The following is a 243,793-nucleotide window of genomic DNA, read 5'->3' as shown; positions in this document are numbered from 1 at the left end:
TTGGGTTGGGAACCAGAGGGTCGCAGGTTCAAGTCCCCGTATGGACCGAAGTACGGAGTGTGAATTGGTAGCTGGAGAGATGTCGAGGAGTCGCAGTATAGCATGTCAAAAAAGTCATAGTATACTATGTTGAAAAAAAGTGATAAATAATAACAGTATAGTATGTTGAAAAGTCATAGTATAGGAAGTTGAAATAGGTGATAAAAATTCATATTATAGCTTGTCAAAAAAAAAGTCATAGCATGTTGAAAAAAGCCATTAAAAAGTAAAAGTATGGTATGTTGAACATAGACATAGTATAGTATGTCAAAAAAATCATAGTATATTTTGTCGAAAAAAGTCATAGTACAGTAGGGTTGTACGATTCAGAAAATGTCAAAAAAACGATTCTCGATTCAAAAAACGATTCACAGTATGTAAATGTAGTTACTTTTCCCATGTGATTGCAGTAGACATACAATTTAAAAGAAATAGATATTACTTTATATATTATTATTATATATATATATAGATATTATTACTTTATATGTCTTCATACAAAATAAAAACTTTTGCAACTAAAAACTGCAAAAGTGCCAGCTTTCAAATACATTTAATTCAAGTATAAAACTGTTAAATAAGAAGAGCTTTTGCATTTAGCTTTACAGTGCTGTAGATCAAACAACAAATACTGCTAAATGTGGTTTAAGGAGTACTTCAGCTACTAGGTTGACTGTTGAAATGTGAACTCAACTGGGCACATTGAACTTCTTTTAGGTGTATATGTGTGTGTAACCAGTTCATAGTCCACCACTGGCTGGAATCTGTACATTATTTTGCAGAAACAGAAGCTGGTCTACGTGTTTTGGAGTGAGCATGCTCCGCTGTGCAGTTACGATGTCTCCGGCAGTTGAGAACACTCTCTGTCTGTAGGAGTGCTGGGAGGTTAGAGCATTGAAAGAGTGCGTTGGTTGACTGGCACGTTAAGGAGGTACTTTAGGTTGTTGTTGGTCCACGTCTTTAATGTTAATCTCTGGGTGATGCCGTACCATGTGAGTTCTCAAGTTTGTGGTGTTTCCAAAATACCTAACTTTCGCTTTGCAAAGCCTGCATATAGCATGATTCCTATCAAGTTCCGTCTTCCCCTCGAGGTTATAAAAGCCGAAATGTGTCCAAACTCTCGCCTTCAATGAGGATGGTTCGTTGTCTTAATACATGATGGGATGGAGCAGGTTGAATAATTCTTTCTGTGAGGTTTGCGCCGACTAAAGTACTTCTGCTGCACTCGTTCTTCTTCTGATTATGACAAGAGTGCCCAGGCGTCAGTGTGAATTTGATGCAGTGCCATCTATGGGAATGGCGAGGTAATGTCATTTCAGGACAATAGTGTCAAACCGAAAAAAGAAAAAAAAAATGAATCGATTTTGGGAATTCTGTGAATCGATTTTGAATCGGTAGAGCTTGAATCTTGATTCAAATTAAAAAAATGTTTGCACACCCCTATAGTATAGTATGTCGAAAAAAAGTGATTAAAAAGTCATAGTATAGTATGTCAAAAAAAAGTCATAGTATTGCATGTTGAAAAAAGGGGATAAAGAAGTCATAGTATAGCATGTCTAAAAAGTCATAGTATAGTATGTCAAAAAAAGTGATAAAAAGTCCTAGTATAGTATGTCAAAAAAGTGATAAAAAGTCCTAGTATAGTATTTTGAAAAGTCAGTGTAGTGTGGAGAGGTGTCGAGCAGTCGCAGCTTCCTCGCTCTGACATCTGTCATAAGTCATAGTATAGTATGTCAAAAAATGTTTTATAGTATGTCGAAAAAAGTAATAAAAAGTCATAGTATAGCATGTCAAAAAAAGTCATAGTATAGTGAGAAAAAAACCATAGTAGAGTATGTGGAAACAAGTGATGAAAAAGTCATCAAATAAACTCGTCGTATTTTGTACACAGTATTTTTCCGATTTTGTTGCTGTGTAGATAGTCGTATGCCTCTGTGCTCTTATAATTTCTTAGTGTCTCACCATCAACACCCTCACTAAGGACGAAATAGTTAATGATATCCACAATTTCATATCGTCTACCCATCCCGTTAAGGTAGACGGATGGGGCACTTTAACCAGTACTTGTAAGATAGTCAGATCCATGCGACCATATCTGAGATGTGATCATTTTGTCAGAGGCGTTGTCGCACTCCTGAGTCCTGATAATCCAACCAAGCTTTTAGCTGATAGCAGTAGCTACAGGCTAACCGTAATCGGAAGTTCGTTACCGGTTTGTTCTGCGTTGCCGTGGCGACGTGGGAAAGGTCAAAGTTCGGGAAAGTTGTGGATAGTATGTTAAATAAAGTCTGGAAGAACATGTAAACTCCACACAAACATGCTCAGCCCAGACTGGGTATTGAACCAGGAGTCAGAGCAGTGTCCACTTGTAAGAACTAATGGTATATGTACTAAACACACAGCCACCAGGCCACCAAACAAATTCTCTATCAAAAAAGTATAGTATAGTATGTCAAAAAAAGTAATAAAAAAGTCATAGTATAGTCAGAAAAAAGCCATAGTATAGTATGTGGAAACAAGTGATCAGAGCAGTGTCCACTTGTAAGAACTAATGGGAAAAAAGTCATAGTATAGTAACCACACAGCCACCGTGAACAAAAACAGTGTTATTTAAATATACTGCTGGTGTAGATACAAACTTTCTTATGCCTCGTTTTATAAGTACAGAAACTATTTGTACTACTGTAGAAGTTTGGTATCATTCCGTGCATTATTAGTGGGGTAATTTACTAGATACAAACGTGGAGCCATTAGCGCCTGCGCTAAGCTATCCAGCTGATAATGCTAACTCGACCAACGTTATAACAAAGGCAAAAAAGCTTATGGGGGGTTGTTTGGCTCGAGGTCAAGGTGCAAAGCAGCCTAGGGTGAAATTACTCCGAACCATCACTTTAACATTCTTGAAAGCAGAATGAGTGACAGACTTATAGTGTTGAACTTATAAAAAATAGCCCACACTTATCCTTTCAGAATGTTGACAAATTACCAAAGGTACACATATAGTTTGAACTTTTTTATTCATCTTTTTTTTTTTTTTTAGTTCTTTTACTTTTTTGCTTTACGAAACAAATGTTTGCAGATGTCCTATGAATAAACAACAGCGCCCTTCCTCCTTAAAAAAAAAACAGGGATCCGTCACCCCTGCCTTATCAAGAAAAGAGACTCTTCTTGTCCAATTCCAACCTCTCCAGATTCCCAAAGTGACTCTTATTTCCTGTATTTGACATTCGTTTAAGTGCATTAGTAGACAACATAACCATTTCAATTAATGTGCAATAGCTGAGTTTATGGTCAATGCGAAAAGATATATACATTGCAGCTATGACTCACATTAACTAACTGTCTTTTATATCACTTGAGCTAGCGTTAGAACTGGAGAGGGAGACAATCAACGCAAGGAGTCTCCTTTCAAGCACAGCCTTCGTAAACAGCAACCTTTACCTACATCATCATCAGGATTAACTAGACTCTTTTGTCTTACCTGTTTCCTCCAGTAAGACAAAAAGGTTAATAGATAGAATGGTTTAAAATAAAGTTTAGTGATTGTGCTTTTAAAACCAAAGTAAAACAATTAACAAACATTGACGACAACACGAAACATAACAGTGCATTACAAGAAAAGAAAAAAAAATCCCAAAGTGGCACGTTCTTGGGGCAGCTAAATAATATAGCAATTTACAACATGGATGGAAATGATAAAATATATTTACTGGCATAATAAAATTAGAATTCGCAAAATAAAACAAGGAAGACAAATTTGAGGTACCACAGTGGGTAAAACAAGAGGACATCATGTATACACGTATATTTACAGACAGTCCACCCCCCTCTGCTTGCAGCTATTTTATTACAGTAACATCTGACTGTATGGGCTCAAAGTTTTTGTCGAGGCAAGCAGAGTCATGTCAATGTCTGGAGTAGGATTTCACTCCATATTGCATTGGAATTAAACATAAATATACTACTGCGTATTTTGTTTTGAATGCACCATTCTCTTAACTTCAGACACCCTTTCCTTTTTTTTTTTTTTAAATGGACATAGAAAATGATAAGTAAAAAAAAAAAACATTGGTCTGTTTTCCAGATATAAAGAAACACTACTGATGTACAGTATAATGGCAGCCAACATGATGGTGAAATACTGAGATATTTAAAAGTGTAAGAGAAACAATGATGCTCCACTCAAAATCAGGGCAGTTCCTCATTTTCCTCTTCTGTTCTTCAGCTTTCTACCATCTGAGTAAAAAAAAAAAAAAAAAACATTTTGGTTAACATGCATCTTTCATGAGCATCTGTGTATATGTCAGCCAGAAATGCCAAACTAGGTTTGAGGTCATTTAGAATCAATTACATTACACAGTTTGTCAACCAGAAAACCCTATTTTTACTATGTAAAATATGCTTAGTACTCAGGGCTCCAGACTGTGACCGTTTTTTGAGACAGTGCGAGTAATTTTTTAAACTAATCGGAAATTTGATGACAGTTTACATTTTTTTATTTCATGTTGAAAAGGAAAAGAGAGTGAGTCTGCCAGAGTTGGCCAATGTGTGTGAGAGGGAAAGGGTCCGTGAGTAGTTACTGCGTGGGTAGGTAGCGTCACACTCATCATCTGCACAGCGCAGTTGTTACCATGTTTCCGTGAAAATCATGATGTTGCAGTCCATAATACATTACAAGTGCTGATCTGCAGCCGGAGATCATCATACATTGGCGAGGGAAATGCTGCGTAGTTGTTTATGGTCTTAACCCTGTTTGCCTGCACTGTGTTGATTGACCTCAGCAGTGCTGTAGTATTCCGTCTCGTCACAAAATCAACGGGATTTAACACCAAAACTGTTTAAGAAAACCTTGCAAATAAATAATGCGTTTGTGTCTCCCTCATTATTCAATATTTCCCACACTGGATGTTAAATAGTTAGACACCCGCCCCCCACCCCCCCTTACTATGGAAGTCTCATCACCTAGATATGATTGCCATTTCAGTGTAAACAAGGAGTGAGAAAGATGGGGCTGAGGCAATAAATGTTATAATTGACAATAAGTCTGGAGCCCTGGTACTGTATGTCTTACTCGGTCACAATTATTTAAAAAACAAATCTAAGGGATCCAACATTGTTTGTGTTTTAAAAATTGCTATTCTGATTGAATTTTTAAACTCCTTGGTGGAACTATATTCAGAACTGTTGAGGGACAGCGTCTGTACCTCTAGCTCTTCATCTCCTGGTTGGAAGGCCCCCGTGGTGTTGAGGCCCATGTCTGCATGGTTCCTGCGGCCTCCATCTCCTCTCCGCCGGCCCCCTGAGCCCCTGGAAGACATGGAGCTGGAGGAGCTTAGGTCCCGGGGGCTGTTGACTGTGGGGAACTGTGGTCGGCTGTAGGGCAGAATGTCCTCTGAACCTGGGGACAAAGAACAATTGTAGAAGGAATTGAGACTTGCATAATTAAAAAACGGCATATGTCATTGAGGGATTCCCTCACTTTGTATTCATTGTTGTACCTGCGTGTTGGCGTGCTTTGTTGGCGGTGCTACCCTCATGTTTATTCGCTTTCCCCCCATGGGCAGTCTTTTGTCTTTCCTGAGCGTCTTTGCGTTCAGTTGAGCTGGTTCTGGGGTCCGAGCCTTCTCTGGGCCGATAGCCCCCCGTTCCTCCTCTCTTGTCTCGACCCTCGCTTGCTTTGGGGGAAATCACTCCCCGGCCCTCCAGGACCGCCTTGGAGGGGTGTGTAGGCGACTTAAGCACAGCTGGAGGTGGGATGGGAGGAGGTGGGAGATCTGAAGGATAAACACAGGAAGTAAGAACCCATTAATCAGAGACATCAAAAACTAAGACAATCTGTGTACTCTTGAAGCTATAGTGTGTATCATCTGTCACTCTGTTGTCTCACACCTGCAAGGTGATACACAAACACAGCTGCAGTGTGTACATAAACCAAGAGCTGTACAAATAGCCATGCTGAATGGAAACTCCTCCGTACAGACAGTAAACAGAACAGATGACATTAGAGAGTTATGAGATTTGAGCAAGAGGCAAGAGAGAAGGAAGAGGGGAGCATGACGGTCAGCAGCTGGCTCTCTGACCTGCTCGACTTCCCCTGTCGATGAATCAATGCTGCTTGTCCTTGAGCCATTGGGCCAGCCTGGCCTCTCACACATCACACAGCCATCTAAACAAAACACTGAGAGAAAAGCCTTGCCTGCCTGCAATCGATGGCTTTTCATCTTCTAATCAGCTTCCGACCTGAAGGATGGTTTTGTCAGCAGCCAGACCCATAATCCACATAGGATTAGAAAGTTAATAAACGTAGCAAGTGCCAATGCTCACACCTGGCTTGCATCCCGAAGGCTACCTTACACGCTTTTAAGATTGTGGAACACTGGACTTTGTGGAGAATCAAAGCTTTTATTTCCATTTTTTACATAGGAAAGGCTAATGGGGCAGGTGATGTCTTTGCTGCGTCTTTTTGGCGGAATCAGGCAGCTTCAATACACTCTTCTGATTATCCTTCACCTCCATCCACTCCTCCTGAATACAAAAGGGGGGCAGTCAATATCATACAGCAGAGAGGCGTCTGCAGTTTTTTAATATCTCTCTTGCCTCCTGAGTCCTGCCTCAGTCTGAGTCCGATCAATGCCACAGTCTGTGAGTTATGGCTCACTACAAGGGAGGAGCAGAGCGCTTGTTAGATTTATGAGGAAAAATCTGTGCGAGCAGAGCTCAGGTCTGAAAAGTGTCTCTGGGCTTGCCAAGAGGGGTGTATTGGAGGGCCTAGTGGTTAATTAGGCAGACAAGGCTGAGACAGATCAAAAGAGTCAGGAACGGGTTAAGTTCAGAGAGGTGGTAGACAAAGGCATTAGAGTCAAACGCAGTATGAATCATGGCGGGAATATAACTCGGGTGTTTCCACATCCACTCTGCAAACGGGAGTGAAATGAGTAGACCAGAGAGAGGTAAGTGGTGGGGAAGGGAGGCTGCTTTCTTTACTGTCCTCCTTTAAATTTCATTAAATCACTTTCCTTCACCGAACACCTCAGCACCAGTCTTCCAGACCACAGACAAGGAATGTATGTGGCTGGGGGTTGAAGGGGTGGGGGGGAGAAACAATCCATTCAGATCAAATGCAATCAGCAGGAGGACTGATGGACAGACAGAGCTGCAGAGCTGTCAGTCCGCCCCCTCGCTGCTCAAACAAAGACGGAGGAGAGAGTGGAGAGGGATGGAGAGATCACTCCAAAGGGAGGGGCAGCGGATGGGGAAGAAGCCAGGATATAAGCATGATGGCAGCAGGCGGAGGTTCGGCGGGGGGGGTTGGATTTTCTGCAGTGATATAGCTGGTCTGGCTCCCAGTGAACTGGATATTAAATCTCCCTGTCAAGTGCTTCCAACACTCAAGGACACCTGACACTAGCAGGAGAGCCAGCTCTGGGACAGCACATACTGTACACAGCAAAGGTAGTGTGTGCACACACTCTTCAACAGACACATATAAAAATCTTTCCAAAAGATCAAAGTAGAGCGGAATGAAAGCAGCCAGAAAAAGTGGCTTTTCACTGGTAGGCTGTATCTTGTAAAGAATGATGCTGTAAAAAGTGAATTGTTCTTTTACTTAACAAGTTTAAAGCTTTTCCTCCTGTGTACAGATGGTCTGGTATTTAGCCCCTGTTTGGTTTATGTTCGGCTCCTGCCTAGTGAAAGGTGGCACTTCAGTATGAGCCACGGCACCTGGATCAATTTCATTAGTGGCTAGAGTGGAGAGACATCCCAGTGTCAGCATAGCCAAGCTGGGCAGCGCTCCCCTGAGACAACCCCCCTCCCCTCCTCCCCACCATGGCCCTGGCCTCCAGCCCACCACTCGCCCAATCTGCTCAGCACCGTCACAGATTAGGACTGATGCCATGTCTGCATGTGCATAAACACAAGGAGAAGAGGATTAAAACTCTGGCTCATGGCACACCCACACTCATTTACCGACACTACATCACAGTAAACTGCACTTTACCCTTCCATATCTGTGGAGGGAATTAAGGCAGAGTCACTGATACAAACTGGTCATATGTGAGATACAGCTAAACTGCTACTCCTGCTACATGTCTGTCTCTCTATCAGTGATGTAATTTTTGAACTTACCAGACTGTTGTAGCTGTTCTATTATTGACCTTTAACCACTTAGTCATTATATTCACATTATTAATAATTATTTATCTAAAATCTCATTGTGAAAATATTTTGTTAAAGCACTAATTGTCAACCCTACAATATTGAGATCTAGGTATTTGGTCAATAATATTGTGATATCAGATTTTCTCGATATTGTACAGTGAGGAGAACAAGTATTTGATACACTGCCGATTTTGCAGGTTTTCCTACTTAGAAAGCATGTAGAGGTCTGTCATTTTTATCACAGGTACACTTCAACTGTGAGAGACAGAATCTAAAACACAAATCCAGAAAATTACATTGTATGATTTTTAAATAATTTATTTGCATTTTATTGCATGACATAAGTATTTGATCACCTACCAACCAGTAAGAATTCTGGCTCTCACAGACCTGTTAGTTTTTCTTTAAGAAGCTCTCCTGTTCTCCACTCATTACCTGTATTAACTGCACCTGTTTGAACTTGTTAACTGTATAAAAGACACCTGTCCACACACTCAATCAAACAGACTCCAACCTCTCCACAATTGCCAAGACCAGAGAGCTGTGTAAGGACATCAGGGATAAAATTGTAGACCTGCACAATGCTGGGATGGGCTACAGGACAATAAGCAAGCAGCTTGGTGAGAAGGCAACAACTGTTGGCGCAATTATTAGAAAATGGAAGAAGTTGACGTTGAAGATGACGGTCAATCTCCCTCGGTCTGGGTCCCCCTGCTCAAGCCAGCGCATGTCCAGGCCCGTCTGAAGTTTGCCAATGACCATCTGGATGATCCAGAGGAGGAATGGGAGAAGGTCATGTGGTCTGTTATAGACAAAAATAGAGCCTTTTGGTCTAAACTCCACTCGCCGTGTTTGGAGGAAGAAGAAGGATGAGTCCAACCCCAAGAACACCATCCCAACCGTGAAGCATGGAGGTGGAAACATCATTCTTTGGGGATGCTTTTCTACAAAGGGGACAGGACGACTGCACCGTATTGAGGGGAGGATGGATGGGGCCATGTATTGCGAGATCTTGGCCAACAACCTCCTTCCCTCAGTAAGAGCATTGAAGATGGGTCGTGGCTGGGTCTTCCAGCATGACAACGACCCGAAACACACAGCCAGGGCAACTAAGGAGTGGCTCTGTAAGAAGCATCTTAAGGTCCTGGAGTGGCCTAGCCAATAGACAATCTTTGGAGGGAGTTGAAAGTCCGTATTGCCCAGCGACAGCCCCGAAACCTGAAGGATCTGGAGAAGGTCTGTATGGAGGAGTGGGCCAAAATCCCTGCTGCAGTGTGTGCAAACCTGGTCAAGAACTACAGGAAACATATGATCTCTGTAATTGCAAACAAAGGTTTCTGTACCAAATATGAAGTTCTGCTTTTCTGATATATCAAATACTTATGTCATGCAATAAAATGCAAATGAATTACTTAAAAATCATACAATGTGATTTTCTGGATTTATGTTTTAGATTCCGTCACTCACAGTTGAAGAGTACCTATGATACAAATTACAGAGCTCTACATGCTTTGTAAGTGGGAAAACCTGCAAAATCGGCAGTGTATCAAATACTTGTTCTCCCCACTGTACCTTTATATACCTAATACCAATTTAGATTTTCTAAAAATTGGAAGATTTGTTCTTTGCAATATTCCAGACCTATATTACAGGCTGCAACATAAATTGAGATTATTTTCTATGAATTACACTCCAGGCCTAAAATGGAGGTTTACATAGTATTAAACAAGATAGGTTTGTAGCAACAATTTAGATAACTTAATATTAACGATTGGATAGGAATCTATAAGACGCAAAATGCAGTACATATCCAGCTTTCATTATTTTTAAAGGATTTCTTTTCATTTTGAAAAATTTTAATTATTGCATTTTTGTAATATATAATAAAATAACTGCAATTTTATTCATGTGTACCTTCATTATAGGCTTCACGTCGCTGGTTCCCTGGGTGACCTGCGGGATGCTGTTTCTGTTTCTTGGGAGGCCTCCTATGTACAGCTGCCATACTCATGTTACTGTCTGTAGACACCGGGCTGCCAGGACGGTGTCCTGACGGGTTTATTTGGTATTTTCGTGCTGAGAAAAGAAACAGAGAAACAGTTTGCTTTACCATTCCTCAAATGTTTTGCAGTTCCATTTCTTGTGGATGTGGGCAACCATATGAAACCTACCAGAAGCTCCTCCCACTTCGTGGCCCAGTGTGTTGGGATATTTGGCCACCCTCAGGCCTGAGTACTCTGCGGCTGCGGCAACCGCTTGAGCAAAGTCAGCATCAGTGAAGAAGGATCCATCTGATGAGCTGACGGCACTGGACCTCCCTGAAGAGACATTATCCTCTTCAGAAGCCGAGCCCCATCCGTTGATCATGGAGCCGGTAACCGAGCTCTCCAGGTCGCCCATGCTGGATGCAGGCGTCTGTTCAAGCCCTCGTAGCAGCAACCTTCGTGGATGCATCTGGGGATGGTGGGGGTGTGTGTGGGGGTGGGTGTGGTGGTAGTGCATCTTGGCCACCTCTGCATCTGTGTCGTCACCCTCCTCCTCTTCCTCCAATATATCCTCTTCCTCCTCCTCCTCCATACCATCAGTGTCCAAGGCCAATGGGCTGGTGATGTACCCATATGTGTGTGAAGGAGAGAGGGGCCTTGGAGGGGGTGGGGGGCTCACAGCGTGGCGCCTGCAAGATGTGAGAAACGCACAGTTTCAGAAACCCATCATATTTTGGATAAATCATGTATAAAGAGTAAAATACACAAGGCAATTATCATTAGGGGTGGGAACCACCAGAGGCCTCATGATAAGATATCATCACGATACTTATGTCACGATACGATATTATGATTTTTAGACACAATTTCTTACCTTTTTCGACATTCAAATTATGTCCCCAAATCTCTAAAAAGATACATTTCGCTGTTTGTTCATCTCACTTCAATTTTATTGCTGCAAAACGGGATTGTCAAGCAGACAAACTGACATCGGTGTATCGGTGCAGTATTACTACAGAAAATATCGCGATATTATGCTGTATCGATTTTTACCCCACCTCTAATTATCATGGGACCATACTGCTGATCCTGCATCAAATCATATGTACTTTACATTAATGCTGATGATTTTCTGAAGTACACATAAGCACATTAAAACATTTGAGAGTTTATGGCAATGTTGTCCAGAAATCAGACCAAGAAAATAAGCAATAAGAAAACAAATGCCAACAATGATGTGAATTTGATAGTTTCTTATTTTAAAATGGCTTCTGTTGGGCAGTTTAATCCTAAATGTTTGATGTTTTCATATCTTGGTGCACTAACAACAGGGAGTTCCTGTTCACAGCTGGATTCCCACACAATCATTTGGGAAAAATAATTTTCTTTAGACTGATATATTACTTATTTCAAACAACTTTTAAATCACTGCAAGATGATTGTTATGCTGTACTGAAATGAGCTGTAACAAACGGCTCCCTTGAAGCTAAGAAATGTTTAAAAAATGCTTTTGGTCAACAGTGCTGTCCAGTATAGGATTCGGAGGTAATGTTCTAAAACATCAAAAACAGTAGTGAATTTGAAAGTGAAGACTTTGAAAGAGATTGTGCTTCTCTATGAGGCTTTAAAGAATACATATATTTCCTGAACATCTTCACACAGGCTGACCACTCTTCCTTTGTACCTGCGTTCATGGCTGTCAGGTGCATCCTGGAGCATCGGCTGCATCTCCTCCTGGGGTGAGGGGGTGAGGGTGGCTGTGGACTGGTGACTGTAAGATACAGCTGCAGGGGAAGAGGCTGCCCCTCGGATGGGGGGAGTGGGCCCCCTCTCCATCTCCTCTTCCTCCTCCAGCTCATCAGGCTGCAGGTACATGTGAGAGGGGGGCATGGGGCACTGCATGTCTGGTTCACAGCTGCCAACAGAGAGAAACGAGCCTTGTTACTGTCATATCACTCACAAAAAAAGAGAATGTTTTTATATACCGAAGCCAGGAAAACAAACTAAATATTTATGGCACCCTTCTATCAAGGAGTGACATGAGCCTAGCACTAATAGATAGAAAACCCTTGGGGCAAATGCTTGCAATGATGGCGAGAAACAGGAGAAAAGGCAAGAAGAATGAACTAGAATATAAATACAGTGTGTGCATGCATGTCAGATTATCTGTCTTTATGTCTGTGCAGACATGTCCCACCTTTCTTCCAATGATAGAGAGTACTCCTCTGTGCTCCGACTTGGGGGTGGGTTTGCAGGGGGAGGGGGCAGAAGGTCAGCCCAATTCATTGTGCTCTGTTTGGGTAGTTTGGGGGTGCGCACTCCCTTCTTCTGACCCTGACTCCCTGCTCAAAAATGAAGAAAAAAAAAGCACTCTGTCAGATCCAAGACACTTACAGACACGCATACTTATATTCGCGCCGTCTCTAAAAAAAAACAACACATCAGTTATTAATAAAATTGCAAGGTAATGAGTAAGGAATTGACAGCAGATAACATGCATTAACAAGACTGGCTAACAAAGAAAAGATAATGTTACACGCGAGAGTGCAAAGGCTAGTGCAACACTCCACTTTTATGCAAGTGTGAACACATACCTCTCAGCTATGAAATTATGGGAAATACTATAAAACAGTCATTTCTCCACAGCGGTATTAGCAAGTAACAAGAGGAAAGGGAGGAAGAAAACGGCAGAAAAGGGTCTAATTAATACCAAACTATTAGAATTGTGAACCAATGAGCTGTGAGGTGCGGCGAGCACCAAAGGCTTCTCCTTAATGGCTTGAACTTCAAACGCAATATCAGAATGGATACATGGCATTAAGGTGGCAGTGTTGCATGCCGTCTGCAATGTGTTATCATTTGTCCTTGTCCACAGACAGACATTGAAGCCCTGATGAAATTAGGCTGCTCCATACAGGAATTAAAGTAAAGCCAATTAACGGAAGCAATGCAAACTAAGCAAGGACAAACAGTGAAATGAAATAGAAAGCATGAAAACAAAACAAAAAAACTGAATTAATAAAAAGAAAGAGGTCCTTTTATCGAATTTGCTTTAAAATATCTTGGATGACATTGCACCCACAAAGAAAATGCCTGGCACGGTGCTCATGCCTTTGTTTGGAGGCATTGTTGTCAGTTTCCTATCTTCGTTTTGCCACTTTCTGAAAGCATCTCCCTTTTAATTTCTCTTCAAGATAGGCTGACATGGAAATTAATCAAATTACCATTTTAAAGCACGCATTATTAGCATCTCAAAGTGATTTATTGCTTTTGAGGAATACTGGGATTTTAAATGGAGCTGGGGGGGTGATTATATGTTTCACAATAACCCTAAACTGGGAAGATTTGGCAGTTAAATTAAAAAGAGCAAAATATAAAACTCTGAACAAACTTTAAGAGAGAGAAAGAGTCTTGATTTTATAACCTCGGACTGCCATTCCTGAAACTTGTTTTGTTTTTTCCTTTATGGCCCAACCCTCTTACCGGAGGTACTGCTGCTGCCTCGGTCGGAGCTGTTGTAGGAGCCTCCAGTGTGGCTGTCATGGGTCTGGTTGTAGGGGATGGTGGCTGGCATAGGGCTGTCACCTCCTCTGTAGCGGTCTAATGGTGGGGAGAATGTAATGTATGGTTAGTGCGGCCTCAGGCAGACATTTTGATTTCAGAAACTTTCAAGCAAAGCATCCACTTTGCAATGGACAAGGAAATGAAGGACAGTATTTTATAAGTAGTACAAAACCACTTCACAATGGAAATGTGAAATGATGTATACCATGAAATGACATTACACTGAGCACAGTGTACAGTGTTACACACGACAAGAGGCATGCAGTTCATGCTTTAGCATTTTTTATCTGAGTATGTGAACACATGCAACATCTGCACAACAAACTCTAAACTATCACACCAGATGTGGTTCTCTTGTGCAGGTACAATAAGGTGATGATAGCTCCGTTCAAAGCGGTTAAAGATCCAAGAGTTATCTTTTGTCTTTCCTTTAGAAATCTGACACCAAAGATAAACCCTCACACCTGCCTTCATCATAAAAAAGACAACCCAGATACCGTACAATGACAGCAATTCAGGCCTGGCCCACATTTAACGGCAGAGGTTGTACATGATTGCATGGAAGGTGATTCGGGGTTACACGAATGCCATACAGACGGGCAGAAAGAAAAAATGATGACGGTTATGTTGACTGAAAAGGAGCGAGACAGAACCCAGGAAAATATGAGCATGAAACTCTTCTACAGGCTTCCACAGTGAGGCTGAAAGAGCCAGGAGAAGAGAGAACAGAGGGGGAAGATCATGGCTCTAGATGACCTCGATAACCATGGTTGCTGAGTATTCCACACACTCACCCTTGTTCAGCTTGTTTTGCTCCATGATGTTGTACTGCAGCTGGGAGCCCATCTCCTGTTTCTGTTGCTGGACTGAGGAGGGCTTCCAGCAGTGTTTTTCATTCATCTCCCCTCCGCCCAGGAGTCCTCCTCCACTCCCTCTGGTTCCTCTGTCAGAGTTAACGTTGTTGCCCATGATGGAGGACTGGATGAGCTGGGTGGTGGCGTACGGTGTCGGCTGGCCCCCTGGACCCACAAAGCGGCCATCTTTCAAGTTTGGGCTGTTGAAGGTCTTCATCTCATTGATCTTGTTGGACAAGTCTACATCTCCGTAGACCCCTGACTCTGGCACCATGAGGTTGGTCTGCTTGTTTTCCATCTGGTTGTTATAATTGGCGATGCAGTCGGCTGGAGAACATGAGGAGGGTATTTAGTCAATCTTGTCTACTGCTGATCAGCTTAGGAGCAGTATGCCACTTTGGTAAAAGTGTTGAAACAACAGGGCATCATCTGATCTACTGCAGAACTCAAAGCATTTATTTGAGTTAAGCCAAAGACATCTACATAACAATTTCAAGCTTTTGAAAGATCAATGTGCCCACCAGAGGGACATTTCTATTTCTGTTTAAAGTCTCAGTTTTGTTTGCCAAATGATGATCTACTTAAGGTGAGTGACACAGGTGGTATTACACCTTTCTCGCTCAGCCTCCTCTCAGTCTCATCCATGACTCAATGTGGGTGTCATCTCTGTTCTTTTCCATCTGATGGTGGGAGCATCGTTGCTCATTGAAAGGGACTGAAAGACATGTCTGTATCAAAGACCTGGAATGAGGCGTGCAGTAAAAGCACAGCTCCACTGACAGATCCAATTTTCACTGGCTCATAAAATATTCAAATCCTCCAGCAGATCTGAGAGCCAGCCTTGTGGTAAATACCAAGGACGGCCATAGGTGCACGCTGCTCGTGCCTACATTTCTGCAGCACGGAACAGCTCGAGACTTCAAAGGTTGATGTGTGAAGGAGCCCCTATGGCTGAGATAAAGGGACATTAACTCCTATTTCTTTGCTCTGTCACCTAGTCAGTGATCCTCTTAATGTTCACAGAGTTTAGGTTTGGCACACACACAAAGCATGCGTCTGGCAAGCTCCTTAGTGTCATACAATGGGGTGTCATGCGAAGAGTGAGGGCTGCCTTTAGCCTGTTATTCCCTGTTAAACATCTCACACCATGTTTAGGTAGAGTTGAACATTTCAACCTCAGACGGGTGATTAGCACAAAGAAAAGACTGAACTTGATCGACTATAAAGTCCAAAAAATGAATTATTAATCCCCATTGGAAAAAAAGTTTGAAGTAAGGAGAAACTATTGCATGGCTTGATGGATATTAGGCCAAACAGCTGGATAGGAATTATGGGCTACCCTTGAAGGCACAGTCCCAAAGTGCATAATTTAGAATATAAAGCATTTAATTACACTCCAAGTTTCCAAAGGATAGGGTTGGTTAAGACTTGGATCACAGCTAAAAATGAATAACCAAGCTGACACTTTGGCTGCAAGTTTGACCCTGTTCCAGGTCACTGTGTTGTGTGTGTGTGTGTGTGTGTGTGTGTGTGTGTGTGTGTGTATGTGTGTGTGCGTGCGTGCGTGCATAATGTATATTGTATAGTAGTAGTGTATAATATTTTGAGGCCTAATTTGCTCCCTTGTGTTGACAACTGTGCTAGTGCTGAATAAACTAAAAGGCCACCTGGTGGTGTTCCATAAGTCTCTTTCCCTTTTTCCTCTCCACCTACCCTACTTACTTTATCTCATTCTTGTCTTTACCTTCGCTCACACATTTCAGTGTATGTTTTAGCATATACTTATTCGTCATCACTCCCCCTTTCCATCTGGTATTCCAGGTGCACCTTTCTCCCTCTATCATTCTCTCCTCATCTGCTTCTGGCCAGCGTCTGCAGTCCAGCCTTGACCTCTTCGCCCGCTGTACATTTCTTAAATAACTGAGCACTTAGGGGAAATTACATTACCGGCTATAACAACAGTATGGAAATCAGCAGAGCAATTCGATTAGCAACAGAGTAGAGCCATAAGCCCCTCTCAGTGTGCTCCTTTTATTTCCTGCCTAAAACAGCTCTACTTTAACCTCAGATAAATCAAACACACAAGCACACTGCCTCTCCTAATCCTAATATTTCTTCAGGTTTTTCTTGTGGAGACCTACAGAAAGGAGAGATACACAGAACACCTCTCCAGGGAGCTAACCCAGATATCAGATTTTACTTCCTTTTGCACTGCAGAATCCCCCAGCGCCTACATTTCTTATCTCTACAGTTATTTTGTCAAGGACTGCATCATTGCGTTTGAGGTGAGTGTTTATTTTGGTTGTTGCCTACGTACGAAACTGTCGGCACTACATACCTGGGCGGCTGTATGTTGCCAAGTTGCTGTCGCTGTTGCCATTGCCTGCAGTGCAGCAGTTGATGCTGCAGTCATTGTGGTTGGCGCAGGAGTTTGGCCATGTGTCTGCCAGCCAGGGCTGAGTGGCAGATTCCCCGATGTTTAACAAACCAGGCCTGTAGAAAAAAAGAAAAAAAGAGGGACCAAATGGTTTACAATAATAAGAGACCACAATGGCATTTATGTGAATGAACTGAAACACCCACAGTAACATAATATTTGAAAGAGAAGATTATGCAGTTTATTTATTCAGCAGCTGAGAATAGGAAAAATCCAGCTTTAGTACTTTTTGCCTTTTGGCCACATACACACACACACACACACACACACACACACACACACACACACGCGCTCAGGGAGCACATTATAAAAAAAAGCCCAGCTAAATAGATTGTGTGTGCTTGACTTGCCCACAGTCGATGACACTTTCCCTGAGCCCTGGTGAGCATTAGCGGACCGCCTGAATTAGACAGCCAGATCAAATTCACTCCACAAATGCTCCCTGAGTATATTCCATAGTGTCATCCAAGATCTTTATCATTTACATTTTTGTTTTTTTTTGCTGTACAGGAGGAAACAAGTGAAACTCAAGCACCAGAAGAGAAACCCATGTGGACCAGTCCTCAATTGGCCATCCATCTCTATTGTTTCCATGTTTTTCTCCTATTACTTTGCCTTTAATCCCACTGCACTACAAGATCATTTTTTCAACTGGATCCTACTGTACAACCTGACCTCAGACCAAAAACTAAGTGTTAAAAGAGCTAAGAATAAATTACCTATTGCTCATGCAATGAATCAATCTAGCAAGCAAAGAGAATGCAGGCTACTCTACCAGGGCCATTTACTGTTTCAGTATTCAAATCTCCACAGTGTGACTCTGTGTGAATACCCCAACACTGAATTAGCATTAAATTACGTTTCCTCATTCCCTCTCAAATTACTCATTTCTTGGATTCATTTTGGGTAATGAATACATTTGTCTTGTACAGCCAAATACAATCTCACAATAGCTCCTCAATCACCCCGGCAGTTGTATGTTGATATTGAATGGCCATTGTCTTTGTGCAGAGCCAACACAGCCATGCTGCATATGGGATAATATAATGAATATGGATTTACTGCTGATGGCTCCAAGCTAACTATTCATTCACACATGAACAACACACAAATGTACACTTACAGTCGGTACTCTCACTAAAGAGAGGGAAACAAATGAATAGACATTTTTCCTCTTTTTTTGTCTGCATACTCAATTTTCCCTATTTACCAGCTGTATGAAAACATGCAAAATGCCATAAAGTTGATATCCAAATGAGTGGTAGCATGTTGGATTTTGCCAAGCATTATTTTGTATATTCTCACTGTTTGTGCACAATGCACCATTCCACAACATTAAGAGGTGTGCTGTTACTGCAATGTGTGTGCATGTATCTCCACAAATGTTTTAGGGTGATGCTATGGCACAGCCTTGTGGTTGGATGTGGCTCTTCAACATATAGGATGAGGATGGGCTCCTGGCAGACTACATGGGGCTTTGTTCCACTTATCATAAAATACTTAATGCACATCCTTACCCTTCCTTGGCTCTCTGCTGCTCAAAAAAGTCACAGCACTCCCCCTAGTGTTTGTTGAAAAAAAGTACACTTGCCCAACCCTACCTTCATCTGTTCAGGAGGTTCTACTGTATTTGTTATTAAACTCTAGTCATCATTCAGTTTCCCAAAATGTGTTTAATATTTGATATATTATCGTAGACACTCTTTCTAAAAAACAATAAATAAACTCTTACCTTCCAGCGCTGCTTACACCTTCTCCTCCTCTCTGATATGCCACTGAAAAGAGAGAAAATAATGAGTTTCCAACATGCTTCCACCACTGTTACTACTGTCATTCTCTTTGCTATTGTCATACAAGGTCAAATTATTAACTTGATTTTGAATTGTCAGTTTTGTGAGTGATGATTGGAATGCTACTTTTTACAAGTGTGTGTTACTGTATCAGTTCAAGTGAGCATGTAAATGAATGTGTGTAGCATCATTCTGTCTCTCACTCACACACACACACACACACACACACACACACACACACACACACACACACACACACACACACAGCAACAACAGGAGCAGGAGGATATGTAAGAGGCTTATGAAGAACAGAGCTCTTCGGTTGTCTGGTTTGGTGTGTTTGAAGCTCTGTGCACTGAAAGTTGGACTCTTTCAAGGAGCTCTAAGCTGCCGGTGTGTGAAGGAGAGATAAACTTCCAACTTTAATTACAATCTCTTCCCTGAGAGGAGAGGAGGTGGAAGAGGGGTAGGTCGGGCCTTAGCTGTGTTGATTCCCTGTCTCTTTTTGAAAACAGGACATGTGGTTTGGCCTTCACATGCAGCCAGAGGAGCCCTTAGATTAGCTCTCTCTCATGCAAACCAAAGCATCACAATCTAATTCTAGATTCAAATCAGCATAGATCACTGTAATGTCCTGGTTTTATACTGGATACCAGGGCAGAAATGTTTGTCTTCAAGAGACCTTAAGGACAGAAACCTAACCACACAAGCAAGGACTGTTTTTCACCTGAAAGATTTTCCCGCAGATTACAGTATGAAACAAGCTTGCAACTGCTAAATAACTCCATGATTGCAAGCAACTCAAGGGTGTGTCCCATCTGAGGTTCCCCACAGCTACTTGATCAAGTTGCCACTAGTTTTAAACAAACATTCGGTGGAACATTAATTTCATGATAGATCGTTAAACTGTGCCAATGTTTGACTAATTTTATTGGAGTGTGCCTCGCAGACTTTTCAACTGTTTGGCTCTCATCTAGTAAGTGGAGTAATAAAGGCTGTTGCTCATTTAGTGAATGAATAAAAACAGGCATCACTCTCTGTATATAATGTAAAAACAAAAGTGCTTACCTGTTGGTGTGAAAGTAAAAGATGGCACTGTTGGGAAAGAAGAAAAGGACCGAAATTATTGAAATATTGTACTTCAGCACAGTCTGGAATTAGTTCATGGGACACAATTTATAGACTTCACCCCCCCAACCCCCCATTTGTTTCTGTTAAAAGCACACAAATCCACAGAAAGTATTTTAGCCTGTATTCACACGCTACTTCCTGGGCCCTAGTCTTTGATCCCTGCAGACATCCATGCACCCCAACTGGGGGAAAGTGAGTGTTGAGTCAGCTGCTGGTTCAAATGCTGGCTCAGACTGTCAGAGGCCTGCTGGGCAGGGGTCAAACACTGGGGAGATATCTGTTGCTATCTCTAACACACATCATCACCCATACAGCTCAATTACTCACACTTTGGCATGGAAGGGGCCCTTTTAACAAACATTAACGTATTGTGGGCAGATTTAAGCTAGGTTTAAATCTGTGTTCCGGGCGCGAGGTGCACGCGCCATTAAATTACATCACCACGGCTGTCGTTTCCAGCACGAAGGCTCCGCAAGCTGTTGCGACGCGTGGTTGTGCACCTCTGAATTTTGGTAACTACGCGCCCACTGTGCGCGCTGCGCTTTCAATTCAACACAGTCGGCTGGGAAGAGCAGGGTCGTCTGTACAAACATCTGTATGATTCTTCAGGTACAGACCACAGGGAGTCAAACAGCCTTAAATATGTGGTCAGAGAGAGACACCACACTGGGAGAAGAAGAAACATTTTGCTGGAGAGTGTGGTTAAACATGAGAGATGGTTTTGTCAAAGCTAAAAAAACGGCTTCATGAAAAGAGGCAGACAGTAGTTTAGATTTAGAGAAAAACAACAGGTTACGTTAATGATTAGAAGAGATACATGTAATGTTTCGCGGCACGTCAGTGTTTACCATGGATGTGTTTCCTACTGTTGCCAGGCAGCCTGCTCTCCTTTACTTCCGCTCTCTTCTTCTCTACTACTTCTTGCTTATTTACAGATTATTTTGTCTGTACGCCCTCTGGTGTTTCGGAGAATACTACAACAAACAATGCATTGAGCATAAATGTCTCTGTGCATGCTCGTAGCGCTCACCATCTACGTAGGCCCTCGCATGGTGTTGTGCTTGAGTATACCCGACACTTTAGATTCAGTAATGAATGGAGTTGTCTTTGGGTATCTTCTTCAACATATACTTTGTTGTTGGCCTCTTTGAAGAAGTGAATAATGCTACAGTATGCATTGCAGTTGACGCAACAATGCACCATGCTGGCAGTCATGCAGTGCACTGCCAAAAAATATGTGCATTATAGAAATGTTGCTGTCTGAACTTCAACCTACAGTATGAGACATCTGAGAAGAAAGACACTGCTGTTGTCACATTTTCATTTTCTCAAACAACATTCATACAGTACCTGTCCCAACAAATGTCCTTTAAATGCCACAATCATCCTATCATGTTTGAATCTCTCCTCTTGAAACAGGGCTTAAGATACGAGCAGCTGGATGGCTTTTATCTGTTTGATGAATGCCTTTGAAGAGGGGGCAGACTAGCACTTGGTAGGCAAAACAGTCTAGTGAGAAATGCAAACATGATTGAAATACATAAATCGGGTTCTATTCTGTCACAAGAATGTCACAAATGTTCAATCCTGGGCTAGATGAAGCTGGAACTGAGCTATGACTCTCTTGCGTAATACTTTGGTTGCTGTAATCTCAGGCTTTTTTTTTTTTAGTTGATTTGTTTGGATAATTTCAGTTTTTTTAATTTAAGATTCTTTTGGAGCATTTCTGCAATATCAATATAATTTGTATTACACAATGTCACCACATGAGCACCATAAGGTTTGCATGACTGCATTCATTGGCAGGGGACCTAAGAAAAAAAGCTATTTGACATTGTTTATGTAATCTATTAGAGACAACACTAGCATACACTGTAGCACATACATGCACAAGTCCCAATTCAGCCTATTTCACCCTGAGTGCAGATTGTTGCTTCATGTGGTTGCAATTATACTCTTTTGAAAACATTCTTAGAAACCAGTTCCAACAAAGACTGTGGCCTCTTGTGGTCTGGGTGCACGAGGAGAAGCAGAAGAAGGGGGGCATGTCTGCCTACTGTGCCCTTAAAGAGCTTTGTGAGTTGATGAGAGTAAACAACAACATATAGAACAGAAAGTCAGAGGGTAACCTCAGCCTACACACACACACTTCTCTGCCGCCTGGCCACAGATCATTATTGCACTCATGAAGTCTTTAAAGTTACTCTTCTGTATCAACGTATTCACTCTGAGTAACCTCTGTTTGTGACTTCCTTTGGCTAAAAGAATAATAGTTTTGTGTATGAGGCTATTTGCTTGGATGAAGAAATTTCAGACTGAACACCATTTCTTCGTCCAACAACATACAGACTTAAATGCAATCAAATAGAGATATCATTTGAAATGTCATATTGGTCTTTGAGAAGATGTTCAAAATCCTATACACCATAATGGGAAAGGCAACAGTCTGAACATTATCGGCCACACAGGTATGTGTATAAGCTGTGAAAGACCACAGAGCTTAAGGAAACGCTTAGGCAAGGTGTCTCTCACTTTCACATGACTCACAACTCCTGCTATTAGCACGGCTGCAGTGGATTCAGAACACGGATAGCCTGTGTTTTTCTGTATGACAGCCAGATAAGCAACAGCTCAGTAAGTCTATTGTCTGTGTGTGTGTCAAGGTTGAAGGCTGGATCTCCTCTAACCCTCGCAGTCACTAGTAAACCTGAGCCCAGGAGTGGGGATGGCGTAGGTAGCACTCACAGGCAGCAGCTGCACAGCCCAAGGCCACACATTAAGCATGACCACACATAAATGGAGAGTCAGAAAGAAAGGCTAATAGATCTCTTCATACGCTAACTAATGTGAGCAGAGGTTGGGCATGCCATGAGCCCTGTCACTGTGACTCAAGTCAGGTAGAAACTGCTGTGGCTACTCTAAGAGGGGTTAAAAATGCAGCCCAAACACACATAGGTGGGGATTCATAGAGTTTTCCAAACATACGGTAAGTAGACACTATTAACAGAGTTGCTGCTCAGTGCTCAACTCCTCCTAATCTAAAGGCCTCTCTCTAAAAAGGACATCAAGACTACTATTAGCAGGTGAAAATGTCAGCATGTCCTTGATAAAGAGATACTATGGTAAGACATTCTCTCTTTCCCAGCACAGTCAGAAAGGAGTTGCTAAAAGGGGAGTTGTCGGAACTCAAAATATACTTTACTCACACACCCTTGCAGAATCAGCGTGACAGAAATGTTACAGAAATAAAAGACGTAATGATGCAGCACTCTCAGCATCACATCTTAAAGTAGTAGCCTACTGGAGAGTACTTTCAGTTAGACTTCACCTAGAGCACTATACAAATTCCGGGTGTGACAGGCAGGATGGGAGGTACTGGTTGGCAGCATTCGGGATAAAGAAAATGGAAGTTTGAAACGGAAATGAAAACACTAAGAAATATTGCATTGCATTTTCTTACCAACATTTGTAAGTGAGAAAACCTCTAACTTCAAACCAGCACTGCAAATTAGGCATTCAAGTGGATATTCCTGGTAGTGTTAAATAGGGCTGCAACTAACGATTATTTTCATTGTTGATTATTTTCTCGATTAATCGATTAGTTAGTCTATAAGATGACATCCTCACGTCTTGTTTTGTCCACAACTCAAAGATGTTCAGTTTACTGTCACAGAGAGAAGAGACTACAAACTTCTCTTTATTACATTCCTTTATGAAACACTTAAAATGTATTTTTGATTTTGTATGTCCACATTTGTGAATGTCCTTTGTTTGTGGTTTTTATATAAGCCGTTACAGGTTTCTACCACACACTCACATGTATTTTTGTATTTCTTCAATGTAATTTGTATTTTATGTTATGTGAAACAAATAAACTAAACTAAATATTATATTCACATTTAAGGAGATAGAATCAGAAAATCTGTCCCCCCCCTTCCCTATAAAAAATAACTCAAATCGATTATCAAAACAGTTGCCGATTAATTTAACAGTTAATAACTAATCCATTAATTGATGAATCTCTGCAGCTCTAGTGTTACATGTTTGCTGTTGCACTCATGTACTGACCCTTGCGTATGCCTGCGTAGCTGCTGGAGAGGCCATTCCTCTTCTTTCGGTGTCGGTACAGCCAGATGCTGAAGACCATGAGGATGATCCAGCACGCAGCTCCTATGCCTGCTATAAAGGCCGGCTGCTTGACCACATCGGAGATCTGTTGGGACAGGGGGTTCTCCTGGATCTCGTCCCCTGTCATTCGCCCAGACGCATCTGAGGAGGGGGAATGGAGGAAAGATTGGAGGAAATGTGAGAGCAGGATTAGAAAGAATAAAAAAAAAGGTCGGAAATTGGGAAAGAAATGTTTAAAACTCAAACCAAGTGGAAAAGCCTGAAATATGGAAAATGTATTTTAAATAAATGGAGACAGTACATAAACATGAACATTCTTCTTCCTGATGCAAACAAAGATTCTTCCTCTCAGCAGGTGTGTGCACTATGAGGCTACATTGTGGAAATGGAGTTGGTTCTCTCTATTTTTCAAAAGGCTTTCATCGCAAATCCCAGTCAACAATGGCAGGTGAGCAGACGAAAGCAGCCACACAAGCCCAATGGAGCCGGGTAGGAAAGCACAGAAAGGCTTCCTTTACACCGAGCAATGGTGGTTTCATAATTATATAAATAAATCCAATGAGATCATCGTCAAATGCAGACACCACAGTAATTAGCAAAATCAGGTGCATCTGTGAAAAGATGAGGTGTGAATGCCTTGAAGCCGTTTCTACTGTGAAGTGCACTGGAAAGGCACCGTCTGCACGGCTGCTCACAACAACCTGCTCCCGGTCTGTTTTTCTCATCTGTCTATTCTCTCTGTGCTTTTCCCTCATGCGTGATACATGAAAGACTTCTCCAGGCTGCCCCAACCCCCGCCATTCTGAAATTTCTTTATGTTCGTGTTACTTTGTCTTCATCTCTTTTGCTCAAGTCTTTCATGTTGCAGCCACTCTACTCGACCAACTCTCTAAGCCAGAGGCAAAAACACTTCCCCGATGAAACCAGCTCCCTGCCTTAACCCCTCCGTATCCCTCTCTCTCAGTCACTTGGTCCGTGTCTCTTCTCACTTCTCTGTCTCCTCAATTTGTGGCTCTGTCTGGCAGAGTGAACCGAGCATGCCAATGTGACTAAGCAGCCCACAAGGGACTGTCCAGGTATCTAGGCTGGGATAACGCATAAAAGCTCAGAGTGTGACAAATGCATTTGGGTGAAGCGCTGGTCCCAGAGGCACATTGTTCCACTCCAGTGTTGGAACATGACAACAATCACCACAGGAACTCTTAAAGGGAGAGAAATTATATCAGCCACAGCCGATGCTTCTTCATGCCCATCCCAGCCCACTCAATCACAAATTTAAAACCAGATGGAGTTTTCTCTCGCTGTCTCTCTGTCTCTCTCTCTGCCTCATCCTGCTATTCATGTATTTTCCATCCTTCTCCTGAGTGGGCCAGCTCAGAGCTTTGGGGGAATAAAAAATGACAAAACATCTCAAAATATCTGTTCGTCTAGACTAAAAGGACAAAAAACAAGAAATAAATTATAACTAGCCCCATTGCAGTCTGCGCTGTGTTTCTTAACATTAATAACATGTCATGCCTGAGCTCAGAGTGCAGGATTCATTATTGCCTTTTTGTTTGAAGCCAAGCAGAGGCAGAAAAACATTGCATCCCTGACTGGAGAGCAGAGCAGGGTGGGGCAGCCAGCTCAACAGCTGCCACGCAAGAATTGAATGTGCCGGCGTTGATCACACTGCCAGCTACTGTAGCTAAAAGCCATTGCAGTGCTGAAAAACTGTGAAAATGATTTGTCATTCAAACTCAGCATACTCTTCAGTGGCAAGTTTGATGATGTTTGTCTAACAGTAATCACTTCAATTACAGTTTGTAAGCATTGCTGTTGATGAAGAAAGGAAAAACAGGCAAAGGCTTGAACATGTCCGTTACTGCAAAGAAAGGAATTGCATAATTGTCTGTTTACTTGGCAGAAAGTCGTATTACTGAAAAGCTCTTGATTTGAAATGACTGGATTAATGCCACAACTATTTGTCAGATGACTGAGTTTCATTCTTTTTGAAAGGATAGCCAGAGGACAAACACATTGAAACACAGCAAATGTATCCACTGGAGGAAAAACAAAATAATGATATAACCTCCTGTGAGAGAGAACTTAAAGGTTGTTTCTACCCACCCAGCTGGAAGAAGGTGATATCGCTCTTGACCCCGGGACCCGCCCCGGTGCTGGCTGCTACCTCCACACTGTAGCGGATCCCTGGGGCCAGACTGGGAATCAGCACGGATAAGGTTGAGCCGTCAACTGTACGGTTGATGTGGTACCTGCTCTCATTCCCCAAGCACCAAATCTGCCATAACAGAGACAAAGAGAAAGTGGAGATTGAGGCAATGTTATGAGGGTTTCGTGACAACATTCAGTTTGGAAGCTGCCACCAACCTGTGTCCTTATAATTGGTTAGTGCTGCTACATTTCAGCGCACCGCACGGATTGTGTTACATCTCTGAAGCAGGAAAACATTTTACGAAATGGCTTGATGTTTTACAGGCTGTGCTCAACACAGGGCCAGTATTAGCTGAGGTAGCCATAACACGTCTCAGTGTAGCCATGGAAAACAAATGGGGATCAGTAATCACCCCCATAACCCAATTTCAGCAGAAGCTAAGTGCTGTCACTCCCAGGAACGAGAGCGGACTCAAACCAGGGCCACAAAGAGAAGTATACATTCCCCTCAGCATGAGGCCTGGAGACCCCCACATCCTGAACCCCTGACATTCTGCTTTCTTTACCCCCCCCACACACACACACACACACCACCACCACCACCTCCCACCAGTTAACCAGGTTAACATACACCCTTGCTAGGGTATACTATGTAGGCTGTACTACACGTGTGCATGTGCGTGTGTTTGAACTACAAAGCCCTGACATTTTCTGTGTATCTTTAAAATTGTGCTGAGTGGAAGAGCCGCTAGGGACCGGGCTCGGTAATGAGCAGGGAACGGTCTCGAGCTGGACTTAAAAACCATGAAATTACTCTAAAGACTATCACCAGAAAACCTTTACCTGGAAAATTAACAGTGGCTTAACTTTTTCACTGCTCTGCCTCATCTCCCCCTCCACCACTAACCTATATTCCCTGTGATGCAAAAAAGGTTTTCCAATTAAAATACAGGACTTCCACGGCATAAGCTATGAGTGGACAGCTATGTGCAAAGTGAGGTCATCACAAAAAGGAGCATACAATATCAAGTAAGGAAGAGGAAAAGGATTTACATGTTCCAAAATTCATAGCAGACCAAAAAAATTAATAGAGGTCTGTCTCTTCATTGTTATGTCCTTGGTCATTACTACAGCTTGCTGTCCTCCTCTTTAATACCTACACCGTTATCTACCTTTACATGGATGTCTCTACTAAATCTTTTAATGCCTGCAGTATAGTTACTTTTTATGTAGTCTGTAGAATACTTCTAATTATTATTAGTAACAGTACAAATAAATAGTTAAAATACACTATTTGTATGGTAAATGTCATGGAAGGCTAAAGATTTGATCTCCACTAAACACACAATGATATGTAATCACCAGTTAAGGCCTCACTACTATTAGAGGAAAAAATAAACCTATCAATAATTTAGGGCTGCAACTAACGATTATTGTCATTGTCGATTAATCTGTTAATTATTATTTCCATTACTTGATTAGTTGTTTGGTCTACAAAATGTCAGCAAATGGTGAAACATTTCGATTTGTGTTTCCCAAAGATGACGTCCTTAAATATATGTTTTGTCCACAACTCAAAGAAATAAAGAAGAACATTTAAAAAGCTGGAATCAGAGATATTTTCTTTAAAATTACTCAAAACTGATTAATCAATTATCAGTTAGCAATTCATTTAATAGTTGGCAACTCTATCTTTTAATCTCTGCAGCTTAATCACTACCATTCACCTTTGGAACGCCACAAGATGTATGAGCCCACCATCTCCACCAGATGGGTCTGTTTCACAACAGTTTCCACCAGCTTCTCTGCTTCAGATTCCTTTCCTCTCTCTTCTCGGTCATCACACAGAGCACCGAGGAGTATACAAAGGTGTGCCTCGACCAGGAATTCATTACCTTTCCATGTCTGTGCATTGTCTCTTTCTCTGTTATCTGCGCTGTCTGGATTCCTGTTTGTGTCTCCTTTGTGTTTCTCTACAATACGAGTCCCACTTGCTCAGACCTGAGGTAGCTGCTGGCTGTTTGGTTTTTTTTGTTACCTTGTACTCCTGGACCACCCCATTCTGCTCCTCTTCTGGAGGGGGTTGCCAGGAGACCATGATGGCGGTCCCATTGTCCCCGCTCTCCGCCACTGTAACCTCACGAGGAGGGGCACTGGGAGCTGAGGGGGGTAGACAAAAGATTAGAAAAACACACCTTCATACATGAGACTTGAGAGATTTTTTTCCTAACTGCATGCAGTCTCTCCCTGTCTCCCCTCAACCCAGTTAGCTGTCAGAATCTCTGCGCGAGACTGAAGCTGAGGTGAGAACAAAGCACTAATAATCAAAAAGACAATGCTTTTATTTGATGTTATTATATGAAGTGCTTTTGTGGGTAAACAAAAGCAAATACGTGTTTACTCAAAACCACAGAGGGAGTGGTGATAGCATATGTATGGTGGTGTGTGAACGCCAACCTGCGGTCCAACGGTAATTAAACTGAAATAATTATGAATGCAACATAAAAAGACGTAATCACAGTTTGACTGAGTGTTATAAAAAAAACAGGCATTTTTTTTACAAACATTATGTTTAGAGCTCCGAAAACAATTATCCAAAAAATTAGGAACAAAGCTGAAACCAGCAGAAAAAAGATCAAAACACTCCCACACATGCAACACACAGACACTTTCTAGTAAACACTCACATTTCTCTTAACTGTTCGCTACAGATTAGAATTTGCAGTTGGGTTTCAACCAAACCTCATGAGACTGCCACAACCACACCCTATGAGAAATTAGTATAACACTGGCACTGGAGTGTTGTATATGGGTTTCCATAGGGCCTTTTAAAGAGCTGAACATCCACCCTAGCATGCTTGAATACACCACATTTGATAATGCTGCCCTCACTGCCTGTTGTGAACAGCTGTTGTATGCTCTCACACATGCAAGCTGTGCATATAAAATTGTGTAAACATGAAAACATGCATGCACCCATGCAAGCACCACAGAAAACGCGCACACATTCACATCGCCCCCACCTTCCTCCAGCGTCTTGCCAATTTTGACATCACTGTCTGTTCCCTGGAATTCATTGAAGAAGGGGCGGACTTTGAATTCATATGTGACCCCCTTACGGAGCTGTGGCACAACAGCGCTGTCTTCCCCAGGGATGCGCACCTCGAACACAGCCCATTCGATCCTCTGCAGCCCCTCCGGTGAAGGCCTATACATCACCTTGTAGCCCTGGATGTACTGGGACTGCTGCTCCACCTTGTGAATGGCACGGCAACACGGAGACAAACGATGGTCAGCTTGACTTGATTAGACAGTTCACAGTGGAAAATGATACAGTAATCTAATAGATGGTAGCATTACTGGACAGCTCATGGATTTGTGCAACTGATACGCCAGGCGCTGGATGGAACGGGGTGCTAACTCATCACATCACCCCTCTGTTTATCCATCCACATCTACATCTCTCTTTTTGAATGTCTGTCTATGCGCCATTTGGAGCAGCAGCGATTTGTGCAAACCGCAGTATGAGGTCATTGGCCAGAGGTTCCTCTAAGTCTGGAGCTGGTTAAACAGGGCCCCGGCTCCCAGAACAGCCTGTCTCATCCTGTCCTGCTCTCCAGTGTACTGACTGGCTGCTGAAGTCAAGGAAGAGGGGGAAAGTGGATATTTATACAGAGTACCACAAGTTGAGAATGCAGAAAGTTTAACAGCATCTGATGTAGCTAAATAAAGCAAATAAATGTGATTGTAATTATTTTAATCTGGGAATAACTAAAGTTGCTTTGTGATCCAGCATGGTTGGGGAAAAGAATAACTGCTAACCTGAATTCTAATATCGCTACGACTCCCTGTGGAAGGCAAGCAGCACTGGCTTGTAAAGATTTTAGTGATTTCTTTACCCCCCGTAAAATATGCTGCCGGCTCAGGTGGTCTTCATTAGCCTGAAAACTGTGCAACCATTTACCACAACACAAAGGAAAATGTAAAACCAAGAAACTCCACATTGGGAATAGATTTTACTGCGCAAAACAAGGAAACCGTGGCGCTTAACTATACTGTCAGTCTCCCTCATGTCATGTGTTTTTTGGAACATTCCAAGGAGACAGGGTAAATGGGCAGTAATGTTTTAAATCAGTCTTGACATGTCAGTATCCTTTTTTATGTTTCCTCAGTCCCATTCATCACTCACTATGGCACTTCATAATACCTGGGAATGCTGGGGTGGCCTTATGTCAAAAGGCAAAACAGGGACTGTTCTTACCTTTCAGTGAGTCATGGCACAGACTAATATCTACTATGTAAGGTGGACAGTATAGCTATATTGTCTCATTATCTAAAGAAACATACATTAACCAGATCAATTGCAGATGGACATTAGTACTTCATATTTAGCTTGTACCAGCAAAGAAAAGCCACCATAAGCTCGTACTTCTACGTCTTCCTCTCCCACCTATCGGTTTTAACATCTGTAAGCCATTTCCACTTAAGAGCATGAGTTGGCTGCCTCTTCCTTCTCACTTGTATTATTTTAACAGCCGTCAAGTGTTTTCAATCTGAGAGGGCACAGGCTGGCACACCACACACTGCTTTACGGTGCGACAAGGCCTGCAGAAGGCTGGGCTCTGTACACTGCTTTTTGGGCAGTTGAGCAGTCCACTGTGGGCGAAACTGCAGATTTTTGGTCACTGGCCAGTCGACCACTTCAAGCTCATGCCAGATGGACACTAAGAACAAGCTGCTCTCTGCTGTGTCCTTCCTCTGTAGGGTGCGAGGACATTAGCGCATTCGCTCGGCTGAGTGGCCTGACAAATTGACCATGGGCATATCACTAAACTAACCTTGGAGCTTTGGTGACCAGCTATAGCAATGATCCATATGGCAATCTGTAGCTGGCTGCAGCTGGCTAAAGAAAAAGAAGTGACAATAGAGCATTCGTGGAGAGAATTATACTCACTGTCCACTGCACCCTGACAGAGGAGGAGGAGAGAATGGTGGGGTTGTGCAGGTGGATGACCACATCTCCCAACTCCCTTTGGATCTGACGATGGTCCACACCCTGACTGGTGGGAGGGATATCTGTATGCAAAAGCATTAACACATTAAAAACCAATCAACTTATCTAGAGCTGCAAAGATTAATTGATTAGTTGTCAACTGTTAAATTAATTGTCTATTGTCTAACTATTTTGATAATCAGTTTGAGTTCTTTTTTATGAAAAAAAAATTCTCAGATTCCAGCTTCTTAAATGCAATATTTTCTACTTTCTTCACTCCTCTGTCACAGCAAACTGAATATCGTTGAGTTGTGGACAAAACAAGACATTTAGGGACGTCATCTTGAGTGTTGGAAATCAGTGACCGACATTTTTCACCATTCTCTGACATTTTATAGACCAAAATACTAATCGATTAATCGAGGAAATAATCAACAGATTAATCAACAATGAAAATAATCGTTAGTTGAAGCCCAACTCTTGTCTTAAACCCAGAAAAACCATAACACTGCTGTACTGTATATCAAATTCATATTGGTAAGAAGGCAGTTCTCACCTTGTGTTTTCACAGCTTCAGTGATAGGACTGGGATCACTCAGCCCATAGGCATTAGCTGCCCGTACTAAGAAGAGGTAGACTGCACTGGGCTTTAAGCCCTTCAGAACAAATGACTCAGTTTTCACATGCTCTGCCAAGGTCTGCCAGCTGCTCCCTGATGCATGGCTGTGGACACACAACAGAACAAAATAACCTTTAAAAGATTGTATTAAGCCATGCAGTTATTTTGTTTATTGATCTTTACTGATTAGTCTTACCTGAAGGCCTCTATTATATAGGAAGTGGGTGTGGCTCCGGCATTAAGGTTAGGTCTCCAGGAAAGGGCGACAGAGGTGCGGGTAACGTCAGTGACCTCAGGTTTGGAAGGGGCACTGGGGATCAGGTTTGGGTCAGTAGGTCTGTTTGGCTGGACTGGGACTCCAAATTCTTAATGTAGAACAGACAGAAGGTAAGAAACAGAGAGAATGTAGTTTAATGCTATTTCCCAGTAAACAAAAGGCATGTAATATATCCAACCTTAAATATCACTCTTATTTGACTTGCTCTTTAATATCTAGAATATGATATGGCAGTCAATGGATTCAAATATTTAATTGGGATTAATCACATGATTGTCCATAGTTAACTTGCTTTTTTTTGTTTTAAATGTACTTTAAAAGGTTTTTTTTTTGTTTTTATCATCTTATCAACATGGGCGCAGACACATTTGCTTTATGCAACTGTTTACTATTATTGCAACAATCCAAAACAATGAACAATACTGTCTAGAATATTCTCCAGAGTAACCTCAATGCTCAAAAAATGCATAAAATGGCAAACTCAAGCCCATCAAGCCACAACATATATATTACTATGTAGTAATGTACATATTTACATTACTAGGTAATATAACCCAATGTAGTGAACTCCAAACTTAAAGCAACTCTAAAGAAATTTTCCCGCTTCGGTCCCGCTACAGGTTGGAAGTGGAATTGTCCATTACATTACATTGTCCAGTTCATTCGAACTACAGATCAGCTGTCACTACCCAATGTGAGTCGAGTGCAGATGTGAGTTGCGCAAGCGTCACTTTGCGACAGGTCTTGGAGCTTTGCAAAGGACGACTTGTAAAGGCTTATTTCAAGTTATACAGATATATAACGTTTGCCAGGTTATTCTTTGTGAGAAAACAACACTATGTTTGTTTGTGATCCTCGCTAGAGGCTAAGGTAGCCTACAAGAACCTGCTAACGAGAGACTTCGGTAATGTCAAGACAATAAAAATGGACCTACATAACGAAGTTGGTTTACTGCTGGCTACAAGTTAGCAATCAAACACAACAAAGGCTGTCACTTGAATGGCGTTTTGAACTAACGTTAGCAATCAAACCATCATAGATAGCTAAAACGTTTGCCGGATCCCTTGGCGTTATGCCGTAAACCGTTTAAATCTGAGCATGCGCAACGCACATCTGCACTCGACTCACATCGGGTAGTGCCACAGCTAGTGAACTTTTTTTTTTGCAGGATGGTAGGGGAAGAACCCGCCCTACTCTCCCTCTGAATGGCTAGTACTCGTTGCCTGCTCTGGTTGGGTTGGTTAGATTTAGGCAAGAGGCATGGACTGTATATAAGAATGGATCAACAGATCCCGTTGCTCTGGACGGAGACCAGTGAAGGATATTAGAAGCACTTTTCTGGTGAGCACTGAGCGTTACTTGGCAGCCTCCAACTGAGAGAGACGACGTAGATGTGACATGAGCAACCTGAAAATGCTAGTTAACATTAGTAATTAAACTTGCTTAAACAGCTAATGTAAGTCGAAACTGCCTGCGACCTTCTCCTGTACTATATGGTAACTCCTCTACTACGAGACAGTAAGTCCTGTGGTTATGACACAATAGTTAGCCTATTTTTACAAAAATGTCCGCTACGGAGCCATAACGTGAGCTACAAGGTAATGGAGCCTTTTATACATTGTCGTGTTTCTTTAGAAATAAACAACGGACAAATAGAGTCTTTAAACGCTTCAGATGTAAAGTTATTCGCTGTCAAAGTGACGTCAAAGTGAATGGCAGTCAATGGGATGCTAACGGGGGGTGAGTGCCTGTTAGCATCAAAATGGCGCCATAGGTGGTAAGCGTTGTGAGGAGAAGCTTACTCCCTTGGCAAGAGGAGGGTTAGGTTTAGGCAAGAGGAGTGGGAATGGTTATGGTTAGGGTAAGAATGTCAGGGCGAGCCAATCAGGGATGAGTCTTCCCCTACCATCCTGCAAGCCGGGAGTGCATGAGACGGGAGGTCTCCAGGCTGCAGTCATACCCGACTCACCCGTTTATATACTGTCTATGGACTCACCCGATCTGGCAAACTTGCATAATGTAATGAAATGGACAATTCTGCTTCCAACCTGTAGCGGGACCGACGCGGGAAAAGTTCTTTAGTGTTGCTTTAACTAAACATCCCATTTTTAAAGCAGCTCTCAACACAAAACAATAGACCTCGTGCATTAAAGCAACAGACACAGCTAACTGTAACGATGTAATGTAATAGCGTTTAACCTCACATGTGGGGAAAATAAGGCTCACAAAAACACCCCCTTCTACGAAGCGGGATCAAAACAGGGTGATAAGACACATTCAAAGAAACAATAACTAAAGTGTGAGAGAAACCGTGATGGCTCGGTGGAGGCTATGTGCGTCATGTCACATCAGTGGTCGGTGTGGTGTGCTGAATTTATGTGTCATGTCCAACTGTCTGGCTACTTGCAGAAAGTGCTCGGCGCACGCATTGACAAAATGCCTGTCCACTATTTAATCAACAGTCAAAACATGCGACCGAAGTTCCCACTGTGTGTCAAAATAATGTGCTGTGACCTCGAGGTAACTGTAATTAATATAATACTGAGAGAAATCTCCCGCGAGTGCAGTGCATGGATGTATCAAAGCCGGTCTACGGAAAGCCGTTCCACTCCCAATTCAGCCTCATTGTACCGAATTTGGTTGCAGTTCCACCAGAGTTCCACTGGGGGTGATCACGGTCCAGTGCTAAATGAATGGGAGTCTATGGAGCTAGACGGCTAAATTAGTCTCTTTCGCCTGATTGTCGTTGAGAAATCTCAGATTTGATTGTAGTTTTTGCAAGTTCAACATGGATTATAGGTCAAAAGTTGAATGAACGAGTACTTATGTCCTTTTGATTTCTTACAGGTTGAGTTGTTGTTTCCCATAACTCGCTAGCATTCTGCTAATGAATGCTGATTGGTCAGTGAAGGACTGATTACGATCGGAGATCCCGCTTGACGGCATCCAAAGTGGAACCAGAATGTCAGAGTGAATATTTCAGTGTGGTCTTTAAAACATTAGCAAACCTCTTTCTAGCACGTGTATTAACAGGGAGAGTCTAACCTGTCAGCTGTGTTGTATTAACAGGGAGAGCCTAACCTGTCAGCTGTGTTGTATTAACAGAGAGAGTCTAACCTGTCAGCTGTGTTGTATTAACAGGGAGAGCCTAACCTGTCAGCTGTGTTGTATTAACAGAGAGAGTCTAACCTGTCAGCTGTGTTGTATTAACAGAGAGAGTCTAACCTGTCAGCTGTGTTGTATTGACAGAGAGCCTAACCTGTCAGCTGTGTTGTATTTACAGGGAGAGTCTAACCTGTCAGCTGTGTTGTATTAACAGGGAGAGTCTAACCTGTCAGCTGTGTTGTATTAACAGGGAGAGCCTAACCTGTCAGCTGTGGTGTATTAACAGAGAGAGTCTAACCTGTCAGCTGTGGTGTATTAACAGAGAGAGTCTAACCTGTCAGCTGTGTTGTATTAACAGAGAGAGTCTAACCTGTCAGCTGTGTTGTATTAACAGAGAGAGTCTAACCTGTCAGCCGTGCTGTATTAACAGGGAGAGTCTAACCTGTCAGCTGTGTTGTATTAACAGAGAGAGTCTAACCTGTCAGCTGTGTTGTATTAACAGGGAAAGTCTAACCTGTCAGCTGTGTTGTATTAACAGAGAGAGTCTAACCTGTCAGCTGTGTTGTATTAACAGGGAGAGCCTAACCTGTCAGCTGTGTTGTATTAACAGGGAGAGTCTAACCTGTCAGCTGTGGTGTATTAACAGAGAGAGTCTAACCTGTCAGCCGTGTTGTATTAACAGAGAGAGTCTAACCTGTCAGCTGTGTTGTATTAACAGAGAGCCTAACCTGTCAGCTGTGTTGTATTAACAGAGAGAGTCTAACCTGTCAGCTGTGTTGTCGATGCCTCGAGAGAACAAAGGAAGCGACTTAGAGCTTGCAGTAAAGCAGTATCTCTAGCCGTATATGTGTATGACGTCATTGACATTTTAAAAGGCTTTTTAGAACAAAAAAGCCACTTTAAAAATAATCTAACACCCAGCAGTGTGTATTTTCTTAGCCTCCCCTTTCGAATGCAACATTTAAATTACTAGACAAAAAATTATATGCTGAGAAAAGTGGATGTTGAGGGGTATAGCTCCATAGTCCCATTCATTCTGCACTGGCCTGTGAGCGCCCCCTATATGGAACTCTGGTGTAACTGCAACCAGTTCAGAAGCCGGAAGTAACGAGAGAGTGGAACTTCTTCCCTTATTAGAAATTTTTTGGATGTATTAAGAGAACGCAGCGCTGTTGCATCGCTTCCTGAATGATTTCCCCAACTACGGATCGGGCCGAGGGACCAGATTTACAGAACGCGCATGCGTCAAATAATTGCGCTGAAAGGAATTTGCGTTAAGTCGTTATCATCGCGTTAATTTTGACAGCCCTAAACATTTGTATGTGTTAGAAAACTCCTACTGAATGACACTAAACCTCAGTATTGGATAAGTCTTACCGTGGACCTCTAAGTAGGCTTTCCAGGAGGCCTCTCCACTGGGTGTGGAGGCGATGCAGGTGTAGGTTCCAGTGTCACCAAGCTGGAGGAGAATAAAAGGGAATATTTGGTTAAATGGAAACTATTCAAATTTGTGCCACAGTTTCCTGAAATAGTAGTAGTCTCTTTCCCTCTTTCTGCCTCTTGCTATCTCGTCCCCACCATCACTGCTCTGCTTATTGACATTCTGCTGGAGTCTGTAGCAGGCAGCTGTCATTGCCTGATAATCTCAATACCACCTTTTCATTGCAGAAACTGGGGGAAAGCAGCTGGAAAGGCCAAGTGGCAGACCATTCCTAGTCAAATGGAAAAGATTTTCACAGGATCATAGACTAATTGGAGATCTTTTTCTCACTCTACCATCCCCCTGGGTACCAAACACGGAAGCGACTACTCTGTGTGCAACAGATGTGGTGAAAAGCTGTACTGAAGATATATGGTATATGGTATCTGTTGAGTTTTTGAGATGGCTAGCTGACAGGCTAATCAACAAAACATAACCCTGTTGGTAAAAGTATATAGTATATTTTCACTCTGTTGCATTTTTAAAATATGTCTACTATGTCAACTGCAGTCAAAGTCGTAGTAGGTAAGACAAAATCATTCTGTTGTAATGTGCTGGTGATGCATAGTACGCTAAGGGCGTGTACACAAAACAGAATGAGATAAATTGTTTAAATAACTGAGCGTGAACCTGTCGGGCCAATGACCCTCAAGGTGTATATTTTTTTGTCTGGCAGGTAAGAACATTTATTAACACTCAAAAACAATAACACTCACACGCCCACATTAGTAAAATAAATTACCTCACGCATCAAAAACATCTTCATTAAAATGTTGTCAGGGAGAAATGACAAATTTATTAATGTAAAGTGCCTGCGGAGGTTACTCGGCTACAGCAGGAGAGGGGTTCAGACGCAGCCTCTTCTGCCTGGCGGCCCAATCATACTGCAATCATGTCACCACAAGACATGCCAGCATTCATCAGAACACCGCAAACTGACATGAACTCTGAGCCTGTGACGCCTCCATCTGGAAGACACGTCAGCACCCCCTACTTGTCTCTCCCATAGAGTGCGTCCAGCATCACGCAGCTTGCCATCTGATCACACACACACACACACACACACACACACACACACACACACACACACACATACACATATGTGCTCATACACAAAATTACTTGCTTGCTGACTGACAGGAACTGCAGACTGTTCGACTTCACAGACTCCATTTCAAACCCACGACAACTGACTGACAGTCCACTGAGGGCTGGTTGCTGGCAGGGAACACATGCTTTATTTACCAACCAGCGGGGGTTAGCGCAGCACATTATGGACAACTTTGAAGTTTATATGAATTCGGATTAAGACATAAAAGGCAGCCTAATAAAAAATCTTGAATAAAAATACAATTATATTTCTATAGAAATAGAAATACAAGGTGAGTTTATACATACATAGTCAAATTACAAATGAACTCCAAATGCCACAGAACAGTCCTGGGTGCGGTGTACTTTGCTTGATGTTAAAAAGGGATCTAAGCATGTTTGTACATGTGAGCAGCAGGTGTCTTACCTTTGCATAGCGTATCTGCAACGCGCCCGTGTCCAGCTGTTTGACCCTGGAATCATGAGTGGACACCAAGACACCATCCTTCCTCCACAGGATGGTGGGGGTGGGGTTCCCTGTTGCCACACAGTTAAGGACCACTGTGCCGTCCACAGCTACTGACTGATTGGTTGGGCCCTGTCGAATAACTGGTGGAGGGCGGTCTGACACGACTGTGGAAGGAGAATGAGCAATTATGTGGAAAGGTGGAGGGAGAAAAACTGTGGCACAGGGACAGAAAGAACAGCAGATTCAGACAATTACATTCAGCTTGTGTGAGAAAACACACAAAAGGCAGAAGATCTGCCAAACAGCATGTAGCAATGTAAGCATGTGAAAACTGCAAAGGTAGTGGGAGAGGAATTACATCCAATTTTCAGAACTGGAAACAATTTTCTAATCATTCAGCAGCAGGAGTCGAACTTAGCCAAATAAAAGCAGTGTAATTAAAACAAAACAGCCTCAGATACTTCAGGCTTCTCGCTGCAGCTCTAACAGACGCTTGGCACTACCCATATCAATGCTAGCAGCCAACAATCCCTGGCCCATCCCCTAGCCATAAAACACAAAACAAGGGGAAAAATGCATAAAAACACATCTAGCCAGAACAGACAATGTTATCAGCATGAGGACGTTTAAACTCCTCCTCCCTGCCTCACAGCATGTGAACCCTGGGTGTTCAACCAGTACACACAAACAACAGAGACAGAGACAGAAAGCATGTATTTGACAGAAAGAAAAGGCAGTCATGTGCAGCGAAAAGAGGGGAAGAGGAGGCAAAGGGAGAAGAGATGTGGGGGAAACTTTAATTAGATGCACCCGATCATTTCTTCATTTTTATTTTATCTCTACTGCGTGCGATTCATCATGTTCCTGCTATAGGTTGTCTGCCTCCCTCTGATTATTATTATCATTTACATCACTATTGATGACCATTGCTGTCAGCCCCACTGATTTACTAGCAACTTACATTCAGTTAGGAGCAATCAAATTAATACCTAACACAGTGTAAAGGCAACACATAATGATGTACGTATGTGTGCAGAGATCCTCAGAACCATGCTGCGGTGTAATCTCTTGGCCGCTTTGTCTTTGCTTTTGTGCCGGGGATGGTGCAATTACTAAAACATTGTCAGCATGACCTGTAATTACCAGATCTGCCTGCGGAGAAGTGGTGGCCTCAGAGCGGCCTGCTCACTTTAATAACTGTTATTATTATCCAGAGAGCATGGCAGAATAAGAGAGAGAAGAGGACCATAACATTGTAGGCCCTGAAATGAAGAGGGACATTTGGTAAATGAAGGGATGGATCTAGGTGTGTCATTGACAAAATAATAGCTGCCCAGATCTCTGTGGGAATAATGGAAAAGAAGCCAAGGTTAGTCCACCAGGCTGACAGGGATTGGCTAGCAGAGTAATTAGAGGACCCAATCCAGACCTCACCACACAGCCAGAGTCTTCCAACAGTAGACAGCAGCAAGCCAGCCATGGAATACCGAAGGAGACATCAGCCAGTGTGAAGCCATCGAAGCCAGATACTGAGCCACGGTCTGGGTGTACAGGCACCAGAGAGTCTCTACCTCTGACTGGAACACACTGAACAGGCCAGACCGAACCTCACAAACCTCAATTCGGATATTAATATGCTCTATGGCACAACCACAGCTTTTCAGATGAACAGCATTATCTTCATGAGCCAAAGATGATCTGAAATACCAATATTTATCCACTCAAGTTTTCTCTCAGTGTTCCTCTAATTCCCTCTGAGACTTTGCTGTATGCAGAAACTGTGTTTAAAAGAAGCTTGCTTACCATCTGTTATCTCTAGCAGAGCCTTAGTGAGGACACTGCCAGCAGTGTTAATGGCCTGGCAGCTGTAGTATCCCATGTCTGAGCGTTCAGCATCAGTGATGGTCAGGTCCCCAGACTGAGATACAGAAAATCGGCTGGAGGGTTGAGGAGGTTGGTAGGAGAAGAGCAGGTTCTGTAGGGGATGAACACAGGTCACATACAGTCAGACTTTTATTAAAGGGGTGATTGAATGATTATACAGGGTATTTTACACTGTTCCTTAAGGTCTCCTAATGGGGTATGTAACATTGGTTGGGCTGAAAATTGCCCGAATTCTATTTTATTAGGCCCTTAACTACCCTGTGAATATGGCCCTATTTGGAACAAGAGCTTTTCTTCCAAATATGGTATGCTCATGAATATTTAGATGAGCTGTGCGCTGATTGGTTTGAGCGAACCCCATAGAAACACATTGGAGATGAGACAGCAGGTCTCATAGTTCAGACACTGCAAAGTTATACATTGTTTGTCGGGCTATTTCGTTATTAAATTCACTTCTGAGACTTTTTTAAGCGAGAAATCAATGATATAAAGCTCAAATATGGGCCGTTTTACGAAAATGTATGGCTAATTGCAAATTTGGTAAGACGTGTTGGACTTTAGCTAGGAGCTCCATACAGTCTGATGAGAAAGCGGCAACCTCCATACCCAGTGAAAGTCACCGTTTCCCTGGGTACTGGACTACTGGAATACTCGGGGAGCTGGCTGGCTGCCAGCTGCCGGCATAACTAGAGTAGCTATATTTACAGTTTGAATTTCGTCACGCCACTTAGATTAAGAGATTGCTGGAGTAACAAGCTCGCTGACTGCGCTCTCACTCACACACACCAGCCATTTAGCAGGAAGAGAGGAGCTGCAGGCCCTGGAGCTCTGTCAGTACACACAGTCGGACAAAATTTGCAATTAGCCATCAATTTTCGTAAAAACGGCCCATATTTGACCTCTACATAGTTGATTTCTCGCATAAAAAAGTCTCAGAAGTGAATTAAGTGGTAAAATAGCAGATGAACAATGTATACAATTTATGAGATCTGCGTGACCTATTCAGAAGACTACCTGATCTCAGGTCAGTGGTGAAGCCTATGTAAATGTTTGGGCGTGACAAAGATAGAGACTAGAGCCAAATGAGGAGGAGCTGCCGAGTTGACGTCAACTAGGCGGCTTGTTGAGATTCGCCCGTTTTCAGAGGCAGTTTCAAATTGTGAGATTTGCAGATGAAAGAGGTATCAATGGGATTTTGAGGTTCTATGTATGTCCTAGTTACCCACTAAACTCAGTCATTATTCAACTATGACAAGGTAAAATGGGTTTTGCATTCAATCACCCCTTTAATGGCTATTTATTTGCTAGTTAATTGGATAGGTTGAAGATTTCACTCCAAAATGGTATATGCATGCAAGCTATCAAGTGAACTATGCCTACAAAATAGTTCTTTCCAAAGCTTTGAATGAGTATGCTAGCATGGTCTCCAAACGGATAAAGAGTGTTTTGAAATGAAAACCTTTGTCATATTTTTTTTGTTTACCTGACTGCCTTCCCGCTGCCAGAAAATGGCTGGCTGTGGGTTTCCAGTGGCCTCGCACTGGAAGGTGACGGTTCTGCCAACCCCAACCACCTGGTTCCTCGGTCTAACCACAAATGCCGGGGGCACTGGAAGGACAGCCATGAGAAAGGTTAGCCATTGAATAGACAAACACACCGAAGTATATTATTATAGTTATTATGATGTTACAGTTACAAGTGGTCTGGGCTATTTGAATGAAATACAAAAGGCATTTGACTGCAGTTACTGTATGGTGCCTTAATTCAAATGTGTTCTTAAGAATTCAGGCTCTCTTTTTAAAACTGTGCACAGTGTGTGCACAGCAGATTAACCAGTACGCTGATCAAATAAAAAAAAAGGAGGCATATCATAGTTGAATAGAAATAATAATGAATAGAAATAACAATGGTTACTCCCATGCCCACCTCATTTGCATGGGCAAGGGCATGGACCGTTAAAATTTACATGGAAATGGGGAATACATTTGAGCCATCTGTCCATGCTGACACCCTCCAATAGCACAGGCCTCAACCAGGATGTGGTATCCATGCATCTTAATGACAAATTCCATTTCAGACTAAGTGTGTTGTCTTGGCCCAAGGTTATCCATGCTGCTCTGCGGTGACACTAGGCCTTGCTGGTCTATAGGCCATCTATGTGAGGACACACACCCTAAATCTAGAGGTCCTAGAATAGGTCATCTACTATTATAAATCAGCAAATATTTGAATTTGTTGTATACAGGGGCAGCGTATTAGATAAAGTAAGGCAATCTGGAAGCTGTCATTTGAAATACAGATGTAATGTGTCCATGAATAAGATGGGGTGTTTGGTAATGCATAAAACCAGGGAAATAATAGAATGAAATGATGCGGCTTTACCTCGGAGGCCCAAGCTGAGCATATTTTTACCCATTAATGTCCTTTTGTCACTGTTGCCCATGACAACAGAAACATGAGTGCTGATTGGAGGGTGGAGAAGTGATGGGAGGAGGATGGAGGGGGGTTGTGACAGCTTCCTGTCTCTGTCAGGCGGTGAATAGGTGACGGGTGACATTTCAACTTACCAGACATGACTAAAAAGGAAACAAAAACACAACAACAAAAAACCCAAAGATGAATACATAAATAATAAACAGCATGACATAAAGAGGAGAGATAAGAAAAATAACAATGCGATGTACATGGGAACAAATAGTCATGTTATCATTATGCTATGATTAAAAGACATATTTCACCCTTGACTCAAAGCACAGGGACCACATGATACACACAGCAAAGAATAATTACCATGGGTGATCAGGAATGCATTAAAAATGCATACACACACAAGAAAACATCAGATTCAACATTCCTTCGTAGTCTTGGGACATACTCAAGGACAGGAAAAATGCTGGATTAAGTACATTAACATGACCAAAAAACAGACAATATGAAACACATAAGACAGATGTTTTATGCTTAGGAAACCAAATGCTTTGTTTAATTTTTTCCTTTCTTTCCAGGTGTTGTGTGAAGGTGAATGTCCCTGTACCCTTAATGAGGTTTAGAGCACCCTGAGGAGCAGCTGGATCACAGTCCCTCAAATACAGCCTTGCAAATGTAGGCCTGGTTCATAAAACCACAAGGTGAATGTTAACTGTCACTCTTTGGCCATAAATCTCCCCCGGCCAATCACTCACCTTATCTAATCTGTCTGCTTCAACGGCTCCCACGGAAACATAAATGCTGTCGGTCAGAGTAATGACCAGCCCCTCCCTCTCCCCCCTGCTGGCCTTTAAAATGCAGATAAGACTAGCATCAAACGCTCCCAGAAGAAGACGCTCACCTCTATCCGTGTGCGAGAGGCTCTAGATGCACAAAACCATGAGAACCTACACACCCACAGATGCACAAACCCCCTACAACACCTACACACATGCATTCATGTGTGTCTAAGCCTTTAATTAGGTAACCCTACCTCTCCCATGCTGCTGTGATCACAGTTGTGGACCTAGAGGGAGAGGTGAGTCTTAAATTGGACCAGTCTACTTTGTTGTGGACTTTCCGCTAGCTCACAGCAAAGAAAGGAGTCTCTATCAAACAGCTGATCAGAGCGGCTGAGGGAAAACACACTGAGCATGGTGGCCTCCAGCCCAATAGGAGGCAGGCTGTACACCAAAGACCACAGCAGAGATATTAATGGGGATTTGAGCAGTACTGCTGTTCAGTAGGCCTGACATCAACACTAGTAGTAAGACTGCATGCGGAGGATTTAGCATGATTAATCGTATCTCCCATTGGGAGGTCTGTAGCATGCTTTAAATGCTCTGTCCTCGGAGATTTTGTATATCAACTAAAATGTGGTGCTCAAGTTTTATGACGTCTCGCAAGTAAGAACCAGTGTCAGTAATACACAATGAGCGCCTATTCAAGGGTTAAGATAAATCAAATGCAGAGATGATACAGAGATAGAACAATACAATGCATCCATTCTATATGTGGCACCCAACAGGGATTTGGTATTTATCATGGCTGTAACAGCACACAGTCGGCTGACAGAAAGGTTCCTCTCACTCGCTCTCTTTTGGCACCAGTTCCAAGTCTCCTTCCAGACCCTTTACATGGGTTATTAGCAACGCTGCTCTGGGGACTACCATTCCATTCAAGACCTTACTACACATAAATCACTGCTAATGGCAAACTTAACCAGCTGAGAAAAAAAATAACACGTTGATTTTTTGAATTCTGTCCAATGCAGTCTGAAACGTATTTACATTCCTATGGTGGAAGTCCACTGGAGAAGTTTAATTAACAAAATACTGCATACACATTATCTAACCACACCAGACCCAGATCAGAATGCCTTTGTCTGATTCTTAAATCTTTAAAAAAAAAAAAAAACATACTCTCACATGTACGCACACCCTAAGCAGCCTTGATAGCTGAACAGCCCATCTCACTGCTACACTCTCATGTGGCTTAGATTAATGATTTTACGATGAAACTATAAATACGCCTGGTGACTTGGCCAATTATGTGTTTCTTCCATCAATCAATGAAATATTTTACTTGACATATTTATTAGTCCAAAGGAGGTGTAGTAGACTGACAAACACGTGTCAAAGACAGTAATTCACCGATTAGGTTAGTAACGAGAGCAGAGCACATTGAAAGAAAAATAGCCCAGGGCACCACTTCCACAATGTCGACATTGTTCACTGACACTCTGACCATGGAAGGTGTGAAACTCCCCCTCTGTCCACACAGAGCTGGATTCTTCTCCTAAACTGTCCAGCTCCTTAAAGGGATTAGCTTTGAATATCTTCAAAATTGTGTGTCTTGTTATATTTTTTAATATCATTTTCACATACCATATTGTAAGGATAAACAAATTGCAAAATGACACTGCAGGGAATGACTTCTATATTTAACCTTCTTTTTTTTTCGGAAAGAAAATCAAATTTTAACTCAGTTGGTTTTATCGTCCATTAACACATCACAGCACAACACTTTACTTCAAAGAATATTTACATTAATTCCACTCTGGCCTTACATATCGGAAGATCCATTTTGTGGTGTATTTCTTTCTGCCAGTGGCTCCCTACCACAGAAATGATATTATTCAGCTGCGCAGTTATTCTTATGCAGTGGCTGAGCAATCTTGCCATACTTTGACTCTTGATGTACAAGCGACAGCATTGCCCACTAAACCCATAGACTAAAATCCTGCCCCCCACATTACTGTTGTCTTCACTGCGACAGCGACATCCTACTACCTATACATCGTTTCACTACTTTGGCCTGTTCAGTCCTACAATTACCCGGCCTTTCTTTCTTTTCCTGTCCCCGCATCTGTAATTAGAAGCATGTCATTTCCGGGCATGGGACTGTGGCCTGCTTGTCTTTAATTAGCAGGACTACTCAGTGCCCACAGCCTCCCTGGCCTCCTCATGTCCTGGGCTTGATGAAGCTCAGAGATCTGAAGAGTAGATAGAAATGGTTTCTAGGAACTTTGTAAGCTTAGAGGTTTAGGCATCAGTCCGATCTAACCATGGGAGTAGAACAAGGATTGCTATTATTCATGTTATGCCCTCACCTGATCTTTCACTCAAAGAAAGCATCAAAATGTGTCCCCTAATTGTATGACAGAGGTTCTTCATTGCTGAAGTGTAATTAATGAAAGTGCTTTACTTTGGTTTTATTCCTCTGTATCTCATAACATAAGGGGTTATATGTAAAAAGAGGGCTAGTGCCTCGCTTCTGCATGCAGGCAACAGGGAATTGGCCTGAGGTTAAGACATTTCATTTCCACTGAGGACAAGGTTTTAGCATTTCAAACACAATACTAAGTCAGGAGAACAGCTTATTGAACCGGTGCATCAATGCTGTTCCCTTTCATTAACTAAGCTTTCATCAGGGAGAGGAAAAGAGGGGAAAAAGGCAATAAGAGAAGTAGATATATTGATGGGTGTATTGGCAGGTCTGCCTAATCTTGCTCTTGAAACCAATCTAAAGAATGCGGTATGGTGGACAAACTCAAGAAATAATTGCAAAGGGTAGCCATGTGAAGATGAAGTATCTGTCTTTGCGGGTGGGGGTTGGCAGAGGAATAAAATCACCTTGTCTCTTTATATCTCTGCTGCGTTGACTGCTGGGACTGACATTAATATGACTGACCTCACCACAAAAACCTCTCTCCCCCTCTATCCTCTTCACCACAATCGGCCCCAGACCCAATTTCCAACCCGTTCTGCATCACTGGCGAGCCGCCACCAAGACCAACGTACTCACTGTCCTTCCATCCAATCCCCATCTCCCATGCACTAAGCCTCCTCCTCCTTCCCTCCCTTCTTCTCTCAGCCGATTCCCAACATTCCCATTAGCTTGGCGTTAAATGGCCCCTGTGTTCCTCTGACTCTCAGGAGGGTTTAGGGGTGATCCCAGCCCCCAGTTCCTCTAAACGGTTTCTTTCTGAATGTTCACACTCTGTGACCGGCTGCTTTATATTCCAACTGTGTTAATAAGACTTCCAATGGAGAGGGCCACAGGAGACGCACAGATATTCCATAGTTTCACAAATAGTACTGTATGTCTTAAAACATGAAGGAAGACAGGCCTCCGGAGAAATGCCACTTGTATAGGGCAAATGAAATTGATTGCTGTTGAGCTCCCATGTGCACAACTCTACAGCTGTTATGGATGTTTGCATTTCTTTTTATTAGAAATCAATCAGCTAATTGAGAGAGAATAGTTGAAAGTGATGACCGTGTGGTACTAAAGCTGTAGGCTATTATTGCAATGTGGTTGGGCTAAATTGCATTTGAATCAAGCTGCACAATGACCCCAAATGGAAATGAATTTAGAACAGGTGTCCAAGGGGCTGTAAATGAAATATCTGACCGACTGAACAGTGTGAAACTCTCGTAACTCTATTCCATCTTACCGTGGACGGTGAGCGTGGCCGATGCCTCCGCCTTGCCCACCATGTTCTCTACCACGCAGGTGTAGGAGCCTACATCAGCCGAGGTCAGACGACGGATCTTCAGGGTGTGGTCCTCACGAATCTCATATCTGGATTAAAACGGGTATCCATGTATCAAATGTTGTCATGAACACATACGCTTTATATCCACAGAGAATCAATGCAACATGTGTCAGCTGGCAACACATTAATGGACACAAAACAAAGAGAGGGAAAGGGTGCGGGAGAAAGGTATTGTGTGATGAAAGGGGACCAGTTGATGAATCATACCTTCCTTTGGGCAGGTCACCATCGTCTTTCCTCCAGCGCACGGTGGGAACTGGGTCGCCACGGGCCTCACACCTGAACTCTACACTTTGGTCCACTAACACCACTTGGCTGCCTGGGCGACGCACAAAGCTGGGACGCTCTGTACAGATGAAAACAGCACACACGTTTAAAGTCAGAGCACAGAACGATAGTACTGGAATAATGTTTCCATTAAGTGAAAGTCATTACATCTGTTGCTTTGATTCCCTCAATTAATCTTGGTTTTGTTCTTTATAGTGAGGCTTTAAATCTAAGTTTGAAATTAGATGGACAATTAAATAAAACCCAGTGGAAAAAGCCATTCAGAAGTTTAAGTTTTAGGTCCTGGAATGGAAATGATGAGACAATGTGAAATAATCTAATTTCGTTTTCAAACAGAGACACGAAATAACAAGGTAATTCATGGTTAACAAAAAAGGTTAAATAAGGCAAAAATACAGTCTAGACTATATGGACTAGACAGCGCACATAAGTCAAACTAAAGAAAAATTAAGGACAGGAAAAAGTTACTACTTTGAGGTACATGTATATGGTTTTAATTACACGTGACTAGACTAAATTCATTGAAGATAGGACTCTGAACAAGACCTGACACAGAAAGCCTAACCTCTTGTGTCATCTTGTTAACCCTCAAGTCCGGCTCTGACTCTCTCTGGTCATCAAATCAAACACTACAGGCTCACCACAGCACTTCCTATGTTTAGATTTTATATTCTCTAGATGTTTCCTGATGCTCCCTGAACACCTTCCATCAGACTTGGTCCCAAAAACTAGCCAGGGTGGTTTATGATTAACCAGAGTTTCTGGGTTACGGTACTCACTCATATGGACAAACACAAAAGCTAGGAGCTAGCTCGTTGTTGTTCCTTCTGACAGATTATAGGAGGCCACTGAGGAAAATGAGGTGGAGGAAGTAAAAAAGCTGGTGATAAAATATCAGGAGTCTGGACATGCTCTCTGCTTGGGACACCAGAGAGTATTGGGGTCAGAGGTCTCTCATGATGAAATAGGGTGCAGCTGCTGGTCACAGGGGAGAAGCTGCCTGGGCCAGGCTGGGATTCATAGTTAAGTGTGAGATTGGAGATCCTCTCACACTCTATCTGATAAAGGTCAGTGACACCATTTAGTTCCCTGGGAGATAGACAATCATAGCTTAACATCTGGATTCAGTTTCTCACTGCAGACAAACAGAAAATGTGTGTGTGTGTGTGTGTGTGTGTGTGTGTGTGTGTGTGTGTGTGTGTGTTTGAGGGTTGGATGTGCACGGGGAGTAAAGTAGACAACAGATTTAAATACTATAATAAAAATAAAAAGTTTTATTACCAAGCACTGTAAGTTCAGCTATTTCACTTTCACGTTCTCCGACCATGTTTGTGCCGACACACACATACTTCCCAGCATCGCTCTTCCGGGCATTTGTGATCATCAGCTTCCCCCCGCGTATCTGAGGGAATAGAAGAGGAGGTGAGAGGAAAAACAGCAATATTAGAGTCTGAAAGACACTTGGGGTCTGTGGCTGACACAGAGAAAACAGAAAACAGCATGGCTCAAAGATTACAAAACATTTCCTGATTGCATTAAAGAATGCCTGTGAGCACTTACTTACCCAAAGGCCATTACAACACAATAATGCAATGTACTCACAAACACATAATGGCTTGGTGCTAAAGAGCATTTTTTCTATTGGGGTTTCTGCTATGAGCTTACAGAGCCAGACACAAACTGGACTACTCTATCTCTAGGCTTGTTTTGCTGTTTCCTACTTAGCTTCCACTTGAAGTCTAAATCACTATCCGTCGGCCTGAACCTACTCAGGGTAAGCTGAGCCAAAGAACACTTTCCCAGTCCAACACAGCCACAGGTCCCCGAGGGAACACATGAGGCACTGCAGGACTGGGAGCACTTTTTCCAGTCGCCTCAAAGAGCTTCAGGACAGTTTTGTCTATTATTGTGGGGAATGTTTTAAAGAATAGGTTTCTTGGATTGCTTTCTCTGTGTGTGCATGCAAATACAAGTGAGAGCAAGTGAACATACATACAAGCACACATGAACAGCACACACACCCAGCAGTGAATGTGTGTTTGTCCAGGTGAATGTCATGTCTGTTATTTCCCAGGGCTTTGATTACAGGCCAGAGGAGATGCTTTGTTCTCAGGCAGTCAGAAAGACAGCCCCGGCCCCAGCACAGGCCCCTCAGCCCTTCTCTCAGCTCACAACCATGCCAGTCAGCACAGAGACAGACAATAGCATGGTGCACCAATGATCTCTTTGCCTTGATGGAGGCTTAAGGTTTTAAATGCACACATCAGCTTGCAAGACCAGGACCACCACCTGCAAGCATGTAATTGATAGCCTCATTAGAGTACCACTGACAGAGAGCTTGACACACAATATTGCAAATGCGTGACTGCCATGTTAAACTCAAGCCTGCCTACATGTGTGTTCACTTGCGAGCTATGATCCGTCTCAGTAAGTCTACGTCACTGTACTCTGTAGTCAAGTTTTCATCACTTGCACATGACGAACAAAAAAACGGTGTTTGTGGATTTTAGTTTTTATACTGTACAGTCATAATGATAAGTCTTATTCTTGAAGGACAACTTTGCAACTGCACACATTCTTTTGGTTCTGAGGGATTCCTCAGTCCTTTACCCCTGTTTAATATTCATGGTAAAGCAGGAGGGCAAAGGAACTTGAAGAGGCTGTGGAAGGCTGGCTTATTTAGGGCACCCCGTGGTGCTGGAGGAGTTTGAAGTATCATTATGTTACTGTTTGTTTGAGGAAAGGCTTACCAGTTAAAACACTGTGACACTCACAAAGGCCCGAGGTCAGGGCAGACCATAGAGCAGAGAAAGAGGGGGGTGTACTGTTGGGCCACAGGGCATTGACATGAGGATCCACTTAAGGCCCCATCCACTCTATCCATATTCGTACCTCTGTGTTTCTGTGGCAGTTTCCCATTCTCCACAGGCATATTTGGAGTGCCAGAGCAGCAGGGACTCTGAGAGCAAGTAAATGAATGCAGCAGTGGTGCTCTTTTTCTCTGCATGCATATCCTCTCCACACAACACAGTGATGCACACAGGCTGCTGAAAGCCCAAACAATCTGACCATTATCCCTGCGTTACAGGGCTACATGGCTCTATCCTGCTGCCTTTTGTCTCATGTCATTTGGCAATGCTGATAATGGGGGGGGGGGGGGGGGGGCCTCTATTCAGCATGCATTCTGTTGGTATTCACACAGCCGTTCATTTTCCAGGCTGATAATTAGCCACAACTATTGCACAAAAGGAGGAGGACAATGTGCTGCATTTGGGCCGTTTATGATGTAGCCAACAAACTCTTGCTCTCAGCAGACAATGGTCTAGTCTTAAATACTGGCATTTTTCCTGTTTCTGTTTATTTATCCTTTACTCATTGTTGGTGAAAGACCTGTTTGACAAAGTTGAGAAGAATGTGGCCAGCTGCTGCTGGTGGCACAGCAGCATTACAGGGTAATATCCCTACCTCACTCTTTATGGCTCAGTGGGAAACTTTTCACAACCGCCCCACATGAAGTCATTAATATATGCGAGACGGCACACAGCCTTTCATTGGTGTTTACACACACAGCTGACTAACATAGATAGAAAAACAGAAGGGTTGCGTCTGCTGTGTCTGCCTCTCTCTGAAGTTCGTTCCCTCTTTATGCTGCAGCCACCAAAGCCAAGCCGACCCATCCCAGTAAAGTGCAGTACAGAGAGAAAATGGTTTGGGACCTCCCTCTGATCACCAGTGATCACCAAGGCGACTGCACGTTCCAGCATGTTGCATGGTGGGAGGAATGAACTGAACCAAACACAACAATGCAGGCTGGATGAGGGGGGGCTTTGAAGAGCTCAGCTGTTCCAGCCTCTGCTCCCTTCTCTACAGTCCTATATTCGTATCAAATTAACAATACCATAAACAAACTATGGACATCGCCCCATGATTGTCATATTTCTAATACAACTTGATCTGTTAACATGGGTGTCCACAGGCGACCGTGCAGACTCCCATCTGTCACCACAGTTGATTACACATACTTAGATAGTCATACGTGATGTCTAGCGCTACTTTCAAAGTGGTCATTTGGGAACACTCATTCTGTGAGGTTTTGTGCTTGACAGGAAGTTTACAGTGAGCAATACCAGCTGGTCCACAGAGCTCTGATAAATCTACCAGACCCTGTTTTTAGTTCCACAGAAGGGCTAACACTGCTGCCGGCTACAAGGACACAACTCTGAGTCATTTAGCCTGTGTTACAGCAGCAGTGTTCACAACATTTACTCCAAAGAGTTAACCTACTCAGCACAAAATCACATATACAGGGGCTAGGATAGGTTATTGCAGAAATGATTTATAAATATAATTATGGGGCCATGTGCGCCTATGCGTAATACTGAGTAGAACCTGGGCTGCTTTGTCCTCAAAGTACCTCGCTCACTCTACAGTTAACTGCATTAGGTAGTTTGCCATTAGGTGATGAACAAAACTGAAAAGTCAATATTTTATTTCAAATAGATCAACATTAATTGTCTTGAATGTAAGTTTATGTTGCATTTTGCCTAAGATACCATCTATAGTGCACAACAGTGGGCACAAATAGGTAGTAAGGTGTGAATACAGTAAATACATAATAAATGCATGATCCAAATGTGTAGAAAACACAAAATAAACAGTAAATCCAAAGACCACAAGGCTACACATATGAAGCGTAGAGGTTTCGTGCTTATCAGTAACTGACTTGACTCAGGAACAGATATGATTTGATTCACTTTAAACTTGATTATGCGCTTGTTTCTTTCAATTATGGTGCTCAGCGGACAAACACGGACTCCAAATCTTCTGCCTGTGCAGCTTGGAAAATAACAGAGATGAAGAATACTCACACTGTTTATGAGTTAGAAATGCGATCAGGGCTCAATGCACGCAACCTCAACTGGCCCTCACTGAGCACAACAGTGTTCAGTCATGTGCAGTCCTCCATTTAAGGCAGACAACAACGATAAATCACTGTTTCAAGTGAGTGATGAAAATGTATTGAGCACTACTAGCCCAGGTTGGATTTCAGCACAAAGCTACAGGCATACTGAATGTAACATCTTTATTAGTACCATGTATTTATTATCTGGGGAAGAGCTGAATGTCCACGACTGTACTGTGAAGTTAGCTATCGTCAGCACTTGAAGGCCAAACTATTTGACTGCTCAACAACGGCAAAATGTCTAGCCAAAACCTTAAACACCCCCCCCCCAGTCAGATTGTGAAAATGGGATCCAGACCCACAGTTAACTACTTCCTCATTACTACCTGTGTTAGCTAAGTGCTGAGTCAGAGCCTTTACTATACTTCCTTAAAGCACACATCCAATCAGTATAATCAAACAAAACTAAAAAGTCTCTTCTTGCTCAAGGGAAACGACTATGGACACAAAGTTGTGTTTGGTTGAGACAGTTTGAGCTAGGATAATTCAAGACCTTTGGTAAGCAAGAATGAAGAACTGATTGATACTGCAGTGATGGCTGTGCCGTTGTTTTAATTAAAGCTAAATAATTGATGGTTTGGTTGTAAATCAAATGTAAAGAGTTGTTTGGATTCTGCAGGCGCTGCTGCTGCTGAGTACAACTTTCTCCTCTTTGATTCCGGTCAGCTCATTTCTCCCTCCTGATCTACGCTTCTCCGAGCTGATTTCATCAGCAGGCCATCCCGAATCAATGCACTGCTGCTGACTGAGGGAGCAAGACTGACTCTTTCTACCTCAGTCATTAAAGGTTGTAGCCACCGAAATGTGCTGCTTTGGGTTGGGTAATTGCTATATGGGAATAATGAGGCAAACAAATCAATCTTTCAACAAACACTGAAGTGGTGGTAATGACGTGACCTGCATCACTGGGTTGTTCTATCTCATACATTTAAACACATCATCCTTACACAAAAGCAGTCTTCAGGCATCAATAGATTAGCCTACGTGTCAGCAATAACAATGTTTAAGGTACTTAGAGTCTTACAGTGATTCTCTCATCTCGATCATCAATGTTTATTCCATCTTTTTTCCACGATATGGTGGGTTCAGGATGTCCGCGCGGAGGTTGACACTCCAGGACCGCCGGCTCTCCTGCTGCCACGATCACATCTGCAGGGTTTTGTCTGAAGTCATCACGTAGAACTGAGAGAAAACAGAAAGAAGAGGAAAATAAATAATTAACACAATGTCAATATATCCTGCGTTGGGGAAAACACAGCAAACTAAGCAGCTGGTTTAAAAAAGCATATCACGTTAAGCTGTTGCTACATTTATAAAGCCGAAGACAGCTAGTAAAACAGCAGCAGTTTTGAGACACATCATTAGTTCCGCAAAGATGACTAAATGTAAGACACACATTTACTGCACCATGAAACCAGCAACAATCCCACCAAATATATTCATATGATATAAAAATTATTAAATAAAAAAGGTATGTATAGTATAGGCTACTGTATGTACTAGGTGTATACAGTTGCTATTTGATATCCAGCTTTCTCCCATGATAACCTTACTGTCAATAAGCTTTACAGCAATAATGAATACATATTTGTGCCTATCAATATCTCTAAAAGCAATGACCTTCATATAATCACGCACGCACGCGTGCACACACACACACACACACACACACACACACACACACACACACAAACAGCAGTATACAATGATGATCACCTCTCAATCATCGCTTCTTCATCTCTCCCTGACAGTCCATATTTACATCCCCTGTGCTCATACACCCGTGTTATATTCACATAGATGAAAATCTACATTAGATCCAATCCACCATTTCTGCATTGTTAAGGACTTTGGGAGGATATGCTTCTTATTTGCATTGATTTCCCCTGGTAGATGTGCTGTAAAAAAGATGACACTGCCATGATATTCATTATTCGACATAAAAGATCCACAGCTTCCTAGGTCTAATTTGTTGGTACAAATTCGATACTGAATAGATGGGGTTCAAGAGATGAACTGAGCAATTCTGATTAACATTTGGGGCTGAATGCAAAATGACAAAACCTGTTTCATCTAAAATCATTAGTCTGTGCCTGCCCGCCTTATCAGAATATCATATCAGTATCATTACTAACTGGTATTTGCCACAAAGCAGATCAATGCATATCAATTTTGTGAGGTGCAGAGGAACAACATATCTCTGGAGTCCGTATCTCCAGCGTTAAAGATAAACTGGAGGTTTATTGAGAGGGGAGAAAGTAATGAAAAAGCCACCAGCTCCCTTTTGCAGACTGTGTGCCAGTAATCATTTTCCCAGCTTTACTGCACATACATATAAAAACATATCTATAGTGCTTCAAGCTGAAATTCAGGCCACACGCAAAGTATGCAAGGTTGGCGCAGTGAGTGCATTGTTATCCCTTTGTATGTATGGAAAAGTAATGTGAATGCATGCTTGTGTCTGTGTTTTTGGGATAAAACCGAGCTTTTTCCGCCTATTGTCTCACGCTCCTCAGCTTGCTCTAAAGGCACCTCAGTCACAGATGAAAGTCAGGCTCACCCCAGGACCCCTCACCTACTGACAGCCAACAAATTCTTGACTAAACCCTTTAAGCACTTAATTGGACATTGCTGAGCCCAGATACTGCTCTCTGCTTCTTGTAACGTGTAGTGGGCATCCAATTTAACAGTAGGAACCTGCTTTTGGAGTAAAATGGGTGGTAATAGCTTCCACAGTCCATTACTGCAACATCACACCTACACCTCTCTATGTACAGCTGTCACATTACCTAGCCTCAATTCTTTAGCATAGGAACAGTATTTATCAGAAACAATGCAAAAGGATTCCTCAGATATTGTGTGACTTATACGCTGCTGTCACCTATGAGGAAGAGGCATTCATCTACAGATACATGCAGTGTGCTGTATACAGATGAATAACAAATGCGTGTGTCATCCTAGATTTTCCACACTCAATCTGATCCAACTTAAACTCAGCAGTGCAGCTGCATGGTGAGTGAGCTCATTTGGTATGGTTAAAAGCAGATACAGTCATCCAGGAATGCAAATGTAAACACTAAACATCCGATCCATTACAACACCGGCTCCATCTGAAGAAACACTGTCTCTATTTGTATCAGCAAAGTTAACCTGTTCTAAAGAGTGTTAGTGTAAAAGTCGGCACTTGAGTGTCAAAAACTGAATATGCTGCAGTCAGCTTTGGCTCATATAATACGTATAAGTGCCTATTTTTAAATGTTCAAACATCTCTCTTTCCTGTTGATCAAGAGTATGTACACTTAAGGAATAAGGAAAAGGCTTGTGCATCTTGCACGGCTAATGCAGAGCTTGTAATAAACACTTGGGTGAGTAAGTTCAGTAACTTTAACCGTGACATTAAGTGCACATGGCCTCCTCTCAGTGGGTCTCTACCTCCCCTGCTGGTCTTACTGGAACTCTTTCAGCTAACATGCATATGCATCTGTCCCTCTGGAAAATAAAAAGGGATGTGCGGCGAGGATAAGAGGAAAAAAGGATGCATGCTGTATCGACTAGTTGGAGGCCCGAGGGATAGCTGGCACCATCCAGTATTTACACCAACAGCGCAGTGACCTCCACCCCTCCTCAACAGCACTAGCTCCATCACCTCGCTGCCCTCTCTCCTCCTCCAAACCAACACCTCTTTGTTATAAACACAGCTGAGTTCAGCGCAGCAGACAGCCCCGAACATCTGCGTAGTGGAAAACAAAATCCTCTGGGATGGAGGCAGAATGAGCAGGAGGGAGACGGAGGCAGCCAGACAGTCTATCAGAGAGACAGACGGACACAGATCTGTATGGGGTACAAAACGTCAACTCTTCCGCCAGAAGCCCTGTCAGATCCGGAGCTGTGGTGGAATCGGTTGCCTCTGGCCCCCCTGGGTTAAATAAGACATCCAGCGTCCCTCCTTCCTGTATAAATACTGCATAAGGCCCTGCTCTCCTGCCTCCCTAGCTGTTCCTGTTCTAGGACCTAGAATTGGGTGAAAAAAATGGGATAAAGAGTCTCTCACGCTGTGTGCTGTCCTGAAAGTGTGTGTGTGGTGTGGTTTGTATCTGTGTTTGGGATAATGAGCCTACTCTACCATTATGTCTCTCGAGTGAGCCTGCAGCTGTCCCCTAGCAGATAATATTTCTTGCGCTATTAACAGGGAGGCCCAACTCAATGTGTGTGCGAGGGTGTTTGTGAGTGTGTACAGAGAGAATTTCAGTTTGTGGGTTAATGTGTGGAAATGGGCCAGAGTCACAGGTCCCAGCATGAAGACGCCTCTTTGTCCGTCCTGGATTTGCTCAAATATGCTGATGATGGGATGAAACAGGGAGTGAATATCCGGACCTGGACAGATATCAATACGCTTTGTCAAGGTAAAGGGATCTGTTGTGCATTGCATTTCCTCTTTTCCATAGGCCAAGAACAAAACACATCCTAGCTCATCTGGCTTACATGCCTCGCTGCAAGAGAACTCAGTGGACTGTGCATAAAACAACCATATCTATCAAAGCAGAGGCTTAGTTTGCAACATGGCAAACATCTGTAGGGCCCTGCCAAGTCCAGTCTAACCACATACTACTGTACTGTATGATAAATCGCTCACAGGTCCACAGTAGCAAATTGGAGCTGTGCTGAGGCTAACCCAATTAGCTGCCATCATTTCTTACATCCAAACCTTCCTCCAAAGGTCAGCTGAGATGGCTGCTCTCAGCTCTGAAAGCTGCCAGGTCCATCACCCCCACAAACTATCCTCTGTCCACCCACATACTCACACATAGGCACGCACACACATGCACTCTTTCCCCCAGGAAATTGAAAACAGATGTTTAAATGTCAAATTAAAATGAGATTCCCCGTGCTGCCCCTGCAACATTGATGAAAATGAAGACCTAATGCCACACACAAGTCTGGTGGGTGGATCAGATGAGCTTTGTTCTAAGGAAATTAAACCAAGTACAACAAGCTTTCCTGCAAATCTTTGGAAGGATACAAAAACAAACCCGCCAGGGAATTAAAGATTTATCAGAAGGCACCCCGAGTCAATCCTGCACAGAGAAAGAGCACAGCATGGGTCTCGCCTTTGGCTTGGATCTTTCCTTGAAACAGAATGGACATGGCTAGCCGTAAGGGAAGCAGAATGAATGATAACAGCAGGGACACTGAACTAAAGAGAGGAAGAAGAACAGAAGAAGCTAAGGAAAAGAAGGACTCTGCTACATATAATGAAAGATAATCCATCTCTTTCCCCTGTCTCTCTTCCTGATTTCCTGAAGGTAGTTCTGCTTCTTCTGTACTGATCAGATTTGCTTCACAAACTGCCACAATGTTAGGCTATCAGGAGTCAAACATGATTTGATATTACCTGAGGACATACAGTAGGAAGGAATGGACAGTACAACAAACACTGAGAAAATATCAAATGGCTAAGCAGCCCCAGATGTTCATGGTTATATGTGACTGCCCCAGCTGCAGTAGAGTTGCTCTTTCTCTCCCATTCATTTACTGTCAAGGCATCTGTGATGCAGTAAAGAGACAAGTCAACATCTGAATAACAGCAAAATAAAAAAGACCATATAAGAAAAGGGCATGGATGTTCCAATGCTATTTATTTCAGATGTAAAGAACACTGTCACATTTTCACGGTAGCTGCAGCATATTAAAAATCGACCCCATTCTGGCCAAATGACAAATGTATCTGTATTAAAATAGGGCTTACATTGGCTGAGCTCCCCTAAAGTGCATTTCTACTGTATAACATAATTCCTCTGCCCCTTCATGAGTGTTGTCATAAGCAAATATCTGACTTTTTCACAGTGCAGCTAAACCCTTCATATTGATGCTCCTCACCTTGCCTCCAGCTCTGTCCTGTGGGACTAACACCTCTCATTCTCTCCCTCCATGTAGTTCCCACTTTGTGTCTAAATTCCCTCTCAGCATTGCACCCCCTTATCTTACCTCTCTGTCAGCTAACACACACACTGAGCAGCTTACATCAAAGGCAGGCTCATAGCGATGGTGCGTTAACCCATGCCACTCTAATGCAAAGGCTGCTGCAGGTGGATAATTTGCCAGCGGCGTGCGTACAAAGTGTGTGTGTGTGTGTGTGTGTGTGTGTGTGTGTGTGTGTGCGTGCGTGTGTGAGTGTGTGTTTGCTCTGCATAAATCTGGAGTTTTGCTGGTGGATGTGAAGACATAGCAGGACTCCTACTGTACTCTGGAGAACCACTGCCTCCCTTCTATCCCTCCTCCTCCTCATTCCCTTGTCTCCCCCCGACCCCACCGCCAGGAAGATGAGATTGGACATGGCAGACTCCCCTCTCTTTCTCAATCTGGCTTTAGTTCCTCAGCTTTGAGCTCATGCCCTCTTGTGTACCCTGCAGACACTCGATCTTGCAGCATAATACTGTCTGGGATAGATGATTGCAGATACACCTCTCAGCTATGTACACATACACAAAGATAAAACTGACACAAAGGGAAGTTGTAAATAATAGTGGACATCACAAGAAAGCCATCATACACTCTTCAAGTTTTGTTCTTTTAGAATTTAATTGATAGATTTCACATTTATATCCAAATGCCATATTGATAAATCACGGAGAAAACAATACCTCTCTAGACAACCGTGACATTCAATATGAGGTCACATCTGCAGAGTCACATTGGTTAAAAAAGCTTGACAGTCTAAATGCCTACTCGACCGCAACACACCTTATGGACACCCGTAAATATGTCAACAAGAGCAGATAGACTATTACCCAACTGGCCTTTAGGGTTTGCACCTGCACACCCCAGATGCCATGAGGTCATCCTCCACATTCAGTAACAGGATTCCCTCATTGCCTCTTATAAACATTCAGAGCCTGAACAATAAACTCCAGGAGTCCATAAGTAAAAAAGACAAACATAGACATAGATGTGCCTGTCAACATATCCTCTCAACTTGTCTTACTTTCTATGGTATAAAAAAATGGACCACATCTTGAACGTTGCAGATCAGCTGAGAATGTGACAGTGTGATGTGATCAGCATACACAGAGTGAACAGCACATGTGCTACTAACTGTAGAGATATACAGATACAAATGTAAACCATGCCATGTAGGGATATGAATCAGGCTGGCCCGGGTGGTGTGTGGATTGAAGCATGGGTAAGGCGAGGGGGGGTTAAGGCATTCACACTGTGCTGTGCCAGGTGATTACAGTCTATACCTGGCACCAAGGGCAGATGGCTTTGCGGATCTTTCAGTGGCACAGCAGAGGGCATATCTGCACTCGCTTTGGCCCAGTCAGGCTGCAGAGAGCCAAGTGCAGAGGGTTCAATCTCAGCGCTTCATCCTCTACAATACACACGCTTCAACACACACATGTAGACCTCATGCGCATAAGTATCCAACAGCAATTATGTCTCTACATAAAGAAACACAAACGTGTGCACACACACACAGGCGCACACACACACCACATAAAGGAAGCCTTGCCCCACAGCCGCACAGACAGAGAGGCCATTGAGTGCCTGTGTTTGTTTAAATGGTCATAAGTCTTCTCGTCAGGCTTGGAGAGAGAGATGGCGTTTGGCGGACATGGAGAAAGGCACAGAGGGCAGCGGGGAGGCAGCTTTATGTGAGTGACTGAGTGAGTGAGTGACTTGGCACCTCATAGTTCAATAAACAGTGCCTGTGTGATTGGAGTGCTGGGTGAGCAGGAGTTGGACTAAAATAAAGAGTGTAGCGAGTGCTGGGACAGCACAGGCAGGAATGTCGGAGAAAAGAAACAGCTTGAGAACGACTCTCTCTCTCTCTGACAAAAAATGTTTTAAAAAGGGGAAAAAAACAAATCCCATAAAATCCTGATAAGAACACCAGCCACCACAATGCAACGATTGTAATAAACATCTGTATGGGATTATCACATTTAAATGTAATAATTGAAAAACAAAAACAAGCCATCTGTGGATTTGTCAGCTTTTGACAGATCAGCCCCTACGCTCTGTGTACATATGAAAGTGATTTCAAGTCTGATTCTGAAGCAGTGTGTGTTACCTGGTGTGGAAACACAGCATCAGGTTTCGTGGTTACTAGATGCACTAAAGACATGTATAGTTTTCTCATTAGGGGTTGGCCAAGCTAAATCAAATATTCCGTTTACACAGCATAGAGCTGATGCCAATGGAAGACATTCTGTTTCCATTCAGTTTCACAACGCAGTAAAATAATAATGAGGGAGATAAAGGTAGAAGAAGCAGGTAAATCAACATTTTTTACTAGTTTTTTGCAGCACCCAAAACATTGCACTTATGATGTGTCTTTATTTAGCAAGCCAGGTTGGACTATACTATTAGGGACAAATATGCAAGCTGTATGAGTAAAACCTGTCTTCTATATTGTTAGTCTTGTCTATAGATGGAGCTCCACGGCCTACTCCCTGAAGACAAGGAGCATTAGAGAACCCCATCTCTCACCACTCACTGTCCTGGGTCTCGAGCCTGAAGCTCTTTGCATAGAGATACAAAAGAGCAGATGTAACACTATATTACACACACACACACACACACACACACACACACACACACACACACACACACACACACACACGTGTACACCTGTACAGTATGCTCTCTCATTCTCTGCCTCTTTCTCCCTCTCACACACAACACAGGCCGAGGCACCGGGGCTCTGTTCGTAGCCCATATCAGCCCTCTGTGAAGCTAGTTCATAGAGAATCTTCACATTCTAAGCAACATTCTTCATTTATGGAAAATTCAAAAGCCTTCAAGCTCATCAAGCTAAAGCTCATTAAGCCATTCTACCTTGCTGTAAACCTTTCCATTAGAACTACATTCTACTGAAGTAATAGTTCCAATGAAAACTGCTGACAGTGTGTTCCGTGGATTATCCACAGTAATGGGGACATTGATTCTGGAAAGAGATGTTGCTGTTACATTTTTAAAATGTCAATGCTGTGAGCAAAATAAACTAAATTCACTTCCTTTGTTGTGAATGGATTTAGCACAAATCTCAGAGGTGGATATCTTAAAACCTGGCAATAAAACCACATAGTTGCATGGCTAGACTACTTGAGTTAGTTAAAAAAATGTGTTGTTTTTTGTAAACTCTTTCCTCTTTCTTTGCCTCTACATGTTTCACTCTCTTCTCCCTGCTCTTCTCCCTTCAGTGTCTGTGCTCAGATTTACTAGACTGTGCTGGTGTGTCTTCACAGTGTAATAGGATTTTACTATTTGAGTGTATGCACATTGTACATTTGTCACCATAGAATGTTCATTACAGTAAATCCATGTACTGCTAGAAAAGCAGGCGTAAACACGCCAAGAGCAGTGGAATATATTTATCCAATTGTGCCTTAATCCTGCTACGTGTTTCACACAGCTCAGTTCACATTGTGTCAGTTATGTTTGCTGACAATATCTCACTGTGAGCTGCCCTCCCGTCTGTGTGGCCCCACCAGCTAACCCTCTTCCAGCATCTGCAAAGATGAGGGCCTTATTAAAACAATCTTCCCAATTAACATTCCAGGCCCCTGGAGCCCCAGCAGCCCTCCCCATGGACCTCCTCCAGATATGACCCCTCCTCAGCTCTACAATGACAAAGAGACTGTGTATGACTCGGACCAGCCACGGGACCCTTGAATATAACTGGACTAAGAGGGGGATGTGAGGCAACTTGTTTTTCTTCCCGAGGACCCAAAACCTGTTACAAGTGTGCTTGTTTGTGTGTTCATCTGTGCAGTGTGTGTGTATGTGTATGTGTGTGTGTCTGTGTGTGTGTGTGTGTGTCTGTGTGGAGAGGAAAAGAGAATAAGAGAGAGAGAGAGGATTGATACATGAACAGATAAATGAGTTACCACCGGTCAGGGCGGCACTGTCATCACAAACGCTCCTAACTTGATGTGACAGAGTGATATGGGCTCATTTGCACAAGGTGGAAAGCTCACGATCCCAGGCAGGAAGGAGAACTGTAAGAGGAGCTTGTCAGCTAGCTAACTCACACCATCAGAGAAATTACATCCATAAACACAACATGCTTTCCTGCAGAGTGCCTTTTGACCCCCATCCGAGCAGTTTAGAACATCTGCTGCAGATCTTTTCACTTCTCTATTAGCCTGAGATCTCACGGCCAGATTACAGGACGCTCCCTAGCCTCTCGCCCATCTTCCCATAACAAAGATATATTATCGACAAACAGCGGAGACTGATACAGTGTTATTCTATACTGGTGCTGTACAAACAGGACCCGGGCAGGGGGGGGATGATATCATGGTGTGGCTATAGATGGCTAGAGATGAGACCTTTTACAATAACTGCACGTCTGGCTTCGCTTCATGTCAGAGATAATGGAAATCACAAACATTATACAGCTCCTGCTTGCCTTAACTCAGCTGGACCTTCCAGTGGTTAACGTACAACAACTTCTACTACAGCACAGTATGGCAGAGTCTAGTAGGTTTGTGTGATCACTCATGTCCAGGCAGGTGTGTTTGCTTGTGTTTTAGGGTCCTTTTACTGACTATGCTGCGAGTCTGTTTGGGCTATACCTTATTAATGCATGCTTAATGAGATCCAGTGGACATGCGGTGCGCGAATGTTCACTCTCTAACACATGTCAAACAAAGTAATTCAAAGCAGAAAAGTTAGAAGCATCACTTTCATCTTAAGTTGGAGTAATGGAAACCTTAGCCTAATACACTTAGTTTCCAATGAAAGTCTAATTTGATAGCGGTTTAGGAAACAGTGAAAAAGTGAGTGATTGTTGTGCAGAACAGTGCGCCTTGGTCGGAACCATAAACTAGGATTACATCAGCGGCTGTTGCGGAGATGACTGTGGAAGAGTAATATGATAGCGGCTGTGTGGAGGGGAAACAGGCAGGCACAGAGGAAACTGGGGAAGGAAAAAACACAAGGGGATCCAATGTAATGTTACAGCAGATCCCTCAGCATTTCGTCATGGCCAATTTCATTTCCACCATGCTGATCCCTCTCCAATCACTTTACCAGGCACAGGGGAGGCAGAGAGAGAGGGAAGAAAGGAGGAAGATGGACGAAAAGAGGAAAAGGTTGGAGAGGTTAAGTAATGTGTGGAGGTGGGGGGGTCCTCCCAGAAATATAGGGCACAGGAATGTTAAAGAGGGTGAGACAAAGCAAATAAGGGTACCGGGATCCAAACATGTGCTGCTGCAGCAGCTCCAGAGGGGCACATCTTTCTCTGATCAGTTGCTGTCCACATTTCAATGGCTTCCACATGGACCCTAAACCCTCCCAGATGCACCCAGAGAAGATGAAACGATGTCCACATCCCTATCTAAGAGGGGATCTGTTACAGTGGGAAGAGATACCGATAGGAACAGAGCGAGGGGAATGCTGTCCGAGATAGTGTGCCAGAAAGAAATAGAGAGCTGAAATTTCATCTTTAGCACTTGCCCACCACGTGAGTGTGTACGCCTACATTGCCAAACACTTTGGAGCTATAGCTTTTCACTACATTTGTCAAGTTGTCCAACACGCAATATCAAGCATGGCTGATGCCAAGGAGAAAGTTTTGTTAGTGTGCCAGAAATGACCCTGATCCCTGTGAAATTGACACTGTGTAAGGTTTCAAGACTGATGTTAAGCCCTGGATTTTCCATCTTTACATTTATATTAGATGAGGCACAGACAAAAGAAATGTCCCTTCATAGTTTTTTCTCCTTTGTTTTATGGTTTACTTTGCTACTGTTAACATGGCTGAAACATCCCGGTGAGCTGATTTATGACATCTCTCCCCAGGGAACACAGCCAAGCACAGCAGCGGGGGAAATTTACAGTAAGGCTACCGCACCAACTCTACTCAGAGAGGACTCTAAAATCTCTGCTAGATTTATAGAAGTGGGAGAGAAAGCTTTCCTCCTCTGAGGTACTGCTTTCCTCTTGTGTAGACTCCATGAGTTGTAGTTTGGTAGCCTGAGACTAGCCTGACAAATGGAGAGGAGCGTCAAGGTGAATACTGCCTAAACATATTTTGTGTATTGATTGTGGTTTCTTAACTCTATTTCTGTTTCAGCGTTGACACAGCCTGTCCATTCAAATTCCATTTTCTCTATCGTTTTATCATTGGCAATGCTTTATGTTTTTCAATCCAATTCTCAAGACATTTCTGTCTGATGAAAAACAACAGGCTCATACAGCTGTCCATTAAAATCACATATGTTGAAATCATTTTTATTTTAGTAATGTAATGTTATGCTGTCTGTATAATGTAAAACAACATAAGATGCTAAGAGAAGACAGACAAGTGCTGGCTTTACTGGGTGACATTAAGAGAGAATATTAAATACTGGTCTCATATCTTTTCAATCCCATCCCCGGCTGGCTCTCTCTGTAATACTGTAGGTGATGGATCTGCAAAACATCGACATCTGAAAAAATGAATACATGAAAACCTAATCACATTGAAGAAGCTTCCTCTGGCAGTTAATTCTCTTGGGAAGAAGACACGCCAAGGATGATATGAAACCTATCAAATGTACGATATAATGAACTTAATAAAGATCAGCCGTTGGCATGTTTCAATTTTCTTTTAATAAGGGCAACTCATCCTCCTGGTTCTACTTTCTATTTTATTTTCTCCTTTTCATTTCTCTGTTGTCCGGTCCGTTGTGGCTGTAAGTAGTAATGTTATTTTTTTATTCTGACAAAAGTCTTTTTCATTATTTTCATGCAAAGAGCTACAATGAACAAGCTTTTAACCCTAACCTTTAAGTCTTAACCCTTCCTCTTTTCTGTCTGTTTTGCTGAGCAGGTATCTACAGGGACAACCACCGGAAGCAGCAACCTCTAGTTCACCCCTTCATAAAAAAAAAAAACAAAAAAAAAAAACTACTCAACACGGATGCCATTCCCAACATCCAAAGGCATGTGGTCAGCCTAAAGCCCCTTGCATCGTAGACATATTGCTCTGAAAGGAAAAGAGGAGCCCATCTGGAGCAGAGGAGGGGAAGCAAGGAGCCAGGCAGAGAGGAAATTTAAGAAATGGAGGAGAAAGAACTGGCTGGATGATTTGGAATATAAGGGAATGCAGGGCAGAAAGACAGGGAAGTGGGGTGGGAGGTAGTTGTTTGAGTTTTTCTGCCAAAGAGGGATGCAGGGAAGCTTGTGAGATCTGGACTGCTGTAGCGCCGACTTGGGTGTGCAGCACAAATCAGGCTATGAAAGAGGTGAGACAAGGTAAAAAAGTTTACAGTTTAAATTTTGTCAGTCTGGATTATTTCCAAGAAACTAAACATTTAATTACAATTGAAATATAAGCTAATGAGAACGTCACAATGACGACACACATAGTGCCATACACACCTTGGCTGCTGAATGCTTGGCTGAGATAGCAGTGTGTGTTAGCCTCCAGGTTCCACACACAGGTTTGAGGGAGTGACGGGTTCAGTGTGTGTTTGAGGTCAGTGGCCGAGTGTACACACACAGCAGTGTGTTAAGAGTGGCCGGGTTGTGTGGTCAGCGGTACATCTGATTAGCACCTGCTGACCCAACCGCTTCACCGCACTCATGGAGCAGCAGAGCAGGGGCGTTTAACAAGCAAGCGTGAAGGCAAACATGAAACTGTCCCCTGGCAGACAGAGTGTGAGATCAACAAGCATGGAAAAGAAGTAGCAACAAACCACCATCCTCTCCCCCTTTGTATCTCCTCAACAAATTGAACAACAGCACAGAGAGGTCAGGACTCAGCGAACAGATAAACTCTCCCTCTGTACTTCCCAGCTTTCCTGAGATAAGACATGCCTAACGTGCCTCACATGAGGATACAATTCACCACAAAATGCTGCCATCGCCTCTACTCTGAGCAAATCATCAAATAAACCATGTTTATTTTCTGCCAGGCTCAAATACGCCAACAAAGCCACGGTAAGAGTGCGTGCAGCTAAAAAGCGACATTGTGCTCAACAAAGGGGAAAAAACAAACCAGGGAGAGGATGTGATGGGGCTTGTTGCCCTCTGGAGCGGCAGATGAGGGTGTTCAGTTTGTTGTGGAGAAGAGCAAAGTAAAACAGAGCAGTTCACGTCATGCGGGTGAGACCTGCCTGGGAGCACAGGCCATATGGGTGACATCAATAAAATGTTCCTCTCCCCTAGTTCAATTGAGGGATAGTGATATATTCTGTAGAGTTGTAAGGGACTGGACATATCCCACCATGCATGCAATAGGTATGCTGTCCATTCAGAGTCTAATGCAGGGATCAGACACTGGGCATGCTGGTCTGACACATTGACCATCTCAAAAGGTTTGATCCTGCAATAACACAGATATAGCCAGCCACTCGACTCAGGCTATTAAAGGTGCTCTGCTAAACACTGCACACATTTTAACTGAACTAAAAACAAAATATTTCATTCCCCTGCAACCAATTGGATCTGTCCGCAAAGTTTAGCACTGATTACAAACATCCACCCCCCCCTGCAGTACCAGAGTCCACATGCCTTCTATTGTCCCCACCATGTTGTCTATCTCTGGAAGAGATAGCATCTCAGCAAGCCCAATCTGTGGAGCTCTGTGGCTTTCTGAGACCTGCAAGAGCCCGTGGGAGGCAGCACACCTGCACAACAGACAATAGCAGTGGATCCTATAGATTCGGCTGCTCTTTGAAGTGGTTTGAAGTGATGTGAGCTCCATACCTCAGGCTCTCTTTTATCACGCATCACTCTGTGGTTTCAGCACGCAGCCTTTGTGATGAGAGACGGCTTTAAGATGAGTCGACCAGAGCTTTTAAGGACAGTCAAGTGTTTGGTTGACCAGCCATTCCACATCAGAAAAGATGTTCACATGAGACGTACATAAAGCAAAAATGACAAAGAAGTCTGGAGGGCCGTACATGCTAGGATACATATCCACTGCGGTCTGATCTGCCAAATCTTCATAGCACAGTTAATTGGCATGGGGTCGGGTATCAAAACAGAGACAGTGAAAATATACATGTGGGGGAGAGACGAATCATGGAAAATGACCCGGGAGCTACAGTATGTTTGAGTTGGGGAGGGAAAACAACACACAGACACAACTTTTGACTCTACAGCAGAGTATCACAGCCACATTTAATATCACTTCCTTCAGTCTGTTGGAGCCAGCCCATTGTCTACAGGCCTCCTAAGCACAAACTAGCTGTGAAATATCCATCCATCTATCCATCCATCTTCGTCCGCTTATCCGGGGTCGGGTCACTGTGAAATATGACATCATAAAAAGCAGTGGCTTTTTCGATTATGAAGAATCTATGAATTATTCAGAGGCAACTGACAACATTTCTCTCTCCAACCTCCTGCCTCCAACCCTGTCTCACACTGTAGTTATCGCCGCTTTTTCTCTCTATTACTGCTGCTCTGTTTTTCTCAGTATATACATTTTTTGGTCTCATCATCTTTATCCCTCTCCCTCTTATTTCCATCCTGTGGGATGAGTAGCGCTACTGTTGAGGGAAGAAGGAGCAGAGTGTGGAAATCACGGGAGTGTAACACTGTGATGGACTGGTGCTAAAGTGGACACCTCGCCTCTTGACAGGGCTACAACAAAGTCAAGTGAGTGGAAACCTTGACTAGTAAACAGAGACATCCCAAGCATGCCAGACACTGTTCCAGTGTCAACTCTGTCATCATGTGGCTAAAAACGTAGTAGTGTTGTACTTACAATCCCGGGGTCTGACCATCTCTCTGTCACCATCTATTTTACTATCCCTCCTTAACGGTACACAATCAACACACGGCCTCAGAATCATAACTCTTACTGTACATCACAGTGGTTAACTTGCTTGTCTAAGCGTTTTACTGTATGGGCCATTGGGAAATAAGCCAGTCACAGAAGTGCATCTCCCCTCAGTGGTGACAGACAAGGCCATACAGTATGTCTCTGCATAGTGATGAGTAATGATCTCTCTGGGGTTCTCTGCCTCACCGCATCTCATACATTAACTACTGTACATTTTACTGTACATACATTTGCTTTCTAGCTACATAACTAAAGTAGACAGTTGTTGTTAATGATTCAACTACATAGCCTTCTGCTGATGTAAGTACTTAAAACCATACAATTTTTACATTTTATAACACTAAAGTGCTGTAAAATGTTTCAATTTAAGGATGATTGGGATCAAGGGTCACTTTTTAGTCTGATTGTTGTGCCCAAATGTAGACATTACAGCTACAGTATCTGTTCTCAGTGGCTGGTCTGTTTATATTGTAAGGACAAATAATAAAATGTAAGATCCATATTCAAGTTTGGATTTGTACTCTACTGTCAATAACATGGTTGAATACTGTTGAATATATGGAACATGATTTGGCTTCAAACTTCTTAAAAGGAAATTAGCTGCAAAAACTAAAGTTGTTTTGGTAGCAGCCTGCATGGAGCACATTCATTTTAAGCCAGTGTATATTCTGACTCAAGACTGAAATCAGCGAATATTTACTTGGCTCACTACCAGCTACACATTTGGGTTGTAATTTAGAGGAAATGTGCATTATACTGTATGTGTTTATCAAACATTTGAGTTTCTAAGTGTTCACTGTGCATTCCCTCATATGGTGAAAGTGAGTGGCCAGATGTTGCTTATCACTGTTTTAAGTCATGAAGCATACATGAGGATATGATTCTGTGCAAGGCATTTGACCTGAGTTGTCCTCTCCTTTACCTTCAATGTGTTTTATGTGATTCCCAAAAACATGAACGTGGTGTGCCAGTCCAATACACACAGACACAAGGCCAGCCACAGAGAAGGTTACAATCCAAGAAAACTTAATTTCCTGATCCAAAGCACATTCTTTCTTTTCTTTTCTGTAATAACTCCAGTAATGAGAAAGAAAATGAAATAACCTCTAGGAATAGATGAAGCATGACATCCATTCACCAACTGGGGTGCCTGCTCTCATTCTCCCTGTTTCATTTAGACCTTCACATGTACATGGCAGCATACAGATACTGTATTACAAATGCCACACAGGTGTAAGCAGGACAATGGGTTCACTGCTGCAAACACACTGCTGCATCTGTCACTAATGCACTTCAAATCACGTGCTTTAAATGAGTCACCACCACTAACAAAAAGCAGTTGTTTAGAATGGCTGAAGTAAGGACTAGCAGTGATCAAGCTGAATGGAGCAGTAAGAGCAATCCATGGCCACTCCACATGAGATAGAAAAGCAATGCCCAGGCTGAAGAGGCCCTCCACCTTGTCATCTGTCCACTAAAAGCCCCCTGTCACTGCTTCCTGCATGCATCCTTATACACCCACGCCCCGTATAAGCCCACAATGAGCCCTGGGCTAATGCATAAAACAACACAATTAAAGCCAAAATGTACAACTCCCCACTCCAGTCCAGGCATGAGCATGCAAGAGAGCACTCACTGTGCTAATGTGCTTGTGCCGATTTGAGCTTGACCACTCGTGCATGTATATTGTGTGTCTGGGTGTGTGTTTGCTCTAAGAAGCAGAACAGAGTTGACAGCTCCAGCCAGTAGCCCTTTGACCTGTGGCCTGAAGGGCCAGCATAAGAAGGCAGAGCTGGTTTGCAGTAAGTTCTTCCCTCTGGCACAGAATCCTTGGCAGGTCACCATGAAACACAAAAGGCCACAGGCACCTGGACCTGATCCAGGATGCCACGCTTGGTTTGAACTCTCTTCCCGACAAATAGGGAAAAAAATCATTTCCCTCTAGAAAATCCTGGAAGAAAGGGAACTGAGGAACAGTTCAGCAGTGTGCTGCACTGTTGTCAAATAAATCTAAATCAGATATCCGCTCCAACAGACCAACCTCAGCTCACTATAATGGTTTCACAGAAGCAATATTTGCTTCCAACTACACTGTGTGCACATTAAATTGCCTACACAATGGCCCATGTGTTAAGGCCCTGATATATTTGTCTTCTTCTGTCTTTTTTTTTTCTTTGGGGCAAGAAGAAAATCATTCTTGGTTTCTGTGCCTTGCCTTTCCCCCATTTCTGTCACAGCTATTATTTCATGAAATCTGACTCCTGGTATTCTTTCTTTTCAATTTTCTTTTCAGCAAAGCCCAAGCGTTCCCTTCTCCCATGTCAACCACCTCTTAGTGCACACCACAATGTGCCAAAAATATTAACATACCAAGAAACAATCCTAAAGCTACATTCAATTAAATGTGCCATTCCATTTCAAAATAGAAGAAACAAGCTTTGCCTTTTCTCGAGAATACAAAACCAATCATCTTGGGATTTCAGTCTGTCTTTGTTCTACACTGCTGTCAGTCTGTTTATTTACTCATCTGAGAGTGTGTGTGAGCACTTGTTTTGGACAGACAACATAAGCTCAACAGACTACCAAGGAGTCCCTGACAGCCCTCCCATGATTTCCTTTTCCCAAAGATAATATACATTCTAATGTAGACGAAGAAAGAAGCTAATTGACCTGAAATCAAAGCTAATTGGCTTCTACTTAGCCTCTTCCTGTCCTAGAGCAGTACGGACACTGGGGGAATATTCCCTTGGCCAATTCACAGAATACCACCAACAAACAAGCAGTAATCAGCAGTGGGAAGTGTGATACTGGACTGTATCTGCAGGGCGTGGTGAGCCCCTGGCTGAGCTACCGGGTGCAGACGACCTGACCTGAGTTTGGCTGCATGCTGCAGGCTTGGCTGATAGATATCTCTTTCTCTGGCAGTTCCCACCATAAAGCCTCATTCAAACTGCCATACTTCATCGGAGGAGTTACCCCGATGACCTGCCCCCAACTCCCCATGGATCATTTTCTAGATTTCTTTCCGGCATGCTGTTGTAACACTTCCTTTGTGTGTGTATGTGTGTGCATTAGAATGTGTGTGTGACTGAACTGATGCTGGGGAAGCGAGCGATACCCCCCCTCAATTTTGGGGGCGTTCGACTTTGACTCCTGTGCATCTTTTTAGGAAAATCTATATTTTGAATTGTAGTTGACAATCTTCTATATCTACAATATTCCTATAAAAACATGCTAGAATTGAAAATTGATAAGGACGTTTAGGAGAGTGAACTTCTTTTTAACAATGCAAATGATCCTGAAGTGTAATGTAGGCTATCCATCAATTAAACTGCATGTAATGGTATACGGTTGGTGCATTAATAACAGAGGAAATGACATTATGAGCTCTAATATGCCTACATTTGTGAGACTGTCATTATTGTACCATTATTGTGGAAATAACTACAGCAAAGTATGTCTGTATTAGATTAATAGATGTTATATTGATACATTTGCTTGTGTGATTGGGTTCTTTCTTTCATTTTCTGCCCCGACTTCTAAAAGCAAACTTGTGCTCTATTGTGCGTCGGTTTAGTGACTAATGAGTGTATGGCCCGAAGAGAGAAGTTGATTTGATTTAATCTAAGATCGGCGGATGCAGTGAAATAAAAGAGACAAAGTGGAGCAAGATACTCAATTTGATCTACAAGGTGCAAAGGCAGAAGATTCACAGTACACAGTGATGGGTAATAAAACAAATGAAGCAAGACTCGAATGCTGCTTGCACCACTGTGGCTGCATGACCTACATCTGCAGAGTGGAGGAATGCTGATCCTTATCTGATGTAGGATATGGCCTGAGGACAAGACAAGTCATCTTGGCACACAAATCTCTGTAATCTTCTCATTCACAGTGTTTTCAACTACAAGAGGGAGCTGCAGAGTCGGTGAGCGTGCCCCTTTAATTGATGTGGCGATAGAGTTTGATTTATGTTACATTCTACAAGGAGAGCCATGAAGCATCCGATGAGAGCCCAGGCAGGGTTACATTAAAGGAATTCCCGTGAACCCTCAGCACTCCACAGTCTCTGTTTCTCCCTTCCAGACAGATGCCAAAGTCATTGTTTTTCTGAGCCTGCTTTTCAGAGAGAAAACCCGATCTTACTGGCTACCAGTGTCACCAGTGGCCCCCCGTCCTCCCTTGTCATTCAATCCCATCTCTCCTCCTTTCAGGAATGCACTTCAAGAGAACGTCTTTCTTGTTCTCCCTCCCTCTTCTCTCCAGACTGTGGTGCCCTAGGCAGTCTGTGTTTGGTTGTCCCAGATCTATTCATCCTCTCTGTTGAAACGGGATACAGTGACCTCGTCTGTGTCCAGTGGTCTCCAACCCAGGCCCCTGTCAGAGATGGAGAACCTCTGAGGGGAGTGGGAGGCAACTCAATGGCTGGTCAGGAGACAAGCCAAGAACATGAGCCGCACGGGTACCGCGGAGAGATGATACTGGATCTGAGGGAATGGACCAGCAGGAATGTTCTGCAGTGAGTTTCTGTGCATCAACACTTTGGATAGCCACTCAGAGCCATCTGTTGTTCTGTCATTGTTTGACACCCTCCCTCAAACAAAACAGTAGAGTACATCCAGGATCCAAACCATGACTAACAAACAATGCCGATTGGTGACACATGCCATACTGTACCGTAGCAGGGGATTTGTATGCTATTTTAAAACACTGTGACATACTTTAGCGCCGCGAGCAAACCCCTTACTTCCCATTAACGTACACAACTAGGGGCAATTACAGGGAGGGTTCCTCCATCATAGAAGGAGAATATATGACACCCCCCACCTCATGAGACATGACAACCTCTCTGCACCTCACATTAGCATAATTTACGTTTACCACGTGAGCCGCAATTTGTCGGGAAAATCTTTCCCCCCCACAGGTTTATTATTGAGAGTGTGTCCATTAAAAACAACTGAATTACCATATCAATTGGCTCACCATAAGGTACAGTGTTGGCAGTCTTTGAAAGAGTAATTGGATCCATTAAGGCAGAAAAAATGCAAGAGATGTAAGATCTAGGTTCTTTTGTGTGCACAGTTCGTGTGTGTGTGTGTGTGTGTGTGTGTGTGTGTGTGTGTGTGTGTGTGTGTGTGTGTGTGTCTGTGTGTCAGTCAGAGGATATCTGTGTAAATGCCAGTGCATGCCAATTTTTTTTTAACTTTCTGCTGCAGTGGAAGAACAATTGTTAATTGGGACCAATTAAGATAAAGTTTCATACTTTAATTTAGTATTCTCTACATCAAAAAGGCAGCAAGTCATTTTAATGAGCAGCACTGAACAGACATTTGAATGCGGCTCTGTCAGCCACATGAACGCTCCTGAACTGAACTACCAGATACTGTAGAAGGCCTTCAGTGATTTTGATGCAAAATAACTTCAGAAATCAATCTAGTTTTAAATCTAGTTTTGTATGATCAGCTGCTGTGTCATGACCCAGTTAGGATTCGATAAGGACAATGATGCACTAAGACAATTTTCTGAAAAAGTGGAAAAACAAGAGGTGGCAACTAGGATGATCCATGGGTAGACTGGTCACCTGTGTATTGCAACTTTGTGATGTGCATCCATGTTCAGTTTAGCCATAATAAAAGCCCCTTTAACTTTGCAGCACCTGCAGCTCTGGACAGATCATCTAACTAATGTTAACAAGCCAAACAGGAGTTGTGCTCTGTAATAAATCTGACCACAGCCAGAGAAAAGCTTCGCCAAACAGACCTTCCCTTTTGATGAATGAACAAGCCTGCAAGAGTCCTTGAAACATGGGGGTTACAGGGGAATGCCACAAACCTATCTGTCTCAATTGTGTTCAATGGCCTGTGATTTCCATGGGTCCAGGCAGGAATGTGTGTCTCTGTGTGTGTGTATACAAAAAGAATGAATGCTGCAAAGCCATTACCTGTCTGAAATGGTGGCCCAATTATGATAGTATCCTTCAGCATGCAGCCTTGCAAAACCAAACTCCATGAAATTGATTACCCCCACACCTGGACCTCATTTGTGACTCTATTTTTCTCGCTCTCCTCTTTCACTGACTCTCTGCTGGGCCCTGTTCATTTCCTACCAACAGAAAATAAATGCTTTAAAGATGTATGAATATAAAGTATTGCGATATTAAATCCTAGACACCAAGGCAACAATTGTTTTGGGAGACAAAAATGCAAAGATAATACATTTTTGCTGAGATGTGAGAAAATCCAACAATAGCGGACCCATTTGAGACAAAGAGAGAGAGAGAGAATGGGAGGTTGATGAAGAGAGATAGAGAAAGCCAGAGAAGAAAGAAAGAGAGGGCAGGTGATGAATTTCCAGATATTGAATAATCACCTGGCTCCCGGCGTCGCCCTCCTTCCTGCTATCATTAGCAACCTTGACTCTTTCATTCCCTCATTGTATTTTGTATTCCTTCTTTAAAAGACTCCCCCCTCCGCTTCAGATTGACCTATTCCATTAAGCGTAAGGTTACTGGGGCGAGCACAAGGGCATCCCTTTGAGAGAAACAGCAACGCTTGGCTGCCACTAAATAAATAGAGATGTTTTATGGGTGCTGGAGACAGTAAAACTGTATGAGATGACAACTCTACCAGTTGGGTTATTCTGAAAACACACAAGGGAAAAATGTTTTATTGCTGAAGTCAGGATGAACACAGAGGTTTTACAATAGTTGATCATCTTTCGAAATATACCAATGCATCCTGATTTTTATTCATTGAGAGATGGGAATTGTTGAAATATCAACCCACGAGCTATACGACATCCATTCAGTATTAAAGACAGAATACACCGGCAGCCAGCAGAGAAACCATGCAATGGCATTTCAATGTCCCAGCTTTTGGCCGTCTAGTCCTGCCTTTAGTCTTAGCAACTCTACTGTGCTTCTCTGTGGTCTGTTATAATGAGCTCTCAGTTCTCAGTGACTGATCAGGCGGGGGGGTTGGAGGTGGGGGAGGGAGAAGGGACCGTAGTCTCACTCCCTCACAGCTCCTGAAAAAAACAAAAGCCTATTTGGGTTCTGCTGTTGATCTCCGTCTCTCAGTGGGAAAATCTCTGGGGACTTCCTCTACTCTCCATCCTTCCGCCTGTCCATTCCTCCCTTCATCGCTGACTGCCCGGTAGCTATGCATAGCTGCTGATAATGTTACAAGGATTTTTTCGCTCACAGGGATACCTTACGGGGAAGCGGGATGACAACACAGTCAAGTCAAATTGCACACAGATGGCTTATATAATTGGGTGTTTTCAAGTATGCACAAATGTTGAGTCATTTTCCTCTGCATCCAGCTTCTTGGCTTGATCTCAGTCTTTTTCTGAGATGAACTCCAGAGGCTGTGTGAACTCCCACTCAGTGAGCTCAAATGCAACTTACACTGATACACTACACAAAGAGAAAGAACATTTTTCTGTAGTTTTTAGTAACAGAACAATAACTGTCAAGAATGCAGGCAGTAGTAGCCATATTCCATAATGGGGGGAACAATGACGGCAATACAAAGCTTAGGCATGAAATGTGCCAGATCTGTATGGTTTTGTCTGAGTGAGGCCAGACAAGTAGTCACGCAGTGGTGGGTCCCACATAGCGGTAGCTGGTGAATAATCCTGGCGTACGGCTGACTGCGAGGCAACCTCTCCTGTCTCTCCTTACTGTTGTTTTGCATTCTTCATAATTAGAAGTGCCCAAGCATGCCGGGCATTCCTAATAGAGGTGTTTTACACTAGCGGCTGACACCATCACTCAATCTGAAGCCAATGGTCCTTTCCCAAAAGGTCAACAGCTCAGCCTTCTCCTCCTTGGAGCTGACTCCTTCCCAGAGATGGGGGGCCCACTCATCAGTGTGACAAAGCCACACGCCTCCTTCTTTTGTTCCCTCCCTCCTGCCCTACCTCTGTAAACCCTGACAACCAACACTAGGGCTGGGTACTAGTCAAGCCAAGACTCCTTATAGTGACGGATGGCTCCTCTGCTCCCTACACCAATGAAGATGAATGCTAAACATGAATTATTAAGGGCCAGAGCTGAGCGGAATATTTTGATATTGAACCCCTTATGAATAATTCCAGCAGGGTTACCCCAAAATGAATTACCTTGTTCTCCATGTACTGCAGAAGGAGATGCTTTTTGTCTCCAGGGTTTCAGGTAGTGGAGGGAGATGTTGGATGCAATATACTGGACATAAACATCCATCTTATACGGATATTTGGTATTGTGAGTGAGGCGAGAGCAGCCTGAGCTGCGATGTGTTTGGACGGTGCAGGATTGTATATTCCCTTTGATCCAGTGGTCAAAGACGGGTCCATAGAGACTCATACTGGGATGAGAAGGTTGGGGTTGCATGTCCAATTATTTAGCAGGCAAGGAGAGAGAGGAGCTGGCCAATTAGAGGAAAAGGGGTGAGACCCCCACAGAGAGAGACAGACAGGCAACCACGAGAGACGAGAAACTGAAAAAAAGGTCAAGTCAAGAAATACATTTATCTCATACTTTCTTGAGAGGTGAAGAAAAGGAAAGGTGAAGATGAAAGGATTTTTTCCCATGTTATGGAGTAGTAATGCTTCTTGATGATCCCAATGTTTACAATGTAGTATATTCCTGAATGCTTTATCATGATAGGTAAATGGCTAGTTCTGCTAAAAAACATTCTTTTTTGCATGATTTGGGTGAATAAGAGTAAAATCCTATTTGCCTGATGAAGGTTTAATAACGAAACATTGCCATTAAATATCACATCCATATCATTCTCTAATAATATTTGCAAGTTATACAGTGTGCGCCTAGCAACATTTCAGGATTTTGCTGTGTGCATTGCCACTGTTAAAGGAGTATACTGTATGGTGAACACTGGAATATAATTACCATTCAGTAGGCTGCACTCTATCTGTTGACAGTCAGCTCAAGAAAAAAACAATGATTATATATTATAGGGTTATTACTTAATAAATTATGTCATTTATCCACCTCTACAAAAGCTCTCTGTGCCGCTGCCAGTGTTCATGAGGTTTACTATAATTTACAGCGAGGTTAACTATGATTACCATCTCTATTAAAGAAACTTGTCAAAGTGACTGGGGATTTAATCCAGGGGTAAAGAAGGAGAAAGACAAAGTCTTCTTATTACTAAGAGAATGCCATCCTGTCTTTCTTGAGATATTTAATTCCCTGTCAAGAGGAAAAAATGCTGTTGTAACACGAGCCCTTCAGCACATCTGGATCAGAAATAGAATAATTAGGAATCATCCATTCTCACTTTCTCATTAAGAAGATCAATGATTTATTGACCTTTGGAACATGACTAATTGTTCAGGTTAACGGTACTTAAACTCCTTGAAGGTCTTCTGATTTCAGGTCATTTGCATTGTTTCTTGTACAGAGATTCAATGGTTAAGATTTAAAAAAAAGAAAAAAGAAAAAGAAGTAATTTCAAAGCACAAGCTGAGTTCTAAAGATTAACCATTGTTTTTAAAGTTATGTTCTGAGGATTACTAAATTATGCTGCACAGGCATACAAAACAGAATTAAGTTCATTCTCCAACAAAAAGCATGATTGAAATCACCTAAAACCAGGTTACCACACCTGGAAAACCTCACATTCCAGTAAGCACTCTCAATATTGGTAGTAATGCAAAAACCTAACTTCATCATTCCTCAATTATTTGATTACTTTCCTCTATCATTTGTATTCCCTGACAATACAGAGTGATTGCTTACTCACTTCAGGAATGTCTGGTGACTTCTCAATGTCTCATTTAAGCAAATTGAGGGCTTTTGAGCTAAACAGCACTGCACTCCGTGGCCAAGTCAAGTCCAAACAGTGGATTTTGTCGTTACAGACCAACTGTATAATTTCTGACACCACAGGAATGGAGCCACAACTCTAAACTGAGACAATGCTCACACGCTTTAGAAAGACGAGTAATGCTGCCCTGACGTCTGACTGCCATTCTACTATCAACACTGCAATAAAGGGGAAAATGGTCTTCACCGCAATCAAGAGTGTGGCATTCTCTCTCTAGGCATGTGTATTGCAGATTATCATCTGCTTCCAAGACTGGAGGACATGCCCAATCATCATCAAAGCAGCAGCCTCCATTTCTGACCTTCAGGAATGCTCTTCTCTGATACAGAGAAACATTTAGGGGCTGCAAACAGGATATTAAAGACATTAGTCCTCTAGTCTTACAGCTGGCTCCCAGTACAAAGGCTCTCGCAAGCCAATAATTAGCCACAGGTCCACTTCACACGCTCGCCTTGACCCCTGACCTTTTTTACTCACCACTACTTCCTGTGAGCATATTTAGGGCCCTGTTGTAAATGGCTCTTTGATCGAGGAGCAGCACAGATGTTTAATACATGCAAAGCCATTAGTAGTCCTTTGTGCCTTAATACATCATAATTTGGAGTTAAGCAGACAAAGGTCAAGAGAGCACTCTGGCCTGACCTGGGAAGGCCTTGGGCACTTGATCAGTGGTCAGTCTTTAACAAGCCTCCTCAAGGAGAGCCAGTGTGCCGGCTAAGAGAGGGGTGGCACAGGGCTGCTTGGCCATGTGTGAAGCAATACAATTTACTTCACATCAGAACAGAGATTAGAAGTAAATGGGATAAGGACAGGGTCATCAGTCTTTTAGCCCTCAAGCCCAACCCACCTTCCTAACACAGCTGCTTATGTATAATTGTCCTGAATAGAAATGAAACAGAATGAGTAGAAATTAATTAATGTCATGTGTATAAAAAAAATAAAAAATTCAGGGATGGTGGGAAATGTGCATTTGTTCAAAACTTTGGGAATACTTTTGGGGATACGTCCTGGTGATGTGCATACCCATCAACTGTAACCACAAACAAACATGTTTAGTTTCTTTTTTGTTCGTTTTCTCAATTCTCTCTACATTTTGTCAGCAGTGCTTACTCTGCTCTACTCCCTGGCCTTCTGCCTCACTCTCTATCTATCTCGAATTATATGCTGTGGCTCTCAAAATCACATACATTATATATATATATATATATATATATATATATATATTACACAACATATAGTATATATAGGATAGATTTCCTTATAATATAGGGAATACTGCAATAAAAAGGGCACATAATGGGCCCTATTCATTTGAGGTCACAGGAATAAAGAGTTGAATTATTGCAGGCACACAGATGGGTCCAGTGTAAATCATCAGAGGAGCAGCAGTTTGTTCAATGTGCTGATGTGGATATTAAATGAAGACATCAATAACATTTAGTACAAAGTCTGAAAGCACATTATGAACTATGCTTTTAATAAATCAATCTATTTCTATGCTGTGGCAAAATAGCTATTTCTCTGTCAGCAATTACAAAGCTGCACGGTGCATTCACTCAGTCATTCATCATCAAATACTATGATTTATGCAGAACCAAATAGCTCTAATAATTCCAGCCCCTTCCCCGGCACTCAAAGGACACTATACAAACTTCAGACAGATAAAACAAGATATATTAGCAGAGGACGTGGAATGGGAGAGGAAGATTGCAGGGTGGCATCTGGACAGATTAAGATGCAGGAATTTTACAGCCCAGCATCTGTCTTTTGTGTCCTCGGGCTTAAAGAAGACCTCGCACTGTGCATCTTTCTGATTGTAATCTGTGGTTGACCTCAATCAATGAAGACCTCTGTTGCCAGATCAATGGTGGACAAGAGTAGGTGAAAATAATGTATCATGCTGGAGTGGTTTTGGGTGTGTAGGCACATTTGTGGGTGTGTGTCTTACATAATCACAACACAACAGCATAACCCCCCTTCGCCACTCATCTGACTGACCAGAAGAAATGAAGGATGATTGGCAATCGTCCCTCTCATTAATCACACCCCTGGAGCCGCATCCATCAGCAACCACACATACACACAAAGGCTCTTTTAGAAATAAAAAATAAAAAAGACACATTTTAGTATGTAACTATGTGCTTTTACATCATATTGATCAAACATTTTTGTCTGTGTGTATTTTCATGTAATCTGTGTTTTAAGAGAATAAAATCACACCATTCATTAATTTATTTGTATGTTAATGCATTTGCTAAATTTCCTAAATGCAATCCAAAACCTTAAATATCTAGATTTACAAGCATTTTAAGTTTTGGAAGAATAGCCAAAATGATTGTTTAGATTCAAATAAAAAGGCAAGGAGCGATGAAGGGAGCAGTGTCCATCCATAAAAGGCTGGCCTTGAAGAGATGAGAGGACAGAATGTGGGTTACTAATCCTCCCAAATTATAGGCATAAAAGAGATTATGTCTACCAAAGCTCTCACTTCTAGGCCAGTACACTCCTATTCCATCAGCTTGACTTGTTCTCTCTGTAGTCTGAGTTTCTATCCCACTTAAGTTTTTAGCAAGCAATGCAAACAGATAACATAGATCAGATGTGTGTCATGGAAACACAGTAATGAAAAGACAAAGAAGTAGCTCATTATGGAATCAAAGTCTTAAATCTTTGAGTCTTAAATTCAAAAAACAAACTGTGCACAAGCACATGTGCACACACTCACACATATGCACCAACATGCACACACACATAATTCACACTCGCCTATGACTACCACGAATACACTTCAATTTGTATAATAAACTGTGTGAAAAGTGCTGCATTCACCTCCTTTTAAACACCTGTCTAAAACATTCAATGGCTGTTTATGCTCAAGCGTAACGCTGGGTTTTCACAGCTTTGAAGGGGACGAGCGATTCAATTCATCCCCTATGAGAACAGCGGTTTGAGCCACTGTGCCCGGATGTTCACCGCTCTGGCCGCTCTTCAAAAGCTGATTCGCGGTTGCCAATGAGAGGGCAGACTTCGCGAACAGGCCTCCAATATATTCTCCTGTGTGCATACATGCTATACTTAAAATTACATGCAAATTAAAATTATTTATTTTCCTATAGCCTACTTTATGATACATTTTTGACAAAACAGCTAGCTTGGCAGAAGGTTGCCCAGACAGTTGGTATACCTGTTGAGTTTTTATATATACATTTGTTTTAATAGTAGCATTATAGCAATGAAAACTAGCTAGTCACTAGCCCTAACCCTAATACATACTGTATATAAACTAAACACAACTTTCTAAGTGGCAAAGTGTGTGATTGGAGTAGAAGACTTTCCAAACACTTGTGATAGACCAGATGGACACTGATATAAACGTTTCAACACCACTAAAACTCGCAACAAATTGTCAGCAAAAAGTGTACACCGTCGGCTCCATGTTGTGGTGACACAATTCCGCTTGGAATCCACTGCACGTGACCTATATAGCTTTGTTGCAGTTGGAAAAAGCTGCCTGTGAAAACCCTGCATAACACCAATGACCTTGCTTTCCTCCTTGGGAAAATTTCAAAATAGAAAACCTTATCCAGCTTGTGCATATGTTAAACATGCACGGATATTGACCTAGCTTCAAAGGCAAGCACGTTTTAGAACCAGCTATTTAAGAGGAGCTTTAGCGTCAAAGTGTGGAAAAGAACAACCCACACTGACATGACTATTTTAAGTCATGAACTCTCACCTTTAGACAAGGACATGTCAAACTATGAACAAAATCAAACACTCACTCTCCTAGCCTATTTTAACAGCAAACTACAAAAGTAGAACACTTGGTCCGACTCCTGAACCAGTCTTTAATTACACTGTAATTACATCTGACTGATCGGTGGGCAGGTTAAGCATTACTGTACCATATGTGGACCATATCTAAGTGAGTGAGAGAATGCCCTTCCAGTCTGCAGAGCATTGGCTGCTTCTTTTCATGTAATGAGGCTATGCAATGCAACCGCTCACGGTGAACAGCACACAGATGAGTTGTGTCTGCTCGCCTCACTGAAGGAGCAGTGGAGAGAAAGAGAATGCTAACATAAAACCAGGGAGCAGATAACATGAAGCAGTGCTCCTCTAGCATGATGATTATTCACATGTGGGGCAAACAGGAGAGGAAAAAAGGGAAACTACAGAGTGCAAAATGCACCATGAACCCACCTCTGTTCCAGGTAATGACAGAGCAGAGCTGCAAAATGAGTAGGTGCGGAGAGACGTGTGGAAAGACAAGTGAGTTAAATAGGAGAGAGAGGAGGAAGGTAGAACTCACAGACAGATATGAAGTTGTCAATTGCTCTTCTGACTTTTTATCTCAAGAGGAAAAGTTACCCAAAGTTTCCCTTGAAAGGAAATGTTCAAAAGGAGGATAGCCACAAATGTCTGGTGCTCTTTCATTGTAAGCCTAATTATCACTAACATTTCTGTCAGAGCATGAGGCCTGAAAGAAGTGTTTTGCAAGAGGAAATACATAAAAGATGAAAAGAGTGGGGAATAGAGGAAATATTCACTTTGATGAGCATACATGTATGCTTCTTATGGATCTCTCCACATGTTGTGTTTTCATTGCCCCTCCTTGTGTTCGGTGAGATTTTAAGGTCTTCTGGAATCTCCCAAATCTCTGTCGGCAGGAGGGCTGCTTTGAGAGCAACCACATCCCAAGGGAAATGTATGATGGGAATGCTTTCATCCTTCAGGAAACCGTCTCTCTCTCTGTACGAAGTTTATCATAACACCGCTGCCATGGATACACAGAGAGATTCTGCCCCTGAACAGATGGCAGGGTTCAGACGCTTCATAACAAACGGAGCACCTCGTTTCCAAGAGGCGACTGTTTTCAGGTATAGTAGCTATGCAGGAGGACATAAATAAAAGCCTTTTTTTCTGTAAGTCTTTTCTTCTGATGATAGCACGGGGCTCATTAACAGCAACACTATGATCTGTGTGATCATCTCGGCCTGTCTCCTCTCTCACCCTCTCCTCCCAGCTTTTCTGAAAGGTTAAGAGGGAGGGTGATTTGTTATTAACAGAGGATTAATCAGCTGTCTGACTACCACTTGGCTGCAGGACTGTGCTGATAGCAGGTGCCTTTGTGCACAAAGTTGACCTAGACAAATTAACAGTATCTATATCCATTTATCTGATGCAAAGGTAAATTTAAATTGGACAAAAGCAATGCCATGCAGAGTTATCTTATTCCCTAAAATCTAAAATGAAGAATCTCATTCTAAGGACAACAGACAGATAGCTACATGCATGTAGAGGGTGGCAGTAGCTCAGTCAGTAAGGAGTTGTTGGTTCAAGTCCCCATACGGACCAAAGTATGGTGGTGGACTGGTAGCTGGAGAGGTGCCAGTTCACCTCCTGGCCACTGCCAAGGTGCTCTTGAGCAAGGCACCGAACCCTCAACTGCTCGGGGCGCCTTTCTATGGGCAGCTCCCTCACTCTGACATCTCTCCATTAGTGCATGTATAGGTCCTGAGCATATGAGTGTAATACAGGCCTTTGTGTAATGTGTGTAATAACAACAGTTGTAATTTCCCCTTGCAGGATTAATAAAGTATATATTGCATTATTACATTACAAACATTGTGAACACTCAACAACACAGACCAAACATGTGTTTATGCAATACACAGAAATAGCCAAATACACATACGCTCTACTCACAGCTAACATACATGCATGGAATCCCTTTATATGATAATTTCCCTTGGTTGACATGCTGGAATTTCAATAAACCAAGCCAGGCTGAGAAGATGAATGTGACAGGGTTTGCAGGGGACCACTGCTAACATAGATGGAGTTTATTTGTCAGGACAGTCTGGCGTGAAAGTGAGGATATGGCCCAGTGACCTTGTTCCAGGTGAGGGCTTTACCTATTACATTTAGTTTCATTACAGCAGCAGCTGACATCCCTGCACAGGGAGCCACAGCAAAACCATCCTCACACAGGTGACAGGGAGAGAACAGCACTTGAATCTTTGATTTGATGTTTTAGAATAATCTAACAACCCAGAAACATTTGTGCATCAAGGGAAAGTCAACTGGGCACACATGCTCATGTTAAGCAATGCAGTGTGTCACATTCACACCTGTCTGTGACTGTTGGCCACTGACCAGCTCCACTAGCGTAGCTGAAAGTTAAGCACACCTCAACAGCAGCTGTTGAATAAATGTAGAGCATGAAGGCAGTGGCAGTGTAGTGGAAACAAAATTGGCATGCGTAGAGATGCAAAAAAGCCTGTTTTCCTGAGGAAAGATTGAGGAGATTAACCTTGGGAAAGCGAGCCAGGGACGCATCCTTATTCTGATGATGGGTCAACAATTCCCACTTACCCTGTGGTGAAGAATCCTGCCAATGTAAGTTATGTGACTGACACTGTACAGCGGGTCACCTACTGTAGCAAGCGTGAATTATAACCCATTATGGATAACTGATCCTCATATACTGCTCTAGTGAGATTGGCTCAGGTCACAAGGCCAACCTTGGCGACCAATTTCCCTCCTATATATAAACATATATATCAGTAAAAACAGCTTAGTGATGAAATAGATGATACGCAGGGATAAAAGGCTCTGTGAGCCTGTATTTACTTCCATCAAATCGGCCATGAGTGTATTTCTTTCCTCTCCCAGGGACACTTAGTGATTTCACTGAAGGTAAGACATTACAGTCAGGAATAATGGCACGACAACTGGCAAGCAGGGAAGCTCAAGGATCTTCTGCTGATAGATGAAGAGACTGTCAAATGCTGTGGAACACTGCTGATATGCAGCTAACTGCAACCAAGGGGGACCAATTAGTTATTAGGAACTACAATCATTCACACTTACCTGAAGATAGTGATTAAGTATCTTTCAACACCCCCCATGTTATCTAGGAGTGTGTGTGTCTGTGTGTGTATGTGTGTGCGAGATATAGAGGAAGGGGGAGAGGTTGCACACACATCCCATTAGAGTTGGAGGTATGGTGATGAAGTATGGCAAACAGACCTTATCGACACAGAGTAAAGCTTTGAGGCCCTCTTTGCCCCATCTCCATCTAAACACAACAAAACAAACAGGGTGACCCCGCTTTAACCCCAGATCTGTCCATCCATCACCCAGCAGCACACACACACACACACACACACACACACACACACACACACACACACACACACACCGAGGCCCATATCTCTTTCTGCATTGTTGACATCAGGCCTACCCTGTGGAGAGATTCATGCTGCTTTACTCCATTAACAGTTCCAACTCGCACACACAGTTCACACCATGAGCGCCCCAACAATCTAACAGAGCTCCCATATTTGAACAGGTTCATATGATTTATTCATTTTTAGAAATAAAAGTTTTGACAGCAAACTGTTCAAATTAAAGAGCAGAGTTTTTAAACTTTTGGATTTAATGGCTTTCCACCTGCTCGTTAACAAAGATGGAATATTATATGTGTGCTGCGCTAAAAAGAAAAAAACATAGTTCCATAAGAATTTCTCCTCATTTCCTGGAACACATTTTTACTGTGAAAATGTACTTTCCAACATTTAGTAGGAATGTATCCTAAATAGGTGAGAGAGCTATGAAAAGGCCTATCTTTTGACAACCAGACATAGTGCCAATGTTCTCCCTCATCTCTTTGATTTTGTTTCTCAGTCTCTGTTTACCATATATCTAAACTATGGGTATGAAGCAGGGTAGTTTGCTTCTCAAGACAGCAGACAGAAGATAAGGGCTTAGACAGTCAGACATGGTCAGTAAGGCAGAGGAAATCCCTATCATTTGTCTAAGGCCCTGCAGACGTATGTTCAAGCTCAAGTCTCAGCCCCCCTATCTCTCTCTTCGCTTGTCTCTCACTGGTTTAAGGTTCATGTAAGGGTGAGGGTTACTACCCCCCCTCCCTTTCCAGTGACCCTTGCTCCCTACGTGTCTCAGTGCAACAGACCCCCTCAGGGATCGACCTCTTTCCCCTCCACACAAAAAAAACACACACATACACACATGTTGCTTTTATGTGCTCCGCAGGTGTTGCAACACACTGTCAAGCATACAAATCCATGGCACATGCACACAAACACACCAACAAAAGGGCCAGGGACACAGCAGGGTGATAGAACGGGCATTGTTCCTTTTCCAAGAACAAAAAGAGATAAAGGCTGACATTGCTTTTACTTTGCATGTTTTCCCAGCCGGTAAGACCTCTTTTGACAATACCTTTGCTGAGCCAAAATCAGGCCCCTCCTCTACCCCCTGGGCTTTTGATTCAAATGGCAGGTACGGTACCCTATTGTTCACAAGTGGATTTAGAGGATTTAGACAGTGCTCGGTGTGCCAAAAACTTTCAGAGGATGTAATTATTGTAATTTGATCTTGAATGGCGCAACAACAGAAGAAGAACTAGCATTGTTGCCTGGTGGGAGGGCTTTCCAGGGCAAGAGGGCGACAGACCTGGGATGACCCTGATGCATAGAGAGAACGATCAGTCAAAAATGCCAGAGTGACTTTAAATCACCAAACATTTGACTGCTACGCCTGTCTCCTAGCACATGTGATGGAGAATATTTCACATTGCTGTCTCCCATTTACCTCTCACCCATCCCCACTGCAAATGTAATCCTGGTTTTCTGGACCTTTTCAACCAAATAGTCCCAGTAAATAAAGAGCTCTAGAAAACCAAACTCAGCAACTATTTGTGTCTTTCATGACCAACCAGTCCTGAAATAGGAGTGCACGCTGTTACCTTGCGCATACACATAGATAATGTTATTCAGGGCAGAGAAGCTCAGTCAATTCTCATCATCCATAATCAATAACAGACAGCATTAAATTTGCTCATCCATGAAAATGTGAGTGAAATGTGTGGTTTTTAACCATATAGTATAGGGGTCATTGCAAGCAGCACATTGTGCCCTGACCCAGCTGCTTCACCTCGCAGTGCGCTGTCAGCACCCCTGGGCCTGTGGTGGTAATGAGAGGGCAAGGGGACAGGCAGCCTGGATTCACCCATGGAGCAGGGGGCAAGGGGCAAGCAAGAAAGGCCAAAGGATACGCAGGCCTCAGATGCATACTAAAAAGGCATCAATTACAAATTCCATTGCCAGCATTCTCTGTCAGTCTCATCACAGCTAATAAAATTGCCTTGTGATCCAAAAACCCTGCTGAGCACAGGAAATCTAGAGGGACACTTCTGCATATCTTAATGCCTCCGTCAAAGGCAGCACACCTCACCATTAAATGCTCTTGTCACCTTAGTGGGGGAAGGTTAATAGGGGGAGGGAATTTCTTATCATCATGGACAAGTGGCAAAGGAGAGATGAGCAGGAGGAATACCTCACTGAATGTTTTAACACACAACAATAAATTAAAAAAGAGTTGTATATTTAACCTTAACATATAGCTGTTTGATATGATGAGGAAGAGAAAGAGAGTGTGTGTTGTGTGCTTTGCTCCTGCAACTGCAGCTCATTCCCCCACAGGACTGTGGGTTAAGTGACAGCTTGGGCCCATCACTAAGATGAATGGTTCTGTCCAGCACAAGGCCTTTTAATTAGCTCCACAAGCTGCCTCTTATGAGGAGCGCACACAAAGAAACGCACCCGCACACACGTGGTGTTATGCACATGTTCACAAACATGTGCCCACAAGCAAATGCACGGACGCATATATCAAAATACATATTGCAGGTTTTTGGGGATGTTTAAATGGATAAATATTTTTGTGAAAAACTATTTTTTGCTACAGCATATTTCAAACACAAACACACAATGAAAACAAATACCTCTGATAAACCCCAGCCCACATCTATGGTATAACCAAAAAATGTGGGTGTTAAAAAGCCATTTCCGCTGAGTGAGATCAATCCATCATCATTTTAGTGGTAGAAAAGGGGGGGTGGGTAGCAGTGGTGGATTGGGGGAGGCACTTGAGAGGCGAGCAGCCTGGCAACCAGACGGGTACCATCAAAACCGTGACAGGAAGCAAAAGATCACACTCCTCCTCCTCTGGATCCTTTTCATTCCCTCCCTTTCCCTACTTCTCCTCCTCTAAGAATCGTCCTCCACACATGGTTAGGAATGGAGAGCCCCATCCAGCATTAGAGCGTGGGTGGGGTTATAACAGGGCCTGGGAAGGCTACAACGAACCACCGGGGCTGTTCCAATTACAGAGAGCCTGATACCAGATGATGAAGCTTGCGGCATCTCACATTAACATCCACCATATCCGCAGCATCTGCCCAGATGAAGGGCTATGGAGGGACAGTGAGCTCCACGTAAATACAGTACCATCCAATTAGTGGGGCTGCTAGCTATTCAGCATCATGTTGGTGGGTGGAAAAAAAGGGAGACTGCCTTGAGTGGGACTCTGTCAAACCTGAGCCACTGAGCAAAGAAGCTATAATTGTGCTACACACTCTCATTAGCAAAAGGATCTCTACTGGCTGCCAATGTGTGTGTTCAAGTGGTTGGGATAGAGAGAGTCATAAAAAAGAATGGTAGAGAGACATCTTTTTATTGTTTTTATTCAGCCAAAGACAGTCAGTGAAGTGCACATAATGGCTTGATCTGCCAAGCTCTTCCTCTGGAATAATCCCCTTTTCTTCTCCTTACCATACTCATTCACACACACACACACACACACACACACACACACACACACACACACAGATATCGGACATGTGGCCGATACTGACCCAAAAAAGCTGGATCGGGCACATTATATACTGGAAATGGAGGTTTTCACCAATTAAAAGTTTTACAGTTAAAAATAGAAAGTTACTGGCGCACAACGTATTATTTTAATTATTATTTATATAATTATTATTTTAATAATAACTAACAATTCAGTAAATTTATATCTATGACTTTATTTGTTACATTTAGTTTTACAAAGTTGGAAAAGCAATGTTAAAATCAAGCCTGATGTTGCCTTATAAATAAAAGAATGATCCCAGTCACTTCCACACAGTGAGGCCCACAGCTTATTAACTTAACACCGGTATGTGATCGGTACTCTGTATCGGCTGATAGTAAAATAGGATAGGACAAAAAAAGTTGGATTGGTGCATCACCATGTATCAATCCTCTCTCTCCCTTATTCTCTTTTCCTCTCCAAACCAACCCACACACACACACACACACACACACACACACACACACACACACACACACACACACACACACACACACACACACACACACACACACACACACACACACACACACACACACACACACACACACACACACACACACACACACAGACAATAAAAGCAGCAAAGGGGCTTACAGTACATCTGTCACACTGCTGGAGCAAACACCATAGCATCACAAGACACCACCAGCTGTTATGGAGCCTGACTCAAGGTTTGTTTATAGCCCATTGTTTTCTCTACCATGTCGTTCGCTCCTCAATTTCAATTTACTCAGATACACGCTAACACAAAGGAGGGCAGTGGGTCAACGCCCACAGGCCTTTGAAGTGCGGGCTGAATGTTAGTTTAGACATCTGAGAGCAGCTTTAGAGTGAGCGTGTTCTCCCCTCTGTACTGCATCCATTTATTGCACACATTTGGCAAGATATAGGACACTCAGAGCATGAGGAAGGGACCAGGCAATATCAGTCGTGCAGATACGAAGGTGCAACAAGAGCCGCCTGATGGGGAGAAAAAAGTAAGCATACTTAAAAAAAAAAAAAAAAAATGAACACCTTGGAGTAGTATCTGTTTCTACCACTCATTTCCTAACCTGCTCCACATGGAAATAAGATTCGTAATAAAACAAAATTCTTTATCAGATCTACTTTAAATACTGACAGTCCTATAAATCTGTCAGGTGCACTGTGAGTAACTGCATTCCATTCACTCAATCCTGACATTCTCTGTCTGCATGGAAAATGGTCTTAGCTGCTGGGCAAGTCAAACAGATTTGATTTCACTCATATCTAGTAACAGTACGTTTTTCTTTCTCCTGCGCTGGCTGTAACAGAATATGCCTTGTTCCCCATGGCCTCGGGAGAAATCTTCTGCCTAGCAGGGCTAGAGATGGACGGAGAGAACCCTGACTGACTGTGGCTGGCGGCGGGTCTGTGGGGAGCGGGATCATCAGCAGTCTACTGGAGAGGGCAAGAGGAATGGATGGATAGATAGAGGGGAGGGGCAAGGGGGAAATCAATAAGCCGGCCAAGTGTATCCTTTCTGTGGTATGAGCTGGTCCAAATTTCCCTTTTTTCCCTTTCACATAAAGTCATGGTCCACAGCACTCCAATCACAGAAACACTCAGAAAAAAGATATCTTCAGACAGATATTATAGACAATCTTGGGAGGAGAAAGAATCCAATCATACACACACTAAGTCGACAACTTTTTGGAGTTTTGAAGCAAACAGCTATCCCAAACGTATTATTGTGAGAAGGTTATAGTGTTATATCTACTATGTGTAAAAACACAGCAAAACCAATATTACTGAAAGAGCCACGGGGTGCTTCTTAGAACACACCCATATAGAGTGCTCTCCTAAGGGGGGATTTATTTATTTAATTAAATACACATACTTACTCTATTTTCTTTTGTTTCCTCACATTGGCATTTCTTGCCAGGGTGTCCCAGTGTGCATCTAATCATTCTGTCTCTGAGTTGTCAGTATGCTGAGGAACTATACTGTGGAAAATATTAAGTCCTGATTATGATGACATATAGAGAAGCTGGAATCCTGGGGGATGACGGTAAAAGACAGCATCCGCTGAGAAGTGCCCCGACACTTCTTTTGCGACAACTCAGGAAACAGTAAAGAAGAGCTCTTTCTTCAGCTGAAGAACTTATTGTGTATTTCAAGCTGGAGGCAAAATATTTCACGCAGTCTGACAAATTCTGGATTGTAATCCCACTTGTTAGTCATGTGTTCAAAGGGCATCTCTGTTACCACAGTCATGCATTAGTCAAGCAGACATTAGGGCACTTAACCTCTGCCCACAGAGTCAGCAAATGGCCTAATCGATTTCTTAAGATCAGTAAAGAATGGCAAACAATGGCCAACAATCACTATGAGCTCTGTGCGGAGGGCAAGACCGAAAGCCTCTCCCACAAGGTCAATATTGGAGCCACTTTATGCTGATAAGGAACCATTGGGTGATTAAGTGAGAGCAGAGGCGGTGAAGAGGTGACACTGTGGTACTTTCCAGCCTGATTCATAAATAAGATGACCTCACAGCCTGTTTATGATTGTCCATCCAGCCAGGTTCAGAGTCCTGAATCTAGGTGGATGGGTAGATAGTTTGACAAAAAATAGGAGGAGATCACAAAATGGCCCTGGAGCTGCCTAATACAACCTAGATGTCCAAAGTGGCAGCTAAAATCATTCATTCTGACTCTTGTCATCAAAGCCATGTCACTGTTATTCAGGCTTCATCTATCTGAAAGAGCCATGTTTGATGAAAGGACAGCTGTCATAGCGGGGGACTGGCATAAGTAGTTTGATGACAGAGTGATGCTGGGAGAAAAGGAGGTCATGTAGCTGAGAGGCACTTAGGAGCCATGGACCAAGGGGGCCAGGATATTGTTCGTCAACACGACTAACCCCACGGGGCTCACAGAAAACAGTCTGGCTCTCATTTAGCCTGTCCCTGTCTCTCCTATTAGAACCACAGTACAACAAAACATACCAGCACTTACAAATGGATATATTCAAACTAGAGAATAGGTGATATGCTGCAGGTTTTTCATTCCACAGGTAATGTGTCATTCGGTTAAGAGCATGTTGATTATAACTGGATGAGTCAAACAATACTGATCAATCTTCATAGCTTACACATCTGTGAAAAGATGAAACTCAAACGGTCTCCATGGAGACATTGGGTAATATTTGCATGTTTATACCGTATGCACAGACCACAAATAATACAATTACTACACATTTTTATTGGAGTACCAACAACATAAATGGAAACATCTGCTTAAAGTTGTGCCAGACAATTCATTGCATGAGTCTAACTAACAACATTATACTGCATTATGACATGAGTCTCCCATTCTAACTTAGACCCCATAAATCTAGTCTGTTTATCAGAGTAAAATTCATGTTTGAACACTCAGCTTATAGGAAGTGACTAATAGAGACACAACAGACGCCTTGGGTAATCCATCCAAAAAGAGCTACATTTACTAGATCCTGATACAGTAAAGCACCAAAGACTGGCCGGGTTGTTAAACATAAGCATGCTATCTACAGTTCACTGACATTTCCCTGGCAATATTTATAGGAATATATGTTTCAATCTTCCAGTTTTCACTGCTATTGGAAGCCACCAATGTGTAAATTGGCTAGCATAATCTAAATACTTCAAATAAAGGAAATGTTGAACAAGCCAAGACATTGAAATTAAACCTAGACAGTAGCAGAAGAAAACACAGCAAACACTGGCATGCGTCTTGTTGGTTTAGAGTAACATGCAATCAACTTGTTTTCTCATCTTCATATTTTTTCCTGACAAGGGCTTGCAAACAAAACCGCCTCATTCGAACAATAGAGCCATGATTGTTGTGGGCATGAAGTGAAATGTATCTGTCATGTAGCCCCGATCCAGAATACAGCACTGAAGCTTTGAGAAGGAAAAGAAAAGACAAAAAAAATGTCCCTGCGGTACAATGGCGGCCTTTGTCAAACTGCAGGCTGATACATAGCAAACAAAATGGTAAATGTTTGAGCAATGAAACTGAATCCTTGTTCGTTGCTCAAAGCAAGGCCCAACCTGCTCAGTTGTTTGGCAGGCCTTTTATGTGGCTGGGGAGAGGAGAGGAAAGCAAAGGAAAGTGGTGGAACATTCAAAAAACATCTTTAATGCTTTAAAAAATACTAAACTATCAATTCAAACTCTTTCTCACTCCATCAACTTTCATCTTTTTATTTGGTCTGGGGAGTTGCTTATAGCATGCATTTTTAATTGCTAACCAGATGAACCTACAGTATTTCCACATTTGGTCCTTTAGGGACCAACCTACAGTATGTTTTTGACTTTTTGGTTAAAGTCATGTGCTTTATTTGGATTTGGGCCCCTGATCTCAGACTGCCAAAACATACAGTGCAAATCCATACGTCACTGAGCTGGCTCACTGAAGGACCAAAGGCAGTGAGTGTTTCTTTAGTCCAAGTGAAGAAAAAGCTGAGATGATGGAGGCTTTGCACAGGACAGATAATGACTACTTTCTTTGGTTGTCGATTTTATCTAAAGGTCTATAGATTTTGATGAGGGCTTTCCAACATGAATGGACTTTGATATTTACATGAGGAAAGCCAGGCCATTCCTCCTATCTCAAGGGACCATGATCAGGTACCAGCTTTTGACATACTTGACCAGATTCAGAGCCGTGGCCGTGTTCACTCACCCACTGAGAATATCCAGATTTATCCTCTTTCACAAAATCTCAGGCAGGGATACAAATTACATGTGACATCACATTGTAAAGACATTGAACAGAACTGTAGCATGGAAGGAGGCATGGACAGGAGGAAGAAGAAGATGAAAGGAGGCACCAGGATGTCACAGTGAGTCTATTGTGGATTTTTTTTTTCAAGACCCAATGTGCCCTATAGTAGAGGGAAATCAACCGTGCCTTCCTGTGCCTGTCTGGTAATGAGGGTGTCCAACCAAGCTAACAACTACCACCCAAACAGACCAACACACAGCCAAACACATGTAAAGCATGCATTGTCAAGACATTTTTATTACAGAAAGCAGCTTTGCTTAGGCTACCTATTCACATTATATAGTCCTGGTCCATAAATAGAAGCGGCCAAATGGTACAACATAAACTTAGACCGAGTTGTGTCCCTCAGCAGCATCTGCCACGGAGTAAATCTGCCCACAGCCTGCAGCTGTCAACAGGAAGCCCAGAATGACCTCCACAGACACACAAACACATGCTCAGAATCAGACACACACAGAATTACACACACACACACACACACACACACACCAGTCTTTCATCTGTCCACGATTGGCCCAAGTCCAGCACTATATATGTGACCCACTCACTTATAATAAAAGTTAATATTCAGTCTTGTTCAGCACCACTCTGGGATATTATTACAGGAAAATAGAATTAGTGAAATAAATTCTAGAATAGAAATTTAGAAATAAGCAAATGAAAAAGGGCTTTTGGACAATGTGTAAACACATGCTATATTTAACTGCAGTGCCTGCCCGTATACCCCGTAGCAAAGTGCCGACAAATGCACGTTCTCAAAGGAGGGAAAGGTTTCTGGTTTTTGTCAGTGCAATAGCTGCTAGCACCTCGAGTGCTGTGTCTAGATTGTCCGTTTGCTCATATTTTCCCTCAGCCTGTTGGCGGAAAATTTACAAGAACGTTTTTAACAGTTTGTTATTTCATGGGCAGGCAGAGTCAGTTTTGCTGAGAGCCTTGTAAATATCTTTTAGGACCTCCGATAATCTGGGGGACTGTAGGCACTTCAGAGAGTGGAGTACATGAAAGTAGCAGTTTCTAATAATCTATCACAGAGAGGCAGAGGGAAAGGAGTAAAGTAATTGTGGTATATACTGTACTGTACGTGTGTGACCGCCCCCTATGATTGGGGCAAAACATACTTCCAGTTTTAGAGAATTGTGTTTCATCATTTTCTATTTTCACCATCATATCATGAAGATAAGATGACTGCAGTATTTACTGTACAGATGGGTTTTAGAAAAAAGTGTTGTAAGTGACAGCTGAAGCAACTGCCCCACAAATGACATCTTTCATCAGTCTTCATTAAATAGACAAGTGAAGTGAACAGAGTCAACACCCTTGATAAAACACCAGGAACAGAAAACATGTAGACATACACACGTGCACTCTCGACACAAACCAGTGCAGTCTAGACAGACCAACAGCGATCTATTAACAGTAATGAGTGTATAACAGTCAGGGGGATCTCAGGGTTTGACAATGGTAGAAAGACAGGGGGGGTGTGCACCCTGTTTCAGTGCCAACCTGCCATCTGCGCCCAGCACTGGCTGAGTTAATGAGGAGATTAGGCCCACATGCACAGCCCTGGGACAGGGCCCCTACCCTGCCACCAGCAGGAGCCCACCACACCACCAGTTCAATATGGAAAACATGACAGAGGCAAGGTGGGCTACTGCGCATATGCTGAGCAGAAACCCCTCTGTCTGTCAACGTGCAAGGGCATGTGGGTTGTCTGTTTGGCCATTCCTTTATGGATGAGATTGTGTTTTTGTGTGTGTACCTTCATATGCAAAGGACATGTGTGATTACATTTCATGGATGTACTAATAAAGGACTAAAAATCTGAACATGAAGCACTCGGCGCAGGGAACAGTGGGGATCTCGGGGACTCTTTCGTCATCTGGCACAGACAAAATAGCTGCCTGATTAAAGGAAACCAGGAGGCAAAGTAAATCTGCTCACCTGGAAAAGATTAACATGAGGAGAAAGGGATAATCTGTTGAACCAAGCAGGAATATGTTAGCACCACTGTTAGGCAGTGACCCCAGCCAGCACTGGGAGCACACCGCTGTTTACACCCAATACACCTATCAGCAGCCCCAAACCATCTCTAGAGACTGCAAATCCTGAGGCAGCCGGCCCCTTTACACCAGCCCACAAGGAGCACGAGGTTCCCTCAGGCCTAGCCAGCTAGTAGGGCTGGGACGATATGCTTTTGTCTCCATTCAATTTGTTTTCACGATTCATGGGTGGCAATTCAATTTGTATTGCGATTTTCATTTATTGCAATTCGATAGTATTGATTATTGTGATTTTTTTCTCCTTCTTTAACAAAAACAAAAGTTGAATAATACACTTCAAGGGACAATATATCATGAGACATATTTCATTTGTGAAATAGTACATAACATGGATTTTCAACATTTTCTGCTTCCTGTCTGTTTAGCAGGAAACAGAAATGATGTAGTCGCAGTCAGCGGTACAGAACAAACAGAAAATATTTAGGCAAATCATTGGTAAAAAAATAAATATTAATTATTTGTCACTTCCGCTCAACATACGAGGCTGAGTTAGTGTTCTGTTGGAGAGGTGAGGTGGGGAGAGCGACAGAGATACAAGTAGGCCTGCACGATAAATCGTTATAAAATCACGATCTCGATTCAGCCGTTCACAATTTAACTTTTAAATGACTTCGATTTTTTTTTCTCCAATTAATTTATTGAAAGCATTTGACACTGACATTAACATGTTTGAATTATGTAAAGACATGTTCAAGGAGTTCAGATAGAGCCTGTATCAGGGCCATATTTAGTTCAATGTGTTATACGTCACTATTTTTGGTAGCCTACTGTACTTAAATGGCCAGTATGGACTTTATTTTCTTTATTCATTGAAGCCTCTATGTTTACAGACTTGTGGTCAGGCCTAGATAAAATTATCTTAAAAAAAGGCTGATTATAAAATAAATGAACAGATAAATAAATAAATCCACTGACCTTGGGTGCAATTAGCCAGTAATTACTCCACACTATGTGCCATGGGAGATACATTAATTAAATGAGAATAACGGAAGGCAACAAGGGAGGCTTTCAACGGAAATACCTGCCAGCGGAGAAGATCCACCACAAGCATCCAGCATGAAGATTTCTGTGTGAAGAATGCTGTGTGTGTCTATTGTATGGCATAATGTAGTATGGAGTTGGTGTGCTGGGAAAAAGACACAAAATTAAAGTATACACCATGAGAAAAAAGAGGTTGGCAGTGTAACCAGCGCTCAAACCTCATGAAACTCACAATTTATTATTATGGGTTTGGGAAGTAATGAAATGTGAAATCAGAAAAACTACTAATATGCCACCGAAAATGCCTACCATTATAGGTATTATCCGCAAACATCTACCAGCACTCATGCTGGACATTTTAATTTAAACCTTTCATGCCCAATATTGTCTCCTGACCGCAGAGAGGAAACTTTAACGACTAGTCAAATTGGGTCTTGGCAAAAATGTTAATTTGCCCTGTCCCCCTTTAACTCTGTCTATGTCTGAGCTTGTTTCTGTCCACAAACTGCTGCTGGTTCTGCTCCCGCAACTAAGATGGACGTTATTCCCTTATTCTTTCCTTTACAGCTGTGGAAACCATCATTATGTTGCCCACCATCCACGCTACAGCACTCCTCTGAGGGCCAGAACAGAGACATAATTCAGTCCATATACACATCCAAGGGTCAGACATAACCATAAACTAACATTTGGACCACAGTCTGTCTTTTTTCCCTTTTTGTCGTGTGAAGAGAGGATTAAGTGCCAGTCTTCGCATGACACCAAAAGAACAAATATGTGTATGTCTTGACTGTCCCTTTCTCCTCCCTCTGCCACCCTGGCCCGCTCCGGTCTGCCCGTCTCTCCACACTGGCTGATCAAGGCCCTGGGAGCCCTGTAATAACACTCTGTTTAGACACTCATTGCTGATTGTCAATTAGAGCCTCTGTCTCCTGTGACCCCCAACACAGAGACTTTAAGAATCTGTTGACAGGCTCAGTCGTCTCTACCTGGTTAGTCTCCGTATTATTTAAAGTCACCTCAAAACATCCCCAAAGTGTTGAGTGTCTCCAGAGCTTTTGTGACAAATCTCCACAGAAACAATGTTAGCAGGCAACCAAAAAACAGTAATACACAAAGCATGTACAGAGCCTAATGGCTGAATGCAGTATGTGTTAAAAAATCATAATAATATAAAATCACTGGCACTCTCAGATATGGAAGGAGTCATCACTATTTAACCAAAGCCTAATAAAGAAAAACAGTGCCCAGACTAGGTGAAATGGAATGAATGGCATTTTCTGTGCCTCATACACAGCCTATCAGACCACTGGCAGAGCTGGCGGAACATTGTCCAGCGGTGGTTTTTTATTGGAGGCTTGTATTTGTTAATGTGTCTGGGCTCCTGTGCTGTTGAGAGAGAGAAAGCCTAACAGAGAGGCTGTTGTGCATGGGTCTGGCTGAGCTCCACTGTCCCCTCCAGCCAAACTACCATATTCACACTTTTTTATAAAGCCATATGAACTGGGGGCACTCTGTGTGGGTGAATAGTCACTCTACCTCTTCACAAATACACTACTTTTTTTAGAGTTCACAGTGTCAGCTGGCCTGAGAGCAATTGTTCCAAAGAGAGTGCTTTTGCTTTATTTCCATCACTTTTTCTTGTCCAGCTTTCCTCTGTGTCTTTCCGGGCTTCTGAATAGCTGCCTACACCCTCTCTTTCATGGTGCCCTCACTGTTGCTGGAACAGTGACGCCTAGGCAGGGCCTGGGTCTTAAATAAGGGCTTGAGGCCTGACACATGTGGCCTGCGAACTGACAGCAGCTTTGTGAGGAAAGGGGAGTGGGAGTTGGGGGCCAGGGGCCAGGGACACTCAGGGAGGAGAGACAAGCTGAAGGAGCCCCTTGAGAAACAGCCAGGGCCAACAACCACAACAACACCTTAACAAGGGCTCCAGTCATCCAGTGGAGTCGAGCTGGAAGGAAAGGAAGAAACGGGACCAATGCTAGATGCCAACAGGAATCAAGAAACCCTACGTCAGAGGGAGAAGAGAGACACTAGGGCAGAGGAGAGCCTAAAAGGGGGATTGGACAGATGATGGACAGAAGGTTGGAGAAATGGAGAAAGGGAGAATAAAAGGAAATCGGACCATATTGGTGGGATAATACCTCCAAAGAACACCTCTATACGTTTGTAACAGAATGGAATACATTCTAAACAAAACAACTTATGTAAAGGGATGTTGTGAAGAAATAGGAGCAGACAGGTGAGAAAGGAGAAGAGAGCAGCATGAAAGTGTCCTATGTGTCACAACACATTGCTGCATATACCGTGGTATCTGAGAAAAGGCCAGCCGGAGGATAAACAACTCAAAAAGACACTATAAAAAAGCAGCCACAAATAGTTCAATGTGACAGCAGGGAGAAAACATAAAGATTAAAAATCATTAAAGTGAAACTACATAAGAGAGTCACATTTTTCAGAGAGTCAGAAAGGGATCAGCAAAATGTCTCTGCAACTAAAAAGTATTAACAATTGTATCATTGGTTATCACCTATAGAATTCCAGCAAAAGCTCTACAAAGCTGAAAGAACGTCAATGCCAGGGAAAAAGAAAAGACGAGGAGGAGGAGTGGGTGGTTTTCCAGAACAGCAGACAAAGAGAAAGACAATTACAGAGGCTCTAAAATCTATTCAGTGCATTTTGCTGGGAACCGTTCCTCCTCCATCTCTCTCTCTGTCCGTGCCTCCCTGAGTCACTGTGCACTCCTCTGGCCCGATCCCAGCCTAATCCTCCACTCTACCTCCATCTCAGATGATTTCACAGTTGTCACTGAACGCTGAATTTCCTCTTTCTTCCCACAAATGTTGACTGGGGAACATGCCAAAATGGCGCCAAGATAGGGGACTGGCTACTGGGGGGGGGGTGTCAAATTGGCAAATGTTTCCCTCGCGGTTGGCATTCTTCACAACAGCAAGTTAAAACACTTGGCAGACAGTGTCTTTTAGCAGGTGAAAACTTCCAGACTGGATAAAATGTCCTTTGCTTGACATTAAAACCATCAACATTTCTCTAACAAGACAACAGAGCCTCTATGAAGCCAGAAATCCAAGTCAAAGGACTCCTCAGAAAGGCGCGCACACACACACACACACATACACCCTGATGTCATGATGACATCCCCACCTGTCCCCAGCCGATCAACGAATGTCCACACATTGTGATGGAAGTCGTGTCTGTGGCTGGTTTTGAAGGGACTGAGCTGAAGCAGACTCCCTGTCTAATTACAGTTGGAGAGCTCACTGTCCTTCCTGACACTAAATCCTGCCTTAACAAGCCATGGAATCTATCTGACAGAAAGAAAGAAAAACATACAGCTGTGCAACATGGACAGTTAACAAGACAAGAGACGGTAGCTAATGGTTTAAAATGCCGCTGAACATTAAATCCCCTCTGTCATGTCCACAATTGTGCCCATTGACTCCCTCCTACAGCTGCAAAACTGTTTTGTTTTCTACACTTCAGATCTCTTGAGCTTTATGCCATGAAGCTATGCCACTGGTATGTGACTACTCCGGGCAGCGGAGTGAATGAGGTTTGAAACGGGGTCAGGATAACTACGCCGGGGCAATGTTCTTGGCATAGACAGCACCATGTGTTACCCTGCCGGTTACCACGACACACAGAGGAGTGAGGTGTGGTAACAGTAAACAGCCCAGATACAGGAATGCACAGGGCAGTAAAATGCTATACAGCACCATTCATCACAACACCAAGAGCTCAGCAGGGGCACAAATATCAACGTTTCACCCACACGCCCTGTTCCACAACCAGATTTCAGCATACTTTCAGTCCCCCCCCCCCGACTATAACTCTCCCCTGTGTGCCTTACTGTCTATAATGCACTGTCCGGCATTCTTGCTGTCGGTCACTGATGTGCTTGTCGGTGAAGTTCTTTTATTAATAGCTCTGTGAGTAAACCATTTAAGGTTTAGCGTAATGCCACATAGGCCATGGTGATGGATGCCAGAGGGGTCACCTCTGGGACAGAAACTCAGGGCTGGACGTTGAATACATAAGGATGAAAATCAAAACATGTTTCCAGGAAGGGCTGGTGGAGGACACAAGTCATCACATTCAATGACTGCAATAAATTGCACTGCATTGATAGGCAATGATGATGATATACAGGTCAACATTTGTATGGACTAACCTGGTATATTCAATAAAAAGCAAGTGTCTGTGACCAATGAGAGGAGGTGCGGTCCATATACACCGCTATGGATCATTTAGTCCACCATCAACAGAGTAGGGCAGCAGAGCTGAAGCATGTGTGACATTCCTGAGTTGGAGGTGTTTGTGTGTCTGTGTGTGTGTGTGTGTGTGTGTGTGTGTGTGTGTGTGTGTGTGTTTGTACCCTGGGTGTAAAGGCTCCTCCAAAGCCTTTGGTTATATATCCAAACATTTCTGTTTAAACACAAGATAAATCTATCTTCGAAGCCAGTCAGTAACCAAGAGCCTCAGGGACGGATGTGTGAAGGAAAAAAGCAAAGAGTGACAGGCAGCAAACTATTTCTGCTCAATGTGTCCCCCCTCATGGCGAACACAATCACACTATTCCACTATTATCTATGATCTTCAGCAGTCAAATCTCCATTTTCCACAGTATGGCAAACAACCTTGCATAAGTGAGATCCAGACACTGCTAATATGTAGCCTCATGCACTGTGCTCTTGCTATTGTTTAAAGATTCCCAAGGATATTGGATAGGCAAATGATTTAACAAAGAGCTGGGATTAGAACCGCATGGAACAAGGTGCTTGAAGCAAAAACAAAAAAAGGAAACAATGAGCGATAAGGATGACTACGCGGGGAAGATAATTAATGAATAGCTGCGTCAAATAATACAAGCTGTAACAGTGGGACCTCTTGTCCTACTTCTGCTGCGTATTACGCACACACAAAGGCACACACAAAGGCACACACACACACACACACACACACAAATAAGGACAAGGCGGAGAAATAAGAAGCGGTTGCAAAAAGGAATTTAATAGTGATTTACCAACAGACTTTCCCATAAAAATGTCTGAAGGAAATACAATATGAAAAAGCATGTGTCATTAAGAAACACAATGAAAATAGAGCAAAGCTGGCAGACAGGGACATTCTCACAATAATGATGGTGAGGCCACTCAAAAAATGATTGGTTGCATAGTGGTAAAACACAGAACTTTAGGTGATGTGGGGATCGGGTCAGGGATTTTGTCCTGCAGAAGGGGGGTTTTGGAGTTCACTTGTATTTGTTAGACTGTGTCAGCTAGTCAGGGCCACAGAGGAAACAGAGATGCCCCCCAAAAACACTGGAGCCAAATGGTCTGAGAACTATATAACTCCGGACACTGTGTTTGCATTAATGATGCAAGTCAGACCAGGAGAAAATGTATATACTGGGAAGATAATGAAACCAGTTTCCAGAGGTGTATATTTATTATAACGTGTGATTTGTAATTAATATTCAAATATATTTCGTTGGTGGGCCCTGCCTTGAATTAAGAGAGGTAATTTTTCCAGTGTCGTGTATGTGCTGCATTTCTGTGGCAGGTAATTGAGAGCAGTGATGTGAATAGAGTGTCGGAAATGGTGAAGGCCTGACTCTCCCCTCAGCGTCAATGTGTTGTGCAATTGTTCCATCAAGGGACACAGAAAAGGGATTAATTTGAATTTGGTTTACAATGCCATGCCTTTCAAGTTAATCCATCTGGCCTGTGCCCCGGAGTTGCCGGCTACTCCCTCCATTCCCCATTCACGCTGCCAGCGCTCTTTGTCTACAGGAGGGGTAAATGTCAACTCTACAACTACTTGGACAGGCATAGCCCTGAGAGGTACTGAGACAGAAAGAGAAAATGAAGACAGAAAGAAAGAAAATAGGCCGGATTTACAGAAAGAAATGCTGTTTTCTTATTCTTAAAGTTGATTTCATTTACATTTTCATCATGTTTCACTCCCAATTTGAGCAACATATTTATGTATATTCAATACTCACCAAGATGTATCTAATGATAATATATACAAAGAAAAATCACTCGGAATGCAGAGGAATTATGGACAGCACTGTTGTAATATGGCTTTAACAGATGGAATCTGACATTCAGATTTTTTTAATAAAAAAAAGAAAAATGATCATGTCCTTCCTTTTTGTGTAGTTACTAAGTGGACCGCATTATGTGGCACCCCTGCTGAGAGTGTTTCTTTACTTATTTTTTTGTCATAACTCTCTCCCACTTTAACATTTTCCAAATGCTGTGGCATTACAAATTGTTTGGTCAATTGTGCTCCTTAAAAAACAGAACTACAATACTTCATGCCGTCATTTCTAAACTAACTGCTCACATATTGTGGTGGTTTCAAGGGAAGCATCCAGAACTTTTTATATATCCCTGGTATAGCGCATTCGGGAAGCTGCAATGACCCAACATCATAAAATCTAATTTTACTGGAGTGGTTTGGAGAATGTTGAGTGAGAAGGTGACTGTGAGCCTGCAATGGGAGAAGCATCTACAGGGAAAATGTATGGAGCTCAGAGGTACAGAATGAAAGATGATTATAAACCCTTGGTTACCACCACTGCCTCTCTTTCACTCTCTCCCTTATCCTGCGGCTGCTGCCAGAGGGTCAGTCAGACCACTGGCCTGTCTTTTTGCTCCACAACTCCCAGAACACCCCTGAAGGACACAAACAACCTCCACAGATCAACAAAACAGAGGAAAGAAGACAAAACTGAACAGTTGCAGCAGACGTCTGAATGGCGAGCGTGATGTGGAGAAACAACTGAGGGATACAGATGGGGTCTGTGAAGTCTCTTGGCTCTTACCTAGTTAACAAGCCTTTCAATTAGCAGAAATGGCAACACATATCACTAAACACAGACCAAATGGTTCATCTGGAGCTGAACTTAATTAATGCAATGTATCATGCTCCCGAGAGAGCTAAGTAAAATACAGATGATATATACAAAGAACAACAGAGAGGCAACACAGATTTTAATTAGAGATGTTTTATCAAACAACTCTACCGTCTCAGCTGATGTCCTCCTGGCACCACTTAAATACTCCTCTGCATTAATCAGGAAGCTCACTGTAGAGTAGATTATGCGTAGAAGTCAGTATTACTCTCCACGGATTCAAAAAAAGCACCATTTCACTTAATACCAGTGCTTCTTACTTCGTCTTCTATTACAAAGGAGGGATTTAAAAAAAGTAGTATAGCAGGCAGGCCAAGCCAATATAGAATAAGGATTAAGAAAGCCCACAATGATATTTTATCTATACATAGTTGTATGCTGTACACAGAGATGTTAAAATGCCAGGCGCTAATGATGCCAGATGATCTTTGCACACTGTTCAGGTTCATCCCAACTTAAAAAGTATTGTCAAATCAACTGTCAATACATTGCAAATGTAAACTAACCACCTTCAAACAACATTTCAAACCCATGCACAGCTCGACGGCTGATCATTGAGGAAGACCTCAGACTTTAACTGAAAAAAATGAACCTAATTTAATTAAGATAAATACAATAGCATAAGGCCAACTGTGATGCCTAAGGGGGGCACTGTACTCCAATTACAGATTTGGTTCTTTTTAGGTCAAATCTCAGTAGTATGGCGAGGATTTAACTAATATTCAATTACACAGTGGCTTAGTTCAAATATAAGCCAGTAGATTTAGCTGTCAGTCAGAGTTTGACAGCATGCAGCATTTGAACTAGAATAAATGGACACAGTGTTGTGGCCATGACAGATGTGTTTAACCTACAAAGAGCCTGCATCCTGCTGGCACTTCCTGGTACACAAGCATGCTGTCAACATTGTTTATGAGAGGTCTTTTTCACAGGCCAAAAGACTTCCCTTTTATGGCCAGTGTCAAAAGTGAGATTCATATTGCACGCTGCATAAACTGCACTGTGATTTCTACAATGCTGCTATTCTTCAGGACTAAATTCAAAAGTGTATACTTTCGCCAGAAGTACCACACATTGTGAGGCTGGGAAGTGGAGAAATGCAGCGTGCAGAGCCCCCCCAGACAGTAAAGAGGTGTATTGAGGTAGACAGCTCATACCACCCCCCTCTCATATACTATTAGTCCTGGCTATGTGTTGCACATTCCAGCCCCCCTGAGTGTGTCAGGGAAGTGGGGCCCCTCCACTGTGGATCCATCTATAGAGTGCTAATCCACCACCGGGCCATGCAAAACAGGGGACGACCAAACATAAATAAATAAGAATGAGTTGAATCTCTGTCTACTTTTCCCATTTCAATCAAGTGCCGGGATGGAAACCAGACGGCACGGTCCCATTCAGGGGTCAGTCCAGGCTCAATTAGAAAGCCCCTCACTGAAAAAAGAGAGCGATTATTTTTAAGCCCTTAAAGTGTCTCTCCCTGCTGGCTGAGAAGTAGGGAAGTGGGGCTCAGGAAGATAAAAAAAAGTGCCTTTGCCCCCAAATCCGCGTTTCTCCCCACACACCGGCTGTCAAAATGTATAAAGTTTATAAACAGAGACAGACAGGATTAAAGGTGCAAGGAGGGAGGTCAAAGAGAAGGGAAAGGGAGATTGAGGACCCCAACTCTCTTACTGACACATACCAGTCGCCAACAAGCGCCAAGCTGAGGCCAATCAACACGACCACAATGCAGCAGAAAGAAATACTGAAGACCAGTAATGTCTGGAAACTAAAAGACACTCTATTTATTCTTATCACTCGTTTAGCATTCAGTTCTGGGCCAGTATGCGCAGTATAATGGCACCACACTGAGGGATAAAAGTGGAAAGAGTGGAATACATGGTAGTGTAAGTGGTTTATATACCCAGGGAGCATTATCATGTAAAAGGTAGTTACTGTACAGTAAAAACCCTACTTCTACAAATGATAGAGGCATGTATCCTGAACATGAATGCTCTTCAGGGGCACTATCCCTGCTTTTTGTCTACTACATCAAAGAGATACAGCTGAAGTGCTTCAATTTCCATTGCTGAAAACTATGTACATTGTCTATGAAACTTCCATATTGCTTGCTGCCTGACGGTATCCATGTGCATGCATGACAGGTGCACAGGTTTGTGAAAATGAATGATCCTGTACCTGGCAATGTCATGTTTCCTATTATGTCAGACACTAAAGTCCTCCTCAGCACGCATTTGGCTTCTATAAATAATCGAGGAGTCTTGTAAAGCCGTGCTCTATTTGTGAGCCGGGGATCACAGAGTATTTCATTAAAACTCTGCTTGATAGCGCAGTTCATTTGATTACCTTGATGACATCCAGCTAGTTTTACGCTCTACAGCTGTACACTATTAATGCACTCACTCTGTCTACTTTCACTCATCACCCTAAGTGTAATTCCAGCCTAAGCAATATGCATAGCACGACTAAATTTCATTATCTCAATCCCAATCCCTGTAATTTTTGCAAATATGATGATGACACTTCTTTGGATCAGGAACAAAGGGAATAATATTGGTAAGGAAAGGACAGCTGGGGGCAATCGAAGTTCAGTGATGCAGCATGGATGGCGGGTGAAATGTAGTCCAAGAATCCTTCCAAGTTAACCACTGTTTACTATCTACTCCCTGTGTTCCTGGCCCAAGGGTCATACTGTGGCATTGTCCATATCAGACGAGTACCTCTTCTATTGGTCCAGTCCAGAGACATTTAACCCCGCCAGCCAATTAAAGGCCAATGCTGTCAGCAGGACAGAGTGATGCTGGAGCTCCCTGATGAATACAGGCATGTCCAGGATATAAATCGGTTTCAGCTGGAGTCTGTCTGCACACCCAAAGTGCAGATACAAGTACTCACATACACACACTCACATCACACATCCACACCCACATCACTGCTGAAAGATTTTCCCTTGGGTCCCATCCGTCTCACTTTGTTCCACAAACTCACTGATGATCATTTGCAGGAAAAAACTTCAAGCAAGCATCTGTTTAACTTAGTTCTACAGGAGTGCACCCAAACTGTTTTTTTAATTTTTTTATACCTGACATCAAAGCTGACCGATGAATATAATGCCTACAGTACTTGCAACTATGAGCACACGCTACAGATCAACTGGAGACATGGGACTAAGAGGAACTATGATTACTGATACACTGTGTTGAAGAATTGAAGAAGAATCATTTGTATGATCTAAAAAACTATATTTTCATCCAAAACTTCAGAGTGATAAACCCATCTGGATTTACTGAGGAGAAAATCAACTTGCAAAAAAATATGGAAAACACTCTTGAGATAATCAATTAAAATTACACATTTGAAAAATGGCTTGATAATCCTTGACCTGTCCAGGAAATTCATCAAATCCCTTGACATTCCCTGTCTCCGCAGAGATATTTCCAAAACCCCATGACCAATGGGAAACCTGTTAAGATAAAATATGTCCCTATGACTTCACCGGATTCCTCAGAAAAGCCAGATAGTCAAGGTAATAACAGGTGTGTATTTAAAGTCTAGTCTACCATTTCCATCCAGCAAACCTTTTGTCTACAAGCCGGATAGGCGCTCATTCTCCATCTGTGACTGAGAGGATTAGCAGTCGGGCTAAGGGAGAGTCTTATCTCACCTTGCAGAGATACATCAGGAAGGGATACGCCGCTGCTCTGGAGAGCAGAGGGAGACAGAGGCATTTTAACAGAAAAGCCACACACAGCCTCCCCGCCACACTGTTTGTTTAAAACCTGCTTTAAGGGTTTATGCTTTGCTCTGCCTGCCCTGAGGAATGAGAGGCCAGTGGCCATGGGCTTCAGGGTTGTTTGGATGGGTGCAATGGTCACCTTGATCTCTTCTCCTGTGACAGTTTCCAGACAACATGAGACAAAACGCTGTCTGTCCAGAACTTGGCCTAGTTTTTCCCTTCCTTTGACCAGACTCAGATTTTTTACCTCTCTTGGAAATATCCTGACACCCTCTCATGTACACTTGTCTTGTGGTATGAATACAATCAGAAGATACGCAAGTTGGAAACAACAATCTGACCTGTGAACCTCAGGAATCAAATTTACACAAACAAAAGAATGTTCATGGTTACAGACATGTGTGTCAGGCAACCAGAATTCTACAAAACTATGACACTGCCATCTGACATCCACACTGTGACACATACGGTTGCAATACCTGTGTGGACAGACTTAAATGAAACAGTTCTATATCACAAAAAAGAAAATGCTGACATTTCCCTTGCGTCCAACAGGACATGCCAAAGTGAATGTGATACGACTAATTACAACTTTATGGTCAAGATGAATAACAGTTGATGTTCAGAATGAATATATTTATAGTTATATGAGGACAGCTATAATAACATCTGTGTGTCTGGAGGACAAAGCTGACTTTATGTGGCTTTGCCTTTGGGGAAATACTTGGAATCTTCTGCGGGATGAAAGGAAACCATATTTTCTGATACAATTCAAGCTTGAAATCACTGCAGCAGAAATTCTTCTTGTGGCAAAGTGAATCTAAAAAGAGTCCATGTAGCGTGTCATCTTTCGTCATTGCGAAGGATTTGTTCTTGCAGCATTGCTTAGCCACAACCATTGCTGAGAGACTGATCATTACTGTCATTTTTCAGAAAATAAATATGCCACTCTTAGAAGGGACAGATACTAAACATATGCCTCCAGTACATGAGGAGACATTAAATAATACTTCTCAGTGGTACGTAGCTGTTGCATGAAAAATGAAACTATGCATGCAAAACTGTTATTTTACTATAAAAAAAAAATTCCTTTTTTATACACACTTTCAATTAAGAGGTGGGGGTGTGTGAGAACCACCCCAAGCAATTAGAAAGTATTGATCTGCAAAATTGCCTCACCAATTGTTAATTACAAAGAGCTTCAGTCTAAATAAATCCTGATGAGATGCACATTTCAGGGAAAATAAGCCAACAGGAATCTTGATCGAGTCACTGTGCATAAATGATGAAATATGTGTGCTTGATGGGCTGAAGGTAAGTGTAATTATGGTCTGTAAGGGATATTCAATGTCATTATGGGACTAGTTTAACAGCTGATTAGATCAGATATGCGCTCCTATCACAGGGAGTCAAATGAAGTGGAAGCCATGGCTTATAACGAAGACAGGTATATTTAGAGACAGGTGGAGAGTGGATACAGATGGTGTTGGTGAAGAGAGTTCTTTCATCTGAAAACACTGTCATTCATTTTTGCATATGAATAAGTTCCCCAGCGTAGAGGGCGTCCTCGTCATGGTGACCTATAGGGCGTGAAACATCAATGGATCAGGTGCAGGACAACTGTTCTATTGAAGGTGGGAAGCTGAAAGGAATCATAGCAACTTCAAAGAAACCATTTGGCCGAAAACAGAAAGAGCACTCTTATCACAGTTGACATCAATCAATAAAGGTCTGGGAAATGGATTCCCATTCTGTTGACCAAAAGCAGTGCTGGAAGGGGAATCTTTATTCTGAGCCTCTACCAGAGCGTGATGGCCATGGAAGAGTTTAAGAGCATGAGTTACATTTAAGAGCAACTTGCATTGTGAACAAACACTGCAGCGCCAAGGGATGAAAGCCAGCTGTCAGGCCACAGTGGCAACTGAGTGCTTCACCACTGAGGACAGTGTCTGTTTGCCAACAGCAAATAACCGCCTCTGGCCCATTTAGTACCATCTCTTTTTCTTTTCTGCAAACAAAAGCTGTCTGTCACGGAGATGACACGAGCTCTTCTCAGTGGCTACCGCTACACTGCCCGATCAAACACAGAGCTGTATGTGGAACCAGCCCAAAGCCAACACAGTAAAGAACTCCGGACTAACCAAAGTACATGAACACTACATACTGCCAGGCCAACACAGAGGAATTTTAAGTCCCTTCTGTTTTGGCTCATTGGTTATCCTGGCATCTGCTTTACATGGAAAAGTATTAATTGGTCATGAAATGAAGTTTATGAGAAAAGCACACTTAAAACACAAACACATAGAATATTTTTGGACTAGACGAGGAAATGTACAGTTTTCTATTTTCAGTTTAAAAGCGATACAATGCTCGATACAATATGCTAGACCTTAAGTCATGACAGAAATATTAACATTAGTTTTTAGCAGTACAACAGAGGCAACTAGTCCAAAGTCACATAAAAAGGCATGGAAGTGGCAACAGAAAATCAACATCAGACTGAGTGACATGGATAGACCACTCCTTACGTTTTAACCGGGTCAGAACGGGAATCAACCTGCTTTCACACATTATTGCTATACACTGAAGCCCTAACACAGATGAAGAAAAATATTCTCGTAGAACAGACTGGTAAAAGATGGCCCAATGCCACGGGGCTGCCCGTGAGTAGGAAAGAGAACAAGGAATCTACCAAAAAAAGCCTAAGGTAAGAGAGTTGAGAGTGACTTTAGGGAGATATCTCAGCTGGCAGGGGCTCAAACAACCCCCAAATGCAGCCACATGTAGCTATAAACACACACACATACTCACAAACAAATGTCACACAAACACGCACATCACACTCTCCGGGACACGCACACATACATTCTATGGCAGCATGCTTATAGAGCGTTGCCAGCTGTCAGGAGATCTTTGAGAGAACAGAACACCACCTGTCCCCTTATCTTCCCCTCAAGAGCCAAAAGAGAATCTCCGTCCAACTGGAGCCACCATCTACTTTCTCATCCTAATGGCAGCTTGTCCGCTATTTTCTCTTCAACAATTTATCCCTGTCTTTGTTGTTCCGTCCCATCTCTCCTTCTGCGGGTTTGATCTCAAACCACTAGATTCCGTGCAGTTATTTTAAAGCACATCAAGGCTTTTCTGACGAGAAAGCAATCTAAACGTTGTACACGGAGTCCTGGTGGTGATGAGACCTGATGAGCTTTAGATGTGGGTTAAGGTGGACAGGACAGTTTTGCCAGATGTTGCTCCTGTTGATGCCAGACAGGAATTTGGCCATCAGGTCAGTGACGGTGTGTCTGTGTGTGATGGGGTGCAAGGTCAAGATTTCTCTGTCTCTGTGTTTACATTATCTCACTCTTTCACCTCTCCGTGCCATTGTTTTGCTTTTGGTTAGCTGAGCGTTTGGCTGCAGACAGATTGACAGAAGCCAGGCTGAAGCATGGGCAATATCCAACCATAGCTTAACCTGGTTTTGCTTTCTGTCTAAACATCAGCCAATGTGATACCCTAACAAAACTGCAAGAGTAGTAGCACAATCAGTCCTGGCTCTGGGGTTAAACAGAATTAGCTCTGCTACAGTCCATGTACTAATGTAGAGCACAGTGTTAATGGCAGCTTTGCTTAAAGCTGTAAAAAAATAGGGAAGCATTCTCACAATCTGTGCTTGCAGTGAGAGGGCCGCCAGTTAAAAGCAGCATGTGCAGTTTACAGGTAACCAGCTGTAGTGAGAATGTGTATATGATGGCAGTGCTAATGGGCCATAGTTCCTCTGACACACACACACACACACACACCTTCCTGCTCATAATGTACACACAGCACAGGAGCACTTTAGCCTGGGAAAGCCTGGTGGAAGAAATGAGTGATGGCCCAACCAGCTGTCTGGGAGTTATGGTCTGAATCATGGAGGCCAGGCTGATGTTTTTCAGACAACCTGAGCAGCACTATAACAGATGGAGGTCACCTCTGGGTAGCATAGCTAAAATTAACCCAACAGCTTAGCATGAATTAAAGGCGGGCCCCTGGGCAGGGAACGTGCATCCCACAGGATTGAGGCGGGTGCTGGGCAGGGACTACCAGGCCGGCAGGGACCAGACCGCAGCTGAGGAAAGGTTTCACGAAATCAGCAAGGTCCCCTCCATCTCAGAGCAGTCACTCCAACTCCTCAGAGGTTGAAAGTGGATTTACATGGCAGTGGTGAACCTTGGGTAATGTGATTAAATCCTGGCAACACACTGAGCGATGATTAACTTATTCTCTCCCCTCTCTGTGCCCTTCCATGCTGCTTCTTGCATCTCTGTCAGGCAATCAATAAGCTATTATAGCTCCAAACAGTGGGGTAAATTAACTTACGGCTCCACCTGCAGAGTCGGCACTCTCCACTAATCCCACTGGCAAGGAAAAACGAGACTGGACGCAAAGGCCAGGTCCAGAGATCATCTGCTACCACTGGGGTTGGGTGTCATTTGGGTTTCTTCCGATGCCGGTGCTAAAGCGATACTTTTAAAATACGGCTAGTGCCTAAACTGTGCCTGAACCGATACTCTAAAGATAAAGAAGATCACAAAACACCAGTTGGCGACATTAAAGAACAGCTTGTTTTTTATTCAGGCGATCTGGTCAAATTTAAATAATGTATTTAAAATGTAATAATAACTTATTTCACCAGTCAACTGCTGTTAAACTACAACCACTAGATGTAAGAAGGGTGCTTTACAAGAGTTTCTCAAATTGCACTTGAATGCACCATGAGCTTACGAGGTGCAACTGAAAGCACCAGCTGCACACTGTTGTACGTCCCAGTGTTGAAATCCGAGGAAATCCTGGAATTCAAGTAAAATACAGCCACACGTTAGACCGTTTAGCTTTCAGCATTTTAACTGTGTTTAAGCCAGCTATCAGCTAATGGTAGGCTAACATTATCTGCTGCTGCCAAGTGTAATGTTAACTAGCATCACGTGCAGTGATGCTTCTGTTGCCTGTCCGTTTAGAAGCACCAGACAGCTGCGCAGGCATTTAATATTGGCACCAGGTGTCAGTACCCAACCCTATTGTAGGGAAACAGGGGAGTTGTGCAGCACCTTTTATGAGTGAGTAACACTGCACGACAAGTACAAGAAAGGGATACTGTTTAAATATGTGTTGAAAACTGGCACAGGTGAGTGCCAAACCTGAAGCTATTTTTAAGGAAGTGAAGAACACTGGGAAAAGGACTAGCTTTATCCCACTAGGTCACTGAAGGGCTTTTCTATCCCATCCATCAGATGGGAGCCAATTGGCTAAATGGAGCTGAGGCACCAGAGAGAGAGAGAGAGAGAGAGAGAGAGAGAGAGAGAGAGAGAGAGAGAGAGAGAGAGAGAGAGAGAGAGAGAGGTCTGGAAGGAGAATAGAAATGTCACCCCCGAGCCTATCAGCAGCACTATGGTCATTCAATACTGGGCCTCACTGAGTCACATGTCAACTATTTCAAACTTACCCACAGCAACTGACTACTGTTTGAATTTTGAATGGATCCTCTCCATTTCTCTCCTTTTACACATGACGTCCCCCTGTCTGTCTTTTATCCAACTCTTTTCAGTATATGGTTACATGGAGAGCCTTTTGTTTCCTTGCCACACCCTGTTCAGAAAGGTCAAGCAGGCACAAAGAAGAGGTGAGGGTGTATCTGTTCTATTCATCACTCAGTCAGGCTGCCCTCATCCTTATGGCCCTAATTAGACTATTGTATATGTTTACATACACTCCATTGAGGATGATTATGTTCACCCGCCGCACATGTAGTTAAGCCTGAGGTGTGTAAACAACATTCTCCATGTAAATAAGATGAGGCAGATGTTTAAACAAGTCAATCTAACTCTTTCAGATGTGACCTGCATACTTTCAATGACATTCAGTGTTAGTTTGTTGCTTTCACTGTTCACATACTTATTTTTATGTCCTTTGTCATTAGTGCATCATTACTGCGGTAATGGAGTCAATCCCTTCATTTGTAACGTGAGAACCAGTATGCTGAATATCTGGGGTTTAGAAAAGAACTGCTAGCATTACAGAGAGGTTAGAATAACAGAGAGCTTGCATAAGAGCTACACCATGATAATGAGCAACAGCTCTCACTCATACCGGCCCTATTTCAGAACGCACTCTTGTGTCTATGACATGGCAAGGAGAAACTCATTTTCTCCCAATTGTTGCTGTAATGATCAGATTAGCTGCCACAGCAACCAAGGACAATTAGATGACAATTGGATGCCATCATGTATCCCCTGTTTGTGTTTGTCATTGACTGATGGCAGGGCTGTGACTATCCACAGTCAACAGCAAGTAGACTGCATTTCATTTGTAGTCAGACAGCATGAGGCAGATCATTATCAGTGTTTGGCTCTACCGCTTGCCTGACCTGCCTGTCTTACTCCAGGCACAGCAACATGCTACAACTCTGATAAAAGTTCAGATGCCCCCCTTCCCCGATTTCCTGTCCCTTCTCCTTCGCAAAGGCCTTGGAAATAAAGCCTGTCTCTCTTCTCTTTCCAGGAGACAGAGCGAGGGAAAGCAGCACAGTGGGAAAAGGCAGAGGGAGTAATAGGAATAGAAAGGAGAGGAGAGGAAAACAGGAGATAGCATGTTGCAAAGGGAGGATATATCAGATAATGGCTGATATAGCACAAGGTTGGCACAGACACCATTTCCTGTGTTATCAGTTCACTGAAAGCGTCTTTGAGTGTCTAGAAAAGCGCTATAAAAATAAATGTATTATTATTATTGAACCTGAGCAGAAACAGGAACAGTCTTCCTATGACTGCTGTTGGACAACTAAAGCTCTGCCTCTCAACACCTCCACAAACCCAACAAATCCACAAATTACACGTGTCAGGGATAAAACAAACCTGTGTGCCATATACTTACGTGAATAATGCCAGAGTTCATTGACAATTTCACCTAAATATCCAGAACCAGATCCAGAATGTGATTGTGCCAATATACATATATATGTTGTTTACTATGCTTATAAAAAAAAGACCATACCTTGTTTTGTTTCATTTTGCAAAAGCAACTGAAACTCAGTATTTTGGAGCAAGCTTGTCAAGTACGTGGCTCACATTCCACTGGTCTTGTTTTGTACCCTTGCGGTACTTTAACCAAAAGTTCACGGCTAGATGCGTGCACTCTGCTGAGAGTTAAGGATAGCTGAAAAACTATTAAAAGGTGGTGAATCGGCAGTCTGTCTCTTGGGAGTAAACAGTGAAGCCAAGAAAAAAAGAAAAGTAAAAAAAAAAACAGGCCATCACAAGGTGGGCCCAGGCTCACCTTGAGTGTGCCCCTTGTGCACATTTTTCTAACTTTGCCAAAATGTTGTCTGAAAATCCCTGTAGTTCCAGTCTCCAAACCCCCTAATCCTCCCTAACTCCATCGTCTCGGATCGAGGAGCATGATAGGAGGTTTCAAGTGAGGGCTTAACCCAGGTTTAATAACCAGAGCAATGTCCGCAGAGCAGAACACCTCGTCATATGACCAGACACCAGAACGTAAGCACAAACGCACACACAAACTTCACAGACACATAAACACACATATGCACAGCCTCTCTGGCCACAGGAGAGGCTCAGAACCAAGAAGAGATTACAGCTCACAACAAGAGTAATACCCAGGTCTCCGCAGAAGAAGTGGAGATTAGAGTCAGCAGCAGCATACATTCATCTGGTTCTCACAAGCACTGACACACAGCTTACCACCAAGAGCATTTATCACATATAGAGCAGAGCCAAAGACACACCTCAGACAAATATGGAAACATGTTGATAAAAGATGCACATAAAAAACCACTTAACTGCACACTGAAACATGCACACACACACACACACACACACACACACACACACACACACACACACACACACACAAACAACGTAGATGGTTTTTAAGAGGAGAGGAAGTGAAGGCCCTTTGCTATCAGCAGTCCTCCGGAGTGGAAGTGCAGGACCACTGAACTCAAGAGCTCACATACTGTATCTTATCTGCTCCAGACTAGCACTTCATAATGTTAATATCATACTTCACTATCCTGGGAGCCTGCACCCATCCTACCCATGATTTGTTCTGAGCTAAAGCCAGAGGCAAGGATTACATAGAGATGAATAAGCAGTCACTGTGGCGACCAGAAAAAAAAGCTCTGACGCACAAGAGTTTAGGGAAGTGTCCAGACACCAGTACAGAAAGCTGTGCTGTGGCTCGACTACTGCCCCAGATATCTGGGCAATGTCATCATGTGTGAATGGATGGACTGCAAAAAACTCCACAGAAACAGGAAAGTGCTTAATGTGGGCTCCATAAGTCAGCATTCCTTTCCTGGTTAGAAGAGACAAGCCATTTCCTACATGAATGCACACAGAGATCCAAGAAGGCAAAAACAGAGAGGATGTCAGTGTGAAACAGCCTTGTTCAGCACATCTAATGCATTTCATTCTTTATCATTATCTTAGAGAGAGAGATCAAACAAGCAAATATCCGTCACACTAAAGGGACTTTAAACTCAACGCTAAGCCTTCTGAAGAAGTATTTTATGTTGCCATTAAAAAGTACCTCATTCACCAAGTCTCTGTATTTATTGCTTTGTGGAGCAATTTCCTCCTAAATTCCACCGTGACAAACTGATAATGCAGAAGATAAGATACAGAGTAGGGATCACCGTTGCTCTGTTAATTTGGATTTTCCTCTCAAAATCTCAAACTGTGCCCAGGGTTGTCTTCATCCTGTTTTTTTTCTGTAGGAAGAAAAGAGACAGAAGGAGAGATAAAATGGGGGGTTTTGGTACTTTTGGGGGCCGTGTCTTCCTCTTCTTCCCTAGCCCAGTAGGCAGTCAGAGACGGGTGCAGCATGGACTGATTGATGGGACTTTGAGCAGGCTCCTTTACCCATGACTGTACACCTGCCTTAGCTCATGCACAGACTCCTTCACACAACACTCTAAACATTATTCACTAGACCAGTGGACAGCTTGATGGAATCAAACACATACACACAATTCACGCACTCCCCAAACACAGCAAGTAATGCCTCAACCAATCTTGTTCTATTGAAGGCTTCATTCTGATATTAACCAATCCATTCATACCACTTTTTCTCACTCTGCAGGATGTGTGTTCTCTTCAGGCTCTGTGCCAGTGTTTGCTGTAAAACAACACAAAGCAGCTAAATCTCTAAAAAGCTGCCCTGCTACTCTGCTCTGGCTCTTATCCGCTGCTCCACTACACTATTTCCCGTGGTGAGCATTTTGAGCTCATGGCCTCGCATCAAGCCAGCAGTATTAGTTTTTGTGGGGGCGGGCGATGTGTGGGCGAGGTTTTGCTTGTGTGTTTGTGCAAACCGAGCTCTACAAGTCCCAAAATCGGTGTGACATTTGACACATTTTTACATGACTGAAAGAGACATGAGCATCTTTTTTCTCTTCACTCCAGGGTGCTGTCACTGCAGGGAGTGACAAGTGCGTTTTGGGTAAATTATATCAGCTGATATCTGCCAGGATGTGTCTCACACAATGGGCAAAGTTTTAAGGTACGTATCCCGGTCACTAACAAGCACAGCATGCCATTAGAGGCACCACACATTTTTGTAATGCCGACCTCTGTTGTGCATCACAGAAATTCTCTACCGAAAATGGCATTTAGGTATCGACCAAACACAGCACATAGATGCTGCAGGTTTAATAACATGGATTACATTGATTTATGCAAACACCCTGAAGAGCTAAATATGCTCGGTTCAACAGATCACATGCAACATGCATGATAAAATCGGCTCTCTGCATATATGGATTAGGAGACTAACTGAAATGCATGTGTAGAACATATCTTCCCTGCAGAGGTTTCACAAAGACTAAGCTGACAGTTATGTGCTGGGGGGGGTGTCAGTTGTTTCCCATGTGCTGTAATTTCTAGATTAACAGCACTGGGATAGCCTTGAACAACAGCACACACGCAGCAACTATTTAGAGCAAGAAAAAATAATTGATTAAATGAATGTACAGGGATTTGTTTGAAAGCCAACAGCATGCATGCACAACTTTTTACACTGGTATGAGTTTTTTTTAGCAAAGCAGAGTTCAGCTTTGACATCCACACACACACACACACACACACACACACGGCTTTCAGATTGTGGAGACGGGGTCTGCATTCCAATATAAAACAGATTGGAGTGGAGGCCGAGGAGAGTCTGTGGTGTGGAGCCCACGCCTCAGCTGCATGTTGACTCATGAAGCAGACCCTGGCTGTGCCGTTTGCACCAATTTGCTCTCAACCTCGCTGAGACAAATAACTGCCACAGAGCTGTAACACACTCTGCCTCCAGTCCCCTGGCAGCTTGCCAGCACACTCACTGCTGCTTCTGCTGGGGTTAGCTGTCCTGTTTGTTTCTCCTTCTGCTCTTGCTCTCTCCTTCTCTGCTCTTTCTTTTTCTCTACCTCACTCACTTTTTCATTCACTCTTCAACTCAGTCTCATTTTATGTTTGTAGCTCCCAGTTGCCAAGCAGAAACAGGAGGTTAAAAAGAGTCCATATGGTACCCAGAAATAAGAAAGATGGAAGAAGAGGGAAAGACGTGAGCAAGTCCATGCAATTCAAAAACAGAGAGCTGATGCACTGTATTGTCACTCTTGTAATAACTTAATGAAAGGCAAACACCATGACAAATAAATAATAACTGTGGAACCAGGTAGTGAAAGAAGCTGTTCCAATGGTGTTGTTTCCATTTCAGTGGGTAGCAGTGGAGAAATAAAAGGAGTAAAGAGGAGAGATGAGTGAGGGGAAGGGGAGAAAGAAATGTGAGATAGAGCAAATTCAGATGTTATGTGTCATGAGGAGGGGTTTAGTTTGAGGTGGGGGCTGTGCAGAAGGGGGCAACATGAGGACCCCAAGTCTTTGAGAGCCAACAGATGTAGTACAAGGGGTTTCCTGCAAGAGGGAGGCGGGTACTCAGATCAGTGGGTGGTGGCCATGCTGCCTTTAGACTGCTGCATGCCAGCCGACTGTCCTCCGCTCTCCAGATGACCCTTAGGCACGGCCCCAAATCTGTCAGGATGAACCCTGCCTCGTTCAACACATCCGAAACCCCGACCTTCCCCCCAGTAACCAGAAAGTCGGCAAAGCCAGCTGGCTGCACATGGTGACAGAGATTTTTCAAAAGCATTAAGATCAATGAGATTCTCAGATAAACTTGGCTGACTAGAGTTATATGCAATGGCCCAAATTCAAGTAAACACCCCTTTGCTTCTGTTGTTAGTGGCTGTAAAAAGTAAACTCTGCCTCTGGAGAGAAGAGTCTGTGTGTGGATAGAAGGCCTACAGCCAACCCTGTGCGGTCAGCACTGTGCAAGCAGCCAGGCCACTAGACAGCAGGCCCTGAGGTTATCGCCTGCTCAAGTGGAGCAGTGTGCCGTCCATTACCTCACTTTACTATCAACTTCTCTGCATCCAGAATAAGGGAAACAAGCTATTCATAGAGCCTCTCAGGGCCTCCTGCACAGCGCTGGGTAAAGGCATTACTGTGACATGTCACAGGGTTTACAGTATACTGCACACATACTGTACTGTGTATCAGTAATTGCTAAATAAAAGTGAGCATATTTTTAATTACTTTTAAATTATCTTACCAATTTTTGGTTTTTTCAGTGTTTGGTGAAAGCAGGAATAGCTTTACAAGATGCACAGGTTATGTAAACATAATCACAATGTTTCAAATACCTTTTAGTAACAATGCAGGACACATTTCAGTGTTCAGTCTCTTAGTTCTTTATTTTCTGTGGTCGTGGAGCACAAAGGAAGTTAATTATTTGATGTCGACATCTCTAATACAAAGACAACAGTCACATAACAGGAAAAGAATCCTATCTTAAGCTTGTTTGAATACACAAGGCAAACAGGATTCATGGTAAATGCATTAGCCCAGGCTTTGGGTTAAGAGGCTGAGATAGAGAGATTGTGGGCTGTACTGTACATGTGGTTAATGATAAACCAAACAAACTGGGTTAGCTCACCTAGACTGGCAAAACAGGACTTGTTGAAACTTGGATTATGTTAACAATCGCTGGTGAGTAAGGGAAACTGTAAAAGCCAGGCTCTTGGAATAACATCTCCAAAAAGTTGTGTTTTTAGCTTTTAAAGTAAAAACATTAGAAGGGGGAGAGCTAGGCAAAGTAAACACAATTAAACCACCACTTCCTTCTTTGGAGTTTATTGGAAATTAAAGTCTGGTTGTTCCGTCTACTTGCACTGAGTCGGAGTAAAACGTCCCGTCTACAATGTTCAACTCTTAACAGTTGACAAGCATCTTTAACGACAACAAAGAATCCGAAATGGTCTGAAACTTTCTAATACACCCTCATGAGCCAGATTTTATGGCTTGTAGTTTCTTCACTGTGGAGTTAAAATGAAGCCTTGTAAAGTCAACTCAGTGTTTCTGAGCTTTTTTCTTTTTCTACGGCCTTTTTCGCTTCGGCAGGGTTCCATCCCGGTTGCTCCGACAACATAATTATATGTAGTTAAGCATGAGCTGCAGAAAGGGGAGTGAGAGACACCAACTAAGCGAGAAGGAGAGAGAGGGCCAGGGCACAGTGGCTTGTCATTATGGGTCTGTTTGAACCTTATACAGAATAAGCAGCCCAAACTTGAGACTGAGCCAATGATACTCTGGTCTCTGGTCCTCGCGGCTCCTGCCAAGTGTCTTGTTTTTCTACTTGAAAAATCCACCTCTGAAATAAACACTCTATATTATCTACTTCTGGGGGAAATATTTTTAGCATTCTGACCTGTGGAAACATTTGGGTTCTCTTGTATTTCTCTACTAATCATATTTTGCCTGTAAAGTAGTTTGGATTATTGCATTTAAATTGTGCAGATGTTTAATTTTTAAGTTGACAAGCTTGGCTGGCATTAGATATTGCAGGACATATGAGGACAGGACACCATCTGGACCACCACTCTGCACTGCATCTCCTCTCTGATCACCTGAAGGGAGACTTCCACTCTAAATTAAACAGCAGAGCTCATGGATTACACCATAAAAACCCAGTGTATTATCAAGAAGCCTGTTAAGGTATCTGACGCTTCTAACTTAACATTTCACTTTGCTGACATTGAAGATGAATTTAATGAAAACAGCCTTAAGAGCAGAGCAGTTTGCCACATCTGTACCCTCCAGAGATCCCACTCATACAGCTTAAATGCACAGCAGGCAGTCCTACTCTATCTGACTGACACCTCATACCCAAGACCCTAACCCTCAAAAAGCCGGGAGCCCAAGCCCAGCCCCACAATGCCCCATACTCCACATTCACTCACACACATACACATTCAAACACACAATTCTTTCTTTCCCATCTTGATTAGATTACAGTGAGCGGGTTGGTGACAGCCTCTGGGCATGCTAGAGGAGCGGTTGATATCTGAGCTCTCCTCTTCAGCCTTCACTCTCCACCAGTCAAGAGAGCAAAGAGATAATATATCTGAAGAGATGACCTCTTCCAACGAAAGCAGCATTTTAAAGAATCATGGGAACAAATTTGTCAACACTGGTCACCACTCACAAAAAGACTAAATGGTTTAGAAAGATTATATTCTCATCCTACATTGGATACCCACTGACTGCCAAATATACTCCCATCTAATATGTCTCCAGGCCTGCTTGTTGACCCCCTAAGATGCTTAAATCCACTTTACATCAAAGCTAGCCTGTTGTTGCACGAGTGTGGCAGACAATAAAGGGAATATCTGATACTTCAATGAAATGGGTGGGAAAGCTCTTCATTAAAAGATGACTAAACACAGATGCAATGATTGCATTCCTTTAAATATAAAACCTCATACCTATCTCTCTGACAAAAAGCAGAAGCAGGGCTAAAACAGAAAGGGCATTGTTCCCATTGTAGCTACTGACCACCTACCATGGGCCCTTTAGAGAAGCACTCACCCTGGAATGATCAGGCCACTTCCCCCCCAAGGCTCCGCAGGCCTACGGAGACCGCTGGGCCAAACACATCCTGCCCATCTCCTGAGAGATTATCCAACTCAATGAACACATTGAGCACAGAAACACTGAAGGAAACTGGAGCCTGCTATTCAGCTGCATCTAAACCCAAACTCTTCCATTCACAACCACACTGGAGGCGAAGAAGAAATAAGAAGACATGCTGCACTTACTGGCTACTTCCAGGGAGGCGTTGTGGCTTACAGCCTCTCCCAGGTAGTTGCGGGCCACGCAGACATAGGAACCTTCGTCCGGTTTGCTCCGTCGTCCATGGACAATGCGTAGAAAGAAGAGGGAGCCACTGGGCAGCAGCATGCGCTGAGAACGGGGATTGTCCCTGTCTGTTTCCACCCGCTCTCCATCCTTGTACCACTCCACTGTCGGGGTTGGCCGCCCCTCCGCTTTACAGTTGAGAGTGGCGGGCTCCCCTTTGGAGACAATCAGGTCAGAGGGGTGCTCAACAATCCGGGGTGGGGTGTCCTCTTGGCGCAGACGGGATCCTTAGAAGAAATGACAAAAATGAAAGTTTACATTTGCGAGGATTTATACACTTGAATGGATTTTAAAGCCCTTATTTAACTGTTATATTAAAATATCAAATAACAAAACATAAGACCGACAGGCCTGTTGGAGTGAACTCAATGGGACAGTTTTAAAGCCAACTATACCTTCCTCTGGAAATATGTAATTAGCATAGCAGGCTTCCCTGAAATACCTAGCAGAAATCGTTTTACCATACAGGGTTAGTATTCCATTCAATTCTCAAGAGTTCTAACTAGATTTATGTTCGTGTTCTAATTATGGACTGTAAGGTGAGAATGTCAGCCTATTGTGCTTTTTGATCAGCTCAACAATCACCTCGACAATATTGAAGTTCCACAAGTATGCGTCTTTAAACCTCTACAATATATAGTAATATATGTATGTCACATTTACCTACAGATATCATTTCAAAGTAGTGGAACATATTCTTTGAGGCACAATGCCAGGTACTGCTGATCGAGGTAGTACAGACCAAATAAACTACCAATCTGTGAGCAAAGTCTCCCTTTAATTACAGTAACAGCTCCTTTAGTAATGCTTAGCACTGCTCCAGCTATGTGACTCTGTCATGTCTTAGATCAAAGAGCAACAAAGAAAAAGAAGGCAACAGTAAACAAGAATATGACACACCTTTAAGGTAAAAGGAAATTAAAAGATAAAAGATAAGATATAGATGCAGCGCATATCTTAGGGACAAAGAAGGAGCAGGAGTAGAGATTACACTATTGAAGAAAGACTTAGCCGCCAACAGCAGTGCCAAGGGGGTTAACACCCCAGTGCTATCTCAGGCCATTACTATTGCTCTCTGACCAGTCAGCTGTAGCTATCAAACCTGCTTTACATGCAAATTAGCTTCCTGTTGTCAATTCCTGAAGGGTGGGACTTGATGGCTGTGAAAGCATTGTGTGCCTACACACAAGAGTATGCGAGTATGTATGTGTGCGTGTGTGTGTGTGTGTGTGTGTGTGTGTGTGTGTGTGTGTGTGTGTGTGTGTGTGTGTGTGTGTGTGTGTGTGTGTGTGTGTGTGTGTGTGTGTGTGTGTGTGTGTGTGTGTGTGTGTGTGTGTGAGAGGGTGAGAGAGAGTTTTCCCCACTTGCCATATCTCCCAGAATAGGCCTTTGGAGCCTGTTCAGGACCAATTAAAAAGAGTCTGGTCTAATTGGAGGCACAGGCCGCCAATTAATTTACCCACCATCCCGTGAACTTGCCACACTGCTTCATTGATGTGCCCTCTGCCCATCCCCCTGTACCCTACAAATCTGGTGCTGAGAAGGCATCTTCTTGTGGTCGCCATATATTTTAAGTAAAGTCAGCATAATCAGTGACAGCTCTGTGGAAAGATTAATCACTTCAACGCAAATGTGTAGTGTGGTCAATGAAATATAATGAATCCAGTACTCCAATGAAGGACATCATGATTATGAGTCTTTCCAAGTAATTTCTAAACTTACATTTATAACGGGGCAGACTTTCTTTTATTTTTTTTTACTGTGGGCATACATCTTCTACACCTGTTAAAATGAACATTCCCATGAGACTTGGAGTAAGCTTCAGAATTGACAGTATGCCCTGCACGTTTTCTAAAACGATTGGTTACAAACTGCAGTGGTTGTGTATTGCTGCAATGTGCTGCAATGATAGTGGAAACAAATATCACAAAAAGCCAATAAGCCACTCTTAATAAGCCATAATAAGTGAGACCACTGGTTATTTATTCATATAAGGATTTATTTTCAGATAGCCTTTAGTTGAAAATAATTAAATGAGATTCTGTGCTTAAAATGATGTAATATTACAGATGCAGTGCAATGGATTTTATGCCACAGAACACTGCATTCAAAATGTGCAAGTAACATATACTTCATTGAGAGCAATTAGACTAACACCAATCAGTTGATGATTCATTATTTAGTGGCAAAACAACAAATAAGATGTCTCTCACAGAAATCCCTGTAATTCAGCATGTCATTCTATAGACACTCAGTGCGTATGAAAAACATATCTGTAGAGATTAAAGCATTTCTGAGAGACCGAAAGCAACAGATGGAGAATTAGAGACAGTGGCATATCAAGCCTTTAGCAAGAATTAATTAGTCTGCTATCGCTGAATAAAGTTTATAAAAAAAAATACATGTCTGTGCTTCCTGGCTATTGGGGCTGGCTGAACAACTACCGAGATCATTAACCTCCATTTGTAACCTGCTCCCGTCCCAAGCTTTTGAACCTACATGACCATATGCTAATGAGGCGCAGCATTTTGGTTGGACAGAGAACTGGAGCAAAGAGCTGAGCTAACACTCCTCGCTATGCTAGCATACGCAGGCCCATTACCACCTCAGAGACGGCACCACTACCACCACTCTTCACCAGACAAGGCAGGCTAATATGTTTTATTAAAGAGCTCCGCGCTATCTGCTCTGCCTGTTCCCTTCCTGATTTAGATAGCTCCTCTCTAATTTGAAATGGTCTGAAGTTTGGGGTTTTATGGGGGGACCATTAACTATTTAGATGTGGCAAGCTGTGAGGGAGCGGTGCAGCAGGCAGTGCTGTGTTTGATCAGCGGCTGTTTACTGTAGATGATTACACCCGATCTGCACGATTAAGATGCAGACTGAGAATACAATACAGGAAGATACAGTATTCTGTTACAGGGAAGCAATACATATTCAGCAGTTCATATTTAACTCTAATAAGTGTTTTGTGTGTGATTCCTAAGTGTGTGTGGGTGTGTGTTTTGAGCAGCGAGTGGGTGCGAGAATGTATCAGTTACAGAATGCTATTATGCTTTCCTTGTTCCTGATTGAATTCATTGTGTGCATGTGTGTGTGTGTGTGTGTGTGTGTGTGTGTGTGTGTGTGTGTGTGTGTGTGTGTGTGTGTGTGTGTGTGTGTGTTGTACTGATCCCCACAGACACTTTGAATGACCCCAGTTACTTCAGCTCCATTACCCCTCAGCAGGGAAAAAAAGACACAGGCGGAGTAAAGGATTATTCTGTCATGGCACAAACACTCCCATGTCCTCCTCTACAGGTGCATAATTTTAGAAGAAGGCCAAAATGCTAACTTTACTCCTTCTCTACAGCACACTCCTAGGACCAAATCGGAGCCAGAAACGAGAGAAGCAGAGTGCACAATTCACTGCTGAACCACGCTGCTCAGCGTCTCGTTCTCGCTTCGCTTTGAGTCGTCTAACCCTCCCTTTATTTCAAAGTGCTGCCCTTCCTTCTCCTCTGCCGCTTTCAACCGCCCTCTCTCCTACTTTCTATCCCCCTCTCCCCCCTTCTTCGCTTACAGACAGAAAATGTGAGATGAGTTAATGCAATACACAGCCTCACCAAAGGGAAGCTGGGACTTCTACTGCAAGGATCTGATCGATTGGTGCCTGAGGCAAGATTCTGCTTCTCCCTTAACCCTCGCACTTGATGCTGGAGCTCTTGGTGTTCTTTTCTCTCATTTATTCACACAAACACACAAACACACACAACTATGCTTGAGGGAGCCAGTGCTTGCTGTGGAGGTGATTAAAAAAACCTACAATTCTTTGTGACTTTGTGCTCAATGCTAAAAGCAATCTCAGTAATGAACAAGAAACTATGAGAGCCCAACAGCAACAATAGGCACACTGAATTGAACAGACCCATCCGTGCAGCCCCCACAAGGGTCCAGACCCAGACACTGACCCATGAGTAACCACACAGTATCTGTATGCATCCTAGGACTTATGAAGACCTCCAGGGTATTTGCCCACACTGAAATCCAGGCTGTTTCCCCAATCCAATAATTGATAGACAGGGCATGATCACAGGATTTGTGATGGTTCTCGAGAAGCCAAAGTCACTACTAGGCATACATTGTATATTAACATTATGGCTACCACCTCATATCGATTCATCTGTGTCTTGGGGCTAAACTGGATTTTCACCCTGCAACAGGAATGGATGAACTGTGAATCTATATTCCATGAGATAAGCCTGCTTCCTCAATCTGACAACGAAATAATATGCATAAGAGATAGACTGCTACTGATCATGCAAATAGAGCATAACAGAATGAACAGGGGCAATCATTGTGGTAAACTCAATCAGGTTTGTCAATATAACAGCAGTGGTGTAAAAGGTATACAGATCCTTAAGTAAAATGATTACTACCACACTGTAGAAAATACACTGTTACAAGTAAAAGTCCTGCATTAAAATGTTAAGTAAAAGTATGTATCCTCAGGAAAATGTAGCTACTTAAAGTATTAAAAGTAAAAGTATTCAATGCAGAAAAATCCTCACATTTTAGAGACTGGAAAATATTGAAACAGTTCTGTCGATCAAAGTGTTTAATCGGCTAATCATTTCAGCTTGACTTATAGGCATGTACAGTATATTGTTGGGTAGTTTGATTTTTAATAAAAAAAATCGTAATCTGTAAAGTAACTAAAGCTGTAACAGATGAATGTAGTGGAGTAACTAAAGTAACTAGTAACTAAAGCTGGAACAGATGAATGTAGCGGAGTAACTAAAGTAACTAGTAACTAAAGCTGTAACAGATGAATGTAGCGGAGTAACTAAAGTAACTAGTAACTAAAGCTGGAACAGATGAATGTAGCGGAGTAACTAAAGTAACTAGTAACTAAAGCTGTAACAGATGAATGTAGCGGAGTAACTAAAGTAACTAGTAACTAAAGCTGTAACAGATGAATGTAGTGGAGTAACTAAAGTAACTAGTAACTAAAGCTGTAACAGATGAATGTAGTGGAGTAAAAAGTACAATATTTCTTTCTGAAATGTAGCGGAGTAGAAGTAGAAAGTGGCAGGAAAAGAACAGACTCAAGTAAAGTACAAGTACTTCAAATTTGTACTTAAGTACAGTACTTGAGTAAATGTCCTTAGTTGCATTCCACCACTGTATAACAGCATGACATCATACTAAATATCAACAATAATGTTTTTGTATTCATTTAAATGACCTGGAAAAATAGTTATCAACAGTTCTAGAATTCTTTTACAGACGGCAAACTTAAAAACCAATACACTGTTGGACATAGCAGCCACAGCCAGTCCACAGGCAAGAACTCTGAACTGATGCATGAGAACTGCAAGGAGAGGAAGAGGGAGTGAGACAGCGCCTGGATGCAGGCGAGAGAGCTGTAATTGTAGTGTGTTATCAGAGTTTCGCAAAATGCAGCGCAGTGAGAATACAGCCACTTTATACAGGAGAAAAGAATATAACACAGTCACTACACATATGAGACAGCTGTCAGTCGTTTGTCACTGTTAGCAAAGACACCAGACTGCTGTGTAGCCCATACACTTCACTGATGAACCAGAGAATTATACAGAGTTGTATTAGGCTTCTGCATTGCAAGGAATAGAATAATGGACTATACATATGATAATAAATGGATAAAAATCTAAGTAAATCCTCCACAAATACTTACTAATACAGTATCAGTCAAAAGTTTGGACATGCTGTCCCATTTAAGTGAATGAGAAAGCGTGTCCAAACCTTTGACTGGTACTGTGTATAGCCTATATCTCAGTAAGAAAGGGGGAAACATTATTTAATTTTAGGTAAGTTTAGATTGTTTTATTAACTTGTGGTTTTTATAATGGCTGATTTGACTACTACTTCCCATACTATTGACACTATAGCTGCACTATTGATTGTGTATGATTACATAATGCCACAGTTAGTAATAGAAGAACTTTAATGAGAACATTTACTGTCAGATTAAATAGCCAAGATGTCAACTACAACAAAATGCAATAAAATCATGTTTGTGGCGCAACAAAGCTTACATGTCTGGGAGGCAGTAACCGATCTAACTACTCTGACTGAAAGCATAAAAGGCGACCCTAAAACTACAACTTACACTCTGAGCAGCCTCAGGATAAGAAACAGCTAGACAGGGTCAGCTCAGTCAGAGCCAGGGTCACTCCTTAAACACAGCGGGTTTGCCCTTTGCAATTAAAAGCTCACATAAACGCACAGGCGACCTCATGTGTACTGCATTTTTATTACGTATCACTCTCAACATAAAGATGGAGAGAAGCAGAAAGGCAGGCTGAAAAAACAGACAAAAACAATCACCTAGCTGAAGTAATAAGTTCAGGTCCAGCTCCTCTCTTGGCAGAGCATGAGGAGGAGGAAAGGAGCCAGGCACCTTCCCTTTACCCCAGAGAACTCACAGGGGAGAGGGACAGTGAAGCAATTTAGATCTGTTGTCACTGTGTCTACTTCATTGAATGATAAACCAAACTTCACAATGCTGTGTCATTCAGTCCTGTTCTCAATATAGTACAAACGACCCCAGCCTAGCTGGAGGACATGTGAGTAATGAGCAATATTTTAGTTAAAGTTTTATTTCATCCATAAACATCAAGGTCCCATAAAGACAGATGCTATAATTAGGAGGTGTCATCACAACCCATATCAGATGTCCAGCTGAGCAATGGCAGAGATATTGAATATGAGTCTATGATAAGGAAGGCCAAGCACAGTACGGCACTCCCTATCTACAGTCCCATTAATCTCTGATTAGAGGACTTAGAGGGATTTATGGCAGAGATAAGAGCAGAGGGTGTGTCCCTTGGGGCAGCCAGGCGGAGACTGGAGCCACGCCTGCTCGGGACGGTGCCTGCCAATAAATGACTGAAAGCAAAAGAAAAGGCACCCTTTTCTGTTGAATTAGAGAAGATAACGGAGAGAGAGGGCAGAGATAAGAGGGAGAAACAGAGGGAGAGACGGAAGCGGAGCGAAAAGGCAAGGTACCGCACTCCTGCTGATCAGATGACATTAACAGGAAAGGGAAACCGAATCTCTCTCGTTTCAACCTCAGGATCCCACCCTGGAATGCCCTGCATGAATGCCTTTGCCAGTTGCATCAGATCACTCCTGTTTTTAATGTTACACAAGGCTATCACTTACACTCCTAAGAGGCAGGATTAGAGCCCTGTGTGTGAGTGTGTATGGGGACCCAGAGGTGGGGTGATGGAGGGGGATGATGGATATCTTTATGGCCTCTTTCTTTCCTCATCTCTTTGTCTCAGTTTACCAAACAGAACGGGGTACGTTTTCCTCGCTGATGCTAGAGCAGCACTTGAGAACGAAGAAGATATCAGTTTCCAAAAAAAATACCACTACCGTCCAAATGTGTGCTTTTTTTAATCAAAGCAAACCCAAAACACACTACCTGAGAGTGTACACACAACACTGCAAGCCAACGCTACATTATTAGATTGTTTAGCTGTATTTGCTGTTATAGAAACAAAGTCCACACGCTCACAGATGATTACAATGCTTCTTTTCATATTTGAGTAAAAGGTGGCTGGTAATGCAAGCATGACACAAAGCTCCTTTGTTATTGTCAAGGCCAAGACATTGAACAAGGTTAAGGAAGTAATCAGAAAAAGTCCACATACTGTTACCACTCTGTAAGGCTCCCAACACAATTAATTTAATTTAAATAGGAAAAATAGGAAGGTGTGATACACAGGAAAGTAGACCAATGATTTGTAAACCACAAAACATGTTCCAGTTGGGGCGCCCCGGTAGGTAGGGTGCGTGCGTACAATTAGGGTTCAGTCGTAACCACACCCTCTCTCTATACTTTCCTGTCTATTTCTGCCTAAATAAAAAAGCATTAAATGCCTAAAAGTATTTAAGAAAAAACTACAGTTTTTAACAGTCCATTGTAAATGGACTAATAAAATATTAAGATCCTTCAGCAGCACATTATTATCACTGATGTTGCCTTTGATCGTCCAGATGCTCATTTGTCATCCACAATACAGAGGTGATGAATCTGCTGATGATACAAAAAATAAGCAGCACGCCCGTCTTTGCTTATGGTCACAGGTTACCAACATAAGCTCTCTGGGGCTGTGGTATAATCACTGGTGCTCATCAGGATGGGATCCGAGTACAAAGGTCCCCTAGGCCTAAAGCACAAAAGCCCCAAATCTGGCTACGTCAGCTGGGAAAACCATCCCCGACTCTCCCCTGGCGGGCCAGGCCGGGAGTGAGACAGCCCCAGCAGAGTGCTCCTTTGCTCTAGGGCCCCCATCTGGAGCTACGACAATAGGAGCAGTATTTCCACTTCTGCTCCAGGCTTTCCCCAAAACGGGCCTGACACATTTGAAAGACACCAGGCACGATCGCAAGTATGATAAAGCAGTGCTGATGCTCATGAAACACCTCTTAAGTCAACCGACGACACAAAGAAATCTTTGTGTCGTCGGTCAGCTTATAGACAAGGTATGAATGGAAACTTCATATAGAATAATGGTTTATTCATTAGCAATACAAATAAAGCTTTCATCTCACAATTTAAATATCCATAGGAATTTCACATAAATTGTCAGAAACATAGGGTGTAACTGTGAAACGACACGACAAGGGGAAGATATACTATACAATAATGAATTTTCAACAGAAACCCAGGGGACACAATTGTGGATGAGCTGTAGCTCGTCCTGATGCCAAGCAGCCCCAGCGAGTGTCATTAGACACAAATAAAAGCTGTCAAAGTCTGCAGAAGGCCATGAGGGTAGAATTCATTCCTGCAGGACAAACGCATCTCCTATGCTTTATTATATCCATTCACTGAGACAAGCAGGAAATCTGTAGTGGAAAAGACTGGAATGCTTGTTAGGAAGCTGCCTGTCAAATTGGCTCTGGAGACCATGCAGGCAGATGAGCTGAACAGGGCAGGGCAGATGCAAGCAAAGAGTCGGTCTGTCTGGATGTGTGTATGTGTGTCTCATATCCATCTATCAATCTATTCACAATGTACATGTCTGTGTGTGACTTTGAGCAGCCTCCTCGAGTTGACCCTGCATATTCACAGCGATGACCTAAGGAGAAAACCCGGCTCGTACTTCTCATGAAAGAACTCCGACACCGGTGTCAGGGATGTCATTCCTTCAGCAGTGCTGAGATCCTGGGAAAAGAGCCGTAATTAGTACGTGCCAGCCTTAGACCCTCTATTAGGAAGCTTGTGTATGCGCCACAGTCCAGGTTCGGAGCACAGGGGGGGTGGGATTAAGGAGAAGAAGCACAAGGGAGCACGAGTGGGCAATTACTTCTTGTTTTTGTTTTCCAGCATTGCCTGTTTTTAATGAGGTTTGACCGGTGCGTTCTCAGTGATACATCAAAGCACCCTGCAACAGCAGGATAGGAGAGCAGGGGTAATTGAATATGCTGGTACATTTATTTCCCAACAGGGGACAGCAGGAGTCTCACTGCTGACTTGTTCTTCCATCAACTGCTAGCCTTAAAATTCTCAAGGGATTAATAAATTGTATTTCAGCAAAACAATTTCTTTAGTGCTTTGAAAAACAATTATTTAGTTTAAAGCATGGATTATAAACATACGTTTAACAGTCACACTATATTATGCAATTATTGCAGAGGAATGGAAACATCAGGGTTAATGTATACAAACCAGTGTGCTTAATTGATTTTAACATCTGCTGTCTGCTCAGTTCTGTGTCCAACAATACAATAATAATCCTCTGTGTCACTCTCTGGACTGGCTGAAGTAATTCTGTTCCTGTGAGCAGCCATGATGGGGGCTGGGGCTACATCTACACTACTATGTTTTCCTTTTTTAAGTGGGGTTTTGAAACAAAAATGATCTCCGTCCACACAAGAGTTTTAGCTCCAGTAGCAGAGCTAATCTCCGTCCAGATTAACGCAATTGACAACGCATGCGCGTGCCAGTGGTAACAGGAAGCAGATTGTCTGACGTTACTCTGCAGATGAAAATCATGAATGTATAAATTGAAATTACAGAAAATACTTTGGAGAAAGAAGAACAACGGCGAAAAGTAAGAGCAGGGATTTATTTGCTTGGACCGACGACGTGGTGGAACCGTTACTGAAAATGTAAGCCTACCTAACATAAGTATCGCGATATTTTCCGTGGCAATACTGTATCGATACACAGACACCAGGTATCGATCTATTATTATACATGTGAGATGTGAGATGAACAAACAGAAATTTATATTTTTAGATGAAACAGATGTTGACAAAGTTTCCTTTTGGAGACATATTTAAAATTGGGAATTGTAATATATCGCAGAATATTGCAGCATGTTTGAAATCACAATAACAATGTCTCTGGTGATTCCCAACCCTAGCGTAAACGTAGCAAAAGATATTCATTTTTAAATCATATTGTGGTAGTGTAGATGTAGCCGGGGATAGATGGCTAGAAGTAGAGGGAAGGCAGGGGAGGGGCTGGCGAGCATCAAGGAGGAAGACGGACCAGCACACTCAGCTGGCACAGCCCAGCCACAGGGACTATGGCATTTGGGCTCAGTGCCAAGAAAAAGAACAGCTCTGAAGAGAAGCCAAAGTGAATCAGGGCAGGCACGGCCAAAAAGCACCTAATGCTTTTTAAATGCTATTTAGTTGATGGCATGGCTGATACAGGTCTACTGTTGGACCAGTGTTGTATTACAGTCCCTGAGAGCAGAGCCGATGACCTTATGTAGGCTATTCTAAATGTTCGCCCAAACATTCTAAAGCAAATCTCAGACAGCTGGGTGTTGAAAGGGAATTCCAGTTGCAGCATTCAGACGAGGGTACAACGGTAATGCCTGAGTGCAGAAACTTGGCACATATCCTTCTGGTGCCCTTTAGGTTAAAGGGTAAGCACAGAGCACATTGGGCCGCCAATGTGTGAAAGCTTGTGCATGCATGCATATATGTGACAGTGGTTCATGCACTGTAGCTGTGGATACAAGGTATTATTAAAGTGAAACGTGGCTCCCAGAGGCATAGTGAAGGTTAAGACTCAGTGGAGCCAGTTTCTCATGTGGCCAGATCCCAGAGACACCAACATGGGCCTGTTGAGTGGGGCATGGCCCGAGTCCAGCCAAATGGAACACAAATCACCCCAAACTGTTCGAAACCTGGCCTGGAAAAATAAGAGTGGGATGTAAGGCATGCCATGTGATGCACAGTAAATATTTGGTCAAAATTAATGAAGGGGCAAAGTCTGCCAAGAAGCCTTTTTCTTTTGACATCCACAGAGGGGAGACTGTGCCCAGTCTGGCATTAAAATTAAATTTCCTTCTGCAGACAACTGCTCACTGGCCTGTGTGCTTTCCAGCACCCACTTACCACGTCCTCTCCTCAAAACACATACCAACTGTCCAGGTACACAGTGTATCTAACCAAATGCTGTTTTCTTTTCATGCTATAACAAAAAACAATGACTTGGTCATAAATGTATCCTAATTCCTTAATTTGAGTGTGTCATCTGAACGTCTGAAAACAATTTCTAAGAAAACCTGTTCTCTGGAGGGGGAGGGGGGAGGGGAATCAGATCTGTGCTAGACAGCTGTGATGACAAATGCAAGAGAAGAAATATCCCTTTCACCAACAGCCTTTCAAACTGTTTTGTAAGTGGAAATAACCACCCAGAGGATATCTCTTCTTCTTTCACGGACACTGAGTTTTTATTGATTTCCCCAACCTCACCCTTTAAAAAGTGATCAACACTGAATCAGCCAATAAAGAGACAGATTTCAGCCTAAATGTTATATAGTTTTAAATCCATAATTTTTGCTTCATCAGTGTCTATCAATAATGGTGTAGTCTGCCCTGAGACAATAGAACATGAGTGCAAAGTCCATGTATGCTTTTGATGTCTGAATAAAATACCCACATTTCTATTGCACAAAATTAAAAAGCAAATGCAAAGAAAAGAGGCAAAAGCTCAGCTTTGAATAATTTTGGCTTTGGCTACCCAGAGAGAGGAAACCAAATACACTTCAAGATGTCGAAAGGATGAAAGCACTGAGCAGAGGTGGGGACAGAAGTGAATAGTCTGCTCTGATTAAAGGACATAATACGTAGGCTGTCAGGACTGAATGTCAGAAAGAATCACAACAGTCAAGCAGGACAGCATTTATCACAAAGAGCCTTCAGACATTTTGCAACAATGTGTCAAGTCAAAAAAAGGTGAGATTACTGAGGCCTGTAGGGAAATGGAGGTGAGGCTCTAAACCTTAAGTGCACTTTTTTTATTGTTATTATTTTAACTATGAAGCTTCCAATTAAGACTTAAAACGCAATCTTGTGCTTAAAGCCTTAAGAACCTGTCTCTCAGCCGGTGTATCAACTTTTTTTCAATTAGAGCTCTCATTGTACAGGTGAGGAGAGCGGACGTGGGAGAACGAGAGAGTGACTGCATTACAGGGAGGATTGTACAGTGGAAGGAGGGAGGACTGATAAACAGTTCAGTAACAGAAAAGTATAGTTTCAAAGCTTTTTGAAAAGGTGAAGATCCAGATGCTTTCAGTATAGGCCTAAATCAAAAGTATTTTCCTGTTTAAAAGAGTCAATAGTGGAGGCACTTCTTTACAAACAGAAAGTGGCAGAGTGCAGCAAAGAAGATAAAAAACAGTTTGGGATTACTCATTTCTGTTCATTTAAATAGTGAAATCAGATTTAAGGAAAATGTCACCAATTTGCAGAAAGTAGGTGAGCCTGATAATAGATCAGGATTAGTTCAGAGAAGAACTGTGTATTTACATGTTGAAAATTCACCCAGTTATTTCAATCCTCCTCACCATGGTTACAGCTAAATGGTGGGAGCGGCTCCAAAAGCAGTCCTGTTAGTGAATTTCAAGGTCACCTTCTCATTAATTATGTTTTCCAGCACTTCCTCTTAAATAGAGCGCACCCCTCCCACTTTTCTCTGTCTTTGTGTGACAGAATTAGCCCCCAGGAACTCATGAAGTACATAAAGCTGCTGATGCAGCTCTGGATGAGAGTGGCTTTTCAACATGAATCTCCTAAAGCATCATTTGCACTGTGTGGATAATTTTTTTTTTTTTTAAATAAACAGGAAATAATATTTGGGGAAGGAGTTCCTTGTCACCAGAGGGAATCTTAACTACGACAGTGTATGTAAGAGGGGGAGGAACCAAAGACATTAATCAACTAATTAGCAGTCTCTCTTTTAACTGCTAATTTAATCTATTCCTCTCAGCCTCTTTTGATGGTATATTTTCCCCTGTCAGTTATAACCAAAGAGAGGTTTAGCATTTCAATAGTGTATCCAGGCCTTGCAATGAGAGGGTAATAGAATGGTCACAGAGGCTGGGAGGAGGCCTGAGCTCAGGGAGGGAGGAAGAAAAGAAGGATACTGGGGAGAGGCCGTCCTCAATGCTACCTCAGTCTCCCCAGTGGAGAAAAATGAAAGGGAGGCAGGTCTGAGCCTTTTTAAAATGCACAAGGCGGCAGAGCACCCCACGGTAGCATGGCTTCTCCATCACAGCAAACGCCAGGCCCAGGACAAGCATTCTGGGAGTTCCTGAGCATGCAAAATGTAGATACATGAGGGCTGTTGGCCATACTGCACCAAAACCAAACCTTCAATGCCACACTGAAGCTTTGTACCAGGATTGTTTATTTACTCAGCACTTTTACACATCAACCTCACCTCTCCCCAGATGTCCACCTTTAAAAGAAAAAAACACCACCAGCGTCCTTGCCTCACAGTTTTCCACCACTATCACCCTAATCAGCACATTGGCTGCTGTGAGGGACCAGTAAGAATATGCAATGTGAGCACAGAGAGCCAGATCAAGAGTATTCCCAGAGCTGGTGTATCGTGGTATGTTTGACTGCTCCGTCCTCTCCTTCGTCCTCCGTTCTTCCCCCTCCATCCCCCTTCCACACCCTGGGGTAGCCTTTGTGTAGGTGCACCCCCTCCTCTACACTCCTCACCCACCCTCAGTCCCTCGTGAACCATTCTCTTCCCCTCCTCCATGCCTTACAATCGCCCTGTTAAAGGCGACACAATGCGCCCTCCCCGTCCCCACAGGCTTTTTCTGCATGTCGGCCTTCTTTATTCAAGAAAGGCTCTGCACTGGCCAGTCACAAAAAAGGCAAGTCTTAAAAAAAATTGGGCCAAAACAAAAAATGCGGGGGATGGGTAAGAGGATGAAGAGATTCCTTAAGCCCCCTTTCGCCACCCCACACATACACAAACACCCTCCCCACCTCGCCGTCTTTCCTTCTCACTCACATCTATATTAGTGGAGTCATGGGGAAACTAATCCACGGTGGAGATAGATGAAGTAAACATGCATATGCGATTTGGAATCAAACGTGGATTAGCATTATGTAATTTGCTTGTGCATTGCTGCGTCTGCAATGCAAACTTTTTGCATTTTTCATAGCAGGAAGCAAAGCTGTGGGAATTGAAAGCGTGCCATTTATGAACCGAGACAGAAACCAGACAACACCTTTCTTCTCATAAGCAGGTCATTTATCACTCCCGCACCAACTGGCAATCGGGAATGTTTGTGCTCCACGTCAAGTGTCAGAACAAGATGCATTTACTATACGGACTGACCCATGACTCTAATATCCTGGACACGCCTGCTGCTTTCTAGTATCAGCCAGCTCCAGACTAAAAAGCTTATATGAAGTTATGTTTCAGAGTATTCTTAGTGTGGACAGCTTAACTCTGTCTGGCTATACATTTGTAGAGCTTAGACTGACAGACAAAGTGACACTTGTTAAATACGTCACAACATTATCAGCAAGCAGTGAGCAACTCCTCAAACTGTCTAAACTCAAGCCTGGTGAGACATCGCAGTTAATTCCTGAGGAATGTGTAACCCCGAGACACACAGGGCATTGAGATGCATCCTCGGTTTTTATAAAATGATTTAAATCCTCTGATTCTCCGTGCAGACATGCGTATCAGTCAAGCTGCAGCCACGGCAAATTACAAACTATTGACGTCAAATGGATTTGTTAATTAATCCAATTAAACAGCGCTTTTAGGTCATTAGGGGAAGAGCAGTTGGGGGAAAGCAGATCATTAAGAGTCACCGTCTAATTAACTGCCCTAAAACAAACTGCTTTGAAATGTTTATCTCGTCAGTCATTAATGACTTAGCCACGGTTCTCATGAACAGGAAGAGGACACAGGCTGCCCTCCCACATTCCTCCATGTGGTTTCACTAAGCCAAAGTCTGCCTAATCCTGGATCTTAGGGTGTAAAACCCTGCTTGATTTGGATTAGGATCAGATTAATTGTAAGTGTATTAGTGAAAGTTATAGAGATATAGCTTAATGGACACTGTCGCCTCACACAGGTGTGAGATTTTTCAACTCAGGGAAAAGAGCAGACCTGAGACTTTCCAATTATGTCTCTCATGACACCTACTGCCCTCACCCAACATCAGTTCAGAGGGTTAAACCCTCAGAAACAACATGATTTGGGGGCTATTTGGAATACCAGAACACTATTTCACAAACCCGATAAAAAAAGTGGGTAACTGCGAGAGATCTTGAAGGGACGAGGCTGGCTTTAATGACTGTTTCCAAAATTGCCATGCGAAATGTAATTGTAAAGACAGACAGGAGACAGAGATGGGTCTCACCTGTGGTCTCTGGGCATTAATTGGCCCTGAAACCCGCTGTGTCCTGTCATAATGTCATGATGTAGGAGGTGAAAGGGCTCGGCAATTTATCAGCACTTACAAGTCAATTTGTCAAATCTCAACAGCTATGTGCTGCTGGGGCTGGGGCTGATTAAACGGGGCACCACTCCCACAGCCCAGCACTATATATACTCACACTTAGGCTACATCTACACTACTAGGTTTTCATTTTCAAGGGCTGTTTTGAGACAAAAACAATCTCTTTCCATACAAGAGTTTTAGCTCCGGGAGCAGAATTAATCTCCGTCCATACTAGCACGTCTGACAACCATATCATCAGAGATTGTCTGAGTTGAAAATCATGAATGTATAAGTTGATAATACAGAAAATACTTTAGAGGAAGAACAACAATGGCGAAAAATAAGTTTATTTGCTTTAAACCGATGACGAGGTGGAACTAAAAGGTATTTAAGCCTAACTAACTGATAAGACTGACTGACGTGCATCGTCATTTCAAAAGGTCTCTGTTTGTGCCCGTCCAGAATACAAAGAGTAGTGCATGTAATCCTTACCTAGCTACTGAGCATGTAGTCCTTACCTAGCTACTGAGCATGTAGTCCTTACCTAGCTACTGAGCATGTAGTCCTTACCTAGCTACTGAGCGTGTAGTCCTTACCTAGCTACTGAGCGTGTAGTCCTTACCTAGCTACTGAGCATGTAATCCTTACCTAGCTACTGAGCATGTAGTCCTTACCTAGCTACTGAGCGTGTAGTCCTTACCTAGCTACTGAGCGTGTAGTCCTTACCTAGCTACTGAGCGTGTAGTCCTTACCTAGCTACTGAGCATGTAGTCCTTACCTAGCTACTGAGCATGTAGTCCTTACCTAGCTACTGAGCATGTGCAACTGACAACAAAGATCTTACAGCAGTGAGAGGTCTCACTCTGTAGCTAAAACAGAGACCTGAACACAGGGTGAAAAGAGGAGCTGCAGCAATGAGCAGAACAACAAAAATATGGTGTTTTTTGAAAATTAAACCATGTAAACCTATTCTGGTACAATCTCAAATTACAATTATGAACCTGAGCATAATATGGCCACTTTAAAAGGAAAGTGTGTCATTTTGAGTGGGAGAGGTACAGCCACCTCTTGCCCTCATCTGAATAGTAGCTCTGAGGTGAGTAAAAAGTCTGATGAGCACTTGGAGGAGAGATAACAACCATTTAGTGTATAGCAGGAGGACAGATCACCTGATAACAGGGCCAGACATGATAGATGGAGGTATCAATTTACAAGCTTCAGACAGAGCAAGGTGGCAATAAGCAAGTCAACACAAGTGTGACAGGGACAAAGGTCACCTCAGCTCTCTGACTCAATTTCACACATACAAGTAGTATAAAAATACTTTTACAAGCAGGCTAGCAGTGTGAAAATAATCTTAATATTATCTACATAGATGTTACTAAATACCCATAAGAGTTTGCGTCAGAGATTTGATACCTTCCCTACACTGGAATGAAGTTGTTAACCTTCCAATTAGCAGCAACTATGAAATCTTTTTCTGCCAAGTGGCGTGTAATCCAATTTTCCTGACACTGGTGTCTAATCCAAGACCAATCCGTTGAGTATCTGCTGCCCAGTCCATCTCTATTAGCAGGCCCTATTCTCACGCCTCTCCCCGGGAAACCTCCCCAGACATCCCCACAGCTAGGCGTAATTGGAAACCCCGGTGTCTGACGGGCTTTCTCACAGGACAGGACCATTAGCGGCTCAGCCTAGGCTCAGGATCCGGCCCAGGGTGGAGCAGATGGAGCCGTCACCCAGCTGAAAAACGCTCACCTCTGACCCTACTTCCTGTTTAGATGCTACAGTGTTTCCTCAAACGACTGTGGTGTCACAGGCTTTCTGCCTCTCTACCGAAAACAAAAACCCAATTCAGGAAACCAATCAGGAAGCACAAAAACGTTTCAATACGGATGATGAAAAAAACTCAAAAACTTGATGGCCATCTGACACCAAATTTAGACCTTTCAAGCACGATTGAGATCCCACTACCGTAAAAATGTTGTTGTCTTAAGTTGTGTTTTTTTGTATAGGCTTTTCTTTGTGTAAAATGCCCCACTTGCTCCCATTCAGGGTGCACTTTTCCTAATGTCTTATAATGGGGTGGCGGGCATTTGCTTCCTCATAACTCAGAAGCAACTGACCTGGAAACCCCCAGCTATAATGGCAAGGATCTCTATAAAGACATCCATGTGATGGGTGAGGAGGAATAATGTGTAAGATAATAAGGAACGAAACAAGCGGCATCAGAGGACAAAGACAAGTGAAACCAAGCTGCCGGAGCTGCACACAAGCTGAAGAAATGGCATGAAGCTGTATTCAAACAAGACCAAGAGTCAGTGGGAAAAAAACACAAATGACAAACAAGAGCCTTTGTTGTTTGAAATGCTGCAGATTTTGATTTACCAAAAAAATGTTGCACTCAGCAATAAGAGTCATGCATGTGCAGAATGGTGACATACATGAAAGCATGGTCTCCATAGGGGCTGGTGCTGTCTGTATGACCGATGATAGCTGCTCTCTCCACTGATCCCACATGGCTTCAGCACTTTGTGTGTGACTTTATGTGTGCTCAGCTCTAAAAAGTTATACAACCCCTTTACCCTGAGAGTTGATGTTTTTGGCCAAGGGAGAAAATGTCATTGTTGTGTATCAGAATGTTGCCTTCATCATTTTAAAGCATGAGACCAAACATACAGCAGAGATGAGCCTCTTAGAACCATCACACCAAGGCACCAAACACATTGTTTAACAAAAGTCCAATGTTCAAAAAGGCTTTTATGATTGGGAAAGTTAATGCCAATGTTTGCCCTGGAGCAACCATGTTTTCACTAAGAAAGCATTGGTTATTTCAGTAATGCATTTTGATACTTGAAATATGAATAGGAAAGGGTTTTTGTTCTGTGTGTAGCCTACTATAGTCTAATTCAATAACTGTACAAGATATGTAGCTGTAATGAACGAGATAAATCGGGATTTCTTTTCTTCACCTCTGACTCTTTTTTTTTTTAAACTCAACTTGTAAAATCCAAATAAAAAGCTGTAGCTACCAGATGACTTCTAAATAATGATCACTGACTTACCTGAGCACGCATGGAGAATTCCTAACAGAAATACAAATCCAATAGAAGTTGGAGACATAATTCAACGCCTCTCTTATGAGAATTGTTCTTGTGTAATCCAAATTATTCAAAAAGAAATGTAGGCATCAGCTCCTTCATGTCAAACTGCAAGGCAAAATCTTTAGAATCCAGAGTTAAAAAATGTAACACCCAGATTTTAGTTTGTGAGTCACAAAAAGCAAAATATCAAAATATCAAAATAACAGTCCAGGAGCAGTTTATCCAGAGCTTTTTCTGGCTTCTTGTTGTGGATGAGAAGAAGGCTTCAAAAGATGGGGGAAAAAATAATAATAGCCTAATATAAAAACAGTTCCAAACAGACAAAATAATAAATCCACTGAAAGTTAAGTCAAAAGTGAGTCAAATAGCGCTGTAATCCACGCTGAAAGCCTCTATCGTTGCAGTCACATTATTTCAGTCCAGCTTTGAATCCGTCACTTGAGATCGGAAACTTTGCGAGTTTAGTCCCGTCCTCCCTCATCCACCAGATCCAGACACAAGATCAGTGCAACTTTTCCATCACTTTTCCCCCGGTTCTCCTCTGCTGCCACTCCGACTGATCCTGGTGCGCGTCGCAGACCCCGAACCTCAGGCGAGAGGGGGGAAACACGGATTCATATTCACAGCATTTCATTCAAGGAAAGCGGAATGCCTCGTCAATTGGTATGCGCCTTTCTACCCCCTCCATAGACCCGACAATGTTTCCCAGAGAAGAAATTTAACCTCTTCCCGCCTGGATCCCACTGAGCCGCGCAGACACACAGCGCACACTGGCTGCCTACTGGGTCCTGAACCGCGTCCAACAATAAGAGAAACCTTATAAAACTATTCGGACATGTTGGTTTTTATATTTTTTGCGGTTCATGACTGAAAACGAATGTAACAGCATATTCCAATGACATTCCTTAAGGGACTTTTCGGAACGTAGTAGTTATTATAGAATGGTTCTAACATAGCCTACTTTAGGGTTTTGTTATGTCTACTGTGGTTTCATAGTCCATTAATAGTTCAGTATTATAAACTAAATGCTACTTGTTTTTTTTATCCTTCTGAAATGTAGCCTATAACAGGAAAATAAAAAGTCATCAACCTGTCCTAACATGAAATATTGTGTAACATTTTCTTTAAAAATGTTTTGTTTGATCTGTGCCCGTTGTCTACATGCAGGCATATATTGCCTGTGTTAGACACTTAATTCATAACGTTTCCAAACAGCAGCCCGTACATATAATATATGATCATGTTCCAAACATACAACGTACAGTTAATGCGCATTAGTGGACTACGACTACATATGGTTACTTCGTTAATCGGACTATTACACTATTTATCTGGTAATCCATGTTCCTAATTTAATATGTTCACCAATGTGACATAAACTTGGGACTCACCCATATACAAATGTGTTTCTCTTTTTTTCAGTCAAGACTCCAGTAAAGCCGAGTTTCTCTGCGATGGTGGGATCACTACTTCACCTCTGAGTCATAACTAGCTGTTGACACAATTACCTCTCTTATATCTGGGAAGTATAATTTATAACTGTGAAAGTTATTTTGCACTCAAAGATCTAAAATGTTGGGGGAACATGAATGACGACTAAAAAAGAACAGCTGAAAGTCTTTCAGATTTCCACAGCTCGGCTCAGAGCCGTGGCTCCACTGGACATTAGTTACCAAACAGCGCCCTCCAGTGAAGGCTGCCAGAACTAATCTTACAAGACCTGTTTTCACCAGGAAAAAAACAACATATGGCATGTCAGCCTGGTGACACATTAGTCATCAAAACCAGACTTAAAGTGTGTCATGTTTCAAATTCTCCTCAGAAAACACACCCATAATAACGTCTTGCCTCAGAAATAAAGTATAAATAGCAGTAATAAGCATCTATTTTACCTACAGGACCACGAGAACACTCCATTGAGCATGTTGTCGAGCAAAAACACAAATGCAAGCACTTTAAACAGAACAAGTAATTCTTATACAAATGAATCAACAATCTGTTCACCAAAAAATGCTGCTGTTTATCAACAGTAGCAGTAGATTCAGCACCCTGCTGTTTGCTATAAATGTATCCATTTTAATCTGAATTTTAAAACCCAGCAGATCCATTTCAGCCACCCTTGCATGTCTCTGTGCACCCATTAGAGACCCCTGCTGGAGTCTGCATGATGATGAATGCTACCCGGCTGACATATTCAGACAAAAAGTCTGGCTTTCAACTCTGACCATGTTTTTATTTCTCATTCATCCATGTGTGCATTATATACACTCCATTCCCACTTGGTCCTCATGTGCCCTGTTTTCCTGAACGCTTTTACAGCCCTGGATCTGTAAAGTGGCTGTTCAGCTGAATACCACCAATTGAAGAATAACATTTCCTCTTTCCAGCAGCAGGGAACTGTAACATAGACGTAATTATCAGCAAAGTCCTCAATTTAACCCAACAGAATAGGAGGGGTTCTGCGAGGGCTGGTTGGTACAAGAGCATGCAAGCATTTACAATTTTTGATATAGCAAAGCAAAGAAAAAAATAAAAGGAAACTGTGTCCAGGTCATTAACAGTGCTGTCATCTTTCTTTCTCCCATGACCTCCAACTCAGAGAATGACAGGAAAGGGTTGTGCACAAGATAGAAAAAAGGTTGTTTTGGTTCTTCTCTCTACTGGTTGTTAAAGCATCAAAGCCTTGAAGCTCTTTGTTGGCCGAGATGGGGGAGTTTTATTCCTTCTGTACCTTGTATATTCTTGAAAGTTGTTTTTTGTGTGAAAAGGATTTGGCTGGGGTGTTAAAAGCTCTCTGCTGCCACCGCTGCCGTCACAGCCCTGACAACATGTCAGTTTTCCTGCCTCTGCTGGTCTGATCACGGTTGCGCGAGAGGGGAAGGAGAGAGGACAGAGCGTCCCTGTTCACACAGCTCCGTCGTCAGAACTTGTGCTTACTGTGGGATTTTTTTTATTCCTCAACTGTAGAAGGAGGGTGGAACCAAACCTGAATACAAAAGGCTTTGATGCAACATTAATCTACAGTATGAACATGTGTTGATAGAGGTGTGGCCGTGGGCAAAGTCCAAAGAATGGCATATGCATACTTTTTAGGGTGGGAGGTTCTTTGAAATGTAACAGTACAATAACGCCAGTAACATAACGTTTTACTGACATCAGTCTCATGTCAAAAATTTGATGAGTCATTTCTTTTTTAGATGACAGTTATGTAACATAGCACTTTTTTTGGTACTCACTGTGAAAGAACTGGTTACATTTGTGTGGTTTGTTGTGGGAGTGCCTCAAAGTCTGGTGGTTTTGGTGACGTCCAAAATGATTAGGCAGCCTTTTGCACCAGTGAGACTTCTGTAACCCAGCGAGGTGATGGGCCCTGTGCGGACCCTGATGGTCTTTAGGAACTCCCAGCATGACCAGCATGGCAAACAGCACCACCAGCAAACACACAATCTGCATGGTAATGTGTGTGGACAACACAGAGACAATAAATGTGCATATACCTATCATAAAACACACCTTTCTTCACCGTTCGCTGGCTGCAGATTGATAATCTTTGAAAAGTGGCAAATAATTAAAATCCAATCCAAAAGTCCTCTTGAAAATCCTCAAAAATAGAAAAGAACCGCAAACACTGCCGCACTGCCCACCAAGAGCCCTTCATGCTACTACCCTTGAGATCTGCCAAATACATAAACCCCTGCAGTCTTGGCCAGTCTCCTAAACCCAGTGACAATGTTTCCCCCCCAGTGTACGATGGGATCCTAATGAGCAATGGGCAACTCTATATACAATGTGCATGGTGAAGTTCACTCCCCTCTCCATCACACCATGCCATCGCTGAATGGAGAGACTGTCTCTCATCATCCCGGCCTTTATTTCACTGGTAGTTCTCTTGTTAATATTCAAAAGGAGTGTGTGGACGTTCCGTCTTTTCTTATGATGTTTCTATGCATGCAGCAGAACGGGGGATCCTGTAGGCTACATGCTGAGTCCCTTTTCACATGTGTAGGACTCCTCACAAAAACTTAGGCCCCCTCAGCATAGAGGTGATGGGGTGACACACAGGCGGGCTAAGGCGATGAGCCCACATTCCCTTTTCTCTGACTAAGACTATTAAATGGCTTTCATTCGCATCTCGCCAGCGCACCAAACAAGATGGCATAAAACAAAACTTTTCTCCTTCGAAAAGAGACTCCCTGTTGAGAGGCAAACAAAGCACTCTTTCCCAATAGACGGAAAAGTAAGACTACTTTCCCATCCTCCAGAAAAAAGATTTTGGGGATTTCACACTCCACAAGTGTGAAGTTTTACCTCCTGAATGTGTTAGGAAGTAAACAGAAACTAGTCGAAGTTGCAGTTCGTGTCACCTTGGACAGAATGCAGCAGTCAGAGGTACAGTATGTTTGAGCTCCCTTCACAGGCACTTTAGTTGAATGATCTCCATACTTAACTTGCCTCACATTCACTGCCTTTTATCATTCCTGTCCTGTCCTTGAGGAGACATCCTTTTATTTATTCATTGTGTCACTTTTCTTTTCATAAGACAGCAATTCAAATTTGTAGTCTTTGTGAGCTGGCAATGGCTAGCCCGTCCCTAAGGTGTTTTGGAAAGATAAACACGAATAACATGAGGTAAAAGGAATGTTTGATTGAGCTCCTTTAGCTTTTTCTAAGACAATCAGTAAATAGCTGCAGGGTAACTTTGTCCTGCTTTGGTTTTTGTGCTGTAATTCATTTTACAGTTACACAAGTAGCCCATCACAAATCAGAAGCAGTATCTAAGATGACTGAGTGAACAAGTCCGGAGTGCAATGTCCTCTAACAATAAAGGGCAAGTCTTTCTGGGCTGTTTTATGCTCATAAACAGACTTTAAGCTGTGTGGAATATGTAAGATGCGATAAAGCACTGGCTGAACAATGGCATCGATTTCCATCATCTTAAAGCCCTGTTCTCTTCTCCTCACCAGCTTCAATGGGACCAAAGGCTTAAAATAAAGGAGTGTAAACATATGGAATTGCATTTACTCAAATGAGCCAAAACGAAACTTTCATGCAATCTCTTGCAACATCTGGAAATGTCTTTTTTTTTTTTTTTTTAAACTTCCTGTAAAAAGTAACTGTTGCATGACTAATAAATGTGGTCACTTGAATCTGCAGGAGATATCATGTTCAATGAAGTCTGCTTTGTCATGCAGTGGGCATACCTGCTCTGTCATGACTCTCTTGAGAACGAAATGATTTTCAGGTGGCATGATTGTTAACATGCAGCAGACAAAGACTGAAAGGAAGGGGGTGGGAGACAAGTGATGTGAGGGAGGAGAGGAGAGATGACCTTAAGTCCTGAGGAAGTTAGATCCCATTGGTGTTAACTGTGTCACTGGCTAAAAGAGGCAACAAATCATTTCTGAGTGGTTGCTGAGGGAGTGGTAAAGCTCTAGGAGCACAATCCATGCTGTAGCTAACTGCACAAGCCCCTGCCATCATAAGAAATGTTTGACTAGAAATTACTTCCTGTAGTGTTTCTAACTGCAGACCAGCCAAACATTTAGATTCATGTCCATTCTGAAAAACTAACATGGCTTGTGATCAGAGGTAAAGACTGTCAAAAAGTATAAATGGCATAGTTAAGATGAATTCATATGGGCTAAAGTGTAATCCTTACGTTTGTCTCAAATATAGCTAAGAACCAAACGACTGAGTTGAATTAAAGTCACAGCTGGCCAGTCAGACTAAAGCCAACCATATGTAGACCTTGACACAGATCAGCAGAGACTGAAAGCGAAGCACTAAGTGCAGTCTTCTTGTCATATTTCTGGAACATCAGTGATGGTCAGGCCATTTCCCCCTGCCTGTCCACCGAGGACAATACTCTAGCCCCTCAGCTCTACACAAGAGCCCAAGAATGTAAAATTCTGGGCTCCATCCCAGAATAAATACAGTTAACCCACTCAGAAACAAGCCAAAAAGTCATTTAAAATCTGGAAAAGAATGAAAACGTCTCTTGTCACTATTATATTGAGAGTTTGCCAGAGTGTAGAACAAAGAGACAGGCGATACCCAAAGCAAGTAAGATGCAAAGCAGAGTGTAACAAAACATAAACAGACGAGCGAGAACATTCTTCTTCTCACTATAGCCTCTCTGTGTGGCTTTCAGACATGATTACAAAAAAGACTAGGGTCCAGTGAAAGAAAATGACGAAGAACTAAACAAATCTGTTTCTGTTAAGGGAATGCCCCCATGCATGACTCTGCTGCAAGAAATGTGAGGCAAAAGGGGGGTGGGAGAGGATAGACACTCAGGAGAAAGAAAAAAGGGGGGAGCTTCACAGGATGCCGCGACGAGGTTTGGAGCACAAAGCAGGACGAGGCGATAAACAGGCTGTTGCTTTTCCGCTTGCCCGCGCACACTGAATCTCTCTTTCCCTGTGTCTTTTGATGGGCCTCACATTAGCATCTGTTTAGCGTCAGCCTTGACATGGCCTGTGGAGGTGGATTAAAATACCCCAGCTATCACATAACATCCTGGCAGCAACATCAAAATACAGTCAGACGCTGGAATATTTGCAGAGACAGACGTTCGAGGAAGCAAATGTTTATTAGTTGCTTCTGTTCAAACTCTCCGCCTGTGAGATTATGTTCCATATGGAAAGATATAAAGTTTATCGTGTTTGTAACAAGTACTTATCATTAAGATGCAGTACTTCAGCGCAACAGTACCCAATTTGTGCATTTCCATGCTTGACTGCACTAGCATAACAGAAAGATAACTTTTGACAACAATTAGACAATAAAGTATCTCTGACTGTCCTTGGATTGCTCTTTTCTTGTTGAGTGAACTGAGCCTCACTCCTTTCCTCATAGACATGCATGACGGCAGAAACAAGCAGCATTGGGTTTCATGCTTAATTGGTTCAGACGGGAGAGGTTTAATTAGTGACAGTGGGGCTTAGGGTAACCGAGCCGAGAGACTCCTTTATTCTTATCACTGCTGTACCTCAGCCAATCACATGGCAGCAAGATACAAGACAAGATCCTGACCAAGAGCTCAATCAGTCTGACCATTATTTAAAACATAAACAGCATTTTCCTGCTCAAACCTCTTCACTAAGTCTAAATCATAGATTGTAAATGTGTTATATATATATGAGCTTTAGCTGTAAAGGTTTAGCTTTTGAAGTTTTTAAATGAAAGAGAATCAGTTACACATTCAGGACATGGTCACCAGTGTGAAACTATACGATTGACTCTTTAACGTCGCAAATGTTCAGTTGTCAGACTCCAGACGTGGAATAACGCAGTTCCTGAATTGGACTAAAAAGGTGCCAGTAATTCAGCAGTTCCATGACCTGATCATCACATGTGTCTTGGATATGTTAATATTCATACATAAATCTTGGAGGGGTGACCCCGAATAGACGACTATTCGAGGAGTCGGATTCGACTACCAATCTCACAGTCAAACAGTCGCAGTGCCTGAAAATGTTTTTATGTAACAAAGAATCATACTATCAGACTATAGAGCGGTGCTGAATTTCCAATGTTAGACAGAATGACTTGTTTTTTCTCAATAAATCATGATATATATATAGTATATTTAATCAGAAACACATGTTGTATTTTAGGTCTACAGCACATTATTGAACAAGAGTCTACAGCAATGCTAGTCAGGCTGCACATTTGGTGCTTTGAGCTAAATACTATTGTCAGCATGCTAACATGCTCACAATGACCATATATTTTAAAAGGTATTTGGTCCTAAATCGTGGTGGACAAATTATAAATTTGACCTGATGGTGGTGCTAGATGGAAAGTCAGGAGATTATCACAGATATTACAATTCATCACGAGGGGTAAATTACCAAATTTTCTTCAATCCATCCAATAGTTGTTGAGATGTTTCATTCAAAACCACAAAGTCAACCTCATGCTGGCACTAAAGGAAAAGTCAGGCAATCACCAAGGTCAGCTGGCTTCATCCTCTGGGGACCATGAATGTCTGTACAAACTTTCATGGCAATCCATCCAATAGTTGTCCAGATATTTCAGTCTGGACCAAAGTGGTAGGCGCACCGACCGACAGACAGGTCGACATTGCCATCGCCAGAGCCACACTGCTACTGTGGCTAAAAAGTCAGTCAGTGCCCAGATTAAAATACTTTCTGCAGTTTTTATGGGCTAGATAAACATTCCTAATCCAAATACTTTGGTTTCCTACATTTCTTTCATATTATTGAAAAGAATCAATCAAAGAAGTAAAAACACAAATAGTTTTTTTCTGTATTCTGGACAAACCTCAACTGCAAACCCAACTTGCCATAGAGCTGAAAATTGATGGGACATTCATATTTTTTTCTCAAAGTTATTCCTCCCAAAAACCTTCCAGAACTGTACTTTGAATATCAATCTGCAGTAGTTGTGGTTTCAGTGGGGCCTTAGAGCCAACATCATTGACTGATCTCTCTCTGAAGACCCAGAGCAGAGAAAAATGCAAAGACGCTGCTCATGCTAAAAGCATTGGCTGTCTCTCAAATAAAAAGCCTATTCTTTCTGTCTCTTTCCCTGGTGCGATCAGCTGCCAAAACAAACTGGTGCTGTGATGAATATAATAAATATGATCGATGGGATTTCAGGCGCTGCTGACCTCACACCACGCGCCAGAGTCCAGGGAGCAGGTGCTGCTCAGATTTACCCCCCCTTCCTCCCCTTCCTGCTGAGATACAGCCACACTTCGGAGTCTCCACAGTCCCCTACAGCTCATACAGTCTCAGAGAAACAGGCTTAATATTGGCTCTGACTGAACAACATGTACAACATGACTATGCACGAATCCTATCACCACCAATAAAAGCAGCAATGATTTTACAGATCATCAAGCCGTCAGTCATGGCTGACAGTTATTACAATAATTTCTGCTGGGAGGAGCACACAGGGTAGTTTGCTCATAAAGATGGCTAATTGATCTGAAGCAAGCGTCAGCTCTGGAAAATGAACATATAAACTGGGCAATGTGTTTTATCGAATGATAGCAAAGACGCTGCTGTGGCGGATCATTGCATCATCAAAAGCTCTAATTTACGAGGGACCTACAGTAGCTCTAAAATATTACCAGCAACTCCAGTAAATTATGTTTGTTTTAATTTGAACAAGTTGATTATAACAAAGTCGATCATATCATGGATGTGTGCAACAACATATGAATGATTAGACTGTATGGTAGTAAATAGTTTTTTTAAATAAGTGAAATGCAATTTAATATTGGAATTACCTTTAGAGTCCCGCCTAGTTTCTAATGACACTCAGAAAACTCAGAAAAAACTCAGAAACTCAGAGCCGACAGAGGACTGGGCACACAGATAATTTAGAGTACTTCACCCCTGGAGGGCTCAGAACATATGCTCAACACTCCTGACTCTCTATTTAAAAAATAAATAAAAAATACCTCTTTGGCTGATGAAGTTGTGGCTAACATAGTGGCTTGGGTTTTATGACGCACATCTTATGTGAGCTCTCCAGCAGTTCCAAACAGCTGTGCAGCTACAGCTGCAGCTAACATTATATCATATAAGTCATAGTTAGTGTTGTCCAAGAAAAAGGTCACTGTTACTCCTCGCTGCTGTTACAGAGAGGTTGTAATTGCACTTGGCATATAAGCTAAGTATTAGCTAAGCTAATACAATACTGCACACACTGGTTTGCTGTCTTGGTCTGATAGGGTTAACCATAGATGTATTAAGAAAAACTGCATACTGGAGTTTTGGGCCCGAAGAGCACACTGTTGCTGTATGGAAATGTAGATACTCTTAAGCATTTAATGACAGGTACAACACAGTGCTTTGAAAATCGAATAGATCATCAGAATCTATATTTAAAAGGAAAGCTATGGTCTATTTAAGTGCAAATATTTATTTATGAAATATGTTACCAACAATATACTGTAGGTGTCTGACTCTGGTGTCCTATGTGAATGATTTACCTCTCTCATCTTTTCTCTCTCCACTTTATGCATTTTATATGCTTTACACAACAAGTATGCAAAAATGTTTCAATGCTACAGCAGCTTCCTGTAAAGTCAGAGTAGCCAGCGCACCTCCTCCTCTCCCCTTTGAGATGGCGAAGAATGTGACCCATTTACATCCTAAGAAAACACTTATTATCCTTTCACTGAGAAATGAAGTGTGTTTGACGGGGCAGGAGCAGCTGATTAGCACTTAGCAAAACCCTATCCAATCTTCTTCCCAATTATCACAAGGACACTAGAAACGGGAATATTCTAATATAATTCTCACCTCATAGTCTTTCAGCTTTCGCCCCCCCACGCACTCGTGCTAACTCCCATCTCAAATCTTACCCACACTCCAGTGCCTCTTGACCACATTACTCCACTTTCTATCCTGACAAGAATGGCTAATAGACCCATGTTCTGGGATGCTGCTAAGCTAAGCTGTGTGGATCAGGGAGATGAAAAGAGATTGGATGGGGAACAAAAAAAACTCAACTGGCCTCAGCAGCACAGAGGCTGCGGGAAAGCTGCGTGTAGGACATTAGTGCAGGTTATAATATAATGATATCTCAAGTGAATCGTTCGGCCAGGCGTGGCCAGAGATCTGTCTCTATCGCTGCATCGCTGCTGCTGTACAGGGGGTAAGCTGAGCATGCAGCACTCCTTTTTCTTCCTGTATCATTATTACCATGGTACTACTAAGACTGATGAACATAAGCGAGTGTCATGGAGACGTGCCACACTGATGCTGTGGTGACTCTTGGGTAATATATTTGGGGGGGGGGGGGACACTGTCAAGGAAATTGGATTTCAGGGAGGGGACTCAAGGCCAGTGCAACAGCCTAATAATGAGAGCAAAAGACGAATAGAGAGTAGAGCTCTCCATCTCTCTCATGGTAAAGCTGTCAGTGCCGTGTATCCAGACACAGACCAGCCCACCTCGGCATCAATAAGGGGAGAACAGGCACCTGGTCTCCACCCACTACGCCTCAACAATATGAGGACAATCTGTAAGCAACATCTCTGTTCTCAAAGCTACACTTGGATGTGCACGCACAATGGGAACAATAAAAAGGATTTGATATGCTGATTTTAGTTCCTATTAAAAGCTTGACTGTTGCCCGTAAGCATGTGAACAGGACCTGGCAAAGTGTTATTTGATGTACAATGAAAGACTGCGAAGCTCTCACAAAGTTCCATTCATATTGTTAAAAATAATGGCAGTGTAACAGGCTCTAAGATATTTTTCACTTAAATTTGAGCGGTCTAGGTCAATATTACATACATTTAAAAAATGTAAAAGATAAATATGAAAGCAGCAGTCGACAGCATTAGCAAAAACTCCCTTTTAGCTATTTTCTTCTTTTGCTTTTCAAAAAAGACTTGAAAATGTTTTTTCCAGCTTCTTTTGGCCTCCATTATCACAGCGCTTGAGCAATATTTCCAATGCTAAATGTACATATTAAGCAAATTTACTAAGCAAATATAGGAGTGTTACCTATTACCTATTCCAATCACCTTTAGATGTGTATACATGGTTGAGTGTCGGCAGAAAGAAACCTGGCACACGTATTTGTTAACCATTCAAATCTATCTGTACATGTATCACCAAAGCATTTGACCATTCTTATGGATGTTTTGGGGCAACTTGCCACATCATATTCAACAGTTTAAGCTCTTTTACATAAATACTGTAATGCCACATTTAAATCATAGCTGCAACCTTACAAAAACCAAAAGGTCCACAACACCGCTTACTAACACTTTGTATATTGAATTGTTTAGCACATTGTATGACACATTCTTACTGAAGAATAAATAAGGCTTAAAGCTAATGTGTACTTTAGTGACAAAGTGTCAGCTGACAGAACAGTGTCACACAACACTCTGAATTCATAGTTCAGTGATGGTAAGGGTTCTTACCGTAGCAGCCAGTGGTCAAACTCAATTGAGGCTTGTTTCTATTCTTTGAGAGAAATGTCAGCATGCTAAAATGTTGGCCATTTAAAAAAACTAAGACAGTTATATGTGATGTAAAGTATGTTGGAGTCTGTAATATTATAAAGAATGAGGACAAAATCCAAACTGACTAGAATATGTGATGTTGCATCATTTATGTCCTGCAGCATCTCAATCAGCACTTTTTTGCATAAGTTTATCGCTTATGAATAAGGCTAAAGTGTTCTCTCTCTTCTGCATGCGTGTGTGGATGTGTCAGTTAATAGCATCAGTTGACAAGCCAAAAGATGCAACTGTGAACAGGTTTTGAAAATAAAAACAGATTGTCTTCATCTTCATCACTGGCTGTGCACCTTTCATATTTCACTATAGAAATGTGGAGGAAGAGCCTGCATTGTACTGTGTACTGTATGTGTTGAAGAATATTTTCTCTGATTTCTATCCGATCTTTGCAATTGTTCGGCACTGACTGTTCTCACATCACGCATCCATCTGTACAAGCATCAGTACAGTGAATGGTTTGCTGTGGATGTTCAGGGGCGACTGCTTTGAGAGTAGACTAATATATTGTGTTCCAGTAGTCTGGACCTTTCAATTCTGCAGCCAATCTGTGGTGACTGTGTGGCAACCTTAAATTCCCTCACTTTCTCCCTATCTTTATTTCCATAACCTGACAAATAGAGCAGCTCTCTGAAGTTGCCGTCCTTTGTGATCTGTGACAAACGCTATGGTAGCTGTCAGCAGAGAGGGAGGATATGAGCGCTGATGCGCTCTCTGAAGTCCCGCTCAGCCTTTCATGTTGAGGCAGAAGAACCAAAGACCTGTCTCCTTTGTGTGTGTGTCTGCCAAGCAGCGGCTAGCAAAGTGTAAGTGCGAGAGTTTTAGCGTGCCTCTCTAATCCACTGCCTTCACACAGGTCAGTCTCATTTATTATGAATGTGAAGTTCTGTGCACAGCTCTTTGATATCGGGAAACAATTTGGAGCTGGCTGAGAGTCAATGTCTGGGGGGACCAATAAAAAACACTTTCAATGTATTGCGAACTTCAGGTCGGCATGTGGTTCCTTAAAATATTCACAGTAGGCCGTATTAATCCCAGGTGACATTACCGTGTCATTGCCTATTGTGCCAGCTGTTTTTAGTTTTATATGAAGTAAAAATAGGTCGGGTTACAGCATTAGTCACATTGATGCAAAGTTCTAAACTCAACTCAATACATCTATATCTGTTATTTCAGTGTTAAATGGGTCATGGTGGACGACAAGGACATACATGTACCAACCTTCTTCCTCAATGTCGAGAAAGAGCGAGATCAGATAAACAATGAAACTTACTCATAAATCAATGAACCTCTTTCTCCATGAGGGTTACTGAGCTCACATGACATGACACAAGCAGGCACATAAAAGACTCTTCACTGTAGCGCTTGAAGGTGCACTCCATTTCCACCTGAGCTAAAACTGGCAGCTGTCAAGATTATCCTCACGTTCCATCCAGTGAGTCACGCTTTCTGAAAATGGAGTCTTTGGCAGCTGCCCATATCTGCGGCAGACAGAGGTATTAGGACACATTAGTCTCATTTCCAATTCACTGAATGGCCCAGATCGATTTCCTTCATTTTCATGCACAGATGGGATTAAATGGCCAGATTAAAGATGAACTTCTGGCACTGTCCACCGGATAGATTTATCTTTCTAAAGATGGAACCCAAATGCAGTGAGGCAGATATAACACGATTTTCCTCTTTAAACCCCCATTCAAAGCATAATTAAAAGATTCCTGTACTAAAAGTTGTTTGGGCTAAAACTTTCAAAATGTCTTGGCATCACTGATAAAAGGCGCTGTGTGGTGCCGAGTCAGCGTGAAGTGTATGGTTTTATCGATTATTTTCTGAATTTCAGGCAAAATAAAATCTAGAACTGCCAAGCTACCGCACACAGTGATGAAGTTTATAACGGTTTTGGCAGCTAATTTGGACTTCCTTTTTCTGCACAAGATTTGCTGAAGCTGTGTGAGGTCCAGTAAATCACCTAGGGAGGTACGTCTCCTCACTGGGATAACACACTGAGAACACTTTTTACAATCACTCTGGGGAAAGAGCCCCAAAATAAATAAAAAACACGCGTCATCACTAATTTTCTCCAGACCTGAATCCTTTGTGTGTGCTCATGTGTGTGTGAGCCAGTCCCGGGGTCCCTCAGGTGAGGACCCTGTTTCCGGTGCTTCATTTCCCTACAGAGCTCTGTGGTCTGAGGAGATATCGGCTCCATGAACATTTAGAGTGGCGCTCTGTGCCTACTTCTCCCACAATTCTCCTCTTTCAACACTCAAAACTGTGAAACTCTAAGCAGCAGTCACAACATGAACATCATGATTGAATATATATTTACCATGGAAACACGTGGAAACTATTTTCTGACATTGAAGCTTATTTATTCAGTTTAAAGAATTTTCAACTGTGGGGGGATTTCTGTTTAGGAAAATGTGAACAATTGGCTCCCAAAGTGCATTTTTTAATGCCTTTGACGACTTTTTTTTCAATAAAGGGCTTATATACAACATGTTTGTATACCTGTTATATACAACACATGCTTTGCTTGATTATGTAAGAAAGTCTGTAAATCTGAAAACTGTATCCTGTTTCAGTGCACTTTAACCAAGAAGTTTGATCCAATGTACTAAATAAGCCTAAGTAATTTCTTCACCATTTCCCAGTGGTACGTATGTATGCAAGGCGCGTGAAGTATCATGAGAAAGCAGCAGCAGTACCTGTGTAGCCCAAAGAGTTGTCATCCTCATGTTCGGTGGTGGGAGCTGGTGTTGCCCCTTCGCTGGCCCCATCCTGAGCGACTCCCGTCTCTGTCAACAATAACACCACAGGGACTGAGAACCCAGACGCATTCTGCCCACTTCCCCCACCCACGGTCCAAACCTCCAGCCCTCTGCATCCTTGACACAAGCAGAGAGCGAACGCACACAGAAGTGCCGGACTCCATCCTTGTAAACTCTGTCTCTGGCTGCAGAATCCAAACACCCACATTGCAGTAAACAACCAAACACCCACACTCTAATCCAGGTGTGTCTGGGGGAAACAAAATGATAATTTCAGACACGAGTCAATCAGTGGTTGGGTATAGATCCATCAGTTGACTCAGTCTCTAGCTTTGTTTCCCTGGGCTCAGCAGGAGAGTTGTTATGTTGTCCTGTGTTGGGCTTGAGTGTAAGTGTGTGGGTGAAAGACAGAGTCATCTCTACCGTATCAATAGCCATAAGTGGCTGCACCCCTAAGGGAGCACATGGGCAGACAGAGGAGGGAGGGCCGTGGTACACTCTGCATGAATGACAACGCCACTCTACATGCACACACACACACACACACACACACACACACACACACACACACACACACACACAGACACACAGACACACAGACACACACACACACACACATACACCGTGCACACAGTCCTGATGCAAATACAATGACGCACCATTAATTACTAATCAGCTCCTTTTGATTTGGGCCCGTCTTTGTGTCTTCTGTGGAGTGACAGGTTGAGTGTGTGCGACAGGAGGTGTGAGGGAGGGACGGGGGGGGGGTTGCGAGAAAAAAAGAGGCCAAGAGGGCCAGGAGACATGGCGTATGGGGGACAAGGGAGGCCAACTGTGGCCTTATGATGGCTCTGTGTGAAATAAATCAGGCTCGGCCATCCCATTCTCTTTGTGGTCCACTGACAGGGGGTTAATATGGGCCGGGTGGTTGGGGTGGGGAGGGAAGAGGAATCATAATCAAAGAGCATCCAACCCCTTTAGCTAACTGAGTGGCAGTCTGTCGGAAGTATCTGTTTCCTCAATGAGATCTGGCATCACTTCTGATAAACAGCAGACGGGTCAACAGAATTGTTCATCGGAGAGTGCTTTAGATCACCGGAGTGTGAAGAAGAGGGTGACCCGTCACTTCATCTGCTCCTCCCACCATAGGAGAACTGACAGCACAAATCTATGCAGACTTTTCAAACACAGTCATGACCCCAAATCCCACTTTACAACAGTTTTGATCTCATCAATAGTAGTCAACACACAAAAAAAGACAGATTCAAAATACAGTGATCATGTCCCCCCTGCTGCTCCTGTAGTGCTGCAAATTAATGTGACAGTTAAATTGCCTCATGCTGGGCCAAACTTATTATGTGGCACTTCTCCACCTGTCTGTTTATCCAAACAGCAGTGTCTGACTGACAACACTACAGGAGAGCAGAGCCTCTGAGTCACACAAAATAAGCACATAGGTTACTCAGAGTCATGCAGATGAATGAAGTGCAATGATACACATAAGGAATGAGATGAGGACGCGCTTGACATGAAGAAACACAGACATCAAGCAGAGTACTGTCTGACACTTACAGCATGACACCAGATATATGTAGATTTCAATCTCTTCAAACCAGACACATTAAGAAGGAAATGCAACATCTTGGCACTGACAGCAGTTATAGGCTGGAACAAATATCAAAATACAAAGTATTTTATAGAGTCTTTTACATTTCTTCTTGCAAAAAGTACACATGCTACTAACCCTAACAACCATGTACAAACGAAATCAAATACAAAGTATAAGGAGTATGATGTCTTCCAATGTTTAGTTTGACAAACTGATTAGCTGAACATAGTGGTATCATCAAAGCTGAATACATATTAATATAAATGAAGATTAAAGTTCATTCTGGACAAAGGCACTTAATAAATGGTAGAGTCCTCTTCAAAACTAATAATACAATTTAATCCATGTAAATAATACCATTAGGATAAGTATATTCTGCCTATCTTGCCCTCAAGCCTATACTGTCTCTGCTATTTATGTCTTCATGTGGACACTTCCTTTGTCTGATGCCCTGTGTGGTCCACAGTCAGAGGTCCAATTAGAGACCACTTCAGAGCTCATTAACAGGTGGTGTACCCAGCTGCCCCTGGGGCGTCAGAAAGTCGGGACCCCAATGTTGCCTCACTACCCGCTTTAAACCTCAACAGTGCACCCAGCTCCCCTGTTGCCTAATTAATCTGGCACATGTGCAGATAAGCAACTGCTTACCAAAAGATACAAAGGCAGGCCTGCCCCCCTCCAGTCATTCCTCCTGGGCCCCAGACTATAAGTCCTGGCCCCGAGCCCTTCTCAAACATGAGAGCATGTCCTCTTTTCTGGGTCACAGGCCTTTCTTCATGGATCAATCCACAGGGTGCCATTGCAGGCTTTCAGCCCTGTTTCTATACTTTAGTCATAAATTATGAAGTATCCTCTAACTAGATTTGACTTGAGTGGATGTTTGCAACACTGTTTCTATGTGGATCCAATCAGCACAAGACCCTGTACAATCTGACATGGCAATAAACCTGATGTCTACCTTATTGCCCCTGTAGTCAAGAATGTTTAGTTTGACAAACGACGGGAGCTCCTAATAGATGTAGAAGAAGAACCCGGAGAGGCTAGCTGTTGTCTCGTTGTTATCTTGTCATGTATTGGCAGCAGCGCTCCGGCCCTGGCAGCCTGTATAAAGTGATGGATGGGACTTAAAATGATGAGTGTGGGGAGTCTGACTGTGGGGCTTGTTAACAGGACTGACTGATTGTTTGCTGTAGGACAAGATACTTCACACAGCCAGATCAGAGAGGCAGCATAGTTCTGTAACATGACCTAAAGCAGTTTTAAATGATTAAATTGGTTTCTTGGAAAATGCTCTGCCCTAACATCTGTTTACTTTTTGTCTGATGACAGAGAGAAAATATGAACAGCCAACAAGAAAGCCAATTGTGGGGCAAAGCCGACTTGAAAGATTTCACTTCTTTCGTTAGTGGACTGCATTCTGAAAGTTGAACATTTAAATGAGGTCCCTGCTCCTTCATGTACAACCAAACACCATCTTCAAAGTATCTTAATCAGTTTGAACCTGGATTCAATAGCGCTCGCAATTATTGAAGACAGACAAAAGAAGACAAACCGTACAAAAAAACCCCATTACACTCATTTCCATTTTGATTGCACTTTCTTTGTTTTCTGCATGACTAATGGAGTTTTAATCAGGCCTTGAGATAATGCATATGCAGTGAGCGCACACTGCTGCAGGAAAAAAGAAAAGAAAGAAGTCAAAGTGGAGAAGCATTTTTGTCTATAACTCCTAAAATAGCTGTAACTCTTAAGCAGCAACAGCCACATTTAAAGGTGCAGTAGGTAAGACTTATAAAACTAACTTTCTGTCATATTTGTTGAAAGTACTATGTTCTAGTAGAACTACATGAAGCAGGAAATAAACTTACAGCCTGTAGTGTGATTTGAAAAAATCCACCTCTCCCTGTTCAGATGCAACAATCAGGGTCAGGGGCGGTGTCTAACTGCGTGTCAATCACTGCTCATGCACACGCATTCATTCTCCTTTGTGGGGGGAGGGGCTTAGTCTGGCGTTATAATTTATTTGCCTCGGGTGTACTGTGTGGGTAAGATTTCAATGGCAGGCTAGCAGATACTGTTGACTTGCACTAGCCTAGCACCAGCAAACTCTGCAGCTGGAAGGACTAGATGAAAAGTGTTGAAAACGGTCTCCACTGATAAATAACACACTGGCTAACTTGGAAATGAGGTGCTATGTCCAAAATTCTGAACCACCCCTTTAATATGTACCATATACACAAGAGAGAGGCATTGATCTTCTCATCTAACTCTAAGAAAGTGAATAAGCATTTTCCCAAAATGTCACACTATTCTTTAAAGGCAAGAATAACCCTGGATATGCAGTATTACATAAAAAACACTCTAAGTCACTAAGTTGTGCAGCAACTGTGTTAAAAAGGGAAGCAAATGAGACACACACACACACACACACACACACACACACACACACACACACACACACACACACACACACTTGTTGGCATCAGGTCTGCAGACGACTGGGACTTAACTTTCATCACGTATGAAATACTGCCTCCACTGTAAAATATATTAATAGCTAATTGATGATACCTTTAACTCCAGGCACAGAATAATTACTTTGCCAGAGTTGTGTACCATATTATACATCACTTACAAGGAAAAAACTTTTATACCATGATATGTATCATTACTGCATATATTTTAGGTCACACTGCCAGACCCTGCTAAGACCCTGCCAATAAAAAAAAAGTCCTTTTACGTCCACATTATGGTTGCCTATGCCGTGACCAAGGATTAATATACAATGTATCAACCAGTAAAAAAAAGAAAGACTGACTTATTAGTATGCCATATGAGTATGACTTACATGTTGAAAAACATGATACACACATTTTACGTTTTTCAGAGGTTTGTGTGTGTTACTGAAAGAATAAGTAGAAGAAAGAGCAAAATGTGATTATGTCCCAGCACCAGTTTAATTTTACACACTGCTATTATGTTTTCAACATAATATTCTAGCCTCGATAGTGACAGTGACAAACTGCAATAATTAGGACTATATTTGTTCCCATGGGTGAACTGCAGCGAAAAGCAAATTTAAGCGAATGTTAACATCAACAGATTTTGCAGATATTTTCCACAAAACCCTCTGATGTACTTAACAGTCACAGTGTTATAGCTCATTGCTCCAGCTGGAGGACTCATCAGTGCAATGACAAACACATAGCCATTTTAATCAGACTTGCCAGTTTGTGAATTAATGGATGCACACAGCATTTCTTTGTTGACAGTTACACTGCTGCCGTGTGAACTGTATCTCTTCCCAAACACGGTTTCGTTGGTTACAAAACCCACAGTAAAAACACACACGTCCATCCTCAAGGTTGGAATGTGACTCATCTCTGAACGCATGATTGGTTGATTATGGTTAAATAAAAGTTAATGTCAGAGAAGAAATATGTGCCAATTGAATTACTATAGATATGCTTGGAGGGCATCAGCAACCAACCACAAAAAAGAGAGACAGTTCCAGGACAAATAGCGCTCATTGGCTTAAATGGAGCTTAATATTGCATGGTCACTTGACGGAACTTCTGTGCAATTTGCTCAGTGCCAAGCAGACACATGGTGAGTTAGCAGCTCACATTGTAAAGTATCTGGTGAGCATGCTCAATTGAAAGAAGGGCTTTTGTGAAACACTTTCCACGGATATCTCGTTCCCACACCTTACATTACGTAACGCGTATTATCATGCCTTCTTGAAACTTCGCTTCTCAGCTTTGTTTAACAACACTGATGCCAAATAAGTTCAAAGCCTGCAAGGAGCCTGAACTTGCTCTCATATCCCTGTGGAGCTGAGGTAAGCATCCTCCAGGCTAGCAAAAGTCCAGATGTCCATCACTATGACTCTGAAATACTTTTTGTGCCCAGAGAGAGACCGATTGAAGGAATGGGGACAGAAAGAGAGAGAGAGTGCGAGAGACTTCTTTTAGGTGAGGAAAAAAATGAGGTTGTTTAAGGATTTAAAGTGCCAAGGTGAACCGCTTCTAAATGCTTATTATGCATCAGTTTGATCTGCAGCTCATGACTGCATGACTCATAAGCAGCTTGTCCACACCACCACAGCCGCCCTCACAACAATACCTGCTTCTTCCAAGTACTGTAGCGCGCACTCCCCTCAAATACATGAGGTTTATTTCCATGTGGGGGCGAACTGAGTAATGACAGCTAATACTAGCTTGTTTTCTGATACTTTCTCTTGTCCTACTTCTGAAAAAAAACAACCATCCTTTTTAACTAACCCAATTACAAAGAGGATAAGAGACAGAGGGAGGGGGAATCATGTATATGAGAAACTGGTGGCTTATGATTAGGGCAAATGAGTAGAGAGAGCAGTGGAGCAAATAATTTAGACCTCATTTCAAGGCTGTGGCATATTAATGACAAACTACAATGATGCTACCATTCCTTGCTCTTCGATTTGCTTAATCAGGCACATGTGCTCTAAACACATGCGTGCGCGCACACACACACACACACACACACACACACACACACACACACACACACACACGCACACACACACACAAAGGGTAAGGAAAGAGCGTTCAAACTGAATTCACATATGTTTTTTGTATAATCTTTGAAAACTCCATCAATATGTTAATGTGAACAATTCTTTCCCAAACCTAGGGACCAAAAACCAAGCCTCCAATCTGTCATCCCTCCCAGCAACATTTTCTGGAGCTGCTCCATTGACAAAGGCTGACTTTCCAGGCACAAGGAAAAATGAGATATATTCCAAAGCAGTGGTAACTGTTTTGAAGGAGAAAATGTCACCGTAACCACTTGACTCATGACTCCCAAACTTGTTTATGTATTGACATTTTGACTGTTAGGTTGGGGTAACGTTATGGTAATGTTTGGAACAATGATGTAAATTTGATAGTTGCTTATCATCCCGAGTTCAGCTGTGCCCTCAGTACCTGGTAAATGTCTCAACGCTCTTAGTGCCATTACCATGAGCCAAGGGGAATTCTGAAAGTTTTTAATTAGAGCTCCAGAGGGAGGAAAATATGAATATCCTTCACAGTCTTTGATGTGATGACACCCGGCTTTCAGTTCACACTAGGCACACCTATTCATCTCTTTCTTCTCTCAAGCTGTGTTATGGTCAAAACACATGAGCAAACAGTAAATGCGTCTCAGTTTGGCAATGTTTGCTGAATAGCTCCACTGACAGGCAATTATTGCTTCACACTGTGGCTTCTTCCTGACCTGTACTCTATTAAAAACACAATAGACAATAGAGCTGCCATTGGAGAATATGTAGTCATAAACCAAAGAATTGACCAAAATAAAATGTTTACCTGATGATTGCACTAGATGAAAACTCAGGGGATCACCAAAGTTGCAAACAATTCATCCTGAGAGGATCACGAATGCCTGCATTCTTGCCATGCATTCTTGTCAATACTTTACATCCAATAGTCATTGAGGTATTACACAAAAGTCAACCTCATGGTGTTGCTAGATGAAAAGTCGTGGGATCATTAAAGTCATTAGGATGTTTCATCTGGGGATCATTAATGTCTGGACAAATTTTCATGGCAATCCGTCCCATAGTTATTGAGATATTTCAGACTGGCAGTGGTGGACTGACCGACTGACATCCAAAGAGCTAAAAAAAAACAAATAGAGCCAATAAAGAACTACAGTTTTTTTGGTCATCTTCATATATAGGAGTGTTTCCAGTAACTTTCTAATGGGGAAGCTTAACATTAGTGCTCATTATTATAAAGCTAATACATAGCACTTCTGGGGTTGTTGTTCATAAACATGCAAACAAGGTACTTTGCACACAACAGTTTGCAAATGACTTCAAGGTAATGATTTTGTTCATTTTTCTGTGAATGCCTGTATCACAGTTCAGTCGCAATCTAAACTGAGGTCAAGCAAATTGAACAAACAGCAGCCTTATCTCCCTTTCCCAGCCTCTCTCGCCCTGTGACTACACACACACACATACACACTCTCATTCCACCACGGATTGGTGCTTGTCAGGGAGGAACATGTGTATGCTAATTTACTGGAGCACACTAGCTAACTATTCACAGTCCAATTAGAGACTGCAGATAAACCAACTTATGCTCTCAATATGCCGAGTTCTGATTAGAGGAGATGGAAATGAGGCCCTGAGAAGATGTGTGGTGAGAACATTGCAGGCATGCTGCCAGTTTCTCAGCACTCCTGAAGAGAAAGCTAACAATCTAAGTAGACAGCCAGATCAATACTGCCAACTTAGGTAGCAGAGGCTGTGCCAGGATCTCTGTGCTCTTTGCTACATGTCCACAGATGTGCAAAGTAGTTGGTGAGACGACAAGGGGACCATGAAGACGGTCCAAATCTGCGGGCTAACATGACAAGCATCGCTTTTCTTTTGTTGTCCTATTCTAAGTTACAGCAGTTTACAGCTGGGAACAAGGATGAAATGTCAGCAAGCCTGTGGCACGGCTTTGATTTTGGTTGATGTGACACCGATAGGGATAGTTAGACACTTCTCAAGTGTGTCAAACAGTCATGCACAGTTTGTGATATCATTTTATTCCAGAAAACCCAGGGATCAGCATTTCAAACATCCACTAAGTCACTGGAAAGGAATGTATGAGAGGTTGTTGGTAAGCCAGCTGAGATTAGACCCATCCATGGTCTCGTCTGTTGTTAAAGAAAAATCTTTGGCATTGGCAGGATAGTTGTGTTGCGCTAAAAGAAAGACAAATGATGTGTTAAGATATACAGAAATGCATTATGTTGTCGAGTGAAAAAAGGCTTAGGATGAAGGAAATGTAGTCAGTATCACCTAAGGCAAGTTTTGAGTTCAAATTCTTCAGGATGAAGGTGGGATCAAGATTTACAATGTGTGAACTGACTGTGTGTTTTCTGACAGGATAAGCCATACATTTCCCCCGTGGAATTCAGAGAAACACTTGTAAAGCAGACAAGGGCACATTTTTGAAAATGTCCAGAGGATTTTAGAAAAAGATATCAATCCAACAAATCCAAGGTATGAAAATGACTAAATAATATGGTATATATATGGCTGCTGACAATATGACCTTAAATATACCTTTAAAATAGTATCCGTCCATCTGTCACCTCATTAAATCAAAGCTTGTTTCCACCCGACATATGCCAGAGGGTGTTCATGTGATGACATAATTATAGGTTCTAAAACAATTCATATTTCATCACGCATTTGCTCTAACTCATTTCAGGACTAAATCCTGTCAAAGAGATTTACACAATTCATTCTCAATGAAATATATCTTTCACCATATTTATTAACCCTTTACTTCATTTATATGTTTCATTATGACAATCATCAATGTAAGATAAGTCAGCCGCTGTGAAGAGCAAAAAGTTGTTCTGCATTCGGCATATAGACAGTAGAATTAGTCATCTGCAAGTGTGTATGTGTGGAAACGGATGGATACCAGCTGTGACTTCCAAGCCCATAATTCATATGGAAATGCTATCAAGAGTGGCCTCAGATGGGACTATATAAAGTTTTGTTTCTTATCTTGATTATCCCTAAATAACATTCAGGGTCACTATCAAAATGATTCAAAATGCAGTTGAGTCAACAGTTATCTTATATGCTCTTCTTGTGTCACACTGATGCCCTGATCATCTTCATGGGGAAATTAAACATTTCCTTTGATGTTTACTTTTACATCAGTAACTCCTGAAATAAAGAAATACCTGCTCATATTACCCAAAGAAACAATTTAATAGAATTTAAGAACTACTAGAGTCGAATAAACCCGGCAACGGGCTTCTCGGTCATAACGACTTTTGCTCGCTACAAAGCAGTAGTGTCACATGACACGTGGGAATGCCAAGGCACCCAAGGGCCAGAAGCTGTGAGAAGCAGATCGTAAATCTCAAAAAGGCAAGAAATGCAACAAAAGACAAAGTGCAACTCTCCACACCTCCTGTCAAGGCCTCAAACAGCCCTCCCTTCTCTCACCCCTTCACCACACAAAATCAGCCAAATTTATTAGTGGCAGGTGACTCTGGATTGCAGCTATGGACTGATGTGCTACACTGCAGGGTATTACATTGCCATATGTTTGTGTTAAGCTTGGACACATGAAAAAAGTGCTCTTTTATTCCTAAGAAACTAGCCATTCTGTCCTTGAAAGTTGAGGTTGTAATTGGTTGCACACAGTACAATGTCTATTGCAACTCTTCATGCTTTATTCCAATAAATCCACGGCATTGTAAATCATAAAAGACACCAACAACATTTTTGTTACATTCATGCGTTCAAGATTGCTATGGAGGGGGGAAACGAATGCCATGGTATCAGACATCTGGTGGTAATATGTCCAATAGTGCCTTCATGTGGTATGGGACTGTTTCTGTGCCGTTTCACTTTTATCCTGCAACAGTGCTGTATTCTCAATACGGAACAGCTCCAGCATTTTAGAATAGAATGCAAAATGACATATGCAAACACAACAAAATGCAGTGGCCAAATGATCAAATGTATGCCACTTTGGATAATCACCAGTCGTCTTTTACCCATAGTCTTTTCAAAGTGAAGATACAAGAGACCGTTCAGTAAAATAACACTGACCTTGTCTCATTCCAGATTTTCAATTAGCAAATTAATAAGAGGGGTTCGTTTTAGGTTTTATGGTGTGAGGCCCCACTGCCAGTCTTCATTAGTGCTGATTAGTGCCGCCGCCATGGCTGGCCTCTCACCGACTCATAAGTTGTGGGTGATTTCTGATTGCTCCTCCTATTCACACTGCACTCATAAAAGTCAGCAATATATTTCTATCTTGGCATAATAGAGTTGAGCGTTGTTACAGCAAGACAATGCCATACATTTTAATAGTTATTTCCAGCAACTTCAAAAATGTTAAATTGTTGGAGATACCTTGAAGTGTAATTCTGAGACTGGCACATATGGTGAGAATGAAGCTCAATTGAACATAACCACTGTAATCTATACCCAACCTTGGTTCCCTTTACTGATGCCAATTGACGTCGACTTCAAACCCAAAGAACAATCTCCTGTCTGTGTTGTGGATACAGATGGCTTGAATATCTCCACACAGATGCAAAACACAAGCTCACAGTTAACCAGTGTTTTGTGAGGAATGTATTTCCATCATGACCGTGCGGATGCTGGTAGACAGAGCTGGGGATTGTTGTGAGCAAATGATGTGTGCAAATGCTGTGTCAGCGACGGAGGGATGCTGATGCGAAGGCCTTCTCAGTTCCCACCATGGAAGACCAACCACTGACACAGCTGGATTGTGCTTACACTGATGTGGATCTGCCACTACGGAAGCCATGCGGACAGGCAGAATTGGAATAGCTATTAAGCTGATTTCCAAAACCATTCTGTGGGAGAAAATATGTTTTTGTTTATTCAGGGAAAGGGTTCTGAAAGCCCAAGGATTGTGAAAAAAGGTATAAAAAAGGAACAACACAATCCTTCACATAAAATGAAAGCTGCAGTTGCTACTTTAAAGTTTTTTTCTCCACAGATAGATAAATAAAGGTCTTCCATTACAATTGTACAGAGTTTCCATCAGTGATCACACCAAATTGGTCCAAGTGCAACAGTCGGCATGAATTCCCCCAGTCCCTATTGGACCATTTATTGCTCATAAACCTCCACTTGTGCAACTCTCAGCCATGATGCCTCTGGTCAATGACGTGACCAAAATGCTTCTGAGACAGGCTTACAACATGGTGCCTTAAGCGTAAAGATGGTCTGCTGTCCGGAGGTGTGAGGCCTCTCCTGTAATTACCACTTCATCAGGGAAGTAAAGGGAAAACAGAGGCCCCAGCTGATTTCTGTCTTGGATGGTAAACAGCTTTGCTGTGGTTGGATGGAAGACTTTGCTGCTGTCAGCCAGACAGACTGGCTGCCCTATATGCATGCATTTATGTCTGAGTGCCCTACAGTATGTATTTCAGGAAGCCAAAACAAAAGGCTGTCTCATCAGTGAAAACGGTAATGAAAGAGCCGACAAACTGCACTTTAAATTGAACTCATTCTGTCAAACGTGAATATTTTAACGTGAGTATTTCTTTTAAACAATGGCAGGAAGAGTAGCTAAAGAAACCTGAAGATTACTTTTTGTACTACCAGAAGGTCAAACATATGATGTGTGTTCTCATTTGTCTAATTGGGTTTTTTTTACCCACATTTCCACCTTTCCCGTTTACCTGCTCACTTCACATTTACTGCAGTTCTTGTCACTGCTGACTACACTGTTGGTCAGGTGAGGGTGTAGACAACCAGGTATTCTCTTCACTTTTCAACGTGAGGCTTCACTATGCAGGTCGGCATAACATGCCCAAAGGTTCACATCGTCCTGTCCAGATTCACCTCCTGGAGTGCAGAAAACCCTAGTCTATATCGACAACGTTTCACTTCCGGGATTGTTCAGGTGCCGCTGGAAATTCCGCCGTATGTCCCTCATTTAAGCCGGATGTCAGTCACCTTCTGCTTCCTTTGTGTTGGCGTTCTAACCTCTGGTGGATTTGTGAGGACTATGGTTAACTGCTCCTCAGATCTCTGCACGGTAAATCCAGACAGCTAGCTAGACTATCTGTCCAATCAGAGTTTTCTGTTGCACAACTAAAACTACTTTTGAACGTACACATGTTCCACCAAAACAAGTTCCTTCCTGAAACTATTTTGCAGCAACATTGTGGCATTGTGGCTTATATATATAATAAATAAATAAATGAAACAGCAGCCACTTAATATCATCTCCAACAATTTTAAACGCTTGAATGTGGCCTCACGCTGTTATGCAAATACAATTGGAAGCACACAGAAATGCCCAGAATGGTATAAGGCTTACTAAGTGAATGGCGTCCACCTAAGGGGTGTAAGGACTAAAGCAGAATATAAATGACAAGTTAAAAGTGAAGTAAAAGCATGTGTTTCTTTTTCTTTGCATTTTATTTTTCATTTTATGTCTCAGATCCAGATGTGGAAACCAGGGCGTTTGTATGCGTAAACATTTGGCTGTAAAACTGTTAAAGGGAAAGTGGCGTGAAAAAAGAGAAATAAAACATCAAGGAGTCGGAGGAGTGGTACCTTTTGATTTTTAACCTCTGAAGACCTGCCTCAGCACTTAATGACCCTTGATCCTACATATCCTCAGAATCCCGGATCCCTGTGCTTTCATTCTTGCCCACGCCTGTCAGAGCCACATATTTATGGACCATGTCTGATCACTGTCCACCTGTTTTTTCACTTCTCTCTGCTAAAAGGTTTCAATTCTTCTCATAATTCATAGCATACGAGGTGGTTTTCCTTTACGTAAATGCAACAAAACACCCAAGGTCTGTGTCTCTTTGCACAATACCCATTAAAATAGAATACAGAGACTTGCTGTGCAGGATTTTAAAGTGTGCAAAAAACTAAACAGACTTAGGTAATGCATTATCAGATGTCAAAGTCAAAGTGAAACAAAAATATTTCTTATTTGTCCACAAATAATGAGAGAGTTCTACGCCTTAAAAAGTTATTGCACAGTGGTGAGATGAATATTCAGATACTGACCTCAAGGCATGCCCTTATAACATTTGCACCTTCTCCCCTTACCCAGCCCATCATACCACTAATCAACCTTCCACAGCCTTGTTCCTGACTTTGTGACATACAGTAATTGAGATTCTCCGCTTATTGTTAACTAATAAAAAAAAAAATCCTTGGATAGAGAGAAATGGGAAAGGCGTGATGAAGAACAGAGCTTAGAGAAAGGAAGTAAAGAATTACCCCAAGAAAAAAAAGAAACATCTGGGCACTGGTGCTCATTAACACCTCTCATGGTAAATTAGAGGGCGAGTATGAATAATTTAACATGTAACATTTTTTCAACAGGTTTTTGAAAATCAACTAAGATTAGATATTTTCAATTATTAGATATGGAAGGGCAAGTGATGGGCATCATACATCCCTTACACAGGGTGTAATAATTGGCTTACATGCCTGTGAAGGTGAACTGGTTTGGGCTATGCTTCTGATGTGTCTGTGGTTCCGACTGTCTGGACTCCATCTGGCCTCTGACCCAAACCACAGGATTCAGTCCACAGCTCATTAGCACTCATCCAGTCCCTCCAACGCCATGTCACTGTTGCCATCTATTGGATACATGAGATCACTTCCCTGCATGTGCAACTCTCATGGAAAATATGTCTACAGCTAAAACTGATATTTACAATGGTAGTATTGGTACAGTTGCAAACACAAAGCACAAACTTGCTCATTCAGGCAAATTAAACCACAGACTTATCCAGGCCAAACCCTACTGTACTGTAGGTAGAACAAACACAATCTCAACTGCACATTGCTAGATCATTTGCCATGACAGTCTTCCAGGCCCTAACACTTTTGTCACACAAATGACAAACCATTTACATCTGTCTACATTTCTATTTACTTTTATTGCAGTAATAAGCACAACAAATATGCAGACTTTCAATTATATCCACGGAAAAGCTCTGGGTACTCGGTATATCTGAAATAAATAAGTGTTTTGTACTTTGATTGAATTCTGAGAGGCAGCCAGTTGTGTTTCTGTGGCTTCTATTAGCATCCAGTGCAGAGTAAATCAGCCGTAAATCCTATAATCTTCCTCATCCATCATGAGGATGAGGCTATGTCAGAGAGGAGAACCAACACCTCAGCAAACAGCATGAGGTTGGTGGGCCTCTTTGAACAAGTACAAGTTGGAACAAAGCTCATCTTTATGCATGAATACTGAAAATATACTGTAATAATTATGCACAATGATGTCATTTTGTAAGGGGGTCAGTACATCTGCTTGCAACAACACAACTAACCCACTCCTGAGGAGTCTTTCAACTTGTCTAGCAAGTAAAGTTACAGACGTTAAGGAAAGGATTGCAGAAAGGGACATATCTAAGCTGTGTGGACTCGACGAGACAACTTGTCACTAAAAATAGAAAATGTGATATTTTATTTATCACATTCCCACATGCACACACAGAAACGCAAGCAGAAATCCCACTTTATGTATTACTCCTACTGTGGGTTCATGTACTGGCCAGTGTATGTGTGTGTGTGTGTGTGTGTGTGTGTGTGTGTGTGTGTGTGTGTGTGTGTGTGTGTGTCTGAGATGTCTGAGACAAGAGGAATAAAGATTGTGTGCTTACATGAACTATAAAAGTGCAGATATGGCTCTGTCAGAGAGAGGAGCTCTGCTTTTTTCTTACTGCGGAAGAGATTCATTCTCAGGTAGCCCATAATAGCTGGTGACATTATCACTTATATCCACAGGCTGCCCTCATGCATATCACTGTATTATTTGTGTGCTGCCAAATGGAACTTTTGTGTGCAGACTGCAGCATGCCAAATTCAGAATATAAGAGACGAGAGAGATAAACCCACACACATTTTTTAAAGGTAAAAGAAATCACATTTTAGTGGTTATTACAGATAAAGCATTTGCTGGTAAAGGTGACGAGATTAGAAAACACTAACAAGAGAAAGGTTGTGATGATTATATCATACATGGGCTGGGATGCAATAAAGATGGATACATTTTAATGATGTTTAAATGCCTCTGACTACATCCAGTGTTGTATTACAGGATGTTCTCATGAACTATTCGTACATATAGCTACGAAAAGTAATGCACTGGAAATTGTATGTATTCCACGTATTCATAACTGTATTCAGCACAATGACTGCTGATGTATAAAAGCAGTGTAGTGAGGAGGTTGTGCAGTATGGGTGGGTCATAAAACACAGGGTTTTAAAGAGGGGGAGTGGAGTTTGTGGAGTGGAGTTTGTGTCCCAGAAGAAGTTAAGGGGAAAACATAAGACTTTCATCCAGGAAATGGGTGTTTGTGTCCCAGGAGTACTACTTAAGGAGACCCATGTTTTAACCCAAACCACAACCTTTTTTCTAATCTTTCTTAACTAGTCGATTTGGTGGCTAAACTTAACAGCAACAGCCTCTCAAATGACCGGGACCTCACGGTGCTCTCTACGGCTGCTTAAATGACCAAGGCCTCACCATGCTCTGTACCCGGCCCACAGTAACCTTTTCTCGGCTAAAGTTAACTGCAAAGACCGTTAAACTTAACTGTCATGTGGCCGGCCCTCGCCACAATTCTGTAGGATATCTTATGAATTGTTGTGCATAACTTCTGTACGACATTATACGAACCCGTTCATGCAGCATCTTTCTAAATAAATGTGTTTGCATTTCATAGGGTTGACGTTCATAGTGATGATATGAAGGCTTTGCGCTCCACTATTTTACAGCTGGAAACAGCTGCCTGCAGCATAAGTAAATAGCATTGAGTTGATGAGAGTGGTAAGAGAAAACAGTGAGGTTGTGGGCTGTAAATCAACCCCCTTCTGCAAGTAGTCATTTAATCAATTTTTATAATCAATTTGGAATATTGGTTATAGCAGCTTTAAATAAAGTTAAAAACACCTAGTAGCTAAAGTTGCACCATCACTGATGAGTACGCCAGCCCATTGTTAGAAAACCTTTCTATGTTTGAAATGTGGTCCTGGATTCAGAGCTATAAGTCAAAGCAGCATGGCACACCTGTGTTTCCAGTGGATGGTAACTGAGTGACACATGTAACTGCATATTAATGTTCATAAGTGTGAGTCTCTCTGTTCCAGGTTCACAGAGAGGTGTTGGTTCAGGTAAAGATGGCACAGAGCTCCTAACTACACCATGAATTTATTACTTGGGCATTAGAAACGCACATGTTATCAATAAAGTTGATGAAGAATGTATTAAGTACTGTATGAGCAGTGTCTCTTGTGCACGAGAGTAAAAGGTCGGGGTCAGGGTATAGAACGACTAAAAATATGTGACAAAGCTCAAGCTGTCAGTCGTAAATTTAGCAAAAATAGTCTTTCCTATATTTTATCAACAGCTACAAATCAAACCTTACTTTCGATAGTATATTTTATAGAGTGCACAGAGTTTTGGAGAAGTACTTTCAAAAGTAAAAAAGCTCACATTTCACTTCCATCTTGTCTCCCAGCACAATTTTCTGCTGGTGGACTAGCCAAACACTCAATATGCGTCATGCTCCCTATAAAAATCCAAATAGAATATTTTCAAATATGAAAAAATGTTTTATCAATTGAAGATACTGTAAATGTCCTCCCAATTCACTGTTCACTGAAACTCATATTTGAGCTGTGCTGACTTAAACATTATTAACAGTAAGCTGATATGAAACTGTGGGATTTTAAACCACTTTACACAATAAGAAATCGTATCTTCAAGTAGCTAAATAGTAAACTAACACAAGACTTCCAGTGTCATTGCAATCTTAAACTGAAAAAGGGATCGCTTTCTGTGCCACCCTGAGACCAGCTTATGTCTCCTTGGGAAAGCAAGGGACCCGCTCCAGCTTGACTTAGTGCCTCTTCTATCCCATTCCAGTCATTTAATCTTGGAACAGTATCAAGATAGCGATCTCCCTTTAACCTCCACAGAGGGGACGGACACAAAGGGACAAACTCCCCAGTTCATCACTCAGCATCAAGCAGTGGTGGCATGCCAAACAATCCCATTAGCCCATAGCAAAAAAAAAGCCTGAGGACAGCAGCAGCTACGTCCTGAAACAACCGCAGCTCTCGGTTCATTTGAACATCCCCTCTCCTCCTAACATCCATGCACTCATGTGTCAGCATATATAATGAACTCACTCAGAGCTGCACTCAGCTTTTACTCTGAGGAAATAGGCAGTCCCATCACTCTGAGTAGCTTTTTACAACTCAACACTGATCAATTAATGACTACGAATGAGACCCTGAGAGAAATTCATACAGGAATATTAGAGTGATGCTGAGAGAAAGAGGAGCGCAGGGAGAGGGATAATAAACTGAGTTGCAACTTGCAGCAAATCCACCAGCAGAGAGGCACTCTCACAGTCACGTACATATTGATACCTCTTAAAGCTGGCAACACATGCCAAGGTTGCTGGCCTCATATAGACGATTTATTTCACTCTCATATCCAGGTGCCTGTCGCAGAGAAATGAGCTGAGACTCAAACAGCAACCAGAGTAATCAAAGTGGCACGCAATGTTTACTGCTTTCTGGATCTCACTTCAAGAGTCCAGGGACTGAAAAAGAATAGTAAAACAAAAGTGTAGGGAAGAAAAGAGGTTTGACCCCATTGGTATTTTTATATGGTGAAAGAAATGCTAGAGGAACAAGGAAAGGAAGCGAAGAGGAAGCAAAGCGAATAAAGTGTAGCAGAGGGAGGAGAAGTTACTCACGGCTCCTTTCACCTTTCCACCTCCAGCTTCCCTTGTACTTCCCCGAGCCGTCCCCTGGCACACAGACTCCACTCAGCACCTGCGCCAGCACCACCAGCAGCAGTAGGGGCATCCGCCTGCCAGCCATGCCGGCCTCTGAAGCTTGCATCGGGGCTACGGCAAAGAGTCCAGGGCCATGGGGAGTGCTATCCCACACTCAGTCATATCTCACACAGCTTAATGGAGAGATCCAAAACTACAACAAGACGTCATCCTCCTACACAGCTTCCTGGGGAGTGCTAGCCCTGGGCCACGACACTGAACCCCAGAGGTGTCACACACTCACCACAGACACCCCTCCTCTGCCTCCACCTGGGGTATTGGAATGATCCCTCTGAAGGCAATAGCTTCACAGACCAGCATTGGAAAACAGGTACAGTAAGCCTGGATTTCTGGAGCTTCACTCTGTAATATTGATTTGGTCTTTTTTTTTTCTCTCTCGGCACTGTTCCTCTTTTTCCTCCTGGAATTAGGCAGGTATTTAGTGAAGTCCTGGTCAAAGCCCCAAACTGAGCTCAGTAGTAACAGCTCCCATGAGCACAGATAGCACAGGAAGAAGCAAAATCTTTTCCCTCTTGCTGAGCAAAACTTGTCCAGGTCACAGTGTGGACCGGTGACACTGATGGCGACACACCACTGATCTAGCAGCAGCCAACTCTTGTCACCCGCACCAGGCAGTGACTGAGTGCGTCCTCTCCCTCTCTACGTCCACCTACCACTCGTCTCAGATCAGAGCAGTGTTGATATGAAAATAAGGAATAAATCACAGAGATAGTTCACTACAGAGCAGCCTTGACTTTGTCAACAGATCGTCTGAGAGAGAGAGAGGGAGCGAGAGAGAAAGAGGGAGAGAGAGAGAGAGAGAGAGAGAGAGAGAGAGAGAGAGAGTGCATCTAGCAAAGGAGGGAGGGAGGGAGGGAGGGAAGGAAGGCGATATGGAGGAGAGAGACTGAGTGAGATAAGCGTGGGGGGTGTGAATGGCAATTTCTCAAGTGCAATGGCTCTTGCACTTTTGCACGCCCATGATGCTTGTTCATGAGTGTATTCTCATTGTGGATACCCACACATCCTGACTACGCTCAATGGTTGTAACCTGTGCATATATATATATATATATATATATATATATATATATATATATATATATATATATATATATAACATAATGCTTTCCTAGATAAAAACAAAAACAAAAAAGAACTGTTGCACCTGCATGCCCTGCCAACATGCACCTGTATAGACAAGTATGCAGACTGGTTTGACTGGTTGTGTGTGCGACAGTTAAATCACAATTGCTACAAATTAATACCTGCATCGCAATTTAGAAAATATGTTTGAACCATATCAGCTTTACAAATCAGTTGAACAGTTACTATCCATCCTGTAAATGCAGAAGCTATGCATAGTTTCTTCAAACTATTGAGCAAAAAAAGCTATCACTTGTTCATCAACGTCCATCCATCCATCTTCGTCCGCTTATCTGGGGTCGGCTCTCCGAGCCACATTAACCAGCTCCGACTGGGGGATCCCGAGGCGTTCCCAGGCCAGGTTGGAGATATCATCCCTCCACCTAGTCCTGGGTCTTCCCCGTGGCCTCCTCCCAGCTGGACGGGCCTGGAAAACCTCCCTAGGGAGGCGCCCAGGGGGCACCCTTACCAGATGCCCAAACCACCTCAACTGGCTCCTTTCGACGCAAAGGAGCAGCGGCTCTACTCCGAGCTCCTCACGGATAACTGAGCTTCTCACCCTATCTCTAAGGGAGACGCCAGCTACCCTCCTGAGGAAACCCATTTTGGCCGCTTGTACCTGGGATCTGGTTCTTTCGATCATGACCCAGCCTTCATGACCATAGGTGAAGGTAGGAACAAAAACTGACCGGTAGATTGAGAGCTTTGCCTTCTGGCTCAGCTCTCTTTTCGTCACAACGGTGCGATAAATTGAATGTAATACCGCCCCCGCTCCACTGTCCCCTCACTCGCGAACAAGACCCCAAGGTACTTCAACTCCTTCAGTTACCTCTCGCTCCCCGCTCAGCCAGGGGGTTGTGAGTATCCCCACACCCGCCCGGCGCCTCACACCGTGGGCAACTCCGGAGAAGAAAAGAGTCCAACCCCTATCCAGGAGTATGGTTCCAGAACCGAGACTGTGCGTAGAGGTAAGCCCCACCAGATCTAACCGGTAGCGCTCCACCTCCCGCACAAGTTCTGGCTCCTTCCCCCACAGAGAGGTGACATTCCACGGGTCTGGTCCGTCGAGGCCCCTGACCTTCACTGCCACCTGTGTGGCAGCGCACCCGACCCCAGCGGTTCCTCCTACAGGTTGTGGGCCCATGAGATGGAGCCTGGCTCCAGAGGGGGGCCCTGGACTTCCTCCGGGCAGGGCAACTCTACCTCTTCCTTGTTGAATCATAGGGTTGAGTCATGAAATCAAAATGTATGCCCATATTGAGCATTGTTTCGTATGATTATTATATATTTATATTATATTATTCTTTGAACTGTATACACTGTAGGTTTGTACTGAGCACTTGTATTGGCTCCCTTTAAATGACACCATGCTAATAGGTTGGACTCAGAGTACATTTTAACAACTTCAGGGGGATTAAGGTGCACTTTAAGTGATGGGAATGTTTCAGCACTAACAACCTCAAAGGAAATTGCACTTTTTGTTTATTCTTAATGAAATGAATTAGTTTGAAAGTTTATTAGATTAGGACATTAATCAACATTTCTGTAAATGTGCCAGTGTTAGCCAGTTGGCTAGTTTTCAACTGTAGTCCTAATTACCTAGCATGCATGTCTTTATGGTGGGAAGAAACCCTCCGCACAGGTAGAACATGCAAACTCCACGCAGAAAGGCCTGGAACGACCTGGATTCGAATCCAGAAACTTCTTGCTGTGAGGTAGAAGTGCTAACCACTGAGCCACCGTGCTGCCCAGATTCAACATTTTTCATGCTAAATCTGTAAAACAAGATAACAAGCGTGGTCTCACACTTGTTTGCACCTGTAAGACCTATTTTGAGGAAAAAACACTAGGTAACTCCTTATGATCCAGCCCACAAGCACAATTATGTTGTATAAATCGGGCACCACTGAGATACTTACCGCTTCCTACTACTACTTAAATGCTGATACAGAGGAAGAAAATGAGACTATGGGGAACAAAAGTGTAACAATTGGCCATTTTAGAGGAAATGAGAAATAAATCAAACCCAATAATTATTCATTTTTGTAAATACTGATTACCTTTGGGGTACAGTACTGGCAAACAAAACACTCACCTTACTGAACACTCCACAATTTTGGTAGCATATTATAACTGTACATACTTGATAGGTTGCTCAGAATATCAGTGTTGTGTTTTTTCTAAACCTCAGTTTTGTTTTCTAGTACTGTACCCCTTAAGTACTATTTACAAAAATACTTATTAGTATTGTTATAACTTATTTGCCCAATCCTCCAAAATGCCCAATTCGTATTCCCTTGTTCCCCATAGTCTTGTTTTTAAGTACCTGATTCATACAACACAATTATACTGTAAATTGTGGGCTGCATGCTACCAAATACTATCCTGAATTATCCTACAAATTACCACATATTTTCTTGAAAGGATCTTACAATTGCAAACTCTATATTATTGTTAAAATGTACACAATAAACAGTACACACACACACACACACACACACACACACACACACACACACACACACACACACACACACACACACACACACACACACACACACACACACACACACACACACACAAACTATTTTTGTATTAAAAAAAAAAATGAGCTCAGCAAGTCAGGGTTTAGAGTTACACCGCTCGTTTCCTCCACCTGCCCGGGCTGTCAGGAGGCAGGTGAGTGCAGGTTAACACGGGAAACTGGAAGTGTCAGCAGCACCTCCCCCCTCTGCCCTCCCATGTCTCCCCTATATGCCCTTCATCACCGTTGTGTAAAATGCCATTACCAAGTGTAAACTGCTCCTGAACCAACACAATGTAATTCAAATAAATGGGAAATTAGAGTGTGAGAGGTCAGTTTGGAGAAGACAGAAACATAAATCTGTACACGAACATGTTTGGTGAATGCTTTATGTCACAAGCTATTATACAATATAGAATGTGAGTCTCCCTCTACATATATTGTTCTCAAATGAGGTCTGATCCCCTGATGTTCTTATTTTGTTGAATGGTGTGGACAATGCCCCACAAACATGTCCCTATTTGTCGGTCATGTAATCCTGATGTAGTGGCCCTTAAGGACCATGCTGCTGGAGATGTAATTAATCATGTTACATTAGCCACTGATGGAAATCTGATTAAAACAGCTCTCTAATGATTAGGCCTCTGGAATAATTACCACTGCAGTGAGGACGGGCCACTTCAACCCCCAGGACGCCAATCTTACATTCCGACTACCTGCGAAATGTCACTGCTAATGCCAAATGCTTAGAGACCTGGACAATGCAATGCTAATTCTATGCATAGAGAATAAATGGCGTGGCAAGTTACAACAGATGCAGCATTCAAAAATTGTCTACAGGTAGCTTAATGTGTATGTTTTTAAGATGAAGTGTATCTTTGTTAATATGCAGCCTTAGGAGATTAGCCTCATGTTTACTCAGAGCCAAAGGGAATACCACAGGTAGATAACATGCCAAGTAAAAACACACAAATAACTTTCTTACAGAGAATGGCAACATTGATAAAAGATTATCATGTCAACACTCAGCGCAGTTATTATGGACTTAAGACAGCTTATTTTGTTTTGTGCACTGAGAGAGAAAATAGGCAAGCGTCGACATGCGATGCAGACGTCACTAAGAAACTGTCATTATTTTATTCAAGTTGAACCGCACACGCCTGAAATGCTAACGGATGCTAACATTTGTTATAACTTTACAAGTCAAATTGCTCCCATTGAGTCATTTCTCAGTGAATGCTATTGCTAACATGCAACATATCTGTTTAATATTAATCTATTATGTTGTTATTGTCTTAAATGTTATTCTAATATGCATAAAACACATATCCCAAATGCTGTTTATTTCTCCAACATGTCTGCTGTATTGTGTGTGTGTGTGTGTGTGTGTGTGTGTGTGTGTGTGTGTGTGTGTGTGTGTAATATACATCATAATGTAACTTCTGCACTATGGCCCTGCGCTAAAAAATTAAAAACACATGAATCACATACATATTACATACTGTACCAAATGAACTCACTCACATAGTCACACATGGTGACTAGCTATGGCAGTTTTGCTAAATACCATTACAATTATAGGCAATCTCACAGCTGGTTACCATGACAGTGCTGCTAAGCTACATCTAGTTTTCAACATGAGGTCATTTTAACCACCCATCTAAAGGACAATGGGCAAATATGAATAAGAATATATCTGACCCAGGACAAGGTGGAGGGATTATATCTCTTACCTGGCCTGGGAACGCCTCGGGATCCCCCAGTCGGAGCTGGTTAATGTGGCCCGGAAAAGGGAAGTTTGGGGTCCCCTGCTGGAGCTGCTACCCCCGCGACCCGACCCCGGATAAGCGGATGAAGATGGATGGATGGATGGAATATATCTGAGAAACAGTTTGTGATTTGGTAGCTGATCTGCTGACAGTGCTCCTCCTCAAACTAAATGTTATAGAGCAGCCTTGTCTAGTGCCTCCATAACGCCACAACAGTTTTAATCTCTGGCACCACTCTGGACTTGTTTATCTACTGCATCTGGCAGAATTCACAGCTCCTGCACACATCTCGTCAGTTGTGGTGCCACAGGGTCAAACCTCTGCCTTATCTTGCCATCCTCTACATGCTTTCAGTTGTTTGTGTCAACAGTAAGGCATGTGTCGTCTTTCGATTTTTTTGCTGATAGCAAAAAGGAAGCTGCCCCAAACTAAGCCTCAACTATATTGTGTTTTAAAATCTACCTTCAGGGACAAAAGCAAGGATGAGGCGCAATCGAATACCAGGTCCAACACTGGTCCATGCAACCCGTTCTCACTCCCAACTCGTAAAATACGGATGTCTTCGTGTAGAATGTACCGGAGAGAGCAGCAGCTACACAGAGTTTGAAGATAATGTAACACTAAGAGCGACCACCGTAGTGAGTATGTAAGGGTGAAATTCTGCTTAGGGAGGATGGCTCAAACACAGGACTTCCACACAGGAGACCGGGGTTCGCATCCCGCGTGTGACTTTTCCTAAAGTCGCTTTCTTCTTTTCCTAAACTCAACCGTCCCGTTATTACCGCGTGTCACGGAAACGTAAGCCCACCCACGACCTTTTCCTCAACATAACTGCGTCAAAAGGGACGCCAATAGTCCTGACCCAGCGTGTTTAGATAAAGCGCGTTATGTTACCCTAAAGGAGACTTTTAGCACCAATAACAACGACAAAGGCAGCTGACCAAGCGTCCGTATTTTACGAGATGGGAGTGAGAATGTGTTTCTCTTTTTCTGATAACAACATTCCTTCTCCATCTCGGTACAAGTCTTGGTTTAAATGTTGATGCACAATTAACCTTTGAAAACTACCATTTAAAAAAAAAACTTTCCTCAACAACATCCCCAGATTCCATCCGACTTTAACTTTAGATGCAGAGGAGCCAGTTCTCAAGGCTAAACTATGGTAACACACTCTTCCCCGAGCGTCTTTGGCTCTAACTCCACAGACTCAAATATATTCAATGCAAAACTGCTAAACAGAGAGGAAAGTACCGGGACTTACAACTTTGGTTCCCAGGATCTTTTCCTTCTGTGTGTTCTAAAGGTTAGAACTGAACTGGGGGAAAAGGCCTTTAAGTTTGCTGCTCCCTCTACATGGAACAAGTTACAGAAATCCATGAAACTTAGTGAGCCTGATGTGTTTAGGATTGTGGTTGACTTTGAGGGATTTGCTGTTTCAATTGTTTTATGTTTTTAGTGTTTTTGTGTATTTTGTGTTTGTATGTGTGTGTGTGTGTGTTTATTTTATTTTATTGGTTTATTTGATAGGGACCATGCATATTTATGAACATTGTTGCATAAAAACACCATGTAAATATGCCAGAATTAGTAAAAATAACTACTTTTCATCTGCAGTCCCTAGACAGGTGACATAGGACTAACATAGAGACAGCCAGCAGTCATACAGCACTCATTCACTAACATTAAAGGTACACATAATGGTGACATATACATTGACAAAACAAACAAACAAACTAAAAAAAATACATGATGACAAAGAAATTATTCATCTACCTCTATACTGCATTCAATTTAACAGTGAAAGTGTACGGGGGATGAAATGTGTGACAGTTAAAAGTGAGTCAGCATCTCTGGTTTTCTAGAAGCCACTGTTTTAAGTGAGTTTTAAAGGTGTTGAATGTAGGACTCTCTCTTATTGGGAGGGGCAAGCTGTTCCAGTGTTTACCTCCTATTATTGACAATACGTTTTGTCCAAAAGTGGTACGTCTAAATGGTATCACACAGTCCCCTTTTACAGTGTGTGTGTGTGTGTGTGTGTGTGGTTGTACTAAAACTAAAAAGTCACTAATGTAGTGGCTTTCCAATAAATCCAATAAGCTGTGTTTCCATTCAATTGTCAAACCTTTGAAATGTTGAATAAATGAAAATAAATGTGAATTAGTTGCATTTATATCAACTGGTTTGGGGCGGATAAACTAGGCTACAGGCTGTAACACCATGGCTGTAATCAGCCAGTAAACAGAGTAGATAAAGTAGAGGTTGCTATAAAAAAATCTAATTCAAAAGTGCTTATTTTTGTTATTTTAAAATAATTGAAGGAAACACACAAAGCGGGAATTATTATGGCTATTTATTGAAAATGTATACATTGAAATGAAAGCACACATTGCTTGAAATGAAAATATCTTATATTTTTAGTTTTATAAAAATTATCAAAATTATCGTTATGGGAAAAATAGTCGATAACGGCTTCAGAATTTCGATGTCGATACATTTTCGATTTATGGTCCAGCCCTATATGGGAGTATCCAGAAAACGGTGACAGCGGAAACAGCTGATCAGTCCTGTGAATGAAATGTTTGCTACGTCAGAACTTATTCATTAAAGGTGTTTTCTAGATCTCATTTAGTGAATCAACTGTTTTTCGACAAAAGCAAAAGCCATCTTGAGTGAGCGTGACACCTTGTTTGTGCAATTGAGGAAGTTTTATCAAATTTTACGGTTTACATACCTGAAATGTGTATAAACATTAAGGAAATGGAAACACGGCTTCTGAGGTGCTGAAATGTCGCAAACTTAGGCTAGGCATTAACTGTTTAACACACAAACCAATGTCCAGACGTTTACCTTTTCCGCTTCATTGATTGCTTACATATTTACAAAGTTTCTGGCATTCAGGTAGAACATCATCAATCACACAGGAAGCTTAACCAAATTTGAGTCACTGACAAGGTCTTCCTGCATATTTACAGTTCTATTATAGGTAACTGCCACCCAGTGTACAAAAAGTGTATTACACCAAAATAACCACAAAGGCAAACAAATGGATAAATAGCTGTTACAACTATCACACCAGCGCTGTGTACCAGCTACAGCTGGCTCCCTGTCCTCTTCCTCTGACTGTTCAGTGCAGCTACAGACTTGTAGCACCCTGCTTGAAAGAACTGCTCACCCTTGCAATCCTCATAACCTCAGATCAAATGACTACCCCCCAGGACTAAGCAAGATAAAATGCTTATGGTTAGAAAAGTACTGTATCAAAATGCTTAGTATTAGAATGATATCCCTGCACTCGTGTTTTAGTGGGGCAACATTTCTGGATGGATATTGCTGCCTAATGGTGTTAAATAGCTTCAGGAGCTGAGGGAAAACACACCCACGCACACTTTGTTTCTACAAACCGAGAGATATTCTCTGTATGACCTTGCATTAAAATGATTTAACAACTGACGCCCTGTTGTATGTAATAAACCCAGGTCAAGGTGGGGGCTTCTTTCTGTCCCTATCTTACTCATGTTCTCTCTAAATGTCATATTTAACAATATCACTCAATTGAGCTTAATATTTATTGATTGTCAAGCGGAAAGCAGACACAGAAAATGTTATTGAAGATTACTGCATGGCAGTGTTTCATGCATCTCTCACAGCTAAGCCACAATAAAGCCTTGAAAATTAATTACCCTTTTACATTTTGTTCCCTCTCTCCTCCATGTTAGTATGGCGTTTATGAAGCTCACATTCTGGCCAACATGATGTGACAGCAGGGTTGATGGGTGGTACAAAGACACCCAGCAGGGATGAACAGGCGACACTAGCACACAGCTTGGAGCACAGCAAGAGATTCGGGGGGACTGGCACCCACTTTCTGCCACCGATACACTCACACATGCAGGAAAAAAAGAAGAAAAAGCTGGCGCATGGGAAGACAAACAGTAGAGTCAGAAATGTCATTTTGAAAACTTGATGATTTGAATATCTATTGTTGCATTTGACACAGAGAGAGAATGTTTCTTGATCTGAACAGTGATATTCAAGTCAGTAGCACGCACAGCAGGCCACAGCTTACCCTGAACAAATAAAGCATAGCTGCTCAATACTCAATTAAAAGTGTTATTAAACTTAGCATAGTTACATAGTAGCTGCCAATCTGTTGCAGCAACCATACTTTCATCTACTATTGGAATTCACAGCATTATTATTTTTATTATTACAGCCATCAAAATGTTAGCTTAGCACAAAGACTTGAAATATATATTTATCAATCTTCTCAACTAACTACAAGAGAGCAAAAGGCAAAAACTAAATTCTCAAAATGTCCATCTATTCCTTTAAGTCTGTAGTACCCACGGCAGTCGACATTTTCCACCTGCATCATAAAATCCAACACGTCTGTTCAGTTTTACTGGGAGAGGTATGAAGCTTGTAAGAGCAGCTAATCTGTTACAGTAACTTAACATTTTACTTGGCACATGTAATAAATCAAGTAGGGTAAATCTGAATGTGTTTTAGAAACTTTATAAAACAATAACTTACAGTATGTCTTTTCAGTGCATTTGATTTGAATTTTAATTATAGGGCTTTGGAGGAAGACAGATGGGGCATAAATTAGCCATCAGGTCTCTGGCTGTACAGTGACACTGTGTGATGACAGATTTTTTTTTTCAACCTGCATACCAGAGTTCCAAGCGATTCATATTTCATTACTGTCTTGACCTCCAGAATGCAAAGAGAAATCAGAATCTATCTACATTTATAGAAATGGGGTGTTGACCCGAGCTAAGAATTACTGCATGGCACGCAGCTCAGTGACATTTAATCTACACGTTGTAAATACAGTTTAGCACAAGATCTGTGCCGGTAACTCAGTGTGTGCATGCCCCTTTGGGGGGAGTGCAGTAATACAGCACTGTACTTGGAAAGACGTATCAATGCATCTGCTGCAAAGACCCTGCTGTTTCTGAATGAGTTATGATCAGCATGTATGGCGGATGATAAACAGGGCCACACCCAGCATTCCTCACATAGCCAGGTTACACCTCCAGCCCTCTGTCTTCTCCAATGCAAGCATGCACGCACGCACACACGCACACACGCACACACGCACACACACACACACACACACACACACACACACACACACACACACACAGATACAGATACACTCTCTCTAATCAATGAAAAGTCACAGGAGCAACCTGGCTGAAGGTTAATGTGTGCAGGGAAAACACATGTGGTCACATCCACCTACAAAGACATAGGACATACAGAGAAAGACACCTTGCACACATTTACTGTAGCTACACATTTTCAGCTCATGTACTACATCAGAAATAATATAGTGCATTGGACATGGGGAAGGGGTTGCTCTATTTGGGTTACTGAAATGTAATCTCTCTATAAGGTTTAGACCTGCAAAGATTAATCCATTAGTTTAGTTAGTCAACTTTTAAATTATTCGCCAACTATTTTGATAATCAGTTAATCAGTTTCAGTCAAAGATTCTCTGATTCCAGCTTCTTAAATGTGAATATTTTCTAGTTTCTTCTCTCCTCTGTGACAGCCAACTGGATACCTTTGAGTTGTGGACAAAACAAGACATTTGAGGACGATGTCTTTGGAAAATACTTATAACATTTTTCACCCTTTTCTGACATTTTATAGAACAAACTAATCGATTAATCGAGAAAATAATCAACAGATTAATCGACAATGAAAATAATCCTTGGTGCAGCCATAATAAGGTTTCACAGATGGTGTTTGTGATTGCAGCAGTCATTTAAACTGTTTGATTTCGCTGCAGCTTTGGAAATTGTTTTTCACAAAATCTATAACATTGACATTTAAGAGAAAGGTAGATTGACCAAATACAGCAGAGTATTGTTTATATCATAAGATTTTATAACGAACTGCTGTACTAATGCTAGCATCTGCTCTTTTATAGAGACAAACTGGGCTAAAGTCATTTGCCTCCCCGCCATCCACCCCAAACTCCTGGTTTCATTCCCTGTAATGGCTGTCGTCAGCGGTCTCACCTTGCAGTGAGATTCCAGCCTGCAGCACTATCGGCCAGATCGCACAACACACTGTGATTTACAGCTGCTGCTGCTGCTGCTGCAGGGCCATCTGGACCATAACCACTTCTGAATACTCAGCATTAGACTCTACATCCCGCTTTCTCTCCCTTACTCTCTCTCTTTCTCCCAGTACATGCTTCATGTTTGCAGTATGTCTCTTCTTCTTTTGCATAAATACATATTCCCCATTTCTCCCACATAAATATGCAATCTCTCTTTTTGGATCTTCTTGCACACATGTGCATACGCTCTGTCTAGAACCTCATGTTCACTGTATCTATGTTATCAAAGTGTAACTGGATTCAAATGCATAACAAATAATGTATTTTTAATTTTATTTTTTTAATTTTATTTTTTATTATTTTTTTGTTTTGTTAATACTACTCATGTTATACTTTTAATACTGGAACACAATGAAAGTGAATAAATACTACTATATAAATACTATATCATATTTAAAGAGTCTTCATTAAAAATGTGGCACAAAAAAAGACATCTGAGCAACAAAACCTTAAACAATTTTCTTCATTGTTCACTATTTCTCATTTGTACTGCAACTACTATGCTTCAAATATAAAATAAAAAGTAACTGAGGTAATTGAAGTATTCAGAATAGATTTCCGAGTTTACATAATGAATGGACAGTACAATTGAATCTTTCCCTGTCTTTTTCCTGTAAACATACTCACACGGAACAGTTTGAGGCCAAATTTGCTCATCCTCTTTCAACATGGTGCTTTTGCTCACACAAAAACAGCTGCCATGAGGACTTAAGTTGTAAATTATGTTTGATATGTGCCCGTTACCAGTGCAGTGGAGTCCCCCTTTAGTGAGGTTGCATTTAAGACACCTGCAGTCGTAGTCTTTTTCAGAGTCCACACAAAATCCGTGGAAACCTGAACCCCAGACACACTGGCCCTGGCTTTACCCCAAGTACATAGGTGATAATCAAATAACCCTTGGTGTAAATGTGCCTCATTCATGGTTATGGGAGTGTCATAACTGTGGATCTGCATCTTTTAATGCTCCGTGCCTGTGATTCAACGTGTCTCTAAAGAGCCTTCTGCTGCAGTTTGTGTTCACTGGGGTGTGTGATGAGAACCAGGTGAAACATCTGGTGTCATATCAAAGGTGTTAGAGCATTAAGAGCAGAGCCGTACCAGCTTCAAAAGAGCAGCCAAATATACAGCAGATGTAAGGAGGGTGCTGTTGAGGTCAGCTGCTGTAATATGACTATCGCCCAACAGGAGGCAGTGTTGGGTTCAGTCAATATTAATCCGAGCCAGAGATTCCACCCCAGGGAGCGCAGGGAAACTCGAGGCAGATCTGGGTTTAGGTGTCGAAAGTGACACCTGGCAGCTGGGTTCTGAATTAGACACTTTTAGATTAGATCTGTAAATCAGCCTCTCTCTATCTACAAGATCACTTACACCCCGAATTGATTGGAATAAATTATTCACAGATCATATACATGAACACAACCCTCAGAGATTCAAGGGCGAGCACTTTCTTGAGTCGATCAGGTAGAGGAGAGGAGCATGCGAGACACACAATCACAGAGAACATTGGTGTGATTGACACAGCGGTGATTTGATTTGTTGTAATCCAAGGACAGCTTACAATGCATAGCACAAAAATGTTCAACACAACAATATTAACTGCTTTATTTCTCTGAAAGCAATTGAGTCTGCAACATGAGTCAGCACATAAAAATGAATAAAAGTGTGCTTTTTATAAGAGGTGTGCATCATTCTTCTGCTTCTGGAGAGCTTTGGATATACAGGCAGACAGAGAGTACAATTTTTAGGAGAGGAGAGGTACTTTTACTTTTATGATTACCTTCATTTATTTATGGCCTTAAATTTACTTCTCAACTTTGAATGTGTGTGTATGTGTAACGTATATGCACATGCAGTACATGTACACACATGTACTGTATACACTATCTTATGTGTGTGTGTGTGTGTGTGTGTGTGTCCTTCCTATTCAATTTTGTGTTGCACAGAGGGACTCTTCAAATAAAACTGTGTCTCATGATCTTTTGTCCTGCAAATAAAATATTGCATACGCTAGAAAACAAAATCTCTTAAGGGCTGCAAAAGTTGTCCTCATAAAAACCTCTACATCATAAAATTGTATGGGACATCACTCACACATAAAAGTAAAATATTGAAGCTATATTTATTTGTAAATCAAACTTTAGTACCTGCTGTTGTGTGAGGCAGAAGATAATTGGAAGGATATGTGAAATACATCCTCTGGCCAGGAGGTGGCACTCTTTAACAGCAAACAAACCTAAACCTTTAGCCAGCCTCTGAGACTCACTGACTGGTTCTATTCATCTTGTGTACATGTTTCCTACCTCATACAGTACTTACTGGTGATTTAAGTTCAAATTGAAACTTCTTTGAACCCTTACATTTCTAACAGACAACGTAAGAAACCAGCTCCCCATTTCTAAAAACTTGACAGCAACAATGAAAAAAAAACAAGAAATCAAAGTTGTAGTTGGATTACTTCCTTATTCAAAATGGTTGCACAAAATATATATTCTTTATGCGCTTTTGTCTTTTTAAAATTGAAGGTTTGATACTGTATATCTACTAATTTTTCATTGTCCATCACACATGTATTGTGCTTCAGTTCCAGTTGAGATTGAAGTGGTGTTCTTTCCAGTTCCAAAAGAGGGCAGTAGAGTCTCATGTTGTGAGACTGTCGGGGCCACAGCTCTGACTGCTCATGCCATCCTTTCCTTGAGCACATCCTCCTCATGCTGTTTCATTGGGACTAATTACAGTGTCCTTCATCAAAAGCAAAATGTTAATGATTGATCTGGTTTGTTATGCCAAAATGGCTGCATTCCTGTTTGCGTTCACTAATTGGTCAAAGTAAACACACACGCATACCTAAAATATATGCTGACATAATGCTTAAAACACGCAAGTCTCTCTCTCCTCCTCTCCCATCAGTTTTATTTTCTGACTCGTTTACACTGTTTCCTCTTTCTCTCTCTGTGAATTGACAGACCAATAAGCCTTTAATCCCTTTAATACAAACTTCCAACAGAATCACTTTTTAATTGCATGAAATAAACAGTGAATGCGTAACCAGATCTCCTCTCAGGATAGATTTAGTTTGGCTGCAGACGGCGGATTAAGTTGAAAAGTAAGCCTGCAAGTTACTTTGAGGGGGGAAAAAAGGGATGAAAGAGCGGAGAATAGCACAGGATGTCACAATAATTCCTGTGCAGCTAAGAGTAAGCCAACACATGAGGAGAATAATCATATGGAGATAATGGTAGTGGCTCTGTGATTAATGGGCCCATTTTCTTTGCACAGCTTGGATAGTGGGCTTACTTGGCCCCATTAGGAAAAAGCCTAAAGCCACCCGGTTTCTCTGTATGCATTCATCAGGCAGATATGAGCAACAGAAAAGGTTTTTTTCTCAACATCCATGAAATGTGCACTATGAAATACACAGAAACACATTCCTGTATGGCTTTTATGCCACTTTTTGATATGATCTATGCACCTGAATACCTGCGTCAGAGGATATCACGTCTCCAGTATTCAGAGTGAGACGGGAAGAGGAGAAATGGCCGAGCTCCTATCTCTCATAATTGGTTCTACCTGCTGTGCAGAATTGGAGGCAGGAACATGCTTGTGTATTTCCTTCCTTATTTGATGGACTACAGGGAGCGGAGCAGCAAACACTGGCCAGACAGCCACGAAGACATGCCAGTCCCCAATTTAGAGCAGTATGCAAATCCACTGTTAAATTTCATTTTTCTAATCCCTTTAATCAGAAACAGGGGAATAAAGCCAGCTGGTAGGAACCCATGTTAAGATGTAATTAAGCATCTGATTGAATTTCAGTGCATACCAGAGTGTGTGTGCCAAGGCGAGAGACAGAGGAGGCTGAGGGGGTGGAAGATATAGATTGGGGGGGGGAGGGGGATGGGCACTTGTACACCAGATTGGGCGTTGGGGTTGGTGGGGGGGGACACATTGCCCGGCGACGGGGGAGCTAGAGCTTGCGGCAGGCTTGGTATTTTCCAACATGCTCCACTGCTTGAGCGAACAGCGATCAGAAGCACATTTTTATACATTACTAGGACGGCTCCCATGTCAATCATCTCCCTGCTGGCATTGGAATGGATTTCTTCAGCTTAAATTTCAACATAAGGTCCCAGAAAATAGACAAAAACGCCATCACTACAAATTCTCTATCAGCAAATATGGGAAGTAAAGCAGTGCAGACATAATGGTATATTGTTTAAATGAATTCGGACAGCCATTTCCTCTTCCGTCTCATTCAACATGGGTTTGCCATCACCATGCACTACTCTTGTGGGGTCAATGTTGACAGATATACTGCATGCACACATTCTGCAGCCCACCTGGGAACTGGGCAAACCCGTAACCTAATTCAGGTCTAGTTGACAAAGGCGCATGTGCAAGAGAACACACACATATGGCGTTTTTCCATTACATGGTACCTGCTCGACTCAACTTTTTTGGTTTTCCATTACAAAAAAAAGTCCCTGGTACCTGCCAACAAGTACTTTATTTAGTATCACCTCCGTCGAGGTTCCCAGCGAGCTGAGGCGATACCAAAAGGTGACGTGAAAACCTGCAGACTCCTGATTGGTCGGAGAGAATCGTCAGTAATCACTGCGTCATCATTGCTAGAGACAGACGGGGGTGTCCTGAACAAACCCGCCATTTTTAAATCATTTAGCCAGCGGTGGCTTTGTTGCTGCCTCCAAAAAGGAGGACGGGGCACCGCGGCCGAGTCGAGCTGGTACTAGCAGTGGGTAAGCACCCACCCACACCCACACACACACACACACACACACACACACACACACACACACACACACACACGGGTCTGTAATGAAATTCATTCAATCAAAATATATTCACTTCCAGACAGAGACAACATAAAGCCTGGTCCTGGGAAGGAAGAACTGTCACACCAGTTTAGTTGGGCTTGGATACAAAGAAGATCCATTACTGAGGCCTTTCATCACCAAACATTGCATGCTACCTGTGGGGCTCTGAAGCAGAGCAGGAGTCAGGGAGGCGGGGGTGGGCTCATGGAGAAAAGAAAGGAACACAAAGACAGGTGACTGAACTCGACAGGTCATCATGTGTGTGCCCTCCCACTGTCCTTTCCCAGTCATCCTTCACCCTTGATCTCTGCTATGGCTGTCGACGCGCCCAAGACCCATCTGGTGACCAAGCTGGCTGCGTTAAAGAAAACCCAGACTACACCATCCTGACCTCAGCTGGACTAAATGTAACTGGTAACAATGGTAAGTGGTAACAATGTTACCACTTACCTTTGTTACAAATGTTATTTAACAGCATAATTTGCCTGTTACTATTTTTTACTTTACATTGAAGCTTAAAAAGGCCAAACTTTTCCAAAATTCCAAAAATTTGCAGGTTGTCCTAGTGACAATATTGCCCCCATCTCATATGGACTCAAATAAAGGAACAAATCTTGATACACAGTAAGTATTCATATATTTCCTTACAGTTGCATTTTCCACAGTGGTTCGACCACCTCTCCAGGATTATAAAATTTACATCTGGACTAGATCTGCACACATTTATTATGTCATCATTACTACAAGCTTTCTTATGGTAATGACCTGTGAGAAGAGACAGCAGCATTGAAATGTGGCAAGAGAAAATTGCTCTTTTCTCTTTCTGTGCACTGACAGATTTATTGCCATGTTTTCACAACCATTTACTGTATGTGTAAGCAACTATCGATAGGTCTTTGTCTAAAAAAAGAGAAGTGGAATCCAGTGTTTACATTTCATTGTTCGAGGTCCAGAGCCTCTTTCAGGGAGACAAAAGGACAGAGGTAAGCATTAGTTCAGAGAAAGGTGATGTATGATCAAATGTGAAAGCAGTATTGATTTTCCTCAATTGTGTTTGCTCCGTTTGCCACTATTAAATATGGATTCTGCGCAACTGCCATCTTGACTTTGTCTTGAAGTTGACACTCTCTCCATAAAGGGCTATAGCTTTTTCAATAAGGCCCTGTGTCAAGAGAGAGATCGGCCTGCCACAGCCAGAGACTGCGTTTGATTTGCTTCAGAGGCAGCACATCAATGCCACAGCAGCAGCACTCAGGTTAAACCACCCCAAGACCACCGGCAAGAAAAGAGAGCAGGATTGTAAGTAGGATGTGGGGAATACTGCCTTCAAAAAAGAACAATGCCTGCACATACAATTTTATTAAGATTATTAAAGCACTGTGCCCATGTGTGCACACTGGCACATGTAGTAAAGTAATGGTCATGGTAATTTCTACCCCACAGACGCACTCCAAAAATAAACACCCACTGCCCAGTAAGTGGAGGAGATTAATCTTGGTTAAGTTGTGCTATGGCGCTGCCCCAATCCCACAGTGATAGTGACACTATGTCTCTGTTTCCCACCCACTCCTTAGTTATTGTAGTGCCACTACTGGCTCAGGAAAATTCTGGCTAACTGATGAGGAATGAGAGCAGGGACTTATATATACATTACACATTTTTATAGACATAGATGAAACAGGCCCTCTGGTGAAATAACTAAAAGTCTGTGTCAAAAGATTGTATTCCTTTTGTGTTGGAACAAATCCAATAACACATAAACCAACGGAGTAACCATCAGGTTAGCACATTCATTTAAACACTATATCCTGCGGTTACAGCATATTTGACTGATTCTCTAAAGAAGGAGCAGCCCTGTGAATTGTGTGACAGTGACCACCCAACAAACACAGTCTGAAGCATCCATAATGGCCAAACATGCCGTTTACGGCTGTTCCTGCCTTTGTCTGGATGAATAAATCCAAGTTTATCTCCATCTAATGTACTGTTTAAAGCCATTGTCTGTGACAAATTGCACATTATCCTTGATGCCATGTCCTTGTGAGGATGTTTCTGCATTGTAGCATCTATTAGATACGTTTGTTTGATTAAATGAAGAGTTACTCTGACCATTAACACCCATTTCAAGAACAGGTGCTGCTCAGTAGAGGACTGTTCAACATAAGCAGTTAATAATTGATGTATTATTTGAAATGTGTATCAATTTGGATATGATAATTCCTTAAAGTGGTACGCTGATAAATGTAAGAATCATTGTCCTCATGTTAAAGGCACAATCGAGGATCTAAATGTGAACAGAAAGGTAGTAGTTCTGCCCCCAAAATTGAATTGACTGGAATATAAAACTTTATAGCCAAAAGTACATGAAAATCCTCATCCATTTTGGATACTCTTGGTCTGGAGCTGTTTTTCATGGTTTGGGCTAGACCCCTTAGTTTCAATTTAAGCCTCTTACTATAAATTATAGGGTGCTACAGAAACACACACTTTTCTGACAATGTTTAAACAGTTCTCATCATTTTATATGACTTATTATTTTTTGCTTTATCTATGCTCTCCTCACTGATTTGAAGTGTCAGAATTCTGTCGTGATGTCACATTATCTCTGTGCACCAATCAGAATTCTGCAATATTTGAAGCACCACACACTTTCTGTTCGAGCTGGGCAATATATCAATATTATATCGATATCGTGATATGAGACTAGATATTGTCTTAGATTTTGGATATCGTCATATCGTGATATGACATAAGTGTTGTCTTTTACTGGTTTTAAAGGCTACATTACAGTAAAGTGATGTACTTTTCTGAACTTACCAGACTGATCTAGTTGTTATAGTCTGTAGTTATTTGCCTTTTCCCCACTCAGACATTATATCCACATTACTGATGATTATTGATCTAAAATCTCATTGTGTAAATATTTTGTGAAAGCACCAATAGTCAACACTACAATATCGTTGTGGTATCAATATCGAGGTATTTGGTCAAAAATATCAGGATATTGGATTTTCTCCATATCGCCCAGCCCTACTTTCTGTCATCCCTCTGTCACGGCCATCCCGCACAGATCGACTGGAACTCTTACAGTGTTTTTTTACATCTGTTGTGTTTGTTTGTTAAACCAAGTATGTATGTATTTATTCAATTAGGATAAACTGAAAATCATAAAATGCAAAATCTACTGAAACCTTCATGGGTTGTAATTTCCTTGTAAAATCAGTAAGCAATGTGTTAGAGGGTATTAGCTAGATGCACATTAAAGACCACGCGTTTTGAGCTTCAGATTAGTATACATAGACTCACAGATGTATCCATACTGACACACAAACACACATACACACACACACACACACGCACGCGCGCACACGCAAGTATATGCCCATACAGGTATGTTATCCCTACAAAGCCAATCTCATTATTCTGTGTCCCCTGACATTCCAGCACCGCGGAGAGCTCCCATATTAATCTTCAACTCTGCATCTCCTGTTCCCTGCACATTCCTGGCCCTAATGACAGTTTTATCATAAGTTATTATTGCTGCTCCAAACCTGAGCTGAAATTATGTAAATGCTGCATGTTTGGTGCGGAAAACATCTCTATGTTTTGCTCAATGGTCGCTCAAGCAGGAATCTAATTCTGCTCACAGACAGCCTAAATGAATCGCTTGTTATGGTTTGAATAATGGTCTCAGGAGCGGGGTCGGCTGGCTGAAGGTTGAGAAGGAGAGACCCACTTAGTTAGGCCCGCCTTATCGGATTGTACCCCGCCTCATTCATTACCTTCCATCACTTCCCTCATTTGCAATAAGCAATATCATTACAGGATGATTTGCCTCAACCGTGTGGTTGAAGTAACATCACAAGGCAGGAATAACTGCTCCAAGATTTGTAATTTGGGCTGCAATATAAGCCGGTAATAAAGCTTCAAATTCACTCTCACCCACACACACACACACACACATACCTGCTCTCTTTGTTTAGCCTCTTTGTCTCTCTCTCTCTCTCTCTCTCTCTCTCTCTCTCTCTCTCTTTCTCTCACACACACATCCAGACAGGCAATAATGTAGAGAATAACAAAATACACCTTGGCCTTAATAGGATTTTCTTGAATGCACTACATCTTAATTGCCATAAAAGCATTATAGGTGTCCAAAGTCTCTGCTTCCGTCTATCTTTCTGACTCGGCAACTCTAAATTTGTCAGCCTCTGACTCTTTGTCTCTCTTTCTGTTGTCCAATCTCTTCATTTATCTCTCTGTTTCTCTCCCTCTCCTAACAGGCCTATTTTCAGTCAGCGACAGCAAACTCTGGCTATCCTATTTATTTAGGTGGTTAAGTGAGCAGCCGCAAAAGCAGCAGGCCTGGTTTCCAATTACACCATATTTGTCTGCCTACATCTCTGGCCTTGAGATGTAGTACTGCTGCTGCCGCCCCTGTCTTGACGTGTGAGAGCCTAAAAGCCTCGAAGGCTATGCTGAAATTATATGTTCAACATGAGTGATCTCCATGCAGAGTTTGGATCTATACATTGGAAGCTTTCTTCCCTCCCAGTTATCCTTTCACTTATTATCATTGTTCTATTGTAACAGTCTAGAAGGACTCAAAGTAGGTTTAGTTTAAAACCAACTAAGCAGAGGTTCTAAGTATAGTTAATTCAGCCTAATTTTGACAACCTAGACATTGCTTAGCAAGAGCATATGAATCCCTCGACCACTCCTGTCACCATGTGGTAAACCATTGGTAGGCACGTCTAACGTCTTAATGGTATGTGTACGTGATGGAATCCAATCCTCGGTAATTAGATAAATGTCCCCTAACCACCGTTTCAGTGCGTGCTAGCACAGTTAAGCCTGTGACTCCCAATAAATTAGCAGCTTGAGATGAATTTAAAAGGATCACAGACCTATTTTGAAAATTAAGACTCCTTCCCTATCATCCATCACCCACACAGCATGAATTACCTTAAGTTCACCTAGGCAGAAAAATAAATTGAGACAAGAATGCAAAGTATAACTTGTGATATGCCTGGTTGATGTTCTGGTTGACATTTAGCATCTCGCACTTCATTTCCAGTCTGAAAATGTCACTCGAAGAAATTTAAAGTTTCTAACTCCTTGCCCTTTGCAGTAAAGTTGATGCTAAAAGCAGGTGTTTTGGGTAAAGGGTTGGTCAGGTGAGACCAAGAAGAAAACAGCGTGATCCTAATCAGTGGTTAACACTCATATAGAGGTATCACTGAGATGAAATCAAACTGCAGAAAAAGAAAGTTTGCCATTGTGATAATAATCACTACTGCAAACATAACACAAAGTCTCACTGCTCCAGTCTGCCACAAGGTGTGTGTGTGCTGGGGGTTGGAGGTTTGGTGGTGGTGGTGGGTATGGGCCATTTGGGCAACATACAACAGACAGAGGGATATGAAGATAAAGACGGCCTGCTCCTGCAACACCTGCAGACCTGTCAGAGTTGGAGTTGGATAGAAGTGCCTGTTGGAGGAGATTTTCTCCCCTACCGTCTACATGGTCATTGATTGTGAGACGGCTGAGGATCGGCACAATAGCCTGCAGGCAGGGACAGATGGACTCTGTCTCCACTGTAGGGGACAGCCGATCCCAGGTGGGTGGGAGGACAAGGGACATGGAGTTATGAGTGATGCAAAACCACTGGGTAAGCATGCCGGACCATTTGTCATGATTTGGGTAGGTATGAGGCTAAGGGAATGGCTTTTCAGTGCAGGGCACTGACAAAGTGATAGAAAAATAAACAAACAAATATATATCCAGCGTGACTTCAAGGTTGATTGCCCTACATGCTCATGGAGATGCTTACATCAGGCGAGAAGGGCAAAAAGTCTACAGAGAGAGAGCATTTTAAATGGTATTCAAACTTTTTCAATTTTCAGGTGAGTTTGTTACATTTTAGTTTTATCCTTGTTGTCCAGTTCTGTCTCAAACAGTTGTCTAAAAATAAACAAAGAATGGCCTCTCATCTCTCTTGGCACACACATCCTCCTCTGTCTCTCCTGAACTGCAGGCAACTTCTCATTCTGTAGTCACGTCTGTATATTTAGGTGAGTGGAGCTGGAGTGCTTCTCCTTGGCTCTAGGTCAGGGGTTCTGTCCGCCAGGGACTTGGGATTCTACTGGCTTCTCAGTGCTCTAATGGGGCACCAAGGGAGAAGAGGTTTCAGCCATGACTATCTACCTCCTGTGGCAAGCTTAATTGGGTATAAAGAGATGTAGCCCTCCCTACGCCCTCCACCTTAGGGTAAAACGTATGATATGTTTAAGTAAAGCCTCTAGACGTGGTGTGCAGGTTAAAGCTGGAAGGGAAGGAAAGCTCCCGAGCCTTTGTATTCTGTGCAGTGTGCAGGACATTACTCTCAGATGAACAGTTTTCAGTTTTTCCTGATGACCACAATGGTGCACTTAGGGCTCAGTTGGAATTACCCCGGTTTCAAGGGGAAACTGGCATTTACATTGATAAATGGACTGGAATATCACTGCTCTCCCGCTTTCTTCAATTCCTTCTTTAAACAGATAAATCAATTCAGAGGCCATTGGATGTGTTGCAGCACTGGGGCATTTCCAGGGGTACTACTGAACATAAAACCTCCACACATTCAGAAAAAAACCCAATCCCAATAAAAAGGTGGATGAATCACTCTGAATCTGCAGGTCAATAGTATTGAACAATAAATGTATTTTTCACAGTTCCTTCATCAGTGGTCAAAGAGGGGCTGGCAGAAGGGATGTGGTGGGGGTTGGCTCAGCATGGAGGCAGGTGTTAATGTGTGTTAATACACTAAAAGCCATGGGGCCTTTTCTAAGTGATGGATTGTCACTACTAAATTAGTGTGTGTGTGTGTGTGTGTGTGTGTGACAGCTCTAGTGCTGCACTAAAGGTCAGTGAAGAGCTGTCAGCTATGGCAGGTAAAGAAGACTATTTGAATTAGTGGTAGGTATATGATCAAAACTGAGATGGGCCAAAAAGAAGCCAGGGACACAGATGTAAAGTTGGCCTAAATTATCAGATGGGAAGGACTTTCCAGAACATACGGTGTGTTTACAGGGAAGTACAAGTGAAGCATCACAGTGTGTGCCTTACATGTCCACTAGTACAGTATAGCAGTAGTTTTGGAATATACATCTTATCCTGGATAAGTCCTTATCTCAGGTTTCTGATCCATGTGTCAGTAAAACAAAAGCTATGACGATAAACAATGTAACGTTGAACTACATACTGAATAAAAGTGAAAGTTTGACACCAGTAATGTAGAGAATAAATGTACAGGTAGACGGTTTACCCCGTTCACAATTTTAGTTTAGCATGTTGGCATGCTAACCTCTACAAATTAGTGCCCCTACAGAGTACAATTGAGGCTGATGGGAATGTCAATAGTATTGCAGGTATTTGGACATAAACCAAAGTATTGGACACATTAAAGTTTTAACACCAATGGGGACACCAATGTTGGTACAAAATTTCATGCCAATCTGTCCAATAGTTGTTGAGATATTTCAGTCTGGACCAAAGAGAGCTGACCGACAGGCTGACATTGCCATCCCTAGAGCCACACTGCTTGCGTGGGTAGAGGAGTGTAGTTCAGATATATAAAGCAAAGATAGACTCAGAAAGAGAAAGGGTAGAGAGCCAGCTTGGGGCAATGCATGTTTGTACAGAGAAACATTATTTTTATGCTATTTTGACACACATTAGGACAGCACGTTCCATTTCGTCATTATCCAGCCATTATCTATCCATTCTGTTTCCAGCCATAGAGAGTATTACTCAGTGCTGGACCCAGCATAACCACATGACTGATGGTAAATCAATACTAAGTGGCCCAGCTCTCATTGAATATATGGCAGGAGAGCAGAAACATCTGGAAATGTAACGACTTCTCAAAGCTTTGGTAGTAGAAGACACCAAATATGCCGGCCAATCGAAAGGTACAAATGTGTAAAACAGCTGACCTAGCAAACATGTCACAATCCCTCACACAGAAAGTAATGAAATTGAATAGAACCAATGTAAATCTTTACTGCAGATGTCTGTATAGCGGTGAGGGTTTGGTGTTTGACAGCACATGTCAAACGTACTGAGGACATGTCACACAGGAGGGATGTAAGCCCTGTCAGCTGCTCACTCACACCCCATCCCAGAGCGCTGCGTCAGCTACCTCACTATTGATTGTCAGGCTTCTTTGGGGAATTTAGCTTGATTTGTTGTCGGGGGAGCAGCAAAACCAATTGAATAGAGAAATCAGATGTATAAATAAGCAATGTTGTGCATGAGGGCGCCCAGGAATGACACAGTGACATAGCCACCTTGACATAACCCTGCAGCTCCCTCCCAGAGCAATCAGCACTGACCAATGCTGTAAAGCCCTTACACACTGACTCACTCACATCCCTAATGACTATATATGGGCTTTTAAATAGATAGAGTGCCAGTGTCTTTCACTGGGCTCAGTTGAAGATTTTTCTTTTCTTAAATGGCAGGGAAATTTCTCCATCGATTTATATTGCTACTATAAAATTATAAGTGTTAAATCTGTCATTAAAGGGCTCATTAAAGTCTGTAATTGCTAAGTTGGATACATTTGATGCTGTTAAAAAGAGAGTGCCCTGCCATTTGTTATTGTTTCTGTCACAGGGTATCAGAGTATGTATAGCACTTTGACAAAAGGCTCAGTGCTGATCAGCTTCTTGTCATTGAGTATAGATGGGGAACCTTCTTTATATAAACCCCCATTTGGTCTCTGAGAAAGAATAAGAGAAGAGAACAAAAATCTGGGCATAAGCCTTACCTGCATCTCTTCAGGTTTCTATAGAAATTTAATTGAAAGTGACAAAAAGAAGATGGATGAAAGATTGAAACATCCGATTCATTTATTCATCCCTCCGGTAGCAATGTGCAGTTGAAGAGATTCAGCTTTTGCATACAATGCAGGAAAACTATCTGAATTTTTGTCATTAATTTCACTCCGTAGGTAAATCACCTTTTATCATAGCTCATAAATAACTTTCTCTTTCAATTCTATAATTCATCTCTCTGGTATGATAAGCACAGGGCTCTTTTCTCAGAGCAGGCAAGTTGACAAAAACACACAAATGAAATCTCTGTGCTTCACAGTTAGACTGCGACTTTAGCTCTGTTGGGGACTCAAGTCTGAGACTCGGACTCGAGTCGCACTTAAGTCGCACAAACAGCTGACTTCAGACTTGACTCGGACTCGACCCAAAAGACTTCAGACTTGACTTGCGACTCGACCCAAAAGACATCAGACTCGAGCTTCGAGACTCGTCAACAACCTGTTTTCATGCAATTATTGCTTTTTAAATCTAAATGTATTCATGTATTTCTATTTTCTTTTATTGGCGCATATACGTTGGGGAAACGTATGACGAACTGCATGTCCCCGGCCCTTTGCCATAATGTGCAACGTAACGCATGCATTATGCCTTATGTGCGCGCACTCACACATAAAAATACATTGGCGATGGCGACACCAAATCCTCCTGGAGTTGTGCCGTTTCTCATTAGTTTTGCTTTCAATAACTTGGTAAACAGAGGCAGTAAGCTAATGCTACCTTGCAAGGTGTGTGGCACCAAGATAAATGATGCCGGATCAACAACGTCGGACTTCATCAGGCATCTCAAAACGCACCTAAATAGGTCAGTCACTCACACGCTAATGTGAAAAGAGACGTTACATTTAGCATATATCGTCACAGGTAACAAGCTAACCATCGCAAAGTGTTGTGCTAATGCTGGGAACAGGCAGATTGTATCTTTATAGTTAGTGGTTGCTGAGGCTCAGACATCCATGGCGCACAGGAGGCGGAACGCACGGATCCATCTCCCCAGGAACAAACGCTGTGTCGGGTGGGCAAACTCGTGATGCGTAAATGATCCCGTGGATGATTTGTAGGCTATTAAGTGAACAAGGTGTACCCGGTCCACCAAACACTGGGTCGTCTTGACTGTCTTAATTCTGCACATATTTCTGTTGCTGTAGTCCTATTTACTATTTCATTATTTCATCCATGTGTGGCGCAGCAGATCCGTGCGCACTGTCACCTGCCGTGGAGACGCTGGCCTCACTAACCTCTCCTCCTCTGAGTCGGGTCTCCCTCGCGCTGGACTCAGTTTCATTGAGCATACTAACTAACTGTGAAAATAAATAAATAAATTGCATTACATCAGTGAGTTCAAACTGCTTATTGTGCGTAATTTGGGCTGACACTGAGATGCATGTTGTTCTGTAACTGGTGTGGCGCTGCCACTTTTCTCTTGATTTCCACTTCGACATTAGATTTTTTTGAGTGAAAGAGACGTTACATTTAGCATATATAATCACAGGTAACAAGCTAACCATCGCAAAGTGTTGTGCTAATGCTGGGAACAGGCAGATTGTATCTTTATAGTTGTATCTACATGATGTGACAGCTTTAGTTTAATATTTCACCAGGTCCGAGGTCTAGGATGTGTTAAGTAGACCCCATAAAGTTATCCCACAACTGATTTTAATACTGTACTGTATGGATGGAGCTACAGGACATGCTTTGAATTCATAAGATTTAACAATACAGTGTTAGGGACAGATCAGATGGCCAGAGACTTGAGACTTGACTTGAACTTGCCCCTCAAAGACTTGAGACTTGACTTGGACTCGAGCTCAAAGACTTGAGACTTGACTTGGACTTCTAAAAAATGACTTGTGAACATCTCTGCTGTTGAGTGAGAGTTTAGTGGTCCTATTCTCATCACTGTGCTTTGCTTACTGCTATTGCTGCTTGCTGGGTCAGGAAACATGAGCTCAGCACCTTTGCCTCTTCCTCAGACATGCACACATTAGAATGGCCATGTCAGCACACCATACGGACAGTTTCTAAACACGTTCCACTTGTTGCAAACATGTTTACCATGCTTTAACTTTGGCTGTACTGAAATTGAACATCATTTGGAGGTATACTTTGCAACACACAAAGAGCCTTTAGAAAGACCTGAAGTCCATTGTGCAACATGTAACAGTAAAAGCTCATATGTTGTATGCTGTATAGTTTTAATTTCTTGTATTTTCTGTATGTGTTTACGTCCCTCTAACTTGCTGCTGTAACAGAGTAATTTCCAAGTTTGGGATTAATGAAGTCCATCTATCTATCTATCTATCTATCTATCTATCTATCTATCTATCTATCTATCTATCTATCTATCTAGTTTGGTTCTTTCATAGTTCTACTTGCAATCAGTAGCAGGTAAAGAGGAGCCACCCCGTGGGTTTCTCAGGCCCACCTCCACTCAGTGCACTCATCATCAAACACAGCTCTGATCAAGTGATTAGATGAGTGGTGTACAGGTGGAAGCCTCAGAGAGCCACTCTTTCTTCTGCAGTCACAACCCCAGGCGGTCAGGACGAAGAGAGAGGGGGGTAGGGATAAGGCAAGGCAAAAGATACTTGCAATGACAGTTCACTGACAGCAAGATTAATGACCCAACACACAAAGGTCTGGGGCAGCGCAGCCTTTTGATAAGGCACACTGAAACCCCTCCGCCACCTGGCCGCAATCCAAATCAATCGAAATCCTGTAGATTCTAGTAGCCAATTAATGAGCGGCCCTGGCAAACGACACACACCCCCGTCCCCGCCAGCACTTCATCTAGATAATCTGATACTGTATCACAGACAGAAAGAAGAAAAAAGACCTATCAGAGATTGCAAAGGGCAGTTATCTATGGTAATGTTCTGATTTTAGGATGGGCGAGTGGAGTGGAATGTGTGAGTAACTCTGTGTGTGTGTGTGTGTGTGTGTGTGTGTGTGTGTGTGTGTGTGTGTGTGTGTGTGTGTGCACATTGGCATCGTGCAACTGATGAGCAGAGCAGAGGTAAGTGGGCAGGTTGAAGGCCTCTTCAGTGCTGTTGTTCATATGGAAATGAGAAGTAATGAAGTCGACACTGTCAACTTCACATCTCTCTGCATTGTCATAGTGATAAAGGGCACTAGAGGTAATTAATTTCAGTCAAAATACTGAATAGAGAATGGCAGGGAAATGATGTCACAGGCTGTATTGTGCCGTTGTCAAGTTTTATGACCTCATAAATCTGTCAAAGCGCTCACAAGATTTCACAACAGAAGTCTTTAACCATTAATAACTGTCCATATATCTATTAATTTATGCAAATACAATAGAGAAATGTGGGTATTGCAGCCCTGCCAAATCTCTGGGGCCAGATGCAAAAAAGTTCTACTGAAGAAGCCAGTAAAATTCTGTTTATGCACAACAGCAGCATATATGCATAAACTTACTTGCAGTGATTGTGTAATCCCCTGCATACATATTGTTATACATCTCATTATAGCGTATATCTCACTCATCATGCAGCTCAGTCATTGTTAACCACAGATGGATGTTGACACACCCACATTTAACCGTGTTTGGACATCAACCAGACTCATTCTGTCCTTCCTTTTGGCACAGCAACGTCCTTTAATGCTGCCAGCAGCATTTGTGACGCTACCCAAAACCATTATACATCAGCATGTTGTGAGCTAGTGATTTAGGACACATGAGTAGGGCCAAAATTATAATCTGATGTGTGTTATTATTTTCTAAATTACTATGATTTGACTGACAACCTCTAAACCCTAAATTTACCTCTTTGTGTTACTATTTCTCCACCAAAGTGGACCGTCCTGAGAAACACAAAAATGCAATTCAGTACTAAAATGATATAACATTGTTTTCAAGGAATTTATCAACATGACAAAAAAAAGTATTTCAAGAGATCTTAGAACTTGCAAAAGGTTTGTGAAAATCTGGGGATGACAAATACAAACATTTAAACATATGAAGCTAGGGTTACTTGTATTCAAGACTAATTTAATTAGTGTCCAGGTCGTGTCCCAGACGAGGTCCAGTATAGTCTAAGTCAAGACCAAGTCCAAAGGCCAAGTCAAGACTAGGATTAGGCATTGAGAACCCGTTCCAACTTGGAATTGTTTCAAAATTTGGATTTGAATCCGATCATCGGTTCCAAATTTAACGGCCAAGTTTTGGTTTCGGTAGCGGCCACCGTACCTCCAGGCACTTGTTGTGTTGCAGCCATGGAGCACAGTAAGCGGAGCTCTAAAGTGTGGCTTTATTTTACGTTGAAACAGCCTGGTTAACCTGTAAATCACCATAGAATCAAAATAAAATGTTCCTCTTATCTGTGAAATAAGCATGTGACCCGTTCAACTCCACCCCTCAAAGAATCGGAATCGACAATCGATAAGAACCAGAATCGAAAGGAAGAATCGGAATTGGAATCAGATTTGTTAAAATAAAAATGAGTCAAGAGTAAATTAAGTCCTTTTAAAGACCATGATAGGCAATAGCATCTTTCCAATGCTAATATAGTGATTAAGGAGTTAGGATGGATCTTTAAACAATAATGACCTATCTCCTAACATCAAACTAATTAATGTATAACATTTAGGCAACGTTCTGTACAACTGATCCAGAATCAGCAGCCAGGAAGAAGGTACTCAAGTACTACAGCCCTGCTTGTGTCTGTACAGCACCTATGAATGCTAGTAGACCGGGTCAGAAATGGTCAGAAATTCTCAAACAGTGGCAATTAACTAACCATCAAATCTGTTCAGGCATAAAAAACTGTGACTAATACTAATGTTATACCAATAAAATGGGCGTGAAGGATATATCAATATATCATTTGGAATAGCTGCTGCTCACAGGGCACTGTAACCTTCAAGCTCCGCCTTGTGCAGTCGACTCCACGGAGCTGATAAAAGTGAAAGCCGAGTACACAGCTCTGCACTTGTGCACCAAAGCCTGAAGGTGTGACAGACACAGGCAATAAAACTCAGCAAAGAATGGCAAGATGGTAGAGACAGAGACGGAGGTCGGGGGGGGGGTGGGGTGCACCATATGGATTCAAAAGGGATGGGAAAAAGGAGCAGAAAGGCCGACATAAGTCACCTGAATGCTGTTGGGGTTCTACCAGCATCAGGTTGTCATCATTATCACCATCAAGCTATCTATACAAACAAATGAGTGTGAATGTGTGTGTATGTGTAGGTGTGGGAGTATATATATATATACACACTTGTGTCTGACAAAGTGCATGAGGTTTTCCCTTGTCTTGATTGTTGGGCCCCAGCTGTGTGTGTTTAACCCCCCATACCTGGCCCTGCCATAGGTCTCCTCATCCAGGCAATAGCATGACAGAGGCCAACGTCCTCCCAGCATCCTTGAGCGCCTGTGATGGGCACCCAGCCAGTGACTGATCGCTCGCCCGTTCCCTCTCGTCAGCACTTTCGCTCATTCAACTCGTCATCAATGCTTCACGGTAATAAAACCAATGTCATCCAGCTCCTTGTGAAGTTCACATGGAGAGATAAGGGTAGAAAATCTGCCACTGGCTTTTTTTTGTTCCAAATTAATTTCCCACCGTCTTTGTATACACCATTTTCCTGGCTGGCATTTAGTGCTGACAGCAAGCTAATCTCCTGTTTCTTCACCTGATCACAGCATTCATTAGAAAAATGTGCTGCTTTAAAGTCAATTGCCATTTGACGTTTATCGTTGTGTGTGTGTGTGTGTGTATGTGCATTTCGAAATGGAAATAATTGATCAGGAGAGGTTGTTCTGGAGCAACAGGAGTACCTCTTTCGTTAATTAAAGCTGCATGCGGTAAACATTAGGGAAATGGAGCTGTATATCAGGCTTATTACCTGGACATGATCATCAGTGCAAGGACTTTGTCCAGGGAAATCTTACAGCCCAGAGGATTTGCTGCATTTGAGCACCTGCTCTGTCTACCTTGTGTCATCCAGGAGAAGAAAGTATGATACTGTGATGTCTGTATGAGAGTTTAGGGAGAGATAGAAGTCCTACAGAAGGGCATCCATCTGGCCATAACTCAACTTTGTTGTCGAGACATTTTCATTCTTTTAGTCTTTCTGCCTACTTACTATTGTATCAATCCTATCTCCCGATGTCCCCTAACATTTCTCATCCAAATCATTATGTGTGCAGTAGACAGCAGAATGTTAGAACAGGGCTAAGAGAGTGCCTGTTGAGATTATAAGAGTGCAGTTGGGACAACAGCATTAGGGGAGATAAGGGGAACTCATAAAATAGCAGCAATTCATTTCCTAAAAACACAATAGTTGCCAGGGCTGCCTGACGGACTACTATCAGCTGGTCGGTAGAATCATAGTTTGGTTATAATTTCTGTGAATGGAAAGGTAGACCAGGACCGTATAGGCAGCTGTGGGTGGAATGCTGTTGCTGACATGCAGGCAAACGTTTTGAATCAGAGGATGTCGTATTGCAACATTCCGTCTAATTAGCGAGTAATTCATTCCAATAAAGCTGAAAATGTGGGAGAAGTACTGTGCTGTATGTGGAAGTTACCACATCCTCTTCCTGACTTTAAAGCTTCTTTTAGACTCTATCCATATTCTCTCTATGTACCTGACCTTTTGCTTCAGAAGCACAATGCACATCAATATTTCATATCACAGACACAGATACACATACACATGCACACATTTTGCCCGACAAGTCTCTACAGCACAGCATACAGGCAGCCTGGCAACCTCCTCAGTTTTTTACAGTGCATTCACACAAACAGACACAGTGCCTATAAAAAGTCCTAACCCCCCCTTGGAAGTTTTAAAGGCGGATTTCACGCACAGTCACAAGTCTGGCCATCTTTTTTATGGTCATTTTTTGGGGCATTTTAGATGAAGACATGGAAGGGGAGAGAGCGGGGGAACGACATGCAGCAAAGGGCCGCAGGTCGGAGTGGAACCCAGGCTGCTGCGTCAAGGAGTAAACCTCTACAGTGGTGTGAAAAAAGTGTTTGCCCCCTTCCTCATTTCCTGTTCCTTTGCATGTTTGTCACACTTAAGTGTTTCGAACATCAAACCAATTTAAACAATAGTCAAGGACAACACAAGTAAACACAAAATGCAATTTGTAAATGAAGGTGTTAATTATTAAAAGGTGAAAAAAAATCCAAACCATCATGGCCCTGTGTGAAAAAGTGATTGCCCCCTAAACCTAATAACTGGTTGGGCCACCCTTAGCAGCAACAACTGCAACCAAGCGCTTTGCGATAACGTGCAATGAGGCTTTTACAGCGTCCTGGAGGAATTTTTGGCCCACTCATCTTTGCAGAATTGTCCTAATTCAGTTACATTAGAGGGTTTTCGAGCATGAACGGCCTTTTTAAGGTCATACCACAACATCTCAATAGGATTCAGGTCAGGACTTTGGCTAGGCCGCTCCAAAGTCTTCATTTAGTTTTTCTTCAGCCATTCGGTGGTGGACTTGCTGGTGTGTTTAGGATCATTGTCCTGCTGCAGAACCCAAGTTCGCTTTCAGCTTGAGTACACGAACAGATGGTCGGACATTCTCCTTCAGGATCTCTTGGTAGACAGCAGAATTCATAGTTCCTTTTATCACGGCAAGTCTTCCAGGTCCTGAAGCAGCAAAACAGCCCCAGACCATCACACTACCACCACCATATTTTACAGTTGGTATAATGTTCTTTTTATGAAATGCAGTGTTCCTTCTACGCCAGATATACTTGGACACACACCTTCCAAAGAGTTCCACTTTTGTCTCATCGGTCCACAGAATGTTGTCCCAAAAGTCTTGGGGATCATCAAGATGTGTTCTGGAGAAATTGAGACAAGCTTTGATGTTCTTTTTGCTCAGCAGTGGTTTTCTCCTTGGAACTCTGCCATGCAGGCCATTTTTTGCCCAGTCTTTTCCTGATGGTGGAGGCATGAACGCTGACCTTAACTGAGGCAAGTGAGGCCTGCAGTTCTTTGGACGTTGTTGTGGGGTCTTTTGTGACCTCTTGGATGAGTCGTCGCTGCGCTCTTGGGGTAATTTTTCCCACTCCTGGGAAGGTTCACCACTGTTCCATGTCTTCGCCATTTGTGGATAATGGCTCTCACTGTGGTTCGCTGGATTCCCAAAGCTTTGGAAATGGCTTTATAACCCTTTCCAGACTGATAGATCTCAATTACTTTCTTTCTCAATTGTTCCTGAATTTCTTTGGGTCTCGGCATGATGTGTAGCTTTTAAGGATCTTCTGGTGGACCTTACTGTGTCAAGCAGCTCCTATTTAAGTGATGCCTTGATTGTGAACAGGTGTGGCAATAATCAGGCCTGGGTGTGGCTAGAGAAATTGAACTCAGGTGTGGACAACCACAGTTATAGTATGTTTTAACAAGGGGGGCAATCACTTTTTCACACAGGGCCATGATGGTTTGGATTTTTTTTCTCCTTTAATAATAAACACCTTCATTTACAAATTGCATTTTGTGTTTACTTGTGTTGTCCTTGACTTTTGTTTAAATTGGTTTGATGTTCCGAAACACTTAAGTGTGACAAACATGCAAAGGAACAGGAAATGAGGAAGGGGGCAAACACTTTTTCACACCACTGTATGGGCGCGTGCTCTACCAGGTGAGCTACCCAGGCGCCTCTGGCCATCTTTTGTGTCTTATTAGTAGTGGTGGGCAGCGGCAGATTTTATGATTTAATTTACAGTGAGTGTCCTGTTGCATCTGTGTTTAAGTTTGGATGTGTGAGCAGGGCATTAGATGCAAACTGTACTGAAACAAGAAATCACATGCACATTTTTGTATGTAGATGAGCTTTAGATCAGAGTGCGTGGATGTTTGTCCTATCATTATGAATTAAATCTAAGCTCAAGTTCTCCAACAAGATTGTACTTATTAATCAGCCATCTTTACATATTGGAGTATGTCTAACAAAAGAAGTATAAACGATCAGCCCAGTCTTTCTATTACTCTTCATTATAGATGGACACTGAGAAAGGCAGCTACAGGTCCAACCCAGTTAGTTGGTTGTCACAATTTTCACTTAGAGGCTAAAAAAATTTATCAGACCCCCCCCCCATCCTCCTCTCCTCTTCCTCATCGATCGTCTGCATGTCTGTGCCTCTGTGTCTCATGGCAGCAGAAGCCAAAGTGATGGAGACAAAAGGCGGTTTGGGTATTAATTCAGCCCTCACGTCTTCTTTCAGGATCCTTTCAGATGCTAAACGCCAGGCGCATTGGGCAGAAGGGGACGCTGACAATTACAGCCTCACATTGAGCCACCGTCGGAGACTCACTCTTCAGACTGATTGACAAATGAAAGAGCTGAAATAGCTTCCATTTATAAACGGCCACTTGCCAGAATAGGGGGATCATCTCCAATATCTTGTCTCAAATGGGAAAGGGAAAAGATGAGCGTGCATGGGAAATTGAACTCGCATTCAATACTTTACAAAGGCCATTTAGGCTACATGCACAGAATACCCAGTGGTATTGCAGAGGCTTTAAAGCTCAAATTCAATGGATCATCAAGATAAAGCAGTGACTTTCTGCAGGGATTTGCATCCAACTGCACTTTCCCCCTAAATCTAAAAAACTTAATGCTGTGCTAAGTTATCCACTCCCCTGTACACACGGATGGAAATAAATGTTCACACAAACATACACTGATTTGCCAAAATTGCTTTGGTCATAAAATGAAAATCAACAAATATGTCTGGAAATCACTGATTTTCTAGGGAGACAAACAGAGATGTTTACTGCCCTGCCAAGCAAGTACACGCATAGATTTCCAATCACGGATGTTGCTCAATTTGTCTGCTACTCCCTCAGTGTTCCCAATCCACACAGCTGAGTACAGCATCCAAATCGACAGTTTTGGAGACGGATGCCTGTTGAGCGCCTCATCACATGGTAAACCAGAACCACATGGCTCCTGTGTGTGGAAACTGACAATGCTTTCTTGCTTAGACAAACTGTGAAATATTTTTTTGTCCATTTAAACTTCAATTTCCAACTCAAATATGACAAAAAAATTACACTGGACCCATAGGAATAAAACAACAAAGACATGCAAAGTGTTGTTTGAGTTACATAAACATTTCTTGAAGGCAAATATGTAGTGGAAGCAGAAGTAATATTACTGTTTGAGTTAAACCTCAATTAGAGGAGTCAAAGAGCCGGAAAAAGAAAAAATTATGAATAACACAAAAGACAATTACTAGGACGGTATGGGGTTTACAGGGTAATTGCTGTTTATTATTTGCCCACTGGATATATATGTTGGCCTTCAGGTCATGTAGCCCAAAGAGCAGCTCCTGCAATTTGGAAGCTTTCACAGTGATTTGGCATAATCTTAACAAAATCAATTGTTCCAATTGATCCATTAAAATGCATGAAAAAAAAAATGAAAAAAAAAAAAAGAAGGTAAATGGCATGAAGACTCAGTCTAACTGTTGTGTGCATGAGATGCAGGTAGCCAGAGTAGACAACACAGGTATAAATAACAAGTACTGTGTCTGAGAGCACAAACAGCTGCAGGGGACTGCTGTGTGCTGCTGTAGGAGTTATTTAATGGAGAGAGGGATGTGAGGAGAAATTCATTTGCGGGATGACACTCTCCCGCAGTCCCACAGCACAAACCCCGTGAGAGGGATGTTGTGGCTCGGAGGATGGGGAGTGGTGGTGTGGGTGGGGGGGTGGATGTGTGTGTGTGTGTGTGTGCGTGTGTGTGTGTGTGTGTGTGTGGGGCAGATTGAGGAACGGGGTGAAATGACGCAGAGGTGCCTGTGTGATGTCTCTGTGGAAATCAGTAAACTGCTGCATGCACAGCACACTATCACACATGCATACATGTGTGTACACACACACACACACACACACACACACACACACACACACACACACACACACACACACACACACACACACACACACACACACACACACACACACACACACACACACACACACACACACACACACACACACACACACACACACACACACACACACAGGGAAGGACAAGCTATGCGGAAAAATGGGCAGCCATTCTGTTATTGTATTATCTGCTCCCATATTGCCTTGTATTTGATTTAAAAGCAATGATATAGTATGGGAAATGGGTTCATTGTGTTTCTTCTTTGTCACATTCAAATGCATCCAGAGGAATTTTTAGTAATAAAATCCTTATTTAAACCACTCGCTGTGTTATATTGTATGTTTGTATATTCAAAAGAAAAACAGCTTGAAGGATGTTCTTAATTAGATTAAGAAATGCCTAACTTTTAGTTAGAATGCCTAAGAGGTTATAAATGCACGTGTAGGTGTTAATGACTAAATTAGTCAGCCTATTTTATGATGACATTACAGCTTCAGCTGTTTCTGTTGATCTTGCTTAAACTGTTGGCAATAACTTGCACACACGTGTGGGTTCAAAGCATCTGATATGATCAAACTTTCAAACTGTCTAATTAGAGTTTACCTTGATTTTTTTCTTTAAGAGTGGCATCTTTTGGTCCTTAACGCAAAGTGCAACCTGCCCTAAATCTGGCCTTCCCTTTGGACTAACTCAGTTACAGATTCAGCACTAGTCAGCTGAGGTTCAAGGTGAAGCCACGCTGGATGTGAAGCTGTAGCCGAAGGTGTGGAGTAAAGAAATAGCACACTCAAGCTAAGGACATCAAATTTCAAGCCCCCGACACACACAAACACACACTTCCATGACAAAAAGAGAAGAGTCCAGAAAATAAAAACGAGGTGAATAATGATAAAACAAATTCCCAAACCTCCTGGAGCCAATTGTTCATCATTAAATGATGGCCTGGGGGCGGAGGGAGTATGATGAGGGAAACACTGGCTTGGGCCTGCTCTGTAATTAAATGGTGGCCTGATGAAGTGAAAGGCAGGGAGATGATAAGCACTGGGCTCTATGCCCCAGGATAGAGGGATGTTGTCATCTCATGATGCTTTAAACAATACAGTTATCTGGTGGGACTGTTGAGCTCTGTTTCAGACTGATACCTCCGGTTCAGGCTGGTCCTCATCCTCAACACGGGCCTTTTTCAGTCGCGGAAAATACTTTTCAATACTCATCTGGATTGAAACAGCAAACATTCAGTGTAAGAGTAAAAAATGACATAACATTATTTATAATAAGTTTATTTGATTCACAGCTGCTACATATAGTGTTTTGACCTCGACAACCCAACTGCATTTTACCGCAAACTTGCGACTAGTTAACTTTCTAAAGCAGGCGCAATCGCTTGTTTGCTAAGAGTCGGGTCGGGACTCCAACATTAACACACTGACAACATTATATTCAGAATATTAAATATTTTTATAGCACTTTTTAATGTGTGATTGTGTAAAGGTGTTCACGAGATACCAACCTTTCGTGAACTTGTGAATTTCGCCAGCCGTCTTCTCTCCTTTATGGAGACGCTACGTGCAGGGTGGGAGGAGCTGTGTGTCTGTGTGTGTGTGTGTGTGTGTGTGTGTGTGTGTATGTGAGCGAGACACAAGTGACAGAGAGACACAGGAGAGCAGGGAAAGGAAATGCAGCTGAACGTGTTTTAAATAGCATTTAAAAAAATTTTTTTATAACAAAACGCAATGTGTGGCGGCCGGTGTTGATAGTGCGGCGTACTGCCACACATTAGTTGATGTGTGGGAAACACTCTTAGAAAGAGACATACACATGGGTACTATTATGTCTCTCCGTGCCATTTGAAAGTATGCAAAACTGTGAGCTTAGTGTAACTTAGCTCAATTATTTAGCATGGCATAGCCAGACTAATTCGCAAATGTATTATTATTTTGGAACCTCAATTAATTTTCGATTTCCAAGGGACGTTATTAATGGCCGTGGACCAAAATGTCTCTGGACTCAACTGAATAGACCTACAACCAATCAGAGAACTGAAACGTGCCCTCAACCAATCAGAGCAACGAAACAACCTAGCTCTGAGCAACACGTGCAAGTTGGGGCAGTGCTTGGTCCGTTTTGAAGCAGGAAAAACAGAAAGAAACTTTCTCAAATTCCAGCTAAACAGTACACTAATACGTGTTCTAAAACATTTTAGACGAGAAATATTTAATACAGTAACAGAATCTTGATTCATATTTGACCAGCACCTCCTACTTTGACAGTTTGAGCTGAGTTTTGTGAGCCTGGTGCATTGTGCTGGAACAACAATGCCAGGTACGTCCAGTAGTTACCTGTCGGCCGGTGGGCGGTGCTTGGTTTCGGTTCAACTTAATCACAGACTCTCTCATTTTACAGCTAAACAGTACACTAAAATATCTTTCTGAAAACATTTGAGGTGAGTAAAAGTCAATGTATGTAGTGCTTCATATTTGATCAGCACTGCTTAGTTTTACAGTTTGACCGCGTTAAAGACTCCTCGGCTCTGATTGGTTGTTTATCTTCAGGCGCGGTGGACACTTGGGAATGCCATTAGGAGCACAAGGGGCAGGCAGAGGAACATGTTTTAAAACGGATTATCTGTCTAATGTGCTATAGTGACAGTTTCAACTAATATAACAAAACGTTATTTTGAATAAGTTACCTATGTGAGATAAACTACTGTGATTTTCAGGCTGTCAGTTTATAGATGTGAGATCAATAAGCTCTACACTTTATATAGTCTATATCCACGACGGTCCACTTCCGGGATTGCTCCGGTGCCACCGGAGATTCCGCCGGATGTCAGTGTCTCCATTCCACGCTTAGCACCGCCCATGACGATTGTGATTGGTTTAAAGAAATGCCAATAAACCAGAGCACGTTTTTCTCCCATCCCGGAATGCTGTGTGGACTAGCCAGACCTTCCTCCGCACGCTGTGGAGGAGGGTCTGGCAATTGAGACTACACTTTAAATAACTCCAAATAGCCCCAATAACAGGACTAACCAAGACCCATATTATAATCTATTTATATCTGTTTATATTGTAAAGTATCTATAAGGACTGTGTTACTGTTAAATAAATAAGATCATGTAACAATGTGATACCCATATGAATATTTACTTGTGCCCAAAGCCATAGCACATGACAGCTAATTTAATAGATTTGGGACTTATTTATCTTTCAAAACAAAAACTCCTAATGCAAGAATAAACAAGAATAAGAGTCTACAGCCAATCTTAAGTGTGCATAGCAGTTTGCAGTGAGTCATGAGTCCACATTCAGTGACTAGGAAGCACAAGGGATTTAATGACATTTGATTGAAGCCTTTTCCACAAACACCCTAATAATGAGTTTAGTTCCAGTGTAAACAATTACATCAACGCGCCTGCTTTTGATTCCATTAAACACAACTCAAACATGTTGCTCCCCCAACACAAATAGTACCATATATCATACTTAATAGTGTTGAAACAGGTTAAACCACACACAACAAACAACACAGTCCTGTATGCACAATAGAAGAAACAGTTATAGTGTAGAAAAAGAAAGTGAAAGGAAGATAATGTATGGAGTGACAACTGGGATAAGCATGTGTGCAATTTCAACTGACAAGACTAAGATTGGTTTGCTTTAAAAAATCAGTGCGGACAGTTTTCAGAGAAAGGGCCTAGACTAGGCTGTTTTTGGTTTTGACAAAGCTTTTTAATATGTCTTAATGGAATGAATGGTGTCACTAAGTCGTATCATTCTCCAAAAAAAAAAAAAACAGTTTGTCACAAGAATTTCATTATATGAAATGCCAAGCCTTCAATCCTTTTCCTTCTTCAATAATGGCACAATCTTGCTTGAGAGAGAAGAATAAAACGCAGTGGTGAAATGTGGATTTTTCACCTAAATACAATTACAGGGCATTTTGCAAAGTGCTGTATAAAGCAATCAGGAATCACTCTTGAAAGTTGGCAAGGAGAGAAAAAGACTTTGTTTTAATGTCTGGATATTTTATTTGGACTTTGTCATTGGTAAAAAGCTTTTGTCTGCCCTTTGCCAAGCAAAGATTGTTGTATCGCTGCCAGTCGGGTTTTGAATCCTCTCGATGTCTTTTGAAGATGAGTACAGTCATCCCTGAGAAATGCCTGTGACTCCATGGACTCGTGCGACTAATGCCAAAGTAGACCGCTTCATTTTTCTGGCTTTAGCTTCAAATTAGATCAGACATCAGAAACGACCTTCAGATATCAGCAAAGCCAATATGCTGACGAGGATGCATCCGAGAAAAAGGCCAGTGATCAAGATTTATGGAGTGGGGCTACGCCATGTGTCAAGAGAGATACGCGTCTCATCAACGGTGAAATGAAATGTCAAATTAGTTTGTGTAAGGGCGCGTGTGTGTTTTATCTTGTCTGCAAGAATGCCCTAACGGCTGTTTGTACACAAGATTGAGAGACAAAGAATTTGCAATCAAATGAGACCCAAAGTGAGACAATGAAAGGAGAGCGTGAGTGTCAAATAGGGTGCTTATAGTGCAGAACACTAATAAGGAGAGCAGCAGCAGATCCATTCTCCTCTGGGCTCCATCTTGGCAGTACCTGTTATAAACTTCCTCTGCCGTCTTGCACAATTGGTTCTGTAATTTAAAAAGGTCAGCATAGCTCTTGTGTAATTCAATACTCTCATGGTGCTGTATTAACCACATATTTAATCACCCACAGGGTGGTATGCAAGCTGAATACTGAATGCAGAAAGGAGAGGTAGAACCCAGCTGATATATATGACTCACAGTATGGAGGAGCAGGAACAGTGTATCCATGAGTATGGCTCTGTGTTTCCATTTTAGTTGAAAATAACATTTGGAAAACTGAATGCTTTCATCTGCGAGCAGGGCATAAAATAAAATGAGATGGTCAGGGGAAGAGAGTTGTTGTTTTAAGTTGTTTGCACAAAGGACGAAGGATGAGTATTTTAATTTGTCCGAGTTGCACTGTGGGTATGAAAGACGCAATAAGTTGTGTTACGGAGTTTGGTGTTGGCTGTCGAGGCAATCAAATTAAAGGGCAGGTTCACCAATGAAAAACCATCAGTAGTGTGAAGTAAACTAAGTTCTGCATCATGAGACATACAGAGCTGTAAATATTGCACGTGTAATTATAATGTAAAAGACTAAATCTTAGAAGTCTACAAACACTGTTGAGATAAACAATAGTATTAACCCCACAACAACAAAACAAAAACTAAATCATGTATGCAAAGCAGAAATTTTAAGTTGAAGTCAATATAAAACATTTTATATTGCTGTATCTACCCACACCCAACTTGGCACCTGCTGCACTTAGGCTGGCAGAGCATTATGGGAAATTCATGATACTTCCCCCGAGAAAACCAATCGCCAGGTAAATTACAGAGAGCCACTTTATAATATTTAAATAGAAGTCTCAAACATGTGGTTCAATATAATGTACATAATGTGTAATGTACATGAGACATGCTTAGCTGAGCAAACGACACTGGCCGAGAAGGCAGCGTAAAGAGACGGCAAAGAGAGAAGATGAATGAGTATGCTTGTCTGTAGAAATTGAAAAAATACCAGCCACTTTACCTGTTCATCCCTCCTCTTAACATTCCATACAATAGACAGTGCAGATCAAAGTTGCCAACATGCAACCAAACTGGATATAAGGTAAAAGAAAATCTGAGCATAGTTGGGGGTTGAATCTCATCAAATGAAAATATTGAAAGACATTTTTAGTTTAGGTTAACTGAGTTTAATATGCCATGCAAAATCCAAACTTCTAACTTTATAACCTAGGAAGTTGTTAATTGCAAATAAACTATGGTTAATGTATAGTCAGTCCAATATGAATTTAATTCCTTGCATACTAGGCTGCTATCGTTCCACAATCTCAAACTTTGGCTGCAGTAAAACAGTGTACACAGGACACTGGCTCATTACTCATGAACCTGAGAGGGTTAACAAAGCACCTCAGAAAACCCAGAGAATGAAAATACTTTTTAAAAAATGGAACAGGGAGTCGTTGCTTTTGGGAACTGCCGGTATTTACTTTAAGGCAATGAAATTAATAAGAGCTGTCAGTCAGCTAGAATGCAAAGAAACAAAATCTAAGTGATGCCTTGACATTTCTCTTTCATTGAGAGACAATGGAAGGAAGACACAGTGTCCTGGTGGAGTTCCACTTTCCAGATATTCATGATTAATTCTTTATTATGCTGAAACATTTGCCGAAAGTACAACACATGACTTAGATCTAACATCCCTCTCCGGTTTGGGTGAATTGTCACTGAAGCTGAACACTTACATAAGAAAGAATATCTATTTTCAAATCTTTGTTACCAACCCTAATACACTTAGAAACATCATTCTGCACTTATAATTCTTGTGGGTATCACCTTGTATCTTTACTGCTACAACTAGAGCAGAATATAAGTTAGAGGAGATACAGATAAGAGAAGCCCTTGGTTATACCACTCTGACGCCATCAGAGTGTTAAACAGAATCCACCACAAGCTGAATTCAATCCTAATACAGCTCTAACTGCTGCCAGTCTGGAATCTTGCTCCGAAGGAGTGATTGAAAGCATTTTTGCCAAGGCAGTGATCACTCACCTGTGCTCACACAATACAAATCGGAGTACAGGGAGCCACACACTGCCCTACACGTGGAAAGTAAATTGCTCCCTAGATTGTGTTGGCAAAAGAAAATACGATGAGAAAGAAGATGGTGGCATGGACATGGAAATGAATGAGAGGTGAAAGGCAACGGAAAGAAGCAAAGGAGCCAGAGTAATGGAAAGCAGCTAGTGTGAAAAGCTACGCTAATCAGGACTGCATGGACCCGTGGTCCAGTCTGATGAGAACAGTCTGAAATCAACATGGTGTAACTGAGATGACTGTCAAGTTTGGTGACAATAAAAGCCTATAGGTGATTATCTTATCTCCGACTGGGAGACGTTTCAAAACCATGACTCGGGTCTTATATGAGAAACAAAGCTTCTTGAATTACATTTCTTCAAAGGTCTAACCAATCTAACCAATCTAAATTGTGAAAAAAAGAGCTGAGTACAAGAAATGGAACACTGCAGATTAATCGAGACAGACATGAGAGATATTTTGAGAAAAAGTAATTTTTTAACTGGCAGAGGTCAACTTAAAAAGTGGACACTTCCTGGTACACATGTCCACCTTGATGACAGAAGACAATGGCATATTGCTTCTGGAAAGTGCATCAGCTGGTCCAATTAATATCTCCAAAATCAGGAAAACCAATTTCCTCAACACAAAAAGCACACCAGTGCTATTATCACGGTGTAGTTATTATCGTTGTATCTGTTAAATCACAACTGTTTCATTTTTGCACCAATTAAAAATAGAAGAAGAAAGAAATTAACATTATTAAAAAAGGATGAAAAAAACAGACTATTAACTATTGAATGAACTGCAAAAGTTCAGTCAATAACTATGTTTTCTTTACCTCCAACTCTCAAACAAGGTTTGTTATTTCTCAACTTGAGATGTTGGAAGATCTGAAATTCCCTGGTGAACTTGTAACTTTTTGACAGAAACCACAGATTGCTTCAATAATACATTTCAGCAGTGGCCGTTGGCGGATATTCTTTCAGAGGGGGCTATGCCAAAAATCAAGCAGACTTGGTGCTGATACAAAAATATGACCTGTTCTAGCAAGAAACAGAGAATTGTGTGTGAATATAATATAGACCAGGGGTCCGCCAAATTATGTATGAAAGTTTCTCATTTCAAAAATTAAAATAGGTCTGAAAATATACATTAATATGAATGCATTTTTTTTAATAGCAAAGATAAATTGGCCTATTTGTGAAAAACAAAAGTACACATTGAAGATAATCTTACTATAGGTACGTTAGCCACTGTGGTCTCCATACAGTTAAGCTCAAGGAGTCACTGTGCCTTCCAGATGTATGTTTAACATTAAAACATGATGCATAAATAATATTAATTTCTTTTCATCCATTCTCCATCTTCATCCGCTTATCCGGGTCGGGTCGCGGGGGTAGCAGCTCCAGCAGGGGACCCCAAACTTCCCTTTCCGGGCCACATTAACCAGCTCCGACTGGGGGGATCCCGAGGCGTTCCCAGGCCAGGTTAGAGATATAATCCCTCCACCTAGTCCTGGGTCTCCCCGAGGCCTCCTCCCAGCTGGACGTGCCTGGAACACCTCCCTAGGGAGGCGCCCAGGGGGCATCCTTACCAGATGCCCGAACCACCTCAACTGGCTCCTTTTCGACGCAAAGGAGCAGCGGCTCTACTCCGAGCTCCTCACGGATAACTGAGCTTCTCACCCTATCTCTAAGGGAGACGCCAGCTACCCTCCTGAGGAAACCCATTTCGGCCGCTTGTACCCTGGATCTTGTTCTTTCGGTCATGACCCAGCCTTCATGACCATAGGTGAGGGTAGGAACAAAAACTGACCGGTAGATTGAGAGCTTTTGCCTTCTGGCTCAGCTCTCTTTTTCGTCACAACGGTGCGATAAATTGAATGTAATACCGCACCTGCTGTGCCGATTCTCCGACCAATCTCCCGCTCCATTGTCCCCTCACTCGCGAACAAGACCCCAAGGTACTTGAACTCCTTCACTTGGGGTAAGGACTCATTCCCTACCTGGAGAAGGCACTCCATCGGTTTCCTGCTGAGAACCATGGCCTCCGATTTAGAGGTGCTGATCCTCATCCCAGCCGCTTCACACTCGGCTGCGAACCGATCCAGTGAGTGCTGAAGGTCACAGGCCGATGATGCCATCAGGACCACATCATCTGCAAAAAGCAGCGATGAGATCCCCCAGCCCACCGAACTGCAACCCCTCTCCACCCCGACTACGCCTCGATATCCTGTCCATAAATACTACAAACAGGATTGGTGACAAAGCGCAGCCCTGGCGGAGGCCAACTCTCACCTGAAACGAGTCCGACTTACTGCCGAGAACCCGGACACAGCTCTCGCTTTGGTCGTACAGAGATTGGATGGCCCTGAGAAGGGACCCCCTCACCCTGTACTCCGCAGCACCTCCCACAGTATCTCCCGGGGCACCCGGTCATACGCCTTCTCCAGATCCACAAAACACATGTAGACTGGTTGGGCATACTCCCAGGCTCCCTCCAGGATCCTTGCGAGTAAAGATCTGGTCCGTTGTTCCACGACCAGGGACGGAATCCGCATTGTTCCTCTTCAACCTGAGATTCGACTATCGACCGAACCCTCCTTTCCAGCACCTTGGAGTAGACTTTACCGGGAGGCTGAGAAGTGTGATACCCCTGTAATTGGCCCACACCTTTTCATCCATTCTGCCCAGTTTAATATGCAACTCAATTGTATACAATATATACGTTAGGGGGTCCCTACTCTGTCTCTCTTTCAGCTTAGCGGTCCCCACGTTGAAGACCCCTGATATAGACTCAATGCCCAAAACACTCCACCACCAGATAGCATATCTATTCAAACCTCTCCTCAGGTTAGGAAGCTGCCATCAAAAGAGTTCAGTCCAACGTCTGCAGCACTAGAAACACCCAGAGCATAACCAACATCAAGGATGAAGTTGTAGCAATATTCACAAGATAATTTGTTCATTTCTAATTAGGATCTCATCATTAAGTAGCAGAGTGGATGTTCACTTAGAGTTTAATGGTAGCACTTGCCTTTTCCTAAATTCGAATGATTCCTCTTCACATCTATGCTTCATGTCCACATTTACACCGACGATCAAGGAAAAGTGCTTAGGAGCGGAAGACATTTTAGGATATTTAGATTTTGCTACATAACCTATCTTTCTGCACAGCGGGTGGAGCTTTCATTGTAACCCAACCGAGAGCTTCTAAAGTTCTTAAATCCGTGCATCAACGATACATACTAACATGCACTGACATTAAAGCTGTCAGTGCCTTTAGGCAACAGGGGGCTCATAGTAGATATTTTACAATCTGAAAGTTTTACTAAGTACTCCATTCATTCTATTTTTTATATCCTTATCCGAATAGCATGGAGCCTAGCATACACCCAGCGCATGCTGAGATAGGACAGGTATCTTCTAGCCAATCAGAAAGCAGAAAGCTGTTTCACTCATTGTACTATATAATGGTACAGCTAGACAATGCTTACATGCATCCTGAGACAGGTAAGTTGTCTAAGAAAATCCTTTGTTAAATACTGTGAAAGATTAGATATAAATGTGAATGCGTGCTTAGATCAATGTTGCAATTCTGGTGCCAAATGACTGATGTAACATCTCATACTATAGGGTTTACAGTTACATGGTGATAATAAATCATTACAGCTTGGGCAAAGGTGTCAAGCGCATAATAGTCAGACAATGACACAAACTGACAGACACACTGACAAACCATGATGATGGAGCCACACAATGAAGTCTTCCTCACTGATGATGAGAAGACATGCCAGTGCAGAGAAATATAATATGTCTTACCTGGGACTAAAGGAACCTCTTGGCCTTGGGCCAGCCTGAGCAGAACCATTATGAGGAGGGGCGACCACATGCCACGCATTATGATGCTCACTGTCCTGGCATCACTGACATCAATCTGGGGAAAGAGATAAACGTAAAGTAGTTAAAGACTGGTGTTGTTGCTGAGATATCTCGCTCTTCACTGGGTTGAGAAAAGAAAAATTGATATTCAATTTATTGTGCAAATTACAATAAATGCCAGGGTGCAACAACAATTATTGCAACAGCATGACCACAATACCTAAAACAACTCATTTCTAATGGCATTTTTAAAGCATTAGTGAACACAAAGCAGCTATCTTAATAGTATAGTAGTTGAAGCCATAATTTATAAACCTGAGAGAGTTCAGTCTTAGAATATTAAGAAGATACACAAATCGACTTTCTTTGTTGCCAAACTCTTACTTTGTATCTCATTTTGTACACACACAACAAATGCCTCTGTGTCAAATTGATTTCAGACAGGTGAGACAAAAATGTCAGAGTTTAGTGGTGTGTGCGAGAGAATGCCGCTGCGCTGACATTACCTGCGCATAGTGACAGGGACCGTCTGTAGCATGGAAATAAATCGGAGGATTCTCCGGATCAGCCATCTGTGGAACAACCTGTTCACCCTTGTTTGATTACATCCAGCAGGCCGGGCAACCTCGGCTGCTCCGTCTCCAGGTCTTTCTCCATATCTCTCTCTCTCTTTTACACTCTCTGCACTGCTATGCTCTATGATTTTCTCTTCGCAGCCCTTTTTCCCAGGCATGACACACTCCTTGAATTGGATATGCTCCGACTAAAATATGATGGACTTGCTTTATCATAAATTCCAAGGCGCTACAGTGGTGACTCTTCAAGCCTTGCATCTTTTGAGATGATGAAGAGCATTAAACATCGCCTCTCCACAGCAAAAAGGTGAACGTATGCGATAATGAAAAGAAAATGCTCACAAAGCAAACTACACCACATCTTTCCTACTACTGTGCTATGTTCTCCTTCCAATCATGTGTTAAATGTCCCTTTAATTCTTCCAAACTTCCATGTCTGTTTAATTCATGCAACACCAAATGGACTATTTGCCACTTATTACAGGCAGCTCCTTCTTTTTATGCCCTCCTTATCTTTCCATCTCTCTCTCTCCTGCTCTCCTTTCTGTAATAGGTTTGCAGGTGAAAGAAGGCACAAGCACACCAATTTGCTCTCACGGCTTTTTCTCCAATCTTATCTTCGGATACTCAGTGAACACTTTTGCACCCCTTTATATGTATTTCCTGTTCTCAGAATTAAAAGAGCGTCTGAAAAGCCTGTCTATCAGATCTCAACTATGGGGAGCTCATTGTTGGAGTGTGTGTTATTATCACTTCTCATTTCTCCAGTGTCACAGCAGAGCCAAGGAATTATGTGTTTTATTTGCACAATTGCTCCATTTGCATGTGATGATGACAAGCGCGTTCCTAACTAAATGTCCAATAAAGAAGTCCCTGTGGTTAGACTGAAAGATTACAGCACTTCCACTGTGCCTGGCCACCTGAACCAGTAGCACGCCAGTATCCTGGAGGAGCGGGGGACTAGGTTCCACCATTTTTCTTGATAATTGTGTCAGATAAACACTGCATCGTCTACTCATGGGCAATCTGATGAATACCCAATTACCAGTCAGGAGATGGCTGTGACAAGTGGTCGCAAGGGGTCTTCGGTTTGAGAATGTGGGATACACAGCACTGAGATGACCTCCTCAACCCAAAAGCAAGCAATGGGGAGCTGGACTCGTAATTCAACTCATCACCTTGTTCCATTTGATTAATGAATGGATTAGAGATAATAGAAGATTTATTTGAGCCCTCCTCTCTAGAAACCACAAACACTTATGTGAAGATGCATCGCAGTACAATCATATTCGTCTGTCCTCATTATAAAGCCTGCTTCTACCAAAGGAAATGAGCATGTTTTACAAGACTTGTTTCAGTAGGTTCCTCCGTGTTCACTACCAATTCAGTTCGAGAGGAATGAAAGGCCCTTATTGTCTCTCTTCATCTGACTCAATGACTGCCTAACGGATTGAAGCCAATTAATCAGGCAGTGACAAGAAGCACTGCTGGCTCTGTGACCAACTCCCACAAAAGACAGGAACCATCAGCAGAACACTCACTGCCCACAAATTGATTTCTTTAATGCCTACTAAACCAAGGTGATGCCATTCAAAACCTGTGGTTTCTCATTGTAACACACAAGACCCAAGCTCTAAAACTCAACAGAGATCAGAAAATTGTGGATAACATTGTTACCCTGTATGAACAAATTGATAACTTTTCCCATTCATCTTGCAAATGATGGAAGTTCTGCTGCACTACTGAGATGCAATGCTCATGTGCAGTATCCTTGAACCCGGACAAGACGCAGGTGAAATGTTTAAAAGCAGCAGGTAACTTAGAGGACAGCTACAGTTGGAGGCCTCTGAGAACAAGAATGAACTTCAAATTACCTCTGACTGGGACCTCTACTCCTGACTGCTTAATCTGCTTCTCTTTTATCTTCTGCTTTTGTGCCTCTGAGGCACACTGCACATTCTTCCACGGACAAACCAGAGGTAAGGAAGAGTAGGAAGCAAAGTGGACAAAAAATCAAATACACAAAGAACAAAAATAGTGTATTTATACAATGTAGCCACTTCTTTAGGTACACATGTGCAGTCTAATGTAATTCTATACAACTGTTCTCCCATAAAGTCCACTTCTATGATGCCCATAACGTTAGTGGTGGTGGTGTCCTACTGGACTGCATTCAATTCAGAAGTGTTTCTAATATTCCTCTCAATGTAATGTATTCCGCTAGTGTTTCCCCTACCATTGTTTTGAAAATGAAATGACCCCCGCCCCCCTGAAAGAGTGACAACATGCTATAATTATGCTATATATATATATATATATATATATATATTAAAAAAATATATATAAATATATATATAATATATAAAGCTGTTTTCACACATACAGGCAATTCGCTTCTCGTTCCTCGCCTTTAAAAGTTCAATTCATTTTAACTTACGTGCAGCGTAAAAATAGAATAGTCTTCTATTTATATTTTTTATGTAAGGTGTGTGTGGCCCTTTTACACAGAAATAGATCATAAAGTGTCATTAGTTCTTTTAAATTAAACTACAGATATAGATAGATAGATAGATAGATAGATAGATAGATAGATAGATAGATATGACTGTGCATGAGCGTATTGCCAGTTTCATTTTGAGAGTTTCTGTTTTTATTTCTTGTTTCCTCTGATAACAGCTGACAGTAGGTTGATGTTTCACAGCTCTGTGCCAGCTCCAAAAAACTGATGAAACAACAACAATCCCAGAGGAAATGCTTTCCGTCTTGCCTGTGACTCACACAATCCTACGCCGCATGGCGCTACAGGTGTAGCCGGTTAAAACATACATTCCACGGCACATCCGCTCTGCTAACGGTCGGCATACGTTACACCTTCAATGTAGCCAATGTCGCGCAACCTGCAACCCAACAACAATGTATGGCAAAGCCGTTGCAATCATTTTGCAGTAGATTGTAAAGGTGTAGCTAATAAAATGGCCACTAAGTGTATGATTCACTGTGACATGAATACATGTTTCCTTTTGCAATAATGACCATTTGTAAAATAAAGTAGAAAAATGTATGAGTGAAAAACAGATCAATAGATGTTTTTTGTCCATCTAATTATGTTTTGTATGGACATTTTCTTTGAGACGTCAACATGTGGTGGAGTTAGATGGGGTCAATCAGTCTCATAGGCCTTGTATGATACTTCAGCAGTGTGAGTTAAGTATTTTTAGTACAATTTTCCTGCGTTTCTTCTGACATTGTTTTCTTGCTTAGATGCAGCGGAGACATATGTCCTGGTAGTCAAATGCAGGTTTGTTTTCAGGACACAGCACAACCTAGACTCAACTACCACGTGATGTGGCTAACTCTGGCTGCTGAATATAAGCTTCACTGAAACATTTGGGAATGCATAGATATTGTCCCTTATTTCTGATGCAGAAGTCGTGTTAAAGGGGAATCGCTTCATGGACGGTATGTTACATGTTACAGTATGGTATAGTATTTAACCTTGGAGGAGTTACAATTAGTGTCCAAAAACTCTCACTCAACATACATATGTATGTATATATGGTATGTGAGTATTTCAGATATCACAAACTTAAAATAATAATCCAAAACTATCCTTTAATTGACATATATGTATTAATTGCTATTCTGCCTTTCTCCTTTTTTTCCTAAGTTGCCCATTTGTACTGTACAAAGAGCGATTTTTGCAGGTTCTATACAACCAATATACAATTTTTCGTCACTGCAAGCACTTACCCACCCACCCACCCACAGGTATCAAGATTATTGTGCAATTCAAGTTCAGTATCGACAACAAGTTCAGCATTCATTTATGCCACTACATATTTCTCTCAGAGTCTTGTAAAACACACGTAGAGCAGTGGAGGGTTCCAAAAAAAAGAAGGGATGACACCCTTTTAGCAAATTTGTTAATCTCTGAGTTTGAAGCTTGAAGCATAGACACACATGCACACGTGTTTTCGCGTTGTGCTATGTCAGCGTCATGTTTTGATGGATAGGTTCTGTGCCACTCAAGCACTCTATTCTCTATATCACCATAGCTACTCCTTCCTCATAAAAATGCCAACACTGGATTAAGCATCTCACATCCACAGTGCATTATGCCTCCTCACTTCATTTCAATAAAAGGATTAACCTGCCTGGGATCTGTAAAGCGATCGGTGGGGAGGATAGACGACATGTGGCTGAACTGTCCTTCCCCCTTAGCGTAGATCACATCTCTTGTGCTCCTCCAAGTCATGATACTAATCATCCACACTGCTGTGGGGGCCATGGTACACACTGTGGCAACACACTGGGACCAGAAACAAATCTGAAGCCATTAGGGTGCCCTGCAGTTGACTTACATAATAGCATATGCTTCATCCATTCCACAGGGAAAAACACTGCTTCACTGTCCCACTTTCTGTTCATTGCTCCAGTACATGTATGTCATGTAGAGTAGGCTAGTCACAAGAAAGTTTTATAATTATATATATATATATATATGTATATATATATATATATATATATATATATATATATATATATATATATATATATATATATATATATATATATATATACTAATATTTTCAGTTAACAGGGGTTAAGGGTATCTTCCTTCCAAACTGGCAAAATGATGGAGATATAAGAAAAGCCCAAATTAGAATAAATTAGAGGAGCCGAAAGCGCTCCAGTGTAACTGTGGAGATGGGCTGGTCACACGCGGCCTCCCCACAGTGATCCATCCTCTCATGAATGTGATCTGAGATAAATTAAAAGCTGATTATTTCCTGGAGGGAGAAGCCAAGCGCTTGGCCCCCAGCCCCCTCACCGGCGGTGATGGATTAGTCCACAATCTGCACTATGGACCTGTCCACACTGACTGCACAGCCATGGACGCCACAGGCCTAAGTGCCTCCTATCGAGATGCCATCTCTGACAACTCTTAATTTATTTGAATAAATGCTCCGCCATCTCCTGAAATATGACCCCCGTGCTGTCAATCTGACAATTGTCAGAGTACTTTCACTTGGCTGCCATTTTTCCCAGCCCTTGTCACATGACCAATTAATGTTTCCTTGATGACTATCCAAAATTCTGTTACCATGGAACTGGCACTGGAATAGTTTTTTTAAAAAGTGGCAGACTGAGCCTATAGAAAATGTGTATTGTATTTGGATATAGAATTTGTTTAAAATGAAAACAAGTGAAATTAATAATGAATGTGATATTTTATGTGATGTTTTACTTAGCAGAATTACATTGTGTTTATCCTATTCAATATTTCCTTTATTTCTAAGCAGAGCTTTTATGCTGTGTTCTGATAAAATGTCACCCCCACCCCCCCTTACTTATTCTTGGTCCCCCCCGTGCTACCCCACTTAAACAATCCTGGAATCGCCCCTGGTAGTATTACCATACAAACATCCAGCTCTATTTAGCATGGTTTCTCATGTTTTGTGTCAGATTTCGAGAGCAGCATGAAGGGCACAACAAACAGGCTGATTCCCAGTAAGAAATGCCTGCCTATGAAAAAGGAGTATTGCAGTCAGAGAGCACCAGGCAGCTGTAGGTTCTGTGTCCGAGCTCAGTTTCACAGTCCATGAGCTTCCATGTAGCCAAGGTTTTTTACATTATAGTCCCATTCTCATGTGTCTGAACCATTTTCCCTGGGTCGGCATCATTTGGAAGGCGTACAGCACAATTTGTCTGCAGTCATTGGGTCTGCGTGAGTGGGAACAAAGGCGGTCAGCCTGGCTATTGTGTCCTTTTGTGTCCCATATGTCAGAAGTCTGCTGCACAAACAATGCAGCAACTGCCAAGAGCACAACAGTCATTATCGAGTGTAGAATCACTGTCATTATCCTGCAGCAATCATAACTCTAATTACAAAAGTTGCTTTGTAAGCAGGTAGATTATGCAATGTTAATTACCCGTGCACAATGCAGCATGCGTATGTTCAAATACCACTCACTATTGTAGCCTGCACAAAAGCGGCACACGTTTTACCTTGTGCCATATGCAAAGCAACGCCAGGTCCCATGGTGGTTGGTTTAAGCCCTCATGGTACAATCACAGACCTCTTGTCATTACTAATTTCTCATTAATAATAGTTGTAATGAATCACGCTTAAGTAGATTATCTGACATAAAGCAATATGTCTCTGTGCGTAGTTCTAATTGATGAACCTTATCCTATAAACTGGTCCATCTCATTACTCAATCTCACCTACACCATCAGCTGGAGGAAGCTGAGCTTGGAGATATTTTCCAAGACTTGGACTCAAACACTTATTTTTCATTCTCAAGGTATCACTGCCCTTGTTCCTGCGTATACTTTGGAACAGCCTGCTGGAGGATCTGAGAGGAGCTGGAAATATTGATAACTTTAAACGTAGACTAAAAACCTACTTATTCATTCTGGCTTTCACGTAATATCTTGTCATTTTTTTACTGTTTATACTTATATTTAGCATTTATACTTTTTTACATGCATATATATTTATAACAGTTTATTGTTTTATATATTTTAAAATGATTGACATGGTTGACAACATTTTACTGTTTTTTATTTTTAACTACCCATATTTTATCCATTTTGTTTTTGTCTTTGTGTGAATTGGTCTCTAAATACACTTTTGTATCCGTTTTTGTCTGCTGTTTTTTATCTCACTGTACAGCACTTTGAATTGCAGTTTGTTATGTTTGAAAGGTGCTATATGAATACAGTTTGATTCATAGAGATACTCCATTGCCCCCTTTCCTAACTTACTGGGCTTTAACATATGTCACAGCCACCATATAACAAGCTCTAAAACATACTGAGGGGATGTAATTGAAAATATATAGAGAAATTGATCAAAACGTTGTACTGACCCCACATTTCATTCCAAGGATAATGAAGATAGATTATATCCCACTTTCAATGCTAAATTCTTTAACATACAAATGCAGCTTTGGTGTGTAAATGTGAAGTTTGTTGCAATGCACAGCAGCAAGATTTTCTAAACAGAAGCTAGACACAGGAATATTTTCCCCAAGCACAGCACAGCAGCCTTTTTGCATTAATCGCCAAAAGGGTGCACTTTACCAACCCACTCTGGCAAATTAAATCCTCAGAATAATACCTTCATCATTGCTGTATTTCTGTGCTCTGACACAAGCATATATCTGGCTTTGGAAGGCAGTGCAGCAGAGCCTGCCAACTCGGAAAGACCTGAAACCAAGGGGCAATAAAAAGTGACATCAGCAATGGGAAAGTTAATAGTGTGTTTCAGATGCACTTTCTGGAGGACAGGAGTAGCAGAGGCTTCATTCACTGTAAGTGACAGTGGCAATCTCCCTCTGCCTCCCATATGCCCTTATGAATTTTAACCTGCTCTCTTTAATAACTTTTCAAATAGGTAAGGCTTCCAGAGGGGGGTTATGTGACAGATACCGCCTGGGCATCCTCTGCATTTACAGACTGTGTACAGATCATACTAACAGCTTGTTTTGCTTATTTGTCTATTCAATGTAATGTTTGATTGCAGCTGGCGGTTCTCTACTGTTGTGCAAGTCTGTTTTGACTTCACATGAGCCTATTTTCAACTGTGAGGAGCTCATTTCAGCACAGCTGTCAGAGAACGCCTCGAGCTGAAAAAGCAGAATTTTGAAACACACAGACAGACTGAAGACAACATGACTGCAGGCATCGGTTTCAAATTGGGCCACAGGCATATATTCTTCCACTGTATGTTCTCTCGCTAGTTTATAATCTGACATACCTCTTATTGCCTGTGTGTAGTAAAATATATGGTACCATTTATCTTTACAGTTAAAGTGAACCTGGTTGTCATCAGAGCAGTGTGATGTAAGACAGCTAATTCTGCAAGAAGAGGTAGAACAAACGATTATTCACTCAAGGATCTACTATAACACAACACACTCTGCTATAATACAACATTGTAAAGCTATTATTGCAATACAACTCTGGGTCTGTATTTATCAAACTTGCTCTACAGAGCCAGCCTTGGAGCAAACATTTCACTAAAAGTGAAGAACGAGACACATTTATCAAATGACGTACTCCTGCTTACAGCAAAGTGTAGGAGAGGTAGTTCTTACTGTATGTGATCACATGGTAAGTCACATGCATGCTTAGAACAGGAATAGCCAATAAGAAACAAGAAAGGGGTCCATCGAAATTGGCGAGGGAAAACTGGTCAAATGAAATTTGACTAATATGTTGTATTCCTAAACTTGCGAATAGCAGTAAAAGTAAAGGATTTTACTTTTATCTTTCACTTAGGTCCGCGTTTTAAATTTGAGCCAAAAACAGGAACTGGTCTCAAAATATCGTTTAAGCGATACTGTGTATATCAGGAGATAGACTAGCTCAAATCAAAGCTAAAATGGTTCAGGTCTTCCTTCCCTTTGCAACATTCCAACCACTGGCCCGACAACTCATAGTGGTAGACTTTCATGCTCCAGCAAACAGCAGACAAGGATCAAATGTGTGATATGAGACATGGGAACTATACAGGAATAAACAGCTGTAGCTGCAAAGATCGCCAGCGAGCAGCAAAGAAAGAAAAAAACTCAGGTAGATAATGAGAACACAGTGGGTTTGTACTGTCGCTGTGCTGACAGACAGGATCACTGGTCCCGAACATGTACGAGGTTCAACAAACATGGTGAGCCCTCCTCCTCGGGACTGTCAGCCTTCAGCAGAGCACATCATCTCTCCATGAGGATTTCATCACATTAGCCTAAGCCAGGCGCCCAGATAGGAGCAGCAGCTATAGTGTATCATCCACAGGCAGACACACAATCACCAATTAGAGCTACCACGCACACTGTAATTAGCAAGACAGACTGATTTGAGCTTGTGTAAAATGTAGTCATATTATCCAGATTACAAATAAGCACAGTCATCTAATTAGCTCGCATCGCTCACAAGCTTAATTAAAGTTAATACATTATGATACCTCAAAATCCAGAGATTACAATACTCCAAGGTTGTAGTTAATTAGAGTATTCACACATTGACAGGCAGGGATCACTGCCTCCCTTTCCCCTTAGCCAATTAAAAGTGAGTGGGCAAAACTTTGGTCTGTGTTTTTCTGAGATTCTTCATATGTGAAAGTGCTCAAGGTATGTTCCTACCACTGAACACTCATGGTCTTTTGCCAAAATATCATTTTCCTCTCTTCCAATCCTTCCTGTCTCTGTTGCATGAAATGATACTACCAGCCAAGTCAAAACACCCAATCAGCTCCGCCTTAGTGACTATTTACAAATGCTTACAAAAAGGCCATTTTACAGATTCCTCCCTCTATATTTATCTTGACTGTGGCAGGCAAACAGAGAGAACACAGAGCTGAATATTCATTGTGTGGCAGAGGACTTTCACACTTTGTAGAATTAACTTTGCACTCACAGTCTCCACGAAGCTGCATTAACATAAAGTGGCTCATTACAGTATTGCATGGCTACAAGGCCAGTTTTGTTATTAATGCGTGCACCCACGTTAATTTGTTGTCAGGATCTGGGAATAAATCAGAGAGAGCAGAATACAGTACAGCCTCATGATGTCCTTGTTACCGTGAGTCTCGTACTCTACCGAGCGGGTAACACCCACACCGTACTAACACACTAACACGCATGCTGAACACACACTGGAATCTCCACTCGGTTTTATAATTTGAGAGCATATAAGGACAGAGGTGTCAAAAGAATCATACTGTATGTACCCCTCCATTAATAAGATATCAGGAGAGAGTTAGGTCCTGAGGGACCTAAGAACAAAAAAGAATAAAATAGAATGTAAAAAGGGTAGGTGTAGGTAACAAGCAAATGCTTCAACCTACACCTTTTCGATCAGTATTGATTATAAATGACTTAAGATGACACTGCATGAACTGAGGTCACACTTTGTTTTTGTTTTTTTTACCATTTATGTTATGTAAGTGATGTGTTTTTATGTGATTGATTGATTGAAATAAACTAAACTAAACTAAGTTATGGTGCAGACAAAACATGGCATTTCAACGTTGCAAAACTTGTCCTTTTTCAGTTTGTACATCTCTAAGAATAGTTTGACATTTTGGAAAATATGCTAATTGACTTTCTTGCTGAGAGTTAAGATGAGAAGATTGTTACCACTTTCATATCTGTATGAAAAATATATAGCTGTAAAGTTAGCATGGCATGAAAACTGGAAAGCGAGAACCAGCTAGCCTGGTTCTGAATGTAACAAAGCCTACCAACCTCTGAAGCTCACTAATTAACACATTTTATCTTGTTTGTTTAATATTTTTTTTCCGACAGGAACAATGCACATTGATCAACATCACTGTGGATCATTTTTAAATGTTGTCCCTTGGCCAGATGTTAAATTATCCATTAAAATGACAACAAAACAAACGTGTAAAATCATAACAGGAAAACACAGGCGGAACCATAAAGCTGTGACAAACGAGTAAGACAGGTGAAATGCATCAATACTACTCAAAACAACAGGCATATTTGTCTTTTTAACACCATACTCTCATTTCCTAAGCGGAATTTTGAGAAACCTGTGGGTAAAAAATGTTGAATCTATTATACTGCCTACAGTTATAGCTATTTATAGCCATTTAAAACATACTTAACAAGGCACCTGGTGTTTGAAGCCTGAAATATACGATGGTGAATATTCACCGACTGTCACAACATCTGTCCTTAATGAAATTAATTGCTCATGATACCTTGGCAACGCTCGAGTTATAGATGCTCCTCTATCAAAGCTTTACCGAGTGCGCTTGAGTACTTTGGGGTCACGAAAGGTAAAAGATTATCATCACTGAAGTTGTTGGAACACAAAGTGATGACAGAGAGCCATCCATGACATCCAAGAGAAGTGCAGGTGTTACTATTCATAGAACGACCATTTAAGATACAACACGTAGGATTTTGTGTCTCTATCTGTGGAGGTATAGCATGATCCTACAGTAGGTAAAGTAAATAGGGGAAATTACTAAAAGTAAAAACATTGGAAACTATTTTTATCAGATCTAATCAAGAGCCTTTGTACTACAGTGACAATTCACTTAAGGAATCTAAAATCATAATCTGACAGATTAATCTTTCTGCGGTCTCTTTAGATTGCTAGAAGTGGAGCTACGGAAGCTCAAAGGCTGATAGGTATATAAAAGCATATGATACTAACTAACATTACTCTTGGAATCAGATATTCAGAAATACTCAACATGCTGAACACAACTGAACAACATACTGTCCTGTGGATGGAATGGTCAGAGAATCAAATGAATGCCCTCATATTAGATGTAGGGCTTTACTGAAAGGTTAGGAGATTAGACTTGTTGTTGAGTTAGGTGGAGCATTGTTTCATTTAGCATCAGCTTCTTGAAGTTAAGGAAGAGACCAGATGATGTGAGTTAGAGGTAAAGATTGAACTCAAACAGAGTTACAGTACACAGATAATTATGCTGATGGCCAAAAGGTTGTGTGAAATCAGGCACACCTTTTAACAAAGTTACTTTTTGTTAAATTGAAGAGGTGTTTATGCATTATAAGAAGATCAGCAACACAACATTGTCATATTTTTTTATTTTATTTTTAAAGATTATTTTTTGGGCATTGTCAGGCCTTTAATTGACAGGACAGCTGAAGACATGAAAGGGGAGAGAGAGGACAACGACATGCAGCAAAAGGCCGCAGGTCGGAGTCGAACCCGGGCCGCTGCGTCGAGGAGTAAAAAAAAGGTGGGTGGAAAAGAGTTGTTGGAAAACAATGGAAAACAAACCCATAATACAAAGCAAAAAGATGAATGTTACCAAAATTAAAAGTAATTTACACACTGAATGAAAAATAATGGACTGCAGCAGATATGACACATGCATGCTTCCTTCTCAGACCATTGCCCAGTTGGATGTATTGCTTTCATGGTATTAGTTTATTTTGTTATTTTTTAGTAAGTACTATTTAGTTTGTTCATTGACTGTCAGTTTACCTGCAGTTGGAGCAGCTTGGAATAGACGCCAAAATTATTGTTTTAATCAACAGTTAAGCAAAAATAAACTGTCAATGTTTTTTTTTCTTAAATTAGGGTACTAATAATAAACACTTATTTCCATTAATGGTTTGTTGATAAAGAAAAGCCCAACGTAAGACTTTATCTAGCATGTGTACAAATTTCCTGGCCAATTTTTCACCGGATTTTTTTCCACACAACAAAACAAAAAAGTAAGAAAAAATAATCCAACAAGATTTACACAAGTGCTCCTGAACACTCACTCACATACACACAGACATGAAGGAGCACATGTACACACAGACACACAAACAGACAGACTTGGAGGGTATTCCTGTCTCCTGCACCCTGATGTAGATGGATGCCCTGGCTGCTGATCCTGAATCTACATTAGGTCAATTTCAATAAGCAGCGTGGCCCAGCCATGCCCGCAAAGTGGAGGCAGCCAAGAAGCTTGGGAGGAGAACTACTCTCCCAGCCCTGTGGGGAAGCAACCTTGACACAGTCATCTGTCTTAGTTACATAGGAGTTAGACTTACTGACACACACACACACACACACACACACACACACACACACACACACACACACACACACACACACACACACACACACACACAGAGAGGAGCCGGGCTAGCCCCTGCAATCTCTGCTATGTTGTTATGATACTGCATTAAAGGACCTAATAGAGTGCATCTAAAAAAATATTGAAAATATCACAGGGAGAAATAGAGGTTTGGCTGAATATAATGGATGACAAAAGTATTGGGGGGGTGTTGGGGGGTTGTTGTTTCTTGGTCAGCTGCTTGCAAGTGACCCCGCCAGGTGAAGGTAATGTGAGGAGGCTGAGGGTGGAGCAGGTCATGATGGAGAGACACAGATGAGAAGTCTGGGGGGGGGGAGAAAAGGCGGAGCAAGGGCGTCACAGCGGTGAGCTCTCACTCTGTCACCCCGGGGCTGGCTGTGTTTACGGAGCTGTCAGTCACGTGGGAGGACTCTCCCAGGGGACACGGGCCACCAGGGCGATGAGAAAATAATAGCTCCTTCTGTCAGAGCTTCGAGGGACAGGGGTCTGATGGACACCACTGGGAATTAGAGCCAGCCTCCGGGACACATCCCGCCCTACACTTAAACACTGGCAGGATAGACATGCACATGGGATGAGGAGGAGTAAAAAGACACCAGGATCACCCTTGATACAAATATCCATGCTAAGAACACACAATATTTGGGATGTCCTTGTGCGCCTTGGTGATATCATTGAGATGTCTGAGGTAAAAGAGAGCAAGTTTTAGGAAGTATTTGGCCTTAGTATCAGCTATTTCTAGAAGGTCTTTAAATTATCTTATTTTTGTGTGATAATGTAGCAGTGACAAAGGACATTTTTGGAATGCTTAATGACAAAATACTCACGAGTCTCAATAACTGGATATTTGCTCATTGTTTCTCTCCTGGGTGTGATTTTAGGACAACATAGTTTGTCAGTGCAATGTCAGGTAACTCTCAAAATATGAAATGTCCCAGCATCCTTGAATGCAACAACAAAGAGACATTTTCAAAGTGCTTGCAATTCGACTTTACAATAAGGAATGCCATACGGGCGTAAAAATGTGATTGATTACCTGTCTCAGAAAATCTCTCTGCAACTTAATTTTCATATTGCAGTGAAATAAATGGCGATCAATGGCTGCCTGACCAATCTAAAACATTGTGCTATGTTTTGGAAGATAATCATGTGTGAAGTATACACAATTTGCAGGAATAGGATGAAACAACTGGTTTGTTTCTAAAGCAAACAGTGCCAGACCTGACGTGAGGCTGGGAGGCAGGCTTGCCCTGAACTCCTCATAAGGACTGCAGTGTAAAGAAATACAGTCACGCTGTATAAAAGAGCTTTAGTAAGGCCCTCGGTGATTAGCAGGATTGGAACCCACTGCTCCATCCATAAAATCAGACTTTAAATCAGGCTGAACCACCATTAAAAGGGTTGAAACATAGCCTAGTGGAGCTCATCATTAGTACAAACACTCAGAAATCATGGGGTAGCATCTGCTTTCTGCACATCCTCCCACATCAATGCTAAGAGCAGTAGGCCTCAGGGAAGGGGCGGCAGAGGGCTATTCCCCCGTCCCTTACTATGAATAATAATCTCTACCTCCACGTAATCAAAGGGGACAAACGATGTCCACGGGGCCACGCCAGCCCATCATTAAGCAAAGCAACTATTGCACAGAGAATGTGTACACACATGGGGAGAAATAGGCTCTTCACACACCAGCCCAGGAAACATAATGACCATTGATTTAGAGTGGACTAGAAGAGAGCACATTTCACTATATCTATTACACAGGTTAATACATGTATCTGTTTACCTGGTTTAATGCTATGCTGCACATTTTATGCTTTGTTTTCAGCTGCCTCAAAGGGGACATCTACTGCCATTGCCTCCAGGGGCCTAGAGAAGATGATGTGCTCCTTTACTGATGACCTGGCCTCTGTTGTGAGTTACCACTGATACCACAGACTGCAAACACTTTAAAGGGCACACTACAAAGACTCGCCTAGGCACATAGACTGTATATAAAATGGACGACTTGTCTCTACTTCCTTCCACTGTACAAAAACTAAGCCAAAATATCCCCAATACGGGCGCTGCCATCTTGTAATTTTGGAGCCAGAGTCTGCGCAGTAGTGACCAATCGCGAGTCAATCACAGCTGTCAATAATAATGTTTTGTCCCATTTTTATAGCATCAAATAACTAATGAAAACTTTACTTTTACAGTCTATGCATCAACCCCTGCATAGGCACACAAAAATAGATTTAGACTAAATGCAAAAATTGTGAATTGTATTGTTTTCTGTTTTGCTGTTGTGTTTTGTGAATTGCAGTTATGTTTTGCAACAATGTTGATGACAGATTATTTACAGTTGTGTGTGCTATAGGATTTTTAGAAACATCATACAAATTAATGTGCACACGTACACAGACAACATTTGACTTTGTAACGAAATTACAGCAGCGCAGACATCTGAGACAGAGACGATACGCACCAGCCAACTGTGTACTCTTCCTCATCCCATTTGGAATTGCGTATTGATATCAAACATTGACTCTCTGCTGAGCATGCACAAACTTTGCCACTATGTTTAAAGATACTGCAAATAACAGCCGGCCTGCTGAATCCAAGCTTACACAGACACACTGCAGAAGTGACCTTGCCGTGTGTTTTTGTGTTCTTGAATGATTACTTATCCAGTCTCGTCATTTTCTTGCACCATAAAAGGCACATTAATCATGATATCATGCATGTTACAGGTAACATGGAGCACATGTCAAGACTGGAGATTGAGGGACTCTCATCCCGAGCAAAATAGCTATAGTAATTAGATAGTGATCAGTGATATCAGAAGAACTTGAAGGGGAGAAGGGAGAGCTGGAGTAGGAGAAGGCAAAGAAAAACGGGAAAGACAATGCTTGGCTAAACACATGTGGCCGTCAGTAGCCCTTTGCTGCCACATTCCCACATTTCAAACTGCCTCCAAGTACAGTACAGTCCCAAAAGACACTTTAAAAACCTGTTACAGCTCAGTGCCTCCCACTGGGATCCAAGCTGTTTTATGACTTTAAAACCTGTTAAATAATGCAGCACCCTACAGCAAGAAGAAACACAAAATAATAGACCACAGACATCCCACCCAACACCAGGTAGTGGGGGTGCCTGCCTACTGATGTAGAGGAAGCCCAGACTGTTATATAGAGTGACCATCACAACAAGTTGGGTTCGGAAAAACTATATTCAAGATACAGGACAATGCAGTGCATGAAATTTAATCTTGATACTGCACATATTGTGATGTTTTGATCTATCATGTTATTTTAAGGTGTGGATGTAACAGGATGTTTAAAGTGCAATAAACACATTTAAACTTTTTTTAGTTAAACTTTTTTTGTAAGAAAATCTAAACAATGACGAAACTGCCACAGATTCTTTCAATTCTCAGAAGAGGATAAAACCATCTAAGCCTCAGGCTTTTGGGTGGCGTTGACTGACATTTTCAAGCCTTAACCCGTTGCCAGAGATGGCAAAAGTACTCACTTCCCATACTCAAGTACAAATACAGATACTTGTGTTAACAATACTCTGGTAAAAGTAGAAGTACTGATTTAACTTCTTTACTCAAGTAAAAGTAACAAAGTACAGGCTTGGAAATGTACTTAACGTATAAAAGTAAAAGTAGCCTTGTGAATGACAGCTACCTGGACCACACTAATGTTAGCAGAGTTCAAGCTGAGAAACTTCAGTGGACATGGAGAAAAGGCTCTTTATATGCCATTGGCTACATTTTAAATGGATGTCTGCCAACGCTGTCTAAATTCAGTATTGATGACACGAAAAATAATAACGGTAACTCCACTGAAATTATTTGAAACTAAAGTAACGAGCCAATATTGTAAGATGTAACGAGTAGAAAGTACTGATATTTGTGTTAAAAATGTAAGGAGTAAAAGTAAAAAAGTAAAAGTAAAAATATTTGAAAAATCTACTTGAGTACAGTAACAAAGTATTTGTACTTCGTTACTTCCCATCTCTGCCCATTGCTAGGAGACGTCATAGTTCTGTATAGTCTACAAACTATACAAAAGTTTTTTTCTTCCATTTTGTAGCAGCACATAGCTGGCAAGCTAAAAGCTAACTAGGTCGCCACTTGAAAAAAGAGAAATGAGTGAAAACTAGATTAGCTTTCTAACATTAGCATTGGTTCCCACTTACATTTCATGTACAATATTTCAAGACCTTCTGAGTTGGCAGCTTCTGCACACCCAGTGTGATGCTGTTCCCACGCTATAGAAAGGAGGGGTTGTCTGGCTAGCATTAGCCATTTCTTTTTCATGGATCCAGTGATCCACCATAAATCTAAATGACCAGACTGTCAAAAACTCACTGCAACCTGTGGCCCTTTAACCTCAGCACTAGGAATGTTACTCTGATTTCAATCAGGACACAGGGGAACCATTCAGCACCAAACTAATTATGGATGCCAACATAGGGCGCCATATCACAACACAACATTGATTTTATTTGGTGATTACATTGTTTTCTCTTTTAGAATAAATGATTTTTAACTTCAGTTTGAATTTAACCTTTGACCTAATCGAAAACTAAAAATCTCTTAAGCATCTTGAGGTTGACAGTAAACATCGAAAGGCTTTTTGCATCAGCAGAACAGTTTTTGAGCATTTACATTTGTCTGTTAGATTTTCAGCGTAAGTAAGCCTTGTTCATGCTGAGGCGGCTCACAGGCCAGGAGCTTATCGCCCGATGCAGGGGCATGAAGCAGCTTACAGCAGGTGTACAACACAAGCCCTTGGATAGGACAGCAGTCCATCACAAAGGCTTACTCACAATACATGTCCTTTAATGCTAAGTGGCAAGTAGCTAAGAATTGGCTCCCATATTTTATATATTTTGTATTTGTTACAGTGAGGCGTGAGACTCAAGAGTCTTAGTGGCGACTGCTACTGATCACTGACTGCTACTGTGAGTTGTGGAGCAGTAAATGCACAGTTTTCCTGAGACAAATCATAGAGTTCGGTCTCAGCCCCATTTTCTATTGCTTCCATTTCACACTCTATGGAGCTGTACATCTGTATGACATTACAGATTTGGGGACAGAGCAAATTCCTCTTCCGTGACAGTGTGTCAATACAGTAAATACAAACCAAACTGGCCCAGCAAACAGGAATATGTGACAGTTGGAAATATGTGATAGTCCACATTAATAAAACAACAGCCATATCAGTATCCCCATAGTTTGAGATCTATTTCTGCCAGTTTGAATACGTGCTTGAAAATGAGTGATACATGAGCTATTTGTAAGCTATATGTGCCCAGTATACAGTATTAGGACGATTTTTGGAGAGCAATCTTCCAGGTACTTAACAGCATTAATCTCCATGTGGTGCTGCAGATTGTCTGTTTGATTTACACAACACTGAATCTCCTTGAGAGGCACGCCTTAATCCACGCCTTTGATCAGCATCTCCTCTATCCCATTTCCCACCCTCCTCTACTCCAGCGCATTTATCCTCTACTCCTTGTTCATGTTGATGATGAAGTCGGTTTTTCTTAACTTTGGCCGTTCATTGCCTCATGGCATATAGTAAGTATATAAAATGTAATCCGCCTGCACCTGCTGATGAATGACAAAGCCCTACCAGCAAACATACCCTAACTCCCTCCAGACATGACTAATTGACTTGCCACCATGGGTGACTGACATGCCATCCAGAGGGCACCATAATGGCCGTGTCACAAGGGGAGTGATGAGACCTGCCGACAGCTAGCAGCGCTCGACCTTTAGCATGTGAGGTCGGGTGTCAGAGGGAACAGGATCTCCCTGTTGTTGGACCCGCAGCCTCAGGGCTCTGTGGGGATGTGCCACAGACGGCATGGAACAGGAGCTTTTCAATCACCCAACCTTGCAGGACAGTGATTTCATTGGAAATAGCATTGGAATGAAAAATAAAAACAATAAAACAGAAATCAATCGTCAGCGGCCTCAGGGCATTCGCACATCTTTAGGGTGAAAGGAAGATGAACGAGAGTGATGGGAACTTCCTCTATCATTTTCAACTAACAAAGGGTTATTACTATGTTTTGTTCTGTTTCTACGGCAGCAATGATTTCTGTGTGAGGAATAGCTGCACTCTATTCCTCACACAGAAATCATTGCTGCCGTTGCAGCATTCTGTAGATACCTTTCAATCTTAAACAAGTGAGAATGAGTCTTTTCACAAACACAATTGTAATTCTGCAGTGCAGTTCTTGGGGATTTATGAAAATGACAGTCTGTGTGCCTTTCAAAGAATCTTTATTCACACATTTGTTAGTGTTGTTAGTTTTGCTCACTGGGTATTCATGTCTTATTCATTTTCTGCCTCATGTCTTATTTCCAAATATCACTAATCCTGTTAGATGAAATCTATTAATGTTCTGCGTTGGCTGCCGCACACAAAATTCCAAGTCTGCCTATAAGCCCCAAATTTGCCATGAAGGCATATCTGGTCCGCCTCTCTGGATTAGAGAGATTTACCCAGGCAACCAGAGAAGTGTGACCAGCAGTTCACAGTGGGCAAAGTCACCCATTCCACAAACGCAAGAGTTAGCTGCAAAAAAAGTGATTTTCATTTCTGCTATTATTCTCAATGAATATGCCCCTAATTTCTCATTCGTTTCTGTATTGTATCTGATCTCAGTTTTTAGACTTAATTAGTAGCATTTTGATTCAGTGTGATGTGTCACATTCAGGATGTGGTCATGACAAAGAAAATGATAACATAGTGGCATAAAGACCAGATGTGCAGTGAAAAGGAAAAGATAAGACTGCACCACAGAAGCAAAACATAATTTTTTGAAAGCAATTTTTTTTTTGTAATGTAACAAATGGGAAACAAACAAAAAGAATAATTTATAACTTAAGGAAATTATAGTAATATAGAAGGAAGAGAGTTTTAGAACAAGAAGGCCTTGCATTAGAAATATCTAATCCTATTATTATAATACAATAACAAGTCAATAATAATGATTTACGGTTTGAAATTAAAAAAAGTGATTTAAAGCTCTAAAAATAAGTTCAACACAAAGCAATGTTTTCCCTGTAAAATCGTCAGAAACGGGGGTTCTGAGATAAAGTGAAAACAAAGCATTGATTGGAAAATCTACCAAACCACCCCCCCCACCATGTCTTCCATCACTGCAACTGAAGGAGCAAAAAGATAAAGGTTCTTCAGTTCTCTGGGAAAGTGACTCAATCTGGAAGGTACCACAGTGGCAAACTCACGCCAAGACAGGTAAGACTCAGACAATATCACACAGGGCTGACTACATCACAGTCTGGAGCATGAGCAGGAAGAGAAAATATGAAGCGATGCCACAGCAGCAGCAGCAGCAGCAGCGTGTCCACAGAAATCCTCACAGCCATGTTGTAAATCTCAGAGAAGTGCAGAGAGTCGGATTATTGATATTAGCAATCACAGTGAGGAGGCTCCTCACAGTTGGTGACAGGGACCAGACACAGCGCCCTTCACACCTGATGTGTCTTTGACAACACATGTTAAAGTCTTCTGATTTACTTTGGTTGGCATAGAGGAAAGTTATGGAAAATATAAAATACATATATGTAGAATGTTTCACTATTGTGTGCAAAGTATGTGTTAGAAGTTAATAACCAGCAGTCCCTTAAAAGACTGGGATGCTGTTTCCAATATCACATTGCTACATAAACTTGAATATAATTCATAGTCGCACAATAACCACTAATGACTGTTGACGGTAAATTAAAAAGAGACACAGCCTCTTGCTGGCTTTTCACTGAAGGGACTTTTTGGAATTCCTTCTGTGTTCATTCAAACTGTATTGATTCATCGTCCCTGGTTGTCCGGGGCAATCCCTTCTGAGACCCTGCATCTAGTGCTGCAAGACAGTGGACAGTGTTGGCTGACTTACATGTACCTGCATCACCCCCGCACACACTGTTCATCAGCAGCAGGTTGATAGATGATAAATACATCGCCTGGTAGCGTTTAGCCTTTGAATCGTACTTGTCTTCAGTAACTATGAAACATATGTTGCATGCGCCTATTTCGTGTCGTTCCTTTTGTGATGCGACAAGCCATGTGGCCAGTTCGGAAACTTTCAGCACCACAGAAAGAGGACAGCTCCGCCAGAGCCGCACGAGCATCCTGTCTGTCAACAGGCTGCTTTGACAGGCAACAACACACCTGTCAAACACAACACTAGCTGTGGAAGACTGTGTTGTTACGGCACCATGATATGAAATGTACTCAATCAGATATCAGATTTTCTGTATCTGATACGGAAATATAAGGAAAGAAGTCTGTCCACTCCGGATTTGCGTAAAGGCGCCATGCTTTACGCAACACCAGCTGGCGTGCCTAAGTGCAGCCTTTATGAATCATACGGACAACACTGCACAGCTAGCCTGCCCACCTGCAGAAAAGCCCGTCGCACCACTCGCAGCATTCTTTAGAGAGACAAGTCAAATCAAACTTACCCTCTCCAAAAAGGCTGCTGCACGTGTTTGTCCCTTAAAAGCAGAAGTGATCCATACCGGCGAGTCCGTAAAACTTTTATTCGCAGCGCACTTTGTAGGGAACAAAAACCGTGAAAATGTACAGCATACAACTAGTGATCGAGCGACTTGAGTGGACGCTCGTTATCCTTCTTTCTAGAAACAAAGCACTGGAAATTAAAACCAAAGCAGTGTCTGTTGATGAAGCTTATCCTTCAGGGTGAAAAAAAGAGTATCCTGTGCCGTTATGTATACAAGTAGTGCAGTTCGTGCAGCGGTGGAGAGCCAGCGCATACAAATGTGTCCATGGTTCTCCTGCAGGGAGCAGCCGCGTCAGCCTCTCTGGGTCCTAAAGCTGCGCTAAACTAATGGCACCGGTATCACCCTCCGCCTGTCAGACTGAAGCCAAGCAGCCTCTTACAATTATTGCCTTTCAAATGGCAACACAATTCTCTAATATTTCTATCCCAAACACTAACGGAAATCACATTACTTCAAGACATTTTTGAGTAAAGTGTTTCCTCACAGAATGATCTTTCTATTCTGCTTTGTTTCAAGATATTATCTATATATATATATATTTTTTTTTTTTTTATTAAAATTTTTATACATATATATATATATTTTTTTTACTATAGTCTATAAACCTGACTTAGACTCTATAAAATGACTTAGGTTAGATTAATATTTTGCAGTGACTATTTGAAGCAATGAGATTTCACAACTAAACTCTGGGTCAATTACTGAGTCATCATAAAGCGCAGGAAAACATCAAGCTAAGCACTCTTGATGAGTTTCTCACTTGGAAGTCTGCATGCTCATCTTTCTTGCCAGATGTGTGTAACTTAAAACATGTAAGCTACTGTCGACATAAAATACATTCAGATCAGCTGCAGAATCACATCCCCTAAACACAACATGTTAATGGCCACTACACTGATGACTGCTCAACGTCTACACGTGTTGGTGCTTAACTTCTTCTTTGTGATGATCTATAGAAGTTGATTGTGGAGGGTTGCACTTGGTAAGGTCATGTGCACAACTGGACAATCTTAACAGTGTTGCCAAATGGGAAATGTTAAAGGACAAAAAAGCTATGTTACTGGTTACTGGTTGCACGGCATTCGTTGTTCGACTGATCGTGACTGTTTTTGGCTATTTTGAGCCTTGTTAGTGGTATAAAATTTATTTTTACTCTACCAGTGCCCCGAATGCCTAGCATTAAGCTAATCAGCAGTTGGCGCCAAGGTTATAATCGTTAACGAAAACAAACAAAATAACGAAAACTAGGTGGGAAAAAACATTGTCGTTAATTGAAATAAAAAATAAAAACGAGGCATTACAAAAAAACGATAACTAAACTAAAACTGTAATGTCTGTTTGCAAAACTAACTAAAATAAAATAATCGAGTAAATGTCCTTAGTTTTCATCTTTGTCGATGTCTTACATAGAGCAAATAACGTTATATCTTTCAGAGTTGACATTTCCCATAGACATGTATAGTTTCCGACTGGGAACCCAGAAATTCCGACATTCCATGTCAAATTGAACACAACATAGTCCATGCCGGAAGAAAGCGGAAGAGTCCTATTTGATTATGACTGTGTCAGATAAAAGGAAGTGCCTTGCAGTGGAAGGTGGTAAAATATGTGGTCAATTTATTACAGGGAAAAATCCCACGAATTTGAAAGTACATTTGAGCTTACCTTAACAAGGTAAAGGAGAATGCAAAGCCCCCTTTCCCCGAAACAGAAGCTAACCCCGGTACAGGGCATGGATGTATGGGTACAGGGTGTGGATGTATGGGTACAGGGCATGGATGTATGGGTACAGGGCATGGATGTATGGGTACAGGGCATGGATGTATGGGTACAGGGCATAATGTATGGATACAGGGCATAATGTATGGGTACAGGGCGTGGATGTATGGTTACAGGGCATGGATGTATGGGTACAGGGCCAGGCAGCGTGACAGAGACAACAGCAGGACAGAGAACACTACAGGAGGAACACCAAAAGTGGGAGGAAGTGTGGGTTAATATGTGGATTTATACTGGGACGTCTACACAACTATGTGAGTCCATTGACTTCAAAAAGTTCGCCACTTGACTCGAACCAAAGTTCAAAACACCTGTTCATGTCTTCTTCAGTCTGTTGGC

General features: G+C 42.2%; 1 protein-coding gene across 1 annotated transcript; it reads right to left on the bottom strand.

The window, feature by feature from the left end:
* Positions 1-3,039: 3,039 nt before the first annotated feature.
* robo1 (roundabout, axon guidance receptor, homolog 1 (Drosophila)) lies at positions 3,040-173,880 on the bottom strand. The gene is made up of 30 exons (XM_078245597.1): positions 173,152-173,880; positions 121,483-121,809; positions 53,461-53,618; positions 48,755-48,875; positions 47,393-47,531; positions 47,084-47,211; positions 42,726-42,734; positions 41,642-41,766; positions 40,078-40,249; positions 38,233-38,438; positions 36,614-36,695; positions 32,051-32,219; positions 31,792-31,958; positions 31,197-31,318; positions 29,266-29,497; positions 28,281-28,402; positions 26,198-26,369; positions 24,029-24,229; positions 19,898-19,924; positions 18,772-18,814; positions 16,941-17,095; positions 14,543-14,929; positions 13,668-13,784; positions 12,382-12,526; positions 11,869-12,099; positions 10,371-10,873; positions 10,114-10,275; positions 5,538-5,813; positions 5,244-5,437; positions 3,040-4,275 (listed from the first exon to the last, which is right to left on the bottom strand). The coding sequence occupies exons 1-30, from the start codon at positions 173,297-173,299 to the stop codon at positions 4,261-4,263; spliced, it is 5,055 nt and encodes a 1,684-aa protein (XP_078101723.1). The 5' UTR covers positions 173,300-173,880; the 3' UTR covers positions 3,040-4,260.
* Positions 173,881-243,793: the final 69,913 nt, after the last annotated feature.

The sequence above is a fragment of the Sander vitreus genome, chromosome 3 (genome assembly GCF_031162955.1).
Source record: "Sander vitreus isolate 19-12246 chromosome 3, sanVit1, whole genome shotgun sequence".
In the NCBI taxonomy this organism is placed as follows: Eukaryota; Metazoa; Chordata; class Actinopteri; order Perciformes; family Percidae; genus Sander; species Sander vitreus.
The sequence above is the reverse complement of the archived record's forward strand: the minus strand, read 5'-3'. Positions and strand labels throughout refer to the sequence as shown.

Excerpts from the sequence above, each read along its gene's own strand:
- robo1 (XM_078245597.1), bottom strand. The coding sequence starts at position 173,299 with ATGCAAGCTTCAGAGGCCGGCATGGCTGGCAGGCGGATGCCCCTACTG. Across the intron at positions 47,212-47,392 it reads GGTGACCTGCCCAAAGGAAG|ATATGAGATTCGTGAGGACC; the intron begins GTATGATTCATC and ends GTTTTAATCCAG. Across the intron at positions 12,527-13,667 it reads AGGCAGCAGCAGTACCTCCG|GGAGTCAGGGTCAGAAGAAG; the intron begins GTAAGAGGGTTG and ends ATTTTTGAGCAG.